Source organism: Petromyzon marinus, unplaced genomic scaffold (genome assembly GCF_048934315.1).
Source record: "Petromyzon marinus isolate PM22_M1 ecotype Great Lakes invasive population unplaced genomic scaffold, UKy_Petmar_22M1.pri1.0 PM_G_Scaffold_20, whole genome shotgun sequence".
NCBI lineage: Eukaryota > Metazoa > Chordata > Hyperoartia > Petromyzontiformes > Petromyzontidae > Petromyzon > Petromyzon marinus.
In genome coordinates, this window is record NW_027422762.1 from 132,626 (window position 1) to 420,983 (window position 288,358).

Genomic DNA, 288,358 nt, shown 5'->3' on the forward strand with positions numbered 1-288,358 from the left:
AACTCCGTACTACAATAAACAAAAACATGGCCAAAACAAAAAAAAACTTTTCGAAATCACCAAAATAAAATCCAAAAATCCAATGTAACAGTGATCATAGGGACTGTGACCGAATTTTTAACAATAAACTACGTAAATAAATTATAGCACCAAAATCTAGAGCCATATTTTAGGCCACTGAATAGCAGTGGCAGCTAGGGTTTGATTACAGCACCGAGGCTCACCTGTGGTGCAACTTCGCCCTGCTAGGTGCGTGGCAGGACCAAGTCTGGATCGTGACTCTGGCTCGACTCGTTGTTTAGCCGTGGCTTGGGGCGAGGAAGGAGATGGTATAGTTATCTCTTGAACGGGGGTCACACCCCTCAAAACTGTACCACCAACAGCCTCATCCCACGCGCACGTGCAGCCACGGGCCACCAATCGCTTCTGCGAACCATTTACTAAAAACCACATGGGATAAAAACCACGTGCTTCATACAGTACACAAGGCAGTGACATATTACCGTGTTAGAGTACTCGAAGGCACCAAATTCGTTATGCGCCGTTTCTGCATGATCCAGAAGCCATATATACATGAACCAGAAGCCATATATACATGAACCAGAAGCCATATATACATGAACCAGAAGCCAAATATACATGAACCAGAAGCCATATATACATGAACCAGAAGCCTTATATACATGAACCAGAAGCCATAAATACATGAACCAGAAGCCATATATACGTGATCCAGAAGCCATATATACATGAACCAGAAGCCATATAAACATGAACCAGAAGCCATCTAGACATGAACCAGAAGCCATATATACATGAACCAGAAGCCATATATACATGAACCAGAAGCCATATAGACATGAACCAGAAGCCATATAGACATGAACCAGAAGCCATATAAACATGAACCAGAAGCCATATACACATGAACCAGAAGCCATATATACATGAACCAGAAGCCATATATACATGAACCAGAAGCCATATAGACATGAACCAGAAGCCATATAGACATGAACCAGAAGCCATATAGACATGAACCAGAAGCCATATATACATGAACCAGAAGCCATATATACATGAACCAGAAGCCATATATACATGAACCAGAAGCCATATATACATGAACCAGAAGCCATATATATACATGAACCAGAAGCCATATATATACATGAACCAGAAGCCATATATACATGAACCAGAAGCCATATATACATGATCCAGAAGCCATATATACATGAACCAGAAGCCATATATACATGAACCAGAAGCCATATATACATGAACCAGAAGCCATATATACATGAACCAGAAGCCATATATACATGAACCAGAAGCCATATATACAAGAACATAGTACTGAACTGCCACCGTACATCGTCAGCGTACTTACCAGACATACGTGAGCAATGTTTTTAATCAAGTGATATCTCCTTCCTACGACGATATATTAATATTTTTTTTAAAAATAAATACACATCATGTACAAACATGCCAATGGCCTGTAACTTTGTTGGCGCCAACATGCTTTTTCTCGTTGCCCCACTAGCAGCGCGAGTAGCCCAAATGTTGTTGTGGGTGAGTCCAGCCACGGTGTTCACCACGGGCCAGCTTCGTGCAAGCGGCAAAACAGCGGCACGTTTCAGACGACGGGATTAGAGCGCTACCCAATTGAGTTTGGGGGGCTTCCTCCGATGTTGGAAAGTCAAGTTCAGGGGCCGTCCATAAATGACGTCACGCACCTATGGGGGGGGGGGGGAGGGGGGTCAGACATTTGTGACGATGTGTGACGAGGTGGCGGGAGGAGGGGGGTTTGAGAAATGTGACGTCACGTAAAAATGCGCAACTTTAAATAAACGTAATTAAATATAATTGTCACAGGGGCGGTGCCGAGGGGTGCCGGGGGGTAGGTCCAGGGGCGGTGCCGAGGGGTGCCGAGGGGTGGGTCCAGGGGCGGTGCCGAGGGGTGCCGAGGGGTGGGTCCAGGGGCGGTGCCGAGGGGTGCCGAGGGGTGGGTCCAGGGGCGGTGTCGAGGGGTGCCGAGGGGTGGGTCCAGGGGTGGTGCCGAGGGGTGCCGAGGGGTGGATCCAGGGGCGGTGCCGAGAGGTGCCGAGGGGTGGGTCCAGGGGCGGTGCCGAGGGGTGCCGAGGGGTGGGTCCAGGGGCGGTGCCGAGGGGTGCCGAGGGGTGGGTCCAGGGGCGGTGCCGAGGGGTGCCAAGGGCTGGGTCCAGGGGCGGTGCCGATAGGTGCCGAGGGGTGCCGAGGGGTGGGTCCAGGGGCACTGCCGAGGGGTGCCGAGGGGTGGGTCCAGGGGCGGTGCCGAGGGGTGCCGAGGAGTGGGTCCAGGGACGGTGCCGAGGGGTGCCGAGGGGTGGGTCCAGGGGCAGTGCCGAGGGGTGCCAAGGGGTGGGTCCAGGGGCGGTGCCGAGGGGTGCCGAGGGGTGGGTCCAGGGGCGGTGCCGAGGGGTGCCGAGGGGTGGGTCCAGGGGCGGTGCCGAGGGGTGGGTCCAGGGGCGGTGCCGAGGGGTGCCGAGGGGTGGGTCCAGGGGCGGTGCCGAGGGGTGCCGAGGGGTGGGTCCAGGGGCGGTGCCGAGGGGTGCCGAGGAGTGGGTCCAGGGACGGTGCCGAGGGGTGCCGAGGGGTGGGTCCAGGGGCAGTGCCAAGGGGTGGGTCCAGGGGCGGTGCCGAGGGGTGCCGAGGGGTGGGTCCAGGGGCGGTGTCGAGGGGTGCCGAGGGGTGGGTCCAGGGGCGGTGCCGAGGGGTGGGTCCAGGGGCGGTGCCGAGGGGTGCCGAGGGGCGGGTCCAGCGGCGGTGCCGAGGGGTGCCGAGCGGTGCCGAGGGGCGGGTCCAGGGGCGGTGCCGACGGGTGCCGAGGGGCCGGTCCAGGGGCGGTGCCGAGGGGTGCCGAGGGGCGGGTCCAGGGCCGGTGCCGAGGGGTGCCGAGGGGCGGGTCCAGGGGCGATGCCGAGGGGTGCCGAGGGGCAGGTCCAGGGCCGGTGCCGAGGGGTGCCGAGGGGCGGGTCCAGGGGCGGTGCCGAGGGGTGCCGAGGGGCGGGTCCAAGGGCGGTTCCGAGGGGTGCCGAGGGGCGGGTCCAGCGGCGGTGTCGAGGGGTGCCGAGGGGGAGGTCCAGGGGCGGTGCCGAGGGGTGCCGAGGGGCGGGTCCAGGGGCGGTGCCGAAGGGTGCCGAGGGGCGGGTCCAGGGGCGGTGCCGAGGGGTGCCGAGGGGCGGGTCCAGCGGCGGTGCCTAGGGGTGCCGAGCGGTGCCGAGGGGCGGGTCCAGGGGCGGTGCCGAGGGGTGCCGAGGGGCGGGTCCAGGGGCGGTGCCGAGGGGTGCCGAGGGGCGGGTCCAGGGACGGTGCCGAGGGGTGGGTCCAGGGGCGGTGTCGTGGAGTGGGTCCAGAGGCGCTGCCGAGGGGTGCCGAGGGATGGGTCCAGGGGCGGTGCCAAGGGGTGCCGAGGGGTGGCTCCAGGGGCGGTGCCGAGGGGTGGGTCTAGGGGTGGTGCCGAGGGGTGGGTCCAGGGGCGGTTCCGAGGGGTGCTGAGGGGTGGGTCCAGGGGTGGGTCCAGGGGCGGTGCCGAGGGGTGCCAAGGGGTGGGTCCAGGGGCGGTGCCGAGGGGTGCCGAGGGGTGGGTCCAGGGGCGGTGCCGAGGGGTGCCAAGGGGTGGGTCCAGGAGCAGTGCATAGGGGTGCCGAGGGGTGGGTCCAGGGGCGGTGCCGAGGGGTGCCGAGGGGTGGGTCCAGGGGCGGTGCCGAGGGGTGGGTCCAGGGGCGGTGCCGAGGGGTTCCAAGGGGTGGGTCCAGGGGCGGTGCCGAGGGGTTCCGAGGGGTGGGTCCAGGGGCGGTGCCGAGGGGTTCCGAAGGGTGGGTCCAGGGGCGGTGCCGAGGGGTGCCGAGGGGTGGGTCCAGGGGCGGTGCCGAGGGGTGCCGGGGGGTAGGTCCAGGGGCGGTGCCGAGGGGTGCCGAGGGGTGGGTCCAGGGGCGGTGCCGAGGGGTGCCGAGGGGTGGGTCCAGGGGCGGTGCCGAGGGGTGCCGAGGGGTGGGTCCAGGGGCGGTGCCGAGGGGTGCCGAGGGGCGGGTCCAGGGCGGGTCCAGAGGTGGGTCCAGGGGCGGTGCCGAGGGGTGCCAAGGGGTGGGTCCAGGAGCAGTGCATAGGGGTGCCGAGGGGTGGGTCCAGGGGCGGTGCCGAGGGGTGCCGAGGGGTGGGTCCAGGGGCGGTGCCGAGGGGTGGGTCCAGGGGCGGTGCCGAGGGGTTCCAAGGGGTGGGTCCAGGGGCGGTGCCGAGGGGTTCCGAGGGGTGGGTCCAGGGGCGGTGCCGAGGGGTTCCGAAGGGTGGGTCCAGGGGCGGTGCCGAGGGGTGCCGAGGGGTGGGTCCAGGGGCGGTGCCGAGGGGTGCCGGGGGGTAGGTCCAGGGGCGGTGCCGAGGGGTGCCGAGGGGTGGGTCCAGGGGCGGTGCCGAGGGGTTCCGAGGGGTGGGTCCAGGGGCGGTGCCGAGGGGTGCCGAGGGGCGGGTCCAGGGGCGGTGCCGAGGGGTGCCGAGGGGCGGGTCCAGGGGCCGTGCCGAGGGATGCCGAGGGGCGGGTCCAGGGGCGGTGCCGAGGGGTGCCGAGGGGTGCCGAGGTAGTTAACATCTTTCAGAGACATGATCTAACCCACGACCTCCTGTATACCAGGCGAGGTAGTTAACATCTCTCAGAGACATGATCTAACCCACGAGGGTCCTCCTCTACCGGAGCAGATAGTTTTTCCCGTATTTGCTCAACTAAATGTTGGTCACCTAATATACAAACCTATAGCCCATATTTTCAACCTGTCCATCAAATAAGCATCAGTTCCTCTAGAATGGAAAGATTCCTATGTCCGTCCACTTTACAAAGGGGGCCCTAAAGATGATCCCAATAACTACCGACCTATCTCAATTTTGTCCCCATTGATGAAAATTTTTGAAAAATTATTGAACTACCAAATTATCAGTTTCCTGTCCACCAACAATCTACTACATCTAAAACAATCCATGTTCCTAAAAAAAATACAGCACCACATCTGCTGCATTAGACTCTTTGAATAAAATTCACAACAGCCTTGATAATAAGCAGTACTGTGCCTGTCTTTTTCTTGACCTGTCCAAAGCTTTTGATACAGTAGACCACAACACCCTGCTTAGTAAACTAAGTTGCCTCGGTTTTTCCGAGAACACAGTACAATGGTTAAAAAATTACCTCTTTTCTCGCACACAAACTGTATTCACAGATGGTTGGAGGTCAAACAGTGTTAAGATAACAAAAGGGGTTTCACAGGGTTCCATCCTCGGCCCCCTCTTGTTCTCTCTTTATGTCAATGTCTTGGGCACTGACCTGGATCATTCCAGGGTAAATCTTTTTGCAGATCACACGATACTGATTATTGCTGGCCGCTCTCCAGATGACGTGATTGCTAAGTTCCAGGGTGATTTCAACAAACTACAACATCAGCTAGTTTCTCTTAAACTAGTCTTGAATACCTCCAAAACCAAGGTGCTATGCTTTTCACCGGAACTAAAGCAGGAAGTTATTTTTCCCCAATTACATTCCTTGAATAATTATCCAATAGAGCAAGTTAAGATCTATAAGTATCTTGGGGTCATCCTGGATTCAAAACTTAATTTTGAAGATCACATTGATTATATTGGTAAAAAGACAAAAAATGTTTTTCTGTATTGACACAAGCATTGCTTCCCCCCAATGTTCCGTTTGGAATTGATAAAAGCTACCATACTGCCTCTACTTGACTACTGTGACATCGTGTATAAATCAGCCCCAAGTACTGTACTGAAGAAGCTTGATTCCATCTATCACTCGGCCTTAAGATTTGCATTGAACTGCCCATATAGGACTCACCACTATGATCTCTACATTGGGTCAAACTTAACATATCTTAATGTTCGACGGCTTGTGCACCAGATCTTATTTATTCACGATGTACTTACAAAACATTCCGCAGACTACCTACTGGATCTCCTCTCTGTTTCAAAGAACAAATTTGACCTCAGGTCTTCGCTCATTTACCAGCTTCACATTCCCTATTGCCGTACAAAAACTGGATGAAGGGCCTTTGCTATTGATGCCCCCAGGGTCTGGAATGCTATTGCCAATAAACTGCAACTTGAATCACTACCTATGAGATCTTCACTCAAAACTGCTCTAGAGGAGTTGTACAACCCTAACTGCCACTGCTATTCAGTGGCCTAAAATATGGCTCTAGATTTTGGTGTTATAATTTATTTATGTAGTTTATTGTTAAAAATTCGGTCACAGTCCCTATGATCACTGTTACATATGATCACTGTTACATTGGATTTATGGCTTTTATTTTGGTGATTTCGAAAAGTTTTTTTGTTTGTTTTGGCCATGTTAATGTTTATTGTAGTACGGAGTTAGACTGATGGCCTTAATCTTAGTTGTCTTGTGGTTGTTGTTGTTATTTGGCTTGCATCCCACTGGGATTTTTGCACACAGCGTTGGTGTACGGTGCTATTTCAGGAATATTTTGATATTTTTTTCCTGTATTTTCTGTTTGCACAGTCACACAAAGTCACTTTAAGATGTTTTCTTGTTCATGTTTTTTGTTTGTTGCGGTTGCACCCAATTCAAGAGCCGAATGGCTCACAGGGCTATACCAAATAAATGAACTATGAACTATGAGTGTTGAGTCTATGGTGCAGTGTTGAGTCTATGGGCAGTGTTGAGTCTATGGGCAGTGTTGAGTCTATGGTGCAGCGTTGAGGCTATGGGCAGTGTTGAGTCTATGGGCAGTGCTTATCAGTTCTACGGAATTTTAGCCTCGCTGTCACGTGGTCGCCTATCCGCGCTACGTTTTATAAACGCGCCCTGCTAAAGCCACACGTGGTCGCGACAGCGGACAAGTCACCCGCCCGTGTTAGCGGCACGAAACGTCGGACCTCCTTCACCACCACACGAGGGAATAGTTTCGTGTGTAACCTCGCCACGACGTGGTAAAGAGTTGAAGACCCCCCCCCCCACCCCCACAGACATCTACGGAGCGTTGTGCCGGTAAGTGAGGCCTGGTCCTGGTGAGTGTCTCCGGCCTGGGCTAGATGGCCCGGCCTGCCGGGGCTGGGCTGGGCTGGGCTGGTACCACCCCCCCCTCCCTCCCACCATTCCCCTGTCGTCTTTGTGGAATAGCTGAGGGGGTCTAAACTGTGTTTGTTAATCCGCCCGTGGATTTTTAACATTCGTGTAAATATCTCAATAGAGATCATTTACATTTTGATTTCAAGCTTTCGTGGCTGGTCTGCGTGCACAGCTTCCTAGGGGACACTGGGAGACAGCGGAGAGAGATTAAACGGACAGTGGTCAGTATTGTAAACACAGGCAAAGCGATGATTGCATCGATGTTCAAAATACCTTTTGGTAAACGTTAGAATTTTCTTTGTTATGGTTTCCCGATTCAAGAGCCGAATGGCTCACAGGGCTATACCAAATAAATAAACTATGAAACTATGAAAACCTAATTCCTACCCCAAACCTAGCTCAGTCGATTCACCACGAAGCAATTTAATTGATTGCTGCGACGATCATTGATTCATGCCAGCCATCCTGTCGTTCATTGGCTTCCTCATCAATAATGGATAGTTATTACCAGGACCATAGTTCTAATAAATGTCATATCTTGATACCTCTGCAAATGTCAAGGACTCAATTAGCTAGGTTGACCGTTACATACATGTTATGTATATCGTTTATTGTTACATTTGAATCGCAGTTACTTTGATTGCTGTTGTTAGATTGTATTTTACATCTTTATTTTGGTGATTTTGAAAACATGGTTAAGCCATGTTTCTTGCGGAAGTGCGGAGTTGGGCCTGATAACTTGAATCTAAATTGTCTTATGGTTGTTATTGTTTGACTTGCATCACACTGGGAATTTTACACACAGCGTTGTAATACGGTGGGGTTTTTTTCTGTAAGATTTGCGGGTTTATCCAGGTTGCTTCTGTTGCACGTCGTCACTTTAAGATGTTTCTCTGTTCATATTTTGTGCGCGTGTAAAGTATTTGTATCTGCCACGGTTGGTTGGGCGGGGGGGGGCAGTGCAGTTGTGCAACCTCGTGTGGTTCATAAACATGTCACAAAGGTTTTTGGGGTCAGAGCGCATTAAGTATAAATGTTGTGTCATAACCCTCCACCAGCCGACACAGCCAGTAAGGTTTGTCACGTAAACAACGCGCCAAGTAGTTACGAGTATAGTAGTGTAGCGTATAGTGTAATGTATAGTGTATAGTAGTGTATATAGTAGTGTAGTGTATAGTAGTGTATAGTATAGTGTATAGTGTGTAGTGTAGTGTATAGTGTAGTGTATAGTAGTGTATAGTGTAGTGTATAGTAGTGTAGCGTATAGTAGTGTAGAGTATAGTGTAGTGTATAGTGTAATGTATAGTGTATAGTAGTGTATATAGTAGTGTAGTGTATAGTAGTGTATAGTGTAGTGTATAGTGTGTAGTGTATAGTATTGTAGTGTATAGTGGCGTGTATAGTAGTGTAGAGTATAGTGTAGTGTATAGTAGTGTAGTGTATAGTAGTGTAGTATATAGTGTAGTGTATAGTAGTGTAGAGTATAGTGTAGTGGATAGTAGTCTAGTGTATAGTGGTGTGTATAGTAGTGTAGAGTATAGTAGTGTAGTGTATAGTGTAGTGTATAGTGGCATGTATAGTAGTGTAGAGTGTAGTGTAGTGTATAGTAGTGTAGTGTATAGTGTAGTGGATAGTAGTGTAGTGTATAGTGGTGTGTATAGTAGTGTATAGTGTGTAGTGTATAGTAGTGTAGTGGATAGTAGTGTAGTGTATAGTGTAGTGTATAGTAGTGTAGTATATAGTAGTGTAGTGTATAGTAGTGTAGTGTATAGTGTGTAGTGTAGTGTATAGTGTAGTGTATAGTAGTGTAGTAAATAGTAGTGTAGTGTATAGTAGTGTAGTGTATAGTGTGTAGTGTATAGTGTAGTGTATAGTAGTGTAGTAAATAGTAGTGTAGTGTATAGTAGTGTAGTGTATAGTGTGTAGTGTAGTGTATAGTGTAGTGTATAGTAGTGTAGTGTATAGTGTAGTGTATAGTGTAGTGTATAGTAGTGTAGTGTATAGTAGTGTATAGTGTGTAGTGTAGTGTATAGTGTGTAGTGTATAGTGTAGTGTAGTAGTGTATAGTATAGTAGTGTAGTGTATAGTGTAGTGTATAGTAGTGTAGTATATAGTAGTGTAGTGTATAGTAGTGTAGTGTATAGTGTAGTGCATAGTGTAGTGTATAGTGTAGTGTATAGTAGTGTATAGTGTAGTGTATAGTAGTGTAGTGTATATTGTGTAGTAGTGTAGTGTAGTGTATAGTGTAGTGTAGAGTAGTGTAGTGTATAGTAGTGTAGTATATAGTAGTGTAGTGTATAGTGTATAATGTAGTGTGTAGTGTATAGTGTAGTGTATAGTGTAGTGTATAGTGTATAGTCGTGTAGTGTATAGTGTGTAGTGTATAGTGTATCGTACTGTACAGTTGTCCCTCACTATAACGCGGTTCACCTTTCACGGCCTCGCTGTTTCGCGGATTTTTTTTAGTGTAATTTTGCATGCTTTCTTTTCCTGCATACAGTATGAACGCGCATTGTGTTCGGCGTCCTGATTGGCTAAGGGAGAACCGCACATGTGTTCTGCGTCCTGATTAGCTAAGGGAGTACAGAATGCGTTCGGCTAGCCAGATTTACAAAAATGTTTGGGCTTGAAAACAGGTTTTGATCTTTGGTTTCATTTACTAATATTGTACTTATTTTTTTAAATCTGCAAAAGTTTGAACTTTGAGAGTGTTTAAATAAGAGAGAAATGTGAGAAAATGTTAATGCCTGTCTGAGAAAAGGGGTACCTCTGCGGATGTGTATACTTTAACTTAGCTATTTCAATGAGCCATTTCAATGCTAAATTATATGCTAATTCCTTTGTCAAGGCACGTGGTCTTTTTCTTCTCACATAGCTTAAAGGTCGTGATCTAAGCGTGGCTTCTTCCACTCCAGCGCTGTCCTTCAGACAGTCTCGTCCCTTCACCTGATGAAGGCTGCTTGTGTTGTGGCCGAAACGTCGTGATTTTTTGTTATTTTATTTTCACCTACGTGACTTTACCCAATAGAACCAAAGAGTATGAATCCTAGCAGTCACGAAAGCTTTAAATCTAGAGCTTGAGACAGGTTCAACCTGCAGAGTAAGAGCGAGCGGCCAGTCTTTGTGGACCTGTGGGTTGGGGAGATCTCTGACCAGGAGCGAGAGCCAATACGCCCCCAAGCATTCACTATGTTATCATGATAATTGCTTTTACACGGTGCTTGATAAATCGCCTCAGCAACTCGGAGTTTTGTATCTCGTCTGAGACGCTCGAAGAGCATCCCCAAGTAGCAGCTGCCCCTGTGTGGCACAAGGTGGTGGCCCTGCATGAAATAAAATAAAGATTCATCTGTTTGTGCGAAGTGGCAAAAACTCTCGAACGCTGACACTCCGACATCATTAAATTTCTTCTTTGGTTCTTTCGGTAAAGTCACCGCGTAGAATGATAATAAATTAATAAATTAATAAAATAACGCAATAAAATTCTCACGACGTTTCGGCCACAACACAAGTGGCCCTCTTCAGGTCGGACGACAGGTCTGTTCCTTTCACCTGAAGAGGGCCACTTGTGTTGTGGCCGAAACGTCGTGAGAATTTTATTGTTATTTTTTTATTATTTTATTCTCATTCTACGTGGTGACTTTACCGAAAGAACCAAAGAAGATGAATCCTTGCAGTCACGAAAGCTTTAAATCGTCATGAAATTTGCACAGCTTACGCCGTCTGGAATTTCTAAGGGAACGCGACAATTTTCAGCTCGCCACGTCATTCCCCTTCCGAGTTGCCTGGTTAAGGTTCAATTTCCTTGAGTGAAAGACATAATTGATTTGTTTCGGATGTTTTTCCTTCTTGCAGGCATCAATGTTTTTTCAGGGTTTTCCACTGAAATAAAAGGGAATATTAAATTAATCCAAGACGATAATCCAAGTCCCCGGCGAAGCCGGGTAGTAAAGCTCGTTCATAATAAAGGCTGTCACAAGTCCTACCTGCCTCATGTGGATTTACAATTCCATTTACGTACGAATAAGGTGCGCAGAGGTTGATCAAATACAACTGTAAAAGCGAGGTATTGTTGTATAAGCTGAGCAGGATTAACTTCGTATTGTCTTACTCGGGGCCAAGAGGTTGATCAAATACAAATGTAAAAGCGAGGTGTTGTTGTATAGCTGAGCGGTATTAACTGCGTATAGTCTTACTCGGGGTCAAGAGGTTGATCAAACACAACTGTAAAAGCGAGGTGTTGTTGTATAAGCTGAGCCGTATTAACTGCGTATAGTCTTACTCGGGGTCAAGAGGTTGATCAAATGCAACTGTAAAAGCGAGGCTATTGTTGTTTAAGCTGAGCGGGATTAACTGTGTATAGTCTTACTCGGGGTCAAGAGGTTGATCAAATGCAACTGTAAAAGCGAGGTGTTGTTGTTTAAGCTGAGCAAGATTAACTGTGTATAGTCTTACTCGGGGTCAAGAGGTTGATCAAATACAACTGTAAAATCGAGGTGTTGTTATACAAGCTGAGCGGTATTAACTGCGTATAGTCTTACTCGGGGTCAAGAGGTTGATCAAACACAACTGTAAAAGCGAGGCTATTGTTGTATAAGCTGAGCGGTATTAACTGTGTATAGCCTTCCTCGGGGTCAAGAGGTTGAACATTCAAATGAAAGTCGAAGGTCGACTTAGGCCATAATCCGTCAGAGGCGATAACAAAAAAACCGAGCACCACAAAGGCCCTTCTCTCTTAAAACACACATCCCGAGTAGGCGTGTGTATTAATATATAACGCGAGACTACGGTCGTGCACACATCAAACTCTCCCGTACCGCAGCCTGAGCTGCCAATGCGTCCAGTCGCCGCTGTCCACATCTTCAGTTGCATTGTCGTCGTAAGACGCTGTTTGTAATCGTGGTCGTCTTTCGCGTCGCAGCAATGAGGGATCTTCACGACGAGCTCGCAGCTGCCGATCTGGGAAGGGTGGCGGCAATGCTTGGGTGAGCAGCAGCAGAAGAAGAAGAGACGCTTTGAAATGGGTTCCATTGGCAAAGAAGTCAGCGGCTCTCGTCTGGTACGGCCACCGAGGGAGGAGGAAGTGGGGCAAGCCCCCCCAAGTTTCGGGTTTGCTCCGACAAGCCCACAGCTGCGAGCCACAGCGGTCTCCACCGCTGGCAGCAAACTCTGAGTCTGAACCGACGACGTTCCACAAATACGCAGCCCCCTACGCGCCAACACCGCCGTCGCATCGAACAAACATCCACTGAATTAATCTTTGTTTTTTTCGGTAAAGTTACGTAGAAATAAGAAAAAATATAATTACATAATATACGACTTTTCGATTGCAACACAAGCAATCATCATTAGGTAGAGGACACACGTAACCGCAGATATATACAGCCCTTAAGGAGAAGGAATTAACACAGATATACCAGGGGATATAGAGAGACGGAGCATCACACTAAATCAAACAGGGTTTAGCAAAATTTGGAAACTTTGTAAAGCAACACAGACGGTCAGTTAAAACACAACGCATGGTCTAGTTGAATACGCTATTTCAAAGATTGTTAAACTGTAAGTTGAGTGTGAAATTTACGAGTGATAGAATACATACCATAGAGAGACCTATGGGGGGAGACACGCACACAGTTAAGAGGTGAAGCAGCTCTGTACCGAGCCCTTAAATAGCCAGAGATGGAGGGACTGGGTTTCAGAGACAATGGGACACAAATTAGCATGTACCGAGGCGCAAACCGTTTAGCTATTGCGAATCGTGTGTTGTGTTTCACATCGATATTCTCGGTTCTTTCGGTAAAGTCACGTAGACGTAGACGGCAAATGAGGAATATTTTAATTCCTGCAGCCGCGAAAGTTTTCGGTGAAAATTTCGTCTTTCAATAACGCGTGGGGTGGAGCGGTTGTTGCCGCGGTGAGCGCGGTGCGCGATGAACTCCACCGCCCGAGTTTGATTCTCCGTCACGGCTAACTGTCAAGTGGCAGAGTGACACCTGAGCCAGACCTGGACACTGCCTCATTCAGTCAACCTGCACACTGTGTGTACAGTGAGGGAATGTATGTATGTACAGTGAGGGAAAAAAGTATTTGATCCCCTGCTGATTTTGTACGTTTTCCCGCAGACAAAGAAATGATCAGTCTAGGATTTTAATGGTAGGTTTATTTGAACAGTGAGAGACAGAATGACAACAAAAAAATCCGGAAAAACGCATGTTAAAAATGTTATAAATTGATTTGCATTTTAATGAGGGAAATAAGTATTTGACCCCTCTGTAATTTGTCGGTAATGTTTAGAATTCGCCAGCGTGCAATGGCCTACTCGTTTTGAATGACACTACAATAGTATGTTTTACATCCACTGTTAAGCAGATGCTGCATATTTTTTTAAAGAGCTTCTTAATCAGATGTTATCTGATGCAGTATATTTCACTGCAGTAATTAAATTTTGTTAAAATGCCTGTCAATTATTTCGATTAAACACTTGTCTGATTTTGTGTGTACATGCATCATTTTATTTATAAGGGTCAAACATTGAATAAGTGATGTTAGGACAAAGTGTGTGTGTGTTTGGAAGTAACCTGTACAGAGAACTCAGGTGAGACCCGTTGTTCTTGTGATACAGGTCAAAGGGTACTTTTGTGTTTCACGAAGCGTCTGCCTCTGGAGCAACTCATTGTCTTTGAAATAGGGAGCACGCTCGGATCATTCATCAGTTACAAGGCATACCACTTGAAAGTTACACGTACAGGAGATACATACACACAGTGTACACACAGTGTACACACACACAGTGTACACAGTGTACACACACACACACAGTGTACACACACAGTGTGCACACACACAGTGTACACACACACAGTGTATACACAGTGTATGTCCACAGTGTATATACGTACACACAGTGTACACACACACACAGTGTATATACACAGTGTACACACACACACAGTGTACACACACACAGTGTATACACAATAATGTCCACGTTGTTGTAGCTGAGCCCACGCACCCAAGGGAGGTAGCAATGTAAAATGAATCTAAATCAACTTAAACTCCAATCCCGCTGTGTGACGTCACCACTCAGCATTACTTCATCGGCGTGAAAGGCCAGGGGGAGGTGTACCTCGCTAGTGACGTCATGTCACCAAGGTATTCATCCGTCCATCGCGCTCTTGAACGTGACGTCACCTCCGCTTGGGTCACTGCCGATATCGGTCCAGTGCCAATCCTTATTTGGGCAAAGCTACGCCCAGTGACTGGCGGCTCATTAACATAATGTATCCGTTAAAGCCGTCGCGAGTTTATTGCGACGGGTTCAGCACCCACGACATAACGGGAGGTACATTAACATAATTTATTTACCCTATAATTTATTTATTTACGGAGCAGCTCATGGGAGGAGCGCGTCTCGTGACCCGGAAGTGACGTCACGTCACCTGCTACCGCGTGACGTCACGAGGTAACAGGAAGCTATCGCTTCCTGCACTGAAATCTGAGGTGAGAAATTCTCATTGCGATTGTGGTTGTTGTGGTGGTGGTTGTTGTGGTTGTGGTGGTTGTTGTTGTTTACCAAGGTAGAGCTTCGCTCTCTCTCTCAGGGATGTCAGTTGAGTAGCAGCGAGCATGGGAATCGATGTCCAGGTTGGAACTTTACAACGCGGGGCCTAGCCACGCGGGGCCTTGCCTCCTGCCCTCGCCTGATTGCATTCACTTTAATTATCTCGCTTAAGTTTAATTTGTATTCACCCGGCTCGCCACTTTGTAACTTTGTTTTATTGTAAATATTCACGCAGTTTTTATTTTCGTTCTTTTGTTAGCAGGCCAATCCCGCTTGAGCTGCTATACCGCTCTTGTTATCAGAAGCGACCTGCCCACAACAACACAAGGTGAGGCTTTGTCAACGTGTGTGAATGTTTTGACTTAAAACTTTCGTGACTGCATGAAGTGCCAGCGGGAGGTGTAACTCGCTAATTAATATTCATGGTTTATTCGGTAAAGCCACGTAGATAGAAAATAAAATAATACAAATAAATGAAAAATATTTTTTTTAAAATAAAGCAATAAACCCACGACGTTTTGATCGCAACACAAGTGGTCTTTATTTATTAAATTTGATCTGTTATCTTTATTTTCTATCTACGTGACTTTACTGAAAGAACCAACAATACGTGCGTCAATGTCTATCGGTCAAAGACGCTAAGCGCGTGCCGCTGTTGACTCTGAATGTGTGGAGGGGAACACCTTCACCACGGGGAGAGAGAGACAGAGACACGGATAGCCTCGGCTATGTTGATTGATCCTCGATTCATTACTTGGTGGAGTGAGGAAGAATTAATGCTGAGCAGATGAAGGTGGCCAGGCATGGTTCTGGTCACACCGCCACCTGTTTACCCATGGCAGTGTGTGACAGTGTCAAGTTTGTGTTTGCAGTAAAGTCTATTAACTCTGTTGAACACGGAGGTTATATCAAAACAATAGTTTATTTTTGTTTTCCTCTGGAACTCTTTATAAGAATGGAAACAGGAGGTGAACACAGCACACACATTCAGCTGAAGTCGGAACTGTTCATCCCCAGCATTCAAGGACATCTGAGCCTGGATTCACACCTCTAAGTTGCGATTGAACGTTAATTTATGCATTTCTGCATAACACAAATAGTATTGTTTTCAACACCATTTGCTATGTCAGCTGAATTTAGCTTTTATAAATATTCATTTTGTAGTCAGACAGCCGAAATTGTGTGCTTAGAGTTTTGGGTTAACATTCATCTTGAAGATATGAAGGCTTCCAGGCATATTCATGACATTTTCCCTCTCACTGTGTCCCATAACAGCCCGTGGAGAGAAACCCTTCAGGTGCACTCTGTGTGGGAAGGCGTTTGCACGTTCATCAAATCTGATGAATTTGGGAAACTTTTTCACTACATCATGAATATATTAATAAGTATAAACGTGTAAGTCACGTGTGCATTCCTCTGTGCCTGACGTGTAGATGGTGTGGATATTCTTTTTTTCTGTCTGCAGCTGACGCTTCCTCTGCAGATTTGGTCTGATGGAGCAAAGGCAGTCAGCGCAGCTCGGTACGACAAGTCAACAATGCGACCAGCGTGCATACAGCACAGACCGGACTGGAAATTTGACACGGCACCAGAGAACTCATACAGGAGAGAAACCCTTCAAATGTACTGTGTGTAACAAGGCATTTGCATTGCCATCAGTTTTTCAGAACCACCAGAGAACACACACAGGAGAGAAACCCTTCAGGTGCACGATGTGCGGGATGGCGTTTACACAGTCATGTAATCTTGTAACACACCAGAGAACACACACGGGAGAGAAACCCTTCAAGTGCAGTGTGTGCGTGAAGGCATTTGCACAGTCATCTGATCTTGTAAAACACCAGAGAACACACACGGGAGAGAAACCCTTCAAGTGCAGTGTGTGTGGGAAGGCATTTTCAGATTTATCTACTCTTAAAAAACACCAGAGAACACACACAGGAGAGAAACCCTTCAAGTGCAGTGTGTGCGTGAAGGCATTTGCACAGTCATCTGATCTTGTAAAACACCAGAGAACACACACGGGAGAGAAACCCTTCAAGTGCAGTGTTTGTGGGAAGACATTTTCATGGTCATCTGCTCTTAAAAAACACCAGAGAACACACACGGGAGAGAAACCCTTCTTGTGCAGTGTGTGTGAGAAGACATTTTCTGATTCATCTGCTCTTAAAAAACACCAGAGAACACACACGGGAGAGAAACCCTTCAAGTGCAGTGTTTGTGGGAAGGCATTTTCACGGTCATCTGCTCTTAAAAAACACCAGAGAACACACACGGGAGAGAAACCTTTCACGTGCACTCTGTGCGGGAAGGCGTTTGCACGTTCATCAAATCTTGAAGTACACCAGAGAACACACACGGGAGAGAAACCCTTCAAGTGCAGTGTGTGTGGGAAGGCGTTTGCAGATTCATCAAATCTTCAAGTACACCAGAGAACACACACAGGAGAGAAACCCTTCAGGTGCACTCCGTGCGGGAAGGCGTTTGCACAGCAACAACAACTTAAAGTACACCAGAGAACACAGAAGCATCAGAAGATCCACAAGGAGCGGAGTCTGAAATCAGCTTGTGAAAGTCAATGTGCCGCAATGAGCCCATCCCTCATGAAACACGAACCGGAAGAAAATCCCAGCTTGGACACTTTTAAAGGTATCGAGGTGAAATATGAAGAAGTGATGGTGAAGAGGGAAGATGTGAAGATGAAGAGGGAAGAAGTGACGGTGAAGAGTGAAGAAGTGAAGGTGAAATATGAAGAGGTGATGGTGAAATGTGAAGAAGTGAAGGTGAAATGTGAAGAAGTGAAGGTGAAATGTGAAGAAGTGATGGTGAAGAGGGAAGAAGTGAAGGTGAAATGTGAAGATGAATATTCAACTCCAAAATGGGACCTTCACATCGATGGAGGCAACGTGAAGCAGGAGGAGAATTCTGACTGTGAGGCAGAGCGAGGCAACTCCCAGCAGTTTGTGGAAGTGGAGGTGTGGGTGGACTTCCTCCGAGACAATACAAAGTCAAGTGGAGACCCGGTAGATGTGTAAGCTTGAGATGATGTCGCTACAATGGATGCACCTTTGTCACAGGCCTTTAATGACAAGAACGTGAAGTTGGACACTCAGTTGCTAGGTTCAACCTGCAGAATAAGGGCGGCCAGTCTTTGTGGACCTGTGGGTTGGGTAGATCTTTAACCAGGAGCGAGAGACAATAAGCCCCCAAGCATTAACTATGTTATAATAATTGCATTTACACGGTACTTGCTTAACCGCCTCAGCAACTCGGAGTTTAGTGTCTCGTCTGAAACACTCGAAGAGCAACCCCAAGTAGCAGCTGCCCCTGTGTGGCACAAGGTGGTGGCCCTGCACCAGCTTGCATGTGGACAAGAGCCTGTCAGTAGGGGGCGATGATTGATGCGTTATCTCAGTTGTGTAGTTTGTAGGTAATGTTTAGAATTTGCTACATTTTCACTCAGATGCCAGCATGCAATGGCCTACTCGTTTTGAATGACACAATAATGGTTTACATACACTGAAGCAGACTGTGCAACTTTTTTTTAAAAGCTTCTTGTTAATACGATGTAACGTGATGCAGTATATTTAACTGCAGTAATCAAATTTTGTTAATATGCCTGTCAATAATTTAGAATGAATACTTATTTGATTTTGTGCATACTTGTAACATTTGATCTGTAAGGGTCAAACATTGAATAAGTGATGTTAGGACAAAGTGTGCGTGTGTTTGAAAGTAACCTGTACAGAGAACTCAGGTGAGACCCGTTGTTCTTGTGATACAGGTCAAACGGTGTTTTTGTGTTCCACGAAGCATCTGGAGCAACGCATTGTCTTTGAAATAGGGAGCACGCTCGGATCATTCATCAATTACAAGGCATACCACTTGAAAGTTACACGTATAGGAGGAGGTACATTCTCTACAACACGAATTATAGTTTTGTCTTACGTGTTGAGGCCACGTGATATGTCGAAGGCTCTCTGCCAGCTCACAGGACAGACCCAAGTTGCCATGTGCTCAATAAGATGACTGACAGGCACCACTGCACCGACTTGGTGTGGTAGACGCTCCGCTCGTCGTGAGCGTCGCTCATCCGCCCTCCGTTGTTACTGGAGGGCGACTGCCTCCAACTGCCCAGCAGCGTGCTTCACGAGCCTCCTCCACAGAGGCCTATCTTAACACCACTGGTACCGGTCATCGGCAAGTCCACTCAGCTCCACATCTTTATGTACAGCATAAGTCCATACATCTTTAAGAGGGTTATCGAAATGCCATGCAACAGACAGATGGGCAGATATGAACGAACAGAGCTAATGCATGAACATCTCAACCTTGGTTGGAAAGCGTTAAAAAGGAATGTCTTATTTGACCTGAACTGCATATTGTTTGATTTGAGTTAAGGACAATAAAAAAACTAATACAGAGATCGTGCACTCACATCAGTCTGGGTTAGCGCGTGAGAGGACCTGTAATACTATGATCTTACCAGATACGGAGACAAATTGGCATTAATGCAGATTTGAGGCTATGCGGATGGTTTTGAACCCAATGCACCCTTCAATGGTAATGCACATAATAGAGACATGCTTTGTTCTCTTTCCTAAACCCATGCTTTTAAAACATTCTCAAGCAATTTTCTCTGCCAGTCATGTTGCCTGATCTTTTTGCACTCACACAAAGACAAAGATCCCCCATATAGCCTTAACAGACAGTAGGAGCAAGTGCTGTTAGCGAGCACCTATGAAGGCCAGAACGGTACACGAGGTGGTGGGTGGCCAGCACCACGCCCGACCGCCTTTTCTCCCTAGTGGCAATGTTTACACTGTACCAGGTACTCACACACACACACAAAGAGCCCCCGTACAGCCTTCAACAGACTGCTGGGGCAAGTGCTGTTGGTGAGCTCCTATAAACGCCGGCACGCACGGCACTCGAGGGGGAGGGTGGCCAACACCGCACCGGGCCGCCTTTGTCTCCCCTGATATTTACACAGCACACTAGGAAGTCATTCAAGACTACATCGATGTAGGGAAAACCCAGGACTGGTTTAAATATCTGCCACTGTTGTGTGTCATGAGCAGGAATCCAATTTGGGTCACCGAGTTTCGGAGTGCAGTGCGATAGCCACTAAATTACCGCTCCCCACTCGTACACAACGACAAGAACAAAGATCCCCGGTAGAGCATTAGCAGACTCTAGGGGCAAGTGCTGTTAGCGAGCACCTATGAAGGATGGCACGGCACACGTGGGGGGTGGGTAGCCAGCACCGCGCCCGGCCGCCTTTGTATCCCGAGTGGCGATGCTCACATCACACGAAGTACTCATTTTTAGGCTGAGACGACCTAGGGAAGGCCCAGGACCGGTTCAGATAATCGTCACTGGCGGTGTTGGCCGTGAGCGGGAAACGAACCCGGGTCTCCGGGTTCGTAGCGCAGCGTAGCGCTAACCGCTGCCCTACTGCTCGTACAAAGATACGTTTAAACACGCGCACGCAAATACACATTCTGTTTGACTAACACTTCTTTCAAACCTTACGTAGCCAAACATTTCCGTTGTAGAGTTTCTGGATAATGTCTGGAATTAACCACAATTTTGACTGTGACACCAGCATGCAATGACCTGTGCGTTGTGAGTGACACAATACTCTGTTTTACATCCGCCGTGAAGCAGAACAGCGCATATTGTGGTGAATGTTACAGGGGTAGCCAGGTGTGCCTGTCGGATTTGAACTTTGAACCTCTGCAACAAATAGAGAATGCGCTACCATATTCCTGGTTCTTTCGGTAGAGCCACGTAAAGAGAATACAAAAAATAAACAATAAAAGATTAAAAAGATGCAAATAAATAAAAATAATACATTTTAAAAAATAAATTGATGAGAAGATGCCATGGGTCGACTGACTGAGATGACTGGCCAATGCTCCGCCTTTGCCCTCCACTACACACACACAGTGTGTACGTACACACACTGTGTGTGTGTGTACATACACTGTGTGTGTATGTACACACTGTGAGTGTGTACGTATACACAATAATGTCCAGGTTGCTGAGATCACACACCCAAGGGAGGGGGCAATGGAAAATGAATCTAAATCAACTTAAACTCCATCCCCGCTCTGTGACGTCACCACTCAGCATGACCTCATCGCCATGAAGTGTTAGCGGGAGGTGTACCTCGCTAGTGACGTCATGTCACCAAGGTATTCACACTACCCCCAACCCCGTCCACAGCGCTCTTGAGCGTGACGTCACCTCCGCTTGGGTCACTGCCGATATCAATCCAGTGGCAATCCTTATTTGGCCAAAGGTACGCCCAGTGACTGGCGGTCATTAACATAATGTATTCGTTGAAACCGTCGAGTGTTCATTGCGACGGGTTCAGCAGCCACGCCCCATCCCATGGACATATGGCCCGAACTCATTAACATAATTTATTCTGTTACAGAGCCGCTCCTTATGGGAGGGGCGTGTCTCTTAACCCGGAAGTGACGTCATGTTACCTGATTTACGCGCGTGACGTCGCGAGGTAACAGGAGGCTGCCGATCCGCGCTTGCACTGAAATCCGAGGTGAGAAATTCTCATGGTGGTGGTGGTAGTGGTGGTTGTTGTTTACCAAGGTAGAGCCTCTCTCTCGTAGGGATGTCAGTTGAGTAGCAGCGAGCATGGGAATCGATGTCCAGGTTGGAACTTTACAACGCGGGGCCTAGCCACATGGGGCCTTGCCTCTTGCCCTCGCCTGATTGCGTTTACTTTAATTATCTCGCTTAAGTTTAATTTGTCTTCACCCGGCTCGCCACTTTGTAACTTTGTTTTATTGTCAATATTCACGCAGTTTTTATTTCTTTCACCAGGCCAAGCCCGCTTGAGCTGCTATACCGCTCTTGTTATCAGAAGCGACCTGCCCACAACAACACAAGGTGAGGCTGTGTGTGTGAATGTTTTGACTTAAAATTTTGGTGACTGCAGGAATTAATATTCTTGGTTCTTTCGGTAAAGTCACGTAGATAGAAAATTAAATGAAAATAACAATAAAATAAATGAATAATTCCAAATAAAGCAAAAAAACGTCGTTTTGATCGCAACACAAATGGTCTTTATTTAATGTAATTGTATTATCAGTTATTGTTATTTTCTATCTACGTAACTTTACCGAAAGAAACAAGAATACGTGTGTCAATGTCTATCGGTCAAAGACGCTAAACGGAGAAACGCGCAAACTCCAAATATACAGCAGGCGTCAGGGTCGGGATCGAACCCACAACTTCCTGTATACCAGGTGAGGTAGTTAACATCTCACCACGGAGAGAGATACGCAAACTCCAGTTAGCCTCGGCTATGTTCGTTGATCCTCAATTAATTACTTGGTGTAGTGAGGAAGCATTCATGCCAAGCAGATGAAGGTGGCCAGGCATGATTCTAGACACGCCACCGCCAGTGTGTGACAGTGACAAAGTTTGTATTTGCAGTAAAGTCTATCAACTCTATTGAACACGGAGGTTATATCAAAACAATAGTTTATTTTAGTTTTCCTATGGAACTCTTTATATGAATGGAAACAGGAGGTGAACACAGCACACACATTCAGCTGAAGTCGGAACAGTTCATCCCCAGCATTCAAGGACATCTGAGCCTGGATTCACACCTCTAAGTTGCGATTGAACATTAATTTATGCATTTCTGCATAACACAAATAGTTTTGTTTTCAACACCCTTTGCTATGTCAGCTGAATTTAGCTCTCATAAATATTCCTTTTGTAGCCAGACAGCCGAAATTGTGTGCTTAGAGTTTTGGGTGAACATTCATTTTGAGGATACGAGGACTTCCAGGCATATTTATGACATTTGCCCTCTCATTGTGTGCCATAACAACCCTGTGATGAATTTATGAATATATGAATAAGTATAGACGTGTAAGTCACATGTGACTGTATATATGCATTCCTCTGTGCCTCGATACTGACGTGTAGATGATGTGGATATTATTTTTTTCTCTCTGCAGCTGATGCTTCCTCTGACGCTTCCTCTGCAGAATTGGTCTGATGGAGCAAATGCACTCAGCGCAGCTCGGTACGACAAGTCAACATTGCGACCAGCGTGCATACAGCACGGATCGGACTGGAAATTTGACACAGCACCAGAGAACACACACAGGAGAGAAACCCTTCAAGTGCAGTGTGTGTAACAAGGCATTTGCACGGTCATTTGCTCTTAAAATACACCATAGAACACACACGGGAGAGAAACCCTTCAAGTGCACTGTGTGTGGGAAGGTGTTTGCACGTTCATCTACTCTTGTAATACACCAGAGAACACACACGGGAGAGAAACCCTTCAAGTGCAGTGTGTGTGGGAAGGCGTTTCCACATTAATCTACTCTTGTAGAACACCAGAGAACACACACGGGAGAGAAACCCTTCAAGTGCAGTGTGTGCGTGAAGGCGTTTGCACTTTCATCACATCTTCAAGTATACCAGAGAACACACACGGGAGAGAAACCCTTCAAGTGCAGTGTGTGTGGGAAGGCGTTTGCACAGTCATCTGCTCTTAAAATACACCAGAGAACTCACACAGGAGAGAAACCCTTCAAGTGCAGTGTGTGTGGGAAGGCGTTTGCACAGTCATCTCCTCTTGTAACACACCGGAGAACACACACGGGAGAGAAACCCTTCAGGTGCACTCCGTGCGGGATAGCATTTGCACAGCAACAACAACTTCAAGTACACCAGAGAACACAAAAGCATCAGAAGATCCACAAGGAGTGGAGTCTGAAATCAGCTTGTGAAAGTCAAAGTGCCACCATGAGCCCATCCCTCATGAAACAAGAATCGGAAGAAAATCCCAGCTTGGACACTTTTAAAGGTATCGGGGTGAAATATGAAGAGGTGATGGTGAAGAGGGAAGAAGTGATGGTGAAGAGCGAAGAAGTGAAGGTGAAATGTGAAGAAGTGATGGTGAATAGCGAAGAAGTGAAGGTGAAATGTGAAGATGAAGATTCAACTCCAAAATCGGACCTTCACATCGATGGAGGCAACGTGAAGCAGGAGGAGAATTCTGACTGTGAGGCAGAGCGAGACAACTCCCAGCAGTTTGTGGAAGTGGGGGTGTGGGTGGACTTCCTAGACAATACAAAGTGAAGTGGAGAACCGGTAGATGTGTAAGCCAGAGACGATGTCGCTACAATAGATGCACCTTTGTCACAGGCCTTTAATGACAAGAATGTGAAGTTGAACACTCAGTTCTTAGGTTCAACCTGCAGAGTAAGAGCGGCCAGTCTTTGTGGACCTGTGGGTTGGGTCAATCTCTCACCAGGAGCGAGAGCCAATAAGCTCCCAAGCATTCACGATGTTCTCATGATAATTGCTTTTACGCTTTGCTCGCTTAATCGCCTCGGCAACTCGGAGTTTTGTGTCGTATCTCGTCTGAGACACTCGAAGAGCATCCCAAAGTAGCAGCTGCTCCTGTGTGACACAAGGTGGTGGCCCTGCACCAGCTTGCATGTGGACAAGAGCCTGTCAGTAGGGGGCGATGATTGATGCGTCATCTCGGTTGTGTAGTTTGTAGGCAATCTTGATTCGAAGCTTTTGTGACTGCAGGAATCCACACTGTCTAGTTATTTCGGTAAAGTCATCACGTGGGTAGAAACATAACAGACCACGGCGTTTAGATCACAACACAAGCAATCGTCATCAGGTGGGACAACCACAGCAAGAAGAAGATGCTGAAGTAGGCGCCTACTCCAGCAGTTTTGTCTTCTTGCTGCTGTGGTTGTCCCACCTGATGTCGATTGCTTGTGTTGCGATCTAAACTCCGTGATCTATTATTTGTAGCTAATGTTTAGAATTTGCTACATTTTGACCAGGACGCCAGCATGCAATGGCCTACTCCTTTTGAATGACACTACAATAGTACGTTGTACATACACTGTTAAGCAGGCGGTGCGTATTTTAAAAATAGCTTCTTGTTAATACGATGTAACCTGATGCAGTATATTTCACTGCAGTAATTTTTGTTAATATGCCTGTCAATAATTCCGAATGAATACTTGTCTGTGCGTATTTTAAATGTTATTCTTTTATAAGGTGATGTTGATATGGAAAACTGACACATAACCGGCATGCCATAAATAGGAAATTAACTCTGCTTATTCGAATCAATGTATTCATATATGTTGATAAACTGTTTTCAAGCAGATTTTGTCTCTAACGGCGACTACAGGGACCACGTGATTGTTTAAAAATGTATTTGATTATAACTATAATTGCCTACAATTCGTCATGTGTAGCTTATTTAGACTAATTTATTCACTACCCAAACTGTATTGACTTGAAAACATAGAGCTGATATTTGTAAGCAATGTCTTTTTTATTTTTACGTTTGGAAAAAAATATTTGCACAAATTTAACTTGTTCAGATACAAGGTGAATTCACAAGGCTTTGTAAAAAATCCAATATTTTAGAATTTTGCCTTAACGGAGAATATTTTTTTTAATGTTGGTAAAAATAAAGATTCAGAAATATATATTGTGCCGTGTCTACAATTTTATTGTAAAGTGGAATTGGTAAAAAAAAATGATGGTTCAATGAGCCACTCTGTCTACGGGAAAGCTACCCATATGGATGCTTAGCTGAAACCGGATTCCCACCACCATCCATCCCAGAATTCCCTCATCAAGACTCTAAACCATAGAGCCCAATACATATCCGACCAGGAACACATAGCCAGTGAACTCAAGCACGTACACCAAGCTCTTAAGGCTAATGGTTACTCCGACTACAATCCGCAAAGCTATCACTCCAACCATGAAGGACCCTCTTGAGGAGCCTTTCAAAACCATCACTTTGCCCTACATTGCGGGGATCACAAAAAAGATCTCCAAAATCTTGAATAAACACAAGATCCAGGTCCGATTCAACACATTACATAAACTCCGTGATCTGGTTCCGTCTGTAAAAGATGTGATTCCGGACATACAGTACCCTGGTGTCTACAAACTAAGTTGCCTCTGTGGTAGTAGTTACATTGGAGAAACCAAACGCCATGTCTCGGACCGCATTCGTGAACACAAAGCAGACCTGAAACACTGTAGAACCAACACCCCGGCCGTGGCAGATTATTGTTATAATTCAGTAGGCTTACATGACATTGACTTCTCCAAGACAGAGGTTGTTTGTAAGCCATCTGGCTACCATGAGAGATTCGTTCATGAGGCTATCCACATATACAGAGACAATTTCAGCTGGGAAGATGGATTCTGGCTTAGCAATCATTGGAAAGATTTGATAAACCATTTCAGGTCTTAATTGATTGTTCACGCTTATGGTGGCTTTCAGACACCATCCATTATTTTCGTCTCCCCCCTCCTCTATTCCGAACTTAGATGGACTCGTCCATCTGAAGAAACTGTCAAATCGCTCTCCGTGGTGCTAACGTTAAAAAAAACCCGCCAATTTTTTCAAAATTTCTTGCTGTGGTTTTCACACCTGATGACGATTGCTCGTGTTGCAGTCGAAACGTCGTGAGAATTTTATTGTTTTATATTTTTATTATTTTATTGTTTCCCTTCTACGTGGTGGTGACTTTACCGAAAAAACCAAGAACATTAATTCCTCGCAGTCACGAAAGCTTTAAATCAAAATTGATTATTACTTCGTTAACACCTTTCACTTTCGCACGCCGCTAATTTTTTGCGACAAGAGGTTTCATTACCATAGGTGACACGTGCAGTGGGTCCAAGACGAGGCGAGACGGTTCGCTAGAGGAAACACGTTTATTCAACAAGGAAACCACAGCACAGAGGGGTGATGACCCCTCACAGCCGATAACCTCAGGAGGCAGTCCCTCCACACTACGGTGCCCTTACTCTGGTTCGAGCGCTAACCCTACACTGGTTATGTCTGAACTCGACCCTAGCCAGGGTCACTGGGCTCTTCGCTTCAGGGTCTTCAGGGTCTTCAGGGTAGCGCTCAGAGTCTTCTTCAGAGCTTCAGGTGGACGAGGACCACCAAACCCGTTCAGGGGTCCGGCTTTTATCCCTGTTCCAGGGTCTCTCCGCCCCTGGCCAAGCCTTCTGGAACTCTCTAGGGGGCCCAGGAACATCCCCCAGCCCCGCCCCCCCCCCCCCCCCCCCCACGGTCTTGGGGTCTGGGGGCCCTGTTAGTCCCACCTGGTCTGTATACCACCCCGTTGACGCATGTCCGCTATTACAGGTCAGCTCCCGTGGTAATACGCATACAGCCCAACAATGGCACTACATCATCCCCCCCCCCCCTTGTAGCATCCAGGCGTCTGCTACGTTCACAGGAAGCCCTAGACGCATGCACGAATATGCTCAAGGTGCCATGTCATACGTTCGAGCGTAGGGATGTCCCCGACTTATTTATTACCTTTACATGTAATCCAACTTGGCCTCAGATAAAACAAAAAAGTAATAACTTTCATTCGGCCAGACACCCAGCCGTCGATACGACTTCACAGCCAGGGTGTTCAGACGAAAGCAAGTCAAATTCATCGAGAGCATTCACTGAGAGTCGTGTTTTTTGGAGAAACAAGATGCTGGATGTACTCAACTGAGTGGCAGAAACGAGGACTTACACATCATAGGGGTTTCCCCATTTTTTCTGGCCACAAAAATGAAACCTTTTGGCGTCCTCTGCTCGAGCACCAATTGGGTCGAGGCTCTCAAGAAAGCCGTCCCTTGGTGTGGACCAATCGGTTTCAAGGACAATGCCACATATTATCATAGTGCGTGTGTTTTGTTTGCATTTTGACTGCAGGTATTGTGGTTAATGCAGTAACATGAATCCTTGTAAAAAGGTTTCAGTTTTGTTGCCAGAAAAAAGGGGAAAAACCCCTATTATTATATTTTGGTACCGCCAAAGGTGGTCTAATGATGTAGATGACTTCCCCACGCTCATATTTTAATCTGGCTGAAAGAATAAAATCATCCAATCCAAATCGATGTTATATCTGCCGAGTTTCCAAATCCAGAGGAAGACCCAAAATCTGTTTGCAGTAGTGACCGCAAATATGATTCATGGACCATGCGGAAACCTTAATGTCAATGCAGCAGCATGTATGAAGGACATAGAGAGCAGCAAGAAATATCCGAGACAATTTATTAAAGACACACAAACTGGAGATGATGGATATCCTCGCTATAGAAGGTGAGCTCCAGCAGACGGTGGATACACAGCAAGACTGAAGATTAGAGGCAACACGGAAATCGAAATGGACAACAGGTGGGTTGTTCCGTATTCTCCGCTTCTTACTAAAATGTTTCAGGCGTAGATGTGTTGACCACGCTCCACCTCCTCCAGTCAGTGTGTGTATCATGGTGTGTGTGTCAGTGTGTGTGTCAGTGTGTGTAGGTGCTCGCTAACAGCACTTGCCCCTACAGTCTGTTAAGGCTATACGGGGGATCTTTGTTTTTTGCTTTGTCAGTGTGTGTCAGTGTGTGTGTCAGTGTGTGTGTGTCAGTGTGTCAGTGTGTGTCTGAGTGACTGATTGTCTGAGTGAGTGACTGAGTGACTGTCTGAGTGAGTGACTGAGTGTCTGAGTACGTGTCTGAGTGACTGAGTGTCTGAGTGAGTGACTGAGTGACTGAGTGAGTGACTGAGTGTCTGAGTACGTGTCTGAGTGAGTGACTGAGTGAGTGACTGAGTGTCTGAGTGAGTGACTGAGTGAGTGACTGAGTGAGTGTCTAAGTAAGTGTCTGAGTGAGTGAGTGACTGAGTGAGTGTCTGAGTGAGTGACTGAGTGAGTGACTGAGTGTCTGAGTGAGTGACTGAATGTCTGAGTGAGTGACTGAGTGTCAGAGTATGTGTCTGAGTGACTGAGTATCTGAGTGAGTGTCTGAGTGACTGAGTGAGTGACTGTCTGAGTAAGTGTCTGAGTGAGTGACTGAGTGAGTGACTGAGTGTCTGAGTGAGTGTCTGAGTGAGTGACTAAGTGAGTGACTGAGTGTCTGAGTGAGTGACTGAGTGTCTGAGTGAGTGACTGAGTGAGTGACTGAGTGTCTGAGTGAGTGACTGAGTGAGTGACTGTCTGAGTGAGTGTCTAAGTAAGTGTCTGAGTGAGTGACTGAGTGAGTGACTGAGTAAGTGTATGAGTGAGTGACTGAGTGAGTGACTGAGTGAGTGACTGAGTGTTCGAGTGAGCGAGTGAGTGACTGAGTGAGTGTCTAAGTGAGTGACTGAGTGAGCGAGTGAGTGTCTGAGTGAGTGACTGAGTGAGTGACTGAGTGAGTGACTGAGTGAGCGACTGAGTGTCTGAGTGAGTGTCTGAGTGAGTGACTGAGTGAGTGACTGAGTGAGTGTCTGAGTGAGTGACTGAGTGAGTGAGTGACTGAGTGAGCCACTCCCAACGCCCTCACCCGCTGCCCGGTAGTCTCCTCACCCTCCTCCTCTCCACCCTACACCTCACCACCCAGCCCCTCCTCACCACCCTACACCTCACCACCCAGCCCCTCCTCACCACCCTACACCTCATCTCCTCCTCCTCACCCTGCATCTCCCCTCCAGCTGGGGTATCTCAGCCATGATGTCGTCTATCTGCTTGAGAATCCGGCACTCCTCCACCCTCTTGAGACTCGCCACCCTCTCCTCCTCCTCCTCCTTCTCCTCCACCTCGTCGCCCGACTTGTAGTCGCCATCATCGACTGCACTGCGTGATCTCCGTAGTCCCCTCCTCCTCCTCCTCCTCGTCCTCTTCTTCTTCTTCTTCCTCCTCCTCGTCTTCCTCTCCTCCTCCTCGTTCTCCTCCTCCTCGTTGTCCGCCGCCTCCTCCTCGTCTCGTGCTCTGTCGACGCTCGGCTGCAGGCGGCTGGCGCGAAACTTCAGCAGCAGCCTGCGGACGCCCCCCGTAGACTCCACCACCTCCTCCTTCTCGCCCCTCCGCTCCTTCACCTCGTTACCCTCCACCACCTCCTCCTCGCCCCTCCGCTCCTTCGCCTCGTCACCCTCCACCACCTCCTCCGGCGATGAAGACGATGACGACGATGCGTCCGAGAACGACCAACAGCTGGACGACGATGACAACGCTCTCTGCTGCCGGTATTGTTGCTGAATTTGTCTCCGTCGCTGCCGCTGCTTCTCCAGAGCGCAACCCCGGCGCCTCCCGGTGGGCGGTGGTGGCGGCTCAGCCAGCGGCCGCGGCATCAGCGAGCAGAAGTGGAACGTCGCCCCACGCGGGGCCGTCTCCTCCGTCTCCTCCGCCGCCAGCGGCGGCGGAGGAGACGGAGGAGACGGAGGAGCGCGGCAGGTAGAGGAGCCCGGGCAGGGATCGGGATTCGGTCCCGCCGGGCAATCCGCCGCCGCCGCCTCCCGCCGCTTGCTTAGCGGCGACCGCCCGGCCAAAACCTCCTCCTCCTCTTCCTCCTCCGCCTTCATCGCCGCCTCGGCCTCCTCTTCCCCTCCTCCTCCTCTCGCTCCTCCTCCTCCTCCGCCCCTCCTGCTGCTCCCCCTCCTGCCCATGCCCTGCCACCAAAAGTCGAAGTGTCTCTTCCGCACCGCACGCGGTCCAACCGCGGCCTCCCTGCGTCTCTCCGCCTCCTCCGCATCCGCCTCCGCCGCGCCCGCCGCCTCGTCGGCGCCGAGCGCCGGCCCCGACTCTCCGCCGCCGTCTCCACGCTCCGGGGCGACCTTCGGGCCGATTCCCGGCGGCGGCGTCGGCCGGGCGCCGCCGCCGCTGCCGCGGGAGCTCTCCTGGGGGGGCGCCGTCGCCGGAGTCTCCCGGCGACACCGCCCCCCCCCCTCGAGAGCCCGGAACGTCACGGGGCGACGAAGACGACGGCCGCGGCGGGGAGGCCCCGGCGCGAGCCCCGGCCCCCCGGCGTCGTCATCGCCGCCGCCGCCGGCGTTGAGCGGGCGAGCGACCTTGGAGGGCGCCGCGTGGGACTCGGCTCCTTCTCCTCCGGCGTCCGCGGAGCAAGCCCTCGAGGAGGGGGCGGCCGTGGCCGTGGTCGTGGTCGGGGTCGGGGCCCGGGTTGGGGGAGGCCGTCTGGGAGGCCGCTGGTGAGGGGGGAGGGCCGGAGGAGAGGGAGGAGACGCGGGATCAGATTCCAGCATTCAGCACGCAAACGTCCCGGTAGTGGTATTGGTGGTAGCGGTGGTGGTAGTGATTGTAGTGATGTTGGTAATGGTGGTGGTAGTGATGGTAGTGTATAGTAGTAGTGGTGGTGGTGGTAGTGATGGCAGTGTATGGTAGTGGTGGTAATGGTGGTGATGGTGCTAGTGGTGGTGGTAGTAGTGGTGGTGTAATGGTGATGGTAGTGTATAGTAGTAGTGGTGGTGGTGGTAGTGATGGCAGTGTATGGTAGTGGTGGTAATGGTGGTGGTAATGGTGGTGGTGGTAGTGTTGGTAGTGTATGGTAGTGGTGGTAATGGTGGAAGTGGTGGTGGTGGTGATGATGCTAGTGGTGGTGGTAGTGTTGGTGGTAGTAGTGGTGGTAATGGTGGTGGTGTCCGGCAAAACAACCCCCTACCTCCTTGTGGTGCCGGACGGGCAACGCTGTACAATAAAATAGAAAAACTAGTTTATAGTTTAAGAAGAGAGATGAGTTAGATCTGTCACGTGGGTTATTAAAAAAAAAGGTTATTCGTTTCATCAGGTCATGTGCACAGATTACAATAACATTTGGAGGGGAAAAAAACATGCTGGCCGTTATGTGACTTCACCGAAAAAGCCAAAGAGTACGTTATGGTCACATTCACTGCATTGTCTTGGTGAATGCGAGGCATCGCGTGGTCATAACCCACCGGGATATTTTCCCCTTACGCGTCAAGAGATTGACATTCTCATGGAAATCATTTCAGGTATTCACTGAAAGTGTCAGAGATGAATGTTCAGGATAAAACTGAACATTCGTGCTAAAGATTGGTGCCATATTGTACGATTATAATTGTGCAAAATGCAACCAGAACACAATTAGCACGATTAGCTACGTACCGCTACAGTCTACATTATAGACTGTCAGTACACTCACTCAGCTTAATAACCAGGCTACAGTCTACATTATAGACTGCCAGTACACTCACCATACTTAATAACCATTACTACAGTCTACATTATAGACTGTCAGTACACTCACTCAGCTTAATAACCATTACTACAGTCTACATTATAGACTGTCAGTACACTCACCATACTTAATAACCATTACTACAGTCTACATTATAGACTGTCAGTACACTCACTCAGCTTAATAACCATTACTACAGTCTACATTATAGACTGTCAGTACACTCACCATACTAAATAATCATTACTACAGTCTACATTATAGACTGTCAGTACACTCACCATACTTAACCATTACTACAGTCTACATTATAGACTGTCAGTACACTCACCATACTTAATAACCATTACTACAGTCTACATTATAGACTGTCAGTACACTCACTCAGCTTAATAACCAGGCTACAGTCTACATTATAGACTGTCAGTACACTCACCATACTTAATAACCAGGCTACAGTCTACATTATAGACTGTCAGTACACTCACTATACTTAATAACCATTACTACAGTCTACATTATAGACTGTCAGTACACTCACCATACTTAATAACCAGGCTACAGTCTACATTATAGACTGTCAGTACACTCACCATACTTAATAACCAGGCTACAGTCTACATTATAGACTGTCAGTACACTCACCATACTTAATAACCATTACTACAGTCTACATTATAGACTGTCAGTACACTCACCATACTTAACCATTACTACAGTCTACATTATAGACTGTCAGTACACTCACCATACTTAATAACCATTACTACAGTCTACATTATAGACTGTCAGTACACTCACCATACTTAATAACCATTACTACAGTCTACATTATAGACTGTCAGTACACTCACCATACTTAATAACCATTACTACAGTCTACATTATAGACTGTCAGTACACTCACCATACTTAATAACCATTACTACAGTCTACATTATAGACTGTCAGTACACTCACCATACTTAATAACCAGGCTACAGTCTACATTATAGACTGTCAGTACACTCACCATACTTAATAACCATTACTACAGTCTACATTATAGACTGTCAGTACACTCACCATACTTAACCATTACTACAGTCTACATTATAGACTGTCAGTACACTCACCATACTTAATAACCATTACTACAGTCTACATTATAGACTGTCAGTACACTCACCATACTTAATAACCATTACTACAGTCTACATTATAGACTGCCAGTACACTCACCATACTTAATAACCATTACTACAGTCTACATTATAGACTGTCAGTACACTCACCATACTTAATAACCAGGCTACAGTCTACATTATAGACTGTCAGTACACTCACCATACTTAATAACCATTACTACAGTCTACATTATAGACTGTCAGTACACTCACCATACTTAACCATTACTACAGTCTACATTATAGACTGTCAGTACACTCACCATACTTAATAACAATTACTACAGTCTACATTATAGACTGTCAGTACACTCACCATACTTAACCATTACTACAGTCTACATTATAGACTGTCAGTACACTCACCATACTTAATAACCATTACTACAGTCTACATTATAGACTGTCAGTACACTCACTCAGCTTAATAACCAGGCTACAGTCTACATTATAGACTGTCAGTACACTCACCATACTTAATAACCAGGCTACAGTCTACATTATAGACTGTCAGTACACTCACCATACTTAATAACCATTACTACAGTCTACATTATAGACTGTCAGTACACTCACCATACTTAACCATTACTACAGTCTACATTATAGACTGTCAGTACACTCACCATACTTAATAACCATTACTACAGTCTACATTATAGACTGTCAGTACACTCACCATACTTAATAACCATTACTACAGTCTACATTATAGACTGCCAGTACACTCACCATACTTAATAACCATTACTACAGTCTACATTATAGACTGTCAGTACACTCACCATACTTAATAACCAGGCTACAGTCTACATTATAGACTGTCAGTACACTCACCATACTTAATAACCATTACTACAGTCTACATTATAGACTGTCAGTACACTCACCATACTTAACCATTACTACAGTCTACATTATAGACTGTCAGTACACTCACCATACTTAATAACAATTACTACAGTCTACATTATAGACTGTCAGTACACTCACCATACTTAATAACCATTACTACAGTCTACATTATAGACTGTCAGTACACTCACCATACTTAATAACCATTACTACAGTCTACATTATAGACTGTCAGTACACTCACCATACTTAATAACCATTACTACAGTCTACATTATAGACTGTCAGTACACTCACCATACTTAATAACCAGGCTACAGTCTACATTATAGACTGTCAGTACACTCACCATACTTAATAACCATTACTACAGTCTACATTATAGACTGTCAGTACACTCACCATACTTAACCATTACTACAGTCTACATTATAGACTGTCAGTACACTCACCATACTTAATAACCATTACTACAGTCTACATTATAGACTGTCAGTACACTCACCATACTTAACCATTACTACAGTCTACATTATAGACTGTCAGTACACTCACCATACTTAATAACCATTACTACAGTCTACATTATAGACTGTCAGTACACTCACCATACTTAATAACCATTACTACAGTCTACATTATAGACTGCCAGTACACTCACCATACTTAATAACCATTACTACAGTCTACATTATAGACTGTCAGTACACTCACCATACTTAATAACCAGGCTACAGTCTACATTATAGACTGTCAGTACACTCACCATACTTAATAACCATTACTACAGTCTACATTATAGACTGTCAGTACACTCACCATACTTAACCATTACTACAGTCTACATTATAGACTGTCAGTAGACTCACCATACTTAATAACAATTACTACAGTCTACATTATAGACTGTCAGTACACTCACCATACTTAATAACCATTACTACAGTCTACATTATAGACTGTCAGTACACTCACCATACTTAATAACCATTACTACAGTCTACATTATAGACTGTCAGTACACTCACCATACTTAATAACCATTACTACAGTCTACATTATAGACTGTCAGTACACTCACCATACTTAATAACCAGGCTACAGTCTACATTATAGACTGTCAGTACACTCACCATACTTAATAACCATTACTACAGTCTACATTATAGACTGTCAGTACACTCACCATACTTAACCATTACTACAGTCTACATTATAGACTGTCAGTACACTCACCATACTTAATAACCATTACTACAGTCTACATTATAGACTGTCAGTACACTCACCATACTTAATAACCATTACTACAGTCTACATTATAGACTGTCAGTACACTCACTCAGCTTAATAACCATTACTACAGTCTACATTATAGACTGTCAGTACACTCACTCAGCTTAATAACCATTACTACAGTCTACATTATAGACTGTCAGTACACTCGCCATACTAAATAATCATTACTACAGTCTACATTATAGACTGTCAGTACACTCACCATACTTAACCATTACTACAATCTACATTATAGACTGTCAGTACACTCACCATACTTAATAACCATTACTACAGTCTACATTATAGACTGTCAGTACACTCACCATACTTAATAACCATTACTACAGTCTACATTATAGACTGTCAGTACACTCACCATACTTAATAACCATTACTACAGTCTACATTATAGACTGTCAGTACACTCACCGTACTTAATAACCATTACTACAGTCTACATTATAGACTGTCAGTACACTCACCATACTTAATAACCAGGCTACAGTCTACATTATAGACTGTCAGTACACTCAGCATACTTAATAACCATTACTACAGTCTACATTATAGACTGTCAGTACACTCACCCAGCTTAATAACCATTACTACAGTCTACATTATAGACTGTCAGTACACTCACCATACTTAATAACCATTACTACAGTCTACATTATAGACTGTCAGTACACTCACCATACTTAATAACCATTACTACAGTCTACATTATAGACTGTCAGTACACTCACCATACTTAATAACCATTACTACAGTCTACATTATAGACTGTCAGTACACTCACCATACTTAATAACCAGGCTACAGTCTACATTATAGACTGTCAGTACACTCACCATACTTAATAACCATTACTACAGTCTACATTATAGACTGTCAGTACACTCACCATACTTAACCATTACTACAGTCTACATTATAGACTGTCAGTACACTCACCATACTTAATAACCATTACTACAGTCTACATTATAGACTGTCAGTACACTCACCATACTTAATAACCATTACTACAGTCTACATTATAGACTGCCAGTACACTCACCATACTTAATAACCATTACTACAGTCTACATTATAGACTGTCAGTACACTCACCATACTTAATAACCAGGCTACAGTCTACATTATAGACTGTCAGTACACTCACCATACTTAATAACCATTACTACAGTCTACATTATAGACTGTCAGTACACTCACCATACTTAACCATTACTACAGTCTACATTATAGACTGTCAGTACACTCACCATACTTAATAACAATTACTACAGTCTACATTATAGACTGTCAGTACACTCACCATACTTAATAACCATTACTACAGTCTACATTATAGACTGTCAGTACACTCACCATACTTAATAACCATTACTACAGTCTACATTATAGACTGTCAGTACACTCACCATACTTAATAACCATTACTACAGTCTACATTATAGACTGTCAGTACACTCACCATACTTAATAACCAGGCTACAGTCTACATTATAGACTGTCAGTACACTCACCATACTTAATAACCATTACTACAGTCTACATTATAGACTGTCAGTACACTCACCATACTTAACCATTACTACAGTCTACATTATAGACTGTCAGTACACTCACCATACTTAATAACCATTACTACAGTCTACATTATAGACTGTCAGTACACTCACCATACTTAATAACCATTACTACAGTCTACATTATAGACTGTCAGTACACTCACTCAGCTTAATAACCATTACTACAGTCTACATTATAGACTGTCAGTACACTCACTCAGCTTAATAACCATTACTACAGTCTACATTATAGACTGTCAGTACACTCGCCATACTAAATAATCATTACTACAGTCTACATTATAGACTGTCAGTACACTCACCATACTTAACCATTACTACAATCTACATTATAGACTGTCAGTACACTCACCATACTTAATAACCATTACTACAGTCTACATTATAGACTGTCAGTACACTCACCATACTTAATAACCATTACTACAGTCTACATTATAGACTGTCAGTACACTCACCATACTTAATAACCATTACTACAGTCTACATTATAGACTGTCAGTACACTCACCGTACTTAATAACCATTACTACAGTCTACATTATAGACTGTCAGTACACTCACCATACTTAATAACCAGGCTACAGTCTACATTATAGACTGTCAGTACACTCAGCATACTTAATAACCATTACTACAGTCTACATTATAGACTGTCAGTACACTCACCCAGCTTAATAACCATTACTACAGTCTACATTATAGACTGTCAGTACACTCACCATACTTAATAACCAGGCTACATTATTATTCACAAATTGAATCGTTTGTATTTTGTCAATGGCCATAGACTCAACACTGCCCCATAGACTCAGCACTGCCCCATAGACTCAGCACTGCCCCATAGACTCAGCACTGCCCCATAGACTCAGCACTGCCCCATAGACTCAGCACTGTCCTATAGACTCAGCACTGCCCCATAGACTCAGCACTGTCCATAGACTCAGCACTGTCTCATAGACTCAGCCCTGCCCCATAGACTCAACACTGCCCCATAGACTCAGCACTGCCCCATAGACTCAGCACTGTCCCATAGACTCAGCACTGCCCCATAGACTCAGCACTGCCCATAGACTCAGCACTGTCCCATAGACTCAGCACTGCCCCATAGACTCAGCACTGCCCCATAAACTCAACACTGCCCCATAGACTCAGCACTGCCCCATAGACTCAGCACTGCCCCATAAACTCAGCACTGCCCAATAGACTCAGCACTGTCCCATAGACTCAACACTGCACCATAGACTCAACACTGCACCATAGACTCAGCACTGTCCCATAGACTCAGCACCGCCCCATAGACTCAGCACTGTCTCATAGACACAACACTGCCCCATAGACTCAGCACTGCCCCATAGACTCAGCACTGTCCCATAGACTCAGCACTGTCCCATAGACTCAACACTACACCATAGACTCAGCACTGCCCCATAGACTCAGCACTGCCCCATAGACTCAGCACTGCCCCATAGACTCAACACTGCCCCATAGACTCAGCACTGCCCCATAAACTCAACACTGCCCCATAGACTCAGCACTGTCCCATAGACTCAGCACTGCACCATAGACTCAACACTGCCCCATAGACTCAGCACTGTCCCATAGACTCAGCACTGCACCATAGACTCAACACTGCCCCATAGACTCAGCACTGCCCCAAAAACTCAGCACTGCCCATAGACTCAACACTGCCCCATAGATTCAGCACCGCCCCATAGACCCAACACTGCCCATAAATTCAACAGTGCATATTTAAACTATCTGCGAATCACGGGCTGGACATTTGAGGCCACTTTTTACCTCACGTTTTCCCTCACGAGAGGCGATCTCGCACCCCTGGGGGGTCGTCATCGTCGTTAATTTCTGCTCCGAAATAAAAAAAAATTTCAAATCCGCACCTCACGACTCTCAAAATGGCGCCTGGCCGAGGAGGAGCCTCAAAAATTTGGCGGGAAAAAAAAATCCCGCGTCACGTGGCTAGGGAGGAACCAAATCTGATTGGCTCCAAGTCGCCGCTTGGACCAATCAGAGAGCTCCAAGCGCCTCGCCTCACAGCAGCTCCGCTCCTGCACTGACAGATCACTGCAGAAGGTCTCTCGTCTGTAGTTGAATAGTGTAATAGTGTGTGTATCTGTGTGTATGTGTGTGTATGTGTGTATCTGTGTCTCTGTGTGTGTGTATCTGTGTGTGTATCTGTGTGTGTATGTATGTATGTCAATGACTTGGCCACTGAACTGGATAATTCCAGGGTAAATCTTTTTGCAGATGACACGATACTGATTACTGCTGGCATCTCCGGATGACGTGATTGCTAAGCTCCAGGGTGATTTCAACAAACTACAACATCAGCTAGTTTCTCTTAAACTAGTCCTGAATACCTCCAAAACCAAGGTGCTATGCTTCTCTCCGGGACTAAAGCAGGAAGTTATTTTTCCCCAATTACATTTTTTGAATAATTATCAAATAGAGCATGTTAATATCTATAAGTATCTTGGGGTCATCCTGGATTCAAAACTTAGTTTTGAAGATCACATTGATTATATTGGTAAAAAGACACAAGTAAAAATTGGTTTTCTGTATCGACACAAGCACTGCTTCCCCCCAATGTTCCGTTTGGAATTGATAAAAGCTACCATACTGCCTCTACTTGACTACTGTGACATCGTGTATAAATCAGCCCCAAGTACTGTACTGAAGAAGCTTGATTCCATCTATCACTCGGCCTTAAGATTTACATTGAACTGCCCATATAGGACTCACCACTGTGATCTCTACATTGGGTCAAACTTAACATCTCTTAATGTTTGACAGCTTGTGCACCAGATCTTATTTATTCACGATGTACTTACAAAAAAATCTGCAGACTACCTACTGGATCTCCTCTCTGTTTCAAAGAACAAATTTGACCTCAGGTCGTCGCTCATTTACCAGCTTCACATTCCCTATTGCCGTACAAAAACCGGAGGAAGGGCCTTTGCTATTGATGCCCCCAGGGTTTGGAATGCTATTGCCAATAAACTGCAACTTGAATCACTACCTATGAGATCAAAACTGCTCTAGAGGAGTTGTACACCCCTAGCTGCCACTGCTATTCAGTGGCCTAAAATATGGCTCTAGATTTTGGTGTTATAATTTATTTATGTAGTTTATTGTTAAAAATTCGGTCACAGTCCCTATGATCACTGTTACATTGCATGTATGGCTTTTATTTTGGTGATTTCGAAAAGTTTTTTTGTTTTGGCCATGTTTTTGTTTATTGTAGTACGGAATTAGACTGATATCCTTAATCTTAGTTGTCCTGTGGTTGTTGTTGTTGTTATTTTGACTTGCATCCCACTGGGATTTTTTGCACACAGCGTTGGTGTACGGTGCTATTTCAGGAATATTTTTTATGTTTTTTTCCCTGGATTTTCTGTTTGCACAGTCACATAATCACTTTAAGATGTTTTCTTGTTCATGTTTTTTCGTTTGTTGTGGTTGCACCCGATTCAAGAGCCGAATGGCTCACAGGGCTATACCAAGTAAATTAAACTATGAACTACGACCTCCTGTAGACCAGGCGAGGTTTTTCAAATTTCCCGCGCTTTTTGTGACTCCGGGTCACATGGCCCCGGCTGCCTCCCCCCACCCTCGCGCCCTCGGCAGCGCCTCTCAGTCCCTGAAGGCCACCGCGAGGTTGTTTTGTTAACAAAGTAAATAATCTCCTCATCGTGTAAATGTACACACGCGCGCGTGTGTATAGAGAGAGTGAGTCACGAGTGATAGATAATTAATAATTAAGCTGAAGTTAGTCGTCCAAGTGGGAACGTGAAGAGTTTGCTGTGTTGGTTTTGGTGACGGTTTGTTTTTGGCGGGAAAAGTGGAAACGGCTGCGCTGGGGGCTCGCGTGAGGTAAACTTTTAATTAAACACAACTCTTAAATTACTCGCCTAATGTTTATTTTATCATCGTAATATACACGGCGTTTAATATTTGCGCAGGTTGAGCACGTTTAGGGCAACGGGGGGAGCGGTGGCACAATGGTTAGCACGCATTGACCAGCGTGGTGAAGTATGGTCAGGTCACATTGACCAGCGTGGTGAAGTATGGTTAGCACGCATTGACCAGGGTGGTGAAGTATGGTCAGTACACATTGACCAGCGTGGTGAAGTATGGTCAGTACACATTGACCAGCGTGGTGAAGTATGGTCAGTACACATTGACCAGAGTGGTGAAGTATGGTCAGTACACATTGACCAGAGTGGTGAAGTATGGTCAGTACACATTGACCAGCGTGGTGAAGTATGGTCAGTACACATTGACCAGCGTGGTGAAGTATGGTCAGTACACATTGACCAGCCTGGTGAAGTATGGTCAGTACACATTGACCAGGGTGGTGAAGTATGGTCAGTACACATTGACCAGGGTGGTGAAGTATGGTCAGTCCACATTGACCAGCGTGGTGAAGTATGGTCAGGTCACATTGACCAGGGTGGTGAAGTATGGTCAGTGCACATTGACCAGCGTGGTGAAGTATGGTCAGTACACATTGACCAGAGTGGTGAAGTATGGTCAGTACACATTGACCAGGGTGGTGAAGTATGGTCAGTACACATTGACCAGCGTGGTGAAGTATGGTCAGTACACATTGACCAGGGTGGTGAAGTATGGTCAGTACACATTGACCAGGGTGGTGAAGTATGGTCAGTACACATCGACCAGGGTGGTGAAGTATGGTCAGTACACATTGACCAGCGTGGTGAAGTATGGTCAGTCCACATTGACCAGCGTGGTGAAGTATGGTCAGGTCACATTGACCAGCATGGTGAAGTATGGTCAGTACACATTGACCAGCGTGGTGAAGTATGGTCAGTACACATTGACCAGCGTGGTGAAGTATGGTCAGTACACATTGACCAGCGTGGTGAAGTATGGTCAGGTCACATTGACCAGGGTGGTGAAGTATGGTCAGTATACATTGACCAGCGTGGTGAAGTATGGTCAGTACACATTGACCAGCGTGGTGAAGTATGGTCAGGTCACATTGACCAGCGTGGTGAAGTATGGTCAGTACACATTGACCAGCGTGGTGAAGTATGGTCGGTACACATTGAACAGCGTGGTGAAGTATGGTCAGGTCACATTGACCAGCGTGGTGAAGTATGGTCAGTACACATTGACCAGGGTGGTGAAGTATGGTCAGTACACATTGACCAGCGTGGTGAAGTATGGTCAGTACACATTGACCAGCGTGGTGAAGTATGGTCAGGTCACATTGACCAGGGTGGTGAAGTATGGTCAGTATACATTGACCAGCGTGGTGAAGTATGGTCAGTACACATTGACCAGCGTGGTGAAGTATGGTCAGGTCACATTGACCAGCGTGGTGAAGTATGGTCAGTACACATTGACCAGCGTGGTGAAGTATGGTCGGTACACATTGAACAGCGTGGTGAAGTATGGTCAGGTCACATTGACCAGCGTGGTGAAGTATGGTCAGTACACATTGACCAGGGTGGTGAAGTATGGTCAGTACACATCGACCAGGGTGGTGAAGTATGGTCAGTACACATTGACCAGCGTGGTGAAGTATGGTCAGTCCACATTGACCAGAGTGGTGAAGTATGGTCAGGTCACATTGACCAGCGTGGTGAAGTATGGTCAGGTCACATTGACCAGGGTGGTGAAGTATGGTCAGTACACATTGACCAGAGTGGTGAAGTATGGTCAGGTCACATTGACCAGGGTGGTGAAGTATGGTCAGTACACATTGACCAGCGTGGTGAAGTATGGTCAGTACACATTGACCAGGGTGGTTAAGTATGGTCAGTCTACATTGACCAGCGTGGTGAAGTATGGTCAGTACACATTGACCAGAGTGGTGAAGTATGGTCAGTACACATTGACCAGGGTGGTGAAGTATGGTCAGTACACATTGACCAGCGTGGTGAAGTATGGTCAGTACACATTGACCAGCGTGGTGAAGTATGGTCAGGTCACATTGACCAGCGTGGTGAAGTATGGTCAGTACACATTGACCAGGGTGGTGAAGTATGGTCAGTACACATTGACCAGCGTGGTGAAGTATGGTCAGTACACATTGACCAGGGTGGTGAAGTATGGTCAGTACACATTGACCAGGGTGGTGAAGTATGGTCAGTACACATTGACCAGCGTGGTGAAGTATGGTCAGGTCACATTGACCAGCGTGGTGAAGTATGGTCAGTACACATTGACCAGCGTGGTGAAGTATGGTCAGTACACATTGACCAGGGTGGTGAAGTATGGTCAGTACACATTGACCAGCGTGGTGAAGTATGGTCAGTACACATTGACCAGCGTGGTGAAGTATGGTCAGTACACATTGACCAGCGTGGTGAAGTATGGTCAGTACACATTGACCAGCGTGGTGAAGTATGGTCAGGTCACATTGACCAGGGTGGTGAAGTATGGTCAGTACACATTGACCAGCGTGGTGAAGTATGGTCAGGTCACATTGACCAGGGTGGTGAAGTATGGTCAGTTCACATTGACCAGCGTGGTGAAGTATGGTCAGGTCACATTGACCAGCGTGGTGAAGTATGGTCAGTACACATTGACCAGCGTGGTGAAGTATGGTCAGGTCACATTGACCAGTGTGGTGAAGTATGGTCAGTACACATTGACCAGAGTGGTGAAGTATGGTCAGTACACATTGACCAGCGTGGCGAAGTATGGTCAGTACACATTGACCAGCGTGGTGAAGTATGGTCAGTACACATTGACCAGCGTGGTGAAGTATGGTCAGTCCACATTGACCAGCGTGGTGAAGTATGGTCAGTACACATTGACCAGCGTGGTGAAGTATGGTCAGTACACATTGACCAGCGTGGTGAAGTATGGTCAGTACACATTGACCAGCGTGGTGAAGTATGGTCAGTACACATTGACCAGAGTGGTGAAGTATGGTCAGTACACATTGACCAGCGTGGTGAAGTATGGTCAGTTCACATTGACCAGTGTGGTGAAGTATGGTGAGTACACATTGACCAGGGTGGTGAAGTATGGTCAGGTCACATTGACCAGGGTGGTGAAGTATGGTCAGGTCACATTGACCAGCGTTGTGAAGTATGGTCAGTACACATTGACCAGGGTGGTGAAGTATGGTCAGTACACATTGACCAGAGTGGTGAAGTATGGTCAGTACACATTGACCAGAGTGGTGAAGTATGGTCAGTACACATTGACCAGCGTGGTGAAGTATGGTCAGTACACATTGACCAGCGTGGTGAAGTATGGTCAGTACACATTGACCAGCCTGGTGAAGTATGGTCAGTACACATTGACCAGGGTGGTGAAGTATGGTCAGTACACATTGACCAGCGTGGTGAAGTATGGTCAGGTCACATTGACCAGAGTGGTCAAGTATGGTCAGTACACATTGACCAGAGTGGTGAAGTATGGTCAGTACACATTGACCAGGGTGGTGAAGTATGGTCAGTACACATTGACCAGGGTGGTGAAGTATGGTCAGTCCACATTGACCAGCGTGGTGAAGTATGGTCAGGTCACATTGACCAGGGTGGTGAAGTATGGTCAGTACACATTGACCAGGGTGGTGAAGTATGGTCAGTACACATCGACCAGGGTGGTGAAGTATGGTCAGTACACATTGACCAGCGTGGTGAAGTATGGTCAGTCCACATTGACCAGCGTGGTGAAGTATGGTCAGGTCACATTGACCAGCGTGGTGAAGTATGGTCAGTACACATTGACCAGCGTGGTGAAGTATGGTCAGTACAAATTGACCAGCGTGGTGAAGTATGGTCAGTACACATTGACCAGCGTAGTGAAGTATGGTCAGTACACATTGACCAGCGTGGTGAAGTATGGTCAGGTCACATTGACCAGGGTGGTGAAGTATGGTCAGTACACATTGACCAGCGTGGTGAAGTATGGCCAGGTCACATTGACCAGGGTGGTGAAGTATGGTCAGTTCACATTGACCAGCGTGGTGAAGTATGGTCAGGTCACATTGACCAGCGTGGTGAAGTATGGTCAGTACACATTGACCAGCGTGGTGAAGTATGGTCAGGTCACATTGACCAGCGTGGTGAAGTATGGTCAGTACACATTGACCAGAGTGGTGAAGTATGGTCAGTACACATTGACCAGCGTGGCGAAGTATGGTCAGTACACATTGACCAGCGTGGTGAAGTATGGTCAGTACACATTGACCAGCGTGGTGAAGTATGGTCAGTCCACATTGACCAGCGTGGTGAAGTATGGTCAGTACACATTGACCAGCGTGGTGAAGTATGGTCAGTACACATTGACCAGCGTGGTGAAGTATGGTCAGTACACATTGACCAGAGTGGTGAAGTATGGTCAGTACACATTGACCAGCGTGGTGAAGTATGGTGAGTACACATTGACCAGGGTGGTGAAGTATGGTCAGGTCACATTGACCAGGGTGGTGAAGTATGGCCAGGTCACATTGACCAGCGTTGTGAAGTATGGTCAGTACACATTGACCAGGGTGGTGAAGTATGGTCAGTACACATTGACCAGAGTGGTGAAGTATGGTCAGTACACATTGACCAGAGTGGTGAAGTATGGTCAGTACACATTGACCAGCGTGGTGAAGTATGGTCAGTACACATTGACCAGCGTGGTGAAGTATGGTCAGTACACATTGACCAGCCTGGTGAAGTATGGTCAGTACACATTGACCAGGGTGGTGAAGTATGGTCAGTACACATTGACCAGCGTGGTGAAGTATGGTCAGGTCACATTGACCAGGGTGGTGAAGTATGGTCAGTGCACATTGACCAGCGTGGTGAAGTATGGTCAGTACACATTGACCAGAGTGGTGAAGTATGGTCAGTACACATTGACCAGGGTGGTGAAGTATGGTCAGTACACATTGACCAGCGTGGTGAAGTATGGTCAGTACACATTGACCAGCGTGGTGAAGTATGGTCAGTACACATTGACCAGGGTGGTGAAGTATGGTCAGTACACATTGACCAGGGTGGTGAAGTATGGTCAGTACACATCGACCAGGGTGGTGAAGTATGGTCAGTACACATTGACCAGCGTGGTGAAGTATGGTCAGTACACATTGACCAGCGTGGTGAAGTATGGTCAGTACACATTGACCAGCGTGGTGAAGTATGGTCAGTACACATTGACCAGCGTGGTGAAGTATGGTCAGTACACATTGACCAGAGTGGTGAAGTATGGTCAGTACACATTGACCAGAGTGGTGAAGTATGGTCAGTACACATTGACCAGCGTGGTGAAGTATGGTCAGTACACATTGACCAGCGTGGTGAAGTATGGTCAGTACACATTGACCAGCGTGGTGAAGTATGGTCAGTACACATTGACCAGCCTGGTGAAGTATGGTCAGTACACATTGACCAGGGTGGTGAAGTATGGTCAGTACACATTGACCAGCGTGGTGAAGTATGGTCATGTCACATTGACCAGAGTGGTGAAGTATGGTCAGTACACATTGACCAGAGTGGTGAAGTATGGTCAGTACACATTGACCAGGGTGGTGAAGTATGGTCAGTACACATTGACCAGGGTGGTGAAGTATGGTCAGTCCACATTGACCAGCGTGGTGAAGTATGGTCAGGTCACATTGACCAGGGTGGTGAAGTATGGTCAGTGCACATTGACCAGCGTGGTGAAGTATGGTCAGTACACATTGACCAGAGTGGTGAAGTATGGTCAGTACACATTGACCAGGGTGGTGAAGTATGGTCAGTACACATTGACCAGCGTGGTGAAGTATGGTCAGTACACATTGACCAGGGTGGTGAAGTATGGTCAGTACACATTGACCAGGGTGGTGAAGTATGGTCAGTACACATCGACCAGGGTGGTGAAGTATGGTCAGTACACATTGACCAGCGTGGTGAAGTATGGTCAGGTCACATTGACCAGGGTGGTGAAGTATGGTCAGTACACATTGACCAGCGTGGTGAAGTATGGTCAGGTCACATTGACCAGGGTGGTGAAGTATGGTCAGTTCACATTGACCAGCGTGGTGAAGTATGGTCAGGTCACATTGACCAGCGTGGTGAAGTATGGTCAGTACACATTGATCAGCGTGGTGAAGTATGGTCAGTACACATTGACCAGCCTGGTGAAGTATGGTCAGTACACATTGACCAGCCTGGTGAAGTATGGTCAGTACACATTGACCAGAGTGGTGAAGTATGGTCAGTACACATTGACCAGCGTGGTGAAGTATGGTCAGTACACATTGACCAGCGTGGTGAAGTATGGTCAGTACACATTGACCAGCGTGGTGAAGTATGGTCAGTACACATTGACCAGCCTGGTGAAGTATGGTCAGTACACATTGACCAGGGTGGTGAAGTATGGTCAGTACACATTGACCAGCGTGGTGAAGTATGGTCAGGTCACATTGACCAGAGTGGTGAAGTATGGTCAGTACACATTGACCAGAGTGGTGAAGTATGGTCAGTACACATTGACCAGGGTGGTGAAGTATGGTCAGTACACATTGACCAGGGTGGTGAAGTATGGTCAGTCCACATTGACCAGCGTGGTGAAGTATGGTCAGGTCACATTGACCAGGGTGGTGAAGTATGGTCAGTGCACATTGACCAGCGTGGTGAAGTATGGTCAGTACACATTGACCAGAGTGGTGAAGTATGGTCAGTACACATTGACCAGGGTGGTGAAGTATGGTCAGTACACATTGACCAGCGTGGTGAAGTATGGTCAGTACACATTGACCAGGGTGGTGAAGTATGGTCAGTACACATTGACCAGGGTGGTGAAGTATGGTCAGTACACATCGACCAGGGTGGTGAAGTATGGTCAGTACACATTGACCAGCGTGGTGAAGTATGGTCAGGTCACATTGACCAGGGTGGTGAAGTATGGTCAGTACACATTGACCAGCGTGGTGAAGTATGGTCAGTACACATTGACCAGCGTGGTGAAGTATGGTCAGTACACATTGACCAGCCTGGTGAAGTATGGTCAGTACACATTGACCAGGGTGGTGAAGTATGGTCAGTACACATTGACCAGCGTGGTGAAGTATGGTCAGTACACATTGACCAGCGTGGTGAAGTATGGTCAGTACACATTGACCAGCCTGGTGAAGTATGGTCAGTACACATTGACCAGCCTGGTGAAGTATGGTCAGTACACATTGACCAGAGTGGTGAAGTATGGTCAGTACACATTGACCAGCGTGGTGAAGTATGGTCAGTACACATTGACCAGCGTGGTGAAGTATGGTCAGTACACATTGACCAGCGTGGTGAAGTATGGTCAGTACACATTGACCAGCCTGGTGAAGTATGGTCAGTACACATTGACCAGGGTGGTGAAGTATGGTCAGTACACATTGACCAGCGTGGTGAAGTATGGTCAGGTCACATTGACCAGAGTGGTGAAGTATGGTCAGTACACATTGACCAGAGTGGTGAAGTATGGTCAGTACACATTGACCAGGGTGGTGAAGTATGGTCAGTACACATTGACCAGCGTGGTGAAGTATGGTCAGTACACATTGACCAGCCTGGTGAAGTATGGTCAGTACACATTGACCAGCCTGGTGAAGTATGGTCAGTACACATTGACCAGAGTGGTGAAGTATGGTCAGTACACATTGACCAGCGTGGTGAAGTATGGTCAGTACACATTGACCAGCGTGGTGAAGTATGGTCAGTACACATTGACCAGCGTGGTGAAGTATGGTCAGTACACATTGACCAGCCTGGTGAAGTATGGTCAGTACACATTGACCAGGGTGGTGAAGTATGGTCAGTACACATTGACCAGCGTGGTGAAGTATGGTCAGGTCACATTGACCAGGGTGGTGAAGTATGGTCAGTACACATTGACCAGCGTGGTGAAGTATGGTCAGTACACATTGACCAGCGTGGTGAAGTATGGTCAGTACACATTGACCAGCGTGGTGAAGTATGGTCAGTACACATTGACCAGAGTGGTGAAGTATGGTCAGTACACATTGACCAGCGTGGTGAAGTATGGTCAGTACACATTGACCAGCGTGGTGAAGTATGGTCAGTACACATTGACCAGCGTGGTGAAGTATGGTCAGTACACATTGACCAGCCTGGTGAAGTATGGTCAGTACACATTGACCAGCCTGGTGAAGTATGGTCAGTACACATTGACCAGAGTGGTGAAGTATGGTCAGTACACATTGACCAGCGTGGTGAAGTATGGTCAGTACACATTGACCAGCGTGGTGAAGTATGGTCAGTACACATTGACCAGCGTGGTGAAGTATGGTCAGTACACATTGACCAGCCTGGTGAAGTATGGTCAGTACACATTGACCAGGGTGGTGAAGTATGGTCAGTACACATTGACCAGCGTGGTGAAGTATGGTCAGTACACATTGACCAGCGTGGTGAAGTATGGTCAGTACACATTGACCAGCCTGGTGAAGTATGGTCAGTACACATTGACCAGCCTGGTGAAGTATGGTCAGTACACATTGACCAGAGTGGTGAAGTATGGTCAGTACACATTGACCAGCGTGGTGAAGTATGGTCAGTACACATTGACCAGCGTGGTGAAGTATGGTCAGTACACATTGACCAGCGTGGTGAAGTATGGTCAGTACACATTGACCAGCCTGGTGAAGTATGGTCAGTACACATTGACCAGGGTGGTGAAGTATGGTCAGTACACATTGACCAGCGTGGTGAAGTATGGTCAGGTCACATTGACCAGAGTGGTGAAGTATGGTCAGTACACATTGACCAGAGTGGTGAAGTATGGTCAGTACACATTGACCAGGGTGGTGAAGTATGGTCAGTACACATTGACCAGGGTGGTGAAGTATGGTCAGTCCACATTGACCAGCGTGGTGAAGTATGGTCAGGTCACATTGACCAGGGTGGTGAAGTATGGTCAGTGCACATTGACCAGCGTGGTGAAGTATGGTCAGTACACATTGACCAGAGTGGTGAAGTATGGTCAGTACACATTGACCAGGGTGGTGAAGTATGGTCAGTACACATTGACCAGCGTGGTGAAGTATGGTCAGTACACATTGACCAGGGTGGTGAAGTATGGTCAGTACACATTGACCAGGGTGGTGAAGTATGGTCAGTACACATTGACCAGAGTGGTGAAGTATGGTCAGTACACATTGACCAGCGTGGTGAAGTATGGTCAGTACACATTGACCAGCGTGGTGAAGTATGGTCAGTACACATTGACCAGCGTGGTGAAGTATGGTCAGTACACATTGACCAGCCTGGTGAAGTATGGTCAGTACACATTGACCAGCCTGGTGAAGTATGGTCAGTACACATTGACCAGAGTGGTGAAGTATGGTCAGTACACATTGACCAGCGTGGTGAAGTATGGTCAGTACACATTGACCAGCGTGGTGAAGTATGGTCAGTACACATTGACCAGCGTGGTGAAGTATGGTCAGTACACATTGACCAGCGTGGTGAAGTATGGTCAGTACACATTGACCAGCCTGGTGAAGTATGGTCAGTACACATTGACCAGCGTGGTGAAGTATGGTCAGTACACATTGACCAGCCTGGTGAAGTATGGTCAGTACACATTGACCAGGGTGGTGAAGTATGGTCAGTACACATTGACCAGCGTGGTGAAGTATGGTCAGGTCACATTGACCAGAGTGGTGAAGTATGGTCAGTACACATTGACCAGAGTGGTGAAGTATGGTCAGTACACATTGACCAGGGTGGTGAAGTATGGTCAGTACACATTGACCAGGGTGGTGAAGTATGGTCAGTCCACATTGACCAGCGTGGTGAAGTATGGTCAGGTCACATTGACCAGGGTGGTGAAGTATGGTCAGTGCACATTGACCAGCGTGGTGAAGTATGGTCAGTACACATTGACCAGGGTGGTGAAGTATGGTCAGTACACATTGACCAGGGTGGTGAAGTATGGTCAGTACACATCGACCAGGGTGGTGAAGTATGGTCAGTACACATTGACCAGCGTGGTGAAGTATGGTCAGGTCACATTGACCAGGGTGGTGAAGTATGGTCAGTACACATTGACCAGCGTGGTGAAGTATGGTCAGTACACATTGACCAGCGTGGTGAAGTATGGTCAGTACACATTGACCAGCGTGGTGAAGTATGGTCAGTACACATTGACCAGAGTGGTGAAGTATGGTCAGTACACATTGACCAGCGTGGTGAAGTATGGTCAGTACACATTGACCAGCGTGGTGAAGTATGGTCAGTACACATTGACCAGCGTGGTGAAGTATGGTCAGTACACATTGACCAGCGTGGTGAAGTATGGTCAGTACACATTGACCAGCCTGGTGAAGTATGGTCAGTACACATTGACCAGCCTGGTGAAGTATGGTCAGTACACATTGACCAGAGTGGTGAAGTATGGTCAGTACACATTGACCAGCGTGGTGAAGTATGGTCAGTACACATTGACCAGCGTGGTGAAGTATGGTCAGTACACATTGACCAGCGTGGTGAAGTATGGTCAGTACACATTGACCAGGGTGGTGAAGTATGGTCAGTACACATTGACCAGGGTGGTGAAGTATGGTCAGTACACATTGACCAGCGTGGTGAAGTATGGTCAGTACACATTGACCAGCGTGGTGAAGTATGGTCAGTACACATTGACCAGCCTGGTGAAGTATGGTCAGTACACATTGACCAGCCTGGTGAAGTATGGTCAGTACACATTGACCAGAGTGGTGAAGTATGGTCAGTACACATTGACCAGCGTGGTGAAGTATGGTCAGTACACATTGACCAGCATGGTGAAGTATGGTCAGTACACATTGACCAGCGTGGTGAAGTATGGTCAGTACACATTGACCAGCCTGGTGAAGTATGGTCAGTACACATTGACCAGGGTGGTGAAGTATGGTCAGTACACATTGACCAGCGTGGTGAAGTATGGTCAGGTCACATTGACCAGAGTGGTGAAGTATGGTCAGTACACATTGACCAGAGTGGTGAAGTATGGTCAGTACACATTGACCAGGGTGGTGAAGTATGGTCAGTACACATTGACCAGCGTGGTGAAGTATGGTCAGTCCACATTGACCAGCGTGGTGAAGTATGGTCAGGTCACATTGACCAGCGTGGTGAAGTATGGTCAGTACACATTGACCAGCGTGGTGAAGTATGGTCAGTACACATTGACCAGCATGGTGAAGTATGGTCAGTACACATTGACCAGCGTGGTGAAGTATGGTCAGGTCACATTGACCAGGGTGGTGAAGTATGGTCAGTACACATTGACCAGCGTGGTGAAGTATGGTCAGGTCACATTGACCAGGGTGGTGAAGTATGGTCAGTTCACATTGACCAGCGTGGTGAAGTATGGTCAGGTCACATTGACCAGCGTGGTGAAGTATGGTCAGTACACATTGACCAGCGTGGTGAAGTATGGTCAGTACACATTGACCAGCATGGTGAAGTATGGTCAGTACACATTGACCAGAGTGGTGAAGTATGGTCAGTACACATTGACCAGCGTGGCGAAGTATGGTCAGTACACATTGACCAGCGTGGTGAAGTATGGTCAGTACACATTGACCAGCGTGGTGAAGTATGGTCAGTCCACATTGACCAGCGTGGTGAAGTATGGTCAGTACACATTGACCAGCGTGGTGAAGTATGGTCAGTACACATTGACCAGCGTGGTGAAGTATGGTCAGTACACATTGACCAGCGTGGTGAAGTATGGTCAGTACACATTGACCAGAGTGGTGAAGTATGGTCAGTACACATTGACCAGCGTGGTGAAGTATGGTCAGTTCACATTGACCAGTGTGGTAAAGTATGGTGAGTACACATTGACCAGGGTGGTGAAGTATGGTCAGGTCATATTGACCAGGGTGGTGAAGTATGGTCAGGTCACATTGACCAGCGTTGTGAAGTATGGTCAGTACACATTGACCAGCGTGGTGAAGTATGGTCAGGTCACATTGACCAGGGTGGTGAAGTATGGTCAGTGCACATTGACCAGCGTGGTGAAGTATGGTCAGTACACATTGACCAGAGTGGTGAAGTATGGTCAGTACACATTGACCAGGGTGGTGAAGTATGGTCAGTACACATTGACCAGCGTGGTGAAGTATGGTCAGTACACATTGACCAGGGTGGTGAAGTATGGTCAGTACACATTGACCAGGGTGGTGAAGTATAGTCAGTACACATCGACCAGGGTGGTGAAGTATGGTCAGTACACATTGACCAGCGTGGTGAAGTATGGTCAGTCCACATTGACCAGCGTGGTGAAGTATGGTCAGGTCACATTGACCAGCGTGGTGAAGTATGGTCAGTACACATTGACCAGCGTGGTGAAGTATGGTCAGTACACATTGACCAGCGTGGTGAAGTATGGTCAGTACACATTGACCAGCATGGTGAAGTATGGTCAGTACACATTGACCAGCGTGGTGAAGTATGGTCAGGTCACATTGACCAGGGTGGTGAAGTATGGTCAGTACACATTGACCAGCGTGGTGAAGTATGGTCAGGTCACATTGACCAGGGTGGTGAAGTATGGTCAGTTCACATTGACCAGCGTGGTGAAGTATGGTCAGGTCACATTGACCAGCGTGGTGAAGTATGGTCAGTACACATTGACCAGCGTGGTGAAGTATGGTCAGGTCACATTGACCAGCGTGGTGAAGTATGGTCAGTACACATTGACCAGAGTGGTGAAGTATGGTCAGTACACATTGACCAGCGTGGCGAAGTATGGTCAGTACACATTGACCAGCGTGGTGAAGTATGGTCAGTACACATTGACCAGCGTGGTGAAGTATGGTTCGTCCACATTGACCAGCGTGGTGAAGTATGGTCAGTACACATTGACCAGCGTGGTGAAGTATGGTCAGTACACATTGACCAGCGTGGTGAAGTGTGGTCAGTACACATTGACCAGCGTGGTGAAGTATGGTCAGTACACATTGACCAGAGTGGTGAAGTATGGTCAGTACACATTGACCAGCGTGGTGAAGTATGGTCAGTTCACATTGACCAGTGTGGTGAAGTATGGTGAGTACACATTGACCAGGGTGGTGAAGTATGGTCAGGTCACATTGACCAGGGTGGTGAAGTATGGTCAGGTCACATTGACCAGCGTTGTGAAGTATGGTCAGTACACATTGACCAGGGTGGTGAAGTATGGTCAGTACACATTGACCAGAGTGGTGAAGTATGGTCAGTACACATTGACCAGAGTGGTGAAGTATGGTCAGTACACATTGACCAGCGTGGTGAAGTATGGTCAGTACACATTGACCAGCGTGGTGAAGTATGGTCAGTACACATTGACCAGCCTGGTGAAGTATGGTCAGTACACATTGACCAGGGTGGTGAAGTATGGTCAGTACACATTGACCAGCGTGGTGAAGTATGGTCAGTACACATTGACCAGCGTGGTGAAGTATGGTCAGTACACATTGACCAGCGTGGTGAAGTATGGTCAGTACACATTGACCAGCGTGGTGAAGTATGGTCAGTACACATTGACCAGCGTGGTGAAGTATGGTCAGTACACATTGACCAGGGTGGTGAAGTATGGTCAGTGCACATTGACCAGCGTGGTGAAGTATGGTCAGTACACATTGACCAGAGTGGTGAAGTATGGTCAGTACACATTGACCAGGGTGGTGAAGTATGGTCAGTACACATTGACCAGCGTGGTGAAGTTTGGTCAGTACACATTGACCAGGGTGGTGAAGTATGGTCAGTACACATTGACCAGCGTGGTGAAGTATGGTCAGGTCACATTGACCAGAGTGGTGAAGTATGGTCAGTACACATTGACCAGAGTGGTGAAGTATGGTCAGTACACATTGACCAGGGTGGTGAAGTATGGTCAGTACACATTGACCAGGGTGGTGAAGTATGGTCAGTCCACATTGACCAGCGTGGTGAAGTATGGTCAGGTCACATTGACCAGGGTGGTGAAGTATGGTCAGTGCACATTGACCAGCGTGGTGAAGTATGGTCAGTCCACATTGACCAGCGTGGTGAAGTATGGTCAGGTCACATTGACCAGCGTGGTGAAGTATGGTCAGTACACATTGACCAGCGTGGTGAAGTATGGTCAGTACACATTGACCAGCATGGTGAAGTATGGTCAGTACACATTGACCAGTGTGGTGAAGTATGGTCAGGTCACATTGACCAGGGTGGTGAAGTATGGTCAGTACACATTGACCAGCGTGGTGAAGTATGGTCAGGTCACATTGACCAGGGTGGTGAAGTATGGTCAGTTCACATTGACCAGCGTTGTGAAGTATGGTCAGGTCACATTGACCAGCGTGGTGAAGTATGGTCAGTACACATTGACCAGCGTGGTGAAGTATGGTCAGTACACATTGACCAGCATGGTGAAGTATGGTCAGTACACATTGACCAGAGTGGTGAAGTATGGTCAGTACACATTGACCAGCGTGGCGAAGTATGGTCAGTACACATTGACCAGCGTGGTGAAGTATGGTCAGTACACATTGACCAGCGTGGTGAAGTATGGTCAGTCCACATTGACCAGCGTGGTGAAGTATGGTCAGTACACATTGACCAGCGTGGTGAAGTATGGTCAGTACACATTGACCAGCGTGGTGAAGTATGGTCAGTACACATTGACCAGCGTGGTGAAGTATGGTCAGTACACATTGACCAGAGTGGTGAAGTATGGTCAGTACACATTGACCAGCGTGGTGAAGTATGGTCAGTTCACATTGACCAGTGTGGTAAAGTATGGTGAGTACACATTGACCAGGGTGGTGAAGTATGGTCAGGTCACATTGACCAGGGTGGTGAAGTATGGTCAGGTCACATTGACCAGCGTTGTGAAGTATGGTCAGTACACATTGACCAGCGTGGTGAAGTATGGTCAGGTCACATTGACCAGGGTGGTGAAGTATGGTCAGTGCACATTGACCAGCGTGGTGAAGTATGGTCAGTACACATTGACCAGAGTGGTGAAGTATGGTCAGTACACATTGACCAGGGTGGTGAAGTATGGTCAGTACACATTGACCAGCGTGGTGAAGTATGGTCAGTACACATTGACCAGGGTGGTGAAGTATGGTCAGTACACATTGACCAGGGTGGTGAAGTATGGTCAGTACACATCGACCAGGGTGGTGAAGTATGGTCAGTACACATTGACCAGCGTGGTGAAGTATGGTCAGTCCACATTGACCAGCGTGGTGAAGTATGGTCAGGTCACATTGACCAGCGTGGTGAAGTATGGTCAGTACACATTGACCAGCGTGGTGAAGTATGGTCAGTACACATTGACCAGCGTGGTGAAGTATGGTCAGTACACATTGACCAGCATGGTGAAGTATGGTCAGTACACATTGACCAGCGTGGTGAAGTATGGTCAGGTCACATTGACCAGGGTGGTGAAGTATGGTCAGTACACATTGACCAGCGTGGTGAAGTATGGTCAGGTCACATTGACCAGGGTGGTGAAGTATGGTCAGTTCACATTGACCAGCGTGGTGAAGTATGGTCAGGTCACATTGACCAGCGTGGTGAAGTATGGTCAGTACACATTGACCAGCGTGGTGAAGTATGGTCAGGTCACATTGACCAGCGTGGTGAAGTATGGTCAGTACACATTGACCAGAGTGGTGAAGTATGGTCAGTACACATTGACCAGCGTGGCGAAGTATGGTCAGTACACATTGACCAGCGTGGTGAAGTATGGTCAGTACACATTGACCAGCGTGGTGAAGTATGGTTCGTCCACATTGACCAGCGTGGTGAAGTATGGTCAGTACACATTGACCAGCGTGGTGAAGTATGGTCAGTACACATTGACCAGCATGGTGAAGTGTGGTCAGTACACATTGACCAGCGTGGTGAAGTATGGTCAGTACACATTGACCAGAGTGGTGAAGTATGGTCAGTACACATTGACCAGCGTGGTGAAGTATGGTCAGTTCACATTGACCAGTGTGGTGAAGTATGGTGAGTACACATTGACCAGGGTGGTGAAGTATGGTCAGGTCACATTGACCAGGGTGGTGAAGTATGGTCAGGTCACATTGACCAGCGTTGTGAAGTATGGTCAGTACACATTGACCAGGGTGGTGAAGTATGGTCAGTACACATTGACCAGAGTGGTGAAGTATGGTCAGTACACATTGACCAGAGTGGTGAAGTATGGTCAGTACACATTGACCAGCGTGGTGAAGTATGGTCAGTACACATTGACCAGCGTGGTGAAGTATGGTCAGTACACATTGACCAGCCTGGTGAAGTATGGTCAGTACACATTGACCAGGGTGGTGAAGTATGGTCAGTACACATTGACCAGCGTGGTGAAGTATGGTCAGGTCACATTGACCAGAGTGGTGAAGTATGGTCAGTACACATTGACCAGAGTGGTGAAGTATGGTCAGTACACATTGACCAGGGTGGTGAAGTATGGTCAGTACACATTGACCAGGGTGGTGAAGTATGGTCAGTCCACATTGACCAGCGTGGTGAAGTATGGTCAGGTCACATTGACCAGGGTGGTTAAGTATGGTCAGTGCACATTGACCAGCGTGGTGAAGTATGGTCAGTACACATTGACCAGAGTGGTGAAGTATGGTCAGTACACATTGACCAGCGTGGTGAAGTATGGTCAGTGCACATTGACCAGCGTGGTGAAGTATGGTCAGTACACATTGACCAGAGTGGTGAAGTATGGTCAGTACACATTGACCAGCGTGGTGAAGTATGGTCAGTGCACATTGACCAGCGTGGTGAAGTATGGTCAGTACACATTGACCAGAGTGGTGAAGTATGGTCAGTACACATTGACCAGGGTGGTGAAGTATGGTCAGTCCACATTGACCGGCGTGGTGAAGTATGGTCAGCACGCATTGACCATCGTGGTGAAGTATGGTCAGTACACATTGACCAGCATGGTGAAGTATGGTCAGTACACATTGACCAGGGTGGTGAAGTATGGTCAGTACACATTGACCAGAGTGGTGAAGTATGGTCAGTCCACATTGACCAGGGTGGTGAAGTATGGTCAGTACACATTGACCAGCGTGGTGAAGTATGGTCAGGTCACATTGACCAGAGTGGTGAAGTATGGTCAGTACACATTGACCAGAGTGGTGAAGTATGGTCAGTACACATTGACCAGGGTGGTGAAGTATGGTCAGTACACATTGACCAGCGTGGTGAAGTATGGTCAGTCCACATTGACCAGAGTGGTGAAGTATGGTCAGTACACATTGACCAGCGTGGTGAAGTATGGTCAGTGCACATTGACCAGCGTGGTGAAGTATGGTCAGTACACATTGACCAGAGTGGTGAAGTATGGTCAGTACACATTGACCAGGGTGGTGAAGTATGGTCAGTCCACATTGACCGGCGTGGTGAAGTATGGTCAGCACGCATTGACCATCGTGGTGAAGTATGGTCAGTACACATTGACCAGCATGGTGAAGTATGGTCAGTACACATTGACCAGGGTGGTGAAGTATGGTCAGTACACATTGACCAGAGTGGTGAAGTATGGTCAGTCCACATTGACCAGGGTGGTGAAGTATGGTCAGTACACATTGACCAGCGTGGTGAAGTATGGTCAGGTCACATTGACCAGAGTGGTGAAGTATGGTCAGTACACATTGACCAGAGTGGTGAAGTATGGTCAGTACACATTGACCAGGGTGGTGAAGTATGGTCAGTACACATTGACCAGGGTGGTGAAGTATGGTCAGTCCACATTGACCAGCGTGGTGAAGTATGGTCAGGTCACATTGACCAGGGTGGTGAAGTATGGTCAGTGCACATTGACCAGCGTGGTGAAGTATGGTCAGTACACATTGACCAGAGTGGTGAAGTATGGTCAGTACACATTGACCAGGGTGGTGAAGTATGGTCAGTACACATTGACCAGCGTGGTGAAGTATGGTCAGTACACATTGACCAGGGTGGTGAAGTATGGTCAGTACACATTGACCAGGGTGGTGAAGTATGGTCAGTACACATCGACCAGGGTGGTGAAGTATGGTCAGTACACATTGACCAGCGTGGTGAAGTATGGTCAGTCCACATTGACCAGCGTGGTGAAGTATGGTCAGGTCACATTGACCAGCGTGGTGAAGTATGGTCAGTACACATTGACCAGCGTGGTGAAGTATGGTCAGTACACATTGACCAGCGTGGTGAAGTATGGTCAGTACACATTGACCAGCATGGTGAAGTATGGTCAGTACACATTGACCAGCGTGGTGAAGTGTGGTCAGGTCACATTGACCAGGGTGGTGAAGTATGGTCAGTACACATTGACCAGCGTGGTGAAGTATGGTCAGGTCACATTGACCAGGGTGGTGAAGTATGGTCAGTTCACATTGACCAGCGTGGTGAAGTATGGTCAGGTCACATTGACCAGCGTGGTGAAGTATGGTCAGTACACATTGATCAGCGTGGTGAAGTATGGTCAGGTCACATTGACCAGCGTGGTGAAGTATGGTCAGTACACATTGACCAGAGTGGTGAAGTATGGTCAGTACACATTGACCAGCGTGGCGAAGTATGGTCAGTACACATTGACCAGCGTGGTGAAGTATGGTCAGTACACATTGACCAGCGTGGTGAAGTATGGTCAGTACACATTGACCAGCGTGGTGAAGTATGGTCAGTACACATTGACCAGCGTGGTGAAGTATGGTCAGTACACATTGACCAGCGTGGTGAAGTATGGTCAGTACACATTGACCAGCGTGGTGAAGTATGGTCAGTACACATTGACCAGAGTGGTGAAGTATGGTCAGTACACATTGACCAGCGTGGTGAAGTATGGTCAGTTCACATTGACCAGTGTGGTGAAGTATGGTGAGTACACATTGACCAGGGTGGTGAAGTATGGTCAGGTCACATTGACCAGGGTGGTGAAGTATGGTCAGTACACATTGACCAGAGTGGTGAAGTATGGTCAGTACACATTGACCAGAGTGGTGAAGTATGGTCAGTACACATTGACCAGCGTGGTGAAGTATGGTCAGTACACATTGACCAGCGTGGTGAAGTATGGTCAGTACACATTGACCAGCCTGGTGAAGTATGGTCAGTACACATTGACCAGGGTGGTGAAGTATGGTCAGTACACATTGACCAGCGTGGTGAAGTATGGTCAGTACACATTGACCAGGGTGGTGAAGTATGGTCAGTACACATTGACCAGCGTGGTGAAGTATGGTCAGGTCACATTGACCAGAGTGGTGAAGTATGGTCAGTACACATTGACCAGAGTGGTGAAGTATGGTCAGTACACATTGACCAGGGTGGTGAAGTATGGTCAGTACACATTGACCAGAGTGGTGAAGTATGGTCAGTCCACATTGACCAGGGTGGTGAAGTATGGTCAGTACACATTGACCAGCGTGGTGAAGTATGGTCAGTCCACATTGACCAGCGTGGTGAAGTATGGTCAGGTCACATTGACCAGGGTGGTGAAGTATGGTCAGTACACATTGACCAGAGTGGTGAAGTATGGTCAGTACACATTGACCAGCGTGGTGAAGTATGGTCAGTACACATTGACCAGCGTGGTGAAGTATGGTCAGTACACATTGACCAGCCTGGTGAAGTATGGTCAGTACACATTGACCAGGGTGGTGAAGTATGGTCAGTACACATTGACCAGCGTGGTGAAGTATGGTCAGTCCACATTGACCAGCGTGGTGAAGTATGGTCAGGTCACATTGACCAGCGTGGTGAAGTATGGTCAGTACACATTGACCAGCGTGGTGAAGTATGGTCAGTACACATTGACCAGCGTGGTGAAGTATGGTCAGTACACATTGACCAGCATGGTGAAGTATGGTCAGTACACATTGACCAGCGTGGTGAAGTATGGTCAGGTCACATTGACCAGGGTGGTGAAGTATGGTCAGTACACATTGACCAGCGTGGTGAAGTATGGTCAGGTCACATTGACCAGGGTGGTGAAGTATGGTCAGTGTGAAGTATGGTCAGGTCACATTGACCAGCGTGGTGAAGTATGGTCAGTACACATTGATCAGCGTGGTGAAGTATGGTCAGGTCACATTGACCAGCGTGGTGAAGTATGGTCAGTACACATTGACCAGAGTGGTGAAGTATGGTCAGTACACATTGACCAGCGTGGCGAAGTATGGTCAGTACACATTGACCAGCGTGGTGAAGTATGGTCAGTACACATTGACCAGCGTGGTGAAGTATGGTCAGTACACATTGACCAGCGTGGTGAAGTATGGTCAGTACACATTGACCAGCGTGGTGAAGTATGGTCAGTACACATTGACCAGCGTGGTGAAGTATGGTCAGTACACATTGACCAGCGTGGTGAAGTATGGTCAGTACACATTGACCAGAGTGGTGAAGTATGGTCAGTACACATTGACCAGCGTGGTGAAGTATGGTCAGTTCACATTGACCAGTGTGGTGAAGTATGGTGAGTACACATTGACCAGGGTGGTGAAGTATGGTCAGGTCACATTGACCAGGGTGGTGAAGTATGGTCAGGTCACATTGACCAGCGTTGTGAAGTATGGTCAGTACACATTGACCAGGGTGGTGAAGTATGGTCAGTACACATTGACCAGAGTGGTGAAGTATGGTCAGTACACATTGACCAGAGTGGTGAAGTATGGTCAGTACACATTGACCAGCGTGGTGAAGTATGGTCAGTACACATTGACCAGCGTGGTGAAGTATGGTCAGTACACATTGACCAGCCTGGTGAAGTATGGTCAGTACACATTGACCAGGGTGGTGAAGTATGGTCAGTACACATTGACCAGCGTGGTGAAGTATGGTCAGGTCACATTGACCAGAGTGGTGAAGTATGGTCAGTACACATTGACCAGAGTGGTGAAGTATGGTCAGTACACATTGACCAGGGTGGTGAAGTATGGTCAGTACACATTGACCAGGGTGGTGAAGTATGGTCAGTCCACATTGACCAGCGTGGTGAAGTATGGTCAGGTCACATTGACCAGGGTGGTGAAGTATGGTCAGTGCACATTGACCAGCGTGGTGAAGTATGGTCAGTACACATTGACCAGAGTGGTGAAGTATGGTCAGTACACATTGACCAGCGTGGTGAAGTATGGTCAGTGCACATTGACCAGCGTGGTGAAGTATGGTCAGTACACATTGACCAGAGTGGTGAAGTATGGTCAGTACACATTGACCAGCGTGGTGAAGTATGGTCAGTGCACATTGACCAGCGTGGTGAAGTATGGTCAGTACACATTGACCAGAGTGGTGAAGTATGGTCAGTACACATTGACCAGCGTGGTGAAGTATGGTCAGTGCACATTGACCAGCGTGGTGAAGTATGGTCAGTACACATTGACCAGAGTGGTGAAGTATGGTCAGTACACATTGACCAGGGTGGTGAAGTATGGTCAGTCCACATTGACCGGCGTGGTGAAGTATGGTCAGCACGCATTGACCATCGTGGTGAAGTATGGTCAGTACACATTGACCAGCATGGTGAAGTATGGTCAGTACACATTGACCAGGGTGGTGAAGTATGGTCAGTACACATTGACCAGAGTGGTGAAGTATGGTCAGTCCACATTGACCAGGGTGGTGAAGTATGGTCAGTACACATTGACCAGCGTGGTGAAGTATGGTCAGGTCACATTGACCAGAGTGGTGAAGTATGGTCAGTACACATTGACCAGAGTGGTGAAGTATGGTCAGTACACATTGACCAGGGTGGTGAAGTATGGTCAGTACACATTGACCAGCGTGGTGAAGTATGGTCAGTCCACATTGACCAGAGTGGTGAAGTATGGTCAGTACACATTGACCAGCGTGGTGAAGTATGGTCAGTGCACATTGACCAGCGTGGTGAAGTATGGTCAGTACACATTGACCAGAGTGGTGAAGTATGGTCAGTACACATTGACCAGGGTGGTGAAGTATGGTCAGTCCACATTGACCGGCGTGGTGAAGTATGGTCAGCACGCATTGACCATCGTGGTGAAGTATGGTCAGTACACATTGACCAGCATGGTGAAGTATGGTCAGTACACATTGACCAGGGTGGTGAAGTATGGTCAGTACACATTGACCAGAGTGGTGAAGTATGGTCAGTCCACATTGACCAGGGTGGTGAAGTATGGTCAGTACACATTGACCAGCGTGGTGAAGTATGGTCAGGTCACATTGACCAGAGTGGTGAAGTATGGTCAGTACACATTGACCAGAGTGGTGAAGTATGGTCAGTACACATTGACCAGGGTGGTGAAGTATGGTCAGTACACATTGACCAGGGTGGTGAAGTATGGTCAGTCCACATTGACCAGCGTGGTGAAGTATGGTCAGGTCACATTGACCAGGGTGGTGAAGTATGGTCAGTGCACATTGACCAGCGTGGTGAAGTATGGTCAGTACACATTGACCAGAGTGGTGAAGTATGGTCAGTACACATTGACCAGGGTGGTGAAGTATGGTCAGTACACATTGACCAGCGTGGTGAAGTATGGTCAGTACACATTGACCAGGGTGGTGAAGTATGGTCAGTACACATTGACCAGGGTGGTGAAGTATGGTCAGTACACATCGACCAGGGTGGTGAAGTATGGTCAGTACACATTGACCAGCGTGGTGAAGTATGGTCAGTCCACATTGACCAGCGTGGTGAAGTATGGTCAGGTCACATTGACCAGCGTGGTGAAGTATGGTCAGTACACATTGACCAGCGTGGTGAAGTATGGTCAGTACACATTGACCAGCGTGGTGAAGTATGGTCAGTACACATTGACCAGCATGGTGAAGTATGGTCAGTACACATTGACCAGCGTGGTGAAGTATGGTCAGGTCACATTGACCAGGGTGGTGAAGTATGGTCAGTACACATTGACCAGCGTGGTGAAGTATGGTCAGGTCACATTGACCAGGGTGGTGAAGTATGGTCAGTTCACATTGACCAGCGTGGTGAAGTATGGTCAGGTCACATTGACCAGCGTGGTGAAGTATGGTCAGTACACATTGATCAGCGTGGTGAAGTATGGTCAGGTCACATTGACCAGCGTGGTGAAGTATGGTCAGTACACATTGACCAGAGTGGTGAAGTATGGTCAGTACACATTGACCAGCGTGGCGAAGTATGGTCAGTACACATTGACCAGCGTGGTGAAGTATGGTCAGTACACATTGACCAGCGTGGTGAAGTATGGTCAGTACACATTGACCAGCGTGGTGAAGTATGGTCAGTACACATTGACCAGCGTGGTGAAGTATGGTCAGTACACATTGACCAGAGTGGTGAAGTATGGTCAGTACACATTGACCAGCGTGGTGAAGTATGGTCAGTTCACATTGACCAGTGTGGTGAAGTATGGTGAGTACACATTGACCAGGGTGGTGAAGTATGGTCAGGTCACATTGACCAGGGTGGTGAAGTATGGTCAGGTCACATTGACCAGCGTTGTGAAGTATGGTCAGTACACATTGACCAGGGTGGTGAAGTATGGTCAGTACACATTGACCAGAGTGGTGAAGTATGGTCAGTACACATTGACCAGAGTGGTGAAGTATGGTCAGTACACATTGACCAGCGTGGTGAAGTATGGTCAGTACACAATGACCAGCGTGGTGAAGTATGGTCAGTACACATTGACCAGCCTGGTGAAGTATGGTCAGTACACATTGACCAGGGTGGTGAAGTATGGTCAGTACACATTGACCAGCGTGGTGAAGTATGGTCAGGTCACATTGACCAGAGTGGTGAAGTATGGTCAGTACACATTGACCAGAGTGGTGAAGTATGGTCAGTACACATTGACCAGGGTGGTGAAGTATGGTCAGTACACATTGACCAGAGTGGTGAAGTATGGTCAGTCCACATTGACCAGGGTGGTGAAGTATGGTCAGTACACATTGACCAGCGTGGTGAAGTATGGTCAGTCCACATTGACCAGCGTGGTGAAGTATGGTCAGGTCACATTGACCAGGGTGGTGAAGTATGGTCAGTACACATTGACCAGAGTGGTGAAGTATGGTCAGTACACATTGACCAGCGTGGTGAAGTATGGTCAGTACACATTGACCAGCGTGGTGAAGTATGGTCAGTACACATTGACCAGCCTGGTGAAGTATGGTCAGTACACATTGACCAGGGTGGTGAAGTATGGTCAGTACACATTGACCAGCGTGGTGAAGTATGGTCAGTCCACATTGACCAGCGTGGTGAAGTATGGTCAGGTCACATTGACCAGCGTGGTGAAGTATGGTCAGTACACATTGACCAGCGTGGTGAAGTATGGTCAGTACACATTGACCAGCGTGGTGAAGTATGGTCAGTACACATTGACCAGCATGGTGAAGTATGGTCAGTACACATTGACCAGCGTGGTGAAGTATGGTCAGGTCACATTGACCAGGGTGGTGAAGTATGGTCAGTACACATTGACCAGCGTGGTGAAGTATGGTCAGGTCACATTGACCAGGGTGGTGAAGTATGGTCAGTGTGAAGTATGGTCAGGTCACATTGACCAGCGTGGTGAAGTATGGTCAGTACACATTGATCAGCGTGGTGAAGTATGGTCAGGTCACATTGACCAGCGTGGTGAAGTATGGTCAGTACACATTGACCAGAGTGGTGAAGTATGGTCAGTACACATTGACCAGCGTGGCGAAGTATGGTCAGTACACATTGACCAGCGTGGTGAAGTATGGTCAGTACACATTGACCAGCGTGGTGAAGTATGGTCAGTACACATTGACCAGCGTGGTGAAGTATGGTCAGTACACATTGACCAGCGTGGTGAAGTATGGTCAGTACACATTGACCAGCGTGGTGAAGTATGGTCAGTACACATTGACCAGCGTGGTGAAGTATGGTCAGTACACATTGACCAGAGTGGTGAAGTATGGTCAGTACACATTGACCAGCGTGGTGAAGTATGGTCAGTTCACATTGACCAGTGTGGTGAAGTATGGTGAGTACACATTGACCAGGGTGGTGAAGTATGGTCAGGTCACATTGACCAGGGTGGTGAAGTATGGTCAGGTCACATTGACCAGCGTTGTGAAGTATGGTCAGTACACATTGACCAGGGTGGTGAAGTATGGTCAGTACACATTGACCAGAGTGGTGAAGTATGGTCAGTACACATTGACCAGAGTGGTGAAGTATGGTCAGTACACATTGACCAGCGTGGTGAAGTATGGTCAGTACACATTGACCAGCGTGGTGAAGTATGGTCAGTACACATTGACCAGCCTGGTGAAGTATGGTCAGTACACATTGACCAGGGTGGTGAAGTATGGTCAGTACACATTGACCAGCGTGGTGAAGTATGGTCAGGTCACATTGACCAGAGTGGTGAAGTATGGTCAGTACACATTGACCAGAGTGGTGAAGTATGGTCAGTACACATTGACCAGGGTGGTGAAGTATGGTCAGTACACATTGACCAGGGTGGTGAAGTATGGTCAGTCCACATTGACCAGCGTGGTGAAGTATGGTCAGGTCACATTGACCAGGGTGGTGAAGTATGGTCAGTGCACATTGACCAGCGTGGTGAAGTATGGTCAGTACACATTGACCAGAGTGGTGAAGTATGGTCAGTACACATTGACCAGCGTGGTGAAGTATGGTCAGTGCACATTGACCAGCGTGGTGAAGTATGGTCAGTACACATTGACCAGAGTGGTGAAGTATGGTCAGTACACATTGACCAGGGTGGTGAAGTATGGTCAGTACACATTGACCAGAGTGGTGAAGTATGGTCAGTACACATTGACCAGCGTGGTGAAGTATGGTCAGTACACATTGACCAGCGTGGTGAAGTATGGTCAGCACGCATTGACCATCGTGGTGAAGTATGGTCAGTACACATTGGCCAGCGTGGTGAAGTATGGTCAGTACACATTGACCAGCGTGGTGAAGTATGGTCAGGTCACATTGACCAGGGTGGTGAAGTATGGTCAGTCCACATTGACCGGCGTGGTGAAGTATGGTCAGCACGCATTGACCATCGTGGTGAAGTATGGTCAGTACACATTGACCAGCATGGTGAAGTATGGTCAGTACACATTGACAAGGGTGGTGAAGTATGGTCAGTACACATTGACCAGAGTGGTGAAGTATGGTCAGTCCACATTGACCAGGGTGGTGAAGTATGGTCAGTACACATTGACCAGCGTGGTGAAGTATGGTCAGTCCACATTGACCAGCGTGGTGAAGTATGGTCAGGTCACATTGACCAGGGTGGTGAAGTATGGTCAGTACACATTGACCAGAGTGGTGAAGTATGGTCAGTACACATTGACCAGCGTGGTGAAGTATGGTCAGTACACATTGACCAGCGTGGTGAAGTATGGTCAGTACACATTGACCAGCCTGGTGAAGTATGGTCAGTACACATTGACCAGGGTGGTGAAGTATGGTCAGTACACATTGACCAGCGTGGTGAAGTATGGTCAGGTCACATTGACCAGAGTGGTGAAGTATGGTCAGTACACATTGACCAGAGTGGTGAAGTATGGTCAGTACACATTGACCAGGGTGGTGAAGTATGGTCAGTCCACATTGACCAGCGTGGTGAAGTATGGTCAGGTCACATTGACCAGGGTGGTGAAGTATGGTCAGTGCACATTGACCAGCGTGGTGAAGTATGGTCAGTACACATTGACCAGAGTGGTGAAGTATGGTCAGTACACATTGACCAGGGTGGTGAAGTATGGTCAGTACACATTGACCAGCGTGGTGAAGTATGGTCAGTACACATTGACCAGGGTGGTGAAGTATGGTCAGTACACATTGACCAGGGTGGTGAAGTATGGTCAGTACACATCGACCAGGGTGGTGAAGTATGGTCAGTACACATTGACCAGCGTGGTGAAGTATGGTCAGTACACATTGACCAGCGTGGTGAAGTATGGTCAGTACACATTGACCAGCGTGGTGAAGTATGGTCAGTACACATTGACCAGCGTGGTGAAGTATGGTCAGTACACATTGACCAGAGTGGTGAAGTATGGTCAGTACACATTGACCAGCGTGGTGAAGTATGGTCAGTACACATTGACCAGCGTGGTGAAGTATGGTCAGTACACATTGACCAGCGTGGTGAAGTATGGTCAGTACACATTGACCAGCCTGGTGAAGTATGGTCAGTACACATTGACCAGGGTGGTGAAGTATGGTCAGTACACATTGACCAGCGTGGTGAAGTATGGTCAGGTCACATTGACCAGAGTGGTGAAGTATGGTCAGTACACATTGACCAGAGTGGTGAAGTATGGTCAGTACACATTGACCAGGGTGGTGAAGTATGGTCAGTACACATTGACCAGGGTGGTGAAGTATGGTCAGTCCACATTGACCAGCGTGGTGAAGTATGGTCAGGTCACATTGACCAGGGTGGTGAAGTATGGTCAGTGCACATTGACCAGCGTGGTGAAGTATGGTCAGTACACATTGACCAGAGTGGTGAAGTATGGTCAGTACACATTGACCATGGTGGTGAAGTATGGTCAGTACACATTGACCAGCCTGGTGAAGTATGGTCAGTACACATTGACCAGGGTGGTGAAGTATGGTCAGTACACATTGACCAGGGTGGTGAAGTATGGTCAGTACACATCGACCAGGGTGGTGAAGTATGGTCAGTACACATTGACCAGCGTGGTGAAGTATGGTCAGTCCACATTGACCAGCGTGGTGAAGTATGGTCAGGTCACATTGACCAGCGTGGTGAAGTATGGTCAGTACACATTGACCAGCGTGGTGAAGTATGGTCAGTACACATTGACCAGCGTGGTGAAGTATGGTCAGTACACATTGACCAGCGTGGTGAAGTATGTAGTACACATTGACCAGCGTGGTGAAGTATGGTCAGTACACATTGACCAGCATGGTGAAGTATGGTCAGTACACATTGACCAGCGTGGTGAAGTATGGTCAATACACATTGACCAGCGTGGTGAAGTATGTAGTACACATTGACCAGCGTGGTGAAGTATGGTCAGGTCACATTGACCAGGGTGGTGAAGTATGGTCAGTACACATTGACCAGCGTGGTGAAGTATGGTCAGGTCACATTGACCAGGGTGGTGAAGTATGGTCAGTTCACATTGACCAGCGTGCTGAAGTATGGTCAGGTCACATTGACCAGCGTGGTGAAGTATGGTCAGTACACATTGACCAGCGTGGTGAAGTATGGTCAGGTCACATTGACCAGCGTGGTGAAGTATGGTCAGTACACATTGACCAGAGTGGTGAAGTATGGTCAGTACACATTGACCAGCGTGGCGAAGTATGGTCAGTACACATTGACCAGCGTGGTGAAGTATGGTCGGTACACATTGACCAGCGTGGTGAAGTATGGTCAGTCCACATTGACCAGCGTGGTGAAGTATGGTCAGTACACATTGACCAGCGTGGTGAAGTATGGTCAGTACACATTGACCAGCGTGGTGAAGTATGGTCAGTACACATTGACCAGCGTGGTGAAGTATGGTCAGTACACATTGACCAGAGTGGTGAAGTATGGTCAGTACACATTGACCAGCGTGGTGAAGTATGGTCAGTTCACATTGACCAGTGTGGTGAAGTATGGTGAGTACACATTGACCAGGGTGGTGAAGTATGGTCAGGTCACATTGACCAGGGTGGTGAAGTATGGTCAGTACACATTGACCAGAGTGGTGAAGTATGGTCAGTACACATTGACCAGAGTGGTGAAGTATGGTCAGTACACATTGACCAGCGTGGTGAAGTATGGTCAGTACACATTGACCAGCGTGGTGAAGTATGGTCAGTACACATTGAACAGCCTGGTGAAGTATGGTCAGTACACATTGACCAGGGTGGTGAAGTATGGTCAGTACACATTGACCAACGTGGTGAAGTATGGTCAGGTCACATTGACCAGAGTGGTGAAGTATGGTCAGTACACATTGACCAGAGTGGTGAAGTATGGTCAGTACACATTGACCAGGGTGGTGAAGTATGGTCAGTACACATTGACCAGAGTGGTGAAGTATGGTCAGTCCACATTGACCAGGGTGGTGAAGTATGGTCAGTACACATTGACCAGCGTGGTGAAGTATGGTCAGTCCACATTGACCAGCGTGGTGAAGTATGGTCAGGTCACATTGACCAGGGTGGTGAAGTATGGTCAGTACACATTGACCAGAGTGGTGAAGTATGGTCAGTACACATTGACCAGCGTGGTGAAGTATGGTCAGTACACATTGACCAGCGTGGTGAAGTATGGTCAGTACACATTGACCAGCCTGGTGAAGTATGGTCAGTACACATTGACCAGGGTGGTGAAGTATGGTCAGTACACATTGACCAGCGTGGTGAAGTATGGTCAGGTCACATTGACCAGAGTGGTGAAGTATGGTCAGTACACATTGACCAGAGTGGTGAAGTATGGTCAGTACACATTGACCAGGGTGGTGAAGTATGGTCAGTCCACATTGACCAGCGTGGTGAAGTATGGTCAGGTCACATTGACCAGGGTGGTGAAGTATGGTCAGTGCACATTGACCAGCGTGGTGAAGTATGGTCAGTACACATTGACCAGAGTGGTGAAGTATGGTCAGTACACATTGACCAGGGTGGTGAAGTATGGTCAGTACACATTGACCAGCGTGGTGAAGTATGGTCAGTACACATTGACCAGGGTGGTGAAGTATGGTCAGTACACATTGACCAGGGTGGTGAAGTATGGTCAGTACACATCGACCAGGGTGGTGAAGTATGGTCAGTACACATTGACCAGCGTGGTGAAGTATGGTCAGTACACATTGACCAGCGTGGTGAAGTATGGTCAGTACACATTGACCAGCGTGGTGAAGTATGGTCAGTACACATTGACCAGCGTGGTGAAGTATGGTCAGTACACATTGACCAGAGTGGTGAAGTATGGTCAGTACACATTGACCAGCGTGGTGAAGTATGGTCAGTACACATTGACCAGCGTGGTGAAGTATGGTCAGTACACATTGACCAGCGTGGTGAAGTATGGTCAGTACACATTGACCAGCCTGGTGAAGTATGGTCAGTACACATTGACCAGGGTGGTGAAGTATGGTCAGTACACATTGACCAGCGTGGTGAAGTATGGTCAGGTCACATTGACCAGAGTGGTGAAGTATGGTCAGTACACATTGACCAGAGTGGTGAAGTATGGTCAGTACACATTGACCAGGGTGGTGAAGTATGGTCAGTACACATTGACCAGGGTGGTGAAGTATGGTCAGTCCACATTGACCAGCGTGGTGAAGTATGGTCAGGTCACATTGACCAGGGTGGTGAAGTATGGTCAGTGCACATTGACCAGCGTGGTGAAGTATGGTCAGTACACATTGACCAGAGTGGTGAAGTATGGTCAGTACACATTGACCAGGGTGGTGAAGTATGGTCAGTACACATTGACCAGCCTGGTGAAGTATGGTCAGTACACATTGACCAGGGTGGTGAAGTATGGTCAGTACACATTGACCAGGGTGGTGAAGTATGGTCAGTACACATCGACCAGGGTGGTGAAGTATGGTCAGTACACATTGACCAGCGTGGTGAAGTATGGTCAGTCCACATTGACCAGCGTGGTGAAGTATGGTCAGGTCACATTGACCAGCGTGGTGAAGTATGGTCAGTACACATTGACCAGCGTGGTGAAGTATGGTCAGTACACATTGACCAGCGTGGTGAAGTATGGTCAGTACACATTGACCAGCGTGGTGAAGTATGTAGTACACATTGACCAGCGTGGTGAAGTATGGTCAGTACACATTGACCAGCATGGTGAAGTATGGTCAGTACACATTGACCAGCGTGGTGAAGTATGGTCAGTACACATTGACCAGCGTGGTGAAGTATGTAGTACACATTGACCAGCGTGGTGAAGTATGGTCAGGTCACATTGACCAGGGTGGTGAAGTATGGTCAGTACACATTGACCAGCGTGGTGAAGTATGGTCAGGTCACATTGACCAGGGTGGTGAAGTATGGTCAGTTCACATTGACCAGCGTGCTGAAGTATGGTCAGGTCACATTGACCAGCGTGGTGAAGTATGGTCAGTACACATTGACCAGCGTGGTGAAGTATGGTCAGGTCACATTGACCAGCGTGGTGAAGTATGGTCAGTACACATTGACCAGAGTGGTGAAGTATGGTCAGTACACATTGACCAGCGTGGCGAAGTATGGTCAGTACACATTGACCAGCGTGGTGAAGTATGGTCGGTACACATTGACCAGCGTGGTGAAGTATGGTCAGTCCACATTGACCAGCGTGGTGAAGTATGGTCAGTACACATTGACCAGGGTGGTGAAGTATGGTCAGTTCACATTGACCAGTGTGGTGAAGTATGGTGAGTACACATTGACCAGGGTGGTGAAGTATGGTCAGGTCACATTGACCAGGGTGGTGAAGTATGGTCAGGTCACATTGACCAGCGTTGTGAAGTATGGTCAGTACACATTGACCAGGGTGGTGAAGTATGGTCAGTACACATTGACCAGAGTGGTGAAGTATGGTCAGTACACATTGACCAGAGTGGTGAAGTATGGTCAGTACACATTGACCAGCGTGGTGAAGTATGGTCAGTACACATTGACCAGCCTGGTGAAGTATGGTCAGTACACATTGACCAGGGTGGTGAAGTATGGTCAGTACACATTGACCAACGTGGTGAAGTATGGTCAGGTCACATTGACCAGAGTGGTGAAGTATGGTCAGTACACATTGACCAGAGTGGTGAAGTATGGTCAGTACACATTGACCAGGGTGGTGAAGTATGGTCAGTACACATTGACCAGGGTGGTGAAGTATGGTCAGTCCACATTGACCAGCGTGGTGAAGTATGGTCAGGTCACATTGACCAGGGTGGTGAAGTATGGTCAGTGCACATTGACCAGCGTGGTGAAGTATGGTCAGTACACATTGACCAGCCTGGTGAAGTATGGTCAGTACACATTGACCAGGGTGGTGAAGTATGGTCAGTACACATTGACCAACGTGGTGAAGTATGGTCAGGTCACATTGACCAGAGTGGTGAAGTATGGTCAGTACACATTGACCAGAGTGGTGAAGTATGGTCAGTACACATTGACCAGGGTGGTGAAGTATGGTCAGTACACATTGACCAGGGTGGTGAAGTATGGTCAGTCCACATTGACCAGCGTGGTGAAGTATGGTCAGGTCACATTGACCAGGGTGGTGAAGTATGGTCAGTGCACATTGACCAGCGTGGTGAAGTATGGTCAGTCCACATTGACCAGCGTGGTGAAGTATGGTCAGGTCACATTGACCAGCGTGGTGAAGTATGGTCAGTACACATTGACCAGCGTGGTGAAGTATGGTCAGTACACATTGACCAGCATGGTGAAGTATGGTCAGTACACATTGACCAGCGTGGTGAAGTATGGTCAGGTCACATTGACCAGGGTGGTGAAGTATGGTCAGTACACATTGACCAGCGTGGTGAAGTATGGTCAGGTCACATTGACCAGGGTGGTGAAGTATGGTCAGTTCACATTGACCAGCGTGGTGAAGTATGGTCAGGTCACATTGACCAGCGTGGTGAAGTATGGTCAGTACACATTGACCAGCGTGGTGAAGTATGGTCAGGTCACATTGACCAGCGTGGTGAAGTATGGTCAGTACACATTGACCAGAGTGGTGAAGTATGGTCAGTACACATTGACCAGCGTGGCGAAGTATGGTCAGTACACATTGACCAGCGTGGTGAAGTATGGTCAGTACACATTGACCAGCGTGGTGAAGTATGGTCAGTCCACATTGACCAGCGTGGTGAAGTATGGTCAGTACACATTGACCAGCGTGGTGAAGTATGGTCAGTACACATTGACCAGCGTGGTGAAGTATGGTCAGTACACATTGACCAGCGTGGTGAAGTATGGTCAGTACACATTGACCAGAGTGGTGAAGTATGGTCAGTACACATTGACCAGCGTGGTGAAGTATGGTCAGTTCACATTGACCAGTGTGGTAAAGTATGGTGAGTACACATTGACCAGGGTGGTGAAGTATGGTCAGGTCACATTGACCAGGGTGGTGAAGTATGGTCAGGTCACATTGACCAGCGTTGTGAAGTATGGTCAGTACACATTGACCAGCGTGGTGAAGTATGGTCAGGTCACATTGACCAGGGTGGTGAAGTATGGTCAGTGCACATTGACCAGCGTGGTGAAGTATGGTCAGTACACATTGACCAGAGTGGTGAAGTATGGTCAGTACACATTGACCAGGGTGGTGAAGTATGGTCAGTACACATTGACCAGCGTGGTGAAGTGTGGTCAGTACACATTGACCAGGGTGGTGAAGTATGGTCAGTACACATTGACCAGCGTGGTGAAGTATGGTCAGGTCACATTGACCAGAGTGGTGAAGTATGGTCAGTACACATTGACCAGAGTGGTGAAGTATGGTCAGTACACATTGACCAGGGTGGTGAAGTATGGTCAGTACACATTGACCAGGGTGGTGAAGTATGGTCAGTCCACATTGACCAGCGTGGTGAAGTATGGTCAGGTCACATTGACCAGGGTGGTGAAGTATGGTCAGTGCACATTGACCAGCGTGGTGAAGTATGGTCAGTCCACATTGACCAGCGTGGTGAAGTATGGTCAGGTCACATTGACCAGCGTGGTGAAGTATGGTCAGTACACATTGACCAGCGTGGTGAAGTATGGTCAGTACACATTGACCAGCATGGTGAAGTATGGTCAGTACACATTGACCAGCGTGGTGAAGTATGGTCAGGTCACATTGACCAGGGTGGTGAAGTATGGTCAGTACACATTGACCAGCGTGGTGAAGTATGGTCAGGTCACATTGACCAGGGTGGTGAAGTATGGTCAGTTCACATTGACCAGCGTGGTGAAGTATGGTCAGGTCACATTGACCAGCGTGGTGAAGTATGGTCAGTACACATTGACCAGCGTGGTGAAGTATGGTCAGTACACATTGACCAGCATGGTGAAGTATGGTCAGTACACATTGACCAGAGTGGTGAAGTATGGTCAGTACACATTGACCAGCGTGGCGAAGTATGGTCAGTACACATTGACCAGCGTGGTGAAGTATGGTCAGTACACATTGACCAGCGTGGTGAAGTATGGTCAGTCCACATTGACCAGCGTGGTGAAGTATGGTCAGTACACATTGACCAGCGTGGTGAAGTATGGTCAGTACACATTGACCAGCGTGGTGAAGTATGGTATGGTCAGTACACATTGACCAGCGTGGTGAAGTATGGTCAGTACACATTGACCAGAGTGGTGAAGTATGGTCAGTACACATTGACCAGCGTGGTGAAGTATGGTCAGTTCACATTGACCAGGGTGGTGAAGTATGGTCAGGTCACATTGACCAGCGTTGTGAAGTATGGTCAGGTCACATTGACCAGCGTTGTGAAGTATGGTCAGTACACATTGACCAGCGTGGTGAAGTATGGTCAGGTCACATTGACCAGGGTGGTGAAGTATGGTCAGTGCACATTGACCAGCGTGGTGAAGTATGGTCAGTACACATTGACCAGAGTGGTGAAGTATGGTCAGTACACATTGACCAGGGTGGTGAAGTATGGTCAGTCCACATTGACCAGCGTGGTGAAGTATGGTCAGTACACATTGACCAGCGTGGTGAAGTATGGTCAGTACACATTGACCAGCGTGGTGAAGTATGGTCAGTACACATTGACCAGCGTGGTGAAGTATGGTCAGTACACATTGACCAGAGTGGTGAAGTATGGTCAGTACACATTGACCAGCGTGGTGAAGTATGGTCAGTTCACATTGACCAGTGTGGTGAAGTATGGTGAGTACACATTGACCAGGGTGGTGAAGTATGGTCAGGTCACATTGACCAGGGTGGTGAAGTATGGTCAGTACACATTGACCAGAGTGGTGAAGTATGGTCAGTACACATTGACCAGAGTGGTGAAGTATGGTCAGTACACATTGACCAGCGTGGTGAAGTATGGTCAGTACACATTGACCAGCGTGGTGAAGTATGGTCAGTACACATTGACCAGCCTGGTGAAGTATGGTCAGTACACATTGACCAGGGTGGTGAAGTATGGTCAGTACACATTGACCAACGTGGTGAAGTATGGTCAGGTCACATTGACCAGAGTGGTGAAGTATGGTCAGTACACATTGACCAGAGTGGTGAAGTATGGTCAGTACACATTGACCAGGGTGGTGAAGTATGGTCAGTACACATTGACCAGAGTGGTGAAGTATGGTCAGTCCACATTGACCAGGGTGGTGAAGTATGGTCAGTACACATTGACCAGCGTGGTGAAGTATGGTCAGTCCACATTGACCAGCGTGGTGAAGTATGGTCAGGTCACATTGACCAGGGTGGTGAAGTATGGTCAGTACACATTGACCAGAGTGGTGAAGTATGGTCAGTACACATTGACCAGCGTGGTGAAGTATGGTCAGTACACATTGACCAGCGTGGTGAAGTATGGTCAGTACACATTGACCAGCCTGGTGAAGTATGGTCAGTACACATTGACCAGGGTGGTGAAGTATGGTCAGTACACATTGACCAGCGTGGTGAAGTATGGTCAGGTCACATTGACCAGAGTGGTGAAGTATGGTCAGTACACATTGACCAGAGTGGTGAAGTATGGTCAGTACACATTGACCAGGGTGGTGAAGTATGGTCAGTCCACATTGACCAGCGTGGTGAAGTATGGTCAGGTCACATTGACCAGGGTGGTGAAGTATGGTCAGTACACATTGACCAGAGTGGTGAAGTATGGTCAGTACACATTGACCAGCGTGGTGAAGTATGGTCAGTACACATTGACCAGCGTGGTGAAGTATGGTCAGTACACATTGACCAGCCTGGTGAAGTATGGTCAGTACACATTGACCAGGGTGGTGAAGTATGGTCAGTACACATTGACCAGCGTGGTGAAGTATGGTCAGGTCACATTGACCAGAGTGGTGAAGTATGGTCAGTACACATTGACCAGAGTGGTGAAGTATGGTCAGTACACATTGACCAGGGTGGTGAAGTATGGTCAGTCCACATTGACCAGCGTGGTGAAGTATGGTCAGGTCACATTGACCAGGGTGGTGAAGTATGGTCAGTGCACATTGACCAGCGTGGTGAAGTATGGTCAGTACACATTGACCAGAGTGGTGAAGTATGGTCAGTACACATTGACCAGGGTGGTGAAGTATGGTCAGTACACATTGACCAGCGTGGTGAAGTATGGTCAGTACACATTGACCAGGGTGGTGAAGTATGGTCAGTACACATTGACCAGGGTGGTGAAGTATGGTCAGTACACATCGACCAGGGTGGTGAAGTATGGTCAGTACACATTGACCAGCGTGGTGAAGTATGGTCAGTACACATTGACCAGCGTGGTGAAGTATGGTCAGTACACATTGACCAGCGTGGTGAAGTATGGTCAGTACACATTGACCAGCGTGGTGAAGTATGGTCAGTACACATTGACCAGAGTGGTGAAGTATGGTCAGTACACATTGACCAGCGTGGTGAAGTATGGTCAGTACACATTGACCAGCGTGGTGAAGTATGGTCAGTACACATTGACCAGCGTGGTGAAGTATGGTCAGTACACATTGACCAGCCTGGTGAAGTATGGTCAGTACACATTGACCAGGGTGGTGAAGTATGGTCAGTACACATTGACCAGCGTGGTGAAGTATGGTCAGGTCACATTGACCAGAGTGGTGAAGTATGGTCAGTACACATTGACCAGAGTGGTGAAGTATGGTCAGTACACATTGACCAGGGTGGTGAAGTATGGTCAGTACACATTGACCAGGGTGGTGAAGTATGGTCAGTCCACATTGACCAGCGTGGTGAAGTATGGTCAGGTCACATTGACCAGGGTGGTGAAGTATGGTCAGTGCACATTGACCAGCGTGGTGAAGTATGGTCAGTACACATTGACCAGAGTGGTGAAGTATGGTCAGTACACATTGACCAGGGTGGTGAAGTATGGTCAGTACACATTGACCAGCCTGGTGAAGTATGGTCAGTACACATTGACCAGGGTGGTGAAGTATGGTCAGTACACATTGACCAGGGTGGTGAAGTATGGTCAGTACACATCGACCAGGGTGGTGAAGTATGGTCAGTACACATTGACCAGCGTGGTGAAGTATGGTCAGTCCACATTGACCAGCGTGGTGAAGTATGGTCAGGTCACATTGACCAGCGTGGTGAAGTATGGTCAGTACACATTGACCAGCGTGGTGAAGTATGGTCAGTACACATTGACCAGCGTGGTGAAGTATGGTCAGTACACATTGACCAGCGTGGTGAAGTATGTAGTACACATTGACCAGCGTGGTGAAGTATGGTCAGTACACATTGACCAGCATGGTGAAGTATGGTCAGTACACATTGACCAGCGTGGTGAAGTATGGTCAGTACACATTGACCAGCGTGGTGAAGTATGTAGTACACATTGACCAGCGTGGTGAAGTATGGTCAGGTCACATTGACCAGGGTGGTGAAGTATGGTCAGTACACATTGACCAGCGTGGTGAAGTATGGTCAGGTCACATTGACCAGGGTGGTGAAGTATGGTCAGTTCACATTGACCAGCGTGCTGAAGTATGGTCAGGTCACATTGACCAGCGTGGTGAAGTATGGTCAGTACACATTGACCAGCGTGGTGAAGTATGGTCAGGTCACATTGACCAGCGTGGTGAAGTATGGTCAGTACACATTGACCAGAGTGGTGAAGTATGGTCAGTACACATTGACCAGCGTGGCGAAGTATGGTCAGTACACATTGACCAGCGTGGTGAAGTATGGTCGGTACACATTGACCAGCGTGGTGAAGTATGGTCAGTCCACATTGACCAGCGTGGTGAAGTATGGTCAGGTCACATTGACCAGGGTGGTGAAGTATGGTCAGTGCACATTGACCAGCGTGGTGAAGTATGGTCAGTCCACATTGACCAGCGTGGTGAAGTATGGTCAGGTCACATTGACCAGCGTGGTGAAGTATGGTCAGTACACATTGACCAGCGTGGTGAAGTATGGTCAGTACACATTGACCAGCATGGTGAAGTATGGTCAGTACACATTGACCAGCGTGGTGAAGTATGGTCAGGTCACATTGACCAGGGTGGTGAAGTATGGTCAGTACACATTGACCAGCGTGGTGAAGTATGGTCAGGTCACATTGACCAGGGTGGTGAAGTATGGTCAGTTCACATTGACCAGCGTGGTGAAGTATGGTCAGGTCACATTGACCAGCGTGGTGAAGTATGGTCAGTACACATTGACCAGCGTGGTGAAGTATGGTCAGGTCACATTGACCAGCGTGGTGAAGTATGGTCAGTACACATTGACCAGAGTGGTGAAGTATGGTCAGTACACATTGACCAGCGTGGCGAAGTATGGTCAGTACACATTGACCAGCGTGGTGAAGTATGGTCAGTACACATTGACCAGCGTGGTGAAGTATGGTCAGTCCACATTGACCAGCGTGGTGAAGTATGGTCAGTACACATTGACCAGCGTGGTGAAGTATGGTCAGTACACATTGACCAGCGTGGTGAAGTATGGTCAGTACACATTGACCAGCGTGGTGAAGTATGGTCAGTACACATTGACCAGAGTGGTGAAGTATGGTCAGTACACATTGACCAGCGTGGTGAAGTATGGTCAGTTCACATTGACCAGTGTGGTAAAGTATGGTGAGTACACATTGACCAGGGTGGTGAAGTATGGTCAGGTCACATTGACCAGGGTGGTGAAGTATGGTCAGGTCACATTGACCAGCGTTGTGAAGTATGGTCAGTACACATTGACCAGCGTGGTGAAGTATGGTCAGGTCACATTGACCAGGGTGGTGAAGTATGGTCAGTGCACATTGACCAGCGTGGTGAAGTATGGTCAGTACACATTGACCAGAGTGGTGAAGTATGGTCAGTACACATTGACCAGGGTGGTGAAGTATGGTCAGTACACATTGACCAGCGTGGTGAAGTGTGGTCAGTACACATTGACCAGGGTGGTGAAGTATGGTCAGTACACATTGACCAGCGTGGTGAAGTATGGTCAGGTCACATTGACCAGAGTGGTGAAGTATGGTCAGTACACATTGACCAGAGTGGTGAAGTATGGTCAGTACACATTGACCAGGGTGGTGAAGTATGGTCAGTACACATTGACCAGGGTGGTGAAGTATGGTCAGTCCACATTGACCAGCGTGGTGAAGTATGGTCAGGTCACATTGACCAGGGTGGTGAAGTATGGTCAGTGCACATTGACCAGCGTGGTGAAGTATGGTCAGTCCACATTGACCAGCGTGGTGAAGTATGGTCAGGTCACATTGACCAGCGTGGTGAAGTATGGTCAGTACACATTGACCAGCGTGGTGAAGTATGGTCAGTACACATTGACCAGCATGGTGAAGTATGGTCAGTACACATTGACCAGCGTGGTGAAGTATGGTCAGGTCACATTGACCAGGGTGGTGAAGTATGGTCAGTACACATTGACCAGCGTGGTGAAGTATGGTCAGGTCACATTGACCAGGGTGGTGAAGTATGGTCAGTTCACATTGACCAGCGTGGTGAAGTATGGTCAGGTCACATTGACCAGCGTGGTGAAGTATGGTCAGTACACATTGACCAGCGTGGTGAAGTATGGTCAGTACACATTGACCAGCATGGTGAAGTATGGTCAGTACACATTGATCAGAGTGGTGAAGTATGGTCAGTACACATTGACCAGCGTGGCGAATTATGGTCAGTACACATTGACCAGCGTGGTGAAGTATGGTCAGTACACATTGACCAGCGTGGTGAAGTATGGTCAGTCCACATTGACCAGCGTGGTGAAGTATGGTCAGTACACATTGACCAGCGTGGTGAAGTATGGTCAGTACACATTGACCAGCGTGGTGAAGTATGGTATGGTCAGTACACATTGACCAGCGTGGTGAAGTATGGTCAGTACACATTGACCAGAGTGGTGAAGTATGGTCAGTACACATTGACCAGCGTGGTGAAGTATGGTCAGGTCACATTGACCAGGGTGGTGAAGTATGGTCAGGTCACATTGACCAGCGTTGTGAAGTATGGTCAGGTCACATTGACCAGCGTTGTGAAGTATGGTCAGTACACATTGACCAGCGTGGTGAAGTATGGTCAGGTCACATTGACCAGGGTGGTGAAGTATGGTCAGTGCACATTGACCAGCGTGATGAAGTATGGTCAGTACACATTGACCAGAGTGGTGAAGTATGGTCAGTACACATTGACCAGGGTGGTGAAGTATGGTCAGTACACATTGACCAGCGTGGTGAAGTATGGTCAGTACACATTGACCAGGGTGGTGAAGTATGGTCAGTACACATTGACCAGGGTGGTGAAGTATGGTCAGTACACATCGACCAGGGTGGTGAAGTATGGTCAGTACACATTGACCAGCGTGGTGAAGTATGGTCAGTCCACATTGACCAGCGTGGTGAAGTATGGTCAGGTCACATTGACCAGCGTGGTGAAGTATGGTCAGTACACATTGACCAGCGTGGTGAAGTATGGTCAGTACACATTGACCAGCGTGGTGAAGTATGGTCAGTACACATTGACCAGCGTGGTGAAGTATGGTCAGTACACATTGACCAGCATGGTGAAGTATGGTCAGTACACATTGACCAGCGTGGTGAAGTATGGTCAGGTCACATTGACCAGGGTGGTGAAGTATGGTCAGTACACATTGACCAGCGTGGTGAAGTATGGTCAGGTCACATTGACCAGGGTGGTGAAGTATGGTCAGTTCACATTGACCAGCGTGGTGAAGTATGGTCAGGTCACATTGACCAGCGTGGTGAAGTATGGTCAGTACACATTGACCAGCGTGGTGAAGTATGGTCAGGTCACATTGACCAGCGTGGTGAAGTATGGTCAGTACACATTGACCAGAGTGGTGAAGTATGGTCAGTACACATTGACCAGCGTGGCGAAGTATGGTCAGTACACATTGACCAGCGTGGTGAAGTATGGTCACTACACATTGACCAGCGTGGTGAAGTATGGTTCGTCCACATTGACCAGCGTGGTGAAGTATGGTCAGTACACATTGACCAGCGTGGTGAAGTATGGTCAGTACACATTGACCAGCGTGGTGAAGTGTGGTCAGTACACATTGACCAGCGTGGTGAAGTATGGTCAGTACACATTGACCAGAGTGGTGAAGTATGGTCAGTACACATTGACCAGCGTGGTGAAGTATGGTCAGTTCACATTGACCAGTGTGGTGAAGTATGGTGAGTACACATTGACCAGGGTGGTGAAGTATGGTCAGGTCACATTGACCAGGGTGGTGAAGTATGGTCAGGTCACATTGACCAGCGTTGTGAAGTATGGTCAGTACACATTGACCAGGGTGGTGAAGTATGGTCAGTACACATTGACCAGAGTGGTGAAGTATGGTCAGTACACATTGACCAGAGTGGTGAAGTATGGTCAGTACACATTGACCAGCGTGGTGAAGTATGGTCAGTACACATTGACCAGCGTGGTGAAGTATGGTCAGTACACATTGACCAGCCTGGTGAAGTATGGTCAGTACACATTGACCAGGGTGGTGAAGTATGGTCAGTACACATTGACCAGCGTGGTGAAGTATGGTCAGGTCACATTGACCAGAGTGGTGAAGTATGGTCAGTACACATTGACCAGAGTGGTGAAGTATGGTCAGTACACATTGACCAGGGTGGTGAAGTATGGTCAGTACACATTGACCAGGGTGGTGAAGTATGGTCAGTCCACATTGACCAGCGTGGTGAAGTATGGTCAGGTCACATTGACCAGGGTGGTTAAGTATGGTCAGTGCACATTGACCAGCGTGGTGAAGTATGGTCAGTACACATTGACCAGAGTGGTGAAGTATGGTCAGTACACATTGACCAGCGTGGTGAAGTATGGTCAGTGCACATTGACCAGCGTGGTGAAGTATGGTCAGTACACATTGACCAGAGTGGTGAAGTATGGTCAGTACACATTGACCAGCGTGGTGAAGTATGGTCAGTGCACATTGACCAGCGTGGTGAAGTATGGTCAGTACACATTGACCAGAGTGGTGAAGTATGGTCAGTACACATTGACCAGGGTGGTGAAGTATGGTCAGTCCACATTGACCGGCGTGGTGAAGTATGGTCAGTACACATTGACCAGCATGGTGAAGTATGGTCAGTACACATTGACCAGCGTGGTGAAGTATGGTCAGGTCACATTGACCAGGGTGGTGAAGTATGGTCAGTACACATTGACCAGCGTGGTGAAGTATGGTCAGGTCACATTGACCAGGGTGGTGAAGTATGGTCAGTTCACATTGACCAGCGTGGTGAAGTATGGTCAGGTCACATTGACCAGCGTGGTGAAGTATGGTCAGTACACATTGACCAGCGTGGTGAAGTATGGTCAGTACACATTGACCAGCATGGTGAAGTATGGTCAGTACACATTGACCAGAGTGGTGAAGTATGGTCAGTACACATTGACCAGCGTGGCGAAGTATGGTCAGTACACATTGACCAGCGTGGTGAAGTATGGTCAGTACACATTGACCAGCGTGGTGAAGTATGGTCAGTCCACATTGACCAGCGTGGTGAAGTATGGTCAGTACACATTGACCAGCGTGGTGAAGTATGGTCAGTACACATTGACCAGCGTGGTGAAGTATGGTATGGTCAGTACACATTGACCAGCGTGGTGAAGTATGGTCAGTACACATTGACCAGAGTGGTGAAGTATGGTCAGTACACATTGACCAGCGTGGTGAAGTATGGTCAGGTCACATTGACCAGGGTGGTGAAGTATGGTCAGGTCACATTGACCAGCGTTGTGAAGTATGGTCAGGTCACATTGACCAGCGTTGTGAAGTATGGTCAGTACACATTGACCAGCGTGGTGAAGTATGGTCAGGTCACATTGACCAGGGTGGTGAAGTATGGTCAGTGCACATTGACCAGCGTGGTGAAGTATGGTCAGTACACATTGACCAGAGTGGTGAAGTATGGTCAGTACACATTGACCAGGGTGGTGAAGTATGGTCAGTACACATTGACCAGCGTGGTGAAGTATGGTCAGTACACATTGACCAGGGTGGTGAAGTATGGTCAGTACACATTGACCAGGGTGGTGAAGTATGGTCAGTACACATCGACCAGGGTGGTGAAGTATGGTCAGTACACATTGACCAGCGTGGTGAAGTATGGTCAGTCCACATTGACCAGCGTGGTGAAGTATGGTCAGGTCACATTGACCAGCGTGGTGAAGTATGGTCAGTACACATTGACCAGCGTGGTGAAGTATGGTCAGTACACATTGACCAGCGTGGTGAAGTATGGTCAGTACACATTGACCAGCGTGGTGAAGTATGGTCAGTACACATTGACCAGCATGGTGAAGTATGGTCAGTACACATTGACCAGCGTGGTGAAGTATGGTCAGGTCACATTGACCAGGGTGGTGAAGTATGGTCAGTACACATTGACCAGCGTGGTGAAGTATGGTCAGGTCACATTGACCAGGGTGGTGAAGTATGGTCAGTTCACATTGACCAGCGTGGTGAAGTATGGTCAGATCACATTGACCAGCGTGGTGAAGTATGGTCAGTACACATTGACCAGCGTGGTGAAGTATGGTCAGGTCACATTGACCAGCGTGGTGAAGTATGGTCAGTACACATTGACCAGAGTGGTGAAGTATGGTCAGTACACATTGACCAGCGTGGCGAAGTATGGTCAGTACACATTGACCAGCGTGGTGAAGTATGGTCACTACACATTGACCAGCGTGGTGAAGTATGGTTCGTCCACATTGACCAGCGTGGTGAAGTATGGTCAGTACACATTGACCAGCGTGGTGAAGTATGGTCAGTACACATTGACCAGCGTGGTGAAGTGTGGTCAGTACACATTGACCAGCGTGGTGAAGTATGGTCAGTACACATTGACCAGAGTGGTGAAGTATGGTCAGTACACATTGACCAGCGTGGTGAAGTATGGTCAGTTCACATTGACCAGTGTGGTGAAGTATGGTGAGTACACATTGACCAGGGTGGTGAAGTATGGTCAGGTCACATTGACCAGGGTGGTGAAGTATGGTCAGGTCACATTGACCAGCGTTGTGAAGTATGGTCAGTACACATTGACCAGGGTGGTGAAGTATGGTCAGTACACATTGACCAGAGTGGTGAAGTATGGTCAGTACACATTGACCAGAGTGGTGAAGTATGGTCAGTACACATTGACCAGCGTGGTGAAGTATGGTCAGTACACATTGACCAGCGTGGTGAAGTATGGTCAGTACACATTGACCAGCCTGGTGAAGTATGGTCAGTACACATTGACCAGGGTGGTGAAGTATGGTCAGTACACATTGACCAGCGTGGTGAAGTATGGTCAGGTCACATTGACCAGAGTGGTGAAGTATGGTCAGTACACATTGACCAGAGTGGTGAAGTATGGTCAGTACACATTGACCAGGGTGGTGAAGTATGGTCAGTACACATTGACCAGGGTGGTGAAGTATGGTCAGTCCACATTGACCAGCGTGGTGAAGTATGGTCAGGTCACATTGACCAGGGTGGTTAAGTATGGTCAGTGCACATTGACCAGCGTGGTGAAGTATGGTCAGTACACATTGACCAGAGTGGTGAAGTATGGTCAGTACACATTGACCAGCGTGGTGAAGTATGGTCAGTGCACATTGACCAGCGTGGTGAAGTATGGTCAGTACACATTGACCAGAGTGGTGAAGTATGGTCAGTACACATTGACCAGCGTGGTGAAGTATGGTCAGTGCACATTGACCAGCGTGGTGAAGTATGGTCAGTACACATTGACCAGAGTTGTGAAGTATGGTCAGTACACATTGACCAGGGTGGTGAAGTATGGTCAGTCCACATTGACCGGCGTGGTGAAGTATGGTCAGCACGCATTGACCATCGTGGTGAAGTATGGTCAGTACACATTGACCAGCATGGTGAAGTATGGTCAGTACACATTGACCAGGGTGGTGAAGTATGGTCAGTACACATTGACCAGAGTGGTGAAGTATGGTCAGTCCACATTGACCAGGGTGGTGAAGTATGGTCAGTACACATTGACCAGCGTGGTGAAGTATGGTCAGGTCACATTGACCAGAGTGGTGAAGTATGGTCAGTACACATTGACCAGAGTGGTGAAGTATGGTCAGTACACATTGACCAGTGTGGTGAAGTATGGTCAGTACACATTGACCAGCGTGGTGAAGTATGGTCAGTCCACATTGACCAGGGTGGTGAAGTATGGTCAGTACACATTGACCAGAGTGGTGAAGTATGGTCAGTCCACATTGACCAGGGTGGTGAAGTATGGTCAGTACACATTGACCAGCGTGGTGAAGTATGGTCAGGTCACATTGACCAGAGTGGTGAAGTATGGTCAGTGCACATTGACCAGCGTGGTGAAGTATGGTCAGTACACATTGACCAGAGTGGTGAAGTATGGTCAGTACACATTGACCAGCGTGGTGAAGTATGGTCAGTGCACATTGACCAGAGTGGTGAAGTATGGTCAGTACACATTGACCAGAGTGGTGAAGTATGGTCAGTACACATTGACCAGGGTGGTGAAGTATGGTCAGTCCACATTGACCGGCGTGGTGAAGTATGGTCAGCACGCATTGACCATCGTGGTGAAGTATGGTCAGTACACATTGACCAGCATGGTGAAGTATGGTCAGTACACATTGACCAGGGTGGTGAAGTATGGTCAGTACACATTGACCAGAGTGGTGAAGTATGGTCAGTCCACATTGACCAGGGTGGTGAAGTATGGTCAGTACACATTGACCAGCGTGGTGAAGTATGGTCAGGTCACATTGACCAGAGTGGGGAAGTATGGTCAGTACACATTGACCAGAGTGGTGAAGTATGGTCAGTACACATTGACCAGGGTGGTGAAGTATGGTCAGTACACATTGACCAGGGTGGTGAAGTATGGTCAGTCCACATTGACCAGCGTGGTGAAGTATGGTCAGGTCACATTGACCAGGGTGGTGAAGTATGGTCAGTACACATCGACCAGGGTGGTGAAGTATGGTCAGTACACATTGACCAGCGTGGTGAAGTATGGTCAGTCCACATTGACCAGCGTGGTGAAGTATGGTCAGGTCACATTGACCAGCGTGGTGAAGTATGGTCAGTACACATTGACCAGCGTGGTGAAGTATGGTCAGTACACATTGACCAGCGTGGTGAAGTATGGTCAGTACACATTGACCAGCATGGTGAAGTATGGTCAGTACACATTGACCAGCGTGGTGAAGTATGGTCAGGTCACATTGACCAGGGTGGTGAAGTATGGTCAGTACACATTGACCAGCGTGGTGAAGTATGGTCAGGTCACATTGACCAGGGTGGTGAAGTATGGTCAGTTCACATTGACCAGCGTGGTGAAGTATGGTCAGGTCACATTGACCAGCGTGGTGAAGTATGGTCAGTACACATTGATCAGCGTGGTGAAGTATGGTCAGGTCACATTGACCAGCGTGGTGAAGTATGGTCAGTACACATTGACCAGAGTGGTGAAGTATGGTCAGTACACATTGACCAGAGTGGTGAAGTATGGTCAGTACACATTGACCAGCGTGGTGAAGTATGGTCAGTACACATTGACCAGCGTGGTGAAGTATGGTCAGTACACATTGACCAGCCTGGTGAAGTATGGTCAGTACACATTGACCAGGGTGGTGAAGTATGGTCAGTACACATTGACCAGCGTGGTGAAGTATGGTCAGGTCACATTGACCAGAGTGGTGAAGTATGGTCAGTACACATTGACCAGAGTGGTGAAGTATGGTCAGTACACATTGACCAGGGTGGTGAAGTATGGTCAGTACACATTGACCAGGGTGGTGAAGTATGGTCAGTCCACATTGACCAGCGTGGTGAAGTATGGTCAGGTCACATTGACCAGGGTGGTGAAGTATGGTCAGTGCACATTGACCAGCGTGGTGAAGTATGGTCAGTACACATTGACCAGAGTGGTGAAGTATGGTCAGTACACATTGACCAGCGTGGTGAAGTATGGTCAGTGCACATTGACCAGCGTGGTGAAGTATGGTCAGTACACATTGACCAGAGTGGTGAAGTATGGTCAGTACACATTGACCAGAGTGGTGAAGTATGGTCAGTACACATTGACCAGGGTGGTGAAGTATGGTCAGTACACATTGACCAGAGTGGTGAAGTATGGTCAGTACACATTGACCAGCGTGGTGAAGTATGGTCAGTACACATTGACCAGCGTGGTGAAGTATGGTCAGCACGCATTGACCATCGTGGTGAAGTATGGTCAGTACACATTGGCCAGCGTGGTGAAGTATGGTCAGTACACATTGACCAGCGTGGTGAAGTATGGTCAGGTCACATTGACCAGGGTGGTGAAGTATGGTCAGTCCACATTGACCGGCGTGGTGAAGTATGGTCAGCACGCATTGACCATCGTGGTGAAGTATGGTCAGTACACATTGACCAGCATGGTGAAGTATGGTCAGTACACATTGACCAGGGTGGTGAAGTATGGTCAGTACACATTGACCAGAGTGGTGAAGAATGGTCAGTCCACATTGACCAGGGTGGTGAAGTATGGTCAGTACACATTGACCAGCGTGGTGAAGTATGGTCAGTCCACATTGACCAGCGTGGTGAAGTATGGTCAGGTCACATTGACCAGGGTGGTGAAGTATGGTCAGTACACATTGACCAGCGTTGTGAAGTATGGTCAGCACGCATTGACCATCGTGGTGAAGTATGGTCAGTACACATTGACCAGCATGGTGAAGTATGGTCAGTACACATTGACCAGGGTGGTGAAGTATGGTCAGTACACATTGACCAGAGTGGTGAAGTATGGTCAGTCCACATTGACCAGGGTGGTGAAGTATGGTCAGTACACATTGACCAGCGTGGTGAAGTATGGTCAGTCCACATTGACCAGCGTGGTGAAGTATGGTCAGGTCACATTGACCAGGGTGGTGAAGTATGGTCAGTACACATTGACCAGCGTGGTGAAGTATGGTCAGGTCACATTGACCAGGGTGGTGAAGTATGGTCAGTACACATTGACCAGCGTGGTGAAGTATGGTCAGGTCACATTGACCAGGGTAGTGAAGTATGGTCATTTCACATTGACCAGCGTGGTGAAGTATGGTCAGGTCACATTGACCAGCGTGGTGAAGTATGGTCAGTACACATTGACCAGCGTGGTGAAGTATGGTCAGGTCACATTAACCAGCGTGGTGAAGTATGGTCAGTACACATTGACCAGAGTGGTGAAGTATGGTCAGTACACATTGACCAGCGTGGTGAAGTATGGTCAGTACACATTGACCAGTGTGGTGAAGTATGGTCAGTACACATTGACCAGCGTGGTGAAGTATGGTCAGTCCACATTGACCAGCGTGGTGAAGTATGGTCAGTACACATTGACCAGCGTGGTGAAGTATGGTCAGTACACATTGACCAGCGTGGTGAAGTATGGTCAGTACACATTGACCAGCGTGGTGAAGTATGGTCAGTACACATTGACCAGAGTGGTGAAGTATGGTCAGTACACATTGACCAGCGTGGTGAAGTATGGTCAGTACACATTGACCAGCGTGGTGAAGTATGGTCAGTACACATTGACCAGGGTGGTGAAGTATGGTCAGTACACATTGACAAGCGTGGTGAAGTATGGTCAGGTCACATTGACCAGAGTGGTGAAGTATGGTCAGTACACATTGACCAGAGTGGTGAAGTATGGTCAGTACACATTGACCAGGGTGGTGAAGTATGGTCAGTACACATTGACCAGGGTGGTGAAGTATGGTCAGTCCACATTGACCAGCGTGGTGAAGTATGGTCAGTACACATTGACCAGGGTGGTGAAGTATGGTCAGTCCACATTGACCGGCGTGGTGAAGTATGGTCAGCACGCATTGACCATCGTGGTGAAGTATGGTCAGTACACATTGACCAGCATGGTGAAGTATGGTCAGTACACATTGACCAGGGTGGTGAAGTATGGTCAGTACACATTGACCAGAGTGGTGAAGTATGGTCAGTCCACATTGACCAGGGTGGTGAAGTATGGTCAGTACACATTGACCAGCGTGGTGAAGTATGGTCAGGTCACATTGACCAGAGTGGTGAAGTATGGTCAGTACACATTGACCAGAGTGGTGAAGTAGGGTCAGTACACATTGACCAGGGTGGTGAAGTATGGTCAGTACACATTGACCAGGGTGGTGAAGTATGGTCAGTCCACATTGACCAGCGTGGTGAAGTATGGTCAGGTCACATTGACCAGGGTGGTGAAGTATGGTCAGTGCACATTGACCAGCGTGGTGAAGTATGGTCAGTACACATTGACCAGAGTGGTGAAGTATGGTCAGTACACATTGACCAGGGTGGTGAAGTATGGTCAGTACACATTGACCAGCGTGGTGAAGTATGGTCAGTACACATTGACCAGGGTGGTGAAGTATGGTCAGTACACATTGACCAGGGTGGTGAAGTATGGTCAGTACACATCGACCAGGGTGGTGAAGTATGGTCAGTACACATTGACCAGCGTGGTGAAGTATGGTCAGTCCACATTTACCAGCGTGGTGAAGTATGGTCAGGTCACATTGACCAGCGTGGTGAAGTATGGTCAGTACACATTGACCAGCGTGGTGAAGTATGGTCAGTACACATTGACCAGCGTGGTGAAGTATGGTCAGTACACATTGACCAGCATGGTGAAGTATGGTCAGTACACATTGACCAGCGTGGTGAAGTATGGTCAGGTCACATTGACCAGGGTGGTGAAGTATGGTCAGTACACATTGACCAGCGTGGTGAAGTATGGTCAGGTCACATTGACCAGGGTGGTGAAGTATGGTCAGTTCACATTGACCAGCGTGGTGAAGTATGGTCAGGTCACATTGACCAGCGTGGTGAAGTATGGTCAGGTCACATTGACCAGCGTGGTGAAGTATGGTCAGTACACATTGACCAGAGTGGTGAAGTATGGTCAGTACACATTGACCAGCGTGGCGAAGTATGGTCAGTACACATTGACCAGCGTGGTGAAGTATGGTCAGTACACATTGACCAGCGTGGTGAAGTATGGTCAGTACACATTGACCAGCGTGGTGAAGTATGGTCAGTACACATTGACCAGCGTGGTGAAGTATGGTCAGTACACATTGACCAGCGTGGTGAAGTATGGTCAGTACACATTGACCAGCGTGGTGAAGTATGGTCAGTACACATTGACCAGCGTGATGAAGTATGGTCAGTACACATTGACCAGAGTGGTGAAGTATGGTCAGTACACATTGACCAGCGTGGTGAAGTATGGTCAGTTCACATTGACCAGTGTGGTGAAGTATGGTGAGTACACATTGACCAGGGTGGTGAAGTATGGTCAGGTCACATTGACCAGGGTGGTGAAGTATGGTCAGGTCACATTGACCAGCGTTGTGAAGTATGGTCAGTACACATTGACCAGGGTGGTGAAGTATGGTCAGTACACATTGACCAGAGTGGTGAAGTATGGTCAGTACACATTGACCAGCGTGGTGAAGTATGGTCAGTACACATTGACCAGCGTGGTGAAGTATGGTCAGCACGCATTGACCATCGTGGTGAAGTATGGTCAGTACACATTGGCCAGCGTGGTGAAGTATGGTCAGTACACATTGACCAGCGTGGTGAAGTATGGTCAGGTTACATTGACCAGGGTGGTGAAGTATGGTCAGTCCACATTGACCGGCGTGGTGAAGTATGGTCAGCACGCATTGACCATCGTGGTGAAGTATGGTCAGTACACATTGACCAGCATGGTGAAGTATGGTCAGTACACATTGACCAGGGTGGTGAAGTATGGTCAGTACACATTGACCAGAGTGGTGAAGTATGGTCAGTCCACATTGACCAGGGTGGTGAAGTATGGTCAGTACACATTGACCAGCGTGGTGAAGTATGGTCAGTCCACATTGACCAGCGTGGTGAAGTATGGTCAGGTCACATTGACCAGGGTGGTGAAGTATGGTCAGTACACATTGACCAGAGTGGTGAAGTATGGTCAGTACACATTGACCAGCGTGGTGAAGTATGGTCAGTACACATTGACCAGCGTGGTGAAGTATGGTCAGTACACATTGACCAGCCTGGTGAAGTATGGTCAGTACACATTGACCAGGGTGGTGAAGTATGGTCAGTACACATTGACCAGCGTGGTGAAGTATGGTCAGGTCACATTGACCAGAGTGGTGAAGTATGGTCAGTACACATTGACCAGAGTGGTGAAGTATGGTCAGTACACATTGACCAGGGTGGTGAAGTATGGTCAGTCCACATTGACCAGCGTGGTGAAGTATGGTCAGGTCACATTGACCAGGGTGGTGAAGTATGGTCAGTGCACATTGACCAGCGTGGTGAAGTATGGTCAGTACACATTGACCAGAGTGGTGAAGTATGGTCAGTACACATTGACCAGGGTGGTGAAGTATGGTCAGTACACATTGACCAGCGTGGTGAAGTATGGTCAGTACACATTGACCAGGGTGGTGAAGTATGGTCAGTACACATTGACCAGGGTGGTGAAGTATGGTCAGTACACATCGACCAGGGTGGTGAAGTATGGTCAGTACACATTGACCAGCGTGGTGAAGTATGGTCAGTACACATTGACCAGCGTGGTGAAGTATGGTCAGTACACATTGACCAGCGTGGTGAAGTATGGTCAGTACACATTGACCAGCGTGGTGAAGTATGGTCAGTACACATTGACCAGAGTGGTGAAGTATGGTCAGTACACATTGACCAGCGTGGTGAAGTATGGTCAGTACACATTGACCAGCGTGGTGAAGTATGGTCAGTACACATTGACCAGCGTGGTGAAGTATGGTCAGTACACATTGACCAGCCTGGTGAAGTATGGTCAGTACACATTGACCAGGGTGGTGAAGTATGGTCAGTACACATTGACCAGCGTGGTGAAGTATGGTCAGGTCACATTGACCAGAGTGGTGAAGTATGGTCAGTACACATTGACCAGAGTGGTGAAGTATGGTCAGTACACATTGACCAGGGTGGTGAAGTATGGTCAGTACACATTGACCAGGGTGGTGAAGTATGGTCAGTCCACATTGACCAGCGTGGTGAAGTATGGTCAGGTCACATTGACCAGGGTGGTGAAGTATGGTCAGTGCACATTGACCAGCGTGGTGAAGTATGGTCAGTACACATTGACCAGAGTGGTGAAGTATGGTCAGTACACATTGACCAGGGTGGTGAAGTATGGTCAGTACACATTGACCAGCCTGGTGAAGTATGGTCAGTACACATTGACCAGGGTGGTGAAGTATGGTCAGTACACATTGACCAGGGTGGTGAAGTATGGTCAGTACACATCGACCAGGGTGGTGAAGTATGGTCAGTACACATTGACCAGCGTGGTGAAGTATGGTCAGTCCACATTGACCAGCGTGGTGAAGTATGGTCAGGTCACATTGACCAGCGTGGTGAAGTATGGTCAGTACACATTGACCAGCGTGGTGAAGTATGGTCAGTACACATTGACCAGCGTGGTGAAGTATGGTCAGTACACATTGACCAGCGTGGTGAAGTATGTAGTACACATTGACCAGCGTGGTGAAGTATGGTCAGTACACATTGACCAGCATGGTGAAGTATGGTCAGTACACATTGACCAGCGTGGTGAAGTATGGTCAGTACACATTGACCAGCGTGGTGAAGTATGTAGTACACATTGACCAGCGTGGTGAAGTATGGTCAGGTCACATTGACCAGGGTGGTGAAGTATGGTCAGTACACATTGACCAGCGTGGTGAAGTATGGTCAGGTCACATTGACCAGGGTGGTGAAGTATGGTCAGTTCACATTGACCAGCGTGCTGAAGTATGGTCAGGTCACATTGACCAGCGTGGTGAAGTATGGTCAGTACACATTGACCAGCGTGGTGAAGTATGGTCAGGTCACATTGACCAGCGTGGTGAAGTATGGTCAGTACACATTGACCAGAGTGGTGAAGTATGGTCAGTACACATTGACCAGCGTGGCGAAGTATGGTCAGTACACATTGACCAGCGTGGTGAAGTATGGTCAGTACACATTGACCAGCGTGGTGAAGTATGGTCAGTCCACATTGACCAGCGTGGTGAAGTATGGTCAGTACACATTGACCAGCGTGGTGAAGTATGGTCAGTACACATTGACCAGCGTGGTGAAGTATGGTCAGTACACATTGACCAGCGTGGTGAAGTATGGTCAGTACACATTGACCAGAGTGGTGAAGTATGGTCAGTACACATTGACCAGCGTGGTGAAGTATGGTCAGTTCACATTGACCAGTGTGGTGAAGTATGGTGAGTACACATTGACCAGGGTGGTGAAGTATGGTCAGGTCACATTGACCAGGGTGGTGAAGTATGGTCAGGTCACATTGACCAGCGTTGTGAAGTATGGTCAGTACACATTGACCAGAGTGGTGAAGTATGGTCAGTACACATTGACCAGAGTGGTGAAGTATGGTCAGTACACATTGACCAGAGTGGTGAAGTATGGTCAGTACACATTGACCAGCGTGGTGAAGTATGGTCAGTACACATTGACCAGCGTGGTGAAGTATGGTCAGTACACATTGACCAGCCTGGTGAAGTATGGTCAGTACACATTGACCAGGGTGGTGAAGTATGGTCAGTACACATTGACCAACGTGGTGAAGTATGGTCAGGTCACATTGACCAGAGTGGTGAAGTATGGTCAGTACACATTGACCAGAGTGGTGAAGTATGGTCAGTACACATTGACCAGGGTGGTGAAGTATGGTCAGTACACATTGACCAGGGTGGTGAAGTATGGTCAGTCCACATTGACCAGCGTGGTGAAGTATGGTCAGGTCACATTGACCAGGGTGGTGAAGTATGGTCAGTGCACATTGACCAGCGTGGTGAAGTATGGTCAGTTCACATTGACCAGCGTGGTGAAGTATGGTCAGGTCACATTGACCAGCGTGGTGAAGTATGGTCAGTACACATTGACCAGCGTGGTGAAGTATGGTCAGTACACATTGACCAGCATGGTGAAGTATGGTCAGTACACATTGACCAGCGTGGTGAAGTATGGTCAGGTCACATTGACCAGGGTGGTGAAGTATGGTCAGTACACATTGACCAGCGTGGTGAAGTATGGTCAGGTCACATTGACCAGGGTGGTGAAGTATGGTCAGTTCACATTGACCAGCGTGGTGAAGTATGGTCAGGTCACATTGACCAGCGTGGTGAAGTATGGTCAGTACACATTGACCAGCGTGGTGAAGTATGGTCAGGTCACATTGACCAGCGTGGTGAAGTATGGTCAGTACACATTGACCAGAGTGGTGAAGTATGGTCAGTACACATTGACCAGCGTGGCGAAGTATGGTCAGTACACATTGACCAGCGTGGTGAAGTATGGTCAGTACACATTGACCAGCGTGGTGAAGTATGGTCAGTCCACATTGACCAGCGTGGTGAAGTATGGTCAGTACACATTGACCAGCGTGGTGAAGTATGGTCAGTACACATTGACCAGCGTGGTGAAGTATGGTCAGTACACATTGACCAGCGTGGTGAAGTATGGTCAGTACACATTGACCAGAGTGGTGAAGTATGGTCAGTACACATTGACCAGCGTGGTGAAGTATGGTCAGTTCACATTGACCAGTGTGGTAAAGTATGGTGAGTACACATTGACCAGGGTGGTGAAGTATGGTCAGGTCACATTGACCAGCGTTGTGAAGTATGGTCAGTACACATTGACCAGCGTGGTGAAGTATGGTCAGGTCACATTGACCAGGGTGGTGAAGTATGGTCAGTGCACATTGACCAGCGTGGTGAAGTATGGTCAGTACACATTGACCAGAGTGGTGAAGTATGGTCAGTACACATTGACCAGGGTGGTGAAGTATGGTCAGTACACATTGACCAGCGTGGTGAAGTATGGTCAGTACACATTGACCAGGGTGGTGAAGTATGGTCAGTACACATTGACCAGCGTGGTGAAGTATGGTCAGGTCACATTGACCAGAGTGGTGAAGTATGGTCAGTACACATTGACCAGAGTGGTGAAGTATGGTCAGTACACATTGACCAGGGTGGTGAAGTATGGTCAGTACACATTGACCAGGGTGGTGAAGTATGGTCAGTCCACATTGACCAGCGTGGTGAAGTATGGTCAGGTCACATTGACCAGGGTGGTGAAGTATGGTCAGTGCACATTGACCAGCGTGGTGAAGTATGGTCAGTCCACATTGACCAGCGTGGTGAAGTATGGTCAGGTCACATTGACCAGCGTGGTGAAGTATGGTCAGTACACATTGACCAGCGTGGTGAAGTATGGTCAGTACACATTGACCAGCATGGTGAAGTATGGTCAGTACACATTGACCAGCGTGGTGAAGTATGGTCAGGTCACATTGACCAGGGTGGTGAAGTATGGTCAGTACACATTGACCAGCGTGGTGAAGTATGGTCAGGTCACATTGACCAGGGTGGTGAAGTATGGTCAGTTCACATTGACCAGCGTGGTGAAGTATGGTCAGGTCACATTGACCAGCGTGGTGATGTATGGTCAGTACACATTGACCAGCGTGGTGAAGTATGGTCAGTACACATTGACCAGCATGGTGAAGTATGGTCAGTACACATTGACCAGAGTGGTGAAGTATGGTCAGTACACATTGACCAGCGTGGCGAAGTATGGTCAGTACACATTGACCAGCGTGGTGAAGTATGGTCAGTACACATTGACCAGCGTGGTGAAGTATGGTCAGTCCACATTGACCAGCGTGGTGAAGTATGGTCAGTACACATTGACCAGCGTGGTGAAGTATGGTCAGTACACATTGACCAGCGTGGTGAAGTATGGTATGGTCAGTACACATTGACCAGCGTGGTGAAGTATGGTCAGTACACATTGACCAGAGTGGTGAAGTATGGTCAGTACACATTGACCAGCGTGGTGAAGTATGGTCAGTTCACATTGACCAGTGTGGTAAAGTATGGTGAGTACACATTGACCAGGGTGGTGAAGTATGGTCAGGTCACATTGACCAGGGTGGTGAAGTATGGTCAGGTCACATTGACCAGCGTTGTGAAGTATGGTCAGTACACATTGACCAGCGTGGTGAAGTATGGTCAGGTCACATTGACCAGGGTGGTGAAGTATGGTCAGTGCACATTGACCAGCGTGGTGAAGTATGGTCAGTACACATTGACCAGAGTGGTGAAGTATGGTCAGTACACATTGACCAGGGTGGTGAAGTATGGTCAGTACACATTGACCAGCGTGGTGAAGTATGGTCAGTACACATTGACCAGGGTGGTGAAGTATGGTCAGTACACATTGACCAGGGTGGTGAAGTATGGTCAGTACACATCGACCAGGGTGGTGAAGTATGGTCAGTACACATTGACCAGCGTGGTGAAGTATGGTCAGTCCACATTGACCAGCGTGGTGAAGTATGGTCAGGTCACATTGACCAGCGTGGTGAAGTATGGTCAGTACACATTGACCAGCGTGGTGAAGTATGGTCAGTACACATTACCAGCGTGGTGAAGTATGGTCAGTACACATTGACCAGCGTGGTGAAGTATGGTCAGTACACATTGACCAGCATGGTGAAGTATGGTCAGTACACATTGACCAGCGTGGTGAAGTATGGTCAGGTCACATTGACCAGGGTGGTGAAGTATGGTCAGTACACATTGACCAGCGTGGTGAAGTATGGTCAGGTCACATTGACCAGGGTGGTGAAGTATGGTCAGTTCACATTGACCAGCGTGGTGAAGTATGGTCAGGTCACATTGACCAGCGTGGTGAAGTATGGTCAGTACACATTGACCAGCGTGGTAAAGTATGGTCAGGTCACATTGACCAGCGTGGTGAAGTATGGTCAGTACACATTGACCAGAGTGGTGAAGTATGGTCAGTACACATTGACCAGCGTGGCGAAGTATGGTCAGTACACATTGACCAGCGTGGTGAAGTATGGTCACTACACATTGACCAGCGTGGTGAAGTATGGTTCGTCCACATTGACCAGCGTGGTGAAGTATGGTCAGTACACATTGACCAGCGTGGTGAAGTATGGTCAGTACACATTGACCAGCGTGGTGAAGTGTGGTCAGTACACATTGACCAGCGTGGTGAAGTATGGTCAGTACACATTGACCAGAGTGGTGAAGTATGGTCAGTACACATTGACCAGCGTGGTGAAGTATGGTCAGTTCACATTGACCAGTGTGGTGAAGTATGGTGAGTACACATTGACCAGGGTGGTGAAGTATGGTCAGGTCACATTGACCAGGGTGGTGAAGTATGGTCAGGTCACATTGACCAGCGTTGTGAAGTATGGTCAGTACACATTGACCAGGGTGGTGAAGTATGGTCAGTACACATTGACCAGAGTGGTGAAGTATGGTCAGTACACATTGACCAGAGTGGTGAAGTATGGTCAGTACACATTGACCAGCGTGGTGAAGTATGGTCAGTACACATTGACCAGCGTGGTGAAGTATGGTCAGTACACATTGACCAGCCTGGTGAAGTATGGTCAGTACACATTGACCAGGGTGGTGAAGTATGGTCAGTACACATTGACCAACGTGGTGAAGTATGGTCAGGTCACATTGACCAGAGTGGTGAAGTATGGTCAGTACACATTGACCAGAGTGGTGAAGTATGGTCAGTACACATTGACCAGGGTGGTGAAGTATGGTCAGTACACATTGACCAGGGTGGTGAAGTATGGTCAGTCCACATTGACCAGCGTGGTGAAGTATGGTCAGGTCACATTGACCAGGGTGGTGAAGTATGGTCAGTGCACATTGACCAGCGTGGTGAAGTATGGTCAGTCCACATTGACCAGCGTGGTGAAGTATGGTCAGGTCACATTGACCAGCGTGGTGAAGTATGGTCAGTACACATTGACCAGCGTGGTGAAGTATGGTCAGTACACATTGACCAGCATGGTGAAGTATGGTCAGTACACATTGACCAGCGTGGTGAAGTATGGTCAGGTCACATTGACCAGGGTGGTGAAGTATGGTCAGTACACATTGACCAGCGTGGTGAAGTATGGTCAGGTCACATTGACCAGGGTGGTGAAGTATGGTCAGTTCACATTGACCAGCGTGGTGAAGTATGGTCAGGTCACATTGACCAGCGTGGTGAAGTATGGTCAGTACACATTGACCAGCGTGGTGAAGTATGGTCAGGTCACATTGACCAGCGTGGTGAAGTATGGTCAGTACACATTGACCAGAGTGGTGAAGTATGGTCAGTACACATTGACCAGCGTGGCGAAGTATGGTCAGTACACATTGACCAGCGTGGTGAAGTATGGTCAGTACACATTGACCAGCGTGGTGAAGTATGGTCAGTCCACATTGACCAGCGTGGTGAAGTATGGTCAGTACACATTGACCAGCGTGGTGAAGTATGGTCAGTACACATTGACCAGCGTGGTGAAGTATGGTCAGTACACATTGACCAGCGTGGTGAAGTATGATCAGTACACATTGACCAGAGTGGTGAAGTATGGTCAGTACACATTGACCAGCGTGGTGAAGTATGGTCAGTTCACATTGACCAGTGTGGTAAAGTATGGTGAGTACACATTGACCAGGGTGGTGAAGTATGGTCAGGTCACATTGACCAGGGTGGTGAAGTATGGTCAGGTCACATTGACCAGCGTTGTGAAGTATGGTCAGTACACATTGACCAGCGTGGTGAAGTATGGTCAGGTCACATTGACCAGGGTGGTGAAGTATGGTCAGTGCACATTGACCAGCGTGGTGAAGTATGGTCAGTACACATTGACCAGAGTGGTGAAGTATGGTCAGTACACATTGACCATGGTGGTGAAGTATGGTCAGTACACATTGACCAGCGTGGTGAAGTATGGTCAGTACACATTGACCAGGGTGGTGAAGTATGGTCAGTACACATTGACCAGCGTGGTGAAGTATGGTCAGGTCACATTGACCAGAGTGGTGAAGTATGGTCAGTACACATTGACCAGAGTGGTGAAGTATGGTCAGTACACATTGACCAGGGTGGTGAAGTATGGTCAGTACACATTGACCAGGGTGGTGAAGTATGGTCAGTCCACATTGACCAGCGTGGTGAAGTATGGTCAGGTCACATTGACCAGGGTGGTGAAGTATGGTCAGTGCACATTGACCAGCGTGGTGAAGTATGGTCAGTCCACATTGACCAGCGTGGTGAAGTATGGTCAGGTCACATTGACCAGCGTGGTGAAGTATGGTCAGTACACATTGACCAGCGTGGTGAAGTATGGTCAGTACACATTGACCAGCATGGTGAAGTATGGTCAGTACACATTGACCAGCGTGGTGAAGTATGGTCAGGTCACATTGACCAGGGTGGTGAAGTATGGTCAGTACACATTGACCAGCGTGGTGAAGTATGGTCAGGTCACATTGACCAGGGTGGTGAAGTATGGTCAGTTCACATTGACCAGCGTGGTGAAGTATGGTCAGGTCACATTGACCAGCGTGGTGATGTATGGTCAGTACACATTGACCAGCGTGGTGAAGTATGGTCAGTACACATTGACCAGCATGGTGAAGTATGGTCAGTACACATTGACCAGAGTGGTGAAGTATGGTCAGTACACATTGACCAGCGTGGCGAAGTATGGTCAGTACACATTGACCAGCGTGGTGAAGTATGGTCAGTACACATTGACCAGCGTGGTGAAGTATGGTCAGTCCACATTGACCAGCGTGGTGAAGTATGGTCAGTACACATTGACCAGCGTGGTGAAGTATGGTCAGTACACATTGACCAGCGTGGTGAAGTATGGTATGGTCAGTACACATTGACCAGCGTGGTGACGTATGGTCAGTACACATTGACCAGAGTGGTGAAGTATGGTCAGTACACATTGACCAGCGTGGTGAAGTATGGTCAGTTCACATTGACCAGTGTGGTAAAGTATGGTGAGTACACATTGACCAGGGTGGTGAAGTATGGTCAGGTCACATTGACCAGGGTGGTGAAGTATGGTCAGGTCACATTGACCAGCGTTGTGAAGTATGGTCAGTACACATTGACCAGCGTGGTGAAGTATGGTCAGGTCACATTGACCAGGGTGGTGAAGTATGGTCAGTGCACATTGACCAGCGTGGTGAAGTATGGTCAGTACACATTGACCAGAGTGGTGAAGTATGGTCAGTACACATTGACCAGGGTGGTGAAGTATGGTCAGTACACATTGACCAGCGTGGTGAAGTATGGTCAGTACACATTGACCAGGGTGGTGAAGTATGGTCAGTACACATTGACCAGGGTGGTGAAGTATGGTCAGTACACATCGACCAGGGTGGTGAAGTATGGTCAGTACACATTGACCAGCGTGGTGAAGTATGGTCAGTCCACATTGACCAGCGTGGTGAAGTATGGTCAGGTCACATTGACCAGCGTGGTGAAGTATGGTCAGTACACATTGACCAGCGTGGTGAAGTATGGTCAGTACACATTGACCAGCGTGGTGAAGTATGGTCAGTACACATTGACCAGCGTGGTGAAGTATGGTCAGTACACATTGACCAGCATGGTGAAGTATGGTCAGTACACATTGACCAGCGTGGTGAAGTATGGTCAGGTCACATTGACCAGGGTGGTGAAGTATGGTCAGTACACATTGACCAGCGTGGTGAAGTATGGTCAGGTCACATTGACCAGGGTGGTGAAGTATGGTCAGTTCACATTGACCAGCGTGGTGAAGTATGGTCAGGTCACATTGACCAGCGTGGTGAAGTATGGTCAGTACACATTGACCAGCATGGTAAAGTATGGTCAGGTCACATTGACCAGCGTGGTGAAGTATGGTCAGTACACATTGACCAGAGTGGTGAAGTATGGTCAGTACACATTGACCAGCGTGGCGAAGTATGGTCAGTACACATTGACCAGCGTGGTGAAGTATGGTCACTACACATTGACCAGCGTGGTGAAGTATGGTTCGTCCACATTGACCAGCGTGGTGAAGTATGGTCAGTACACATTGACCAGCGTGGTGAAGTATGGTCAGTACACATTGACCAGCGTGGTGAAGTGTGGTCAGTACACATTGACCAGCGTGGTGAAGTATGGTCAGTACACATTGACCAGAGTGGTGAAGTATGGTCAGTACACATTGACCAGCGTGGTGAAGTATGGTCAGTTCACATTGACCAGTGTGGTGAAGTATGGTGAGTACACATTGACCAGGGTGGTGAAGTATGGTCAGGTCACATTGACCAGGGTGGTGAAGTATGGTCAGGTCACATTGACCAGCGTTGTGAAGTATGGTCAGTACACATTGACCAGGGTGGTGAAGTATGGTCAGTACACATTGACCAGAGTGGTGAAGTATGGTCAGTACACATTGACCAGAGTGGTGAAGTATGGTCAGTACACATTGACCAGCGTGGTGAAGTATGGTCAGTACACATTGACCAGCGTGGTGAAGTATGGTCAGTACACATTGACCAGCCTGGTGAAGTATGGTCAGTACACATTGACCAGGGTGGTGAAGTATGGTCAGTACACATTGACCAGCGTGGTGAAGTATGGTCAGGTCACATTGACCAGAGTGGTGAAGTATGGTCAGTACACATTGACCATAGTGGTGAAGTATGGTCAGTACACATTGACCAGGGTGGTGAAGTATGGTCAGTACACATTGACCAGGGTGGTGAAGTATGGTCAGTCCACATTGACCAGCGTGGTGAAGTATGGTCAGGTCACATTGACCAGGGTGGTTAAGTATGGTCAGTGCACATTGACCAGCGTGGTGAAGTATGGTCAGTACACATTGACCAGAGTGGTGAAGTATGGTCAGTACACATTGACCAGCGTGGTGAAGTATGGTCAGTGCACATTGACCAGCGTGGTGAAGTATGGTCAGTACACATTGACCAGAGTGGTGAAGTATGGTCAGTACACATTGACCAGCGTGGTGAAGTATGGTCAGTGCACATTGACCAGCGTGGTGAAGTATGGTCAGTACACATTGACCAGAGTGGTGAAGTATGGTCAGTACACATTGACCAGGGTGGTGAAGTATGGTCAGTCCACATTGACCGGCGTGGTGAAGTATGGTCAGCACGCATTGACCATCGTGGTGAAGTATGGTCAGTACACATTGACCAGCATGGTGAAGTATGGTCAGTACACATTGACCAGGGTGGTGAAGTATGGTCAGTACACATTGACCAGAGTGGTGAAGTATGGTCAGTCCACATTGACCAGGGTGGTGAAGTATGGTCAGTACACATTGACCAGCGTGGTGAAGTATGGTCAGGTCACATTGACCAGAGTGGTGAAGTATGGTCAGTACACATTGACCAGAGTGGTGAAGTATGGTCAGTACACATTGACCAGGGTGGTGAAGTATGGTCAGTACACATTGACCAGCGTGGTGAAGTATGGTCAGTCCACATTGACCAGGGTGGTGAAGTATGGTCAGTACACATTGACCAGAGTGGTGAAGTATGGTCAGTCCACATTGACCAGGGTGGTGAAGTATGGTCAGTACACATTGACCAGCGTGGTGAAGTATGGTCAGGTCACATTGACCAGAGTGGTGAAGTATGGTCAGTGCACATTGACCAGCGTGGTGAAGTATGGTCAGTACACATTGACCAGAGTGGTGAAGTATGGTCAGTACACATTGACCAGCGTGGTGAAGTATGGTCAGTGCACATTGACCAGCGTGGTGAAGTATGGTCAGTACACATTGACCAGAGTGGTGAAGTATGGTCAGTACACATTGACCAGGGTGGTGAAGTATGGTCAGTCCACATTGACCGGCGTGGTGAAGTATGGTCAGCACGCATTGACCATCGTGGTGAAGTATGGTCAGTACACATTGACCAGCATGGTGAAGTATGGTCAGTACACATTGACCAGGGTGGTGAAGTATGGTCAGTACACATTGACCAGAGTGGTGAAGTATGGTCAGTCCACATTGACCAGGGTGGTGAAGTATGGTCAGTACACATTGACCAGCGTGGTGAAGTATGGTCAGGTCACATTGACCAGAGTGGTGAAGTATGGTCAGTACACATTGACCAGAGTGGTGAAGTATGGTCAGTACACATTGACCAGGGTGGTGAAGTATGGTCAGTACACATTGACCAGGGTGGTGAAGTATGGTCAGTCCACATTGACCAGCGTGGTGAAGTATGGTCAGGTCACATTGACCAGGGTGGTGAAGTATGGTCAGTACACATCGACCAGGGTGGTGAAGTATGGTCAGTACACATTGACCAGCGTGGTGAAGTATGGTCAGTCCACATTGACCAGCGTGGTGAAGTATGGTCAGGTCACATTGACCAGCGTGGTGAAGTATGGTCAGTACACATTGACCAGCGTGGTGAAGTATGGTCAGTACACATTGACCAGCGTGGTGAAGTATGGTCAGTACACATTGACCAGCATGGTGAAGTATGGTCAGTACACATTGACCAGCGTGGTGAAGTATGGTCAGGTCACATTGACCAGGGTGGTGAAGTATGGTCAGTACACATTGACCAGCGTGGTGAAGTATGGTCAGGTCACATTGACCAGGGTGGTGAAGTATGGTCAGTTCACATTGACCAGCGTGGTGAAGTATGGTCAGGTCACATTGACCAGCGTGGTGAAGTATGGTCAGTACACATTGATCAGCGTGGTGAAGTATGGTCAGGTCACATTGACCAGCGTGGTGAAGTATGGTCAGTACACATTGACCAGAGTGGTGAAGTATGGTCAGTACACATTGACCAGAGTGGTGAAGTATGGTCAGTACACATTGACCAGCGTGGTGAAGTATGGTCAGTACACATTGACCAGCGTGGTGAAGTATGGTCAGTACACATTGACCAGCCTGGTGAAGTATGGTCAGTACACATTGACCAGGGTGGTGAAGTATGGTCAGTACACATTGACCAGCGTGGTGAAGTATGGTCAGGTCACATTGACCAGAGTGGTGAAGTATGGTCAGTACACATTGACCAGAGTGGTGAAGTATGGTCAGTACACATTGACCAGGGTGGTGAAGTATGGTCAGTACACATTGACCAGGGTGGTGAAGTATGGTCAGTCCACATTGACCAGCGTGGTGAAGTATGGTCAGGTCACATTGACCAGGGTGGTGAAGTATGGTCAGTGCACATTGACCAGCGTGGTGAAGTATGGTCAGTACACATTGACCAGAGTGGTGAAGTATGGTCAGTACACATTGACCAGCGTGGTGAAGTATGGTCAGTGCACATTGACCAGCGTGGTGAAGTATGGTCAGTACACATTGACCAGAGTGGTGAAGTATGGTCAGTACACATTGACCAGAGTGGTGAAGTATGGTCAGTACACATTGACCAGGGTGGTGAAGTATGGTCAGTACACATTGACCAGAGTGGTGAAGTATGGTCAGTACACATTGACCAGCGTGGTGAAGTATGGTCAGTACACATTGACCAGCGTGGTGAAGTATGGTCAGCACGCATTGACCATCGTGGTGAAGTATGGTCAGTACACATTGGCCAGCGTGGTGAAGTATGGTCAGTACACATTGACCAGCGTGGTGAAGTATGGTCAGGTCACATTGACCAGGGTGGTGAAGTATGGTCAGTCCACATTGACCGGCGTGGTGAAGTATGGTCAGCACGCATTGACCATCGTGGTGAAGTATGGTCAGTACACATTGACCAGCATGGTGAAGTATGGTCAGTACACATTGACCAGGGTGGTGAAGTATGGTCAGTACACATTGACCAGAGTGGTGAAGTATGGTCAGTCCACATTGACCAGGGTGGTGAAGTATGGTCAGTACACATTGACCAGCGTGGTGAAGTATGGTCAGTCCACATTGACCAGCGTGGTGAAGTATGGTCAGGTCACATTGACCAGGGTGGTGAAGTATGGTCAGTACACATTGACCAGCGTTGTGAAGTATGGTCAGCACGCATTGACCATCGTGGTGAAGTATGGTCAGTACACATTGACCAGCATGGTGAAGTATGGTCAGTACACATTGACCAGGGTGGTGAAGTATGGTCAGTACACATTGACCAGAGTGGTGAAGTATGGTCAGTCCACATTGACCAGGGTGGTGAAGTATGGTCAGTACACATTGACCAGCGTGGTGAAGTATGGTCAGTCCACATTGACCAGCGTGGTGAAGTATGGTCAGGTCACATTGACCAGGGTGGTGAAGTATGGTCAGTACACATTGACCAGCGTGGTGAAGTATGGTCAGGTCACATTGACCAGGGTGGTGAAGTATGGTCAGTACACATTGACCAGCGTGGTGAAGTATGGTCAGGTCACATTGACCAATGTAGTGAAGTATGGTCAGTTCACATTGACCAGCGTGGTGAAGTATGGTCAGGTCACATTGACCAGCGTGGTGAAGTATGGTCAGTACACATTGACCAGCGTGGTGAAGTATGGTCAGGTCACATTAACCAGCGTGGTGAAGTATGGTCAGTACACATTGACCAGAGTGGTGAAGTATGGTCAGTACACATTGACCAGCGTGGCGAAGTATGGTCAGTACACATTGACCAGTGTGGTGAAGTATGGTCAGTACACATTGACCAGCGTGGTGAAGTATGGTCAGTCCACATTGACCAGCGTGGTGAAGTATGGTCAGTACACATTGACCAGCGTGGTGAAGTATGGTCAGTACACATTGACCAGCGTGGTGAAGTATGGTCAGTACACATTGACCAGAGTGGTGAAGTATGGTCAGTACACATTGACCAGCGTGGTGAAGTATGGTCAGTTCACATTGACCAGTGTGGTGAAGTATGGTGAGTACACATTGACCAGGGTGGTGAAGTATGGTCAGTACACATTGACCAGCGTGGTGAAGTATGGTCAGTCCACATTGACCAGCGTGGTGAAGTATGGTCAGGTCACATTGACCAGGGTGGTGAAGTATGGTCAGTACACATTGACCAGCGTGGTGAAGTATGGTCAGGTCACATTGACCAGGGTGGTGAAGTATGGTCAGTACACATTGACCAGCGTGGTGAAGTATGGTCAGGTCACATTGACCAGGGTAGTGAAGTATGGTCATTTCACATTGACCAGCGTGGTGAAGTATGGTCAGGTCACATTGACCAGCGTGGTGAAGTATGGTCAGTACACATTGACCAGCGTGGTGAAGTATGGTCAGGTCACATTAACCAGCGTGGTGAAGTATGGTCAGTACACATTGACCAGAGTGGTGAAGTATGGTCAGTACACATTGACCAGCGTGGTGAAGTATGGTCAGTACACATTGACCAGTGTGGTGAAGTATGGTCAGTACACATTGACCAGCGTGGTGAAGTATGGTCAGTCCACATTGACCAGCGTGGTGAAGTATGGTCAGTACACATTGACCAGCGTGGTGAAGTATGGTCAGTACACATTGACCAGCGTGGTGAAGTATGGTCAGTACACATTGACCAGCGTGGTGAAGTATGGTCAGTACACATTGACCAGAGTGGTGAAGTATGGTCAGTACACATTGACCAGCGTGGTGAAGTATGGTCAGTTCACATTGACCAGTGTGGTGAAGTATGGTGAGTACACATTGACCAGGGTGGTGAAGTATGGTCAGGTCACATTGACCAGGGTGGTGAAGTATGGTCAGGTCACATTGACCAGCGTTGTGAAGTATGGTCAGTACACATTGACCAGGGTGGTGAAGTATGGTCAGTACACATTGACCAGAGTGGTGAAGTATGGTCAGTACACATTGACCAGCGTGGTGAAGTATGGTCAGTACACATTGACCAGCGTGGTGAAGTATGGTCAGTACACATTGACCAGGGTGGTGAAGTATGGTCAGTACACATTGACAAGCGTGGTGAAGTATGGTCAGGTCACATTGACCAGAGTGGTGAAGTATGGTCAGTACACATTGACCAGAGTGGTGAAGTATGGTCAGTACACATTGACCAGGGTGGTGAAGTATGGTCAGTACACATTGACCAGGGTGGTGAAGTATGGTCAGTCCACATTGACCAGCGTGGTGAAGTATGGTCAGTACACATTGACCAGGGTGGTGAAGTATGGTCAGTCCACATTGACCGGCGTGGTGAAGTATGGTCAGCACGCATTGACCATCGTGGTGAAGTATGGTCAGTACACATTGACCAGCATGGTGAAGTATGGTCAGTACACATTGACCAGGGTGGTGAAGTATGGTCAGTACACATTGACCAGAGTGGTGAAGTATGGTCAGTCCACATTGACCAGGGTGGTGAAGTATGGTCAGTACACATTGACCAGCGTGGTGAAGTATGGTCAGGTCACATTGACCAGAGTGGTGAAGTATGGTCAGTACACATTGACCAGAGTGGTGAAGTAGGGTCAGTACACATTGACCAGGGTGGTGAAGTATGGTCAGTACACATTGACCAGGGTGGTGAAGTATGGTCAGTCCACATTGACCAGCGTGGTGAAGTATGGTCAGGTCACATTGACCAGGGTGGTGAAGTATGGTCAGTGCACATTGACCAGCGTGGTGAAGTATGGTCAGTACACATTGACCAGAGTGGTGAAGTATGGTCAGTACACATTGACCAGGGTGGTTAAGTATGGTCAGTACACATTGACCAGCGTGGTGAAGTATGGTCAGTACACATTGACCAGGGTGGTGAAGTATGGTCAGTACACATTGACCAGGGTGGTGAAGTATGGTCAGTACACATCGACCAGGGTGGTGAAGTATGGTCAGTACACATTGACCAGCGTGGTGAAGTATGGTCAGTCCACATTGACCAGCGTGGTGAAGTATGGTCAGGTCACATTGACCAGCGTGGTGAAGTATGGTCAGTACACATTGACCAGCGTGGTGAAGTATGGTCAGTACACATTGACCAGCGTGGTGAAGTATGGTCAGTACACATTGACCAGCATGGTGAAGTATGGTCAGTACACATTGACCAGCGTGGTGAAGTATGGTCAGGTCACATTGACCAGGGTGGTGAAGTATGGTCAGTACACATTGACCAGCGTGGTGAAGTATGGTCAGGTCACATTGACCAGGGTGGTGAAGTATGGTCAGTTCACATTGACCAGCGTGGTGAAGTATGGTCAGGTCACATTGACCAGCGTGGTGAAGTATGGTCAGTACACATTGACCAGCGTGGTGAAGTATGGTCAGGTCACATTGACCAGCGTGGTGAAGTATGGTCAGTACACATTGACCAGAGTGGTGAAGTATGGTCAGTACACATTGACCAGCGTGGCGAAGTATGGTCAGTACACATTGACCAGCGTGGTGAAGTATGGTCAGTACACATTGACCAGCGTGGTGAAGTATGGTCAGTACACATTGACCAGCGTGGTGAAGTATGGTCAGTACACATTGACCAGCGTGGTGAAGTATGGTCAGTACACATTGACCAGCGTGGTGAAGTATGGTCAGTACACATTGACCAGCGTGATGAAGTATGGTCAGTACACATTGACCAGAGTGGTGAAGTATGGTCAGTACACATTGACCAGCGTGGTGAAGTATGGTCAGTTCACATTGACCAGTGTGGTGAAGTATGGTGAGTACACATTGACCAGGGTGGTGAAGTATGGTCAGGTCACATTGACCAGGGTGGTGAAGTATGGTCAGGTCACATTGACCAGCGTTGTGAAGTATGGTCAGTACACATTGACCAGGGTGGTGAAGTATGGTCAGTACACATTGACCAGAGTGGTGAAGTATGGTCAGTACACATTGACCAGAGTGGTGAAGTATGGTCAGTACACATTGACCAGCGTGGTGAAGTATGGTCAGTACACATTGACCAGCGTGGTGAAGTATGGTCAGTACACATTGACCAGCCTGGTGAAGTATGGTCAGTACACATTGACCAGGGTGGTGAAGTATGGTCAGTACACATTGACCAGCGTGGTGAAGTATGGTCAGGTCACATTGACCAGAGTGGTGAAGTATGGTCAGTACACATTGACCAGAGTGGTGAAGTATGGTCAGTACACATTGACCACGGTGGTGAAGTATGGTCAGTACACATTGACCAGGGTGGTGACGTATGGTCAGTCCACATTGACCAGCGTGGTGAAGTATGGTCAGGTCACATTGACCAGGGTGGTGAAGTATGGTCAGTGCACATTGACCAGCGTGGTGAAGTATGGTCAGTCCACATTGACCAGCGTGGTGAAGTATGGTCAGGTCACATTGACCAGGGTGGTGAAGTATGGTCAGTACACATTGACCAGCGTGGTGAAGTATGGTCAGTACACATTGACCAGCGTGGTGAAGTATGGTCAGTACACATTGACCAGGGTGGTGAAGTATGGTCAGGTCACATTGACCAGGGTGGTGAAGTATGGTCAGGTCACATTGACCAGCGTTGTGAAGTATGGTCAGTACACATTGACCAGGGTGGTGAAGTATGGTCAGTACACATTGACCAGAGTGGTGAAGTATGGTCAGTACACATTGACCAGAGTGGTGAAGTATGGTCAGTACACATTGACCAGCGTGGTGAAGTATGGTCAGTACACATTGACCAGCGTGGTGAAGTATGGTCAGTACACATTGACCAGCCTGGTGAAGTATGGTCAGTACACATTGACCAGGGTGGTGAAGTATGGTCAGTTCACATTGACCAGTGTGGTGAAGTATGGTGAGTACACATTGACCAGCGTGGTGAAGTATGGTCAGTCCACATTGACCAGCGTGGTGAAGTATGGTCAGGTCACATTGACCAGGGTGGTGAAGTATGGTCAGTACACATTGACCAGCGTGGTGAAGTATGGTCAGGTCACATTGACCAGGGTGGTGAAGTATGGTCAGTACACATTGACCAGCGTGGTGAAGTATGGTCAGGTCACATTGACCAGGGTAGTGAAGTATGGTCAGTTCACATTGACCAGCGTGGTGAAGTATGGTCAGGTCACATTGACCAGCGTGGTGAAGTATGGTCAGTACACATTGACCAGCGTGGTGAAGTATGGTCAGGTCACATTAACCAGCGTGGTGAAGTATGGTCAGTACACATTGACCAGAGTGGTGAAGTATGGTCAGTACACATTGACCAGCGTGGCGAAGTATGGTCAGTACACATTGACCAGTGTGGTGAAGTATGGTCAGTACACATTGACCAGCGTGGTGAAGTATGGTCAGTCCACATTGACCAGCCTGGTGAAGTATGGTCAGTACACATTGACCAGCGTGGTGAAGTATGGTCAGTACACATTGACCAGCGTGGTGAAGTATGGTCAGTACACATTGACCAGCGTGGTGAAGTATGGTCAGTACACATTGACCAGAGTGGTGAAGTATGGTCAGTACACATTGACCAGCGTGGTGAAGTATGGTCAGTTCACATTGACCAGTGTGGTGAAGTATGGTGAGTACACATTGACCAGGGTGGTGAAGTATGGTCAGGTCACATTGACCAGGGTGGTGAAGTATGGTCAGGTCACATTGACCAGCGTTGTGAAGTATGGTCAGTACACATTGACCAGGGTGGTGAAGTATGGTCAGTACACATTGACCAGAGTGGTGAAGTATGGTCAGTACACATTGACCAGAGTGGTGAAGTATGGTCAGTACACATTGACCAGCGTGGTGAAGTATGGTCAGTACACATTGACCAGCGTGGTGAAGTATGGTCAGTACACATTGACCAGCCTGGTGAAGTATGGTCAGTACACATTGACCAGGGTGGTGAAGTATGGTCAGTACACATTGACAAGCGTGGTGAAGTATGGTCAGGTCACATTGACCAGAGTGGTGAAGTATGGTCAGTACACATTGACCAGAGTGGTGAAGTATGGTCAGTACACATTGACCAGCGTGGTGAAGTATGGTCAGGTCACATTGACCAGTGTGGTGAAGTATGGTCAGTACACATTGACCAGAGTGGTGAAGTATGGTCAGTACACATTGACCAGGGTGGTGAAGTATGGTCAGTACACATTGACCAGGGTGGTGAAGTATGGTCAGTCCACATTGACCAGCGTGGTGAAGTATGGTCAGGTCACATTGACCAGGGTGGTGAAGTATGGTCAGTGCACATTGACCAGCGTGGTGAAGTATGGTCAGTCCACATTGACCAGCGTGGTGAAGTATGGTCAGGTCACATTGACCAGGGTGGTGAAGTATGGTCAGTACACATTGACCAGCGTGGTGAAGTATGGTCAGTACACATTGACCAGCGTGGTGAAGTATGGTCAGTACACATTGACCAGCGTGGTGAAGTATGGTCAGTACACATTGACCAGCGTGGTGAAGTATGGTCAGTACACATTGACCAGAGTGGTGAAGTATGGTCAGTACACATTGACCAGCGTGGTGAAGTATGGTCAGTTCACATTGACCAGTGTGGTGAAGTATGGTGAGTACACATTGACCAGGGTGGTGAAGTATGGTCAGGTCACATTGACCAGGGTGGTGAAGTATGGTCAGGTCACATTGACCAGCGTTGTGAAGTATGGTCAGTACACATTGACCAGGGTGGTGAAGTATGGTCAGTACACATTGACCAGAGTGGTGAAGTATGGTCAGTACACATTGACCAGAGTGGTGAAGTATGGTCAGTACACATTGACCAGCGTGGTGAAGTATGGTCAGTACACATTGACCAGCGTGGTGAAGTATGGTCAGTACACATTGACCAGCCTGGTGAAGTATGGTCAGTACACATTGACCAGGGTGGTGAAGTATGGTCAGTACACATTGACCAGCGTGGTGAAGTATGGTCAGGTCACATTGACCAGAGTGGTGAAGTATGGTCAGTACACATTGACCAGAGTGGTGAAGTATGGTCAGTACACATTGACCAGGGTGGTGAAGTATGGTCAGTACACATTGACCAGGGTGGTGAAGTATGGTCAGTCCACATTGACCAGCGTGGTGAAGTATGGACAGGTCACATTGACCAGGGTGGTGAAGTATGGTCAGTGCACATTGACCAGCGTGGTGAAGTATGGTCAGTACACATTGACCAGAGTGGTGAAGTATGGTCAGTACACATTGACCAGCGTGGTGAAGTATGGTCAGTGCACATTGACCAGCGTGGTGAAGTATGGTCAGTACACATTGACCAGAGTGGTGAAGTATGGTCAGTACACATTGACCAGAGTGGTGAAGTATGGTCAGTACACATTGACCAGGGTGGTGAAGTATGGTCAGTACACATTGACCAGAGTGGTGAAGTATGGTCAGTACACATTGACCAGCGTGGTGAAGTATGGTCAGTACACATTGACCAGCGTGGTGAAGTATGGTCAGCACGCATTGACCATCGTGGTGAAGTATGGTCAGTACACATTGGCCAGCGTGGTGAAGTATGGTCAGTACACATTGACCAGCGTGGTGAAGTATGGTCAGGTCACATTGACCAGGGTGGTGAAGTATGGTCAGTCCACATTGACCGGCGTGGTGAAGTATGGTCAGCACGCATTGACCATCGTGGTGAAGTATGGTCAGTACACATTGACCAGCATGGTGAAGTATGGTCAGTACACATTGACCAGGGTGGTGAAGTATGGTCAGTACACATTGACCAGAGTGGTGAAGTATGGTCAGTCCACATTGACCAGGGTGGTGAAGTATGGTCAGTACACATTGACCAGCGTGGTGAAGTATGGTCAGTCCACATTGACCAGCGTGGTGAAGTATGGTCAGGTCACATTGACCAGGGTGGTGAAGTATGGTCAGTACACATTGACCAGCGTGGTGAAGTATGGTCAGCACGCATTGACCATCGTGGTGAAGTATGGTCAGTACACATTGACCAGCATGGTGAAGTATGGTCAGTACACATTGACCAGGGTGGTGAAGTATGGTCAGTACACATTGACCAGAGTGGTGAAGTATGGTCAGTCCACATTGACCAGGGTGGTGAAGTATGGTCAGTACACATTGACCAGCGTGGTGAAGTATGGTCAGTCCACATTGACCAGCGTGGTGAAGTATGGTCAGGTCACATTGACCAGGGTGGTGAAGTATGGTCAGTACACATTGACCAGCGTGGTGAAGTATGGTCAGGTCACATTGACCAGGGTGGTGAAGTTTGGTCAGTACACATTGACCAGCGTGGTGAAGTATGGTCAGGTCACATTGACCAGGGTAGTGAAGTATGGTCAGTTCACATTGACCAGCGTGGTGAAGTATGGTCAGGTCACATTGACCAGCGTGGTGAAGTATGGTCATACACATTGACCAGCGTGGTGAAGTATGGTCAGGTCACATTAACCAGCGTGGTGAAGTATGGTCAGTACACATTGACCAGAGTGGTGAAGTATGGTCAGTACACATTGACCAGCGTGGCGAAGTATGGTCAGTACACATTGACCAGTGTGGTGAAGTATGGTCAGTACACATTGACCAGCGTGGTGAAGTATGGTCAGTCCACATTGACCAGCGTGGTGAAGTATGGTCAGTACACATTGACCAGCGTGGTGAAGTATGGTCAGTACACATTGACCAGCGTGGTGAAGTATGGTCAGTACACATTGACCAGCGTGGTGAAGTATGGTCAGTACACATTGACCAGAGTGGTGAAGTATGGTCAGTACACATTGACCAGCGTGGTGAAGTATGGTCAGTTCACATTGACCAGTGTGGTGAAGTATGGTGAGTACACATTGACCAGGGTGGTGAAGTATGGTCAGTACACATTGACCAGCGTGGTGAAGTATGGTCAGTCCACATTGACCAGCGTGGTGAAGTATGGTCAGGTCACATTGACCAGGGTGGTGAAGTATGGTCAGTACACATTGACCAGCGTGGTGAAGTATGGTCAGGTCACATTGACCAGGGTGGTGAAGTATGGTCAGTACACATTGACCAGCGTGGTGAAGTATGGTCAGGTCACATTGACCAGGGTAGTGAAGTATGGTCAGTTCACATTGACCAGCGTGGTGAAGTATGGTCAGGTCACATTGACCAGCGTGGTGAAGTATGGTCAGTACACATTGACCAGCGTGGTGAAGTATGGTCAGGTCACATTAACCAGCGTGGTGAAGTATGGTCAGTACACATTGACCAGAGTGGTGAAGTATGGTCAGTACACATTGACCAGCGTGGCGAAGTATGGTCAGTACACATTGACCAGTGTGGTGAAGTATGGTCAGTACACATTGACCAGCGTGGTGAAGTATGGTCAGTCCACATTGACCAGCCTGGTGAAGTATGGTCAGTACACATTGACCAGCGTGGTGAAGTATGGTCAGTACACATTGACCAGCGTGGTGAAGTATGGTCAGTACACATTGACCAGCGTGGTGAAGTATGGTCAGTACACATTGACCAGAGTGGTGAAGTATGGTCAGTACACATTGACCAGCGTGGTGAAGTATGGTCAGTTCACATTGACCAGTGTGGTGAAGTATGGTGAGTACACATTGACCAGGGTGGTGAAGTATGGTCAGGTCACATTGACCAGGGTGGTGAAGTATGGTCAGGTCACATTGACCAGCGTTGTGAAGTATGGTCAGTACACATTGACCAGGGTGGTGAAGTATGGTCAGTACACATTGACCAGAGTGGTGAAGTATGGTCAGTACACATTGACCAGAGTGGTGAAGTATGGTCAGTACACATTGACCAGCGTGGTGAAGTATGGTCAGTACACATTGACCAGCGTGGTGAAGTATGGTCAGTACACATTGACCAGCCTGGTGAAGTATGGTCAGTACACATTGACCAGGGTGGTGAAGTATGGTCAGTACACATTGACAAGCGTGGTGAAGTATGGTCAGGTCACATTGACCAGAGTGGTGAAGTATGGTCAGTACACATTGACCAGAGTGGTGAAGTATGGTCAGTACACATTGACCAGGGTGGTGAAGTATGGTCAGTACACATTGACCAGGGTGGTGAAGTATGGTCAGTCCACATTGACCAGCGTGGTGAAGTATGGTCAGTACACATTGACCAGGGTGGTGAAGTATGGTCAGTCCACATTGACCGGCGTGGTGAAGTATGGTCAGCACGCATTGACCATCGTGGTGAAGTATGGTCAGTACACATTGACCAGCATGGTGAAGTATGGTCAGTACACATTGACCAGGGTGGTGAAGTATGGTCAGTACACATTGACCAGAGTGGTGAAGTATGGTCAGTCCACATTGACCAGGGTGGTGAAGTATGGTCAGTACACATCGACCAGCGTGGTGAAGTATGGTCAGGTCACATTGACCAGAGTGGTGAAGTATGGTCAGTACACATTGACCAGGGTGGTGTAGTATGGTCAGTACACATTGACCAGGGTGGTGAAGTATGGTCAGTCCACATTGACCAGCGTGGTGAAGTATGGTCAGGTCACATTGACCAGGGTGGTGAAGTATGGTCAGTGCACATTGACCAGCGTGGTGAAGTATGGTCAGTACACATTGACCAGAGTGGTGAAGTATGGTCAGTACACATTGACCAGGGTGGTGAAGTATGGTCAGTACACATTGACCAGCGTGGTGAAGTATGGTCAGTACACATTGACCAGGGTGGTGAAGTATGGTCAGTCCACATTGACCAGGGTGGTGAAGTATGGTCAGTACACATTGACCAGCGTGGTGAAGTATGGTCAGGTCACATTGACCAGAGTGGTGAAGTATGGTCAGTACACATTGACCAGGGTGGTGAAGTATGGTCAGTACACATTGACCAGGGTGGTGAAGTATGGTCAGTCCACATTGACCAGCGTGGTGAAGTATGGTCAGGTCACATTGACCAGGGTGGTGAAGTATGGTCAGTGCACATTGACCAGCGTGGTGAAGTATGGTCAGTACACATTGACCAGAGTGGTGAAGTATGGTCAGTACACATTGACCAGGGTGGTGAAGTATGGTCAGTACACATTGACCAGCGTGGTGAAGTATGGTCAGTACACATTGACCAGGGTGGTGAAGTATGGTCAGTACACATTGACCAGGGTGGTGAAGTATGGTCAGTACACATCGACCAGGGTGGTGAAGTATGGTCAGTACACATTGACCAGCGTGGTGAAGTATGGTCAGTCCACATTGACCAGCGTGGTGAAGTATGGTCAGGTCACATTGACCAGCGTGGTGAAGTATGGTCAGTACACATTGACCAGCGTGGTGAAGTATGGTCAGTACACATTGACCAGCGTGGTGAAGTATGGTCAGTACACATTGACCAGCATGGTGAAGTATGGTCAGTACACATTGACCAGCGTGGTGAAGTATGGTCAGGTCACATTGACCAGGGTGGTGAAGTATGGTCAGTACACATTGACCAGCGTGGTGAAGTATGGTCAGGTCACATTGACCAGGGTGGTGAAGTATGGTCAGTTCACATTGACCAGCGTGGTGAAGTATGGTCAGGTCACATTGACCAGCGTGGTGAAGTATGGTCAGTTCACATTGACCAGCGTGGTGAAGTATGGTCAGGTCACATTGACCAGCGTGGTGAAGTATGGTCAGTACACATTGACCAGCGTGGTGAAGTATGGTCAGTACACATTGACCAGAGTGGTGAAGTATGGTCAGTACACATTGACCAGCGTGGTGAAGTATGGTCAGTTCACATTGACCAGTGTGGTGAAGTATGGTGAGTACACATTGACCAGGGTGGTGAAGTATGGTCAGTACACATTGACCAGCGTGGTGAAGTATGGTCAGTCCACATTGACCAGCGTGGTGAAGTATGGTCAGGTCACATTGACCAGGGTGGTGAAGTATGGTCAGTACACATTGACCAGCGTGGTGAAGTATGGTCAGGTCACATTGACCAGGGTGGTGAAGTATGGTCAGTACACATTGACCAGCGTGGTGAAGTATGGTCAGGTCACATTGACCAGGGTAGTGAAGTATGGTCAGTTCACATTGACCAGCGTGGTGAAGTATGGTCAGGTCACATTGACCAGCGTGGTGAAGTATGGTCAGTACACATTGACCAGCGTGGTGAAGTATGGTCAGGTCACATTAACCAGCGTGGTGAAGTATGGTCAGTACACATTGACCAGAGTGGTGAAGTATGGTCAGTACACATTGACCAGCGTGGCGAAGTATGGTCAGTACACATTGACCAGTGTGGTGAAGTATGGTCAGTACACATTGACCAGCGTGGTGAAGTATGGTCAGTCCACATTGACCAGCCTGGTGAAGTATGGTCAGTACACATTGACCAGCGTGGTGAAGTATGGTCAGTACACATTGACCAGCGTGGTGAAGTATGGTCAGTACACATTGACCAGCGTGGTGAAGTATGGTCAGTACACATTGACCAGCGTGGTGAAGTATGGTCAGTACACATTGACCAGCCTGGTGAAGTATGGTCAGTACACATTGACCAGGGTGGTGAAGTATGGTCAGTACACATTGACAAGCGTGGTGAAGTATGGTCAGGTCACATTGACCAGAGTGGTGAAGTATGGTCAGTACACATTGACCAGAGTGGTGAAGTATGGTCAGTACACATTGACCAGGGTGGTGAAGTATGGTCAGTACACATTGACCAGGGTGGTGAAGTATGGTCAGTCCACATTGACCAGCGTGGTGAAGTATGGTCAGTACACATTGACCAGGGTGGTGAAGTATGGTCAGTCCACATTGACCGGCGTGGTGAAGTATGGTCAGCACGCATTGACCATCGTGGTGAAGTATGGTCAGTACACATTGACCAGCATGGTGAAGTATGGTCAGTACACATTGACCAGGGTGGTGAAGTATGGTCAGTACACATTGACCAGAGTGGTGAAGTATGGTCAGTCCACATTGACCAGGGTGGTGAAGTATGGTCAGTACACATCGACCAGCGTGGTGAAGTATGGTCAGGTCACATTGACCAGAGTGGTGAAGTATGGTCAGTACACATTGACCAGGGTGGTGTAGTATGGTCAGTACACATTGACCAGGGTGGTGAAGTATGGTCAGTCCACATTGACCAGCGTGGTGAAGTATGGTCAGGTCACATTGACCAGGGTGGTGAAGTATGGTCAGTGCACATTGACCAGCGTGGTGAAGTATGGTCAGTACACATTGACCAGAGTGGTGAAGTATGGTCAGTACACATTGACCAGGGTGGTGAAGTATGGTCAGTACACATTGACCAGCGTGGTGAAGTATGGTCAGTACACATTGACCAGGGTGGTGAAGTATGGTCAGTCCACATTGACCAGGGTGGTGAAGTATGGTCAGTACACATTGACCAGCGTGGTGAAGTATGGTCAGGTCACATTGACCAGAGTGGTGAAGTATGGTCAGTACACATTGACCAGGGTGGTGAAGTATGGTCAGTACACATTGACCAGGGTGGTGAAGTATGGTCAGTCCACATTGACCAGCGTGGTGAAGTATGGTCAGGTCACATTGACCAGGGTGGTGAAGTATGGTCAGTGCACATTGACCAGCGTGGTGAAGTATGGTCAGTACACATTGACCAGAGTGGTGAAGTATGGTCAGTACACATTGACCAGGGTGGTGAAGTATGGTCAGTACACATTGACCAGCGTGGTGAAGTATGGTCAGTACACATTGACCAGGGTGGTGAAGTATGGTCAGTACACATTGACCAGGGTGGTGAAGTATGGTCAGTACACATCGACCAGGGTGGTGAAGTATGGTCAGTACACATTGACCAGCGTGGTGAAGTATGGTCAGTCCACATTGACCAGCGTGGTGAAGTATGGTCAGGTCACATTGACCAGCGTGGTGAAGTATGGTCAGTACACATTGACCAGCGTGGTGAAGTATGGTCAGTACACATTGACCAGCGTGGTGAAGTATGGTCAGTACACATTGACCAGCATGGTGAAGTATGGTCAGTACACATTGACCAGCGTGGTGAAGTATGGTCAGGTCACATTGACCAGGGTGGTGAAGTATGGTCAGTACACATTGACCAGCGTGGTGAAGTATGGTCAGGTCACATTGACCAGGGTGGTGAAGTATGGTCAGTTCACATTGACCAGCGTGGTGAAGTATGGTCAGGTCACATTGACCAGCGTGGTGAAGTATGGTCAGTTCACATTGACCAGCGTGGTGAAGTATGGTCAGGTCACATTGACCAGCGTGGTGAAGTATGGTCAGTACACATTGACCAGAGTGGTGAAGTATGGTCAGTACACATTGACCAGCGTGGCGAAGTATGGTCAGTACACATTGACCAGCGTGGTGAAGTATGGTCAGTACACATTGACCAGCGTGGTGAAGTATGGTCAGTACACATTGACCAGCGTGGTGAAGTATGGTCAGTACACATTGACCAGCGTGGTGAAGTATGGTCAGTACACATTGACCAGCGTGGTGAAGTATGGTCAGTACACATTGACCAGCGTGGTGAAGTATGGTCAGTACACATTGACCAGAGTGGTGAAGTATGGTCAGTACACATTGACCAGCGTGGTGAAGTATGGTCAGTTCACATTGACCAGTGTGGTGAAGTATGGTGAGTACACATTGACCAGGGTGGTGAAGTATGGTCAGGTCACATTGACCAGGGTGGTGAAGTATGGTCAGGTCACATTGACCAGCGTTGTGAAGTATGGTCAGTACACATTGACCAGGGTGGTGAAGTATGGTCAGTACACATTGACCAGAGTGGTGAAGTATGGTCAGTACACATTGACCAGAGTGGTGAAGTATGGTCAGTACACATTGACCAGCGTGGTGAAGTATGGTCAGTACACATTGACCAGCGTGGTGAAGTATGGTCAGTACACATTGACCAGCCTGGTGAAGTATGGTCAGTACACATTGACCAGGGTGGTGAAGTATGGTCAGTACACATTGACCAGCGTGGTGAAGTATGGTCAGGTCACATTGACCAGAGTGGTGAAGTATGGTCAGTACACATTGACCAGAGTGGTGAAGTATGGTCAGTACACATTGACCAGGGTGGTGAAGTATGGTCAGTACACATTGACCAGGGTGGTGAAGTATGGTCAGTCCACATTGACCAGCGTGGTGAAGTATGGTCAGGTCACATTGACCAGGCTGGTGAAGTATGGTCAGTGCACATTGACCAGCGTGGTGAAGTATGGTCAGTACACATTGACCAGAGTGGTGAAGTATGGTCAGTACACATTGACCAGCGTGGTGAAGTATGGTCAGTGCACATTGACCAGCGTGGTGAAGTATGGTCAGTACACATTGACCAGAGTGGTGAAGTATGGTCAGTACACATTGACCAGAGTGGTGAAGTATGGTCAGTACACATTGACCAGGGTGGTGAAGTATGGTCAGTACACATTGACCAGAGTGGTGAAGTATGGTCAGTACACATTGACCAGCGTGGTGAAGTATGGTCAGTACACATTGACCAGCGTGGTGAAGTATGGTCAGCACGCATTGACCATCGTGGTGAAGTATGGTCAGTACACATTGGCCAGCGTGGTGAAGTATGGTCAGTACACATTGACCAGCGTGGTGAAGTATGGTCAGGTCACATTGACCAGGGTGGTGAAGTATGGTCAGTCCACATTGACCGGCGTGGTGAAGTATGGTCAGCACGCATTGACCATCGTGGTGAAGTATGGTCAGTACACATTGACCAGCATGGTGAAGTATGGTCAGTACACATTGACCAGGGTGGTGAAGTATGGTCAGTACACATTGACCAGAGTGGTGAAGTATGGTCAGTCCACATTGACCAGGGTGGTGAAGTATGGTCAGTACACATTGACCAGCGTGGTGAAGTATGGTCAGTCCACATTGACCAGCGTGGTGAAGTATGGTCAGGTCACATTGACCAGGGTGGTGAAGTATGGTCAGTACACATTGACCAGCGTGGTGAAGTATGGTCAGCACGCATTGACCATCGTGGTGAAGTATGGTCAGTACACATTGACCAGCATGGTGAAGTATGGTCAGTACACATTGACCAGGGTGGTGAAGTATGGTCAGTACACATTGACCAGAGTGGTGAAGTATGGTCAGTCCACATTGACCAGGGTGGTGAAGTATGGTCAGTACACATTGACCAGCGTGGTGAAGTATGGTCAGTCCACATTGACCAGCGTGGTGAAGTATGGTCAGGTCACATTGACCAGGGTGGTGAAGTATGGTCAGTACACATTGACCAGCGTGGTGAAGTATGGTCAGGTCACATTGACCAGGGTGGTGAAGTATGGTCAGTACACATTGACCAGCGTGGTGAAGTATGGTCAGGTCACATTGACCAGGGTAGTGAAGTATGGTCAGTTCACATTGACCAGCGTGGTGAAGTATGGTCAGGTCACATTGACCAGCGTGGTGAAGTATGGTCAGTACACATTGACCAGCGTGGTGAAGTATGGTCAGGTCACATTAACCAGCGTGGTGAAGTATGGTCAGTACACATTGACCAGAGTGGTGAAGTATGGTCAGTACACATTGACCAGCGTGGCGAAGTATGGTCAGTACACATTGACCAGCGTGGTGAAGTATGGTCAGTACACATTGACCAGCGTGGTGAAGTATGGTCAGTCCACATTGACCAGCGTGGTGAAGTATGGTCAGTACACATTGACCAGCGTGGTGAAGTATGGTCAGTACACATTGACCAGCGTGGTGAAGTATGGTCAGTACACATTGACCAGCGTGGTGAAGTATGGTCAGTACACATTGACCAGAGTGGTGAAGTATGGTCAGTACACATTGACCAGCGTGGTGAAGTATGGTCAGTTCACATTGACCAGCGTGGTGAAGTATGGTCAGTACACATTGACCAGAGTGGTGAAGTATGGTCAGTACACATTGACCAGGGTGGTGAAGTATGGTCAGTACACATTGACCAGGGTGGTGAAGTATGGTCAGTCCACATTGACCAGCGTGGTGAAGTATGGTCAGGTCACATTGACCAGGGTGGTGAAGTATGGTCAGTGCACATTGACCAGCGTGGTGAAGTATGGTCAGTACACATTGACCAGAGTGGTGAAGTATGGTCAGTACACATTGACCAGCGTGGTGAAGTATGGTCAGTGCACATTGACCAGCGTGGTGAAGTATGGTCAGTACACATTGACCAGAGTGGTGAAGTATGGTCAGTACACATTGACCAGAGTGGTGAAGTATGGTCAGTACACATTGACCAGGGTGGTGAAGTATGGTCAGTACACATTGACCAGAGTGGTGAAGTATGGTCAGTACACATTGACCAGCGTGGTGAAGTATGGTCAGTACACATTGACCAGCGTGGTGAAGTATGGTCAGCACGCATTGACCATCGTGGTGAAGTATGGTCAGTACACATTGGCCAGCGTGGTGAAGTATGGTCAGTACACATTGACCAGCGTGGTGAAGTATGGTCAGGTCACATTGACCAGGGTGGTGAAGTATGGTCAGTCCACATTGACCGGCGTGGTGAAGTATGGTCAGCACGCATTGACCATCGTGGTGAAGTATGGTCAGTACACATTGACCAGCATGGTGAAGTATGGTCAGTACACATTGACCAGGGTGGTGAAGTATGGTCAGTACACATTGACCAGAGTGGTGAAGTATGGTCAGTCCACATTGACCAGGGTGGTGAAGTATGGTCAGTACACATTGACCAGCGTGGTGAAGTATGGTCAGTCCACATTGACCAGCGTGGTGAAGTATGGTCAGGTCACATTGACCAGGGTGGTGAAGTATGGTCAGTACACATTGACCAGCGTGGTGAAGTATGGTCAGCACGCATTGACCATCGTGGTGAAGTATGGTCAGTACACATTGACCAGCATGGTGAAGTATGGTCAGTACACATTGACCAGGGTGGTGAAGTATGGTCAGTACACATTGACCAGAGTGGTGAAGTATGGTCAGTCCACATTGACCAGGGTGGTGAAGTATGGTCAGTACACATTGACCAGCGTGGTGAAGTATGGTCAGTCCACATTGACCAGCGTGGTGAAGTATGGTCAGGTCACATTGACCAGGGTGGTGAAGTATGGTCAGTACACATTGACCAGCGTGGTGAAGTATGGTCAGGTCACATTGACCAGGGTGGTGAAGTTTGGTCAGTACACATTGACCAGCGTGGTGAAGTATGGTCAGGTCACATTGACCAGGGTAGTGAAGTATGGTCAGTTCACATTGACCAGCGTGGTGAAGTATGGTCAGGTCACATTGACCAGCGTGGTGAAGTATGGTCATACACATTGACCAGCGTGGTGAAGTATGGTCAGGTCACATTAACCAGCGTGGTGAAGTATGGTCAGTACACATTGACCAGAGTGGTGAAGTATGGTCAGTACACATTGACCAGCGTGGCGAAGTATGGTCAGTACACATTGACCAGTGTGGTGAAGTATGGTCAGTACACATTGACCAGCGTGGTGAAGTATGGTCAGTCCACATTGACCAGCGTGGTGAAGTATGGTCAGTACACATTGACCAGCGTGGTGAAGTATGGTCAGTACACATTGACCAGCGTGGTGAAGTATGGTCAGTACACATTGACCAGCGTGGTGAAGTATGGTCAGTACACATTGACCAGAGTGGTGAAGTATGGTCAGTACACATTGACCAGCGTGGTGAAGTATGGTCAGTTCACATTGACCAGTGTGGTGAAGTATGGTGAGTACACATTGACCAGGGTGGTGAAGTATGGTCAGTACACATTGACCAGCGTGGTGAAGTATGGTCAGTCCACATTGACCAGCGTGGTGAAGTATGGTCAGGTCACATTGACCAGGGTGGTGAAGTATGGTCAGTACACATTGACCAGCGTGGTGAAGTATGGTCAGGTCACATTGACCAGGGTGGTGAAGTATGGTCAGTACACATTGACCAGCGTGGTGAAGTATGGTCAGGTCACATTGACCAGGGTAGTGAAGTATGGTCAGTTCACATTGACCAGCGTGGTGAAGTATGGTCAGGTCACATTGACCAGCGTGGTGAAGTATGGTCAGTACACATTGACCAGCGTGGTGAAGTATGGTCAGGTCACATTAACCAGCGTGGTGAAGTATGGTCCGTACACATTGACCATCGTGGTGAAGTATGGTCAGTACACATTGACCAGCATGGTGAAGTATGGTCAGTACACATTGACCAGCGTGGTGAAGTATGGTCAGGTCACATTGACCAGGGTGGTGAAGTATGGTCAGTACACATTGACCAGCGTGGTGAAGTATGGTCAGGTCACATTGACCAGGGTGGTGAAGTTTGGTCAGTACACATTGACCAGCGTGGTGAAGTATGGTCAGGTCACATTGACCAGGGTAGTGAAGTATGGTCAGTTCACATTGACCAGCGTGGTGAAGTATGGTCAGGTCACATTGACCAGCGTGGTGAAGTATGGTCATACACATTGACCAGCGTGGTGAAGTATGGTCAGGTCACATTAACCAGCGTGGTGAAGTATGGTCAGTACACATTGACCAGAGTGGTGAAGTATGGTCAGTACACATTGACCAGCGTGGCGAAGTATGGTCAGTACACATTGACCAGTGTGGTGAAGTATGGTCAGTACACATTGACCAGCGTGGTGAAGTATGGTCAGTCCACATTGACCAGCGTGGTGAAGTATGGTCAGTACACATTGACCAGCGTGGTGAAGTATGGTCAGTACACATTGACCAGCGTGGTGAAGTATGGTCAGTACACATTGACCAGCGTGGTGAAGTATGGTCAGTACACATTGACCAGAGTGGTGAAGTATGGTCAGTACACATTGACCAGCGTGGTGAAGTATGGTCAGTTCACATTGACCAGTGTGGTGAAGTATGGTGAGTACACATTGACCAGGGTGGTGAAGTATGGTCAGTACACATTGACCAGCGTGGTGAAGTATGGTCAGTCCACATTGACCAGCGTGGTGAAGTATGGTCAGGTCACATTGACCAGGGTGGTGAAGTATGGTCAGTACACATTGACCAGCGTGGTGAAGTATGGTCAGGTCACATTGACCAGGGTGGTGAAGTATGGTCAATACACATTGACCAGCGTGGTGAAGTATGGTCAGGTCACATTGACCAGGGTAGTGAAGTATGGTCAGTTCACATTGACCAGCGTGGTGAAGTATGGTCAGGTCACATTGACCAGCGTGGTGAAGTATGGTCAGTACACATTGACCAGCGTGGTGAAGTATGGTCAGGTCACATTAACCAGCGTGGTGAAGTATGGTCAGTACACATTGACCAGAGTGGTGAAGTATGGTCAGTACACATTGACCAGCGTGGCGAAGTATGGTCAGTACACATTGACCAGTGTGGTGAAGTATGGTCAGTACACATTGACCAGCGTGGTGAAGTATGGTCAGTCCACATTGACCAGCCTGGTGAAGTATGGTCAGTACACATTGACCAGCGTGGTGAAGTATGGTCAGTACACATTGACCAGCGTGGTGAAGTATGGTCAGTACACATTGACCAGCGTGGTGAAGTATGGTCAGTACACATTGACCAGAGTGGTGAAGTATGGTCAGTACACATTGACCAGCGTGGTGAAGTATGGTCAGTTCACATTGACCAGTGTGGTGAAGTATGGTGAGTACACATTGACCAGGGTGGTGAAGTATGGTCAGGTCACATTGACCAGGGTGGTGAAGTATGGTCAGGTCACATTGACCAGCGTTGTGAAGTATGGTCAGTACACATTGACCAGGGTGGTGAAGTATGGTCAGTACACATTGACCAGAGTGGTGAAGTATGGTCAGTACACATTGACCAGAGTGGTGAAGTATGGTCAGTACACATTGACCAGCGTGGTGAAGTATGGTCAGTACACATTGACCAGCGTGGTGAAGTATGGTCAGTACACATTGACCAGCCTGGTGAAGTATGGTCAGTACACATTGACCAGGGTGGTGAAGTATGGTCAGTACACATTGACAAGCGTGGTGAAGTATGGTCAGGTCACATTGACCAGAGTGGTGAAGTATGGTCAGTACACATTGACCAGAGTGGTGAAGTATGGTCAGTACACATTGACCAGGGTGGTGAAGTATGGTCAGTACACATTGACCAGGGTGGTGAAGTATGGTCAGTCCACATTGACCAGCGTGGTGAAGTATGGTCAGTACACATTGACCAGGGTGGTGAAGTATGGTCAGTCCACATTGACCGGCGTGGTGAAGTATGGTCAGCACGCATTGACCATCGTGGTGAAGTATGGTCAGTACACATTGACCAGCATGGTGAAGTATGGTCAGTACACATTGACCAGGGTGGTGAAGTATGGTCAGTACACATTGACCAGAGTGGTGAAGTATGGTCAGTCCACATTGACCAGGGTGGTGAAGTATGGTCAGTACACATCGACCAGCGTGGTGAAGTATGGTCAGGTCACATTGACCAGAGTGGTGAAGTATGGTCAGTACACATTGACCAGGGTGGTGTAGTATGGTCAGTACACATTGACCAGGGTGGTGAAGTATGGTCAGTCCACATTGACCAGCGTGGTGAAGTATGGTCAGGTCACATTGACCAGGGTGGTGAAGTATGGTCAGTGCACATTGACCAGCGTGGTGAAGTATGGTCAGTACACATTGACCAGAGTGGTGAAGTATGGTCAGTACACATTGACCAGGGTGGTGAAGTATGGTCAGTACACATTGACCAGCGTGGTGAAGTATGGTCAGTACACATTGACCAGGGTGGTGAAGTATGGTCAGTCCACATTGACCAGGGTGGTGAAGTATGGTCAGTACACATTGACCAGCGTGGTGAAGTATGGTCAGGTCACATTGACCAGAGTGGTGAAGTATGGTCAGTACACATTGACCAGGGTGGTGAAGTATGGTCAGTACACATTGACCAGGGTGGTGAAGTATGGTCAGTCCACATTGACCAGCGTGGTGAAGTATGGTCAGGTCACATTGACCAGGGTGGTGAAGTATGGTCAGTGCACATTGACCAGCGTGGTGAAGTATGGTCAGTACACATTGACCAGAGTGGTGAAGTATGGTCAGTACACATTGACCAGGGTGGTGAAGTATGGTCAGTACACATTGACCAGCGTGGTGAAGTATGGTCAGTACACATTGACCAGGGTGGTGAAGTATGGTCAGTACACATTGACCAGGGTGGTGAAGTATGGTCAGTACACATCGACCAGGGTGGTGAAGTATGGTCAGTACACATTGACCAGCGTGGTGAAGTATGGTCAGTCCACATTGACCAGCGTGGTGAAGTATGGTCAGGTCACATTGACCAGCGTGGTGAAGTATGGTCAGTACACATTGACCAGCGTGGTGAAGTATGGTCAGTACACATTGACCAGCGTGGTGAAGTATGGTCAGTACACATTGACCAGCATGGTGAAGTATGGTCAGTACACATTGACCAGCGTGGTGAAGTATGGTCAGGTCACATTGACCAGGGTGGTGAAGTATGGTCAGTACACATTGACCAGCGTGGTGAAGTATGGTCAGGTCACATTGACCAGGGTGGTGAAGTATGGTCAGTTCACATTGACCAGCGTGGTGAAGTATGGTCAGGTCACATTGACCAGCGTGGTGAAGTATGGTCAGTACACATTGACCAGCGTGGTGAAGTATGGTCAGGTCACATTGACCAGCGTGGTGAAGTATGGTCAGTACACATTGACCAGAGTGGTGAAGTATGGTCAGTACACATTGACCAGCGTGGCGAAGTATGGTCAGTACACATTGACCAGCGTGGTGAAGTATGGTCAGTACACATTGACCAGCGTGGTGAAGTATGGTCAGTACACATTGACCAGCGTGGTGAAGTATGGTCAGTACACATTGACCAGCGTGGTGAAGTATGGTCAGTACACATTGACCAGCGTGGTGAAGTATGGTCAGTACACATTGACCAGCGTGGTGAAGTATGGTCAGTACACATTGACCAGAGTGGTGAAGTATGGTCAGTACACATTGACCAGCGTGGTGAAGTATGGTCAGTTCACATTGACCAGTGTGGTGAAGTATGGTGAGTACACATTGACCAGGGTGGTGAAGTATGGTCAGGTCACATTGACCAGGGTGGTGAAGTATGGTCAGGTCACATTGACCAGCGTTGTGAAGTATGGTCAGTACACATTGACCAGGGTGGTGAAGTATGGTCAGTACACATTGACCAGAGTGGTGAAGTATGGTCAGTACACATTGACCAGAGTGGTGAAGTATGGTCAGTACACATTGACCAGCGTGGTGAAGTATGGTCAGTACACATTGACCAGCGTGGTGAAGTATGGTAAGTACACATTGACCAGCCTGGTGAAGTATGGTCAGTACACATTGACCAGGGTGGTGAAGTATGGTCAGTACACATTGACCAGCGTGGTGAAGTATGGTCAGGTCACATTGACCAGAGTGGTGAAGTATGGTCAGTACACATTGACCAGAGTGGTGAAGTATGGTCAGTACACATTGACCAGGGTGGTGAAGTATGGTCAGTACACATTGACCAGGGTGGTGAAGTATGGTCAGTCCACATTGACCAGCGTGGTGAAGTATGGTCAGGTCACATTGACCAGGGTGGTGAAGTATGGTCAGTGCACATTGACCAGCGTGGTGAAGTATGGTCAGTACACATTGACCAGAGTGGTGAAGTATGGTCAGTACACATTGACCAGCGTGGTGAAGTATGGTCAGTGCACATTGACCAGCGTGGTGAAGTATGGTCAGTACACATTGACCAGAGTGGTGAAGTATGGTCAGTACACATTGACCAGCGTGGTGAAGTATGGTCAGTACACATTGACCAGCGTGGTGAAGTATGGTCAGCACGCATTGACCATCGTGGTGAAGTATGGTCAGTACACATTGGCCAGCGTGGTGAAGTATGATCAGTACACATTGACCAGCGTGGTGAAGTATGGTCAGGTCACATTGACCAGGGTGGTGAAGTATGGTCAGTCCACATTGACCGGCGTGGTGAAGTATGGTCAGCACGCATTGACCATCGTGGTGAAGTATGGTCAGTACACATTGACCAGCATGGTGAAGTATGGTCAGTACACATTGACCAGGGTGGTGAAGTATGGTCAGTACACATTGACCAGAGTGGTGAAGTATGGTCAGTCCACATTGACCAGGGTGGTGAAGTATGGTCAGTACACATTGACCAGCGTGGTGAAGTATGGTCAGTCCACATTGACCAGCGTGGTGAAGTATGGTCAGGTCACATTGACCAGGGTGGTGAAGTATGGTCAGTACACATTGACCAGCGTGGTGAAGTATGGTCAGCACGCATTGACCATCGTGGTGAAGTATGGTCAGTACACATTGACCAGCATGGTGAAGTATGGTCAGTACACATTGACCAGGGTGGTGAAGTATGGTCAGTACACATTGACCAGAGTGGTGAAGTATGGTCAGTCCACATTGACCAGGGTGGTGAAGTATGGTCAGTACACATTGACCAGCGTGGTGAAGTATGGTCAGTCCACATTGACCAGCGTGGTGAAGTATGGTCAGGTCACATTGACCAGGGTGGTGAAGTATGGTCAGTACACATTGACCAGCGTGGTGAAGTATGGTCAGGTCACATTGACCAGGGTGGTGAAGTATGGTCAGTACACATTGACCAGCGTGGTGAAGTATGGTCAGGTCACATTGACCAGGGTAGTGAAGTATGGTCAGTTCACATTGACCAGCGTGGTGAAGTATGGTCAGGTCACATTGACCAGCGTGGTGAAGTATGGTCAGTACACATTGACCAGCGTGGTGAAGTATGGTCAGGTCACATTAACCAGCGTGGTGAAGTATGGTCAGTACACATTGACCAGAGTGGTGAAGTATGGTCAGTACACATTGACCAGCGTGGCGAAGTATGGTCAGGTCACATTCACCAGCGTGGTGAAGTATGGTCAGTACACATTGACCAGCGTGGTGAAGTATGGTCAGTCCACATTAACCAGCGTGGTGAAGTATGGTCAGTACACATTGACCAGCGTGGTGAAGTATGGTCAGTACACATTGACCAGCGTGGTGAAGTATGGTCAGTACACATTGACCAGCGTGGTGAAGTATGGTCAGTACACATTGACCAGAGTGGTGAAGTATGGTCAGTACACATTGACCAGCGTGGTGAAGTATGGTCAGTTCACATTGACCAGTGTGGTGAAGTATGGTGAGTACACATTGACCAGGGTGGTGAAGTATGGTCAGGTCACATTGACCAGGGTGGTGAAGTATGGTCAGGTCACATTGACCAGCGTTGTGAAGTATGGTCAGTACACATTGACCAGGGTGGTGAAGTATGGTCAGTACACATTGACCAGAGTGGTGAAGTATGGTCAGTACACATTGACCAGAGTGGTGAAGTATGGTCAGTACACATTGACCAGCGTGGTGAAGTATGGTCAGTACACATTGACCAGCGTGGTGAAGTATGGTCAGTACACATTGACCAGCCTGGTGAAGTATGGTCAGTACACATTGACCAGGGTGGTGAAGTATGGTCAGTACACATTGACAAGCGTGGTGAAGTATGGTCAGGTCACATTGACCAGAGTGGTGAAGTATGGTCAGTACACATTGACCAGAGTGGTGAAGTATGGTCAGTACACATTGACCAGGGTGGTGAAGTATGGTCAGTACACATTGACCAGGGTGGTGAAGTATGGTCAGTCCACATTGACCAGCGTGGTGAAGTATGGTCAGGTCACATTGACCAGGGTGGTGAAGTATGGTCAGTGCACATTAACCAGCGTGGTGAAGTATGGTCAGTACACATTGACCAAAGTGGTGAAGTATGGTCAGTACACATTGACCAGCGTGGTGAAGTATGGTCAGTGCACATTGACCAGCGTGGTGAAGTATGGTCAGTACACATTGACCAGATTGGTGAAGTATGGTCAGTACACATTGACCAGAGTGGTGAAGTATGGTCAGTACACATTGACCAGGGTGGTGAAGTATGGTCAGTACACATTGACCAGAGTGGTGAAGTATGGTCAGTACACATTGACCAGCGTGGTGAAGTATGGTCAGTACACATTGACCAGCGTGGTGAAGTATGGTCAGCACGCATTGACCATCGTGGTGAAGTATGGTCAGTACACATTGGCCAGCGTGGTGAAGTATGGTCAGTACACATTGACCAGCGTGGTGAAGTATGGTCAGGTCACATTGACCAGGGTGGTGAAGTATGGTCAGTCCACATTGACCGGCGTGGTGAAGTATGGTCAGCACGCATTGACCATCGTGGTGAAGTATGGTCAGTACACATTGACCAGCATGGTGAAGTATGGTCAGCACGCATTGACCATCGTGGTGAAGTATGGTCAGTCCACATTGACCAGCGTGGTGAAGTATGGTCAGTCCACATTGACCAGCGTGGTGAAGTATGGTCAGTACACATTGACCAGGGTGGTGAAGTATGGTCAGTATACATTGACCAGCGTGGTGAAGTATGGTCAGTCCACATTGACCAGCGTGGTGAAGTATGGTCAGGTCACATTGACCAGCGTGGTGAAGTATGGTCAGTACACATTGACCAGCGTGGTGAAGTATGGTCAGTACACATTGACCAGGGTGGTGAAGTATGGTCAGGTCGCATTGACCAGCGTGGTGAAGTATGGTCAGTACACATTGACCAGGGTGGTGAAGTATGGTCAGTCCACATTGACCAGAGTGGTGAAGTATGGTCAGTACACATTGACCAGGGTGGTGAAGTATGGTCAGTTCACATTGATCAGCGTTGTGAAGTATGGTCAGGTCACATTGACCAGCGTGGTGAAGTATGGTCAGTTCACATTGACCAGTGTGGTGAAGTATGGTCAGTACACATTGACCAGAGTGGTGAAGTATGGTCAGTACACATTGACCAGCGTGGTGAAGTATGGTCAGTACACATTGACCAGAGTGGTGAAGTATGGTCAGTTCACATTGACCAGCGTGGTGAAGTATGGTCAGGTCACATTGACCAGCGTGGTGACGTATGGTCAGGTCACATTGATCAGAGTGGTGAAGTATGGTCAGTACACATTGACCAGACTGGTGAAGTATGGTCAGTACACATTGACCAGGGTGATGAAGTATGATCAAGCAAATCCCTCCTCAACCTCTCACTGGGAGACTAGCATGATGTTTTGTGTTTTTCACTCGTGATGAGACTTTGTAGTATGAACGTTGAGATGTATAAGGGGCACCGAGGGGTGATCAATAAGTTCTGAATTACTCATTGGTTTTGTCGGTAAAGTCACGTGTGTAGAAATACAATAAAATTATATTAAAACAAAAACAATCACGACGTTTCGATCACAACGCAAGCGATCTTCATTAGGTGTCAAGAACAAATCACGGAGGTAAATACAGCAAAAAGATGAGAGACGAGAATTCAACAAACCTGAAACAACATTACGTGAAGCACATCCAGTCAGGCCAACAACACAGTTAGACACTTCCTGGCGGACCACGAATTTCAGAAGAGTGTTACATTTCGTGTTCAACCTTTGGATTGCACATAGCAGCATAGACAGAATGAAAAAATACGAGGTACACGGTCGGTATAAATACATATGCAAGTCCACCAAGAGGTAAGAAGAATTCAACAAACCTGAAACAACATTACGTGAAGCACATCCAGTCAGGCCAACAACACAGTTAGACACTTCCTGGCGGACCACGAATTTCAGAAGTGTTACATTTCGTGTTCAACCTTTGGATTGCACATACCACCTGATGAAGATCGCTTGCGTTGTGATCGAAACGTCGTGATTGTTTATTGTTTTTTATATAATTTTATTGTATTTCTACATACGTGACTTTACCGAAGAAACCAATGAGTAATTTCATGCAGTCACGAAAGCTTTAATACTTTATTAAGTTCTGAATTGGCCCGTAGTAAGGTAGGGGCAACTGATGAGGGGTTGACAGCTGCGCCATCGAGAGGGAATCTTGATGGTAACGGTGTTTGTCTTTGTGGGTGAAGGACGCCAGTGGAAGAGCCTCGCCATGGACACGTCAGGTGACGAACTTGGCCGTGGTGGCAGCAGCAGCAAGGCCGCTTCTGACAGCCGGTGATGGCTCTGTGGTGATCGTGATGGGGTTGGTGGTGGTGATTGTGAGGGTGGTAGTGATGGGTGGTGATCGTAATGATTGTGGTAATGGTGGTGATCGTGAGGGTGGTTATCGTGATGGGGTTGGTGGTGATCATGATGGTAGTGATGGTTGGGGATCGTTATGGTGAATGTGAGGATGGTAGTAATGGTGGTGATCGTGAGGGTGGTTATTGTGAGGGTGGTTATCGTGATGGGGTTGGTGGTGATCATGATGATGGTAGTGATGGTTGGAGGTCTTTATGGTGATTGTGAGGGTGGTAGTGATGGTGGTGATCGTGAGGGTGGTTATTGTGAGGGTGGTTATCGTGATGGGGTTGGTGGTGATCATGATGATGGTAGTGATGGTTGGAGATCTTTATGGTGATTGTGAGGGTGGTAGTGATGGTGGTGATCGTGAGGGTCGTGGTGATGGTGGTGATCGTGAGGGTGATGGTGGTGATCGTGATGATGGTGGTGATCGTGATGGCGATGATGTTCATGACGATGGTACACGTGATGGGGATGGTTATGATGGCGATCGTGGTCATCAGGGCCATAGAAAGTCATAGACGACAGTTAGGCAATACAAAAAAAAGATGTATTCCTGACCAGGGAGTATACATTTTGTGAAGTATAATTACCTTCTCAGGGAGTATAATTTCCAACAGTTTTGCACTATTGGACATTGTGCTCACTAGTTGGATCGTATTCTCCCCGTACAGAAATTCACGATCACATTGTGTTTCGTACATTTTCTCTCCCACCTGTCACAATCCCAACACCAGGTACGATTCCAACACCAACTATGACCCTTCCACCCAATTATCTCCAGCCGCCGTGGAAGCCTCGACCCTGCTCTCAACCCCCTTGGGCAGGCCCACCTCTGACGATCTGTCAAACGAGCTGGAAGCACTGGTGCAGGAGATTAACGATAAATGCGCCAGGGACTTGTAGATGTTGAACGAGTTCCAGAATTCACTATTATTCGAGGTGAGAGGATGTTACTACGACCCAGGGTAGCCTTAGTCTGGCTCTCTTGAGCCTCTGGGGCTTAACGCCTGGGTCCTTAGGCGCCCTCATTCTGGCTTTGAAACTGCGCGAAGGATTATGAAACAAGCCTCAGAGTTGTAACACTGAACCTGACGGGGAGCCTTCAGACCAAAATGTGCAAGGGCAATTTTCAGGAAACGGTTGGCAAAAATCATCAATGATGATTACATATGAAAGAAATGCTGTATCTTAAAAAAAAACTGACTCAAATCTGATGACTGATCTCCCTTTTGTACATTTGGGTAAGCAACTTCCGTTGAGATCTTAGAAGTCACCTTTCTTGAGGTGCGCTCTTCAGATACCCAGTGGTCGTTCATGTAACCCACGTAGCAACAAACTCTGTTTTTTTACTAGCTAGACCAGGGGTGGGCAAATTTTTTGACTCGCGGGCCACAGTGGGTTCTAAAATTTGACAGAGGGGCCGGGCCAGGAACAGATGGATGGAGTGTTTGTGTGAACTAAATATAAATGACGTGTTAAAAATCATTACGTGAAAGGATTTGGCCTTTAACAGGTAGCAAAGCATTCATTTGCAAGGCAATTTAACAAGTTGCACGAACATAAACGGTACAAAAACATAAATTTTGATTTAAAGCTTTCGTGACTGCAGTAATTCATATTCTTAGCTCTTTCGGTAAAGTCACCACGTTGAAGGGAAACAATAAAATTATAAAATATATATAAAACAATAAAAGTTCTCACGACGTTTCGACCATAACACAAACGGTCGTCATCAGGTGTGTCGGTTTGCATTAATTAATTTACTGTTTTATATATTTTATGTTATTGTTTCCCTTCAACGTGACTTTACCGAAAGAGCTAAGAATATGAATTACTGCAGTCACGAAAGCTTTAAATCAAAATTTTACCGAAAGAGCTAAGAATGTGAAATACAAAAACATGTCGTAACTCGCGGTCAAAGTGCGCCATCTAATGGGGAAACGGGGGCATTACAGGAGAAGGGGAAATTTAATTTAGCAATAATAATATTTGGACAAGTTCGGCGGGCCGGATTATAAAGCCCAACGGGCCGCACTTTGCCCACGTCTGAGCTAGACACAACTCTTTCACCATACGGCAGGATTCCTCACGTTGGCTATTAGGCCACGTGACATCACGCACGTTATCTCTGTTCTTGGGGGAGCTTGGCTGTCATCTCGCTTTATCTCTTATCTCCAGCTATTTTAACAACAAAAAAAAACACTCAGTGGGACACTCCAAGAGCATTTGACTTACAGCCCACCGGTTGCGCATTTACTTACCGTGACAATGTGTGTTTCCCTCAAGTTTAGTTCAAATAAATGTTTAACGAGGTGAGAACTCAAGGGACCAGGATAGTCTCATTATTTAAAATCGATCCCCCGAGTCCAAGGTTGACAAAAGAGTAAGCAACAAAGAAAGTACAGAAATTATCAAATAAAAAATCTGAAGAAAAACAACAACAGCCGCCATTCACCGCTCCGCCACTAACTGGTGGTAATGTCACCAAATAGCTTGCACCTTTGAATCCATGGTGCCCGTTTCGAAGGCAAGAGGTCATTGGACAGGCCCAGATCATTGTGGGTTATCTGACCGAGGTAAATGGCAGATGCACGGCCTGTGATCCCCACTGTGCCAACTTGTGTGTTTTAGCCGCCCACTGCTCCACTCTTGAGCGTCGCTCCTCCACCCTACATTGATGCTTGCAGAGCGACTGCCTCCAACTGCCCAGTAGCATCGTTCATGAGCCTCCTCCACAGAGGCCGATCTTGACAACGCTGGTACCAATCCTTGGCAAGTCCAATCAGCTTTATATTCTCCTGTACCACAGCAGCCCCTGTGTTCTGTAGCTTGTACCATGACCATTCAGTCCCTTCTATCTGGCTAGACAGAAACTGATTGGGCATGCGGTGGCTGGGCATGTGGGCTATGTGACCCAGCTACACACAGTCTAGCCTCATTGAAGAAGTCACTGGTGTGACTTTGTCCAGATCTTTCAAGAACATGTGAGTTCCTCACAACACAGCCTGGTTAAACACAGGGTGGATTGGAGGCAGGCCAGCCTGAATGTTTCAAACCGATGCAAAATGTTCCTTTAAATGTGTTCAGTTCCACGAAAACAAAACACGATCATATGAGGAATTGAAAACATTTCCCTCCATTATTGCTTGTAAAATTGCCCTTTCGCCCCCCCCCCCTCCCCCCACTGTAGGTGTCTCAGGTGTGCGATGCTATCCGCTCCTCCATCATGTCACGTCACGAAGGCTACAATATCCGCTTGACCATGCAGTTTGGGGAAATGGCGACGGTGCTGCAACAAGCTCGACAACAAGAGGTAGCCCTCGCCACCTCGTGGCAAGCCCTGGACTCAATCATGCAGTTACAACAGAGTCCCTAGAGGGCGTCAGTAATGGTCGTGTCAGACATGAGCCCTGGGGTATTTATTTACAGAGAGAAAAAGCAACGTAGGAAGTTCACAACGCCCATGGTAGATTGACAACGGATTTGTTGGTAAAGTCACGTAAAATAGAAATAATAATAAAAGGAAATGAATAAAAATAAAACCTACGACGTTTCAATCGCAGCGCAAGCGGCGGTCGTCATCAGGGTTCATATTGGCCATGCCATGTTCTGACTGAGTTCGTACCGGATTGAGGCTTCACTTGAGCCTAACGAGGTGCAGAGTAATGGGAGAAAACTGGCAGAGGAAAAAAAACCCTATAGAGGAATCGAGCCGGAGGACTCCACCATTTGTGGAGGTGCAGATGTGCGTGTTTGGCAGGGGTCTTACACGAGACCAGCACTTAAAACATTCATATGCCAGGTTCCTAAACTTAAATACAAATTGTTGGCTAATCCTTCACTCACAACGCTCCTCCACACGTGGAATTATATCACATTTGTATAACATCTAAACATGATCCTGGCCCACTCAGTTTTTATAATTGTCAAGTCAAAGTTGATTTCCTGCTCAAATGTGCAATGGTGTTGTGTTTTTACGGCCCTTAACCAGTCTTATAAATGTCACATTTCAATGATGGGTGTGAGTCGACCCATAGGACAACCACTGTTTACTTCCCTACTTAGTGGTACTAATTGTATTGTCCCTGGAGGGCTCATAGGCTGAGTCAACCCCCAACCTTAGGATTTTATTGGTTTTTAATAAGCTATTAATTCCATAATTGGATGTTATAAATTTGAGCGCTTTTCAGTTTTGTTGCATAGATAGTATGAGTTTTCAGATTTTAGTTAGACCTTTTCGGCAATGTTAATTGTAAAATGTTGTGAAATGTATTCTAATATATTCTTAGCTGTTACTGCAACTGCTTTTAAAATTGCTTTGTACTTGCTGTGCTTTCGTGATGTTTCATGAGTGCTGACCCAGGGCTCACTGAAATAAAATACATCGAGACTCTGGGCTTACACTTGGTTATAAAGTTAATACTGGTAGGAACCTCCTGGTTATTACACCACCAGCCCACAGGGGATTATTGTTGGGTCCGTCCGTCGTGCATCCACAAATGGGAGGGGTGGAGCTGGGTGGAGAGGGGAGGGTGGGGAGGGGTTGGGTGGGGAGGGGAGGGTGGGGAGGGGAGGGTGGGGCTGGGTGCGGTGGGTGGTGGAGGGGCTGAGTGGGGTGGGTGTGGCGGGGTGGGGAGGGGAGGGAGGGGAGGGTGGGGCTGAGTGGGGATGGGTGGGGCTGGGTGGGGAGGGGCTGGTCACCCCGTGGTGCCCTTATAAAACTCAACGTGTAACCTACTCACGCCGGCTCATGCCCGCCCTCACAGTCGAGCATATTTACGGAATACACCACGTGGTGGTGCCGCCGTTGACCCTGGCCATTGACCGAGCAGCCCAACGTTCCTACTACCAGCTCCCTCCGCAGGAGAATCTGTTATGTTATCTTATGGTTGTGCCTCTACGTGCCTTTGGCCTTGCTTTACATACCCTTTAACTCTCTAAACATTGGGCCTCGCTCTTTGGTCCTTTAGGTAAAGTCACGTAGTAGGTATAAAATAAATTAAATCCGCGACGTTTCGGGCGCAACACAAGCGTCCGCCGTGAGGTGGGACAACCACAGCAAGAAAACAATTGCTGAAGTGGGCAAAAGGGCTGCTGTGACAAGAGGCTATGTAGGTAAGAGAGGGGTTCAGGAGCCAGGGAGGAGAGAGTGGAGGGGGTGTGGAGTAGGGGCAGTGGAGTGCTGCAAGTGAGTCACATCTAGATTGGGTCTTGCGTTTCATTATCAAGTTACATTTTCCGAAAGTGCACCAACCTGCTCTCATCCGCTTATTTTGTAAGTTTGATCCCAGGCGGCCTTCAGTTTTATGCGTGCCTCTTATGGCAGCCAGGATGCGTTCTTGATAAATGGAACACTTCGTGAAACAGCGCTGTAGGAGGTCATCATAACATGCTTCCAATGGAGATGCATTACCGAATGAGCATTGGTTTTCCTCTGACCAAATATGAGCACTTTATTGGGGTATCAGTACCCGCCTTAATTACGATACTGTACACATGATAAATGTTTAGAGTTTTTATATGTATTTAAAACAAGTTCAATGGTTAAAGACGTAAGAGTTATGCCTGTACATGTGTAGTGGGTTCTTTAAGACAGCGTAGAGACGAATCGGTAGAGGCAATGCTTATTTATTACAAAGGTGCTTAACACAATACAATACAGCCTTCTACTTGAAGGGGTAACGGCCCCTTCACCCGCTGCTAGCTGAGGAGGTACGGCTTCGGTCTAACTCGCCCTATTCCTGGGCTAGGGTCTCGGGGTCCTCCGGCTAAGGGGGTCCTAGGGGAGGCTAGTCTGACCTGACCCAGCCAAGGTACAGGTCTCGACCACTGGCCACACGAGACCCGTCCCTGATAACAACAACAACAACAACAACAACCGCCATTCGCCACTAAGTGGCGGTGACGTCACCACGACGCTTGTGCCAGGCTATGTGCACCCTGAGGCCACGTGAAGTGTCGAACGCCCGCTGGCAGGAGGTCACGGGGCAGACCCAGGTGCCACGGGTCGACTGACTGAGATGACTGGCTGATGCACCACCTGTGCCCCCTACTGTGCCAACCTGCTGTGCTTTAGCCACCCGGCGCTCCGCTCGCTGTTGTGAGCGTCGCTCCTCCGCCCTCCGTTGTTGTTGGAGGGCGACTGCCTCCAACTGCCCAGTAGCATCCTTCACGAGCCTCCTCCACAGAGGCCGATCTTGACACCGCTGGTACCAGTCATCGGCAAGTCCACTCAGCTCCACGTCCTCCTGTACCACATCACTCCATCTCTTCTCTAGCCCGTGCCGCGCCCGCTTAGCCCCCTCAATCCGGCCAAACAAAAGCTGTTTCGGCATGCGGTGGCTGGGCATGCGGGCTACATGACCCAGCCATCGCAGCCTTGCCTGCCGGAGGAGCTCACCGATGGGACCCTGCCCAGATCTTTCAAGGATTTGTGAGCTCCTCACACAATCCAGTCTGGTTAAACCCAGGATGGATCGTAGGCAGGCCAGCCTAAATGTTTCTAACCGGCGAAGATGTTCCATTAGGGGGGTCCACGTTTCGCAAGCGTAGAGAAGGGAGGGAATGACCGTGGCCGAGAAGACCTGAAGCTTAGTGCGGAGCGACAGACCAGGTAGCTTCCACACAGCGTTACGCAACCGATGAAAAGATATTGCCGCTCGACTGATTCGGAGTGAGACCTCTGCTGTTAAACTGGTGCCAGTCATAAGCACACTGCCCAGGTATGGGAAACTCTCCACTCTCTCCACAACTGCCCCATCACCGATTGGGAGTTGTGGGGGTGGAGTGTCCGATGGTACAAAATACCCAGGCAGGTGCTTGGTTTTGGTGGGGCTGATGGTAAGGCCCCACCTCTTAGTGGCACGCTCCAGTCTCAGCAGCAGCGTCTCCAACTCCTCCTCTGACTGAGCAGCTATTACCAAGTCATCAGCATACATAACGTGGTTGAGCAATAGGGAGCCATCCCTTGACCGCACCCGGGCATCGATTAGCCTCCCATTATATCTGTACCATATGGAGATTCCCCCGGTACAGCTATTGAAGGCTTCACGAACTACGTGGTCAAAATAGATGTTAAATAATGTGGGAGCCAGAGGACATCCCTGTCGCACCCCAAGGTGTACAGGGAATGGCTCTGACTCCCGGCCACGTAGTTTTACCCGGGCCCGCTCACCATTATGAAGGTCCTTAATGATCGTGAGCAGAGGGTCAGGTACTCCAAAAGCACGAAGAACGACCCAGAGCCCCGGCCTACTGATGGTATCATAGGCCTTGACCAGGTCAATAAAGCAGCCACCCACACAGACACACACTCACCTAGCCACCCACACACTCAGTCACTCACTCACCTAGCCACCCACACAGTCACTCACCTAGCCACCCACACACTCAGTCATTCACTCACCTAGCCACCCACACAGTCACTCACCTAGCCACCCACACACTCAGTCATTCACTCACCTAGCCGCACACACACAGTCACTCATTCACGCACTCACCTAGCCACCCAAACACTCACTCACCTAGCCACCCACACAGACACACAGTCACTCACCTACCCACCCACACAGACACTGTCACTCATTCACTCACCTAGCCACCCACACAGTCACTCACTCACCTAGCCACCCACACAGTCACTCATTCACTCACCTAGCCACCCACACACTCAGTCACTCACTCACCTAGCCACCCACACACTCAGTCACTCACTCACCTAGCCACCCACACACTCAGTCACTCATTCACTCACTCACCTAGCCACCCACACACACTCATTCACACACTCACCTAGCCACCCACACACTCAGTCACTCATTCACTCAGTCACTCACTTAGCCACCCACACACTCATTCACTCACTCACCTAGCCACCCACAGACACAGTCACTCATTCACTCAGTGACTCATCTAGCCACCCACACAGTCACTCACCTAGCCACCAACACTCAGTCACTCACCTAGCCACCCACACTCACTCATTCACTCACTTAGCCACCCACACAGACACTTAGTCACTCATTCAGTCACTCACCTAGCCACCCACAGTCACTCACCTAGCCACCCACACAGTCACTCATTCACGCAGTCACTCACCTAGCCACCCACAGTCACTCATTCACTCACTCACCTAGCCACCCACACACTCAGTCACTCACCTAGCCACCCACACACTCAGTCACTCATTCACTCAGTCACTCACCTAGCCACCCACACACTCATTCACTCAGTCACTCACCTAGCCACCCACACACTCAGTCACTCAGTCACTCACCTAGCCACCCACACACTAGTCACTCACCTACCCTATGCCCAACTTCCTTCATGTCTCCACGCTCATGTTCAATCGATTCCAGTTCGATGTCAAACATGCATCTCTCCATACTTTTATTTTCAAACACTGTTCTATTTTCTCTTGGGGTTTATATTTGCAAGCGTATTAACCTGCTAAATACACGCACTGTACAGAATGCCAACCCATGTTTTTCAATGGGATTTTCAATGAGTCGGGGTATATTTTTACCAGCCCCCCCCAAAAGGGTCTCTTTGGCATTTATTTCAGAGCTCTCCGTTATGATATTAAATGGCCAATATTAGTGCCATGGGCTACAGCAAGAAAGGAGCATCACTCGTGGTGGGAGCAAAAACTTTGGCTATGAGCAAGTTGAGAACCCCCCCAAATTGTAAATTAATTGGAGCCGCTAAAGTTACGGCACCCGAGGACTGCCAAGTGAAATCTGGTTTGGGGCTCATGGACAAAATAGCAATGCACACGGCAGACAAACTCGGCAGGTTAAGGAGACTAATCATAATTATTTTAATTTCAACATTCTTCATTTCCACTGCGACCTTTAAAATCTTTCGGTGCAGTCAATATAGAAATCTAAATTAATCCTCCAAAAAATGACAACTAAAATGTAAACGCGTCAATTGCACTTTCGACCTATACCCACGGTTAACTTTCAACAAGAGTGATGGGACATTCACAAATAGTACACAAAGTGACAATGATGTTGACACCGACGTTCAATACGGCATGAAACATGTTGAGTTGTCTTCTATGAAGGCTGGGCAGTGGAGAAGCACAGTTTGAGGGTGTAGAGGTATGGAACATCTGAGAAAATAAAAACAGGGGAGCCACATGACGTCTTCACTGGAGCACACAAAAACTTAAAACAATGAAGCAATTCTTAGGAGGGTCTTTGTCGATGTCAACAAACTCGTTCAGGGAGCTAAGATAACGTTGAGTTGTGATAAGTGAAAGTGCTTGGCTATGTCAACTTTCAATTCCATTCTGTATATGCAAACAACAACTAAATCCAAATCGCCCATAAATAACAACCTGTTAATATATAATACAACAATCTACAACTGCTTTCGCTTCCTGCAATTTCACCCAAGGCTGCTAGGCAGCCAGTGTACACAGATGGTGCTATGGTAATAACAAGCGCCCCCCCCAAATCTGAACATTAGGTGCTCAACAGAGCGTACGACCAAAGATTTGCCGATAATGCAGCCCCGCTTCAATGTCATCGCACCAACACAAATGGCCAACACCCCACAACTTACTTGCGTTCTTCAGGGGGTGATGGTTAATGCACGCCAGAGCCTCCATGGCATCGTTCTTGGTCTCCCACTCCATCAGGCCGGACACGCTCCTATCGGCTGGACACGTGGACGGACCGTCGCTCATAGAGTCATTTGGGTCGTGTAAAACGCAACACCCTTCGCCATTTTGATTTAAAGCTTTCGTGACTGCAGGGATTCATATTCTTGGTTCTTTCAGTAAAGTCACCACCACGTAGAAGGGAAACAATAAAATAATAAAAATATAAAATAAAATTCTCACGACGTTTCGACTGCAACACAAGCAATCATCATCAGGTGTGAAAACCACAGCAAGAAAATTTTAAAAAAGTGGCGGTTATTTTTAACGTTAGCACCACGGAGAGCGATTTGGCAGTTGTTCAGATGGACGAGTCCATCTATGTTCTGAAAAGAGGAGGGGGGAGACGAAAATAATGGATGCGGTCTGAAAGCCACCGTAAGCGTGAACAATCAATTAAGACCCGAAATGGTTTATCAAATCCTTCCAATGATTGCTAAGCCAGAATCAATCTTCTCGGTTGAAATTGTCTGTGTTTGTATATATTTATTATTTTGTTGTTTCCCTTCTACGTGACTTTACCTAAAGAAGCCGTGTTTAAAGGGTGGTGTCAGTCGTCGGTGAATTTCTGCAGCAGGAAGGCTTCAGTCCGATGCCTTGGCTACGCTAACACGCTTCAGTCAGCTTGGGCGCGAGTGAATAGCAAGGACTGCTCTCGGGAGAGAATTTCTCACAGGGTTTCTTGAGCATGGCCTCATAGCACACGTTGCAGATCATCTGGTGTCATGCTGTAAATCAAGCGACGATTGCATGGAGAATACAGTACACGATTTATTCTGTGCCGTGACACGTAAGATAAATAATAAACATACTTTGCGGGACTTACTTTTTCCAGAAAACACTTTGAAAGAGCGGGGCCTCGCAATCGACATTTCGTCGCACAGCTGCGGGGACAGAACGGGCGGCGTTCACGTTATAGTTGGTAACAGTTAACGTGCACCAATCCCGTTTTCCATTTTTAAATTTACATTCGCCAGCTTTGGAGCAGTCTTTCAAAGTGCTCAGATTAGTGTGAACACCAAGCATAGACTCAGGGGGAATGCAACCATTTGCAGAAACAATGTCCAAAGACTGAAATGTAAAGCTTTCAAATACGAATGAATATGAATCGTAATGTATTAAACAGGACAAATTAACGCGAGGTGTTGTCTAGTCTGTAACAAAAAAAGTCCCTTTGGAACATCGATTGCATTATTTATACATCTTATGTTTTAACCGCTGAAAGGAAACTACATTACACCATTTAACATTTGTCCCGTCACAGGAAACGTGTCATGGGCCACCACAAACTCCACAACATCAATAGGCTCATCTTAAAAACCCACGATTGTTTCACGTGCAAACTTTGGACTTGAATATTTATAAAAGCTTCACCTGGGAAAACTTTTAAAGAAACCGAACGCGCTCCCCTTCTGCGCTGCTGGCAGCAGGCTGAAGGGGCGGCGGGGGCACGGACCTGCGCGAACATCTCGGCCGTGATGTCCGTGGGTGCGTTGAAGAAGTGCAGCACCGCGGTGGGACGCTGGTTGCGGTTCTTCGCCGCCTTCTCGCTGTCGGCATAGCGGTGGTTGCGAGAACCTGCGTAGTCCCTGTAGCTGTCGGTGCCGTCCGGCAGCTCGAACGCCTGGCCCGGCACAATCGACCGCTGCCTCGACACGCTGCCGAGACGAGGGCGGAAGGAAGGGAATAGCGCGAAGAAACTGTTTTTAGTTTTTATTTTATCACGTTCCAAATTTCATGTGCTCTTTGGTTCGATTCGGTAAAGTCACGTGGGTAAAAAATAAAATAACAAAAAATCACGACGTTTCGGCCACAACACAAGTGGCCTTCATCAGGTGAAGGGACCGGACTGTCCAGAGGACAGCGTTGGAGTGAAGACAGCAAGCCCAGGTCGCGTCCTTTAAGCTTGTTGTCGCGGCATCTTTTGAGGAAGGTCAGCGTCTCGATGAGCTTTGACTTCTTGTCCCGTTGTCTGTTGAAAGCTCTAACAGATAGGTGAAAGCCCTCCCCGTAGAGCTTCAAATCTAGAATCCAAATTTCACGTTCGCTATTTCAATAAAGGCCCTCCCCGTAAAGCTTCAAATCTAGAATCCAAATTTCATGTTCGCCACTTCAATAAAGGCTCTGGACAGCAAGTAATCGGGGTCCTCGTGAGCTGTGTAACAAGTGTTTCGTTCACGGTATTCATCAGCTCTCTTTTTCACCGTCCTAAAATTTCGTCACTTGCATTAAATATTTACTAAAGTGTCTTCCCTAAAGAGAAAGCAGTATCCAATTACATTAACAGGATATGACGAGTTACATTTACCAATTTAACACGGGAACAAAAAGGCTCACCAGAGGTTGATTTTATTTCCAAAGATCTGAGACATATTGAGGTGAAAAACCGCCCTGTGCACGGCGTACTGATCTCCCATCTCGACCATGGCGGCTCCCGGCTTGCTCTTCAGGAACTTAACCTACAAAAATAACAACCCGTAAGACGGTTCAGCATCGCGCAATCTTGCACGAAAATATCTACAAGTTTCGTTGTAACGCATTGTTGAAATGTGAAGTGTTGGCCGAGGGGCCATTAGAAAACATGCACAAAGAACACTTCGCATTGGGTACATTTTTGTAAAGAAAATGACCAAATGTGTATGTTGTCAATCGGTGAACAAATTTGGTCGTGTGAATCTCCCACTTTATATAACACGATCAGCGCACGACGTGCACCACACGCATGCGTACGCATTGCACCGCGGTTGAACCTTTGGAAGAAAAAAAACGGGGACTCATTTCAAAGCAGGTGCGCGCAACACCCAGTGAAGGCACCTTCTCCACGTCGCCGAAGAGGCAGAGGATGTTAAACACGCGGTCGCAGTTGAAGCGTTCGGCGTCCAAGTCGTACACAATGAGGACCTTGTTGTCGGCCTGCTGGTTCATCATGGCCTGCACGTGCTGGCCCTGGGTACCACCCAGGTTGCCCATTCCTCCCATGCCCATTCCTCCCCCACCGCCCATGCCCATGCCGTCGCCGCCAGATCCGTAGTCGACGCCCGGTGGCGATGGCTGCTGGTGGCCTGTGACGCAAATACACAAGAGGGGGAAACGCATCGTAAACAGCTGAAACTCTCTAAACTTCTCTGAAAAACAGATTTACCACAGCCATCATCCTACACACACGTGTGCCCTTTCCTATAAGATCAGGCAACCCAGGATTCACCACTCTACCCCTTGGAGACACTGGAAAACATTGGTCCAGAAGACTCAGTTGCCTAGGGAAGACTAAACTAGTTTTTATTTTAGGTTGAGGCCCACCAAGCTCTTATTCAGCATAGCTTGTTTTAAATACCCAATACATCTGATAACTGTTGGAAATATCGTCTCTTAAAACACAAAGCAACTCGTACGTTGCAATTGTTAACCGCAAAAAAAGGTTTTTAGGATGCACCTTAACACTAATTCCAAATAAGAAATGTTCTCAACAGGCAGCAGGTTCTTTCAATCTGACAGCAAGCTGAAGGAAACCGAAATTACAGCATTCGCAACAAAGGGATTACCTCCACAGTCGCCACCACCGCAAGCGTGTGCTTTGGGATGTTCGCCAAGGAGAGACGTTTGCTTCGCTGGCATCACTGCATTGCCCTCTGAAAACAACAAAAAAACGATCACCAAATTCACCCACGGGAAACATAAGCGCTCACTGCTGCACAAAATATGACAATCCAAAAAATTAATTCTGCACCCAGAACATTCACACTACCAACACATTAAGAAATTCCGGGCACACTCCACAAGGGGGCGCGCTGCGTCTGCCCATAAAACAATCGGCGGTATTTTAAAAATGCAGATTTCACACGGCGCAACATAAATAACGAGTGCCATACAAAATACAGCGCGTAAAGAAATGCTCATCGCAAGAAGAAGAAAAAAACGAAATTTATTGGAGGTGTACAGATGCACGCGACAAATTGTTCCGAGGTGCGGCGTCAGCGAGTGTCCGTGGTTGCCGCCTGCGATGCCCGCTCGTTTCTTACCCAGTCTATGCTTCGACGGGAACACAAAGTTGCCCAGAGTCGGGCGGCGGCTGACGACCCATCGCGAGGAAGATGCAACAGAAAGGCCGGCATCTTCTTTCCTGCGCCAACAGCAGTCACACTCGGCACAAACGGACCCCCCCGCGTTGTCCGTGCCACCGCACCTCTCGCTCTCCGGCGACCCTTTTTGGTTTGGGGCTTAAAATTGGGACGCTTGAAGTGGGCGACGGGGCCTTACGAACCTTTAAAATGAAAAAGATCGCCGCTTATAAACCGATGCGAAATGCGTTGTGTCTGGCATCTGCAATGTCAAAAGCCTCGTTTGCAAACAAAACTTTAGCAAGGCAGTCTAAACGTACGAGCGTGGAGGTAAATTCTCACCAACGGAGCGATTTTAAGCCCCAAACGCATCGGCACGCATTCCGTTCGGCTTATTTCCAAGTCCCGTTCGCGGTGAATGCGGGCTTTCGTCGCTCCCGGCTTCTTCGCGGCGGTTCCGGTGCTTTGCCGGTCTGTCAGCGCCGTGTCCCCCGGTGCCTGCGGCTGGACGCGGGTTATCCGATGGCCTCTGCCAAGCGGCACGTGGCGGTTGCGGTGCAGCGGATGCAGCGTGCTGCGCCGAGTGTTCCATGACGTGGCGCTGCAGGCGTGGGGTGCGCGGGTCGGCCGTGCGTGTCACAGCGGTGGCGGCGTGTTGGTTGCTTGGTCCCTGGTGCCTCCCAAGTGCCGACGAGGATGTCGCCAATGTCGCCGTTCGTGTCGTCGCCGTTCACGTCGGTGGCTGTTGGCTGCCGGGCGCTTGATTGCTCGTGTGTTGCTTGCAAATTGCCTCCGTGTGCTTCTGTGTGCGGCAATGCTCGCAGATGCTCCTTGTAGCGTTGATGTTGGGAGTGAGGAAAATACTCTTCGAAGCGTTTACGGAAATTTGGCGATTAAATCAAACCGAACCGTGTCCCTGAAGCTCCCTTGATAAAGTGGCGAGACTTACCTCTTCAGAAACTAATATCTGTGCGTACACACAATGTACTCGGGACAAAGATACCATTTTCCTGTTCAGGCTCAATCGTACCAAATTAAAAGGGTTACTTTATAATAAGTGATATTTTCAATCGTAAATATCGGCTTTTCTGACATCCTCTAAGCTTCTCCGCTTAGTATCCAGACACCACATAATGCAGTCAAGGTTTCTCAACCCTACAAAATATAAAAACGCAACGTGCAATGTCCACCTCAAATATGCCATTGAAAGTTGGCACCTACTTCTGATCCAACAGACACACACCCTGGTAAATCTAAATATAAAAGTAAAACCTTGGATTGCGAGTAACTTGGTCTGCAAGTGTTTTGCAAGACGAGCTAAAATTGTAAATAAATATTAACTTGATAAACGAGCGAGGTCTTGCAATACGAGCAGTGTACGTGTAGACACACTTTGTACTGCCGTGAGTCACGTGATCACACAACTGATAGACGAGTGCTTTGATGTACGAGCGCTTTGGATTACAAACACGTTCCCGGAACGAATTATGCTCGCAATGCAAGGTTTTACACTGTAGTGTAAAAATGCCCAGCTTTGATACACCCCGAACAACCGAGTACCCGCCCATGGGCCACATGCACTTGACGTTGGGAAAATCTTCAAAGCTGATCAAAATCTAAAACGCCACCAACTTAATGGCAATGTCTATCGCATGTCCAGTACCAGGGCAACAGCTTTAATGGTAACAAAAAAATTAATCCAATGGATTATTGAACACTCCAGCAGCCACATGCCTCCTTGTGAATCCTGTTCTTCACAACATTCACTTAAACTGCCACATTGTTGTGAAGGGTTAACTAGAAAAACAAAGTACACGGGCAGGAGTTTAAAACCAATCTGCCCAGAGTAAACTACGCAAGCTTAGCATGGGCTAAAAAAACACAAAGATTATTTAGTTATATGTTGCGCTAGCTGTTACTACCCGGCCGCCTTTGTCTCCCCACTGGCGATGTTCACACACAGCAGTTACTCGTTTGAGGCTGAGTCGACCTAGGGGAGGCCCAGGACCGGTTAAAATAATCGTCACCGGTGGTGGCGGTGAGCGGGAATCGAACTTGGGTCGCCGGGTTCGTAGCGCAGCGTAGCGCTAACCGCTACACTACGGGTCACGTGACAGATTTGACGTCACAGCTCACTTGCCGTGCAAAAAATAAATGCATTATCGAGCTCCCCCCCCCCCAAAAAACAAAAGTGTATTTGTGTAATGTTTGCACGGTGTACAGTCTGGAAAGTACCCACATGGCAAATTTCCAGTTTGTTGCATGTCGGGAAGTACGCTAAACATTTTGAACAGACACACATATTCACAACTTTGCCTTTTATATATGGAGAAGATAGGTATAAATGAAAATAACCTTAACCAGCTCTACACAATTGCAGTGATTGCATGATTGATACAAAAGAGGGGAATGGCGTTTCAAATAACTTCCTGTGACAACGACCAAGTTCTGTAGATTGTAAACAGTACACCAATGTGCTTCAAGACAACCAAGTGTCTGCAGGTGTGACATTTTTCTGCAACCAAAATCTCAAGTGCAGAAGCTGCATTATCCTCTTGAGAACACTCCAAACTTCCCCCTCTACTTGGCCACTGATCTTCAAGTATAACACGGCAAAGCCGGCCGCGTACAGAAATAGTCAATGCCTGTTTCATCACGCCGTGCACACCCCCCACCCCTTGCGTTAAAAACGTCACCCCCCCCCCCACACACCGAGGGCTCACCACCACCAGCTGTCGAGAGAGCGCGGCTCTGATATGCTCGATATTGGTCTTACCTTGCTTGAGGCCAGGGTTGGTGAAGTCCCAGGTCTCAGAGTCATTTTTAAACACATTCAGACGCATCGCCTGTAAAGAGGACACAGCAGGGGGAAAAGATAAACATTATTCGTGGCCAGCATGTAGGGCATAGATGCTGGGAAAAAAATTATATAACTTTAGAACCTTCTTTGGTTCTTTCGGTAAAGTCTCCACGTAGAATGAGGATAAAAAAATAAAATAAAACAATGAAATTCTCACGACGTTTCGGCCACAACACAAGTGGCCTTCTTCAGGTGAAAGGAACAAACCTGTCGTCCCGACCTTGTGTTGTGGCCGAAACGTCATGATAATTTTATTGTTTTATTTTATTATTTTATTCTCATTCTACGTGGTGACTTTACCGAAAGAACCAAAGAAGATTAATCCTTGCAGTCACGAAAGCTTTAAATCGAAACTTTAGAACCATTTAAAATTTACAAGCATAATTATTAAGCGGTCATTACCCCCGAGACAATTACGGCATGCAACTTGCGGTGAAGCCGAGGTACTTAACGCAACCCTTAACCTCCTGGGAGATGAATGAATAAGAGCTGCCACACGTAGGAAGTCAACGGGAAGCTAAACTTTCGCGCCGTACGTAGCAAAAGCGTGCTTATCGGAGTTGTGGGAAAACAGTGGCCTTCTGCCACCGGTTTTTTGTTTAAGATCAAGTGTTGATTATCCCTCTTCGTTAGAACAAGCTCCCTTCGTGTTTGCAGATAAAATCGCTATCCCTCGGTGACCTATTTAAATTCCAAACTTGTTTAATCGCACATAAGTTTGGCATGCTCTGCCTAACTCGGTATTATTTATTCGCGGTGTTCCTCGTGTACTGTAAAGCGTTAGCCTTGATCGTATACCTCAAAAATGTTGAAGTGCCATAACCCCGTTATGAAAATGATGCATTCGTTATTACTGTTCAGTAATTTTATTTCCTGCTAACAATGTAACATCTCCCCTCAGGTACTCTGCAGGTCTCGCAAAGCAGCCTATGGCTGAATGCTAATCACCCGTCACCAAATAAAATTGAATTAAAAACCAACTCTACCCTTCCCACTGGATGCGAATTTTCCACTAACTGGCTCAGGGCACTGGCTCAGATGAGAACCACGCTCACACGGTAATATCAATTGGGAAAAGTTTGACTTTAGACAACGGCAAGGATGCCCGTCATGCACAATGGGTTGTTGTAGGTTGTGGGGCTGTGTGGTGGGCAGCTGTAAAATCCATTGGGTGCATTGTATTTCTATGCTGCCACAATATATGCTACACTCCTTTACCCCGCACACAAGTCAAATAACCCCCACAACAGGCATCGAGTGCGGAAGCCCTCATCTAGCAATGAATTGCCGTGTGTATTCAGCATTATTTGCTCACCAAAGTGGTCAATTCAGAATATTAAATGAAATCTTTGGTCTGCGGGTGAAAAAACCCAGGTTGTGGTGCACACACTTGTGAATGTACAAAGTATCGGTTGTACTTGCCCTCGCATACTCCACTATAAGAGTACAGCAGCCCGAATAGATGTCCGCTCCATTCAGAGATGAGTTCGCTCTCTCGGCGCTCTCAACCGAAACAAACGTGGCCAAAAATTAAGGAAAACACGACCATTTCATTTTAAAAACAATACATTTAGCATCTCCAAAATAACACGTAAAATTACTTGAATGGCGGACATATCGTTACGGTTATGCATCTCGTTGAAAGGATATTCCACAAAGGCCTGCAGGCCATTCTTCCTGAAGATCACAATGCGTTGCAGAGGCCCAAATGGTTTGCAAATGTTGTAAAGCACATCCTGCAGGACCACATGGAGCACACAAACGCAGCGAGGTGATTTTGCACGCATTACCAAGTAAATTTGAAAAGCTTTTTTTCCAGTGAATTTTTAAGATCGAGCCATACAGGACATCAACGCTTTCCAAAATCAACATTAGGTCTATATATTGTTTTTTATTCAATGCCATTGGTAGACTTCAAAGCACAAACAAAAAACACGACTTCAATTGCCTCAAATGAACCAAAGGATCAATGTAATTTCCTTAGCAAAGCCATTCACTGTAATCCAAAACGGACATAATTTCACTCGTATAAATGAAACACGCGCGTGTGTGCATGGCACACCCGACAAACTATTCACACATTAATGTCCAGCTGCTGTAAGTGTAACAATGCCCACCGTGGTGATGGGGTAGATGGGGTTGAGAATGGTGAAGAGCAGGATGTGGTTGCTGTTGCCGTTGTCCCCCGGGACGCCAGGGCGCCAAAGCTTCTGGCTGGTAGAGAAGTTAAAGTAGGCCGGCTGCCCGCACACGTAGACGGAGCCCTTGGACGAGTAGTCGACGCAGCTGCGGGAGCTCTCCGGGTCTTCAAACTCCACCAGCGCCTGCCGCGTCTTGGGTATCATCACCACGTACAAACGAGTGCCGTTATTCAAAGATGTGGCCGACTTTAAAACGCGTGCCTGTTGTTGTTAATTTTAACCACGAGGTTGGTCTGCTCCAAGTCACCTCATTTGATCTCAAGAAATGTTTCAATGCATGCAACGGAGTGGAGACTGGTTGGATGCAGGTTAGATGCCACGTCCCATTTCAGTTTGGCAGTGTAGTACGTTGGAATTGAATGTACTGTAAGAATATAATTATATTTTGATTTAAAACTTTCGTGACTGCAGTAATTCATATTCTTAGTTTTTTCGGTAAAGTCACGTTGAAGAGAAACAACAAAATAACAAAATATATAAAACAATCAAAAATTCTCACGACGTTTCGACCATAACTCAAACGGTCATCATCAGGTGTGTCGGTTTGCATAAATTTATTTTTAAAACGGTACATTTATTTATTTATATATATATAAAAAACGTTGGCGTCACGCGCAGCGATTGGCAGTTTGCCCAGGACTAGTCCATCTATTTTTTTTTTTTAAAGAGGAGGGGGGAGACGAAATTTTTTATAATGTATGCTGTCTGAAAGCCACTGTAAGCGTGAACAATCAATCAAGAACTGAAATGATTTATCAAATCTTTCCAATGATTGCTAAGATAGAATCCATCTTCTCGGTTGAAATTGTCTCTGTGCTTGTATATGTGGATAGCCTCATGAATAAATAAATGTACCGTTTTAAAAATAAATGTATGCAAACCGACACACCTGATGATGACCGTTTGAGTTATGGTCGAAACGTCGTGAGAATTTTTGATTGTTTTATATATTTTGTTATTTTGTTGTTTCTCTTCAACGTGACTTTACCGAAAAAACTAAGAATATGAATATAATTATATTTAAAATACATCTTGAGGGTAATGTAGTCTTCTTCTGTCGATGTATCACCTGACAAACGAAGCCTCTTCAAACGTACATAAACAAGGTACGTGTGTGCACCATTTCAATACGAGATATTAATTTTTAACACGGTTACTAATCACAGTTGAACGTGTGCTGCTTTTGTCAGACGGCACAACAAAAGCAGCAGCGGCACTTTAATTCGGAGGGAATTCGTGACTTGGGGAAATTGAAGAACAAACGGTTTTTGTTTCCATTTAAAGCTTTCGTGACTGCAAGGATTCATCTTCTTTGGTTCTTTCGGTATAGTCGCGTAGAATGAGAATAAATTAATAAATTAATTTAAAAACACAATAAAATTCTCACGACGTTTCGGCCACAACACAAGTCGCCTTCATCAGGTGAAGGGACGAGACTGTCCCATTTCAGTTTGGCAGTCTCGTCCCTTCACCTGATGAAGGCCACTTGTGTTGTGGCCCGAAACGTCGTGAGAATTTTATCGTGTTATTTTAATTTGTATTAATTTATTATTTTATTCTCATTCTACGCGGTGGTGACTTTACCGAAAGAACCCCAAAGAAGATGAAGTGGTTTTTGGTTGGTCACTTCAGGCTGGCAAGGCCCCGAGTAAGCCACGCACGGCGTCGCCGATCACGCCGTGACGTGGGCAACGCCACGCCCTCTCGTCCGCCGCATAACGCGGCCACGACTTTTTATTTACGGAAGTGGTTCTTGAGCTTTAACCTGCAGCCTTGCCACCCCCCCTTTGGTTCTCAATATATTTTTTTTTTAAACGTACAATATTTATTAATTTAGAGGTTTGATGGAACAAAGTAGCGGTGCGTACGTGCCCGTGCTCAATGTGTTTCGATGGATTTACCTTGTTAAAAAATAATCTGGCACGTCTTGCACCCCCAGAAAGGGCATCTCCCACCCCGTGCTTAAGAACCATCGAGTATTTTCGTGTTATGCAATTTCTTGAGTTATTGAACCGAAAACCGGTAATACTCGAATTTCCAAGGTCTACGTTCACTCCACGTCCGCAAACACCACCACCACAACAATAATAATAACACCAATAACAATAATAATAACTATAATAACAACAATAATCTTTGTTTTTTTTCGGTAAAGTCACGTATAAATAAGAAATAATAAAATTACATAATAGCGCACGACGTTTCGGTTGCAACACAAGCAGCCATCATCAGGTACAGAAGAGCTAAATTTAAGAGAGAGGGGAAACACATAACCCCAGATGTATATACAGACACCCGAGTAGGGGGGAACTAACACCGACACAATAGGGGACACAGAGAGAGAAGCATACCAAACAGACAAGAGTTTAGCAGAATTTGGAAACCAAATAAAGCAACACAGACGGTCGGTCAAAACACAATTAACGCAAAGCCTGGTTGATTACGTTATTTCAAAGATTGCTAAATTGCAAGTTAAGTATGAAATTTAAGATACAGACGGCATACACACATAGACATTCAAGTAGAGCGGACCAGCACAGGTACAAGCACACAGTGAAGTCGCCTTAAATAGGCAGAGAAGGCAAGGCTGAGAGGCAATGGGACATATTAGCATGAGAAGGCAAGGTTGAGAGACAATGGGACATTTTAGCATGAGGTATGCATAGAGCAAAGTGGAGCACGGCAGCAAACATTCGGAAGCACCAAGACCGACACACAGGCAGAGACAGCACAGAGAAACAAATCCAAGCACAGACACAAAGGCAGATACACAAGCAGAGACAACACACAGACAACACAAGACAACACAAAGACAGACACAAAGATACAGACCTTATACCTCCCCGTAGAGGCGGTTTAAACTTGGTTCAAAGCTTTCGTGACTGCAGGAATTAATCTTTGGTGTTTTCGGTAAACAACAATAATAATACAGCTTCCTTCCCCATGCGGGCAACGGTCACCACCGACTGGTCACCTGACTAGGCCAAAGTACCGCACGGCCTCCACGAGGTCCGACTCGAGGGCTGTGTCTGAGAGTCCCCGCACGTGAACCACAGCCGACGGTGGGGGCTTGTGTGGGTCCTCAAACGTGTCCTGTGCACGTCGGCAAGGAAGCAAACTCAACACGACTATTGTGCAAAGCTGTTGTTTCCTCCTATACCGAGAAGACAGTTTTCAGTTTCATTTATTTGGTATAGCCCTGTGAGCCATTTGGCTCTTGAATCGGGTGCAACCGCAACAAACAAAAACATGAACAGGAAAAACATCTTAAAGTGACTTTGTGTGACTGTGCAAACAAAAAATCCAGGAAAAAACAGCAAAATAATCCTTGAAATAGCACCGTACACCAACGCTGTGTGCAAAAATCCCAGTGGGATGCAAGTCAAACAACAACAACAACAACCACAAGACAACTAAGATTAAAGCCATCAGTCTAACTCCGTACTACAACAAAACAATCATGGCCAAACCATAAAACTTTTTCAAAATCACCAAAATAAAGCCACGGCTAACATCGCCGGCAAGTGATATCGGAGCAGATGCAGACACTTGCATTAAAGGGCTTTTTAAATCTGCATCCGTTTGGCAAAAAATGGCCATAGCTCAGTGCCATCATTTCAGTAATCGCTAAGAACGTTCGCGAGTTTAACTTTCAATCTAAACGGCCCTCGAGTTACAAACTCTGGAACTCGCATCCCCCACCGCCAGGTGCGCTTTTGTAGACGCTGTAAAGTTTTATTCCGCAAAGTTTTTAATCACATTGGGGAGGGTCGAAGAGCTTCCCCACGATGCTATCGCGTGGGACATTTAACATATCGGTATTTTAACTTAATTAGTATTTTAACTTTTGATTTAAAGCTTTCGTGACTGCAGGGATTAATATTCTTGGTTCTTCCGGTAAAGTCACCACGTAGAAGGGAAACAATAAAATAATAAAAATATAAAACAATACAATTCTCACGACGTTTTGACTGCAACACAAGAAGCAATCATCATCAGGTGTGAAAACCACAGCAAGAAAATTTGAACAAAAGTGGCATTTTTTTTAACGTCAGCACCACGGAGAGCGATTTGAGAGTTTGTTCAGATGGACCAGTCCATCTATGTTCTGAAAAGAGGAGGGGGGAGACGAAAATAATGGATGCGGTCTGAAAGCCACCGTAAGCGTGAACAATTAAGACCCGAAATGGTTTATCAAATCCTTCCAATGATTGTTAAGCCAGAATCTATCTTCTCGGTTGAAATTGTCTCTGTGCTTGTATATGTGGATAGCCTCATGAACGAATTTCTCCTGGTAGGCAATGTTTTTATTCGTGGTCCGCCAGGAAGTGTCTGTGTTGTTGGCCTGACTGGATGTGCTTCACATAATGTTGTTTCAGGTTTGTTGAATTCTCGTCTCTCATCTTTTGCTGTATTTACCTCCGTGATTTGTTCTTGACACCTGATGAAGATCGCTTGCGTTGTGATCGAAACGTCGTGATTGTTTTTTGTTTTAATATAATTTTATTGTATTTCTACATACGTGACTTTACCGAAAAAAACAATGAGTAATGTTTTTATTGTTTCATATTTTTTTATTATTTTAGTTCAGTGCAAAGAGAATACCCACCCTTAGAAGAGAAAACGCCGTATAAAAAAATTACACTGGAAATAGCCCAAAGTGTTAACGAACACGAAATCCACGTTTACCAAAACGCGTTTTACTGAACGTAAGCAGAGCCTAGCGATGCTGTGGTCCGCGTGGTCCATCCCCAACACCAACAACGAGAAGCTCTTCGCAACGGCACTGGAATCTGCGAGTTACAAAGCTAAACAATCACGTTAAATAATATAAACACGGCTGGTGGTGGTGGTGGCACGTCGCCTGAGTGAAGCCTCTGGCCCAGGCCTCACAACGAGGCTCTGGGCGAGGAGGAGTAAAAGAAACATCTTCTCGTTATAAAAACACCTCGTCAAGTCGCTCGTCACTGACGCTCACCATCGCGCCCGCCTGGACGCGGTCGTTGCCTTCGCCATTGACTCCCAGGCGCTTGGCCGCGTGCCGGGCGGCGGAGGCGGCGGTGGTCAACATCGTCGTGATGGCGTGGAGCGCCGGAGGGAATCGATTCGCGATCCTGTCGCTAAAAAATCGACGCCTGCGCGGATCGCCGAGCGTCAGCGGCAGCAGCGGGCGGCGGCGGCGGGGCGATTCCAACGCGTGACATCGATTCTCGGATCGATGTGTCCTCTGGCGATGTTCGCGCGGCTTGGTGTGACCCCACAGCCACTCGTCACGTGACGCCTCTCTCGGCCGACTGGGGCCGGCGACGGAGATCTGAAGCAGTCGTGGGCCTCCCCCTAGGTCGGACTCGGACTACAAAATTAAATTTGATTAAATTTTTATAATATTAAATAAATAATAATAAATAAAAATAATCAAATTAGATTATTGTAAAATCATAATAAATAAATAAAACGATTTTTTTTATAATCAAATTTGATTGCTTTTAAATAATAATAAGTACATAAAAAACAAATTTGATTATTTTTAAAATAAGATTAAATAAATAAAAATGTATAAATTAAAATAATAAAATTTGATTATTTTAAAATAATAAATAAATATACATTATAAGTTAAAATAACAATTGGATTATTTTAAAATAATAATGAATAAATAATAAAATAATTGGTCAATTTCTATTACTTTTACATAATAAATCAAGGCAGGAATATTTAATTAATAATTTGGCCTTTTTTTATAACAAAATTTTAATATTTTAAAATAATAAAAAATAAAACTTACAAATAATCACATTTGAGTATTTTAAATAATAAATATATAAAATTTCCTTTCAAATTTTACTAATCAAATTTGATTATTTTTAAATAAAAATAAATAAATATAAATATTCAAATCTGATTATTATAGAAATTAAAAAAGAGGGATGGCATTGTCATCCTCTCAGCCGACAAGGTCAATGCCACTGTCATCATGGATAAAATACAATATAACAACAAAATTTAAGAATTACTCATCAATGGTAGCTATACAAAAATAAAAAGAGATCCCACCAACAGCCTCGTCATACAAACCAACAAAATCATTTCTGATTCAACCGCATTAATTGATCAAACCAAACAGTTCTCGTTGAAACCTTCTACTGCCAGGCCACCAAGATTATGCGGCTTACCAAAAATACATAAAGTAGATTCACCCCTTCGTCCCATCGTCTCTACTACAGTGAGGGAAAAAAATATTTGATCCCCTGCTGATTTTGTACGTTTGCCCACTGACAAAGAAATGATAAGTCTATTATTTTAATGGTAGGTTTATTTGAACAGTGAGAGACAGAATAACAACAACAAAATCCAGAAAAAACGCATGTCAAAAATGTTATAAATTGATTTGCATTTTAACGAGGGAAATCAATATTTGACCCCTCTGCAAAACATGACTTAGTACTTGGTGGAAAAACCCTTGTTGGCAATCACAGAGGTCAGACGTTTCTTGTAGTTGGCCACCAGGTTTGCACACATCTCAGGAGGGATTTTGTCCCACTCCTCTTTGCAGATCTTCTCCAAGTCGTTAAGGTTTCGAGGCTGACGTTTGGCAACTCGAACCTTCAGCTCCCTCCACAGATTTTTGATGGGATTAAGGTCTGAAGACTGGCTAGGCCACTCCAGGACCTTAATGTGCTTCTTCTTGAGCCACTCCTTTGTTGCCTTGGCCGTGTGTTTTGGGTCATTGTCATGCTAGAATACCCATCCACGACCCATTTTCAATGCCCTGACTGAGGGAAGGAGGTTCTCGCCCAATATTTGACGGTACATGGCCCCGTCCATCGTCCCTTTGATACGGTGAAGTTGTCCTGTCCCCTTAGCAGAAAAACACCCCCAAAGCATAATGTTTCCACCTCCATGTTTGACGGTGGGGATGGTGTTCTTGGGGTCATAGGCAGCATTCCTCCTCCTCCAAACACGGCGAGTTGAGTTGATGCCAAAGAGCTCCATTTTGGTCTCATCTGACCACAACACTTTCACCCAGTTGTCCTCTGAATCATTCAGATGTTCATTGGCAAACTTCAGACGAGCATGTATATGTGCTTTCTTGAGCAGGGGAACCTTGCGGGCGCTGCAGGATTTCAGTCCTTCACGGCGTAGTGTGTTACCAATGGTTTTCTTGGTGACTATGGTTCCAGCTGCCTTGAGATCATTGACAATATTCTCCCGTGTAGTTCTGGGCTGATTCCTCACCGTTCTCATGATCATTGCAACTCCACGAGGTGAGATCTTGCATGGAGCCCCAGGCCGAGGGAGATTGACAATTCTTTTGTGTTTCTTCCATTTGCGAATAATCATACCAACTGTTGTCACCTTCTGACCAAGCTGCTTGGCAATGGTCTTGTAGCCCATTCCAGCCTTGTGTAGGTCTACAATCTTGTCCCTGACATCCTTGGAGAGCTCTTTGGTCTTGGCCATGGTGGAGAGTTTGGAATCTGATTGATTGGTTCTGTGGACAGGTGTCTTTTATACAGGTAACAAGCTGAGTTTAGGAGCACTCTTTTTAAGAGTGTGCTCCTAATCTCAGCTCGTTACCTGTATAAGGCACCTGGGAGCCAGAAATATTTCTGAGAGGGGGTCAAATACTTATTTCCCTCATTAAAATTCAAATCAATTTATAACATTTTTGACATGCGTTTTCCTGGATTTTTTTGTTATTCTGTCTCTCACTGTTCAAATAAACCTACCATTAAAATTATAGATTGATCATTTCTTCGTCAGTGGGCAAATGTACAAAATCAGCAGTGGATCAAATACTTTTTTCCCTCACTGTATCAACTTCCCCACCTACAAACTGGCTCGTTTTCTGTCTGAAATCCTGTGGTCTTTCACTGGAAAAACCACCTCTGCGGTACAAAATTCTACTCACCTGGTATCTACAATCGCGAGTATTTCCATGTCCCCAGACGACCTGCTTGTCAGTTTTGATGTATTCTTAGTTCTTTCGGTAAAGTCACGTTGAAGGGAAACAATAAAATAATAAAATATAAATAAAACAAAAACAAAAATTCTCACGACGTTTCGACCATAACACAAACGGTCGTCGAATTTTTTTTTATTGTTTTATATATTTTTTATTATTTTATTGTTTCCCTTCAAGGTGACTTTACCGAAAGAACTAAGAATATGAATTACTGCAGTCACGAAAGCTTTAAATCAAAATTTAGTTTTGATGTAGTTTCCTTATTCACCAAAGTTCCTGTACCTGACACCATCGCAATCATTGAAGACTTGGTTCATCAAGGAATAAACTCTGAGGTACCCCCCCTGGTGAGACACTGCTTAACCAATACATACTTCACTTGGAATGGAACTTTCTACAAACTGAGGGCACCCCAATGGACTCCCCCCTATCTCTGGTTGTAGCCAACATTTTCATGGAGAAATTTGAGACTGACGCCATCCAGACTGCCACTCTGCGCCCAACCTTATGGAAGAGGTACGTGGATGACACTTTTATCATCTGGCCACATGGCCGGCCTGCTCTAGACCAATTCCTCGACCACATTAATTCCATACACCCAGCCATCAGATTTACCATGGAAGTCGAAAAAGATGGCAAGCTACCTTTTTTTTGGATTTCCTAATAAAAAAGAGACCTGATGGTTCAATGAGCCACTCTGACTACAGGAAACTATCCATACGGATGCTTACCTGAAACCGGATTCCCACCACCATCCATTCCAGAAGAATTACCTGATCAAGACTCTGCACCATAGAGCCCAATGCATATCCGACCAGGAACACATAGCCAGTGAACTCAAGCACGTACACCAAGCTCTTAAGGCTAATGGTTACTCCGACTACACAATCCGCAAAGCTATCACTCCAACCATGAAGAAGGACCCTCTTGAGGAGCCTTTCAAAACCATCACTTTACCCTACATTGCGGGGATCACAAAAAAGATCTCCAAAATCTTGAATAAACACAAGATCCAGGCCTGATTCAACACATTACATAAAGCCGTGATCTGGTTCCATCTGTAAAAGATGTGATTTCGAAAATACAGTACACTGGCGTCTACAAACTAAGTTGCCTCTGTGGTAGTAGTTATATTGGAGAAATCAAACGACATGTCTCGGTCCGCATTCGTGAACACAAAGCAGACCTGAAACATGGTAGGACCAACACCTCGGCCGTGGCAGATCATTGTTATAATTCAGTAGGCTCACATGACATTGACTTCTCCAAGACAGAGGTTCTTTGTAAGCCATCTGGCTACCATGAGAGATTCGTTCATGAGGCTATCCACATATACAAGCACAGAGACAATTTCAACCGGGAAGATGGATTCTGGCTTAGCAATCATTGGAAAGATTTGATTAACCATTTCGGGTCTTAATTGATTGTTCACGCTTATGGTGGCTTTCAAACCGCATTCCATTATTTTCGTCTCCCCCCTCCTCTATTCCTAACATAGATGGACTCGTCCTTCTAAATAAACTGCCAAATCGCTCTCCGTGGTGCTAACGTTAAAAAAACCCGCCACTTTTTTCAAAATTTCTTGCTGTGGTTTTCACACCTGACGACGATTGCTCGTGTTGCAGTCAAAACGTCGTGAGAATTTTATTGTTTTATATTTTTATTATTTTATTGTTTCCCTTCTACGTGGTGACTTAACCGAAAGAACCAAGAACATGAATTCCTTGCAGTCACGAAAGCTTTAAATGAACATTTATTTTTACTTCGTTAACACCTTTCACTTTCGCACGCCGCTAATTTTTTGCGACGAGAGGTTTTATTACCATAGGTGACACGTGCAGTGGGCCCAAGACGAGGCGAGACGCTTCACTAGAGGCAACACGTTTATTCAACAAGGGAACCACAGCACAGAGGGGTTACGACCCCTCACAGCCGATAACCTCAGGAGGCAGTCCCTCCACACTACGGTGCCCTTACTCTGGTTCTAGCGCTAACCCTACACTGGTTATGTCTGAACCCGACCCTAGCCAGGGTCACTGGGCTCTTCGCTTCAGGGTCTTCAGGGTAGCGCTCAGAGTCTTCTTCAGAGCTTCAGGTGGACGAGGACCACCAAACCCGTTCAGGGGTCCGGCTTTTATTCCCGTTCCAGGGTCTCTCCGCCCCTGGCCAAGCCTTCTGGAACTCTCTAGGGGGCCCTGGAACATCCCCCAGCTGGGGTCTGGGGGCCCTGTTCGTCCCACCTGGTCTGTACACCACCCCCTGTTGACGCATGTCCGCTATTACAGGTCAGCTCCCGTGGTAATACGCATACAGCCCAACAATGGCGCTACATCCCCCCCCCCCTTGTAGCATCCAGGCGTCTGCTACGTTCGCAGGAAGCCCTAGACGCATGCACGAATATGCTCAAGGTGCCATGTCGTACGTTCGAGCGTATGGATGTCCCCGACTTATTTATTACCTTTACATGTAATCCAACTTGGCCTGAGATAAAACAAAAAAATAATAAAAACTTTCATTCGGCCAGACACCCAGCCGTCGATACGACTTCACAGCCAGGGTGTTCAAACAAAAGCAAGTTAAATTCATCGAGAGCATTCACTGAGAGTCGTGTTTTTTGGAGAAACAAGATGCTGGATGTACTCAACTGAGTGGCAGAAGCGAGGACTTCCACATCATAGGGGTTTCCCCTTTTTTTCTGGCAACAAAACTGAAACCTTTTGGCGTCCTCTGCTCGAGCACCAATTGGGTCGAGGCTCTCAAGAAAGCCGTCCCTTGGTGTGGACCAATCGGTTTCAAGGACAATGCCAATATATTATCATAGTGCGTGTGTTTTGTTTGCATTTTGACTGCAGGTATTGTGGTTAATGCTGTAACATGAATCCTTGTAAAAAGGTTTCAGTTTTGTTACCAGAAAAAAGGGGAAAACCCCTACTATTATTATATTTTGGTACTGCCAAAGGAGGTCTAATGATGTAGATGACTTCCCCACGCTCATATTTTAATCTGGCTGAAAGAAAAAAATTCATCCAAACCAAATCGATGTTATATCTGCCAAGTTTACAAATCCAGAGGAAGACCCAAAATCTGTTTGCAGTAGTGACCGCAAATATGATTCATGGACCATGCGGAAACCTTAATGTCAATGCAGCAGCATGTATGAAGGACATAGAGAGCAGCAAGAAATATCCGAGACAATTTATTAAAGACACACAAACTGGAGATGATGGATATCCTCGCTATAGAAGGCGAGCTCCATCAGACGGTGGATACACAGCAAGACTGAAGATTAGAGGCAACGCGGAAATCGAAATGGACAACAGGTGGGTTGTTCCGTATTCTCCGCTTCTTTCTAAAATGTTTCAGGCATAGATGTGTTGACCACGCTCCACATCCTCCAGTCAGTGTGTGTATCATGGTGTGTGTGTCAGTGTGCTGAGGGAGGGTGGCGTTTGTGCACAGACTGCCCTATTTGACATCATAACAGTCTGGACCACTGGACGGGTTCCGCAGGATTGGAAGGATGCCCTGGTGGTCCCCCTTTTTAAGAAGGGGGACCGCACAGACTGTAACTGCAGGGGCATCTCACTCCTCAGTGTGCCGGGAAAGGTCCTGGCAAGGATTATTCAGCATCGCCTTGCCAGGCACGCTGAGGAGAGGCTTGCGGAGCCCCAACGCGGTTTCAGGAAAGGGCGGTCCTGCACAGATGCCATATTTTCTGTCCGTCTGCTACAGCAGAGGTGTAGGGAATTCCAACAAGACCTACATCTCTGCTTTATTGACCTGGTCAAGGCCTATGATACCATCAGTAGGCCTGGGCTCTGGGTCGTTCTTCGTGCTTTTGGAGTACCTGACCCTCTGCTCACGATCATTAAGGACCTTCATGATGGTGAGCGGGCCCGGGTAAAACTACGTGGCCGGGAGTCAGAGCCATTCCCTGTACACCTTGGGGTGCAACAGGGATGTCCTCTGGCTCCCACATTATTTAACATCTATTTTGACCACGTAGTTCGTGAAGCCTTCAATAGCTGTACCGGGGGAATCTCCATATGGTACAGATATAATGGGAGGCTAATCGATGCCCGGGTGCGGTCAAGGGATGGCTCCCTATTGCTCAACCACGTTATGTATGCTGATGATTTGGTAATAGCTGCTCAGTCAGAGGAGGAGTTGGAGACGCTGCTGCTGAGACTGGAGCGTGCCACTAAGAGGTGGGGCCTTACCATCAGCCCCACCAAAACTAAGCACCTGCCTGGGTATTTTGTACCATCGGACACTCCACCCCCACAACTCCCAATCGGTGATGGGGCAGTTGTGGAGAGAGTGGAGAGTTTCCCATACCTGGGCAGTGTGCTTATGACTGGCTCCAGTTTAACAGCAGAGGTCTCACTCCGAATCAGTCGAGCGGCAATATCTTTTCATCGGTTGCGTAACGCTGTGTGGAAGCTACCTGGTCTGTCGCTCCGCACTAAGCTTCAGGTCTTCTCGGCCACGGTCATTCCCTCCCTTCTCTACGCTTGCGAAACGTGGACCCCCCTAATGGAACATCTTCGCCGGTTAGAAACATTTAGGCTGGCCTGCCTACGATCCATCCTGGGTTTAACCAGACTGGATTGTGTGAGGAGCTCACAAATCCTTGAAAGATCTGGGCAGGGTCCCATCGGTGAGCTCCTCTGGCAGGCAAGGCTGCGATGGCTGGGTCATGTAGCCCGCATGCCCAGCCACCGCATGCCGAAACAGCTTTTGTTTGGCCGGATTGAGGGGGCTAAGCGGGCGCGGCACGGGCTAGAGAAGAGATGGAGTGATGTGGTACAGGAGGACGTGGAGCTGAGTGGACTTGCCGATGACTGGTACCAGCGGTGTCAAGATCGGCCTCTGTGGAGGAGGCTCGTGAAGGATGCTACTGGGCAGTTGGAGGCAGTCGCCCTCCAACAACAACGGAGGGCGGAGGAACGACGCTCAGAACAACGAGCGGAGCGCCGGGTGGCTAAAGCACAGCAGGTTGACACAGTAGGGGGCACAGGTGGTGCATCAGCCAGTCATCTCAGTCAGTCGACCCGTGGCACCTGGGTCTGTCCCGTGACCTCCTGCCAGCGGGCGTTCGACACTTCACGTGGCCTCAGGGTGCACATAGCCTGGCACAAGCGTCGTGGTGACGTCACCGCCACTTAGTGGCGAATGGCGGTTGTTGTTGTTGTTGTTGTTGTCTGAGTGTGTGTGTGTCAGTTTGTGTGTCAGTGTGTGTGTGTCAGTGTGTCAGTGTGTGTCTGAGTGACTGAGTGTCTGAGTGAGTGACTGAGTGACTGTCTGAGTGAGTGACTGAGTGTCTGAGTACGTGTCTGAGTGACTGAGTGTCTAAGTGAGTGACTGAGTGACTGAGTGAGTGACTGAGTGTCTGAGTACGTGTCTGAGTGACTGAGTGTCTGAGTGACTGAGTGTCTGAGTGAGTGTCTGAGTGAGTGACTGAGTGAGTGACTGTCTGAGTGAGTGTCTGAGTAAGTGTCTGAGTGAGTGACTGAGTGAGTGACTGAGTGTCTGAGTGAGTTTCTGAGTGAGTGGCTGAGTGACTGAGTGAGTGACTGAGTGTCTGAGTGAGTGACTGAGTGTCTGACTGAGTGTCTGAGTGAGTGACTGAGTGAGTGACTGAGTGAGTGACTGAGTGTCCGAGCGAGTGAGCCACTCCCAACGCCCTCACCCGCTGCCCTGGAGTCTCTTCACCCTCCTCCTCACCACCCTACACCTCACCACCCAGCCCCTCCTCACCACCCTACACCTCACAACCCAGCCCCTCCTCACCACCCTACACCTCACCACCCAGCCCCTCCTCACCACCCTACACCTCACCACCCAGCCCCTCCTCACCACCCTACACCTCATCTCCTCCTCCTCCTCACCCTGCATCTCCCCTCCAGCTGGGGTATCTCAGCCATGATGTCGTCTATCTGCTTGAGAATCCGGCACTCCTCCATCCTCTTGAGACTCGCCACCCTCTCCTCCTCCTCCTCCTCCATCTCGTCGCCCGACTTGCAGTCGCCATCATCGGCTGCACTGCGTGATCTCCGTAGTCCCCTCCTCCTCCTCCTCCTCGTCCTCTTCTTCTTCCTCCTCCTCCTCCTCGTCTTCCTCTCCTCCTCCTCGTTCTCCTCCTCGTTGTCTGCCACCTCCCCATCGTCTTGTGCTCTGTCAATGCTCGGCTGCAGGCGACTGACGCAAAACTTCAGCAACAGCCTGCGGACGCCCCCCGTAGACTCCACCACCTCCTCCTCCTCCTCCTCCTCGTCCCTCCGCTCCTTCACCTCGTTACCCTCCACCACCTCCTCCTCGTCCCTCCGCTCCTTCACCTCGTCACCCTCCACCACCTCCTCCGGCGATGAAGACGACGACGACGACGATGCGTCCGAGAACGACCAACAGCTGGACGACGATGACGACGCTCTCTGCTGCCGGTATTGTTGCTGAATTTGTTTCCGTCGCTGCCGCTGCTTCTCCAACGCGCGACCCCGGCGCCTCCCGGTGGGCGGTGGCGGCGGCTCAGCCAGCGGCTGCGGCATCAGCGACAAGAAGTGGAACGTCGCCCCACGCGGGGCCGAGCGCCGCTTGCCCGCGACCGCCGCCGCCGCCAGCGGCGGCGGAGGAGAAGGAGGCGGAGGAGGCTTAGGAGGCGGAGGAGCGCGGCAGGTAGAGGAGCCCGGGCAGGGATCGGGATTCGGTCCCGCCGGGCAATCCGCCGCCGCCGCCTCCCGCCGCTTGCTTAGCGGCGACTGCCCGGTCAAAACCTCCTCCTCCTCTTCCTCCTCCGCCTTCATCGCCGCCTCGGCCTCCTCTTCCCCTCCTTCTCCTCTCGCTCCGCCTCCTCCTCCTCCTCCGCCCCTCCTGCTGCTCGCCCTCCTGCCCACGCCCTGCCACCAAAAGTCGAAGTGTCTCTTCCACGCCGCACGCGGTCCAAACGCGGCCTCCCTGCGTCTCTCCGCCTCCTCCTCCTCCGCCTCCTCCTCGCCCGCTGCCTCGTCAGCGCCAAGCACCGGCCCCGACTCTCCGCCGCCGTCTCCGCGCTCCGGGGCGACCCTCGGGCCGATTCCCGGCGTCGGCGTCGTCCGGGCGCCGCCACTGCCGCCGCCGCCGCCACGGAAGCTCTCCTGGGGGGGCGCCGCCGCCGCCGGAGTCTCCCGGCAGCGGCGCCCCCCCTCGAGAGCCCGGAATGTCACGGGGCGACGAAGATGACGGTCGCGGCGGGGAGGCCCCGGCGCAGGCCCCGGCCCCCCGGCATCGTCGTCGTGGAGCGGGCGAGCGACCTTGAAGGGCGCCGCGTGGGACTTGGCTCCTCCTCCTCCTCCGGCGTCATCCGCGGAGCGCTTGGGCACCCGGATGGGCCAGGAGGAGCGAGCCCTCGCGGAGGGGGCGGCCGTGGCCGTGGCCGGGGCCGGGGCCCGGGCCGGGGGAGGCCGTCTGGGAGGCTGCTGGTGAAGGGGGAGGGCCGGAGGAGAGGGAGGAGACGCGGGATCAGATTCCAGCATTCAGCACGCAAACGTCCTGGTAGTGGTGGTGGTATTGGTGGTAGCGGTGGTGGTCAGTGATTGTAGTGATGTTGGTAATGGTGGTGGTAGTGATGGTAGTTTACGGTAGTAGTGGTGGTGGTGGTATTGGTGGTGGTAGTGATGGTAGTGTATGGTAGTAGTGGTGGTGGTGGTGGTGGTAATGGTGGAAGTGGCGGTAGAAGTGGTGGTGGTGATGGTGCTAGTGGTGGTGGTAGTAGTGGTGGTGTAATGGTAGTGGTAGCGTTGCTGGTAGTAGTGGTGGTAATGGTGGTGGTGGTAGTGATGGTAGTGTATGGTAGTAGTGGTGGTAATGGTGGAAGTGGTGGAAGTGGTGGTGGTGATGGTGCTAGTGGTGGTGGTAGTAGTGGTGGTGTAATGGTGGTGGTAGTGTTGGTGGTAGTAGTGGTGGTAATGGTGGTGGTGTCCGGCAAAACAACCCCCTACCTCCTTGTGGTGCCGGACGGGCAACGCTGCCGTGGGCAGTGCCGGGGGGGAGGGTCAATTTGGATTGGCCTTTCCCCTCATGGCGTTTGTAACCACCACAGTGGCTAAGTGGGGGCTCTGGACAGGTGTGAGGGGCTGGTAACCCCTCCACCTCCGATTAATTACCACTAAACCACGACCACAATATTTTATAAATAAGCTTGTGCCGGAGGCCCCGGGGGGACAGGCGTCTATGACGTCTCCTGACCAAACCCAATTTGGCGGAGCCAGGAGACTGAATCCTTCCCCTCGGGGCTCCTCCAAAAACATCAAAAAGCCACTACGTGTGGCCACGTGGAATGTTCGAATGCTCACTGCGGAGGAGAGGCTGCCACTCCTCTGTCAAGAGCTGGACCAGTACTGCCTGGATCTCTGTGGTAATAAGGAGGTCCTGTGGACTGGCTCTGGCTCCTGCCACCATGAGGGGTGGACAGTCCTCTACTCGGGGCAGGAGACTGCCAAACAACAGGGTGTGGCTCTTTTTCTGAATAAAAGAATGAAGGGCTGTGGGAGCGTGGTGATGAGGTGTGGGAAGCTGTAAGCTCCAGGCTACTTTGGGCTCGCCTTCCCATCAACCACAGGCGAGGAGTGGTGGTCATGGTAACTTATGCCCCCACCAAAGACGAACATCCGTGGAGGGATGCAAGCAAGGCCAATGAGTCAAATGCCTTCTATGACCTCCTGTCACAGGTGCTGGCTAAAGTGGTCCCTGGGGATAGAGTCATCTTGTTGGGTGACTTCAATGCCCGAGTTGGTCATGATGCTGGCACCTGGTCTGGAGTAATTGGAAGGCATCGGGCAGATCAGCTCAATAACAACGGCAGGAGGCTGCTAAATTTTTGTGCAGCCCATGGGCTTGTAATTACCAACACACTGTTCCGGCATTGGCGCATCCACACCACATCATGGATGCATGCCGGGTCCAAGCAAGAACATCTGCTGGACTACATAGTGACGGAACAGCGAATGCGAGCCCATGTCCTTGACACCAGGACCGACCGTGGAGCTGATCTGCCCACTGACCATCGACTTGTCATCTGTAAGATGCACCTGCAATTCTTCTACTCCGGTGGTGGGTGTACACCCAGGACCCCATTCAAACCCTTAGTGGCATGGTCTCAGCTAGCTGATGAAAGTTACAAACGAGAATTTCATCATCGCTTGCGGCTGGGATTGGCATTGTCTCCCACTCCTCTTGATGTCGAGGGGAAATGGGCGAGGTTTGGGACTGTAGCTCATGTAGTTGCAATGGCTGCTTTGGGTACACGGTCTAGACCTCCCCAGAGACCCTGGCTGACAAGAGGTGTTCAAGCTGGCTGAGAAAAATCGACAGGCCCACTCTCATCGGCTACAGCGTCCCACGTAGGAGAATGAGGAGGCTTACCGCAGCCTTCGCTCGGAGGTTCGGGGAGCCGTGAGGCGCTGCAAGGATGGGTGGTGGTCACGGGTTGCTGAGGAGATGGAGTCTGCCTCAGTGGCCCGCGATCACAAATCTCTATTTAACTCCATCAAAAAAGTAACCTGCAGCGCCACACCTATTACCGTCATTAGGGGAAAGAACGGTGATCCAATATCCGACCCCCAGGAACAGGTTTGCAGATTTTCTGAGCATTCCTGATGTCCTGGGGAAGTGGAAATCCCTCAGCCAGGAAAACAATGTGGGACAAAGTGGGGATGACCCTACTGAGGCTGCGGTGCCTCAAATATTGGAGGAAGTCACCCCCTGTGAGTGGCTGGCTGAGGTGCCATCCGTTGAGGACAGCAAGTTGGCCCAGTAGGGGGCACAGGTGGTGCATCAGCCAGTCGTCTCAGTCAGTCGACCCGTCGCATCTGGGTCTGCCCCGTGACCTCCTGCCAGCGGGCGTTCGACACTTCACGTGGCCTCAAGGTGCACATGGCCTGGCACAAGCGTCGTGGTGACGTCACCACCACTGAGTGGCGAATGGCGCTTGTTGTTGTTGATAGTGGAGCTGCTGGTAGTATATTTGGAGTGTGTGTGTCTCTCGCCTCGTGGTCACGTGGATTTGTTTCTGGTTCCTCCGGTTTCCCCCCCTCCAGATTTAGAATTAACATCACGCATTTAAAATATTTCACTGCGATACATTTCCACACGATGAAGTCACGTTGTGTTGAGCTTTCATTCGTGATGGCCAGGTCGCTTGTGAAAAAACGCCACATAGCTCAGTGGGCCTTACCTTGTACAATAAAATAGAAAAACTAGTTTATAGTTGAAGAAGAGAGATGAGTTGGATCTGTCACGTGGGTTATTTAAATAAAAAAGGTTATTTGTTTCATCAGGTCATGTGCACAGATTACAATAACATTTGGAGGGAAAAAAAACATGCTGGCCGTTATGTGACTTCACCGAAAAAGCCAAAAAGTAAGTTATGGTCAAGTTTTATTTTAAATTTATTTAGGATATTTGCTCTTAATGTGCTTACTTTCCCCCAGCACATTCACTGCATTGTCTTGGTGAATGCATGGCATCGCGTGGTCATAACCCACCGGGATATTTTTCCCTTACGCGTCAAGAGATTGACATTCTCAATGGAAATCATTTCAGGTATTCACTGAAAGTGTCAGAGATGAATTTTCAGGATAAAACTGAACTTTCGTGCTAAAGATTGGTGCCATATTGTACGATTATAATTGTGCAAAATGCAACCAGAACACAATTAGCACGGTTAGCTACGTACCGCTACAGTCTACATTATAGACTCTCAGTACACTCACTCAGCTTAATAACCAGGCTACATTCTACATTATAGACTGTCAGTACACTCACTCAGCTTAATAACCATTACTACAGTCTACATTATAGACTGTCAGTACACTCACCATACTTAATAACCATTACTACAGTCTACATTATAGACTGTCAGTACACTCACCATACTTAATAACCATTACTACAGTCTACATTATAGACTGTCAGTACAATCACCCAGCTTAATAACCAGGCTACAGTCTACATTATAGACTGCTAGTACACTCACTCAGCTTAATAACCATTACTACAGTCTACATTATAGACTGCCAGTACACTCACCATACTTAATAACCATTTCTACAGTCTACATTAAAGACTGTCAGTAAACTCACTCAGCTTAATAACCATTACTACAGTCTACATTATAGACTGTCAGTACACTCACCCAGAATTAATAACCATTACTACAGTCTACATTATAGACTCTCAGTACACTCACCATACTTAATAACCAGGCTACAGTCTACATTATAGACTGTCAGTACACTCACCATACTTAATAACCATTACTACAGTCTACCTTATAGACTATCAGTACACTCACCATACTTAATAACCAGGCTACAGACTACATTATAGACTGTCAGTACACTCACCATACTTAATAACCATTACTACAGTCTACATTATAGACTGTCAGTACACTCTGGTTAATAACCATTACTACAGTCAACATTATAGACTGTCAGTACACTCACCATACTTAATAACCATTACTACAGTCAACATTATAGACTGTCAGTACACTCACCATGCTTAATAACCATTACTACAGTCTACATTATAGACTGTAGTACACTCACCATACTTAATAACCATTACTACAGTCTACATTATAGACTGTCAGTAAACTCACCATACTTAACAACCAGGCTACAGTCTACATTATAGACTGTCAGTACACTCACCATACTTAATAACCATTACTACAGTCTACATTATAGACTGTCATTACACTCACCATACTTAATAACCATTACTACAGTCTACATTATAGACTGTCAGCAGACTCACCATACTTAATAACCAGGCTACAGTCTACATTATAGACTGTCATTACACTCACCATACTTAATAACCATTGCTACAGTCTACATTATAGACTGTCAGTAGACTCACCATACTTAATAACCATTACTACAGTCTACATTATAGACTGTCAGTAGACTCACCATACTTAATAACCAGGCTACAGTCTACATTATAGACTGTCAGTACACTCACTCAGCTTAATAACCATTACTACAGTCTACATTATAGACTGTCAGTACACTCACCAAGTTTAAGAACCAGGCTACAGTCTACATTATAGACTGTCAGTACACTCACCATACTTAATAACCATTACTACAGTCTACATTATAGACTGTCAGTACACTCACCAAGGTTAAGAACCAGGCTACAGTCTACATTATAGACTGTCAGTACACTCACCATACTTAATAACCATTACTACAGTCAACATTATAGACTGTCAGTAAACTCACCATACTTAATAACCATTACTACAGTCAACATTATAGACTGTCAGTACACTCACCATACTTAATAACCAGGCTACAGTCTACATTATACACTGTCAGTACACTCACCATACTTAATAACCAGGCTACAGTCTACATTATAGACTGTCAGTACACTCACCATACTTAATAACCAGGCTACAGTCTACATTATAGACTGTCAGTACACTCACCATACTTAATAACCAGGCTACATTATTATTCACAAATTAAATCGTTTGTATTTTGTCAATGGCCATAGACTCAGTACCGCGCCCATAGACCCAACACTGCCCATAAATTCAACAGTGCATATTTAAACTATCTGCGAATCACGGGCTGGACATTTGAGGCCACTTTTTACCTCACGTTTTCCCTCACGAGAGGCGATCTCGCACCCCTGGGGGGTCGTCATCGTCGTTAATTTCTGCTCCGAAATAAAAAAAATTCAAATCCGCACCTCACGACTCTCAAAATGGCGCCTGGCCGAGGAGGAGTCTCAAAAATTTGGCGGGAAAAAAATCCCGCGTCACGTGGCTAGGGAGGAACCAAATCTGATTGGCTCCAAGTCGCCGCTTAGACCAATCAGAGAGCTCCAAGCGCCTCGCCTCACAGCAGCTCCGCTCCTGCACTGATAGATCACTGCAGAAGGTCTCTCGTCTGTAGTTGAATAGTGTAATAGTGTGTGTATCTGTGTGTCTGTGTGTATGTGTATTTATCTCTGTGTGTGTATGTGTATATGTGTGTATGTGTGTGTATCTGTGTGTATGTGAGTATGTATCTGTGTATGTCTCTGTGTGTCTCCGTGTGTGTCCGTGTGTGTACGTGTGTGTGTCTCTGTGTGTGGTGTGTGTCTCTGTGTGTGTACGTGTGTGTCTCTGTGTGTGTGTCTCTGTGTGTGGTGTGTGTCTCTGTGTGTGATGTGTGTGTGTCTCCGTGTGTGTCTCTGTGTGTGTCTCTGTGTGTGGTGTGTGTCTCTGTGTGTGTGTCTCTGTGTGTGTCTCTGTGTGTGATGTGTGTGTCTCCGTGTGTGATGTGTGTGTCTCTGTGTGTGTGTCTCTGGGTGTGTCTCTGTGTGTGATGTGTGTGTGTCTCTGTGTGTGATGTGTGTGTCTCTGTGTGTGTGTCTGTGTGTGTGTATGTGGGGAGCGGTAGTGTAGTGATTAGCGCTACGCCGCGCTACGATTCTCTGAACCGGTCCTGGGCCTCCCCTAGGTCGACTCAGCCTCAAATGAGTACCTGGTGTGGTGGTGTGTAGTAAACATCACCACTGGGGGAGACAAAGGCGGTCGGGCGTGGTACTGGCCACCCACCCCCTTGTGTGCCACAGTGCCGGCCCTTATAGGTGCTGCTACTCTCTTACAGCACTTGCCCCTACAGATTGTTAAGGCTGTACGGGGGATCTTTGTGTGTGATGTCTGTGTGTGTCTTGTGTGTGTGTGATGTCTGTGTGTGTGTGATGTCTGTGTGTGTGTGATGTGTGTGTGATGTCTGTGTGTGTGTGATGTCTGTGTGTGTGTGTGATGTCTGTGTGTGATGTCTGTGTGTGTGTCGTGTGTGTGTGATGTCTTTGTATGTGTGATGTCTGTGTGTGTCTTGTGTGTGTGTTGTGTGTGTGATGTCTGTGTGTGTCTTGTGTGTGTGTGATGGCTGTGTGTGTGATGTCTGTGTGTGTCTTATGTGTGTCTGTGTGTGTGTGATGTGTGTGTGATGTCTGTGTGTGTCTTGTGTGTGTGTGTTGGCTGTGTGTGTGTGATGTCTGTGTGTGTCTTGTGTGTGTGTGATGGCTGTGTGTATGTGATGTCTGTGTGTGTCTTGTGTGTGTCTGTGTGTGTGATGTCTGTGTGTATGATGTGTGTGTGATGTCTGTGTGTGTCTTGTGTGATGTCTGTGTGTGTGTCTGTGTGTCTTGTGTGTGTGATGTCTGTGTGTGTGATGTCTGTGTGTGTGTCTTGTGTGTTTGTGATGTCTGTGTGTGTCTTGTGTGTGTGATGGCTGTGTGTGATGTCTGTGTGTGTCTTGTGTGTGTCTGTGTGTGTGATGTCTGTGTGTGTCTTGTGTGATGTGTGTGTGATGTCTGTGTGTGTGTCGTGTGTGTGTGATGTCTGTGTGTGTGTGTGATGTCTGTGTGTGATGTCTGTGTGTGTCGTGTGTGTGTGATGTCTTTGTGTGTGTGATGTCTGTGTGTGTCTTGTGTGTGTGTGTGATGGCTGTGTGTGTGTGATGTCTGTGTGTGTCTTATGTGTGTCTGTGTGTGTGTGATGTGTGTGTGATGTCTGTGTGTGTCTTGTGCGTGTGTGTGTGTGATGGCTGTGTGTGTGTGATGTCTGTGTGTGTCTTGTGTGTGTCTGTGTGTGTGTGATGTGTGTGTGATGTCTGTGTGTGTCTTGTGTGTGTGTGTGATGGCTGTGTGTATGTGATGTCTGTGTGTGTCTTGTGTGTGTCTGTGTGTGTGTGATGTCTGTGTGTATGATGTGTGTGTGATGTCTGTGTGTGTCTTGTGTGATGTCTGTGTGTGTGTGTGTCTTGTGTGTGTGATGTCTGTGTGTGTGATGTCTGTGTGTGTCTTGTGTGTTTGTGATGTCTGTGTGTGTCTTGTGTGTGTGTGTGATGGCTGTGTGCGTGTGATGTCTGTGTGTGTCTTGTGTGTGTGATGTGTGTGTGATGTCTGTGTGAGTCTTTTGTGATGTGTGTGTGATGTCTGTGTGTGTCTTGTGTGTGTGTGATGGCTGTGTGTGTGTGATGTCTGTGTGTGTGTCTTGTGTGTGTGTGATGTGTGTGTGATGTCTGTGTGTGTCTTGTGTGTGTGTGTGATGGCTGTGTGTATGTGATGTCTGTGTGTGTCTTGTGTGTGTCTGTGTGTGTGTGATGTCTGTGTGTATGATGTGTGTGTGATGTGTGTGTCTTGTGTGATGTCTGTGTGTGTGTGTGTCTTGTGTGTGTGATGTCTGTGTGTGTGATGTCTGTGTGTGTGTCTTGTGTGTGTGTGTCTTGTGTGTTTGTGATGTCTGTGTGTGTCTTGTGTGTGTGTGTGATGGCTGTGTGCGTGTGATGTCTGTGTGTGTCTTGTGTGTGTGATGTGTGTGTGATGTCTGTGTGAGTCTTTTGTGTGTGTGTGTGATGTCTGTGTGTGTATTGTGTGTGTGTGATGGCTGTGTGTGTGATGTCTGTGTGTGTCTTGTGTGTGTCTGTGTGTGTGTGATGTCTGTGTGTGTCTTGTGTGATGTGTGTGTGTGATGTCTGTGTGTGTGTCTTGTGTGTGTGATGTCTGTGTGTGTCTTGTGTGTGTGTGTGATGTCTGTGTGTGTGTCTGACAGGTGATCCGCTCTTTTGAAATCGGATGAGGTAATCTCGCAGATCCTCATCGTTTGAGCAGCGTTAAGCCCCTCGCACAGATTTGAATATTCCCCAAGCTTCCTAATCACTGCCAGGCTCAGACGTTAACATCTCCTAGCCACCGTGATGATGATGATGATGGTGGTGGTGGAACCCACGACCTCCTGCTGTATACCAGGCGAGGTAGTTAACATCACCTAGCCACCGTGATGATGATGATGGTGGTGGTGGAACCCACGACCTGCTGTATACCAGGTGAGGTAGTCAACATCTCCTAGCCACCGTGATGACGATGTTGGTGGTGGAACCCACGACCTCCTGCTGTATACCAGGCGAGGTAGTCAACATCTCCTAGCCACCGTGATGATGATGATGGTGGTGGAACACACGACGTCTTGCTGTATACCAGGTGAGGTAGTCAACATCTCGCTCACCCCCAGGCTTGCTTGCAGGATGTCCACGAAGGGTCCCAAGTACTCGTTTGGCCTACTGCTGGATTCTCCTCCCCGGCGCACAAAGACCAGAGCCAAGCTACACAGCACCACCACCTCCTCCGCCTCCTCGTCTTTGCTCAGCTCCACGCCCGCGGCACGCCACTCCAGGATGCAAGGTCGGAGAGAGTGCAGGAGGGCAATCAGCGGCGGAGCCAGGGGGCGGGGGGGGTGACAGGGTTAGACAATTGTCACCCCTGAAAAAAAATAAAAAATCGAAAAATCTGAAACATTGTGCGTGTAAGTGCACGACACTTGGTCTGGCGGACTTCGTGTAACTGCACCGTCAGAGCGTGTCGCCAAACCGATGGCGTCTGGTTCAACAAGCCTGACTCTCTAATCATCTTCTTTGGTTCTTTCGGTAAAGTCACCACCACGTAGAATGAGAATAAAATAATAAAATAAAACAATAAAATTCTCACGACATTTCGGCCGCAACGCAGGTGGCCTTCTTCAGGCCACCTGTCGTCCAAACAGGTCTGTCCCTTTAAACCTGAAGAAAGCCACTTGTGTTGTGGCCGAAACGTCGTGAGAATTTTATTGTTTTATTATTTTATTCTCATTCTACGTGGTGACTTTACCGCAAGAACCAAAGAAGATGAATCCTTGCAGTCACGAAAGCTTTAAATCGAAATCTCTAATCATTTTTGAAGTTAACATTTGTTGAATGTCACCCCGGGCTGAAAATCCTGGCTCCGCCCCTGAGGGGGATGACGCCTCTCCGCGGATTATTTTGATGTTGACGGATTACCGTACTTTGGATCCTCTTGCTCCTTATCCTTTGGTTCTTTCGGTGAGGTCACGTGGACTGCTCCTACGTCAGCTCCTACGTCGGCGGTCCACCTTCTGTGTTCGTTTCACACCTGGTGACGGTTGCTTGTGTCGCGATCCAAACGTCGTGATCCATTAAAATGTTTTCGTACCTACGTGAGTTTTTGCCGAAATAACTCAACAACACGAATTCCTGCGGTCACGGCAGTTTTAAGGAACAGATTGCATCTCGCTGCTCTCCGCTCCCTGCGGAGCGTTAAGGCCCCAACAAGCCCACGGCTTTCCATTCCGGGCACCGTTCTGTGATATTGCGTCGAGCGAATGTGTGGCCCTACGCAGCCTCTCCACCCCCCCCCCCCCCCTTTCAAAAATCAGCTCGCACCCTCCGCTAGGGTCTTGTCAAAGGGGAGCACCGTTAATCCTGCCGAACAGGATTTTTGCAGAAGACCTCGCTGGGGTTGGTGGGTGGGAGACGAGAGGGAGGCGTCGTTCCTCGCCAGCTGTCGAAGTATGCAAGCTCTCTCGCTTCTGTTTTTGGTGAAGCCTCTCTCTTGAACGATGTCGGTCTTCTGGTGCCCGCGTCCACTGGGGACGCCATCGCACTCCCCACGTGCCACGTTAGAACAGGGCCGAGAGCGTGAGAAGCCTCAAAGAAAACGGATCGCTTTAATTAAGTCTCCGTCCGCCGCCCCCCCGTTTCTCTTGTTCCCAGAGTCGGGTTGGGCCGACCGGAGCGGCAACGCCGACACCGCCACAACCACCAGCGGCGGCGGCAGGGCCCGCGGCGGCGGTGGTGGCGGTGGCGGCTGCGGTGATGCTCCCACCGTGGTGATGCCAGGCTTCTCCTCCTGGGCCCCGCTGGTGCCCCTCCCCGCTTCCCGGTTCCGTGCAGCGCCGGGCAGACTCACACAGAAACCCATAGACTCACACAGAGACCCACAGACTCACACAGAAACCCATAGACTCACCACCCTTCATAGACTCACACAGAGACCCGTAGACTCGCACAGAGACCCATAGACTCACGCAGAGACACATAGACTCACACAGAGACCCGTAAACTCACACAGAGACCCATAGACTCACACAGAGACCCATAGACCCACCACCCTTCATAGACTCACACAGAGACCCGTAGACTCGCACAGAGACCCATAGACTCACACAGAGACCCATAGACTCACACAGAAACCCATAGACTCACACAGATACCTGTAGACTCACACAGAGACCCATAGACTCACACAGAAACCCATAGACTCACACAGAGACCCACAGACTCACACAGAAACCCATAGACTCACCACCCTTCATAGACTCACACAGAGACCCGTAGACTCGCACAGAGACCCATAGACTCACACAGAGACACATAGACTCACACAGAGACCCGTAAACTCACACAGAGACCCATATACTCACACAGAGACCCATAGACTCACCACCCTTCATAGACTCACACAGAGACCCGTAGACTCGCACAGAGACCCATAGACTCACACAGAGACACATAGACTCACACAGAGACCCGTAAACTCACACAGAGACCCATAGACTCACACAGAGACCCATAGACTCACCACCCTTCATAGACTCACACAGAGACCCGTAGACTCACACAGAGACCCATAGACTCACACAGAGACCCGTAGACTCACACAGAGACCCATAGACTCACACAGAGACCCGTAGAATCACACAGAGACCCATAGACTCACACAGAGACCCATAGACTGACACAAAAACCCATAGACTCAGACAGAGACCCGTAGACTCACACACAGAGACCCATAGACTCACACAGAGACCCGTAGACTCACACACAGAGACCCATAGACTCACACAGAGACCCGTAGACTCACACACAGAGCCCCGTAGACTCACACAGAGACCCGTAGACTCACACAGAGACCCATAGACTCACACAGAGACCCGTAGACTCACACACAGAGCCCCGTAGACTCACACAGAGACCCGTAGACTCACACAGAGACCCGTAGACTCACCACCGTTCATCGACTCACGACAGGAGGCAGCACCCCGTCTCTCTTGTGGCCCCGCAGCGACCTTGTTCTCCACGACTGACGACGCCGACGCCGGCGACGACGACGAGGAGGTGGAGGCGAGGTCGGTGGTGGTGGCGTTGGCAGAGGGCCGAGGTATCGCTCGGGGCGAGGTCGGCCTGGCCAGCATCGACCTGCGCTGCCCCGAGCTGGTCCTGTGTCAGTTCCCCGACAGCCAGCCCTACGTCAAGGTCAGCCTCCTTCTCTCTCCGTGCATGAACATAAAGGGCCCCCCCCCCGTGCAGTGCGTGTTATGAAGCGGGCCCTGAATTAAAAACTAAAACACGCACATTCTTCACCTGTGCGGTATAGCGATTGTCATTTTTGTCACTTGCCGTACGGCCGGATAATGCGACGCATCTCTAACCTAAGTTTGCTTGTGGCTGTGGTTGTTTTGATTTAAAGATTTCGTGACTGCAGTAATTAATATTCCTAGCTCTTTCGGTAAAGTCGCGTTGAAGGGAAACAATAAAATAATAAAATATATATAAAACAATAAAAATTCTCACGACGTTTCGACCATAACACAAACAGTCGTCATCAGGTGTGTCGGTTTGCATTTATGTATTTATTTTTAAAGGGTGCATTTATTTATTTATAAAACGTTAGCACCACGGGCAGAGATTTGACAGTTTATTTAGAAGGACGAGTCCATCTATGTTCTGAAAAGAGGAGGGGGGAGACGAAAAATTAATGTATGCTGTCTAAATGCCACCGTAAGCGTGAACAATCAATTAAGACCTGAAATGGTTTATCAAATCCTTCCAATGATTGCTAAGCCAGAATCCATCTTCTCGGTTTAAATTGTCTCTGTGCTTATTATTTTATTATTTCCCTTTAACGTGACTTTACCGAAAGAGCTAAGAATATGAACCACTGCAGTCACGGAAGCTTTAAGTCAAAATTTGATGCTTTTCTTGCTCGTGTTTTTGTTGGTTTGTTGCGGTTGCACTCCGATTCAAGAGCCGGATGGCTCACAGGACTATACCCAAAATAAACTGAAAACTGAAACTGAACCTTCAACACACTCGGCCGTTCGTAAAAGCTGAAGGGCGGTTTCGTACTCTGGTAAGAGAGCGGAATCACCGAACCGGAATTGATCGCTTGAAAGCGTTTAGCGCGGGGCCCTTGAAAGTGCGGGGCCCCGTAGCCACGTAAGTAGCTACGTGCCAATGTGTGCGTGTCGTTATTCTGACGGTATGCAGTATATATACATTGACAGGTTAGGTTAGTCTTAAACTATTAAACACTAGTTTTTTTTATTTTACCTTACCTCATGCACCTAGCTTGGCACAGCAGTCAACCCACTGCACCTGTGTCTGTCCCGTGACCTCCTCCTGGTGCACCTAGCCTGGCACAGCAGTCAACCCACTGCACCTGGGTCTGTCCCGTTACCTCCTCCTGGTGCACCTAGCCTGGCACAGCAGTCAACCCACTGCACCTGGGTCTGTCCCGTGACCTCCTCCTGGTGCACCTAGCCTGGCACAGGAGTCAACGCACTGCACCTGGGTCTGTCCCGTGACCTCCTCCTGGTGCACCTAGCCTGGCACAGGAGTCAACGCACTGCACCTGGGTCTGTCCCGTGACCTCCTCCTGGTGCACCTAGCCTGGCACAGCAGTCAACCCACTGCACCTGGGTCTGTCCCGTGACCTCCTCCTGGTGCACCTAGCCTGGCACAGCAGTCAACCCACTGCACCTGGGTCTGTCCCGTGACCTCCTCCTGGTGCACCTAGCCTGGCACAGGAGTCAACGCACTGCACCTGGGTCTGTCCCGTGAGCTCCTCCTGGTGCACCTAGCCTGGCACAGCAGTCAACCCACTGCACCTGGGTCTGTCCCGTGACCTCCTCCTGGTGCACCTAGCCTGGCACAGCAGTCAATCCACTGCACCTGGGTCTGTCCCGTGACCTCCTGCTGGTGCACCTAGCCTGGCACAGGAGTCAACGCACTGCACCTGGATCTGTCCCGTGACCTCCTCCTGGTGCACCTAGCCTGGCACAGCAGTCAACCCACTGCACCTGGGTCTGTCCCGTGACCTCCTCCTGGTGCACCTAGCCTGGCACAGCAGTCAACCCACTGCACCTGGGCCTGTCCCGTGACCTCCTCCTGGTGCACCTAGCCTGGCACAGCAGTCAACCCACTGCACCTGGGCCTGTCCCGTGACCTCCTCCTGGTGCACCTAGCCTGGCACAGCAGTCAACCCACTGCACCTGGGTCTGTCCCGTGACCTCCTCCTGGTGCACCTAGCCTGGCACAGCAGTCAACCCACTGCACCTGGGTCTGTCCCGTGACTTCCTCCTGCTGCACCTCAGCCTGTTGTTCTCGTTGCTGGCGCTGCTGCTGCTGCTTGTTCAGGCGATCACCAAGCTGCAGGTGCTACGCCCACTGGAGGTGGTGATGCCCCACACGGCCTGCAACCCAAACGCCAGCAAAATGTTCACCCTGCTGAGGGACTACTTCCCTGTGAGCACGCACGGACGGCATCGCCACTACTCACCACGCGGAGACTCCTAGACTCATCACACAGAGACTCCTAGACTCATCAGACAGAGAGCCATAGACTCATCACACAGAGACCCATAGACTCATCACACAGAGAGCCATAGACTCATCACACAGAGAGCCATAGACTCATCACACAGAGACCCATAGACTCATCACACAGAGACCCATAGACTCATCACACAGAGACCTATAGACTCAGCACACAGAGACCCATAGACTCATCACACAGAGAGCCATAGACTCACCACACAGAGACCCATAGACTCACCACACAGAGACCCATAGACTCATCACGCAGAGACCCATAGACTCATCACACAGAGAGCCATAGACTCACCACACAGAGACCCATAGACTCACCACACAGAGACCCATAGACTCATCACGCAGAGACCCATAGACTCATCACAAAGAGACCTATAGACTCATCACACAGAGACCCATAGACTCATCACACAGAGAGCCATAAACTCATCACACAGAGACTCCTAGACTCACCACACAGAGACCCATAGACTCACCACACAGAGACCCATAGACTCACCACATAGAGTCCCATAGACTCACCACGCAGAGACCCATAGACTCATCACATACAGACCCATAGACTCACCACACAGAGACCCACAGACGCATCACACAGAGACCCATAGACTCACCACGCAGAGACCCATAGACTCATCACATACAGACCTATAGACTCACCACACAGAGACCCACAGACCACACAGAGACCTATAGACTCATCACGCAGAGACCCATAGACTCATCACGCAGAGACCCATAGACTCATCACACAGAGACCCATAGACTCATCACACAGAGACCCACAGACTCATCACACAGAGACCCATAGACTCATCACATAGAGACCCATAGACTCATCACACAGAGACCCACAGACTCACCACACAGAGACCCATAGACTCACCACACAGAGACCGATAGACTCATCACACAGAGACCCACAGACGCACCACAGTGGGTGCTGCCACCTCGTGGTGAATGCGTGTGCAGGAGGCCCACGTGACCACGGTGCTGAGGAAATACTTCAACGAGGAGCGGGGCATGGACGCCGTGCGAAGGCTCTGCGTGCCCCACATGGCCACCGTGCTCATGGACGTGCAGGGGAAGTGAGTGGGTGTGTGTGGGTGAGTGTGTGGGTGTGTGTGGGTGAGTGGGTGGGTGAGTGAGTGTGTGGGTCTATGGGTGTGTGTGTGGGTGGGTGAGTGGGTGGGTGAGTGGGTGAGTGAGTGTGTGGGTGAGTGTGTGGGTATGTGGGTGAGTGGGTGAGTTTGTGGGTGATTGTGTGGGTGAGTGTGTGGGTGAGTGTGTGGGTGAGTGTGTGGGTGAGTGTGTGGGTCTATGGGTGAGTGTGTGGGTGAGTGGGTGAGGAGCTCACCGGTGAGCTCCTCCGGCAGGTAAGGCTGCGTTGGCTGGGCCATGTAGCCCGCATGCCCAGCCACCGCATGCCCAAACAGCTTTTGTTCGGCCGCATCGAGGGGGCTAAACGGGCACGGTATGGGCTAGAGAAGAGATGGAGTGGTTAGGGTTAGGGTTACCCACTCACTCACCCACCCACCCATCCACTCACCCATCCACTCATCCACCCACTCACCCATCCACTCACCCACCCCCCTCTCACCCTCCCACTCACCCTCGCCCCTGCCCACCACCCCCAGATACTACTGCCTGGCTTCGCTGGCGGCGCTGCTGCAGTATGTGGAGTTCATCCAGGGCGTGGTGCTCGCCCCGGCCTCCGTGCGCGTCTCCTTCTGCGGCAGTGAGCGCACCGCCATGATCGACGGCACCACGGCCGCCAACCTGGAGCTGCTGCGCAACTCCCACGACCCTCGGTAGACGATGCCTCCTCCTCCTCCTCCCTCGCTAGCGGGGATAGCCACTCCCCCTTCTGTGTGTTGGTGTGTGTGTGTTGGTGTGTGTGTTGGTGTGTGTGGTGTGTGGGTGTTGGTGTGGTGTGGGTGTGTGGGTGTGTGGGTGTGTGTGGTGTGTGTGGTTGTGTGTGGAGCCAGGAGATTGAATATCTACCCTCGGGGCTTCTCCAGAAACAACGAAAAACCACTACGGGTGGCCACGTGGAATGTTCGAACGCTCACTGCGGAGGAGAGCCTGCCACTCCTCTGTCGGGAGCTGGACCGGTACCGCCTGGATCTATGTGGCATTCAGGAGGTCCGGTGGACCGGCTCTGGCTCCTGCCACCATGAGGGGTGGACAGTCCTCTACTCGGGGCAGCAAACTGCCAAACAACAGGGAGTGGTTCTTCTTTTGAACAAAAGAATGAAGGGGGCGTGGGAGCGTGACGGTGAGGTGTGGGAAGCTGTAAGCCCCAGGCTACTTTGGGCTCGCCTTCCCATCAACTCGAGGCGAGGAATGGTGGTCGTGGTTACTTATGCCCCCACCGACGATGAACATCCGTGGAGGGATGCAGGCAAAGCCGATGAGTCAGATGCCTTCTATGACCTCCTGTCACAGGTGCTGGCTAAAGTGGCCCCTCGGGATAGAGTGGCCCCTCGGATAGGTCATGCAACCCGCATGCCCAGCCACCGCATGCCGAAACAGCTTTTGTTCGGCCGGATTGAGGGGGCTAAACGGGTGCGGCACGGGCTAGAGAAGAGATGGAGTGATGTGGTACAGGAGGACGTGGAGCTGAGTGGGCTTGCCGATGACTGGTACCAGCGGTGTCAAGATCGGCCTCTGTGTAGGAGGCTCGTGAAGGACGCTACTGGGCAGTTGGAGGCAGTCGGCCTCCAACAACAACGGAGGGCGGAGGAGCGACGCTCACAACAACGAGCGGAGCGCCGGGTGGCTAAAGCACAGCAGGTTGCCACAGTAGGGGGCACAGGTGGTGCATCAGCCAGTCATCTCAGTCAGTCGACCTGTGGCACCTGGGTCTGCCCCGTGACCTCCTGCCAGCGGGTGTTCGACACTTCACGTGGCCTCAGGGTGCACATAGCCTGGCACAAGCGTCGTGGTGATGTCACCGCCACTTAGTGGCGAATGGCGGTTGTTGTTGTTGTTTTGTGGTTTGTGTTGGTGTGTGTGTGTTAGTGTGTGTGTTGGTGTGTGTTGGTGTGTGTGGGGGTGTGTGTGGGTGCGAGTGTGGTAGTGTGTGTGTGTGTTGGTGTGTGTGCGTGTATGTGTGGGTGCGAGTGTGGTATGAGTGTGTGTGGGTGTGTGTTGGTGTGTGTGTGTGTGTGACCCTCCTCCACCCGTGTGTGTGCGTGTGTGTGTGTGTGTGCGTGCGAGCGTGCACCCAGGAGCTCCCACTCGCTATTCGGGGTGCTCAACTACACGAGGACGCGTGGAGGAGCGCGCCGGCTCAGAGCCAACATCCACGAGCCGCTGGTGGACGAAGAGACGCTCAGAGGCCGTCTCGACTGTGTGGATGAGCTGATGCAGGAAGACAACTTCTATAGAGTGCAGGCCGGTGGGTGGGTGGGTTGGTGGGTGGGTGGCTGAGTGGGTGGGTGGGTATGTGGGTGGGCGGGTGAGTGGGTGCGTGAGTGGGTGAGTGAGTGCGTGAGTGGGTGAGTGAGTGGGTGGGTGGGTGAGTGGGTGAGTGAGTGGTTGCGTGGGTGGGTGAGTGGGTATGTGGGTGGGTGAGTGGGTGGGTGGGTGATGGGGCAGTTGTGGAGCGAGTGGAGAGTTTCCCATACCTGGGCAGTGCGCTCATGACCGGCTCCGGTTTAACAGCAAAGATCGCACTCCGAATCAGTCGAGCGGCAATGTCTTTTCATCGGTTGCGTAACGCTGTGTGGAAGTTACCTGGTCTGTCGCTCCGCACGAAGCTTTGGGTCTTCCCTCCCTTCTCTACGCTTGTGAAACGTGGACCCCCCAAATGGAACATCTTCGCCGGTTAGAAATATTTAGGCTGGCCTGCCTACGATCAATCCTGGGTTTAACCAGGCTGGATTGTGTAAGGAGCTCACAAATCCTCGAAAAATCTGGACAAGTCCCATCGGTGAGCTCCTCCGGCAGGCAAGACTGCATTGGCTGGGCCATGTAGCCCGCATGCCCAATCACCACATGCCCAAACAGATTTTGTTCGGCCGGATCGAGGGGGCTAAACGGATGCTGCTTGTGCTAGATAAGAGATGGAGTGATGTGGTACAGGAGGACGTGGAGCTGAGTGGACTTGCCGATGACTGGTACCAGCGGTGTCAAGATCGGCCTCTGTGGAGGAGGCTCGTGAAGGACGCTACTGGGCAGTTGGAGGCAGTCGCCCTCCAACAACAACGGAGGGCGGAGGAGCGACGCTCACAACAATGAGCGGAGCGCCGGGTGGCTAAAGCACAGCAGGTTGGCACAGTAGGGGGCACAGGTGGTGCATCAGCCAGTCATCTCAGTCAGTCGACCCGTGGCACCTGGGTCTGCCCCGTGACCTCCTGCCGGTGGGCGTTCGACACTTCACATGGCCTCAAGGTGCACATGGCCTGGCACAAGCGTCGTGGTGACGTCACCGCCACTTAGTGGCGAATGGCGGTTGTTGTTGTTGTGTATGTCTGTGTGTGTGTGTCTGTGTGTATATGTGTGATGTCTGTGTGTATGTGTGTGCAGCTATCAGTCAGTTTCTGGATGTAGACCACCTGCTCTCAATGCTGATTCAAATCCCTAAGACAGAGACGGTGAGATGATCACTTTAATCATCATCAGCATCACCTCGCTCAGCACCACACAGTACCCCTTCATCACGTTAAACAGGGGTGGGGAACGTCCAGCCTCTGGCCCTGCCAAGGCAACCGCAGGCGGGACTCGAAATTCAATAAATCTAGGTAGAGCAATCCTGGAAGAGCAGTTGTGAGTAGCAACAACATCGTCAATACCGGCTAACATCACCAAACGCCTCGCCAAAGAGAAGCAGTTCCAGGCCATCACATTAGGGGCGAGTTAATTAAACGTTTGACCAGATATAACGGGCTAATTTTTAAGTTGATCAATTTTGTATGGCCCGCGAATGATGTTGTAAATATCCAAATGGCCCTTGGTAGAAAAAAGGTTCCCCACCCGTGATGTAGAGAGAGAGGCTATTTAGTGATCTATTTATTTGTCTATATTTATCTCTACATGTATCTATCTATATTCGGTAAAGTCACGTAGAAGGGAAATAATATAAATATAAAAGAATAACATTTTCTTGCTGTGGTTTTCACACCTTGATGATGATTGCTCGTGTTGCAGTCGAAACTTCGTGATAATTTTATTGTTTTATATTTTTATTATTTTATAGTTTCCCTTTCTACGTGGTGACTTTACCGAAAGAACCAAGAATATTAATCCCTGCAGTCACGAAAGCTTTAAATCAAAATGTATCTATCTATGTATCTGTCTATCCATCTACCCTGTTCCAGTTGAGAACTGCTGAGTCTAAGATCAACTACGCCATCCACCTCAAGCATGTCCTGGAGTTGGTGTCTCCACTGCAGGTTACATCGCCTGCCCAAGATCACTGTCATCACTAATTATTGTTCATCGCTATGATCACTAGTTATCATTAATCACTGTCATCACTAATTATTGTTAATCACTATCATCACTAATTATTGTTAATCACTATCATCACTAATTATTGTTAATCACTATCATCGCTAATTATTGTTGATCACTGTCATCACTAATTATTATTGATCACTGTCATCACTAATTATTGTTGATCACCCATCATCACTAATTATCGCTAATCACTATCATCACTAATTATTGTTAATCACTATCATCACTAATTATTGTTAATCACTATCATCACTAATTATTATTAATCACTATCATCACTAATTATTGTTAATCACTATCATCACAAATTATTATTGATCACTGTCATCACTAATTATTGTTAATCACTATCATCACCAATTATTATTAATCACTATCATCACTAATTATTGTTAATCACTATCATCACTAATTATTGTTAATCACTATCATTACTAATTATTGTTGATCACTATCATCACTAATTATTATTGATCACTATCACCACTAATTATTGTTGATCACTATCATTACTAATTATTGTTCATCACTATCATCACTAATTATTATTAATCACTATCATCCCTAATTATTATTGATCACTGTCATCACTAATTATTGTTAATCACTATCATCACTAATTGTTATTAATCACTATCATCACTAATCGTTAATCACTGTCATCACAAATTATTATTAATCACTATCATCACTAATTATTATTAATCACTGTCATCACTAATAATTGTTAATCACTATCATCACTAATTATTGTTAATCACTGTCATCACTAATTATCGTTAATCACTATCATCACTAATTATCATTAATCACTATCATCACTAATGATTGTTAATCACTATCATCACTAATTATTATTGATCACTGTCATCACTAATTATTGTTGATCACCATCATCACTAATTATTATTAATCACTATCATCACTAATTATTGTTGATCACCATCATCACTAATTATTATTAATCACTATCATCACTAATTATTATTAATCACTATCATCACTAATTATTGTTAATCACTATCATCACTAATTATTATTAATCACTATCATCACTAATTATTGTTAATCACTATCATCACTAATTATTGTTAATCACTATCATCACTAATTATTGTTGATCACTGTCATCACTAATTATTGTTGATCACTATCATCACTAATTATTATTGATCACTGTCATCACTAATTATTGTTAATCACTATCATCACGAATTATTGTTAATCACTATCATCACTAATTATTGTTGATCACTATCATCACTAATTATTGTTGATCACTATCATCACTAATTATTATTATTAATCACTGTCATCACAAATTATTGTTAATCACTATCATCACTAATTATTGTTAATCACTATCATCACTAATTATTGTTAATCACTATCATCACTAATTATTGTTAATCACTATCATCACTAATTATTGTTAATCACTATCATCACTAATTATTATTAATCACTGTCATCACTAATTATCGTTAATCCCTATCATCACTATCATCACTATCATTATCATTAAGCTGCCACTGGGGGTGCCCCTGGCAACAGCAGACTCACACACAGAGACAGCTGCCACTGGGGGTGCCCCTAAGCCACAGCAGACTCACACACAGAGACAGCTGCCACTGGGGGTGCCCCTAGGCAGCAGCAGACTCACACACAGAGACAGCTGCCACTGGGGGTGCCCCTAGGCCACAGCAGACACACACAGAGACAGCTGCCACTGGGGGTGCCCCTAGGCAACAGCAGACTCACACACAGAGACAGCTGCCACTGGGGGTGCCTCCACAACACCCACAGGTAGGGTGAGTGGCAGGTGAGGTGAGTGGTGAGGTGAGGGGTTGGTGAGGGGTGGGTGAGTGTTGAGTGAAGGGTGAGGTGAGTTGAGTGGTGAGGTGGTGCGTGGTGAGTTGGGTGGTGAGGTGGTGCGTGGTGAGTTGGGTGGTGAGGTGAGTGGTGAGGTGGTGCGTGGTGAGTTGGGTGGTGAGGTGAGTGGTGAGGTGAGTAGTGAGGTGAGTGGTGAGGTGGGTGGTGAGGTGAGTGGTGAGGTGAGTGGTGAGGTGAGTGGTGAGGTGCGTGGTGAGGTGAGTGGTGAGGTGGGTGGTGAGGTGAGTGGTGAGGTGGTGAGTGGTGAGGTGAGGGGTTGGTGAGGGGTGGGTGAGTGTTGAGTGAAGGGTGAGGTGAGTTGAGTGGTGAGGAGAGTGGTGAGGTGGTGCGTGGTGAGGTGGGTGGTGGGGTGAGTGGTGAGGTGGTGAGTGGTGAGGTGGTGAGTGGTGAGGTGGTGAGTGGTGAGGTGAGGGGTTGGTGAGGGGTGGGTGAGTGTTGAGTGAAGGGTGAGGTGAGTTGAGTGGTGAGGTGGTGAGTGGTGAGTGACAGGTGCAGGTGTCACCCTCACCTATCTCTCCCCTGCTGTGTTCCCAGCGAGCGCTTAGCCCCTGCAAGACTCCACTGCTGACAGCCTACCAGAGCTCCCTGTTGGACTGCAGGTGACGAGGAGACCAGGCTGGTGGTGGTGGTGGGGGTGGTGGTGGTGGTGATGGTGGTGACTGTGGTGACGGTGGTGGGGGTGTGGGTGGTGGTGGGGGTGGTGGTGGTTTGTGATGGTGGTGGAGGAAGAGGTGGTGGTGGTGGTGTGGGTGGGGGTGGTGGAGGAGGTGGTGGTGATGGTGGGGGTGGTGACAGTGGTGGTGGGGGTGGAGGTGGGGGTGGTGGTGTGGGTGGTGGTGGGGGTGGTGGTGGTGGTGGGGGTGATGGTGGTGACGGTGGTAGTGGTGGTGCTGGTGGTGGGGGTGGTGGTGGGGGTGGTGGTGACGGTGGTGACGGTGGTGACGGTGGTGGTAGTGGGGGTGGTGGTGTGGGTGGTGGTGGGGGTGGTGGTGATGGTGGTGGTGGTGACGGTAGTGAGGGTGATGGTGGTGATGGTGGGGGTTGTGACGGTGGCAAAAACAACCCCCTACCTCCTCTTTGGTGCTGGATGGCAACGCTGTGGTGGGCAGTGCCATGGGGGGAGGTGCCTATTTAGATTTTTGGCTTTTCCCTTCATGACGTTTGTAGCCACCACAGCGGCCAATTGGGGGCTCTGGATGGGTGCGAGGGGCTGGTAACCCATCCACGTTCAATTAATTATCACCAAACCATGAATGAAAAATGTAATTAATAAGCTTGTGCCGGAGGCCCCGGGGGGATAGGCATCTATGACGTCTCCTGGCCAAACACTATTTGGCGGAGTCAGGAGACTGAATCCTTCCCCTCGGGGCTCCTCCTTTAACAACGAAAAGCCACTACGGATGGCCTCGTAGAATGTTCGAATGCTCACTGCGGAGGAGAGGTTGCCACTTCTCTGTTGGGAGCTGGACCGGTACCGCCTGGATCTCTGTTGTAATCAGGAGGTCCGGTGGACCGGCTCTGGCTCCTGCCACCGTGAGGGGTGGACAGTCTTCTACTCAGGGGAGGAGACTGCCAAACAACAGGGAGTGGCTCTTCTTCTAAACAAAAGAATGAAGGGGGCGTGGGAGCGTGGCGGTAAGGTGTGGGAAGCTGTAGTCCCCAGGCTACTTTGGGCTCGCCTTCCCATCAACCGGAGGTGAGGAGTAGTGGTCATGGTTACTTATGCCCCCACCGAAGATGAACATCCGTGGAGGGATGTAGGCAAGGCCGATGAGTCAGATGCCTCCTATAACCTCCTGTCACAGGTGGTAGCTAAAGTGGACCCTCGGGATAGAGTCATCTTGTTGGGTGACTTCAATGCCCGAGTTGGTCATGATGCTGGCACCTGGTCTGGAGTGATTGGAAGGCATGAGCCAGATCCGTTCAATAACAACGGCAGGAGGCAGCTAGATTTTTGTGCAGCCCATGGGCTTATAATTACCAACACGCTGTTCCGGCATCGGCGCATCCACACAACATCATGGATGCATGCCAGGTCTAAGCAAGGCCATCTACTGGATGTTATAGTGACGGAACAGCGGATGCGGGCCCATGTCCTTGACACCAGGACCTTCCGTGGTACTGATCTGCCCACTGACCATTGACTAGTCATCTGTAAGATGCGCCTGCCATTCTTCCACTCCGGTAGTGGGTGTACACCCAGGACCCCATTCAAACTCATAGTGGCCTGGTCTCAGTGCGGCTGGGGTTGGCATCGTCCTCCACTCCTCCTGATGTCGAGGGACAATGGGCGAGATTTAGGACTGTGGCTCATGCAGCTGCAATGGCTGCTTTGGGTACACGGTCCAGACCTCCCCAGAGACCTTGGCTGACAGAGGAGGTGTTCAGGCTGGCTGAGAAAAAGCGACAGGCCCACTCTCATAGCCTACAGCATCCCACGTCGGAGAATGAGGAGGCTTACCGCAACCTTCGCTCGGAGGTTTGGAGAGCCGTGAGGCGCTGCAAGGATGGGTGGTGGTCGCGGGTTGCTGAGGAGATGGAGTCTGCCTCAATGGCCCGCGATCACAAATCGCTCTTTAACTCCATAAAAAATATAACCAGCAGCGCCACACCTATTACCATCATTAGGGGAAAGAACAGTGATCCAATCTCCGACCCCGAGGAACAGGTTTGCATATCTGCTGAGCATTTCTGTGAGGTCCTGGGGGAGGGAAAATCCCTCAACCTGGAAAACATCGTGGGCCAAAGTGGGGATGACACTACTGAGGCTGCGGTGCCTCAAATATTGGAAGAAGTCACCCCCTGTGAGTAGCTGGCTGAGGTGCCATCTGTTGAGGAAATACTGAAGGCGATCCAGAGTCTGAGACCAGGAAAGGCACCGGGCAGAGACGATCTCCCAAGCAAAATGCTGAGGGAGGGTGGCGTTTGTTCACAAACTGCCCTACATGACATCATAACAACAGTCTGGACCACTGGATGGGTTCCGCAGGATTGGAAGAATGCCCTGGTGGTCCCCCTCTTTGTAGTAAGGGGACCGCACAGACTGTAACAACTACAGGGGTATCTCACTCCTCAGTGTGCCGGGAAAGGTCCTGGCAAGGATTATTCAACATCGCCTTTCAAGGCACGCTTAGGAGAGGCATGCGGAACCCCAATGCGGTTTCAGGAAAAGGCGTTCCTGCAACATGTCATATTTTCTGTCTACAGTATAGTATAGGTGTAGGGAATTCCAACAAGACCTACATCTCCGCTTTATTGACCTGGTCAAGGCCTATGACACCATCAGTAGGCCTGGGCTCTGGGTTGTTCTTCGTGCTTTCGAAGTCCCTGACCCTCTGCTCATGATCATTAAGGACCTTCATGATAGTGAGCGGGCCCAGGCAAAACTACGTGGCCGGGAGTCGGAGCCATTCCCTGTACACCTTGGGGTGCGACAGGGATGTCCTCTGGCTCCCACATTATTAAACATCTATTTTGACCACGTAGTTCGTGAAGCCTTCAGTAGCTGTACCGGAGGAATTCCCATCTGGTACAGATAGAATGGGAGGCTGATCGATGCCCGGGTGCGGTCAAGGGATGCCTCCCGATTGTTCAACCATGTAATGTATGCCGATGATCTGGGAATTGCTGCTCACTCAGAGGAGGAGTTGGAGGCGCTGCTGCTGAACCTGGAGCTTGCCACTAAGAAGTGGAGCCTTACCCACTGAAACTAAGCACTTGCCTGGGTATTTTCTGCCATCGGACACTCCACCCCCACAACTTCCAATTGGTGATGGGATAGTTGTGGGGAGAGTGGAGAGTTACCCATACCTGGGCAGTGTGCTCATGACCGGCTCCGGTTTAACAGCACTCGGAATCGGTCAAGCGGCATTATATTTTCATCGGTTGCGTAACGCTGTGTGGAAGCTACCTGGTCTGTCGCTCCGCACTAAGCTTCAGGTCTTCTCGGCCACAGTCATTCCCTCCCTTCTCTATGCTTGTGAAACGTGGACCCCCCTAATGGAACATCTTTGCTGGTTAGAAACATTTAGGCTGGCCTGTCTACGATCCATCCTGGGTTTAACCAGGCTGGATTGTGTGAGGAGCTCACAAATCCTTGAAAGATCTGGACAAAGTCCCATCAGTGAGCTCCTCCGGCAGGCAACACTGCGTTGGCTGGGTCATGCAGCCCGCATGCCCAGCGATCACATGCCGAAACAGCTTTTGTTCAGCCGGATCAAGGGGGCTAGAGAAGAGATGGAGTGGTGTGGTACAGGAGGCACGGGCTAGAGAAGAGATGGAGTGACGTGGTACAGGAGTACGTAGAGCTGAGTGGACTTGCCGATGACTGGTACCAGCGGTGTCAGGATCGGCCTCTGTGGAGGAGGCTCGTGAAGGACGCTACTGGGCAGTTGGAGGCAGTCGCCCTCCAACAACAACGGAGGGCGGAGGAGCGATGCTCACAACAACGAGCGGAGCGCCGGGTGGCTAAAGCACAGCAGGTTGGCACAGTAGGAGGCACAGGTGGTGCATCAGCCACTCATCTCACTCAGTCCCCCCCTGGCACCTGGGTCTGCCCCGTGACCTTCGTGCCAGCGTGCGTTCAACACTTCACGTGGCCTCGAAGTGCACATGGCCTGGCACAAGCGTCGTGGTGACGTCACCGCCACTTAGTGGTGAACGGCGGTTGCCGTCGTCGTTGTTGTTGTCGGCGACGGTGGCGGCGTCGATGGCGGCGGCGACACCACAACCCCCACCGCGTCTCCTCCCCCGCTGTCCCCGTGCCAGGTTCCCTGCGATCCTGGGCAAGCTGCGCACGGTGCTGACCGACGATTTGCCCTTCCGCAAGGGCAACCTCCTCTCGGCCAGGACACGGCGCTGCCACGTCGTGCGCCCCGGCCTCAACGGCTTCCTGGACCTCGCTCGGCGCATCCTCTCCGAGGCCGTCGGAGACATCGAAGGCACGGCACGGCTGACCCACCCGTAGCCCTCCCCGGCCGTCTTTGTATCTCTCTTCCTCTCTCTCTCTCTACCGCCTGCTGCTGTACGTTTGGAGTTTGCGTGTCTCTCTCATCATCGTCATCATCACGGTGGCTGCGAGATGTCAACTACCTCGCCTGGTACGCAGGAGGTCGTGGGTTCCACCATCATCTCCCCCCCCCCTCTCCTCCTTTCTCCCCCACTCTTCCCCCTCTCTCCCCTGCCCAATCTCTCTCTCTCAGAGACCAACAAACAGCTCTCCGTGATTCACAACCTGCCCACTCTCTCTCTCCCAGAGATCATCAAACAGCTCTCTGTGATTCACAACCTGCCCATTCTCTCTCTCCCAGAGATCAACAAACAGCTCTCCGTGATTCACAACCTGCCCATTCTCTCTCTCCCAGAGATCACCAAACAGCTCTCCGAGATTCACAACCTGCCCATTCTCTCTCTCAGAGATCATCAAACAGCTCTCCGAGATTCACAACCTGCCCATTCTCTCTCTCAGAGATCATCAAACAGCTCTCCGAGATTCACAACCTGCCCATTCTCTCTCTCAGAGATCATCAAACAGCTCTCCGAGATTCACAACCTGCCCATTCTCTCTCTCCCAGATATCATCAAACAGCTCTCCGAGATTCACAACCTGCCCATTCTCTCTCTCCCAGAGATCATCAAACAGCTCTCCGTGATTCACAACCTGCCCATTCTGTCTCTCAGAGATCATCAAACAGCTCTCCGTGATTCACAACCTGCCCATTCTCTCTCCCAGAGATCATCAAACAGCTCTCCGTGATTCACATCCTGCCCATTCTCTCTCTCAGAGATCATCAAACAGCTCTCCGTGATTCACAACCTGCCCATTCTCTCTCTCCCAGAGATCATCAAACAGCTCTCCGTGATTCACAACCTGCCCATTCTCTCTCTCCCAGAGATCATTAAACAGCTCTCCGAGATTCACAACCTGCCCATTCTCTCTCTCCCAGAGATCATCAAACAGCTCTCCGAGATTCACAACCTGCCCATGTCCATGAGCTACAGCGCCGTGCGTGGCTTTTACATCCAGACGTCCGCTCACTCCCTGCAGCCCGAACAGCGTCTGCCAGAGGTCTTCATCAAGGTCAACGCACAGAGACTCACAGATTCACCACACAGAGACTCACAGACTCACCACACAGACTCATAGACTCATCGCACAGAGACCCATAGACTCATCGCACAGAAACCCATAGACTCATCGCACAGAGCCCACAGACTCACCACACAGAGACTCATAGACTCATCACATAGAGACCCATAGACTCATCACACAAAGACCCATAGACTCATCACACAGAGACCCATAGACTCATCACACAGAGACCCATAGACTCATTGCACAGAGACCCATAGACTCATCGCACAGAGACCCACAGACTCACCACACAGAGACTCATAGACTCACACAGAGACCCATAGACTCATCACACAGAGACCCATAGACTCATCACACAGAGACCCAGAGACTCATCACACAGAGACCCATAGACTCACCACGCAGAGACCCATAAACTCATCACATAGAGACCCACAGACTCACCACGCAGAGACCCATAGACTCATCACACAGAGACTCAGACTCACCACTCATAGACTCACCACTCACAGACTCACCACTCATAGACCCAGAGTCTATGTGTGAGTCTATGTGTATAGGTGTGAGTCTGTGTCTAGGTGTGAGTCTATGTGTATAGGTGTGAGTCTGTGTCTATGTGTGAGTCTATGTGTCTAAGTGTGAGTCTGTGTCTATGTGTGAGTCTGTGTCTATGTGTGAGTCTATGTGTGAGTCTATGTGTCTAGGTGTGAGACTATGTGTGAGTCTGTGTCTACGTGTGAGTCTATGTGTCTAGGTGTGAGGCTATGTGTGAGTCTATGTGTCTACGTGTGGGTCTGTGTCTATGTGTGAGTCTATGTGTCTATGTGTGAGTCTATGTGTCTATGTGTGTGTCTATGTGTGAGTCTATGTGTCTACGTGTGAGTCTATGTGTGAGTCTATGAGTCTATGTTTGAGTCTATGTGTCTACGTGTGAGTCTATATGTGAGTCTATGTGTGAGTCTATGTGTCTATGTGTGAGTCTATGTGTCTATGTGTGGGTCTATGTGTTTATGTGTGAGTCTATGTGTATCTGTGTGTGAGTCTATCTGTGAGTCTATGTGTCTATGTGTGAGTCTATGTGTCTATGTGTGTGTCTACGTGTGAGTCTATGTGTGAGTCTATGTGTCTATGTGTGAGTCTATGAGTCTATGTGTGAGTCTATGTGTCTATGTGTGAGTCTATGTGTGAGTCTATGTGTGAGTCTATGTGTCTATGTGTGAGTCTATGAGTCTATGTGTGAGTCTATGTGTCTATGTGTGAGTCTATGAGTCTATGTGTGAGTCTATGTGTCTATGTGTGAGTCTATGTGTGTGTCTACGTGTGAGTCTATGTGTGAGTCTATGTGTCTATGTGTGAGTCTATGAGTCTATGTGTGAGTCTATGTGTCTATGTGTGAGTCTATGTGTGAGTCTATGTGTGAGTCTATGTGTCTATGTGTGAGTCTATGTGTTTATGTGTGAGTCTATGTGTGAGTCTATGTGTCTACGTGTGAGTCTCACCCCTCACCCCACCACTCACCACACCCCTCACTCACCCCTCACCACCCCTCACTCACCACTCACCACCCCTCACTCACCACTCACCACCCTCACTCACCACTCACCACACCCCTCACTCACCACTCACCACCCCTCACTCACCACTCACCACCCCTCACTCACCACTCACTCATCACTCACCACTCACCACCCCTCACTCACCACTCACCACCACTCACTCATCACTCACCACCCCCCACTCACCAATCACCACCACTCACCCCACCACTCACCACTCACCACCCTCACTCACCACTCACCACCCTCACTCACCACTCACCACTCACCACCCCTCACTCACCACTCACCACCCCTCACTCACCACTCACCACCCCTCACTCACCACTCACCACCCTCACTCACCACTCACCACTCACCACCCCTCACTCACCACTCACCACCCCTCACCACCCCTCACTCACCACTCACCACACCCCTCACTCACCACTCACCACCCCTCACTCACCACTCAACACCCCTCACTCACCAGGTGAGCAAACGTGGGAACCTTCTCAGCTACACCACCATGGACCTCATGAGGCTGAACTGCCGCAGCCAAGAGGCCGTGGAGGAGATCTACCTCATGTCCAACGTGTGAGGGAACACCCCTGCCCCAGGCAGAGTGTGGTGGACTAATCTCCATCTGTTCCTTGACTCACTGCCGCTTCTACCTGTGGGGGTTGCAGAGGAACCCCCTGGCTATGCCCTGCACTACTATACACTACACTATACACTACACTATACACTACACTACACACTACACTATACACTACACTATACACTACTATACACTACACTATACACTACACTATACTACTATACACTACACTATACACTACATTATACACTACTATACACTACACTATACACTACACTATACTACTATACACTACACTATACACTACATTATACACTACTATACACTACACTATACACTACACTATACATTACTATACACTACACTATACACTACACTATACACTACTATACACTACACTATACACTACACTATACACTACACTACACTATACACTACACTATACACTACACTACTATACACTACACTATACTCTACACTACTACACACTACAATATACACTGCAATATACACTACACTACTATACACTACACTATACACTACACTTCTATACACTACACTATACACTACACTACTATACACTATACTATACACTACACTATACACTACACTATACTACTATACACTACACTATACACTACACTATACACTACTATACACTACACTATGCACTACACTATACACTACACTATACACTATACACTACATTATACACTACTATACACTACACTATACACTACACTATACACTACACTATACACTACTGTACACTACTACACTATACACTACACTATACATTACACTATGCACTACACTATACACTACACTATACACTACTATACACTACACTATACATTACACTATGCACTACACTATACACTACTATACACTACTGTACACTACTACACTACACTATACACTACACTATACACTACACTATACACTACTATGCACTACACTATACACTACACTCTACACTACACTCTACACTACACTATACCCTACATTATACTCTACTGTACACTACACTATGCACTACACTATACACTACACTATACACTACTATACACTACACTATGCACTACACTATACACTACACTATACACTATACACTACATTATACACTACTATACACTACACTATACACTACACTATACACTACACTATACACTACTGTACACTACTACACTATACACTACACTATACATTACACTATGCACTACACTATACACTACACTATACACTACTATACACTACACTATACATTACACTATGCACTACACTATACACTACTATACACTACTGTACACTACTACACTACACTATACACTACACTATACACTACACTATACACTACTGTACACTACACTATACACTACACTATGCACTACACTATATACGATACACTACAGTATACACTACACTATACACTACACTATACTACTATACACTACACTATACAGTACTGTACACTACTACACTACACTATACATTACACTATACACTACACTATACACTACTGTACACTACTACACTACACTATGCACTACACTATACACTACACTATACTCTACTGTACACTACACTATGCACACTATACACTACTGTACACTACTCTTTACACAACACCCTTTGGGGGGGGGGGGGGAGGGTGACCCCCGCTCTGTCTCCGTGCCCAGGGTGTTGTCTAAGCTGTTTGCGGAGATCCGGGAGGACATTGTGTGTCTCTACAAGCTTGCTGACGCAGTGTCCATGGTGGACATGCTGCTGGCATTTGCTCACCGCACCACGCTCACCAAGTCCGGTACGCGGTGGGTGGGTGGGTGAGTGAGTGGGTGAGTGAGTGGGTGAGTGGATGGGTGGGTGAGTGAGTCGGTGGGTGAGTGAGTGGGTGAGTGGGTGAGTAGGTGGGTGGGTGAGTGAGTGAGTGGGTGGGTGGGTGGGTGAGTGAGTGGGTGGGTGGGTGAGTGAGTGAGTGGGTGGGTGGGTGAGTGAGTGGGTAAGTGGGTGAGTGAGGGAGTGAGTGAGTGGGTGGGTGGGTGAGTGAGTGAGTGGGTGAGTGGGTGAGTGAGGGAGTGAGTGAGTGGGTGGGTGGGTGAGTGAGTGGGTGGGTGAGTGAGTGAGGGAGTGAGTGAGTGGGTGAGTGGATGAGTGAGTGAGTGGCCTTCACCCCCCGTGACCTCCCCCCGTGACCTCCGCCCCCGTGACCTCCGCCCCCGTGACCTTCACCCCTGTGACCTCCCCATGTGACCTCCGCCACCATGACCTCCGCCCCCGTGACCTCCGCCCTGTGACCTCTACCCCGCGACCTCCCCCCTTGACTCCTCCCCCCCATGACCTCCCCCCGTGACCTCCCCCCCTTGACCTCCACCCCCATGACCTTCACCCCCGTGACCTCCCGTGACCTCCCCCCCACTGTCTGTGGTGAGCTGCAGTCCGTCCGGAATTCTCTGACACGCTGGCCCTCAAAGGGGCTCGCCACCCCATCCTGGAGCGGGTGCTGGGCTGGCCGCTGGTGCCTAACGACGTCTTCCTGTCGGACGCCTCCAACTTCCTCATTGTCACGGGGCCCAACAACAGCGGCAAGTCCACGCTGCTGAGACAGGTGGCACTCTGCCAGGTGATGGCACAGATCGGTGAGTGGGTGGGGGGGTGAGTTGGTGAGTGAGTGAGTGGGTGAGTGAGTGAGTGAGTTGGTGAGTGGGTGGGTGAGTTGGTGAGTGAGTTGGTTGGTGAGTGAGTGGGTGAGTTGGTGAGTGAGTGGGTGGGTGAGTGAGTGAGTGAGTTGGTGAGTGAGTAGGTGAGTAAGTAAGTGAGTGAGTGTTTGAGTGAGTGAGTAGGTGAGTAAGTGAGTGAGTGAGTGTTTGAGTGATTGAGTGAGTAGGTGAGTAAGTAAGTGAGTGAGTGTTTGAGTGAGTGAGTGAGTAGGTGAGTAAGTAAGTGAGTGAGTGTTTGAGTGAGTGAGTAGGTGAGTAAGTGAGTGAGTGAGTGTTTGAGTGAGTGAGTAGGTGAGTAAGTAAGTGAGTGAGTGTTTGGGTGCTACCACTGCTTCAGGTTGCTTCGTGCCAGCCGACTTTGCCTGCGTGAGGATCGCTGATCAGATCTTCACTCGCATCGGTGTGGACGACGACATCCAGCCACTCTCCTCCACCTTCACCATCGAGATGAGAGAGGTGGGTGGGGAGTGAGAGGGTGGGTGGGTGAGTGGGTGGGTGGGTGGGTGAGTGGGTGGGTGAGTGGTTGGTTGGGTGTGTGAGTGGGTGGGTGTGTGAGTGGGTGGGTGAGTGGTTGGTTGGGTGTGTGAGAGAGTGAGTGGGTGGTTGAGTGAGAGTGTGGGTGAGTGGGTGGGTGGGTGTGTGAGTGGGTGGGTGAGTGAGTGGGTGGGTGAGTGGTTGGGTGGGTGAGTGGGTGGGTGTGTGAGTGGGTGGGTGAGTGGTTGGTTGGGTGTGTGAGAGAGTGAGTGGGTGGTTGAGTGAGAGGGTGGGTGAGTGGGTGGGTGGGTGTGTGAGTGGGTGGGTAAGTGAGTGGGTGGGTGAGTGGTTGGGTGGGTGAGTGGGTGGGTGAGTGGTTGGGTAGGTGGGTGAGTGGGTTGGTGAGTGGGTGGGTGAGTGGGTGGGTTAGTGGGTGTGTGAGTGGGTGGGTGAGTGGGTGGGTGAGTGAGAGGGTGGGTGAGTGGGTGGGTGGGCTGGTGTGTGAGTGGGTGGGTGAGTGGGTGGGTGGGTGTGTGATTGAGTGGGTGAGTGGGTGTGTGAGTGAGTGGGTGGGTGAGTGGGTGGGTGAGTGGTTGGGTGGGTGAGTGGGTGGGTGAGTGGTTGGGTAGGTGGGTGAGTGTGTTGGTGAGTGGGTGTGTGAGTGGGTGGGTGAGTGGGTGGGTGGGTGAGTGGTTGGGTGGGTGAGTGAGTGGGTGAGTGGGTGGTTGAGTGAGAGGGTGGGTGAGTGGGTGGGTGGGTGAGTGAGTGGGTGGGTGAGTGGTTGGGTGGGTGAGTGGGTGGGTGAGTGGGTGGGTGAGTGAGTGAGTGGGTGAGTGGTTTGGGTGGGTGAGTGGGTGGGTGAGTGGGTGGGTGGGTGAGTGAGTGGGTGGGTGAGTGGTTGGGTGGGTGAGTGGGTGGGTGAGTGGGTGGGTGAGTGAGTGGGTGGGTGAGTGGTTGGGTGGGTGAGTGGGTGGGTGAGTGGTTGGGTAGGTGGGTGAGTGGGTTGGTGAGTGGGTGTGTGAGTGGGTGGGTGAGTGAGTGAGTTGGTGAGTGGGTGGGTGTGTGGGTGTGTGAGTGGGTGGGTGAGTGGGTGGGTGAGTGAGTGGGTTGGTGAGTGAGTGAGTTGGTGAGTGAGTGAGTTGGTGAGTGGGTGGGTGTGTGTGTGGGTGAGTGGGTGGGTGACCCCCGGTGACCCCCATGACCCCAGGTGAACTACATAGTTCGCACAGCCACCGACCGCTCTCTGGTGATCATCGACGAGCTCGGGAGGGGCACCGGGGTCCACGAGGCCCTGGGGATCTGTCACTCGGTCTGTGAGTGTCTCCTGCAGCGCAAGGTGGTGACCACTCACACTCACCACTCACACTCACCACTCACACTCACCACCCCTGTGTGTCTCCCCCCCCCCCCCCCAGACGTTCACCATCTTCGCCACCCACCACCTGGAGCTGAGCCACCTCTCTACCCTCTACCCCAACGTCTCCAACAGCCACTTCCGGGGTGGAGTCGCGCAATCAGCAGCAGCAGCAGCTGCCCTGGGCCGGCCGTCGTGACGGTAAAGCCGCTGGTGCCGACGACTCGCGGACGGTGCCACGTGTGACGTGCACGTACAAGCTGGTGCAGGGGCACACGCCGGACACGCACTACGGTACTACGCGTGTGTGTGTGTACGTGTGTGTATGTGTATGTGTGTGTGTTCTTCGTGCTTTTGGAGTACCTGACCCTCTGCTCACGATCATTAAGGACCTTCATGATGGTGAGCGGGCCCGGGTAAAACTACGTGGCTGGGAGTCAGAGCCATTCCCTGTACACCTTGGGGTGCGACAGGGATGTCCTCTGGCTCCCACATTATTTAACATCTATTTTGACCACGTAGTTCGTGAAGCCTTCAATAGCTGTACCGGGGGAATCTCCATATGGTACAGATATAATGGGAGGCTAATCGATGCCCGGGTGCGGTCAAGGGATGGCTCCCTATTGCTCAACCACGTTATGTATGCTGATGATTTGGTAATAGCTGCTCAGTCAGAGGAGGAGTTGGAGACGCTGCTGCTGAGACTGGAGCGTGCCACTAAGAGGTGGGGCCTTACCATCAGCCCCACCAAAACTAAGCACCTGCCTGGGTATTTTGTACCATCGGACACTACACCCCCACAACTCCCAATCGGTGATGGGGCAGTTGTGGAGAGAGTGGAGAGTTTCCCATACCTGGGCAGTGTGCTTATGACTGGCTCCAGTTTAACAGCAGAGGTCTCACTCCGAATCAGTCGAGCGGCAATATCTTTTCATCGGTTGCGTAACGCTGTGTGGAAGCTACCTGGTCTGTCGCTCCGCACTAAGCTTCAGGTCTTCTCGGCCACGGTCATTCCCTCCCTTCTCTACGCTTGCGAAACGTGGACCCCCCTAGTGGAACATCTTCGCCGGTTAGAAACATTTAGGCTGGCCTGCCTACGATCCATCCTGGGTTTAACCAGACTGGATTGTGTGAGGAGCTCACAAATCCTTGAAAGATCTGGGCAGGGTCCCATCGGTGAGCTCCTCCGGCAGGCAAGGCTGCGATGGCTGGGTCATGTAGCCCGCATGCCGAAACAGCTTTTGTTTGGCCGGATTGAGGGGGCTAAGCAGGCGCGGCACGGGCTAGAGAAGAGATGGAGTGATGTGGTACAGGAGGACGTGGAGCTGAGTGGACTTGCCGATGACTGGTACCAGCGGTGTCAAGATCGGCCTCTGTGGAGGAGGCTCATGAAGGATGCTACTGGGCAGTTGGAGGCAGTCACCCTCCAACAACAACTGAGGGCGGAGGAGCGATGCTCAGAACAACGAGCGGAGCGCCGGGTGGCTAAAGCACAGCAGGTTGGCACAGTAGGGGGCACAGGTGGTGCATCAGCCAGTCATCTCAGTCAGTTGACCCGTGGCACCTGGGTCTGCCCAGTGACCTCCTGCCAGCGGGCGTTCGACACTTCACGTGGCCTCACGGTGCACATAGCCTGGCACAAGCGTCGTGGTGACGTCACCGCCACTTAGTGGCGAATGGCGGTTGTTGTTGTTGTGTACGTGTGTGTGTGTGTACGTGTGTGTGTGTGTGTACATGTGTGTGTGTGTGGTCCGGCAAAACAACCCCCTACCTCCTCGCGGTGCCGGACAGGCAACTCTGTCGTGGACAGTGCTTTGGGGGGAGATCCAATTTTGATTGGCTCCTCCCCTCATGGCAAATGTGTCTACCACAGGGGCTAAACGGGGGCTCTGGACAGGTGCGAGGGGCTGGTAACCCTTCCACCTTCAATTAATCACCACGAAACCACGAGTTAAACCGAAATATGTAACTAATAAGCTTGTGCCGGAGGCCCCGGGGGGACAGGCGTCTATGACGTCTCCTGACCAAACCCCATTTGGCAGAGCCAGGAGACTGAATATCTACCCTCGGGGCTCCTCCAGAAACAACGAAAAACCACTACGGGTGGCCACGTGGAATGTTCGAACGCTCACTGCGGAGGAGAGGCTGCCACTCCTCTGTCGGGAGCTGGACCGGTACCGCCTGGATCTCTGTGGTATTCAGGAGGTCCGGTGGACCGGCTCTGGCTCCTACCACCATGAGGGGTGGATAGTCCTCTTCTCACGGCAGGAGACTGCCAAACAACAGGGAGTGGCTCTTCTTCTAAACAAAAGAATGAAGGGGGCGTGGGAGCGTGGTGGTGAGGTGTGGGAAGCTGTAAGCCCCAGGCTACTTTGGGCTCGCCTTCCCAACAACCGGATGTGAGGAGTGGTGGTCGTGGTTACTTATGCCCCCACCGAAGACGAACATCCGTGGAGGGATCCAGGCAAGGCCAATGAGTCGGATGCCTTCTATGACCTCCTGTCACAGGTGCGAGCTAAAGTGGCCCCTCGGGATAGTCATCTTGTTGGGTGAATGCCCGAGTTGGTCATGATGCACCTGGTCTGGAGTGATTGGAAGGAATGGGCCAGACCAGCTCAATAACAACGGCAGGAGGCTGCTACATTTTTGTGCAGCCCATGGGCTTGTAAATACCAACACGTTGTTCCGGCATCGGTGCATCCACACAACATCATGGATGCATGCCGGGTCCAAGCAAGAACATCTGCTGGACTACATAGTGACGGACCAGCGGATGCGAGCCCATGTCCCTGACACCAGGACCTACCGTGGAGCTGATCTGCCCTCTGACCATCGACTTGTAATCTGTAAGATGCACCTGCAATTCTTCCACTCCGGTGGTGGGTGTACATCCAGGACCCCATTCAAACCCTTAGTGGCATGCTCTGCCGGCTGGGATTGGCATCGTCCCCCACTCCTCCTGATGTCGAGGGTAAATGGGCGAGGTTTAGGACTGTGACTCATGCAGCTGAAATGGCTGTTTGGGTACGCGGTCCAGACCTCCCCAGAGACCCTGGCTGACAGAGGAGGTGTTCAGGATGGCGACAGGCCCACTGTCATCGGCTACAGAATCCCACGGCGGAGAATGAGGAGGCTTACCGCAGCCCTCGCTCGGAGGTTCGGAGAGCCGCGAGGCGCCGCAAGGATGGGTGGCGGTCGCGGGTTGCCGAGGAGATGGAGTCTGCATCAGTGGCCCGCGATCACAAATCGCTCTTTAACTCCCATCAAGAAAGTAACCTGCGGCGCCACAACCAATTACCATCATTGGGGGAAAGAACGGTGACCCGATCTCCGACCCCCAGGGAACAGGTTTTCAGATTTGCCGAGCATTTCCGCGAGGTCCCGGTAGTGGGAGGGGGGAAACCCCTCGGCCCGGAAAAACTCATCGCGGCACAAAGTGGGGACGGCCCTGCCGAGGCCGCCGGCGCCTCAAACATCGTGAAGAAGAAGCCGTCGCCTTCCGCGACGCGGTCGGCGTCTCACGGCCACCACCCTCCCCCTCCCACCCCCCCTCCCCCTCCCCCTCCGCGTGCCCCGCGTCCAGGTCTGGAGATGGCCACGCTGTCATCGCTGCCGCCCTCCCTGCTGCGCGACGCCACGGGGCTGCTGGCTCGGATCGGCGGCAAGAGCTGGGTAACAACGCTGACCCCCGCCGACACCCCCGCCGCGACCCCCCCGCGACCCGCCCGTGACCCCCCCCCCGTGACCCCTCCGCGACCCCCCCCAGATGGAGCGTCAGGCCGACTCCGCGCCCGTGCTGCGCCGAGCGGCCGTCCACCGCCTCGCGACGCGGCTGGGCCAGGCGGCGCGACACTCGCGGCTGGACGGAGCCAGCCTGGTCACGTACCTGGGGTCGCTGAGACAGCGGTACCTCGACGAGCTGGAGCACATCGCTGACGCCACCGCTAACACCCACTGAACAACACCACCACCAACACCACCACCGCTAACACCCACTGAACGACACCACCACCAACACCACTAACACCCACTGAACGACGCCGCCACCACCACTACCACCGCTAACATCCACTGAACGACACCAACACCACCACCGCTAACACCCACTGAGCGACACCGCCACCAACACCACCACCACTAACACCCACTGAACGACACCACCACCAACACTACCGCTAACACCCACTGAACGACACCACCACCACCACTACCACCGCTAACACACACTGAACGACACCACCACCAACACCACCACCGCTAACACCGCTAACACCCACTGAACGACACCACCACCACCACCGCTAACACCCACTGAACGACACCACCACCACCACCGCTAACACCCACTGAAGGACACGACCACCAACACCACCACCACCGCTAACACCCACTGAACGACACCACCACCACCACCACCGCTAACACCCACTGAACGACACCACCACCACCACCGCTAACACCCACTGAAGGACACGACCACCAACACCACCACCACCGCTAACACCCACTGAACGACACCACCACCAACACCACCACCACCGCTAACACACACTGAACGACACCACCACCAACACCACCACCACCGCTAACCCCCACTGAACGACACCACCACCAACACCACCACCGCTAACACCCACTGAACGACACCACCACCAACACCACCACCACCGCTAACACCCACTGAACGACACCACCACCACCACCGCTAACACCCACTGAACGACACCACCAACACCACCACCACCGCTAACACCCATTGAACGACACCACCACCAACACCACCACCAACACCACCGCTAACACCCACTGAACGACACCACCACCGCTAACACCCACTGAACGACACCACCAACACCACCACCACCGCTAACACCCACTGAACGACACCACCACCAACACCACCATAAACACCACCACCACCGCTAACACCCACTGAACGACACCACCACCACCACCGCTAACACCCACTGAACGACACCACCACCAACACCGCTAACACCCACTGAACGACACCACCACCGCTAACACCCACTGAACGACACCACCACCACTACCGCTAACACCCACTGAACGACACCACCACCAACACCACCACCGCTAACACCCACTGAACGACACCACCACCAACACCACCACCGCTAACACCCACTGAACGACACCAACACCACCACCGCTAACACCCACTGAACGACACCACCAACACCACCACGATCCAACACCACCAATGCTAGCACCACCACCACCAATTCCAGCACCACCACCACCACGGTGGAGGGGTAAGCATGTGGGTACCATTGTGTGGTGTGGGGTAGGCTGACGGAGGTCCTGATTAGCCAGACGATGATGTTATTTCGTGCTGTGTTGTTGGATATATAAACATAAAGTTTACTGTCAAACTGGCTCAGTGATTGAGTAATTTCGTGAGCAAGCGACTGAGTAAGCAGCTGAGCTCCTGAGTGAGTCACTGGCTGAGTGAGTGAGTCACTGGCTGAGTGAGTGAGTGACTGGCTGAGTGAGTGACTGGCTGAGTGAGTGAGTGAGTGGTTGAGTGAGTGAGTGAGTGATTGGCTGAGTGAGTGAGTGGCTGAGTGAGTGACTGGCAGAGTGACTGGCTAAGTGACTGGCTGAGTGAGTGAGTGACTGGCTGAGTGAGTCACTGGCTGAGTGAGTGAGTGACTGGCTGAGTGGGTGACTGGCTGAGTGAGTGAGTCACTGGCTGAGTGACTGGCTGAGTGAGTGAGTGACTGGCTGAGTGAATAACTGGCTGAGTGAGTCACTGGCTGAGTGGGTGACTGGCTGAGTGAGTGACTGGCTGAGTGAGTGACTGGCTGAGTGAGTGAGTGCCGAGTGAGTGATTGAGTCCGTAATAGAGGTTTTGTTGGTTTAGATGGCGTAAATATATAAATGTTGTGTCGTTAAAATCAGCCAGCCTAGATGCATGAGGTCACTGAGACAGACCCAGCAGGTGCCGGGGTTGTACTGCTGTGCCAGGCTAGGTGCATGAGGTCACAGATACAGACCCAGCAGGTGCCATGGGTTGTACTGCTGTGCCAGGCTAGGTGTATGAGGTCACTGAGACAGACCCAGCAGGTGCCGTGGGTTGTAGTGCTGTGCCAGGCTAGGTGCACGAGGTCACAGAGACAGACCCAGCAGGTGACGTGTGTTGACTGCTGTGCCAGGCTAGGTGCATGAGGAGGTCACAGAGACAGACCCAGCAGGTGTCATGGGTTGTACTGCTGTGCCAGGCGAGGTGCATGAGGTCACAGAGACAGACCCAGCAGGTGCCATGGGTTGTACTGCTGTGCCAGGCTAGGTGCATGAGGTCACAGAGACAGACCCAGCAGGTGCCATGTGTTGTACTGCTGTGCCAGGCTAGGTGCATGAGGTCACAGAGACAGACCCAGCAGGTGACGTGGGTTGTACTGCTGTGCCAGGCTAGGTGCACGAGGAAGTCACGTGACAGACCCAGCAGGTGGCGTGTGTGTTGTACTGCTGTGCCAGGCTAGGTGCACCAGGAGGTGACAGAGACAGACCCAGCAGGTGCCGTGTGTTGTACTGCTGTGCCAGGCTAGTTGCATGAAGTCACGTGACAGACCCAGCAGGTGACGTGTGTGTGTTGTACTGCTGTGCCAGGCTAGGTGCATGAGGAGGAAGTCACGTGTGTGTGGTGTTGAACAAGGCGTGGTCGTCAACAGCTGTGGTGGAATTGCTGTGGCTCCGTGCCGTGCCCTCTGTGCTGGTCACCAGGGGTCAGCGCCACACACACACAGCTCGGACAAAGCGCCCTGACGAGTATTTATTAACTCTGGGCTTGCACAGTATCACAGAAACAAGTTGGGTTATTAAATGCATTCTAGATTTAAAGCTTTCGTGACTGCTAGGATCCATACTCTTGGTTCTATTGGGTAAAGTCACGTAGTTGAAAATAAAATAACAAAAAATCACGACGTTTCGGCCACAACACAAGCGGCCTTCATCAGGTGAAGGGACGAGACTGTCTGGAGGACAGCGCTGGAGTGGAAGAAGCCACGCTTAGATCACGACCTTTAAGCTGTGTGAGAAGAAAAAGGCCAAGTGCCTTGACAAAGGAATTAGCATATAATTTAGCATTGAAATGGCTCATTGAAATAGCTAAGTTAAAGTATACACATCCGCAGAGGTACCCCTTGACAAAGGAATTTGCATGGAATTTAGCATTGAAATAGCTGAGTGATTAGCTTGTAACTGGTCACAGAAATAGCTATGTTAAAGTTAGAGCATATACATTCACCGAGGCACCTAGTACTCATCAAACAGGAGAATTTAGCGAAACACAACCACGCTCAGACAGCGGACCTTTAAACTGTGTGCGAGCAAACAAGGTGTTCTGACAAAGAAATTAGCATAAAAATTAGCATTTGATTGGCGGATTTTCGGAAAGAGGTGGTGTACGTGCCGGTGGACTTGCCGTTTGGCGCAGGGGGGGGGGGAGTTTACCTATTGATGGTGTGAAAAGGGGGAATTTATAAGAGCTGCGAAAGTTTGGTGTACCACTATTTGAAAAAGTATACTGTACCATTGAAATTAGTTTAATGTTTAGTTCGATTTAGAAAATCTTTCCAATGGTTGCTTAATTTGAAACCATCCTCTCGGTTGAAATTGTGTCTGTGTTTGTAGATCTGAATTGCTTCATGAACAAATCTCTGATAAAAGCCCGTGGGTTTGCAAAGAACCTTGGTATCGGAGAAAATTATATTGTGATCCCCCACAGCGTTGTAACAGTGATCAGCCACGGCAGAAGAATTCGTTTTACCGTGTTTCAAATCTGATTTGTGCTCGCGAATTCGGTCAGAGGCATGTCGCTTTGTCTCACCGATATAGCAATCACCGCAGGTACAACTCAATTTGTAAACCCCGGGGTACTGTAAATCAGGAATGACATCCTTCACGGATGGGATCAGATCACGAATTTTGTGTACTGTATTGAACCGGACCTGGATCTTGTGTTTGTTTAGAATTTTGGAAATCTTTTTAGTAACGCCTGCTATATATGGAAGTGTGATGGTTTTGACCGGAGTATCAAGTGGTTGTTTCTGTATGGAGGGAGAGACAGCTTGGCGGATGGTACGGTCAGACTAACCATTCCTTTTGAGGGCCAGGTGTACGTGTTTTAATTCACTGGTCAGGTGGTGTTGGTCCGAAATGCAATGAGCCCTATGGTATAAAGTTTTGATGAGAGAATTCTTTTGGGCTGGGTGGTGGTGGGAATCAGGTTTCAAGTAGGAATCTGTGTGGGTGGGTTTCCTGTAGACAGAATGCCCCAATGAGCCATCAGGTCTCCTCTCAAACAGAACATCTAAGAATGGTAGCTTGCCATCTTTCTCCAAAGTGTCATCCACATATCTCTTCCACAGAGAAGGTCTGAGGGTGGAAGTCTGGATGGCGTCTGATTCAAATTTCTCCATGAAAATATTGGCTATCACTGGTGATAAGGGGGATCCCATGGGGGTACCCTCATTTTGTTTGTAGAAGGAGCCATTCCAAGTAAAGTAGGTATTGTTGAGGCAGTGCCTAACCAGTGCAGGTGTGTCGGGTCTAGTCCATGTTGGACTAAATTTTCAATTATTTCAATGGTGTCAGGTACTGGGACCTTGGTGAACAAAGAGACCACATCGAAGCTGACAAGGATATCGTCAGGGGACAGTACAACGTCTTTGACCATAGAGACCAATTGGGCTGAGTTAAGTACTGCTGAGGTGGTCTTGCCAGTGAAAGGCAGCAAGGTATCTGACAGAAAACGGGCTAGTCTATAGGTAGGGGAGTTGATCGTGGATACGATGGGTCGAAGTGGGGTGCCTTCTTTATGAATCATGGGAAGACCACAGAATCTAGGGGGTCTTGCAGCAGAAGGTTTTAGGGAGGGACGTTTAGTTGGATCGATTAGGGAGGTCGAACTTGTGATGATCTTGTTGGTTTTTATCGCTAGGCTATTAGTAGGGTCATTTTTTTATTTTTGAGTAACTTCCATCGTTGAGCAGATTCTGGATTTTGTTGTTGTATGAATCTTTATCCATAATAACAGTAGCGTTGCCTTTATCGGCTGAGAGGATGACTATATCACTTCTGTTTTTTTTTAATTCGCGAGTTCAGAGCGTTCATTTTTGCTGATGTTACTAATGGGTTTCTTAGCATTCTGAAGAACACCTTGTTTGCTCGCACACAGTTTAAAGGTCCGCTGTCTGAGCGTGGTTGTGTTTCGCTAAATTCTCCTGTTTGATGAGTACTAGGTGCCTCGGTGAATGTATATGCTCTAACTTTAACATAGCTATTTCTGTGACCAGTTACTAGCTAATCACTCAGCTATTTCAATGCTAAATTCTATGCTAATTCCTTTGTCAAGGGGTAACTCTGCGGATGTGTATACTTTAACTTAGCTATTTCAATGAGCCATTTCAATGCTAAATTATATGCTAATTCCTTTGTCAAGGCGCTTGGTGTTTTTCTTCTCACACAGCTTAAAGGTCGTGATCTGAGCGTGGCTTCTTCCACTCCAGCGTTGTCCTCCTGACAGTCTCGTCCCTTCACTTGATGAAGGCCACTTGTGTTGTGGCCGAAACGTCGTGATTTTTTGTTAATTTTTTTGTTATTTTATTTTCACCTACGTGACTTTACCCAATAGAACCAAAGAGTATGGATCCTAGCAGTCACGAAAGCTTTAAATCTAGAATTGATAACCTCTATGGGGAGAGTTTTCACCTATCTGTTAGAGCTTTTAACAGACAACGGGACAAGAAGTCGCAACTCATCGAGACGCTGACCTTCCTCAAAAGATGCCGCGATCACAAGGTAATACCCATCGCTTTCACACTCACTTCTGATGCTGTATCTTCTCCGAATTCTAAACAGATTCTGCTTAAGGCCAGCCTATCTTTAATCTCAGAGAGGATAAGGCTACTCCGATTTGAACTCGATACTTTAGACAGGCCTCTCCTACAAGCTCATTTAATGTTAACACAAAAAATGTCACCTTCTGATTGGAATCACGTAGACAACATGACTGCTTCTTCTGCTGAGTCACTGTTAGTCAAATGTAAAGCTAACCTGATTTCTAAATTCAACCACCTATCAAAGAAGAACCCAGTTCCACATATAACAAAACTAGATGTTAACAAAATCGTCATTAATCAGAGTAGCACCCCGATTTCGGACATTCTGAAAACAGTACTGGCTAGGGGACTAAATTTTGCTGTCACCCCAAAACACATACCAGTAGATGATATCATCTCTCAGGTCGATGTAGCCCTCAAAGGCGTAGGACACATCCAAGCAGACGTTGCGAGAGCTGAAATAGCCACTATTCTTAAGAATGCTAAGAAACCCATTAGTAACATCAGCAAAAATGAACGCTCTGAACTCGCGAATTTAAAAAAACAGAAGTGATATAGTCATCCTCTCAGCCGATAAAGGCAACGCTACTGTTATTATGGATAAAGATTCATACAACAACAAAATCCAGAATCTGCTCAACGATGGAAGTTACTCAAAAATAAAAAAATGACCCTACTAATAGCCTAGCGATGAAAGCTAACAAGATCATCGCAAGTGCGACCTCCCTAATCGACCCAACAAAACGTCCCTCCCTAAAACGTTCTGCTGCAAGACCCCCTAGATTCTATGTTCTTCCCAAGATTCATAAAGAAGGCACCCCATTACGACCCATCGCATCCACGACCAACTCCCCTACCTATAGACTAGCCCGTTTTCTGTCAGATACCTTGCTGCCTTTCACTGGCAAGACCACCTCAGCAGTACTTGACTCAGCCTAATTGGTCTCCATGGTCAAAGACGTTGTACTGTCCCCTGACAATATCCTTGTCAGCTTCGATGTGGTCTCTTTGTTCACCAAGGTCCCAGTACCTGATACCATTGAAATAATTGAAAATATGGTCCAACATGGACTAGACCCCGACACATCTGCACTGGTTAGGCACTGCCTCAACAATACCTACTTTACTTGGAATGGCTCCTTCTACAAACAAAATGAGGGTACCCCCATGGGATCCCCCTTATCACCAGTGATAGTCAATATTTTAATGGAGAAATTTGAATCAGATGCCATCCAGACTTCCACCCTCAGACCTTCCCTGTGGAAGAGATATGTGGATGACACTTTCGTCATTTGGCCAGATGGCCTCCCAGCTCTGAACCTTTTCCTACACCACATCAATTCCAAACATCCCGCCATCAAATTCACCATGGAAGTGGAGAAAGATGACAAGCTACCATTCTTAGATGTTCTGTTTGAGAGGAGACCTGATGGCTCATTGGGGCATTCTGTCTACAGGAAACCCACCCACACAGATTCCTACTTGAAACCTGATTCCCACCACCACCCAGCCCAAAATAATTCTCTCATCAAACTTTATACCATAGGGCTCATTGCATTTCGGACCAACACCACCTGACCAGTGAATCAAAACATGTACACCTGGCCCTCAAAAGGAATGGTTACTCTGACCGTACCATCCGCCAAGCTGTTTCTCCCTCCATACAGAAACAACCACTTGATACTCCGGTCAAAACCATCACACTACCATATATAGCAGGCGTTACTAAAAAGATTTCCAAAATTCTAAACAAACACAAGATCCAGGTCCGGTTCAATACAGTACACAAAATTCGTGATCTGATCCCATCCGTGAAGGATGTGATTCCTGACTTACAGTGCCCCGGGGTTTACAAATTGAGTTGTACCTGCGGTGATTGCTATATCGGGGAGACAAAGCGACATGTCTCTGACCGAATTCGCGAGCAAAAATCAGATTTGAAACACGGCAAAACAAATTCTTCTGCCGTGGTTGATCACTGTTACAACGCTGTGGGTGATCACGATATAATTTTCTCCGATACCAAGGTTCTTTGCAAACCCACGGGTTTTTATCAGAGATTTGTTCACGAGGCAATTCAGATCTACACAGACACAATTTCAACCGAGAAGATGGTTTCAAATTAAGCAACCATTGGAAAGATGTTCTAAATCGAACTAAACATTAAACTAATTTCAATGGTACAGTATATTTTTCAAGTAGTGGTACCCCAAACTTTTGTAGCTCTTATAAATTCCCTTTTCACACCATCAATAGGCAAACTCCCCCCCCCCCCTCCCGCGCCAAACGGCAAGTCCACCGGCACGTACACCACCTCTTTTCTAAAATCGGCCAATCAAATGATATTTTTATGCTAATTTCTTTGTCAGGACACCTTGTTTGCTCGCACACAGTTTAAAGGTCCGCGGTCTGAGCGTGGTTGTGTTTCGCTAAATTCTTCTGTTTGATTTGTACTAGGTGCCTCAGTGAATGTATATGCTCTGACTTTAACATAGCTATTTCTGTGACCAGTTACAAGCTAATCACTCAGCTATTTCAATGCTAAATTATATGCTAATTCCTTTGTCAAGGGGTGCCTCTGCGGATGTGTATACTTTAACTTAGCTATTTCAATGAGCCATTTCAATGCTGAATTATATGCTAATTCCTTTGTCAAGGCGCTTAGTTTCTTCTCACACAGCTTAAAGGTCGTGATCTTCGCGTGGCTTTTTCCACTCCAGCGCTGTCCTCCAGACAGTCTTGTCCCTTCACCTGATGAAGGCCGCTTGTGTTGTGGCCAAAACGTCGTGATTTTTGTTATTTTATTTTTTACCTACGTGACTTTACCCAATAGAACCAAAGAATATGGATCCTAGCAGTCACGAAAGCTTTAAATCTAGAATAGAAATGTAATGCAATACAACACAGAGAGTCGGCCAACATAAGAGTCAACACCCCACCTGGTTGATAACGTTCTTCCAAAGATTGCTCAATTTGAAAGAGAGACAAAACACAGACACGGAGACACATAGACAGAGAGAGATAACACAGAGACACACAGAGAGAGATACACACATACAGTGAAGGAAAAAAGTATTTGATCCCCTGCTGATTTTGTACGTTTGCCCACTGACAAAGAAATGATCAGTCTATAATTTTAATGGAAGGTTTATTTGAACAGTGAGAGACAGAATAACAACAAAAAATCCAGATAAACGCATGTCAAAAATGTTATAAATTTATTTGCATTTTAATGAGGGAAAAAAGTATTTGACCCCTCTGCAAAACATGACTTAGTACTTGGGGGCAAAACCCTTGTTGGCAATCACAGAGGTCAGACGTTTCTTGTAGTTGGCCACCAGGTTTGCACACATCTCAGGAGGGATTTTGTCCCACTCCTCTTAGCAGATCTTCTCCAAGTCATTAAGGTTTCGAGGCTGACGTTTGTCAACTTGAACTTTCAGCTCCCTCCAGATTTCCTATGGGATTAAGGTCTGGAGACTGGCTAGGCCACCCCAGGACCTTAATGTGCTTCTTCTTGAGCCACTCCTTTGTTGCCTTGGCCATGTGTTTTGGGTCATTGTCATGCTGGAATACCCATCCACCATCCATTTTCAATGCCCTGGCTGAGGGAAGGAGGTTCTCACCCAAGATTTGACGGTACATGGCCCCGTCCATCGTCCCTTTGATGCGGTGAAGTTGTCCTGTCCCCTTAGCAGAAAAACACCCCAAAGCATGTTTCCACCTCCATGTTTGACGGTGGGGATGGTATTCTTGGGGTCATAGGCAGCATTCCTCCTCCTCCAAACACGGCGAGTTGAGTTGATGCCAAAGAGCTCCATTTTGGTCTAATCCGACCAAAACACTTTCATCCATTTGTCCTCTGAATCATTCAGATGTTCATTGGCAAACTTCAGACGGGCATGTATATGTGCTTTCTTGAGCAGGGGAACCTTGCAGGCGCTGCAGGATTTCAGTCCTTCACGGTGAAGTGTGTTATCAATTGTTTTCTTGGTGACTATGGTCCCAGCTGCCTTGAGATCATTAACAAGATCCTCCCGTGTAGTTCTGGGCTGATTCCTCGCCGTTCTCATGATCATTGCAACTCCACGAGGTGAGATCTTGCATGGAGCCCCAGGCCGAGGGAGATTGACAGTTTTTTTTGCGTTTCTTCCATTTGCGAATAATCGCACCAACTGTTGTCACCTTCTCACCAAGCTGCTTGGCAATGGTCTTGTAGCCCATTCCAGCCTTGTGTAGGTCTACAATATTTGTCCCTGACATCCTTGGAGAGCTCTTTAGTCTTGGCCATGGTCGAGAGTTTGGGATTTGATTGATTGATTGCTTCTGTGGACAGGTGTCTTTTATACAGGTGTAGTGTTGTAAGGACGAGCAGACTTCTTTAGGAGGCACACTCTGTTTATTGTATTATTTCCTTATACAACGCTTAACACACACAGAGGGATATTCGGTCCCCTCACTCGATACCCTAGCGAGGTACAGCCTCCGGACCTGGCGGGACTCTCACGTCTACCGCTAACCTCCTTGATACCTAAGGAGGTACAACCTCCGGACTTGGCGGGACTCACACGTCTACCGCTATCCTAGTCCTCCGGCTAGGACCTAGGGGAGTCTATCTGACCCACCGCTGGCCCGGTGGGTCCTGACCACTGGGTATGCCGAGCCTTAGCCCTTAGAAGGGCTGAAAGGCTGGTCCAGGGTCCTAGCTAGGCTTCAGCCCAGTCTTCTATCTTCGTGCAGGAAGAGAACTCCCCGAGGTCCGTTGGGTCACCCGTCTTATACCCCTTCGTGGCCAGGTAGAACCAATCATACATTCCCACGTGGAACCGTCTGATTGGTTCGCACCAAACCCTGGCCACGATCCGTTTCACCTCGACTGACCCCAACCGTTGTACCCAGGGGTAATGCTGCACTGCCCTGGTTGCAACGCAGGTTACGCAACAGCGCGTAGTTAACACCTCTACACAGGTAACGAGCTGAGATAAGGGGCACTCCCTTTAAGAGTGTGCTCCTAATCTCAGCTCGTTACCTGTATAAAAGACACCTGGGAGCCAGAAATCTTTCCGATTGAGAGGGGGTCAAATACTTATTTCCCTCATTAAAATGCGAATCAATTCATAATTTTGTCTCTCACTGTTCAAATAAACCTACCATTAAAATTATAGACTGATCATTTCCTTGTCAGTGGGCAAACGTACAAAATCAGCAGGGGATCAAATACTTTTTTCCCTCACTGTAGGCACACAGAGAAACAACGCCTCTGTGTCGAGGCCTTAAATAGAGAGAGAGGGGGGCAGAGAGAGAGGGGAGGGGGTGTAGAGAAATCCGCGAGTCAATGCAAGGCCGTAGCCATGGAGTCAACATTGGTGGGGACCAAATCTACCAGGCGGTCTGGGGTCCCCCCCCCCCCAGAAAGAAAAATCTAAATTTGAAAACTAATTTCCTGACATTTCCTAAAATATTGAAACATTTCACTAACACATGGGATGGAATTTTTTTTATTTGATACAATAATGTATAATATTGTATTGTATTACATTGCTCTGTTGTTTATTTTTTTAACTTTTCTTGTTTCATAGTATGTAATGGCAGAGATTAGGGATTCATAAAGTACAAGGCAATCATATAAACAAAAATCTACGTATTGTTACATGAAGACAAGTCCACATTTTGTGGCCAAGGTTTAGCAAGTTGTTTTTATTAACATAGCATAGCAATTATTATTTAAAAAAATATGTATTTTTATAGCAATATATTGGGGGGGGGGCATTTTGACCATATTTGATTATTGTGGGGGGATATGTCCCCCACCAATATATTATAATTATTATAACATATTATAATTATAATATATTATAATTACGGCCTTGTGTCAATAAGAGATTTGGAACTTTGGTGACTGCAGGAAATAATAATAACACGAGGACACGCAGAGAGAGAGAGAAAGCTCACTTATATTCTTGATTCTTTCGGTAAAGTCACCACCACGTAGAAGGGAAACAATAAAATAATAAAAATATAAAACAATAAAATTCTCACAACGTTTCGACTGCAACACAAGAAGCAATCATCATCAGGTGTGAAAACCACAGCAAGAAACCACAGCAAGAAAATGTTCTTTGGCGTCTTCTGGTCCAACACCAACGTGAGACGAGGCTCTAAAGAAAGCTGTCTCGGGTGTGGACCAATAAATTTCAAGGACAGTGCCACATACATTATCAGAGTTGTTGTTTTGTGTTTGCAGTCCGACCGCAGGTATTGTGGTCAATGTAAACATGACTCCTTGTAAAAAAAAGGTGTCAGTTTTGTTGCCAGATAAAAGGGTAAAAAAACAATTATCAGGTCATTGCATGCTGGTGTCACGGTCAAAATTGTGGCAATTCCAAACATGATCCAGAAACTCCACAACGGAGACACGCACCCCCTGTACCAACGACGGAGGCGCAGGGACAGACGCTCGATTACGTTTTAATCGATCTGCAGACGGCCAGCAGCTCCGTGTCGCCTCATCTCGATCCCGCAATCCCAAACAGGTGAAAGTCCGCATCGAACCGAACCCCCGGCAAGGCCATCTACTTAATGACGAGAGAAAATTCACACGAAATGTCCTCAACGAAGCCTTCCGGATGTAAAATGAAATAAGCTTTTAATGAAGAAATAACAATAATCTAATTCAAAACACCACACGATTCAAAGATGTTTCATTTTAAAACTTCAAAACGGAGAATGGGCCGCTTGCGTGAATGCGTCCTTCATGTGCAAATGTTGTGACTTTCCTGGCCGAAGGCCCTAAAATGCTTGGACAAGATGGCGCCGATGATGGCAGCCTCGGCCGGTTGGTGCGCCCTGCTTTGTCCAGTTTTGTCTTGAGAGAGGCCTGCTGTTCAACACACTCGTGCTGGTGAGAGAGGCCTGCTGTTCATCACACCCGTGCTGGTGAGAGAGGCCTGCTGTTGAGGGGCCTGCTGTTCATCACACCCATGCTGGTGAGAGAGGCCTGCTGTTCAGCACACCCGTGTTGAGGGGCCTGCTGTTCAGCACACCCGTGCTGGTGAATGGGGCCTGCTGTTGAGAGGCCTGCTGTTCAGCACACCTGCGCTGGTGAGAGAGGCCTGCTGTTGAGGGGCCTGCTGTTCAGCACACCTGCGCTGGTGAGAGAGGCCTGCTGTTGAGGGGCCTGCTGTTCAGCACACCCGTGCTGGTGAGAGAGGCCTGCTGTTCAGCACACCCGTGTTGAGGGGCCTACTGTTCAGCACACCCGTGCTGGTGAGAGGGGCCTGCTGTTCAACACACCCGTGCTGGTGAGAGGGGCCTGCTGTTCAGCACACCCGTGCTGGTGAGAGGGGCCTGCTGTTCATCACACCCGTGTTGGTGAGAGGGGCCTGCTGTTCAGCACACCCGTGCTGATGAGAGGGGCCTGCTGTTCAACACACCCGTGCAGGTGAGAGAGGCCTACTATTCATCACACCCGTGCTGGTGAGAGGGGCGTGCTGTTCATCACACCCGTGTTGGTGAGAGGGGCCTGCTGTTCACCACTCCTGAGCTGGTGAGAGAGGCCTACTGTTCATCACACCCGTGCTGGTGAGAGGAGCCTGCTGTTCAGCACACCCATGCTGGTGCGAAGATGGCGCCGATGATGGTAGCCTCAGCTGGTCTGTGCGCCCTGTTTTGTCTTGTTTTGTCTGTCAATTCAGTGTTTTGACAAGATTTCCGGAGTTCTCTAACAAGAGACGAACTTTTAAATATCAGGGAAACAACTCCTGCGGATTTATTTCCTACTTTTCTGCTTCCAGCGGCAGAATTAGTAGGCATTCTAGTCAATGCCGCGCTAGGCTTTGCTCAAGCAGCGAAACTCCGCCCAAGGGGTAAACGGTCGGGGGCTCTAGTACGGCTACACAGACGTGGGATCCGAACAGTGCTTCCGAGCTTTTTCCTCTCCAACGTACGTTCACTGTACAACAAAATGGATGAACTTCAGCTACTGATGGTAAAAAACAAAGACTTTCTTTCAGCTTCTGTTTTGTGCTTCACGGAAACATGGCTGTGTGATTTGATTCCGGACACTTCGCTACAACTATCAGGATTCCATCTTGTAAGATCGGATCGTGACATAGCACTCTCCGGCAAGACGAAAGGCGGTGGTATTTGTTTTTACATTAACAGTGGCTGGTGTGTAGATGTCACAGTGATTCTGCAACATTGTTCTCCACTCCTTGAATCAATTTTTATAACCTGTAAACCGTTTTACTCGCCTCGCGAGTTCGCGTCGCTCATTTTGGTCGGAGTTTATTTGCCGCCTTGTCCACAGGTTAAAGAGGCCCAACGCATGCTCACCGATCAGATTCTGAGTGTGGAGCGAGCAAATCCAGATTCGTTGGTTATCGTACTTGGCGACTTTAACAGAGGTAATCTCAGCCACGAACTCCCCAAATACATACAATTCAATTTTGATTTAAAGCTTTCGTGACTGCAGTAATTCATATTCTTAGTTTTTTCGGTAAAGTCACGTTGAAGAGAAACAACAAAATAACAAAATATATATAAAACAATAAAAAATTCTCACGACGTTTAGACCATAACTCAAACGGTCATCATCAGGTGTGTTGGTTTGCATAAATTTATTTTTAAACGGCACATTTATTTATTTATAAAAAAAACGTTGGCGTCACGCGCAGCGATTGGCAGTTTGCCCAGGACTAGTCCATCTATTTTTTTTTAAAAGAGGAGGGGGGAGACGAAATTTTTTATAATGTATGCTGTCTGAAAGCCACTGTAAGCGTGAACAATCAATCAAGAACTGAAATGATTTATCAAATCTTTCCAATGATTGCTAAGATAGAATCCATCTTCTCGGTTGAAATTGTCTCTGTGCTTGTATATGTGGATAGCCTCATGAACGAATCTCTCATGGAAGCCAGATGGCTTACAAAGAACCTCCTTCTTGGAAAAGTCAATGTTTTATATATATTTTGTTATTTTGTTGTTTCTCTTCAACGTGACTTTACCGAAAAAACTAAGAATATACATACAATTCATTAAATGCGCAACCAGAGAAGGGAACACTCTGGATCACTGCTACACTACAGTCAGTAGAGCCTACCACGCCGTCCCCCGAGCAGCACTAGGACACTCTGACCATGCCATGGTCCACCTGATTCCTGCATACAGGGAGAAACTAAAACTCTGTAAACCTGCTGTGAGGACATCTAAACAGTGGACCAGTGTGGCTGTGGAAGATTTGCGGGCGTGCTTAGACTGTACTGACTGGGATATGTTCACGACTGCTACCAATAGTCTGGATGAACTCACAGAGGCTGTGACGTCCTACATCAGCTTCTGTGAGGACTGCTGTATCCCAACACGTACCAGGGTGAACTTTAACAACAATAAGCCCTGGTTCTCAGCAAAGCTCAGAAGGGTGAGGTTGGAGAAGGAGGAAGCGTTTAGGAGTGGGGATAGAGACAGATTCAAGGAGTCGAAGAACAGGTTTAGCAAAGCGGTGAGAGAGGCTAAACGACTGTACTCAGAGAGACTAAAACACCAGTTCTCTACTAACGACGACGCTGCTTCTGTCTGGAGAGGGCTCAGGCAGATCACCAACTACAAACCCAGAGCCCCCCACACCACTAACGACTCCCGCCTAGCCAACGACCTGAACGAGTTCTACTGTAGATTTGAAAGACAATTGGACTGTCCTGAACCACCCCTTCCCACCCAAGAGGCCCCACCCCCCACCCATACTACAGAGACGACTCTCTCCTTTCAGGAGGGAGAAGTTAATAGACTTTTCAAGAGGCTGAATCCACGCAAAGCAGCCGGGCCGGACTCTGTCTCTCCAGCCATCCTCAGGCACTGCGCTGACCAGCTGTCTCCGGTGTTCACCAACATCTTTAACACCTCCGTGGAGACATGCCATGTACCAGCCTGTCTCAAGTCCTCCACCATCATCCCTGTGCCCACAAAGCTAAGGCCAACAGGACTAAATGATTACAGACCGGTCACCCTTACATCTGTGGTAATTAAGTCTTTTGAGCGCCTGGTCCTGGCACACCTCAAAGCCATCACAGACCCTCTCCTGGACCCCCTTCAGTTTGCCTACAGAGCCAACAGGTTTGTGGACGACGCAGTTAACATGGCCCTCCACTTCACCCTACAGCATCTGGATGCCCCAGCATCCTACGCCAGGATCCTGTTTGTGGACTTCAGCTCTGCCTTCAACACCATCATCCCTGCCCTGCTTCAGGACAAGCTCTTCCAGCTGAACGTGCCCTACACCACCTGTAAATGGATCACAGACTTCCTGTCTGACAGGAAGCAGTGCGTTAAGCTGGGAACACAAATCTCCGACTCCAAGTCCATCAGCACCGGAACACCTCAGGGCTGCGTCCTTTCCCCACTGCTCTTCTCCCTGTATACCAACAGCTGCACCTCCAATCATCTGTCCGTCAAACTCTTGAAGTTTGCGGACGACACCACCCTCATTGGGCTGATCTCTGGTGGGGATGAGTCTGACTATAGGTGGGAAGCTGACAACCTGGTGACCTGGTGTAGCCAGAACAACTTAGAGCTAAATGCTCTAAAGACAGTTGAGATGGTTGTGGACTTCAGGAAGAATACAGCCCCCCTCAACCCCATCACACTGTTAGACTCCCCAGTCAAAATTGTAGAGTCCTTCCGCTTCCTGGGCACTATTCTCTCCCGGGACCTCAAGTGGGAACTGAACATCAGCTCCCTCACCAAGAGAGCTCAACAGAGGATGTACTTTCTACGGCAGCTGAAGAAATTCAACCTGCCAAAGACAATGATGGTGCAATTCTATACAGCGATCATTGAATCCATCCTCACCTCCTCCATAACCGTCTGGTACGCTGCTGCCACTGCCAAGGACGAGAGCAGACTGCAGCGTATCATCCACACTGCTGGGAAGGTAATTGCCTGCAATCTACCAACCCTCGAGGACCTGCACACGACAAGGTCCATGAGGCGAGCGAGGAAGATTATGGCCGATTCCTCCCACCCTGGACACTCTCTGTTTCAGCTACTCCCCTCTGGCAGAAGGCTTCGGTCCATCAGGACCAAAACCTCACGCCATAAAAACAGTTTCTTCCCATCTGCTGCTGGCCTGTTAAACGAGGCCAAGGGCTAACACTGATTTTAACATTTTATCTACATGATGACACCTTGCCGATATTAACTATGTTAACCTGTTTGTATTTTTTATTTTTAAATTATATCTTAAAGCTATTTTATATTCGATATTTATTCAATTTTATATACTTCAGCCCCTTGGTGTTAGTTAGACTTTTAACCCTTAATATTATAGTAAGACTTGTTTAAAACTTATTTAAGATTTTAGATTCCTATATGTTGAATGTATGCACCATCCTGCCAAAGTAATTTCCGTGTCGGTGTGAAATTTCATGGCGAATAAAACCCTTTCTGATTCTGATTCATTCTCAATAGGAATCGATTCTGAACGCTCTCCTTTTCTAACACAATCGATTCTCATGGTAGGTATCCCAATGGGATTCGATTCTATGCGCTTTAAATCACTAGCTAGATCGATTCCTATGTTAGAACAAATCGCCATAATCAATTCCCATGTTATCGAAAATGTATTCGATTCCATTTTACACTCACGACCAACGTCAATTCCAATGCAGTCTCAATAGGGATCGATGCCATCGGCTACATTTTTGACCACTATCGATTCGCATTTGTTATCCACATAGGAATCGATCCGAGTTTTTAATTAAACCTTGAATCGATTTCCTCAGCACGTGACTTGGGTGAGGCGGACGCGTGGCTGCGTGTGGGGTTAATGGCGATGTCGAAACTCTACAAACTTGGCCTACTCTTCCCCTTCATCCTGCCTCTCCTCCTCCTCCACCACCTCGTCACGTGCAGCAGCCACGGTGAGCAGAGCCCGAGGTGGTCGATAAATCGGGTGCCAGGTTGTGATTGTGGGGTGAGTGGTGGTGCAGTGGTTAGCGCACTGTGTGGGGAGTGGTGGTGCAGTGGTTAGCGCACTGTGTGGAGAGTGGTGGTGCAGTGGTTAGCGCACTGTGTAAGTGTGAGTGGAGAGTGGTGGTGCAGTGGTTAGCGCACTGTGTGAGTGTGGAGTGGTGGTGCAGTGGTTAGCGCACTGTGTGTGTGTGTGGGGAGTGGTGGTGCAGTGGTTAACGCACTGTGTGTGTGTGGAGTGGTGGTGCAGTGGTTAGCGCACTGTGTGTGGAAGTGTGTGGGGAGTGGTGGTGCAGTGGTTCACGCACTGTGTGTGTGAGTGAGGAGTGGTGGTGCAGTGGTTAACGCACTCTTGAATGTTTTTCCCCATCTGCCCAGCTCCGCTGTTCCCACTGAATATTCGTTTGGAGTCTCGAGACCTCCTGGCGACCCTTTGCTGGGACCCCGTTGAAGCGGCTCCCAGTGGGGATGGAGGGGATAGACCCCCACTTGTTGATCCTTTCACCATCAACTCGACCACCACGACCACGACCAACTCAACGTTCCTGAATGTTACATACACAGTTCAGAGCAAACTGTGAGATGCTCACTCACTCAGCCACTCACTCACCAACCCACTCACTCACCCACTCACTCACTAACCCACTCACTTACCCACTCACTCACCAACCCACTCACCCACTCACTCACCAACCCACTCACCCACTCACTCACCCACTCACCAACCCACTCACCAACCCACTCACTCACCCACTCACCAACCCACTGACCCACCCACTCACCAACCCACTCACCAACCCACTCACTCACCAACCCACTCACTCACCCACTCAATCACCCACTCACCCATTCACCCACTCACTCACCAACCCATTCACCCACTCACCAACCCACTCACCCACTCACTCACCAACCCACTCATCCACCAACCCACTCACACACACACACGTCTCTCTCACCCACTGGCTCCTCACCACCCTCACCACTCCTCCCTGTGTCTCTGTCTGCGCAGCTTCAGACGAGCCCGCTGGCAGACCGTCTGCGCTTCCACAACGGAGACACGGTGCGACGTCTCCTCGGCGCTGGACGATCCCGGTGACCGCTACCTCCTCCGTGTGAGATTCTCCTTCTCATCCTCGCCGTCGCGATCCTCACGCTGGGTCGCCGTTGTAGTCCTGCCCTTGATGGAAAGTGAGTGGCACGAGATTGTACATATGCCTCTGTCTTTGTGTGTGTCTCTCTCTCTGTGTCTCTGTGTGTGTCTTTCTCTGTGTCTCTGTGTGTGTGTCTCTCTGTGTCTCTCTCTTTGTGTCTCTGTGTGTGTGTGTCTCTCTGTGTCTCTCTCTCTGTGTCTCTCTTTGTCCGTGTCTGTCTGGTGCTCACTAACAGCACTTGCCCCAACGGTCTTTTTCAGGCTACACGGAGGATCTTTGTCATCTTTGTCTGTGTGTGTCGCTGTGTATGTCTGTGACTCTTTCTGCCTGTGTGTGTGTCTTCGGCTCACAGGGGGAGATCACACAAACTCCACTCGCTCTGTAGGACAGGGGGAGATCACACAAACTCCACTCACTCTGTAGAACAGGGGGAGATCATACAAACTCCACACACTCTGTAGGACAGGGGGAGATCACACAAACTCCACTCACTCACTCTGTAGGACAGGGGGAGATCACACAAACTCCACTCACTCACTCTGTAGGACAGGGGGAGATCACACAAACTCCACTCACTCACTCTGTAGGACAGGGGGAGATCACACAAACTCCACTCACTCACTCACTCTGTAGAACAGGGGGAGATCACACAAACTCCACTTACTCACTCTGTAGGACAGGGGGAGATCACACAAACTCCACTCACTCACTCACTCTGTAGAACAGGGGGAGATCACACAAACTCCACTTACTCACTCTGTAGGACAGGGGGAGATCACACAAACTCCACTCACTCTGTAGGACAGGGGGAGATCACACAAACTCCACTCACTCACTCTGTAGAACAGGGGGAGATCACACAAACTCCACTCACTCACTCTGTAGGACAGGGGGAGATCACACAAACTCCACTCACTCTGTAGGACAGGGGGAGATCACACAAACTCCACTCACTCACTCTATAGCACAGGGGGAGATCACACAAACTCCACTCACTCACTCTGTAGGACAGGGGGAGATCATACAAACTCCACTCACTCACTCACTGTAGGACAGGGGGAGATCACACAAACTCCACTTACTCTGTAGGACAGGGAGAGATCACACAAACTCCACTCACACACTCTGTAGGACAGGGGGAGATCACACAAACTCCACTCACTCACTCTGTAGGACAGGGAGAGATCACACAAACTCCACTCACTCACTCTGTAGGACAGGGGGAGATCACACAAACTCCACTCACTCTGTAGGACAGGGGGAGATCACACAAACTCCACTCACTCTGTAGGATAGGGGGAGATCACACAAACTCCACTCACTCACTCTGTAGGACAGGGAGAGATCACACAAACTCCACTCACTCACTCTGTAGGACAGGGGGAGATCACACAAACTCCACTCACTCTGTAGGACAGGGGGAGATCACACAAACTCCACTCACTCTGTAGGACAGGGGGAGATCACACAAACTCCACTCGCTCTGTAGGACAGGGGGAGATCACACAACCTCCACTCACTCTGTAGGACAGGGGGAGATCACACAAACTCCACTCACTCACTCTATAGAACAGGGGGAGATCACACAAACTCCACTCACTCTGTAGAACAGGGGGAGATCATACAAACGCCACTCACTCTGTAGGACAGGGGGAGATCACACAAACTCCACTCACTCACTCTGTAGGACAGGGGGCGATCACACAAACTCCACTCACACACTCTGTAGGACAGGGGGAGATCACACAAACTCCACTCACTCACTCTGTAGGACAGGGGGAGATCACACAAACTCCACTCACTCACTCTGTAGGACAGGGGGAGATCACACAAACTCCACTCACTCTGTAGAACAGGGGGAGATCATACAAACGCCACTCACTCTGTAGGACAGGGGGAGATCACACAAACTCCACTCACTCACTCTGTAGGACAGGGGGCGATCACACAAACTCCACTCACACACTCTGTAGGACAGGGGGAGATCACACAAACTCCACTCACTCACTCTGTAGGACAGGGGGAGATCACACAAACTCCACTCACTCACTTTGTAGGATAGGGGGAGATCACACAAACTCCACTCACTCTGTAGGACAGGGGGAGATCACACAAACTCCACTCACTCACTCTGTAGAACAGGGGGAGATCACACAAACTCCACACACTCACTCTGTAGGACAGGGGGAGATCACACAAACTCCACTCGCTCTGTAGGACAGGGGGAGATCACACAAACTCCACACACTCTGTAGGACAGGGGGAGATCACACAAACTCCACTCACACACTCTGTAGAACAGGGGGAGATCACACAAACTCCACACACTCTGTAGGACAGGGGCAGATCACACAAACGCCACACACTCTGTAGGACAGGGGGAGATCACATAAACTCCACTCACTCTGTAGGACAGGGGGAGATCACACAAACTCCACACACTCTGTAGGACAGCGGGAGATCACACAAACTCCACTCACACTGTAGAACAGGGGGAGATCACACAAACTCCACACACTCTGTAGGACAGGGGGAGATCACACAAACTCCACTCACTCTATAAAACAGGGGGAGATCACACAAACTCCACTCACACACTCTGTAGAACAGGGGGAGATCACACAAACTCCACTCACTCTGTAGAACAGGGGGTGATCATACAAACTCCACTCACTCTGTAGAACAGGGGGAGATTACACAAACTCCACTCACTCTGTAGGACAGGGGGAGATCACACAAAGTCCACTCACTCACTCTGTAGGACAGGGGGAGATCACACAAACTCCACTCACACTCTGTAGAACAGGGGGTGATCATACAAACTCCACTCACTCTGTAGAACAAGGGAAGATCACACAAACTCCACTCACTCTGTAGGACAGGGGGAGATCACACAAAGTCCACTCACTCACTCTGTAAGAAAGGGAGAGACCACACAAACTCCACTCACACACTCTGTAGAACAGGGGGAGATCACATAAACTCCACTCACTCTGTAGGACAGGGGGAGATCACACAAACTCCACTCACACATTCTGTAGGACAGGGGGAGATCACACAAACTCCACTCACTCACTCTGTAGGACAGGGAGAGATCACACAAACATCCCTCGCCATGACCCCCCCTCTCCCGTGTCTCAGCTGTGCTCAGCGCTCCGTCGTTCACCCTGAGGCTCGACAAACTGACGCGGGGGGAGGAGGAGGAGGAGGGCGATGGTGGTGAGGATGAGGAGTGCGGTGTTGTGGGTGACGATGAAGACAACGACGATGATGGCTACAACGACGACGGCGATGACGATGACCGTGACGGCGGTGACGATGACCGCCGTGATGACGGTGGTCCTGGGGTGGCTGGGGAGTTGGAGGCGGCGGTCGACGGAGAGCCGGAGGTGCGGAAGCTGTCGTTGTTGGTCTCCGTCGGGCGGGGGTGGAGGGCGCTGGTGGCCCACGACGTGAAGTATCACCATCAGGTTGACATCTCAACAAGAGGCGGCGTTAGACTCACGGTGAGAGGTTGCCGGAGTTGTGACGGGGGTCGGGAGGTTGTGGCGGGAGATGTGTGTGGTTGAGTGGGTGGGTGGCGATGCTGCTACTGATGATGATGATGATACTACCAATGACACTACTACTGATGATGCTGCTACTACTGATGATGATGCTGTTGCTGCTACTACTACTGCTACTACTAATGATGATGATGATACTGATGATGCTACTACCAATGACACTACTACTGATGATGCTACTACTACTGATGATGATGCTGTTGCTGCTACTACTACTGCTGCTACTACTGATGATGATGATGCTTACTGCCAGGAGCGCTTTATCGGATGCCGGTACCAACACCGAATGATGCTTCTGCCGGGACGCGAGGATGAGTACTGCGTCCGCGTGAGAATGGTAGCCGACTTGCCACGGTGGAAGGCAGGGGAGTGGTCTCCACTGTCGTGTGTCTCTGTCCCTCCACCATACAGCACCGGGGGTGAGTGGGTGGCTGGGTGAATGAGTGAGAGGTATTTTTGTGCGTGTGAAGTGGGTCTCTGTGTGAGTAGCCTTGTGGGTCTCTATGAGTGGTCTATGGGTCTCTGTGTGAGTAGTCTTGTGGGTCTTTGAGTGGTCTATGGGACTCTGCGTGAGTAGTCTATAGGTTTCTATGAGTAGTCTATGGATTTCGATTTAAAGCTTTCGTGACTGCAAGGATTCATCTTCTTTGGTTCTTTCGGTAAAGTCACATAGAATGAGAATAAAATAAATTGATAAAATAAAATAACACAATAAAATTCTCATGACGTTTCGGCCACAACACAAGCGGCCTTCATCAGGTGAAGGAACGAGACTGTCTGGAGGACAGCGCTGGAGCGAACACAGCCACGCTCAGACCAGCACTGTCCTCCAGACAGTCTCGTCCCTTCACCTGATGAAGGCCGCTTGTGTTGTGGCCGATACGTCGTAAGAATTTTATTGTGTTATTTTATTTGATCAATTTATTATTTTATTCTCATTCTACGTGGCTTTACCGAAATTACCAAAGAAGATAGTCTATGGGTCTCTATGAGTACTCTATGGATCTCTGCGTGAGTAGTCTTGTGGGTCTCTGAGTAGTCTATAGGTCTCTGCGTGAGTAGTCTATGGATCTCTATGAGTAGTCTATGGGTCTCTATGAGTAGTCTATGGGTCTCTTATGAGTAGTCTATGGGTCTCTATGAGTAGTCTATGGGTCTCTGTGAGTAGTCTATGGGTCTCTATGAGTAGTCTATGGGTCTCTATGAGTAGTCTATGGGTCTCTATGAGTAGTCTATGGGTCTCTATGAGTAGTCTATGGGTCTCTGCGTGGTCTTCCCACCCAGCCCCTCGTGTGGGTGTCGACACGGACGGCCAGGTCACGGCGGTGGTCGGCCAGAAGGTGGCGCTGCTGCGCTGCGTCCTGTGGGGTGCGGCCGTGGTGGTGGTGCAGGCCAACTGGCTGAAGGCCTCCCGTGACTACGTCTGGGCGGGGGCCAATTTGGCCACGCTCAGCCCGCTGCACGGCACGGCGTACTCCAACTCGTCCCTCGCGGGCCGACTGCGGTTCCGCGTTGGGGGGCCTCCCGGCGACGTCTCGCTGGAGCTGCTGGACGTGCGTCCTGGCGACGGGGGCCTCTTCCTCTGTCACATTGTCACCTTCCCCCACGGTAACTTCGAGGGGAGGGTCAACCTCTCTGTCATCGGTGAGAATTGACACTGCCCCACGCAGAGACCCATAGACTCATCATGCAGAGACCCATAGACTACTCACGCAGACACCCATAGACTACTCACACAGAGACCCATAGACTACTCACACAGAGACCCATAGACTCACACAGAGACTCATAGACTACTCACACAGAGACCCATATACTACTCACACAGAGACCCATATACTACTCACACAGAGACCCATAGACTACTCACACAGAGACCCATAGACTCATCACACAGACACCCATAGACTCATCACACAGACACCCATAGACTACTCACACAGAGACCCATAGACTCACACAGAGACCCATAGACTCATCACACAGAGACCCATAGACTACTCACACAGACACCCATAGACTACTCACACAGACACCCATAGACTACTCACACAGAGACCCATAGACTACTCACACAGACACCCATAGACTACCCACACAGAGACCCATAGACTACTCACACAGAGACCCATAGACTCACACAGAGACCCATAGACTACTCACACAGACACCCATAGACTACTCACTCAGAGACCCATAGACTCACACAGAGACCCATAGACTACTCACACAGAGACCCATAGAATACTCACACAGAGACCCATAGACTCATCACACAGAGACCCATAGACTACTCACACAGAGACCCATGGACTACTCACACAGACACCCATAGAATATTTACACAGAGACCCATAGACTACTCACACAGACACCCATAGACTACTCACACAGACACCCATAGACTACTCACAAAGAGACCCATAGACTACTTACACAGAGACCCATAGACTACTCACACAGACACTCATAGACTACTCACACAGAGACCCATAGATTACTCACACAGAGACCCATAGACTCATCACACAGACACCCATAGACTACTCACACAGACACCCATAGACTACTCACACAGAGACCCATAGACTACTCACACAGACACCCATAGACTACTCACACAGAGACCCATAGACTACTCACACAGAGACCCATAGACTCATCACACAGACACCCATAGACTACTCACACAGAGACCCATAGACTCACACTGAGACCCATAGACTACTCACACAGACACCCATAGACTACTCACACAGACACCCATAGACTACTCACACAGACACCCATTGACTCATCACACAGACACCCATAGACTACTCACACAGAGACCCATAGACTCATCACACAGAGACCCATAGACTCATCACACAGAGACCCATAGACTCACACAGAGACCCATAGTCTACTCACACAGAGACCCATAGACTCACACAGACACCCATAGACTACTTACACAGAGACCCATGGACTCATCACACAGACACCCATAGACTACTCACTCAGAGACCCATAGACTACTCACACAGAGACCCATAGACTCATCACACAGACACCCATAGACTACTCACACAGAGACCCATAGACTCATCACACAAACACCCATAGACTACTCACACAGAGACCCATAGACTCATCACACAGAGACCCATAGACTACTTACACAGAGACCCATAGACTACTCACACAGACACCCATAGACTACTCACACAGACACCCATAGACTACTCACACAGAGACCCATAGACTACTTACACAGAGACCCATAGACTACTCACACAGACACCCATAGACTACTCACACAGACACCCATAGACTACTCACACAGAGACCCATAGACTACTCACACAGAGACCCATAGACTCATCACACAGACACCCATAGACTACTCACACAGAGACCCATAGACTCATCACACAGACACCCATAGACTACTCACACAGAGAGCCATAGACTCACACAGAGACCCATAGACTCATCACACCGAGACAGATAGACTACTCACATAGAGACCCATAGACTACTCACACAGAGACCCATAGACACACCACACAGACACCCATAGACTACTCACACAGAGACCCATAGACTACTCACACAGAGACCCATAGACTCATCACACAGAGACCCATAGACTGACACAGAGACCCATAGACTACTCACACAGAGACCCATAGACTCACACAGACACCCATAGACTCATCACACAGACACCCATAGACTACTCACACAGACACCCATAGACTACTCACACAGAGACCCATAGACTACTCACACAGAGACCCATAGACTCACACAGAGACCTATAGACTCATCACACCGAGACCCATAGACTACTCACACAGAGACCCATAGACTCACATGGAGACCCAAAGCTCATTATCTTCTGCAGATGTAGATGCCACTGGTTCTTCACGTTCTGCAGATGTAGATGCCACTGGTTCTTCACGCTCTGCAGATGTAGATGCCACTGGTTCTTCACGTTCTACAGATGTAGATGCCGCTGGTTATTCACGCTCTGCAGATGTAGATGCCGCTGATTCTTCACGTTCTGCAGATGTAGATGCCACTGGTTCTTCACGCTCTGCAGATGTAGATGCCACTGGTTCTTCACGTTCTGCAGATGTAGATGCCACTGGTTCTTCACGTTCTGCAGATGTAGATCCCACTGGTTCTTCACGCTCTGCAGATGTAGATGCCACTGGTTCTTCACGTTCTGCAGATGTAGATGCCACTGGTTCTTCACGTTCTGCAGATGGAGATGCCACTGGTTATTGACGTTCTCTTCACGTTCTGCAGATGTAGATGCCACTGGTTCTTCACGCTCTGCAGATGTAGATGCCACTGGTTCTTCACGCTCTGCAGATGTAGATGCCACTGGTTCTTCACGTTCAGCAGATGTAGATGCCGCTGGTTATTCACGTTCTACAGATGTAGATGCCACTGGTTCTTCATGTTCTGTAGATGTAGATGCCACTGGTTCTTCACGTGCTACAGATGTACATGTCACTGTTTTTTCGTATTCTGTTGATATTAATGTCACTGGTTCTTCTCGTTTTGCAGATGTAGATGCCACTGGTTCTTCACCTTTTGGAGATGTAGATGCCACTGGTTCTTCACCTTCTGGAGATGTAGAGGCCACTGGTTCTTCACGTTCTACAGATTTAGATGCCACTGGTTCTTCACGTTCTACAGATGTAGATGCCACTGGTTCTTCACGCTCTGCAGATGTAGATGCCACTGGTTCTTCACGTTCTACAGATGTAAATGCAACTGGTTCTTCACGTTCTACAGATGTAGATGCCACCACCGCCGTCTGTTGCACGCCGGTTGAACTCACGACTTTCGGTCCGAACAGGCAACTGGACACACGAACAGGTTTGTTCGCATCTCTGAATGTTGCATGTGTGTGTGTCCGTGTACGTGTGTGTGTGTGCGTGTCCGTGTACGTGCACGTGTGTGTGTTGCTTTGTGTGTGTCCGTGTCATTGTGTGTGTGTGTGTTGGTGCGTGTGTGCGTGTCCGTGTGTGTGTCCGTGTGCATGCATGTGTGTCCGTGTGTGTGTGTGCGTGTGTGTGCGTGTGTGTGTGTCCGTGTGTGTGTGTGTGTGTGTCCGTGTGCGTGTGTGTGTGTTCGTGTGCATGTGTGTGTGTTTCCGTGTGTGTGTGCGTGTGCGTGTGTGTGTCCCTGTTCTGGCCACGCATCCCCTCGTTTGTCACAATCACGGCCTTCTCAGCTGCTGACACTCGCTAACGGCACCCGCCCCGACAGTCCGCCGTGGCCTTCACGGGGGAACTTTGTCTCCGTCCGTCCCTCCGTCTCGCTCCCTCGACCCGCAACGCCCGGGTGCAAGCGCCGCGAGCCTCAAAGGGCGCCTAGCCTGGCGCGTGTGGTCATCGCGGCGGTTGTCGTCGTGCTACGGCGGCACGCTGACGCCACGCGGGGGACCGTTTGGCCACGCAGAGAATTCTGCGGCGGCAGCGGCGGCGGGCCGGGCCAGCTGGGCCGCGATCCTCGCCGTGTCCCTCGCCCTGGTGGCCACGCTACTGCTGCTGCTGCTCTACTGCCACCCCCGTCAGCGTCAGCGTCAGCGTCGTCACGAGCCCTGGGGCCCCTCGTGAGTCGCTCGCTTCTCTCGGACGTCGGGCGGACGTCGGCGGTGCCCGCGGGGTCGTCTGTGTGACGACCTGCCGCTGTGCCCCCCCCCACCACTACCCCACCACCCCCCCACTACCCACATGCGTGCAGGGAGGATCCCCCCACGCTCCCCAAGGCACCGCGGAGAAACGCGGAGGGCGACCGTGGCTCCGTGAGTGGCACACCGCCAGGACACAGAGGCCCAGTCCATCCGTGTCTCTCTCCGTATTCTGTGTAGTGTGTAGTGTAGTGTATAGTAGTGTAGTGTATAGTAGTGTAGTGTGTAGTGTAGTGTATAGTGTAGTATATAGTAGTGTAGTGTATATACAGAGACACAGTTAGACTCGACCTAAAGCTTTCGTGACTGCAGGAATTCATTTTCTTTGGGTCTTTCGGTAAAGTTGTGCCCACTTTGTTTATGACCCTTGGGCTACACCCAACTTTAAAACTTTAAAACAGCCTGCTGCTTCAGCGGCTTTCATCCCCCTCTTTTCTCCTCCTGATGACGATTGCCAAAATAATACCCACAGACTCACCACACAGAGACCCATAGACTCACCACACAGAGACCCACAGACTCACCACACAGAGACCCATAGACTCACCACACAGAGACCCACAGACTCACCACACAGAGACCCATAGACTCACCACACAGAGACCCACAGACTCACACAGAGACCCACAGACCCACCACACAGAGTACCACAGACTTACCACACAGAGACCCATAGACTCACCACACAGAGAGACCCACAGACTCACCACACAGAGACCCATAGACTCACCACACAGAGACCCACAGACTCACCACACAGAGACCCATAGACTCACCACACAGAGACCCACAGACTCACCACACAGAGACCCATAGACTCACCACACAGAGACCCACAGACTCACACAGAGACCCACAGACCCACCACACAGAGACCCAGAGACTTACCACACAGAGACCCATAGACTCACCACACAGAGAGACCCACAGACTCACCACACAGAGACCCATAGACTCACCACACAGAGACCCACAGACTCACCACACAGAGACCCATAGACTCACCACACAGAGACCCACAGACTCACACAGAGACCCACAGACTCACCACACAGAGACCCACAGACTCACCACACAGAGACCCATAGACTCACCACACAGAGAGACCCACAGACTCACCACACAGAGACCCACAGACTCACCACACAGCGACCCACCGACTCACCACACAGAGACGCATAGACTCACCACACAGAGACCCACAGACTCGCCACACAGAGACCCACAGACTCACCACACACAGAGACCCACAGACTCACCACACAGAGACCCATAGACTCACCACACAGACACCCACAGACTCACCACACAGAGACCCACAGATTCATGTTGTATATATAGGTGTTATGAAAATTGATGAAAATAATGAAAATTAAATGAAATTTGAGATTTGCATAATTTATCCGAAATTATGTTAATTAGTGTAATTATGCGCATAAATTATGCTGATTCGAGAGATAATCGTATTAATTTATGCGAGTGGGCGTGGTTAGGATAATGCAGGTCGTTATGGATTATCAGGTCGAGCCTCGGTGACGAGGATTGTGTTATGAATTGGAATGACGCAATTAATCGTATGCAGTGACGCAGGCGTTGTGAGCGTGAATGAGAGAGAGTCGATTCGACTCTGCTCTTTAATTCCGTATTATCGATAAGGATACGATTACTCTCGATTGAACATTACGAATTATGTGTGTTATGGATTATGTGTGGTGATAGTGTGCTTATGATAGGTCCCCAGGATTCAGATCTCATACGCAGAACAATATTATGCAGAATTTCAGGAAGAATCACACACAAACCTTCTGCTTTAATCAATTTTATTTTCTAGCTAACTTTAATTTTTGGATAATATGAAACTCAATCTCGGGATTTTGGAATTTCAACACAGCGTTAACATGATACCATCACGATTGCGTTGTTTCACCTCGATAGCGGCACCTATGGTTAATTCCCGACGCGTAACGCAATCGATCGGTTGTTGAGAGAGAGATTAAAAACATGCGAACTATTCTATCAAAACCTTAACCTTATAATGTAAATTCGTATTTAAACATTGCCCACACAGTACCACATCCATTCATAGACCTTCAAGTAAATTCTTATCACGTTTTTAACAGTAGGGCGATTGGTTATTATGCAACTCAATGACAGCAGTATTTTTCGTTATGAATTGATTTTTAATGCACCACCTTGGAGTGGCAACCCTTCTTGATTATCCCGATATGCGTATCTGTGTCTTCGTTATCACTGGTTCAATTCTTTGCGTAAAGCAGACGCCGAGGTTAGCATCTCTTGTGTCCAAAATGTGTTTCCTGTGTGTTGCGGCGCGGTGGGGGAGTGAGGGGGAGAGTGTGGAGGAGGGGTTGCATACGACCGGCTGCCAGTTTCTGTCCACCGCTGGCTGGATGAGTCAGCACGACGCTCGCCGTCGTCGCACCGATGGGTGTTGAGTGCGGGGCCGCTGCCCTCTCAGCGCTGGTGATGCGAAGTTGCGCACTGTGGCACGCTGGTGGCACGCTGTTGGCACGCGCTGGTGCTGGTGGCGCGCTGGTGGCGCGCTGTTGGCACGCACTGGTGCTGATGCTGATGGCACGCTGGTGGCGCGCGCTCCCTCTCCTTGAAGATGCGCGAACGCGCCCGTGCTGATTCGCTGATAGCAGTTTCTCTCCACTGCTGGCTGAGCTGCTGCACGCTCTTGCTTGGCGTTGCTGGCCGCGCTCTTTCTCCTTGAAGATGCGCGAACGCGCCGTGCTGATTCGCTGACAGCAGTTTCCTCCACTGCTGGATGAGCTACGCCGGCGCGCGCTCTTTCCGCTACTGTAGTATCTGCCGCTGCGCTCGCCGGCGACAGGTCAAGTTTTTCTTCTGCTGAGTGAGCCGAGTCGCACGCGCTCTCTTTGTTGAGGTTGTTGGCGGCTCTCTGACAGCAGGTTTCCTCCACTGCTGTATGACTCAAGTCGCACGCGCTTGGTCACTGGTTTGCTGAAGTTGTTGGCGGCTGCTCGTGCTTTTCCGCTGCTGGTTGAGCCACGTTGCACGTGCTTTCTTTGTGGAGATGCTCGAGCGCTCTCAGCGCTGATTCGCTGATACTTTGTTGGTGGCTGGCCAACCTTTTTCTTCAGTTGAGTGAGTTGAGTCGCACGTGCTCTCTCTGTTGAAGTGCGCGAACGCGCCCGTGCTGGTTCGCTGACAGCAGGTTTCCTCCACTGCTGTATGACTCACTTTTGTTGATACATCGCGACTCAGCGATCCTCACTACTCAGCGAGGCTCGGAGCCAGCCGCTCCATGCGACTGCTCGTCCTGTGGACGTCTTGACTCGCTGATGTCTTGACTCTTGACTTAACTTCTCTGACAGCAGGTTTCACTGAACTTTTGAAAATGCGGCTGACCGTTATATTCAAAGACAATTCTCTCTGCGCAGTGGAAAAGGGGGAGGGCGGGGTCTGTGTGTGTGAGTTCGTGTGTGTACAGATGGCTCCTGCGATAACGATCTGTTTGCCCTGGCGTGAAATTCCTCTCTCGCGCTCTTCGGGAGAGACAAAGGTGGTCGGGAGTACCTATCTCTTTATACTTTCGACTTATTTTTCTCAAATACCATTTGGTCCCATGTTCGCCAAGACTCGTGTTTGTAACTACGTCCTCCCGACACCTCTCGGTTTTACCGAGGTTCGAATTGTTATGATGGAATTATTAAAAAGAAAAATAATTATCATCCTGAGTTTAAGAGGTCCATTTCTTGATTGTTGGAATCCATATCCCTTGGTTCTGTAAGGTTCTATAATGGAATGTCGTGTAAGGTGAACACGTTATTATTAATGTTATATTGCAATTTCTTTAAAACTTTGTTTGCCTGGTTGCCGTGTGTGGGGTGGGGTGTGTCTCCTCATCAAACCCGGCTGGCTTTTCCAGATGGCCCCTTGTGATAAGGTGTAATTCCTGCTTCCCCGCGAGCGAGAGAGGCAAAGGTGGTCGGGGTTGCTTGGGATATTGTTTAAACTCTTTCGCAAGTTTGCCCGTTGTCTCATTCCTTCTCGAAAACCTTTGATGTGACTGTATTTTGTCTCCAAGCTTTGTTTTAACAGTAAGTATTAAAGGTGAAAATCATTTGATAGCGAATTAATCATTGGATAATAATTCACTGATGTGTCTGGTGGCCTGTTCTTAATTGGAGTGAGCGTTAGGACCGCTAATTTCATCTTATTCTTGTTGTTGCCTTTTAATTTTTTTGTTGTTTTACTGGCAAATAAGGAAAAAAAATATGTATACGATTTACCCTGTTGGCGTCTCCGTGTCTAGTCTCTTGGTGTTCTGACCTCGGAGGGACCTTTCCTAAGGGGCCCATCAAACTCTTGTTCATCTGGAGATTTTCGCCGATAGCTGTTACATCCTCGCCTTGAGAGTTTTATTAATTCTTTATTTATTTATGGCCTGTTTATGATCTCCATCTGTGTTTGCGGGTTTTTGGGTTTGTGTGTTTTTATGCATTATTTCCTTTATTATTAAAATATATATATATCGGCAGATATTATTGTTAATATCAATTTTGGAAAAGGCTCATATACAACAAGAGAGAGAGACACGGAGAGAGAGAGACACACGGGGAGAGAGACACACGGAGAGAGACACAGGGAGAGAGGGACACGGGGAGAGAGGGACACGGGGAGAGAGAGACACGGAGAGAGAGAGACACATGGGGAGAGAGACACGGGGAGAGAGAGACACGGGGAGTGAGAGACACGGGGAGAGAGACGGGGAGAGAGACACATGGGGAGAGAGACACACGGGGAGAGAGACACACGGGGAGAGAGACACATGGGGAGAGAGACACATGGGGAGAGAGACACATGGGGAGAGAGACACACGGGGAGTGAGAGACACATGGGGAGAGAGAGACACGGGGAGAGAGTCACACGGGGAGAGAGACACACGGGGATAGAGAGACACACACAGAGACTTACACACTCACATGGAGCCATGAACACACATTGACTAACACACACACATCGACTAACACACATATGGACTGACACGCACACTTGGACTTACACACATGGACGTACACACACAGACATCTGGCGTTGCCCGGGCAAAAAAGACATAGACACACATCGACTTACACACACACACACGGACCTAAATGCACAGACATGGACTCAAAGACACACACATCGACTCACACAGCAATCCCCGATGATGCCACAGCTAGACCAATTTTCTCTCTCTGGCGAACCTTAGCGAGGAGCAGTTTGAAAACAAAAGTCTTCCTAGTACTGGCAGGTGCATCAAGGAAACAGAAAAGACTCGATTTGTAGTCTCAATGTCTCCCAAGATTTTCGTTTAGGCTTCTATTTGTGCATCCATAAGCTTTGGTTAATTTTCCTAAGTAAATTTAAGAAGCTGTAAAGCATAACAGCATATTTAACGTAGGATCTCTTAAGCAAGGGGCATGCAGGTTGTCCCTGTGGGGGCGTTGGTAGTCCCGTAGACGTGAGGTCTTTTCCACCAATGGAGTGCAGTTTTGTCCTGAAGGAGGATGCGGGCCCAGTCTGAAGGTGACATCAGAAAAGTTGACGTCGAGGTTCATCTTCTTTGGTTCTTTCGGTAAAGTCACCGCCGTGTAGAGTGAGAATAAAATAATAAAATAACGCGATAAAATTCTCACGACGTTTCGGCCACAACGCAAGCGGCCGTCTTCAGGTGAAAGGTACAGAAACTGTCGGGACGACGTGAGAATTTTATCGCGTTATTTTATTATTTTATTCTCATTCTACGTGGTGGTGACTTTACCGAAAGAACCAAAGAAGATGAATCCTTGCAGTCGCGAAAGCTTCAAGTCGAGGTTTGTCTTTTGCCATCGAGCTCCGTGGAGGATGTCCTCGCTCATTGCCCTCTTTGTATTTTGTGCCAGAGTCCCGCGGGTTTAGATCACAGACTGCCGGGGCAAGCGCTGTTAGCGCCTATCGAGGCCGGCAACGGCACACGCGAGGGGGTTGAATGGCCAACGCGACGCCCGGGCTGTTGATGTCTGCACACGGCACCGGTTACTCAGCCAAGGCCGAGTTTGGTCGCTCGATCTAGGGAAGAATTAGAACCGCCTTTAGATAATCGACGGCGATGTTGGCCAGGAGTGGGAACTAACCTTGGGTGGGCGTGTAGCACGGCGCGCTCACCGCCGCTCCACCGCTACTCCCCCCAAGCACCAAGGCTTCGGGGATCTGTCGGGGCGGCCGCGGGCTCCTCGCTGTCGAGGTGGGGAGAGAAAAAACTCAACCAGAGGAGCCAGCACTGAGCAAGGTGCCTGCGTGCCCGTCTTTGTGTGCGAGCGTGACGTCTGTCTTTGTGTGCGTGACGTGTCTTTGTGTGCGAGCGTGACGTCTGTCTTTGTGTGCGTGACGTCTGTCTTTGTGTGCGTGACGTCTGTCTTTGTGTACGTGACGTCTGTCTTTGTGTGTGTGACGTCTGTCTTTGTGTGCGAGCGTGACTTCTGTCTTTGTGTGTGAGCATGACGTCTGTCTTTGTGTACGAGCGTGACGTCTGTCTTTGTGTGTGTGACGTCTGTCTTTGTGTGCGAGCGTGACGTCTGTCTTTGTGTGCGAGCGTGACGTCTGTCTTTGTGTGCGAGCGTGACGTCTGTCTTCTTTGGTTCTTTCGGTAAAGTCACCACCACGTAGAATGAGAATAAAATAATAAATTGATAAAACAAAATAACACAATAAAATTCTCACGAATTTTCGGCCACAACACAAGCGGGCCTTCATCAGGCGAAGGGACGAGACTGTCTGATGAAGGCCGCTTGTGTTGTGGCCGAAACGTCGTGAGAATTGTATTGTGTTATTTTATTTTATCAATTTGTTATTTTATTCTCATTCTACGTGGTGGTGACTTTACCGAAAGAACCAAAGAAAATGAATCCTTGCAGTCACGAAAGCTTCAAATCGAAATGTGACGTCTGTCTTTGTGCGCGTGGCCGTGGTGGGGGGGGGGGGGGCGGGGGAGCCACGCCGACAGTATGAGAGGGAACTGGGGGGGCCGTCCGTTTGGAGCAGCGAGGTCTCCGTTGTGCCGCTGGAGTCTTCGCCACCGTCTCGGCGTCGCCGGCCAGGCGGTCTACCGGCTGCCCTGACCGGGAACCGTAGCGAGCAAGTGTGAACTGTTAAGGCCGTTTTAATAAACAGAGCGCCTCCTGCTCTTAGTGTCTCTCCGAGTCAGTTAGTACACCTGCATCGGGAAAGATAAGGCATCGTTTTCCTTTAGCCAGGCGAGGTTTGCGTGTCACGGTCGTGTATTGCAGCACAGTTATTTTGGATTTTGTGTTTGTTTTTGCTGTTGGCCAAGTGTAGATATTCGGCGGAAATCATGCACACCCAGAATGTGTGTGGCCTATAGATGGTCTAAAAAAAGTAGTCCACTCACACCGCAGGCTGAGTCTCCTGTCATTACCCCCCATGGTCACTAGTCCACTCACACTGCAGGCTGACTCTCCTGTCATTACCCCCCATGGCCACTAGTCCACTCACACTACAGGCTGATTCTCCTGTCATTACCTCCTGTGGCCACTAGTCCACTCACACTGCAGGCTGACTCTCCTGTCATTACCTCCCGTGGCCACTAGTCCACTCACACTGCAGGCTGACTCTCCTGTCATTACCTCCCGTGGCCACTAGTCCACTCACTGCAGGATGACTCTCCTGTCATTACCTCCCGTGGCCACTAGTCCATGCATGGGTGAATGAGTGGGTGTGTGACTGAGTGGGTGAGTGGGTAAATGAGTGGGTGGGTGAGTGAGTGGGTGTGTGACTGAGTGGGTGGGTAAATGAGTGGGTGGGTGGGTGGGAGAGTTGGTGGGTGAGTGGCTAAGTGGGTTGGTCAGTAGGTCCGAGCGTCTGCGTGAGTTACACGCCTGGACATGTGACCAAGTCCAGAGACATGGTCACAATGCCGCTGTCGAGTGTGGCGATTTTGTAACATGCAACCCAAACTGTGGAAGTGCGGAGTGGAACAACAACAACATCAGTTTAACACGTATTTATTCATAATGAGGATTTCTGGGTACGATCGCGTAAGTAAAAATGTGTCGCAAACCTCACACCACCCGACACGGCCAATCGGTAAAAAAAATTGTGACGTTGAAGAGTGAATTAATATTTAAAATTTGAGTGCGACGCATCGCTGGAAATTCCCAATCAACATCATAAACAACGCGATTATATTCTTTGGGTTTTTCGGTAAAGTCGCACAGAACAATAAAATCATAAAGTGAATACAAAAATAATTTAAAATATCACGACGTTTCGATCGCAACACAAGCGGTCGACATCAGGAAAAGGGTGGCAGGGGAGATCGAAACTTCGTGGGTTTTTTGTATTTTATTGTTCTATCTGCGTGACTTTACCCAAAGAATATGAATTCCTGCGGGCACGAAAGCTTTTAAATCAACAACATTATAAACACCATCAACAACATCAACACCATCAACACCATCAACATCATCATTATCAACAACACCATCAACAACATCAACACCATCAACATCATTATCAACAACACCATCAACATCATCAACACCATCAACAACATCATCATCAACAACATCATCAACAACATCAACATCATCAACATCTCTTCTAGATTTAAAGCTTTCGTGACTGCTAGGATCCATACTCTTTGGTTCTATTGGGTAAAGTCACGTAGGTGAAAATAAAATAACAAAAAATCACGACGTTTCGGCCACAACACAAGCGGCCTTCATCAGGTGAAGGGACGAGACTGTCTGGAGGACAGCGCTGGAGTGGAAGAAGCCACACTTAGATCACGACCTTTAAGCTGTGTGAGAAGAAAAAGACCACGCGCCTTGACAAAGGAATTAGCATATAATTTAGCATTGAAATGGCTCATTGAAATAGCTAAGTTAAAGTATACACATCCGCAGAGGTACCCCTTGACAAAGGAATTAGCGCTGGAGTGGAAGAAGCCACGCTTAGATCACGACCTTTAAGCTGTGTGAGAAGAAAAAGGCCAAGTGCCTTGACAAAGGAATTAGCATATAATTTAGCATTGAAATGGCTCATTGAAATAGCTAAGTTAAAGTATACACATCCGCAGAGGTACCCCTTGACCAAGGAATTAGCATCAAATTTAGCATTGAAATAGCTGAGTAATTAGCTTGTAACTGGTCACAGAAATAGCTATGTTAAAGTTAGAGCATATACATTCACCGAGGCACCTAGTACTCATCAAACAGGATAATTTAGCGAAACACAACCATGCTCAGACATCGTACCTGTGTGCGAGCAAACAAGGTGTTCTGACAAAGAAATTAGCATAAAAATTAGCATTTGATTGGCGGATTTTAGGAAAGAGGTGGTGTACATGCCGGTGGACTTGCAGTTTGGCGTGGGGGGGGGGGAAAGGGGGGATGGGGAGTTTACCTATTGATGGTGTGAAAAGGGGGAATTTATAAGAGCTGCGAAAGTTTGGGGTACCACTACTTGAAAAATATACTGTACCACTGAAATTAGTTTAATGTTTAGTTCGATTTAGAACATCTTTCCAATGGTTGCTTAATTTGAAACCATCCTCTCGGTTGAAAACGAATTCTTCTGCCGTAGCTGATCACTGTTACAACGCTGTGGGGGATCACGATATAATTTTCTCCGATACCAAGGTTCTTTGTAAACCCATGGGCTTTTGAGAGATTTGTTCATGAAGCAATTCAGATCTACAAACACAGACACAATTTAAACCGAGAGGATGGTTTCAAATTAAGCAACCATTGGAAAGATGTTCTAAATCGAACTAAACATTAAACTAATTTCAATGGTACAGTATATTTTTCAAGTAGTGGTACCCCAAACTTTCGCAGCTCTTATAAATTCCCCCTTTTCACACCATCAATAGGTAAACTCCCCCTCCCCCCTTTCCCCCCCCCGCCCCGCGCCAAACTGCAAGTCCACCGGCACGTACACCACCTCTTTCCTAAAATCCGCCAATCAAATGCTAATTTTTATGCTAATTTCTTTGTCAGAACACTTTGTTTGCTCGCACACAGGTCCGATGTCTGAGCGTGGTTGTGTTTCGCTAAATTCTCCTGTTTGATGAGTACTAGGTGCCTCGGTGAATGTATATGCTCTAACTTTAACATAGCTGTTTCTGTGACCAGTTACAAGCTAATCACTCAGCTATTTCAATGCTAAATTCTATGCTAATTCCTTGGTCAAGGGGTACCTCTGCGGATGTGTATACTTTAACTTAGCTATTTCAATGAGCCATTTCAATGCTAAATTATATGCTAATTCCTTTGTCAAGGCACTTGGCCTTTTTCTTCTCACACAGCTTAAAGGTCGTGATCTAAGCGTGGCTTCTTCCACTCCTGCGTTAATTCCTTTGTCAAGGGGTACCTCTGCGGATGTGTATACTTTCACTTAGCTATTTCAATGAGCCATTTCAATGCTAAATTATATGCTAATTCCTTTGTCAAGGCAATTTGTGTTTTTCTTCTCACACAGCTTAAAGGTCGTGATCTAAGCGTGGCTTCTTCCACTCCAGCGCTGTCCTCCAGACAGTCTCGTCCCTTCACCTTATGAAGGCCGCTTGTGTTCTGGCCGAAACGTCGTGATTTTTTGTTATTTTATTTTCACCTACGTGACTTTACCCAATAGAACCAAAGAGTATCAACAACATCATCATCAACAACAACATCATCAACAACATCAACATCATAAACAACATCATCAACAACATCATCAACAACAACATCAACAACATCAACAACAACATCATCATCAACTACCACTACTGCTACAACCACTACTACTACTGCTGCTGCTGCTGCTGCCTCAGCTGCCTTAGCTGCCTTAGCTGCCGCTGCCACAGCTGCCGCTACTGCCGCTGCTGCAGCTGCTGCTGCTGCTGCCGCAGCTGCCACAGCTGCCACTGCCACTGGCGCTGCCACTGGTGGTGCTGCTGCTGCCACTGCTGCTGGCGCTGCTGCTGCCGCTGCCGCTCCAGGCATCTCTGCGACAGGAAGTGCTCCCTGCCCCAGCCGCCATTCCTGAAGCTGTCGTGCAACTCGCGGTGAGCCCAGAGAGCGGCGAGCAGAACCTTGGCGGCAAACCGATCCTGGCTCAGCGCCGTCCTGAGGCAGCAGCAAGCACGGACACACGCCCGCCACAGACGCTCAACAAAGATACAAAGGTCCACCGTGTAGCCTTAACATACCGTAGGGGCGAGTGGTGCCGTTAGCGAGCGCCTGTGAAGGCCGGTAACGGCACGCGAGGGGGTGGGTGGCCAGAACCACGCCCGACCGCCTTTGTCTCCCTAGTGGCGATGTTTGCTACACACAGCACCGGGTACTCATTTGAGGCTGAGTCGACCTAGGGGAGACTCAGAACCGGTTCAGATAATCATCACTGGTGTTGGCCATTGAGCGGGAATCGAACCCGGGTCGCCAGGTTCCTAGCGCGGCGTAGCGCTAACCGCTACACTACCGCTCCCACATACAAGTACACACTCACAGATACACACACAGACACACACACAGACACACACACAGACACAAAGACAAAGATCCCCCATATAGCCTTAACAGACTGTAGGGGCAAGTGCTGTTTGCGAGCACCTATGAAGGCCAGACACACACACACACAGACACACACAGATACACACACACAGATACACACAGACACACACACACACACAGATACACACACACAGACACACACACAGATACATACAGATACACATAGACACATACACACAGACACAAACACAGATACACACAGACACACACACAGATACACACACGCAGATACACACACACACACACAAAGCCAAAGATCCCCAGCTGTGTAGCCTCAGCGGAATGTAGGGGTAAGTGCTGTTAGTAGCGAGCAGTAGCGCCTATGACAGCCGGCGCTGTGACATACCACGTGGTGGGTGGTCAGCACCACGCCTGGTGAGTGGTGGTGAGTGTGGGTGGTGAGCGTGGTGAGCGTGGTGAGAGTGATGAGAGTGGTGAGTGTGGTGAGAGTGGTGAGCGTGGTGAGTGAGAGTGGTGAGTGTGTGTGGTGAGTGTGGGTGGTGAGAGTGGTGAGAGTGGTGAGTGTGGTGAGAGTGGTGAGCGTGGTGAGTGAGAGTGGTGAGTGTGTGTGGTGAGTGTGGGTGGTGAGAGTGGTGAGAGTGGTGGTGAGTGTGGGTGGTGAGAGTGGTGAGCGTGGTGAGCGTGGTGAGCGTGGTGAGAGTGGTGAGAGTAGTGAGGGTGGTGAGCGTGGTGAGAGTGGTGAGCGTGGTGAGAGTGATGAGAGTGGTGAGAGTGGTGAGTGTGGTGAGGGTGGTGAGCGTGGTGAGAGTGGTGAGCGTGGTGAGCGTGATGAGTGAGTGGTGAGTGAGTGGTGAGTGAGTGGTGAGTGTGAGTGGTGAGTGAGTGGTGAGTGAGAGTGGTGAGTGGTGAGTGAGAGAATGGTGAGTGAGTGAGAGTGGTGAGTGAGTGGTGAGTGTGAGTGGTGAGTGATGGTGGTGAGTGTGAGTGGTGAGTGAGAGAGTGGTGAGTGTGAGTGAGTGTGTGTGGTGAGTGAGTGGTGAGTGTGAGTGGTGAGTGATGGTGAGTGTGAGTGGTGAGTGAGAGAGTGGTGAGTGTGAGTGGTGAGTGAGAGTGGTGAGTGAGTGTGGTGAGTGAGTGTGGTGAGTGTGAGTGGTGAGTGTGTACTTCCCCCCCACCCACCGGCTGGTGTGGATGTCCACGACTCGCCCCACGCCACCGCTGGCCTGCAGGCGCTGAGCGTTGGCGGCGCTGCCGCACACCAGCGCAGTGAGCGCCCAGAGCACCGCCGACACCCTGTCCTCACCCAGCCGGGAGGCCTCACCACCACCCTCACCACCCTCACCACCCTCACCACCCTCAGCACCCTCACCACCACCCTCGCCACCCTCACCCTCACCACCCTCACCACCACCCTCCTCACCACACTCACCCTCACCACCCTCACCACCCTCACCACCACCCTCACCCTCACCATCACCCTCACCACCACCATCACCACCCTCCACGCCACCCTCACCACCCTCACCACCCTCGCCAACAACCGGCAGCATCAGGGTGAGGATCCTCACGCCATTGTACAGCCCTGGGGAGTGCGGGGAGACGGTGGTGAGCGGCCTCCATCACCACCCCCATCACCACCTGAATCATCATCGTCATGACCTCCATCACCACCCCCATCACCACCTGAATCATCACCTACATCACCACCTCCATCACCACTCCCATCACCACCTGAATCATCATCATCACCTCCATCACCACCATCATCACCTCCATCCACATCTCCATCATCACCTCCCTCCCATCACCTCTATCACCACCCCCATCACCACCTCCCTCCCATCACCTCTATCACCACCCCCATCGCCACCTCCCTCCCCCCCATCACCTCTATCACCACCCCCATCACCACCTCCCTCCACCCCCCATCACCACCTCCCCCGCGTCCCACTGATGAGTCTCTGGCTGTTGGGGTCATTCCGAGCGAGGACTCGCACAGCGTTGACCGAGGTGAACGCCAGCAGCCGTCGATGGCTCCGCAGCTGCTTCAGGAGGCAGGGCAGCCCCCCGCAGTGAGCGACAACCACGTTGCTAGGGAGCGTTGTTAGTGAGCATTGCTAGCGAGCGTTGCTAGCGAGCGTTGCGAGCGAGCGTTGCTAGCGAGCGTTGGCAGGGAGCGTTGCTAGGGAGCGTTAGTAGCGAGCATTGCTAGGGAGCGTTAGTAGCGAGCGTTGCTAGGGAGCGTTAGTAGCGAGCGTTGCTAGCGAGCGTTGGTAGCGAGCGTTGGTAGGGAGCGTTAGTAGCGAGTGTTGCTAGGGAGCGTTGTTAGGGAGCGTTGGTAGGGAGCGTTGTTAGGGAGCGTTGGTAGCGAGCGTTGCTAGCGAGCGTTGTTAGGGAGCGTTAGTAGCGAGCGTTGCTAGGGAGCGTTAGTAGCGAGCGTTGCTAGCGAGCGTTGGTAGCGAGCGTTGGTAGGGAGCGTTGGTAGCGAGCGTTGGTAGGGAGCGTTGGTAGCGAGCGTTGGTAGGGAGCGTTGGTAGGGAGCGTCGATAGCGAGCATTGGTAGGGAGCGTTGGTAGGGAGCGTCGATAGCGAGCGTTAGTAGCGAGTGTTGCTAGGGAGCGTTGGTATCGAACGTTACTAGGGAGCGTTGTTAGGGAGCGTTAGTAGCGAGCGTTGGTAGCGAGCGTTGCTAGGGAGCTTTAGTAGCGAGTGTTGCTAGGGAGCGTTGTTAGCGAACGGGGGCAGGAGGAGCGACGCTCACAATAACGAGCGGAGCGCCGGGGTGGCTAAAACGCGGCGAGTTGGCGCAGTTGGGGGCACGGGTGGTGGTGCAACGGCCGGCGGTCATCTCCTCAGTCGGTTGACCCCACGGCACCTGGCGGGTCCGCACCGCGACCTCCTGCCGGCCCTAGACGTGCACACGGCCTGGCGCGGGTGTTGGTTTTATGGTGCAGTGAGCCCCCACCTCGGTGTCTCTGCTGGCCAGGGTGTAGATGATGCTGGTTGCCGATTCCAGGACGACCGGGTTGTGTGACTGCTGCAGCAGGGACACGTAGCAGCTGACCGCGTCGGGTTGGTACAGCAGCTCACAGCCTGCACAACGCCCGTACATCATAAACTACTACACACCACACTACCATACACTACACTACTATACACAATACTATACACTACTACACTACTATACAGTACTATACACTACACTACTATACACTGCAGAATACACTACACTACTATACACTACACTATACACTACTATACACTACACTATACACCACACTACCATACACTACACTACTATACACTACACTACTATACACTGCAGACTACACTACACTCTATACCATACACAACACATTATATTACACTATAAACTACACTACAGACTACACTAAACTACTATACTACACTATACACTACACCACACTACCATACACTACACTGATAATACGTTTTTCCCCTTTTTCTGGCAACAAAACAGCTGTGTTAAGATGTTAAAACACCAAACTGAAACCTTTTACAAGGAATCTGTACCAGTACACTACACTATACACAACACTATACACTACTATACACTATAAACTACACTATACACTACTATACACTACACTATACAAGACACTATACACTACACTATACACTACACTATATACTACTATACACTACACTACTATACACTACACTATACACTACTATACACTACACTACTATACACTATACACTACACTAGTAGACACTACACTACACACTACTACACTACACTATACACTACACTATACACTACACACTAGTGCTGTACTAGTGACGAATTGGCCACGTTCTGTTTACGTGACAACCCTTACTAGGTGGCTGTGTCGGGTGGTGGTGGGTTTTAACGACTCAACATTTATATATTTACGTGATCTAACCCAAAAAAACTCTATTATGTACACTATACACGACTATACACTAACTATACATTACACTACACACGACACGAATATACACTACACTGTACACTACACTGTACACTACACTATACACTACACAGAGAGAAGTAGGCGCGCAGTTTCAGGACTCACTGTGAGGAGGAGGAGGGAGGGGTATGAGGAGGGGGGTGAGGGGGAGAAGAGTGAGAAGGAGGGGGTGAAGGAGGGGGAGGAGGAGGTCGAGGAGGGGGAGGAGGGGGGGAGGAGGATGAGCAGGAGGTGGAGGAGGAGGCGAGGATGAGAAGGAGGAAGGGAAGGAGGCTGCTGCTGTATCTGTGAGTGCTGCGACTCAGGACTGACCGCGGGGAGGAGGGAGGGGGAAGGGAGGGGGGAGGGAGGGGGAGAGGGGGTGAGTGAGGGTGTGAGTGAGGGTGTGAGTGAGGGTGTGAGTGAGTGAGTGTGTGTGAGTGAGGGTGTGAGTGAGGGTGTGAGTGAGTGAGTGAGGGTGTGAGTGAGGGTGTGAGTGAGGGTGTGAGTGAGTGTGTGAGTGAGGGTGTGAGTGAGGGTGTGAGTGAGGGTGTGAGAGGGGTGTGAGTGAGTGAGGGAGTGAGTGAGGGTGTGAGTGAGGGTGTGAATGAGGGTGTGAGAGGGGTGTGAGTGAGTGAGAGGGGAGTGAGTGAGTAAGTGAGGGAGTGAGTGAGGGAGTGAGGGAGTGAGTGAGGGAGTGAGTGAGAGGGGAGTGAGTAAGGGAGTGAGTGAGGGTGTGAGTGAGAGGGGAGTGAGTGAGGGAGTGAGAGGGGAGTGAGTGAGGGTGTGAGAGGGGAGTGAGGGTGTGAGTGAAGGTGTGAGTGAGGGGGGTGACAGTGGCCACCTGTTTTACGGGTCGTGATGTGCACGCTCAGCTGGTGCATGATGCAGACTGCATCCTCCACCGCCTGCGGACACAGACAGACCACGGCAGATGAAGGCAAAGATCCCCCGTGTAGCCCGTGGCAGACCGTAGGGGACAGTGCTGTTAGTTGCTCATGAGGGGGTGGATGGCCAGCGCCGCGGACATTACACACACACACACACGCACACATACACGCAGACATACACACACACATACATACACACACATACACACACACATACATACACACACATACACACATACATACACACACGCATACATACACACCTACACACACGTGGACATACACACACGCATACATACACATGCGCACACATACATACATACACACATACACACACGTACACATACACACATACACACGCGCACACACACATACACACATGCACACACAAGCACCTTGGTGTGGGGGTCACCTGAGTCTCGGTGTTGTGCCCTTTGAGTGCCGAGCGGATGAAGTGCAGCATGCAGTCCACCAGCCCCTCGCACTGCCGCACGCTCAGCCACATGTTCGAGCTCAACTCCCTGGAACGTCACGAACGTCACGTCAACCACGACGTCACCGCCGTGACGTCAACCCTGACGTCACCGCCGTGACGTCAACCCTGATGTCACCACCGTGACGTCAACCCTGACGTCACCGCCGTCACGTCAGCCCTGACATCACCGATGTCACATCAACCACGACGTCACCGCCGTGATATCAACCACGACGTCACCGCCGTGACGTCAACCACGACGTCACGGACGTCACAACAACCACGACGTCTCCGCCGTGACGTCAACCCTGACGTCACTGACGTCACATCAACCACGACGTCACCGACGTCACATCAACCACGTCACTCCCGTGACGTCGTGGTTGACGTCACCGCCGTGACGTCAACCCTGACGTCACCGCCGTGACGTCAACCCTGACGTCACCGACGTCACATCAACCACGACGTCACCGCCGTGACGTCGTGGTTGACGTCACCGCCGTGACGTTAACCACGACGTCACAACAACCATGACGTCACCGCTGTGACGTTGTGGTTGACGTCACCGCCGTGACGTCAACCACGACGTCACCGACGTCACATCAACCACGACGTCACCGACGTCACATCAACCACGACGTCACCGCCGTGACGTCTGCCTCGGCGCGCCTTACCGCAGGCACTTCAGGGTGTTGCAGAATGCCGCGGAGGGCGAGGAAGGCGAGCAGGGCAAGGCGGGCGAGGTGAGCGAGGTGAGCGAGGTGGATGAGGTGGGCGAGGAGGGTGAGGTGGGCGAGGAGGGTGAGGTGAGCGAGGTGAGCGAGGTGGGTGAGGTGAGCGAGGTGGATGAGGTGAGCGAGGTGGATGAGGTGAACGAGGTGGGTGAGGTGGGCGAGGCTCCCCGGTTGCTGATCCAGCCGCTCTCCGGCACCATCACGAGCTCCACCAGTGCCGGCAGGCAGCACACCAGTGCCACCCTCAGAGACTCGTGGTACGTCAGGTTGCACAGCGTGCCTGGGGCATCATCATCACTGGATCATCATCATCACCATATTATCATCATCATCATTACCAGATCATCATCACCAGATCATCATCATCATCACCAGATCATCATCATCACCAGATCATCATCATCGTCATCACATCATCATCATCACCACATCATCATCATCATCACCAGATCATCACCACCACCAGCAGGTCACCACGAAGGCTGGTGCGTTGTTACCGGTGATCCTCTCCAGGGCGTGAGGGTTTCGAGTGCGTCCCAGCAGGCTGGCGAGGGCGGCGACGCCGCCCCTGTTGCAAAGCGCCAACGCACCAACACGGCTGGAGCTGAGGGCTTGCAACGCCTCGCACACGAACACAGACACCTGTGGGGGCACGCGGAGGTGAGGAGATACACACACAAGACACACACAGACACAACAATAACAACCGCCATTCGCCACTAAGTGGCGGTGACGTCACCACGACGCTTGTGCCAGGCTATGTGCACCCTGAGGCCACGTGAAGTGTCGAACGCCCGCTGGCAGGAGGTCACGGGGCAGACCCAGGTGCCACGGGTCGACTGACTGAGATGACTGGCTGATGCACCACCTGTGCCCCCTACTGTGCCAACCTGCTGTGCTTTCGCCACCCGGCGCTCCGCTCGTTGTTGTGAGCGTCGCTCCTCCGCCCTCCGTTGTTGTTGGAGGGCGACTACCTCCAACTGCCCAGTAGCATCCTTCACGAGCCTCCTCCACAGAGGCCGATCTTGACACCGCTGGTACCAGTCATCGGCAAGTCCACTCAGCTCCACGTTCCTCCTGTACCATATCACTCCATCTCTTCTCTAGCCCGTGCAGCGCCCGCTTAGCCCCCTCAATCCGGCCGAACAAAAGCTGTTTCGGCATGCGGTGGCTGGGCATGCGGGCTACATGACCCAGCCATCGCAGCCTTGCCCGCCGGAGCTCACCGATGGGACCTTGCCCAGATCTTTCAAGGATTTGTGAGCTCCTCACACAATCCAGTCTGGTTCAACCCGGTATGGATCGTAGGCAGGCCAGCCTAAATGTTTCTAACCAGCGAAGATGTTCCATTAGGGGGGTCCACGTTTCGCAAGCGTAGAGAAGGGAGGGAATGACCGTGGCCGAGAAGACCTGACGCTTAGTGCAGAGCGACAGACCAGGTAGCTTCCACACAGCGTTACGCAACCGATGAAAGGATATTGCCGCTCGACTGATTCGGAGTGAGACCTCTGCTGTTAAACTGGAGCCAGTCATAAGCACACTGCCCAGGTATGGGAAACTCTCCACTTTCTCCACAACTGCCCCATCACCGATTGGGAGTTGTGGGGGTGGAGTGTCCGATGGTACAAAATACCCAGGCAGGTGCTTAGTTTTGGTGGGGCTGATGGTAAGGCCCCACCTCTTAGTGGCATGCTCCAGTCTCAGCAGCAGCGTCTCCAACTCCTCCTCTGACTGAGCAGCTATTACCAAATCATCAGCATACATGTGTTTGAGCAATAGGGAGCCATCCCTTGACCGCACCCGGGCATCAATCAGCCTCCCATTATATCTGTACCATATGGAGATTCCCCCGGTAGAGCTATTGAAGGCTTCACGAACTACGTGGTCAAAATAGATGTTAAATAATGTGGGAGCCAGAGGACATCCCTGTCGCACCCCAAGGTGTACAGGGAATGGCTCTGACTCCCGGGCACGTAGTTTTACCCGGGCCCGCTCACCATCATGAAGGTCCTTAATGATCGTGAGCAGAGGGTCAGGTACTCCAAAAGCACGAAGAACGACCCAGAGCCCAGGCCTACTGATGGTATCATAGGCCTTGACCAGGTCAATAAAGCAGAGATGTCGGTCTTGTTGGAATTCCCTACACTTCTGCTGTAGCAGACGGACAGAAAATATGGCATCTGTGCAGGACCGCCCTTTCCTGAAACCACATTGGGGCTCCGCAAGCCTCTCCTCAGCGTGCCTGGCAAGGCGATGCTGAATAATCCTTGCCAGGACCTTTCCTGGCACACTGAGTGAGATGCCCCTGTAGTTGTTACAGTCTGTGCGGTCCCCCTTCTTAAAAAGGGGGACCACCAGGGCATCCTTCCAATCCTGCAGAACCCGTCCAGTGGTCCAGACTGTTGTTATGATGTCATATAGGGCAGTCTGTGCACAAACGCCACCCTCCCTCAGCATTTCGCTTAGGAGATCATCTCTGCCCGCTGCCTTTCCTGGTCTCAGACTCCGGATCGCCTTCAGTACTTCCTCAGCAGATGTCACCTCAGCCAGCCACTCACAGGGGGTGACTTCTTCCAATATTTGAGGCACCGCAGCCTCAGCAGGGTTATCCTCACTTTGTGCCACGATGTTTTCCTGGCTGAGGGATTTTCCCTCCCCCAGGACCTCACAGAAATGTTCAGCAAATCTGCAAACCTGTTCCTGGGGGTCGGAGATTGGATCACCGTTTTTTCCCCTAATGATGGTAATAGGTGTGGCGCTGCAGGTTACTTTTTTGATGGAGTTAAATAGAGATTTGTGATCACGGGCCACTGAGGCAGACTCCATCTCCTCAGCAACCCGCGACCACCACCCATCCTTGCAGCGCCTCACGGCTCTCCGAACCTCCGAGCGAAGGCTGCGGTAAGCCTCCTCATTCTCTGACGTGGGATTCTGTAGCCGATGACAGTGGGCCTGTCGCTTTTTCTCAACCATCCTGAACACATCCTCTGTCAGCCAGGGTCTCTGGGGAGGTCTGGACCGCGTACCTAAAGCAGCCATTGCAGCTGCATGAGTCACAGTCCTAAACCTCGCCCATTTACCCTCGACATCAGGAGGAGTCGGGGACGATGCCAATCCCAGCCGCAAGCGATGATGAAATTCTCGCTTGCAACTTTCATCAGATAACCGAGACCAGGCCACTTTAGGTCGGAATGGGGTCCTGGGTGTACACCCACCACCGGAGTGGAAGAATGGCAGGCGCATCTTACAGATGACTAGTCGATGGTCAGAGGGCAGATCAGCTCCACGGTAGGTCCTGGTGTCAAGAACATGGGCTCGCATTCGCTGGTCCGTCACTATGTAGTCCAGCAGATGTTCTTGCTTGGACCCGGCATGCATCCATGATGTTGTGTGGATGCGCCGATTCCGGAACAGCGTGTTGGTAATTACAAGCCCATGGGCTGCACAAAAATCTAGCAGCCTCTTACCGTTGTTATTGAGCTGATCTGGCCCATGCCCTCCAATCACTCCAGACCAGGTGCCAGTATCATGACCAACTCGGGCATTGAAGTCACCCAACATGATGACTCTATCCCGAGGGGCCACTTTAGCCAGCACCTGTGACAGGAGGTCATAGAAGGCATCTGACTCATCGGCTTTGCCTGCATCCCTCCACGGATGTTCATCTTCGGTGGGGGCATAAGTAACCACGACCATTATTCCTCGCCTCCGGTTGATGGGAAGGCGAGCCCAAAGTAGCCTGGGGCTTACAGCTTCCCACACCTCACCGCCACGCTCCCATGCCCCCTTCATTCTTTTGTTCAAAAGAAGACCCACACTCTGTTGTTTGGCAGTCTGCTGCCCCGAGTAGAGGACTGTCCCCCCTCATGGTGGCAGGAGCCAGAGCCGGTCCACCGGACCTCCTGAATGCCGCATAGATCCAGGCGGTACCGGTCCAGCTCCCGACAGAGGAGTGGCAGCCTCTCCTCTGCAGTGAGCGTTCGAACATTCCACGTGGCCACCCGTAGTGGCTTTTCGTTGTTTCTGGAGTAGCCCCGAGGGTAGGTATTCAATCTCCTGGCTCCGCCAATTGGGGTTTGGCCAGGAGACGTCATAGACGCCTGGCCCCCCGGGGCCTCCGGCACAAGCTTATTAGTTACATATTTCAGTTTAACTCGTGGTTTCGTGGTAATTAATTGAAGGTGAAGGGGTTACCAGCCCCTCGCACCCGTCCAGAGCCCCCGTTTAGCCCCTGTGGTGGACACATATGCCATGAGGGGAGGAGCCAATCAAAATTGGATCTTCCCCCACAGCACTGTCCACGACAGAGTTGCCCGTCCGGCACCGCGAGGAGGTCGGGGGTTGTTTTGCCGGACTACACACACACAGACACACACACACAGACACACACAAGACACACACACACGAACACACACACCTGTGGGGGCACGGGCAGGTGAGGAGATGCACACACACACAGACACACGCACACACACAAGACACACACACACATACAGACACACACACATACATACACACACACACCTGTGGGGGCACGCGGAGGTGAGGAGATGCACACACACACATACACACACACAAGACACACACACACAAGACACACACACACATACAGACACACACATACACGCACACGAACACACACACCTGTGGGGGCACGCGGAGGTGAGGAGATGCACACACAGACAAGACAAAGATCCCCCGTGTAGCCTTAACAGACTGTAGGGGCAAGTGCTGTTAGCGAGCAGCACCTATGAAGGCCGGAACGGTACACGAGGGGGTGGGTGGCCAGCACTACGCCCGACCGCCTTTGTCTCCCTAGTGGCGATGTTTACACACCACACCAGGTACTCATTTGAGGCTGAGTCGACCTAGGGGAGGCCCGGGACCGGTTCAGATAATCGTCACCGGTGTTGACCGTGAGCGGGAATCGAACCCGGGTCGCCAGGTTCATAGCGCGGTGTAGCGCTAACCGCTACACTACCGCTCCCCACACACACAGACACACGCACACAGACAGACAAAGATACAAAGACAAAGATCCCCCGTATAGCCTGAACAGACTGTAGGGGCAAGTGCTGTTAGCGAGCACAGACAGACACACACACACAGACACACACACACACAGACACACAAACAGACACACACACACACAGACACACACAGACACACACACAGACAGACACACACAGACTCCCACTGCCCCACACGTGGTCTCACCTGGTCGTCGACCTCACGGGCAGCGAGCAGCGTCAGGAGTTGGCGCAGCGACCCGGCCGCCCTCACCACCGCCAGCACCAACTCACTGGGTTGCTCGCCAACGCCAACGCCAACGCCACCGCCAACGCCACCGCCAACGCCCTCCCCCACGGAGCGGCGCCCTCTCGCTGCCTGCTGCAACACCCTGGTGGCGGCGGTGGTGGTGTTGGTGGTGTTGGTGGTGGTGTTGTTGGTGGTTTTGATGGTTTTGGCGGTGGTGTTGTTGGCGGTGTTGGAGGTGGTGTTGTTGGCGGTGTTGGAGGTGGTGGTGTTAGTGGTGTTGTTATTGGTGTTTTTGGTGGTGTTGGAGGTGGTGTTGTTGGTGTTTTTGGTGGTGTTGGAGGTGGTGTTGTTGGCGGTGTTGGAGGTGGTGGTTTTGGCGGTGTTGTTGGTGTTGGAGGAATTGTTGGTGGTGTTAGTGGTGTTGTTGTTGGTGTTTTTGGCGGTGTTGGAGGTGGTGGTGTTGGTGAAGAGGCGTCTAAAGGTTCCCAGGAAGCAGCTCCACCAGCGGTGCGGGGAGCCAGCAGCAGCAGCAGCAGCGGCGGCAGGGCGCGGGGTCGTGAGGGCCGTGGTGGAGGTGACCATGATGGTGGTGACCATGGTGGTGGTGGCTGAGTCCCTCAGTCTGCGGGGGGAGGGAGAGTGGGGGAGAGGTGAGCGTGTGGGTGGGTGTGAGGGCAGATACTGTACACGGACAGATACTGTACACGGACAGATACTGTGCACTGACAGATACTGTACACGGACAGATACTGTACACTGACAGATACTGTACACGGATGGATACTGTACAGGGCAGATACTGTACACTGACAGATACTGTACACGGACAGATACTGTACACTGACAGATACTGTACACAGCCACATACTGTACACAGAGATACTGTACACAGAGAGATACTGTAAACAGACCGATACTGTACACAGCCACTGTACACAGAGAGTGTACAAGAAGAGACAGACTGCGTGTAGAGACAGACTGCGTGTAGAGACAGACTGTGTGTAGAGACAGACTGTGTGTAGAGACAGACTGTGTGTAGAGACAGACTGCGTGTAGAGACAGACTGCGTGTAGAGACAGACTGCGTGTAGAGACAGACTGTGTGTAGAGACAGACTGTGTGTAGAGACAGACTGTGTGTAGAGACAGACTGTGTGTAGAGACAGACTGTGTGTAGAGACAGACTGTGTGTAGAGACAGACTGTGTGTAGAGACAGACTGTGTGTAGAGACAGACTGTGTGTAGAGACAGACTATGTAGAGACAGACTGTGTGTAGAGACAGACTGTGTGTAGAGACAGACTGTGTGTAGAGACAGACTGTATGTAGAGACAGACTGTATGTAGAGACAGACTGTGTGTAGAGACAGACTGTATGTAGAGACAGACTGTCTCTACATACAGACTGTGTGTAGAGACAGACTGTATGTAGAGACAGACTGTGTGTACATACAGACTGTGTGTAGAGACAGACTGTGTGTACACACACAGACTGTATCTACACACACACAGAGTACACCACGTCAGGAACAGAGAGAGAGGGTTCGTGAGAGAGAGCTTGGCGCCTTCCCCTCGGTGAGAGAGGCGAGGGTGAGGAGGAGGTGGTGAGGAGGTGGTGAGAAGGTGGTGAGGAGGTGGTGAGGAGGTGGTGAGTAACAGAGAGGGAAGGGCGCACACCGTGAGTGAGTGAGAGAGAGCTTGGCGCCTTCCCCTCAGAGAGAGGTGGTGAGAGTGAGGAGGTGGTGAGGAGGAGGTGAGAGTGAGGAGGAGGTGGTGAGGAGGAGGTGAGAGTGAGGAGGTGGTGAGTGAGGAGGTGGTGAGAGTGAGGTGGTGAGAGTGAGGAGGAGGTGGTGAGAGTGAGGAGGTGAGAGTGAGGAGGTGGTGAGGAGGTGGTGAGAGTGAGGAGGAGGTGAGGAGGTGGTGAGAGTGAGGTGAGGAGGAGGTAGTGAGAGTGAGGAGGTGGTGAGGAGGTGGTGAGAGTGAGGAGGTGGTGAGGTGGTGAGTAACAGAGAGAGGGAAGGGCGCACACCGTGAGTGTGGTGAGAGAGAGAGCTTGGCGCCTTCCCCTCAGAGAGAGGAGGTGAGAGTGAGGAGGTGAGAGTGAGGAGGTGAGGAGGAGGTGAGAGTGAGGAGGAGGTGAGGAGGAGGTGATGAGAGTGAGGAGGAGGTGGTGAGAGTGAGGAGGTGGTGAGAGTGAGGAGGAGGTGGTGAGGAGGTGGTGAGAGTGAGGAGGTGGTGAGAGTGAGGAGGAGGTGGTGAGGAGGAGGAGGCGGCTGCTGCTACCTCAGCCACGAAAGTTTTAAAGTAAACATTTACCTGAGACCCGTGAAGACAATGGCGGTCGCGCTTGCTGGCGCCAAACAGGAATGAGGCGGTTAGAAGCCACTAGCCCCGCCTCCAGGGGAGGGGCCACGGCGGCGGGGGGCGTGGCTTAGGATGGCGTGAGTGGCTTAGAGCGGAAGGGGCATGGCTTAGGACGGCGGGAGTGGCTTAGAGCGGGGGGAGTGGCTTATAGCGGGGGGGGGGGGGGGGGGGGGGAGTTGGCTTAGGACGGCGAGAGTGGCTTATAGCAGGGGGGCGTGGCTTAAGACGGCGGGAGTGGCTTAGCGGGGGGGGGAGTGGCTTAGAGCGGAGGGGGAGAGTGGCTTAGGACGGCGGGAGTGGATTCGAGCGGGGGGGGGGAATGGCTTAGAGCGTGGGGGAGTGGCTTAGAGCGTGGGGGAGTGGCTTAGAGCGGGGGGAGTGGCTTAGAGCGTGGGGGAGTGGCTTAGAGCAGGGGGAGTGGCTTAGAGCGTGTGGGAGTGGCTTAGAGCGGGGGGGGGGGGGGGGTGTTTGCACAGTCACACAAAGTCACTTTAAGATGTTTTTTTTTATTCTTAGCTCTTTTGGCAAAGTCACGTTGAAGGGAAACAATAAAATAATAAAATATATATTAAACAATAAAAATATAAAAAATATATATTTTATTGTTTCCCTTCAACGTGACTTTACCGAAAGAGCTAAGAATATGAATTACTGCAGTCACGAAAGCTTTAAATCAAGATGTTTTTCTTGTTCGTGTTTTTGTGTTTTTGTTTGTTGTGGTTGCACTCCGATTCAAGAGCCGAATGGCTCACAGGGCTATAACCAAAATAAACTGAACTTAAAACTGAACCAGCACGCACATAGTAATCGATACTCGCTTCGTATCAAAAATTGTGAATCGATTCTTCCACCATTTCAACAAAGGGGGCGGTGGAATCAATGGTCGATGCTATGAATCGACGATCAATTATGTTGTCGTGTGGGAGAGTGGTGGGTGTAGTGGTTAGCGCTGCGCTTTGCTACGAAATTGGCGACCCGGGTTCGATTCCCGCTCACGGTCAAACACCGTCAGTGACGATTATCTGAACCGGTCCTGGGCCTCCTCTAGGTCGACTCAGACTCAAATGAGTAGCTGGTGTAGCGGTGTGTAGTAGTCAACATCGCTAGCACTGGGGAGACAAAGGCGGCTGGGCGTGGTGCTGGCCACCCACCCCCTCGTGTGCCGTGCCGGCCTTCATAGGCGCTGCTACTCGCTAACAGCACTTGCCCCTACAGTCTGTTAAGGCTACACGGGGGACCTTTGTCTTTGTGAGTGAGCAAGAGAAAAAAATTCCAAAAATTTTCTTGCTGTGGTTTTCACACCTGATGATGATTGCTCGTGTTGCAGTCGAAACGTCGTGAGAATTTAATCGTTTTATATTTTTATTATTGTATCGTTTCCCTTCTACGTGGTGGTGACTTTACCGAAAGAACCAAGAATATTAATCCCTGCAGTCAAGAAAGCTTTTAAATCGAAATAAAATAATTGCATTTTAACAACTTGTGCATTCAATATTTAAATGGCAGCTATTCAAACTGGGTTTTTTTTGCCGTTGGGTTAGTTATTTGGTCCAGACTTTGGCGCGTTGCAATCAGAATATACTGGGCGAATCTGATGAGCTATGAAGCTCTTTTTCACAGACGTCCAGTACACAGATGAGCCACGGCTAATATTAGCGGGGGAGTGACATCTGCATTGGTCCGGGGCAATGTTTGTATCGAGTGGAAGAGGGCCTAGGCCCTGTTAAGTCTAGGCTCTATTTACAACGAAGCATATTGGTGACCAGCCAAATACTCTAGATGATTACACTGAATGATTTACAGCATTTCTGTCGCATGCTTAGTTTAACATTGGTCTGTTTTGTTTAACAGCGCAGGTGTCAGTGCCACAGCCGTCATTTGCAGATTCAACATTCAAGTGCGTTCACTTCAAGCCCTTTGTCAGAGCTCTTGATAGAACATCGCGTTGCACGAGTATTTGAAGTGCCTATCCGGTCTTCTTTGGTTCTTTCGGTAAAGTCACCACGTGGAATGAGAATACAATAATAAAATAAAGCAATAAAATTCCCATGACGTTCCGTTTCATTTCATTATTTTATTCTCATTCTAGGTGGTTACTTTACCGAAAGAACCAAAGAAGATGAACCCTTGCAGTCGCGAAAGCTTCAAATCGAGATGTCCACCTATCTGGTGTTCGTTTCACCACGTAGCAGGTGCCCAAATGCATTACCTGGGAAACCACGTGGCATGTTCATGCTAAGGGTCGTCACCTTGTTCCCAGTTGGGTAAACCGCAGTCACAGTGGAAGCACTTCACGCCGTCGCCATCGCCTGTGACCACACACACATATATACCGCACGTTATTCTCCTGCGCTGCATTTGACCTATCTCATGGACACGCACGCAGACATTGCTGGAGGGATACACAGAAAGTAACAAAAAAAAAGCGTATGTGCATATTCGATATTAATATTTTCTCGATGAATCATGTTTATGCTATGATATGCAGAGGATATTTCAATACGTTTTAATTTGTAGCTATAGATACTTCCTGAGGCACCACTGCCGAGGGAAAAATGCCCTCAGTAACACAATTAAGGATATGAGTAGAAACAGGGTGGGGGGGGGTTAATGGCAATTCCAACTCCTAATGAAGGTCAACTTTTAAAAAAATCCAAAGCAGAAGTAAACACAATCAAATATTTCATTGCCTACCCCTAATCAAAGGGACCCCCAGCTATTAGATTCCTTCTAATCAGCGACACTGGAAAGTATTTCCCAAACACCGGATTGCCAAAATAAAACGACAAAAGATAATTGGTAATAGTGCGGCGAGTTCGACCCAGTCGCAGACGTACCCTTTGGAGGCAACGCTTTTATTAACGCCAATCACACGCGATGGTGACTGCCCCTTAGCAGGACAACAACCTGTGGTGGTGACCACCGGGCTAACTACACTAATTACTCCGCCACTAGCTACAACGCACCGGACCACAGCCCGGGTGGTCCCGGTCCACGTGCAGGAGACTCTGCGGCGACGTGGACGAAGCTTTCTTCAGGACGAACAAACAGCGCCGGTCCCTCCGGGGGACGCGGCCGACATCCCCTCCGCCCCTCGGCCACGACCGCCTTCCTGGAATCCTCCGGCAGAATCTCAACCCTGACACGTGACCGCCCCTAGCCCCCCCCCCCCCCCACCCACTCGGGGCCCCCGCGTAGACTTCGGTGTCCCCTGGGGTCAACCGAGAGTGCCACGGCCTACAGTGACCCCGTCTCTCCGCGGCCGGCACTCCCGCAGACCCCATCCTGTAGGGACCGGCGCTGCACGCCGAGCGTGGTGCCATCCAGCGCTCTAGGGCCGGTGCCGCACCCACACCCAGGTGGTGTCCGCGATGTCGCTACACCGCACGCCTCTCTAGGGCCGGCACCACACACTGACATCCCGCCATGTCACTACAGTAGTATTCAACATTTTTTACTTGCTGACAAGTCCTTGTTAGAAGTGTAGTGACATGGAACGGGCCGCCATGGCGCGTAGCGCTGGCTGCTGGCAGAGAAGGGGATCCGCCGTTGTAGCAACCCTGTCCGCCAGCAGGTCACGTGATAAGCCGGAGAGAGGGAAGTGGGGCAAAGGTGACAGAGGCAAAGCCCGGGAACCTTCTGGTAGCTTCTAGAAGGAGGGGAGTGGCCGAGGGCGGAGCCGTCGGTTGAACCGAGGTCCTTGCTGTGCCCGCGGGCTGTGGCACGCCGACGGTCATTGGGGGTTACATATCCCCGGCGGCCGGGTCATTGCCATGCATTCGCGATCATTTTGTAATCGTTCCGGTTACTTACTGTTCTCGTTAATTTAGCTCGCGAGCGGGGATGATGGTTGCCGTTGTTGCGTTCGTTGTCCCGCCGCTATGCGAGGTGCGGAGGTCAGCCGGGACGGCTGTTTTTGTTCGCGGGGGAGGGGGGGGGGGCGATGTAGCGCCGTGTGTTGGCAAGGAAGGGGGTCTTGGCCCTCGGTTTAAAAAAAAAACAGGGTTAGGACCACCACACATTTACACGTCAGAGAATGTTCCCGCCATACCAGTGTAACAGAAGCCAGCGATCGCAAGTCGCTGCGCAGCTACACAGGCAGTGGACGGCCAGGGCTGGTAGGTTGCAAGCTGTGCCACCACCGAATGCATTTCTGGATTCCTGGCCCTCGTCCTCGCCGTGGGAGATGCGGAGCGCGCACTGTTCTGAGCGCCAGGCAAAAATGAGGCATGCTAGAAGACGCGCACCAAAAAATAACACGACTACTCATGGAATGTAACATTCTTATTGACGTTCAGCACTTTCTGTCAAGCGATGTCATCCGGATTCAACAACGTACGGGGTGATCCAGTTATAAATACCCCACCAAATAGCATGGAGAAATTAGGGAGAAACGTGATTTCAATACACTCGTTAGATCGTTTAACACTCTCCTCTGTAAGATATGGAGGCATGGTTTTCACAATATTCACTCTGACCTGTTGGGAAGAGAGTTATAAAAAAAATCAGTAGGGTGTCTATAAACGCAAAGCAAGACATGGCCCAAATGTCGTTGTTATTTTGTAGGATAAATGTAAAAGACATCATCCTGGGTAATGCAAATTAAGGTATTGACCGTGCCCGGTGCCAATAAAGCTATTGAAATCTGGTTACACGTCATTAAAGTGGCCATGGCAGCAATAAAGGCCACATACCTAATTATAAAATTCACCCTCAACTTACTGCTTTTAATTGTCGATTTAAAGCTTTCGTGACTGCAAGGATTCATCTTCTTTGGTTCTTTCGGTAAAGTCACCACCACGTAGAATGAGAATAAAATAATAAAATAATAAAAAATAACACAATAAAATTCTCGCGACGTTTCGGCCACAACACAAGCGGCCTTCTACAGGTGAAGAGACGAGACTGTCTGGACTGATGCTCCTGTAGTTTGTGGAGTGACTCATGCAGCTGGAGCTCCAGCGCTGTCCTCCAGACAGTCTCGTCCCTTCACCTGATGAAGGCCACTTGTGTCGTGGCCGGAAACGTCGTGAGAATTTTATTGTGTTATTTTATTTTATCAATTTATTATTTTATTTTATTGCTTTCAAGCACAGGAAAGATAGTGCATCTTACAACGCAGAGAACACGGTTATGGGCAAAAAATTCAACAATTGAGACGCACACGCACGAGACCATTTAGCAACACCCACCTGGGCCTGAGCGAGTTGGACGTCACCGGCGTTGCTGCTGCCCGTCGCGAAAGCGCCGGTTGAGAAATGTCGCTCGTGCTCCTTCACAGGGACATCCCCCTCCTTACTCTTTGGTTCTATTCGGTAAAGTCACGTAGGTAAAAAAATACCTACGTGGTGACTTTACCGAATAGAACCAAAGAGTATGGATCCTTGCAGTCACGAAAGCTTCAAATATAGAACATCTCCCTCCCTCCTCCCAGTGAGACATTTCGCCGGAACAACAGAGGCAGGACCACCCGGTCGCCGGGACCCACGTAGTACAGTCCGGCGCGTGCTAAGTCCTCAGGCCGAACGGGAGATGACTTCTGGCCACGTGGAGAATGAGAGCGGCCGGTTTGCTTCGACGCGCATCTCCCAGTTGGACGGTGCCCCTTCCTTCACGTGCGGCAGGGAAGTCGGAGCGTTTTGCATAGGCGGTTCGTTCGTGGCAATCGGAGGTTGGCAGAGATTGATGATAATGACGGGTGATTTCGGATGCATCGTTGGTAGCCGCCGCAATATGTCTCGGTGCAGATGCTCCGCCGGAGGTCTGAGCATTTGCAGCTTGTGCCAGTGACCGAGCAAACGTACAATTTGTAAAACTCTGCAAATTTCGATTTGAAGCTTTCGTGACTGCAAGGATTCATCTTCTTTGGTTCTTTCGGTAAAGTCACCACCACGTAGAATGAGAATAAAATAATTCTCACGACGTTTCGGCCACAACACAAGTGGCCTTCATCAGGTGAAGGGACGAGACCTGTCTGGAGGACAGCGCTGGAGCGAACACAGCCACGCTCAGATCGCGACCTTTAAGCCGAGTCACCTGGCTTCCAATTACCGATCACTCCTTTGCAGGAGAAGCATTCAACCTTGTCTTCCTTTCTGGTGTAAAAACAAATCCAGCTTTGGCCAGATCCTGTATCAGTGGCTGTAAATTTGATGGGCAATTTACAAACCGGCCAAGGCGATAAATGTGTTTTGAAAGGTCGTCGATGGGAAGGGACATGCTTCCTTTCTTCACTTTGAGAACTCCTACAAATGGAAAACAAGTTGGATGAAAGTAATTAAGAACCAAGAATATGTTTCAGTCACTTTAAATATTTTATTTTAGAAAATATATATTTTCATTGGTTTCTGTAAGGCTTTGAGCGCTACCCTTTATAAACCAACCTTCTAAACGTTTACAAAAAATAAACAGTCAATAACACTGCCTGAAATGAAATATACAGGGTGATATTTATTTTAACAAATCACATCGGGGTAATTTAATTTATTTTAACAAATAGTTCAAGCTGACTTCCATTAACGTTAATGCACGTGTGAATTGTGAGGAGGGGCTGAGAAGAACACACACAGTCACACCACACAGTCACACACCACATACACTACACATACACAGTCACAGACACACACCACACACAAGCACACCACACAGTCACACACAGACACACCACAGTCACACACACCACACACACAGTCACACACACCACACACACAAACACCACACACACCACACAGACACACCACACACACCAACACACACAGTCACACACACAGACACACCACACAGTCGCACACACCACACACACAGAGTCACACACACCACACACACCACACACACCACACACACACAGTCACACACACAGTCACACACCACACACACAAACACCACACACACCACACACAGACACACCACACACACAAACACCACACACCACACATAGACACACCACACACACAAACACCACACACACCACACACCACATACAGACACACCACACATCACACACAGACACACCACATACAGACACACCACACACAGACACACCACACACGCCACACACCACACCAGATACACCACACACCACACACACCACACACAGACACACACACAGACACACCACACACAGACACACCACACACCACACGCAGACACACCACACACACACCACACACAGACACACCACACACGCCACACACCACACCAGATACACCACACCAGATACACCACACACACCACACACAGACACACCACACACACCACACACAAGCACACCACACACAAGCACACCACACAGTCACACACAGACACACCACAGTCACACACACCACACACACAGTCACACACACCACACACACAGTCACACACACCACACACACAGTCACACACACCACACACACAGTCACACACACCACACACACAGTCACACACACCACACACACAGTCACACACAGTCACACACACCACACACACAGTCACACACACAAACACCACACACCACACCACACAGACACACACACCAACACACACAGTCACACACACAGACACACCACACAGTCGCACACACCACAAAGATCCAAAGATCCCCCATATAGCCTTAACAGACTGTAGGGGCAAGTGCTGTTAGCGAGCACCTATGAAGGCCGGAACGGTACACGAGGGGGTGGGTGGCCAGCACCACGCCCGACCGCCTTTGTCTCCCTAGTGGCAATGTTTACACACCGCGCCAGGTACTCATTTGAGGCTGAGTCGACCTAGGGGAGGCCCGGGACCGGTTCAGATAATCGTCACTGGTGTTGGCCGTGAGCGGGAATCGAACCCGGGTCGCCAGGTTCATAGCGCAGCGCGCTAACCGCTACACTATCGCTCCCCACTACACACAGACACACCACATACAGACACACCACACACAGACACACCACACACGCCACACACCACACCAGATACACCACACACCACACACAGACACACCACACACACCACACACAGACACACACACAGACACACCACACACAGACACACCACACACAGGCACAGACACACCACACACACCACACACAGACACACACACAGACACACCACACACAGACACACCACACATAGACACACCACACACAGACACACCACATACACCACACACAGACACACCACACACAGACACACCACACACACCACACACACACCACACACAGACACACCACACACGCCACACACCACACCAGATACACCACACCCACCACACACACAGAGTCACACACACCACACACACCACACACACACCACACACACACAGTCACACCCCACACACACAAACACCACACACACCACACACAGACACACCACACACACAAACACCACACACCACACATAGACACACCACACACACAAACACCACACACACCACACACCACATACAGACACACCACACATCACACACAGACACACCACATACAGACACACCACACACAGACACACCACACACGCCACACACCACACCAGATACACCACACACCACACACAGACACACCACACACACCACACACAGACACACACACAGACACACCACACACAGACACACCACACATAGACACACCACACACAGACACACCACACACACCACACACAGACACACCACACACAGACACACCACACACACCACACACACACCACACACAGACACCCCACACACGCCACACACCACACCAGATACACCACACCAGATACACCACACACACCACACACAGACACACCACACACAGACACACCACACACAGACACACCACACATAGACACACCACACACAGACACACCACACACAGACACACCACACACAGACACACCACACATAGACACACCACACACAGACACACCACACACACCACACACAGACACACGACACACCACACACACACACACCACACACAGACACACCACACACACCACACACACACCACACACAGACACACCACACACAGACACACCGCAAACAGACACACCACACACACCACACACACACACCACACACAGACACACCACACACAGACACACCACACACTCCACACACAGACACACACACCACACACACACCACACACAGACACACCACACACACACAACACACAGACACACCACACACACAGTCACACACACACCACACACACACTACACACACACCACACACACCACACACACATCACACACACACACACCACACACAGACACACCACACACACCACACACACACACCACACACAGACACACCACACACACACACCACACACACACAACACACAGACACACCACTCACACAGTGCGCTAACCACTGCACCACCGCTCCCCACACACACAGTGCGCTAATCACTGCACCACCGTTCCACCGATGTATCGATTGGCTCGGCTCACCGTGGCTGCTGCACCACGTGACGAGGTGGAGGACGAAGAGTTTCCGCATCGCCATTCACAACACGCCAAGTCACGTGCAGAGAAAATCGATTTAACGTTCGATTAAATATACACGCGTCGATTCCCAATGGGATGCAATTAGGAATCGATTATAGTAGAGTTATGGATGTATGGAGTCGATTTCCTTTGGTATAACATGGGAATCGATTTATAGTGGATTAGGCTAATGAAATCGATTTCCGTTGTGATAACATGGGACTCAACAGTGGTCTAAAATGAACCTTCATTAATCGATTCTTACTGTGAATACGTGGGAATCGACCGAGTTAGACGATCACGTGTGTGGGCGTGGTCTCCCAACGTCAATCAACCAGGTAGGGTGTTGACTGTTGTGTGAGACGTCTCTGTGTGTGTTTTATTGAATAATATTATTAACTTTACTAGGTTCGTTTTCTCTTTCATTTAAACCTGATCATGATCGAAACGTCGTGTTGCCATTATTTAATGTATTATTTTCTCGTTTCTACGTGGACTTTCACGAAATAATCGAGTTTGACCACGAGTTTTTGTGAGATATGCCGCGTAAAATAATAATTATTATACCGTGATACTTACAAATTGCTTCTTCGTCTCATCATACGACGGCTTTGAAATAAATTGAACAGAACAAAAGATTCTACGACACAGTAATTTTTTAGTTTTTTTTGTGCCGTTTGACGGAAGCCTAGGGGTTAATTTGGCGCGCGTCCTAACCGCGCGGTTGACGTCATGTCGTTGTTTAAATGTGATGACGTTGTTTAAATGTGACGTCATGTCGTTTAAATATGTTTAAACGTGATGTTTAAATCGCCCGCTCGCAGCTGGTATGAATGAACCAATTAATTATTTCACTAAGCCGTCGTACAAAACAAGCCGCCCGGCGCCCGGAATCAATCAATTAATCTCTGCGCGGGAGCGGTCGTCTATTTAATTATTTATTTAGTACGTGGGATCACGCGGTACCCGCACTGATCGGAGTCACCCACACACACAGCGGTGACGCCGATCGCTGTCCCACCGCTCCTTTGAGCCCTCTTCACACGCAACGCGTCGGCCGGCCAGTCCGGCGCCAAGGTTTTTACTCCCGGCATGAATGGCGACCCCTTGGCTTGCGGGCCTCCCCTCCAGCCAGCTCCCTGCGGACCGCACCCTGACCTCTTGCCGCCTCCCCTCGGCGGAGAGCGACCGTCCCCCCGGCCGGGGCTCGCCGCGAACTGGGCCCGGATCGGCCGCCCGTGCTCGCTCGTCTTTCCAGCTGCGCGGCGGCGGGAGGGGCGTTGTTGGGGGGGAAGACGCTCGCCTCGGAGACTTTTCTCCGGGCGGTCGTTGTCGGCCGAACCCGGCCCCAGGGGCGTCCGCCGCGGACCGCCGAGGGCGGCCGGTCTTCTCTCTCGCCGCTCCAGAAGAACGCCGATCCCAATTTCCTTCCCCCCATTACGTTCTCAAAGCCCGTCAATCCCCGTGTCACGTGACGTCATCCCGCGCGTCCGCTCGAATCCTTCCCGCGGACGTTTTGAACGCTCTGCGTTCCCCCGCCGCCGCCGACTCGTCGACAATCCCCTCGGTCCCTCGCTCTCTCAGATCCTCCTCCTGTCCGCCTAGGGGCTGTTCCCTCCCACGCCGCCGTGCGCCCTGCCGCAGGGAGCTCGCCTCGGGGGCACCGTCCCCCGTGCCGCGCGGGCTTCGTCGCCGCCGGTCCTGTCAAGCTCTATGCCCCCTTTTAGGGGGGGCCCGCCGTTTAATCCGGTCTGGGAGGGGCTCGGCCAATTTCCCGGTCCGGGGAAACCGCGGGACGTCCCCGCTAGCGGGGGCCCTCGGGTGAAGACCCACCGTGCCAGGTAGATCCCTCCTCGAGACCCTACGGGGGTGCGTGCGGGTGTTTAGTGGGGCGTGCGTGCGGGTGTTTAGTGGGGCGTGCGTGTGGGTGTTTAGTGGGGCGTGCGTGCGGGTGTTTAGTGGGGCGTGCGTGTGGGTGTTTAGTGGGGCGTGCGTGTGGGTGTCTAGTGGGGCGTGCGTGCGGGTGTTTAGTGGGGCGTGCGTGTGGGTGTTTAGTGGGGCGTGCGTGCGGGTGTTTAGTGGGGCGTGCGTGCGGGTGTTTAGTGGGGCGTGCGTGTGGGTGTTTAGTGGGGCGTGCGTGCGGGTGTTTAGTGGGGCGTGCGTGTGGGTGTTTAGTGGGGCGTGCGTGTGGGTGTCTAGTGGGGCGTGCGTGCGGGTGTTTAGTGGGGCGTGCGTGCGGGTGTTTAGTGGGGCGTGCGTGCGGGTGTTTAGTGGGGCGTGCGTGTGGGTGTTTAGTGGGGCGTGCGTGCGGGTGTTTAGTGGGGCGTGCGTGTGGGTGTTTAGTGGGGCGTGCGTGTGGGTGTCTAGTTGGGCGTGTGTGTGGGTGTTTAGTGGGGCGTGTGTGTGGGTGTCTAGTGGGGCGTGTGTGAGTTCGTGGGGGGGGGTGTGACGAGAGGGGACCGCCGGCCCATTTGCTCCCCAGCGATGGAACCACACTTCGCGTTGCTTCCGTCAAACGTCGTGATTTACTTTTATTACTTTTTTTTGCGTTTCAATTTAAAGCTTTCGTGACCGCGAGAGTTCATCCTCTTTGGTTCTTTCGGTAAAGTCACCACCGCGTAGAATGAGAATAAAGTAATAAATTAACACGATTAAATTCTCACGACGTTTCGGCCACAACACAAGTGGCCTTCTTCAGGTGAAAGGAACAAACCTGTCGGGACGACAGGTTATAACAATTTATTATTTTATTCTCATTCTACGTGGCGGTGACTTTACCGAAAGAACCAAAGAAGATATTTTTTTTCATTTTATTTTTTGACCTTCGCGCGGCAGGCAAACGCAGCAGCGTACTACGAGGTACGAATCTTGGCGAGTGCAGCACAATACGATACGTTACGATACGTTCAGTGTGTGTACAGTACGTAGAGTACGGTACGTGGAGTACGGTACGTAGAGTACGGTACGTAGAGTACTGTACGTGGAGTACGGTACATGGAGTACGGTACGTAGAGTACGGTACGTAGAGTACTGTACGTAGAGTACGGTACATACAGTACGGTACGTAGAGTACGGTACGTAGAGTACGGTACGTAGAGTACTGTACGTAGAGTACGGTACGTAGAGTACAGTACGTAGAGTACGGTACGTAGAGTACTGTACGTAGAGTACGGTACGTGGAGTACGGTACGTAGAGTACGGTACGTAGAGTACGGTACGTAGAGTACGGTACGTAGAGTACGGTACGTAGAGTACAGTACGTAGAGTACGGTACGTGGAGTACGGTACGTACCGTACGGTACGTGGAGTACGGTACGTAGAGTACGGTACGTGGAGTACGGTACGTAGAGTACGGTACGTAGAGTACGGTACGTGGAGTGCGGTACGTGGAGTACGGTACGTAGAGTACTGTACGTAGAGTACGGTACGTACAGTACGGTACGTGGAGTACGGTACGTGGAGTACGGTACGTAGAGTACGGTACGTAGAGTACGGTACGTACAGTACGGTACGTAGAGTACGGTACGTAGAGTACGGTACGTAGAGTACGGTACGTAGGTTTAGCGATTTCATGTTAGGGTTAGCACGATACTGTACGTTAAATGCGCGTTAAAAGTTTTTACAGCGGATAGGTTTGTTTCCTGAAGAAACTTTCTATTAAATTGCAGTTCACATAGGTAGGCTAAGAATTTACCTTGTTTTTTTACTTTACATTTTACTGTGCAATGCAGTATTGTAATTAATAAATACATACAGTATATAGTTTACACAGTACGGTACTGTAAATTACTCTGTTTTGCTAAATTATCACCATTCTTTAAGACTCCCGGGTAGGCTAGGGCCATCTTAGACTTAACGATATTTTAGACCTGCGGTGAGGGTCGTCGTAACGCATCTCCGTCGTGAGTGGAGGACCGCTCGACGGGTATCGTGAAATGCGTCGCGTTTAATACTTACACTAGGACTAGCGACGGGAAGGCCACGGTGGTTTGACGGCTCCACAATCTGCGGCGAGGACGGTGCCGACAAAATGTTGCCACGGTGTCTGGTGGTGCTGCTCCTCCTCCTCTCCTCCTTCTCCTCCTTGCAAGGTGATGATCGCCATCGTGTACGTCGTCACACCGCAGCACACAGCGGGGGCATCGCTACTGTATACTACACTATACACTACACTACTATACACTACACTATACACTACACTATACACTACACTACTATACATTATACACTACACTATACACTACACTACTATACACTACACTACTATACACTACACTATACACTACACTATACACTACACTACTATACACTACACTACTACACACTACACTATACACTACACTACTATACACTACACTACTATACACTACACTATACACTACACTATACACTACACTGTACACTACACTATACACTACACTATACACTACACTGTACACTACACTGTACACTACACTATACACTACACTATACACTGCACACTACACTGTACACTACACTATACACTACACTATACACTACACTGTACACTACACTATACACTACACTATACACTACATTATACACTACACTACTATACACTATACACTACACTAGGAGTCTGCGTGCGGTGATCGTGGCAGGTGGCCATGCGGCGATCTCCATCTCCGTGAGGCCGCTGGTCGAGGTGGAACTGGGACGTCCTCTGGTGGTCCCCTGCACGTACAACGTCTCCGTGGCTAGCGGCGTGGTCACCCAGTGGTTCATCGTGAGTACCGCCACCCCCACCCACCCCCCCGCACACCGCCACTTGTCACGGGCAGATACGTACGGTGAGCAAAAGACTCAGCACTGCTACCCATAGACTCAGCACTGCTACCCATAGACTCAGCACTGCTACCCATAGACACAACACTGCCACCCATAGACTCAACACTGCTACCCATAGACTCAACACTGCACCATAGACTCAACACTGTACCATAGACTCAACACTGCACCATAGACTCAACACTGCACCGTAAACTCAACACTGCCCATAGACTCAACACTGCACCATAGACTCAACACTGCCCATAGACTCAACACTGCACCATAGACTCAACACTGCACCATTGACTCAACACTGCACCATAGACTCAACACTGCCCATAGACTCAACACCGCACCATAGACTCAACACTGCACCATAGACTCAGCACTGCTACCCATAGACTCAACACTGCCCGTAGACTCAACACTGCCACCCATAGACTCAGCACTGCTACCCATAGACTCAACACTGCCCGTAAACTCAACACTGCTGCCCATAGACTCAACACTGCCACCCATAGACTCAACACTGCCACCCATAGACTCAACACTGCCACCCATAGACTCAACACTGCTACCCATAGACTCAACACTGCCACCCATAGACTCAGCACTGCTACCCATAGACTCAACACTGCCCGTAAACTCAACACTGCTGCCCATAGACTCAACACTGCCACCCATAGACTCAACACTGCTACCCATAGACTCAACACTGCTACCCATAGACTCAACACTGCTACCCATAGACTCAGCACTGCCACCCATAGACTCAACACTGCTGCCCATAGACTCAACACTGCCACCCATAGACTCAACACTACCCATAGACTCAGCACTGCCACCCATAGACTCACCACCACCCATAGACTCACCACTGCTACCCATAGACTCACCACGCTGTCATCCGCCCGACCGCCGTCGCCAAAACCCCCCCCGGCGCAGATTTCGACAACTTCGCGAGTGAGGATATCGTACCGCGACTTACGTCGCTTCGTGGCCGACGGGGACACCGGCTACACGGACCGCATTGATGCCCAACGTGACGATTCCGCCCTGGCGCTGGACGCGACGGTGGTCGCGGATGAGCGAGACTTCATCTGCCAGGTGTTTGCGGGGCGGGCCGGCGTGGCAGAGGCGACCACAAGAGTGCGGCTGTTTTGTAAGCGAGCTCACGGTCGGGGCTACTCTCTTTAGAATGACGCGCAGTGGGGGGGGGGGGGGGGACGTCCCCTACGACGTGGACCCCCCTTACTTACGGACGTTGCTACGGAGACTCCTTAGTGGACATTACGAGGACCCCCCTTACTTACGGACGTTGCTACGGAGACTCCTTAGTGGACATTACGAGGACTCCCCTTACGGACATTGCTACGGAGACTCCTTAGTGGATATTACGAGGACTCCCCTTACTTACGGACGTTGCTACGGAGACTCCTTAGTGGATATTACGAGGACTCCCCTTACTTACGGACGTTGCTACGGAGACTCCTTAGTAGACATTGCGAGGACTCCCCTTACTTACGGACGTTGCTACGGAGACTCCTTAGTGGACATTGCGAGGACTCCCCTTACTTACGGATGTTGCTACGGAGACCTCTTAGTGGACATTACAAGGACTCCCCTTTCTTACGGACGTTGCTACGGAGACTCCTTAGTGGACATTGCGAGGACTCCCCTTACTTACGGATGTTGCTACGGAGACCTCTTAGTGGACATTACAAGGACTCCCCTTTCTTACGGACGTTGCTACGGAGACTCCTTAGTGGACATTACGAGGACTCCCCTTACTTACGGACATTGCTACGGAGACTCCTTAGTGGACATTACGAGGACTCCCCTTACTTACGGACGTTGCTACGGAGACTCCTTAGTGGACATTACGAGGACTCCCCTTACTTACGGACGTTGCTACGGAGACTCCTTAGTGGACATTACGAGGACTCCCCTTACTTACGGACGTTGCTACGGAGACTCCTTAGTGGACATTACGAGGACTCCCCTTACTTACGGACGTTGCTACGGAGACTCCTTAGTGGACATTACGAGGGCTCCCCTTACTTACGGACGTTGCTACGGAGACTCCTTAGTGGACATTACGAGGGCTCCCCTGCTTACGAACGTTACTGCGTGACGCCTCTACTTACGAACGTTACCACAGTGACTCACTCGCGAATATTTTTGCGTGGTCTCTACTACTTACCGACGTTACTTCTTACGAACGTTACCCACATACGAACAAGCCGGGATCCAGAGGGTCCACGTTCGTTAGTCTATTTTGCCCGTAAGTCCAACTTCACTCCCGTCGATTCCACACGCGTTGCACGGCGTGCACACTGCTGCTACTATACATGACGCACTACCCGGCCATATTTCGGAGTGAGGTCGGACTCAGGAGCAAGTGGCCGATGACGGCCCCGCGACAAATTGACGCACGGGACGGCCCCTCCCCTCGCTTCCCTTCCAGCGGCCCCCACGGTGGCCGTGACGGCGAGCAAGCGGCCCGTGCTGCTCAACGGACAGCGCCACGAGGTGAGCCCTTGGCCTACGTTGACATTCTCTTTGGTTCTATTCGGTAAAGTCACCACGTAGGTAAAAAATAAAACAACAAAAATCACGACGTTTCGGCCACAACACAAGCGGCCTTCGTCAGGTGAAGGGATCAGGCTGTCTCGAGGACAGTGCTGGAGTGAAACACAGCCACGCTTAAAGGTCGCGGTCTGAGCGTGGCTGTGTTTCACTCCAGCACTGTCCTCGAGACAGCCTGATCCCTTCACCTGATGAAGGCCGCTTGTGTTGTGGCCGAAACGTCGTGATTTTTTGTTGTTTTACTTTTTTACCTACGTGGTGACTTTACCGAATAGAACCAAAGAGTATGGAGATCCTTGCAGTCACGAAAGCTTTAAATCTAGAATACGTTGACATTTTTTTATTTCAAATTCCTGTTGCACCGTCCGCTGACGGTCATTTAAGGGTTGTTTTTTTTTTTACCTTCACGGCGTCCCCTTCGCGAAAACGGCCGCACGCCAACAGCTGTGCTGTAGACGCCACCGATTCGTGCGTAGATTCAAACGTGGTTTAGTTTTGGTTAGGGGGATGTCGACTACCTCGCCTGGTACGCAGGAGGTCGTGGGTTCGATCCCGACGTGGACAACGCTACTACCCTGGCAACCCGGGTTCGATTCCCGCTCACGGCCAATACCGGTGACGATGATCTGAACCGGTTCCTGTGCCTCCCCTAGGTCGACTCGGCCTCAAATACCTGGTGCGGTGCGTAAAAACATCGCCAGCACCGGGGAGACAAAGGCGACCGGGCTTGGTGCTGGCCACCCACCCCCTCGTGTGCCGTTCTGGCCTTCATAGGTGCTCGCTAACAGCACTTGCCCCTACAGTCTGTTAAGGCTATACATGGGTTCTTTGTCTTTGTTGTGTGTGTTGGTCTGTGTGTGTTTCTGTGTGTGAGTGTCTCTGTGTGTGTCTCCCTGTGTGAGTGTCTCTGTGTGTGAGTGTCTGTGTGTCTCTGTGTGAGTGTCTCTGTGTGTGAGTGTTTGTGTGTGTCTCTGTGTGAGTGTCTATGTGTGAGTGAGGAGCGGTAGTGTAGCGGTTAGCGCGCTGCGCTATGAACCTGGCGATCCGGGTTCGATTCCCGCTCACGGCCAACACCAGTGACGATTATCTGAACCGGTCCCGGACCTCCCCTAGGTCGACTCAGCCTCAAATGAGTACCTGGTGCGGTGTGTAAACATTGCCACTAGGGAGACAAAGGCGGTCGGGCGTGGTGCTGGCCACCCACCCCCTCGTGTACCGTTCCGGCCTTTATAGGTGCTCGCTAACAGCACTTGCCCCTACAGTCTGTTAAGGCTATACAGGGGTTCTTTGTTGTGTGTGTTGGTCTGTTTCCCTCTCGTGCAGATTGGTAAATGTTTCGTGCACAACGCTTACCCAGAGCCCCACATCACCTGGTACAAGGCTTCCCTGCCCCTGTTGCCATCACCTGGTAAGTATATCTGCTGGTGAATATATCTGTTGGTTAATGTATCTGCCGGTGAATATATCTGCTGGTGAATGTATCTGTTGGTTAATGTATCTGTTGGTGAATATATCTGTTGGTTAGTGTATCTGCTGGTGAATGTATCTGCTGGTGAATGTATCTGTCGGTTAATGTATCTGTTGGTGAATACGTCTGCTATAGTGCCGTGTATTGCATTGTGTACACTATTACGTGGTGCAGTGAGTAAACATCGCTAGCGCCGCGGGGACAAAGCTGGCGGGGCGTGGTGCTGGCCGCCCACCCCCTCGCGTGTCGTGCCGGGCTGCCACTCGCTAACAGCACTTGTCCCAACGGTCTGTTGAAGTCCACACGGGGGATCTTTGTCTTTGCATGCGTGCGCGTGGCTAGACGTGAAAGTGACGCGGACGGTAGCGACGGAGGCCAACGGCACCTTCGCCGTGACATCCGTCCTGAGCTACAAACCGGAGGAGCGGGATGTGGGAGCCGGGTACCGCTGCGTGGTGAACTACACGATGCCGGGCGGCAGGAGCGAGGCCTTTGCCTCGGAGACGATCCACGTGGGGCTGCATTGTGAGTACACGGGACACCAGGCAGACGCCGGTGCACAACGAACGCGTGTGACGTGCACAACAGACAAATGTGTGTGACGTGCACAACAGAAAATACATGCCTGACGGACCATCTTATTGGGTTAAGGTCAAATTAAACACAGAGACTACCACTGCCTATGAACATTTGACTTTTGAACGTTCAGAGAGACGCTCAAACCTGTTTGTAAGTCCAGTTGCCTGTTCGGAACGAGAGTTGTAAGTTCAACCGCCACGCAATAGATGGCGGTGGTGGCTTTTACATCTGTAGAACATGAACAACCAGTGGCATCTACATCTACAGAACGTGAAGAACCAGAGGCATCTACATCTGCAGAATGTGAAGAATCAGTGGCATCTACATCTGTAGAATGTGAAGACCAGTGGCATCTACATCTACAGAACGTGAAGAACCAGTGGCATCTACATCTACAGAACGTGAAGAACCAGAGGCATCTACATCTGCAGAACGTGAAGAACCAGTGGCATCTACATCTGAAGAACGTGAAGAACCAGTGGCATCTACATTTGCAGAACATGAAGAACCAGTGGCATTTCGATTTAAAGCTTTCGTGACTGCAATGATTCATCTTCTTTGGTTCTTTCGGTAAAGTCACGTAGAATGAGAATAAAATAATAAATTGATAAAATAAAATAACACAATAATATTCTCACGACGTTTCGGCCACAACACAAGCGGCCTTCATCAGGTGAAGGGAGCGAGACTGTCTGGTAGGACAGCGCTGAAGAACCAGTGTCTCCAGCGCTGTCCTACCAGACAGTCTCGCTCCCTTCACCTGATGAAGGCCGCTTGTGTTGTGGCCGAAACGTCGTGAGAATATTATTGTGTTATTTTATTTTATCAATTTATTATTTTATTCTCATTCTACGTGACTTTACCGAAAGAACCAAAGAAGATGAACCAGTGGCATCTACATCTGCAGAACGTGTAGAACCAGTGACATCTACATCTGCCGAACGTGAAGAACCAGTGGCATCTACATCTGCAGAACGTGAACAACCAGTGGCATCTACACCTGCAGAACGTGAAAAACCAGTGACATCTATATCTGCAGAACGTGAAAAACCACTGGCTTCTACATCTGCAGAACGTGAAGAACCAGTGACATCTACATCTACAGATAGTGAAGATCCAGTGGCATCTACAGAACATGAAGAACCAGTGGCATCTACATCTGGAGAACGTGAAGAACCAGTGGCATCTACACCTGCAGAGCGTGAAGAACCAGTGGCATCTACATCTGCAGAACGTGAAGAACCAGTGGCATCTACATCTGTAGAACGTGAAGAACCAGTGGCATCTACACCTGTAGAACATGAAGAACCAGTGGCATCTACATCTGCAGAACGCGAAGAACCAGTGGCATCTACATCTGCAGAACACGAAGAACCAGTGGCATCTACATCTGCAGAACGTGAAGAACCAGTGGTATCTACATCTGAAGAAGGTGAAGAACCAGTGGCATCTACATCTGCAGAATGTGAAGAACCAGTGGCATCTACATCTACAGAACGTGAAGAACCAGTGGCATCTACATCTGCAGAACGTGAAGAACCAGTGACATCTACATCTACTGAACGTGAAGAACCAGTGGCATCTACATCTGCAGAACGTGAAGAACCAGTGACATCTACATCTAAAGAACGTGAAGAACCAGTGGCATCTATAGCTGCAGAACGTGAAGAACCAGTGGCATCTACATCTACAGAACGTGAAGAACCAGTGGCATCTACATCTACAGAACGTGAAGAACCAGTGGCTTCTACATCTGCAGAACGTGAAGAACCAGTGGCATCTACATCTGTAGAACGTGAAGAACCAGTGGCATCTACATCTACAGAACGTGAAGAACCAGTGGTATCTACATCTACAGAACGTGAAGAACCAGTGGCATTTACATCTGCAGAACGTGAAGAACCAGTGACATCTACATCTACAGAACGTGAAGAACCAGTGGCATCTACATCTACAGATCGTGAAGAACCAGTGACATCTACATCTACAGAACGTGAAGAACCAGTGGCATTTATAGCTGCAGAACGTGAAGAACCAGTGGCATCTACATCTACAGAACGTGAAGAACCAGTGGCATCTACATCTACAGAACGTGAAGAACCAGTGGCATCTACATCTGCAGAACGTGAAGAACCAGTGGCATCTACATCTGCAGAACGTGAAGAACCAGTGACATCTACATCTACTGAACGTGAAGAACCAGTGGCATCTACATCTGCAGAACGTTTAAAACCAGTGACATCTACATCTACAGAACGTGAAGAACCAGTGGCATATATAGCTGCAGAACGTGAAGAACCAGTGGCACCTACAATAGGCGGCATCCCGGGACGGAATGGCGTGTTGTACTATTTGAGTTGTTGTTGTTTTGTTGTTGTGTTGTTATTGTTTTGTTGTTGTTGTGTTGTTGTTGTGTTGTTCTTGTGTTGTTGTTTTGTTGTTGTTGTTGCTGCTACGAGGCGGGAGAGATGCCCTGGCCCAGGCGTCGAACCCACGTCGCCTGGGGACGACTTTCCTCGCGCTGAACCGTCGCCTCTCGCGCGTCGCGCGTTGGGGGAATCCCGGTGGGGGTGGGCGCGACGGCTCGTTCCACCCCGTCCACCCCGTTCCACCTCGTATCGTCGTTCCACCTTGTTCCACCTCGTTGTATCGTCGTTCCACCCCATCCCACCTCGTGCCACCCGTTCCACCTCGTTGTATCGTCGTCGTCGTCGTCACCGCGAGACGAGGTGGAGGCGACCCCGACTTGGACGTCTGGGACACGCCGAGAGCCCCGCGGCTCCGCGGATTCCTCCGCCGGCGGCTCCTCGGGGGGAAGTCGAGAGCGGACGGCGCCGCTTGGCCGCGAGTGAGCGGGCGGTCGTCTTCTTCGGTCCTTTCGGTAAAAGTCGCCGCCGCCGCGTAGAATGAGAATGAAAATAATAAATCGATGAAATAAAATGACGCGATGAAAATTCTCACGACGTTTCGGCCACGACGCAAGCGGCCTTCGTCAGGTGAAGGGACGAGACTGTCTGGAGGACAGCGCTGGAGCTCCAGCTGCATGAGTCACTCCACAAACAACAGGAGCATCAGTCCAGACAGTCTCGTCCCTTCACCTGACGAAGGCCGCTTGTGTCGTGCCCGAAACGTCGTGAGAATTTTATCGCGTTATTTTATTTTATCAATTTATTATTTTATTCTCATTCTACGTGGTGGTGACTTTACCGAAAGAACCAAAGGAGATGAATCCTTGCAGTCACGAAAGCTTCAAATCGAGATTTCAGCGGGGGGTTGTCGTCTGTCCTCCTCGCCAGACCCGGAAGACGTGAGGCTTGGCCCCACCGGGGCGACCCAGGTCACGGCCGGGGCGACCCAGGTCACGGCCGGGGCGACCCAGGTCACGCCCTCGTCGTCCGGGATACCCGACTACAAGTGCGCAGAGGTACCCAGTCGCTGCGTCACGATCACCACCAGCACCACCACCAGCGTACTACCACCACCAGCGTGCCACCACCACCGTGCCACCACCGTGCCACCACCACCACCACCGTGCCACCACCACCACCGTCACCACCACCAGCGTGCCACCACCACCGTGCCACCACCGTCACCACCACCACCAGCGTACCACCACCACCGTGCCACCACCACCGTCACCACCACCACCACCAGCGTACCACCACCACCACCACCGTGCCACCACCACCGTGCCACCACCACCACCGTGCCACCACCACCACCAGCGTGCCACCACCACCACCGTCACCACCACCACCACCGTGCCACCACCACCAGCGTGCCACCACCACCACCGTCACCACCGTCACCACCACCACCGTCACCACCACCACCACCACCGTCACCACCACCACCACCACCGTGCCACCACCACCACCGTGCCACCACCACCACCAGCGTGCCACCACCACCACCGTGTCACCACCATAACCACCGTGCCACCACTACCGTGCCACCACCACCACCACCACCTGAGTTTGATTCCCGCTCACAGCCAACAGCAGTGATAGCGATTATCTGAACCGGTCCTGGGCCTCCCTTAGGTCTACTCAACCTCTAATGAGTACTTGTAGTAAACATCGCTAGCACGGGGGAGACAAAGACGGCGGTGGTGACGGTGGTGGTGACGGTGGTGGTGGTGACGGTGGTGGTGACGGTGGTGGTGACGGTGGGGGTGACGGTGGTGACGGTGGTGATGGTGGTGCGTGACATTTACGAAGATGAGAATGAGGTGAGTGGCACAGTAGGGGGTACAGGTGGTGCACCGTGCCAGGCATCTCAGTCGACCCATGGCACCGTGGCACCTGCTGGGTCTGCCTCGTGAACCTCCTGCCCGCGGGCGTTCGACACTTCACGTGGTGGCCTCGACGTGCACACGGCCTGGCGCGAGCGCCGCGGTGACGTCACCGCCTGTGGGCGCGTCGTCGCGTGTCGGTGAGCGTTCGTGTGTCGGTGAGCGTTCCGGGGGGGGGGGGGGGGGGGTGGTGTAGCAGAGAGAGCGCCCGACGCTCCATGGAGCCTCACGGCCGTCGCCTTCCCGGCGCTCTGCGTGCCTCAGGCCGGGGAGGCGGTGTCCGGCGGGGCCACGCCGGCCCCGCGGCACGCGAGGCCGTCCGGGGGGAGCGGCGGCGACGGCCGCTCCCGGTGCGTCACCTCGCCGCCCTCCGTGCCGGGCCTGGTGAGGTCGCGATCCGTCAAGGTCACAGTGGAAGGTAACCGGGGCGGCAGGAGAGAGAGAGACTCAGCGATGACGCTGAGTCTCTCTCTCTCTCTCACATACCACTAGCAGAGACGCCACTCTCTCTCTCCACTCTCTCCACACTCTCCACTCTCTCTCTACTCTCTCTCCACTCTCTCTACTCTCTCTCCACTCTCTCTACTCTCTCCACTCTCTACTCTCTCCACTCTCTCCACTCTCTCTCCACTCACCACTCTCTCCACTCTCTCTCCACTCTCTCTCTACTCTCTCTCCACTCACCACTCTCTCTCCACTCTCTCCACTCTCTCCTCTCTATCTGTCTCCACTCTGTCCTCTCTCTCTCCACTCTCTATGTTCTCTCCTCTCTCTGCTCTCTCTCCACGCTCTCTGCCCACGCCGTCTCTCTCCACTCTGTCCTCTCTCTCCACTCTCTCTCTTCTCACCATTCTCTCCTCTATCTCTCTCCACTCTCTCTCCACTCTCTCTCCTCTCTATCTCTCTCCACTCACCACTCTCTCTCCACTCTCTCTCCACTCTCTCCACTCACCACTCTCTCTCCACTCACCACTCTCTCCTCTATCTCTCTCCACTCTCTCTCCACTCTCTCTCCTCTCTATCTCTCTCCACTCACCACTCTCTCTCCACTCTCTCTCCACTCTCTCTCCTCTCTATCTGTCTCCACTCACCACTCTCTCTCTCCACTCACCACTCTCTCTCTCTCCACTCGCTCTCCTCTCTATCTGTCTCCACTCTTTCCTTTCTCTCTCCTCTCTCCTCTCTCCACGTTCTCTCCTCTCTATCTCTCTCCTCTCTATCTGTCTCCACTCTGTCCTCTCTCTCTCTCTCTCCACTCTCTCCACGTTCTCTCCTCTCTATCTCTCTCCTCTCTATCTGTCTCCACTCTGTCCTCTCTCTCTCCACTCTCCACGTTCTCTCCTCTCTATCTCTCTCCACTCACCACTCTCTCCTCTCTCTCTGCTCTCTCTCCGCGCTCTCTGCCCACACCGTCTCTCTCCACTCGCAGGAGGAGCGGAGGAAGCGGAGGAGTCGGGACGTGGTCTACCGTGGATCATCATCATCCTCACCATCATCTTCGTGATCGTCCCCCTCCTCGTCGTCATCATTTCGGCCCTTCATCACGTTTGCTCGGGAGAGTCGGAAGAGGAGGGATCGGGAGGAGAGGCGGCGATCGCGGTCGGCTTCGTCGCGAGCGAGGAGGAGGAGGGCGGTGGCCACACGCTGGCGCTGCACAGGGCCACGGGCGCGGCCACCAGGCACGGCCGCAGGTCGCTGGCCGAGATGTGCGGTCGTCACTGACGAGGCAGCAGCGGTGTTGACGGCCTGCCGCTGCCTCCAAGACACACGGAGCCGTGAGGCAGGCCTGCAAGCAGGCTCCTCGCCACCGGCGCCGCCGCCGCCATCGCTATCGTCAGCGCCAACACCGCCGTCGTCAACATCACAACCATCGTCACCACCACCATCATCACCACCATCATCATCACCTTGTGTCTTTTGTGTTTTGAGCTCAGGTCGCAAACACGGATCGAGCCATGACATTTTGAAGATCAGTGTCTCTTATTTGTTTAAACACGAATCTAACTGACATTTTGTAGATCAGTGTCTCTTATTTGTTTAAACACGAATCTAACCGTGACATTTTCAAGATCAGTGTCTCTTATTTGTTTAAACACGGATCTAACCGTGACATTTTGAAGGTAAGTGTCTCTTATTTGTTTAAACACGAATCTAACCGTGACATTTTGAAGGTCAGTGTCTCTTATTTGTTTAAACACGGATCTAACCGTGACATTTTGAAGGTCAGTGTCTCTTATTTGTTTAAACACGGATCTAACCGTGACATTTTGAAGGTCAGTGTCTCTTATTTGTTTAAACACGGATCTAACCGTGACATTTTGAAGAACCGTGAGCAAACAGCCAAGGAACAGGGAAAGCTGATACCCTTAGACAATGCAATTTGTTTTTACGCAGAGATGGTTACAGTAAATCAAAGAGTACAGTTACTTAATCAATTTTCCAGTAGCAAACAGCCAGTTTCACCTTAGACTCCACCCTGATTAGCCAAATGTGTCTGAGCACATGTTTAATGTGCAGTTGTATTTTTTATTTTACTATTTTTCTGAATGCTTAACTATTTATGTTCCGAATTGTAATATCGAAGCCAATACACAAGGCAGGGAAATTCCTACTGGCAGCAGATCGATGTCTCAATTAGTAAAGATGCCACAAGAAACACCACGAGAATATCTTCTGGCATCTCTTCAAGAGGTCACACTTAACCAGCACATTCCTGTGCTCCATTAGAGCAGTTCAATGCGTGTCAGTCATCTGACATGTGCTACTTATATCTCACTCTCAGAGTTGGTCGAATCCAAATTAAGTGAAAATGCAAGGTAGCTCTCTGATGTAGGTGTAACAATGATGTCACTAGTTGCACCTCGTGATTAGATGAATTGCCGCAATTTAAATAAAATCATCTATCCGTTTTTTATAACATTGTAGTGAATTTGGGCCCATTGCATAAACATTCAGATACAAATAATCCATTGTTTTCATATTCTATTCAATGCATGCTTAATTAAATGCGAAATCGATATTGATATCAATGGATCAATCCATCATTCTATTTTACTGTCTGTCATAAAAAACGGTGCTGGCTCATTCTAATGTGGGCATTAGCTACCCCAAGTGATACAGCCAACTTCGAGGGATGGATGAGTAAAGAATCCGCTTATTTGGCTAATCTTAGAAAAGGTCAAGGCAATCGTCGAGAAGACGCACAACTTAAACCTATCGCCTGGCTCACCTGTGGAGTCACGCCGTGAAATAGGTGGTGTTGGGTCATTACGACGTCTTCGTTCTATTTAAACAGTAACATGAAAGTAATATATATAGACTGTACACAAGCAAGTGGAACAAATCTTGGCAAAAAAATCTCAGCAATGATCACTTGCATTGTCTTTAGTCACAGAAACAGTAATCTGAGATGCGCATTGAGTAATGGAAGGTGATTTAATCCTTTGAGCAAGTAATTTATTTCTTCAACAGATGTAATTTTTCATACAGTTAGCTTGCAAATAAAAAACACATTTTCATTTTGAACTCATCTATATTCCCGCATTGTTATTTATTAGCATTATTGGTTTGTGCCTTTGAAATTAAATGAAGTAGCATTTGATTTACAATCAGGTATAACCTTCATTAAAACTGCGCAGGGCTTAGAGTGAATAAATAACGTTGGTTACTGTGTCCATATTCTTTGAAGTCTATGGGAGACTTTAACATTGAAGTCTATGGGAGACTTTAACATTGAAGTCTATGGGAGACTTTAACATTGAAGTCTATGGGAGACTTTAACATTGAAGTCAATGGGAGACTTTAACATTGAAGTCTATGGGAGACTTTAACATTGAAGTCTATGGGAGCCTTAAACATTGAAGTCTATGGGAGACTTTAACATTGAAGTCTATGGGAGACTTTAACATTGAAGTCAATGGGAGACTTTAACATTGAAGTCTATGGGAGACTTTAACATTGAAGTCTATGGGAGCCTTAAACATTGAAGTCTATGGGAGACTTTAACATTGAAGTCTATGGAAGACTTTAACATTGAAGTCTATGGGAGACTTTAGCATTGAAGTCTATGGGAGACTTTAACATTGAAGTCTATGGGAGACTTTAGCATTGAAGTCTATGGAAGACTTTAACATTGAAGTCTATGGGAGACTTTAACATTCAAGTCTATGGGAGACTTTAACATTCAAGTCTATGGGAGACTTTAACATTGAAGTCTATGGGAGACTTTAACATTGAAGTCTATGTGAGACTTTAACATTGAAGTCTATGGGAGCCTTTAACATTGAAGACTATGGGAGCCATACGCTTTGGTTCTTTCGGTAAAGTCACGTAGTAGGTAAAATAAAATAAATCACGACGTTTCGGGCGCAACACAAGCGTCCATTATTAACAAGTATGAGGCCATCATCAGCTCAGAAATATCCACCGCTGAATGAAAGCATTCCCACGCCAATACAATTCCACATGGTCTTTCGATGATGCTAATACCATCCATCTGATGCCTGCGCGTTATCGTTTCACATTACTCCACGTCCATGGTGATCATCCTTGAGGGAGTCATTTCTGCTTTGGCTACCATTCCATCAGCAGCCTTGAGCATCCCTTAAAGCGGTGTGTGAGTGTCTTTCTCAACCCCACTTCGGTGGTCCATCCTAGAACACGACTTTAGGCATGTAACACGTAATGTACAAATGTGATTCTTCTTTCACAGCCTCCTTTATCTGTATCTGCAGTTACATCATTGTCATTTTTATCAGTCTCTCATATCCCCCCCCCCCCAGTGCTATTTACAGATGCCGGCCATTTCACTCATATGCACAACCCGTCACGTCATTCTGAACACAAGTCAGCTCAAGAATGATGAAAAGTTTTTCGCTTATAAAATGTTACATGGTAGCATTTGAGTATTTTAATAATAAGTATTTTAATAAAGCACGGGATGCGATGTTTTACATGCTACCTACTCTAACCTGCTCAGACCACATGAACGTCCACCGCTGACTTGTCAACGTGAGCACACCCGTCCCCAACTTGGCAACAAAAGTGCACTCACGGCTCTTCTGGTGCCTCAGGTCGCAGCGTATCCTCCACGGCATCACGGAAGGGCTTTGCTTCCTCCTCGTCGCAGAAGTTAAGTCCCACCTCACATTTCTGATAGAGAAAATAGACTTTTTTTTCTAGATTGTAAGCTTTCGTGACTGCAAGGATTCATACTCTTTGGGTTTTTTGGTAAAGTCATGTAGGTAAAAAATAAACAAAATAAATGAGAAAGTCGACAGGTGGTTTTGAGGTGTAATGCTGCGTCAAATCACTGAGCCCAGCACCGCCGATCCTGGATTCAAACCCAGGTGAGCGTGCAAAATTAAACTAGATTCTCAACAAGAGCTCAAACAATCAGTCTTGTAAAAAAAATATTTCTGTATTTACATATATGGTAGTTTACCTTTGAGAGATTAAAATACATTGCTGAATTATTGAAATGTGGTGAAGAACTGTTTAACACGTCGGCTTTCGCGACCAATATCATCCTTATTCTTGGTTTTATTGTTTCCCTTCTACGTGACTTTACCGAAAGAACCAAGAATATGAATCCCTGCAGTCAAGAAAGCTTTAAATCAAAATATCCTCGTAGATTTTATTGGGTTAGATCGCGTGAATACGTAACTGTGTCGTGAAACCCGCCACCATCCGACAGCCAATTTGTAAGGTTCGTCACAAACAGAACATGCCAAGTCGTACTCAGATTGTTAACGTTGTGGCTTCACTCTGCAACACACCGGCGTGAGCTGTA

At 49.2% G+C, this 288,358-nt stretch overlaps 7 protein-coding genes and 1 long non-coding RNA gene across 14 annotated transcripts; 5 read left to right on the forward strand and 3 right to left on the reverse strand.

Annotated features, from left to right (window-relative positions):
* Nucleotides 1-29,175: 29,175 nt before the first annotated feature.
* Nucleotides 29,176-38,486, reverse strand: LOC142912425 (uncharacterized). The gene is made up of 2 exons (XM_076060622.1): nucleotides 38,410-38,486; nucleotides 29,176-30,699 (listed from the first exon to the last, which is right to left on the reverse strand). The coding sequence occupies exons 1-2, from the start codon at nucleotides 38,458-38,460 to the stop codon at nucleotides 29,176-29,178; spliced, it is 1,575 nt and encodes a 524-aa protein (XP_075916737.1). The 5' UTR covers nucleotides 38,461-38,486.
* A 1,677-nt stretch (nucleotides 38,487-40,163) lies between these two features.
* On the forward strand, nucleotides 40,164-137,984 carry LOC142912386 (uncharacterized). The gene is made up of 4 exons (XR_012934051.1): nucleotides 40,164-40,500; nucleotides 133,432-133,519; nucleotides 134,326-134,530; nucleotides 136,782-137,984. It is a non-coding gene; the product is annotated as an uncharacterized LOC142912386 (long non-coding RNA).
* Nucleotides 137,985-141,962: 3,978 nt separating this feature from the next.
* On the reverse strand, nucleotides 141,963-157,707 carry LOC116937196 (heterogeneous nuclear ribonucleoprotein L-like). Of its 3 annotated transcripts, none has more exons than XM_076060547.1 (12): nucleotides 157,326-157,707; nucleotides 152,294-152,509; nucleotides 151,827-151,912; nucleotides 151,599-151,695; nucleotides 150,093-150,162; nucleotides 146,801-146,887; nucleotides 146,073-146,320; nucleotides 145,596-145,717; nucleotides 144,715-144,916; nucleotides 144,085-144,142; nucleotides 143,162-143,257; nucleotides 141,963-142,706 (listed from the first exon to the last, which is right to left on the reverse strand). In XM_076060547.1, exons 1-12 carry the CDS (start codon nucleotides 157,446-157,448, stop codon nucleotides 142,651-142,653), a joined length of 1,461 nt encoding a protein of 486 aa, XP_075916662.1. In that variant the 5' UTR covers nucleotides 157,449-157,707; the 3' UTR covers nucleotides 141,963-142,650. The 3 variants fall into 3 exon arrangements, with proteins under 3 accessions (XP_075916662.1, XP_075916663.1, XP_075916664.1); XM_076060548.1 differs by having other exon boundaries at nucleotides 157,356-157,706; XM_076060549.1 differs by lacking the exons at nucleotides 141,963-142,706; nucleotides 145,596-145,717 and having other exon boundaries at nucleotides 143,170-143,257.
* An 18,187-nt stretch (nucleotides 157,708-175,894) lies between these two features.
* On the forward strand, nucleotides 175,895-207,374 carry LOC142912426 (mutS protein homolog 4-like). The gene is made up of 21 exons (XM_076060623.1): nucleotides 175,895-175,975; nucleotides 176,419-176,576; nucleotides 177,941-178,114; nucleotides 179,292-179,482; nucleotides 181,646-181,753; nucleotides 182,813-182,928; nucleotides 183,478-183,651; nucleotides 185,074-185,243; nucleotides 186,374-186,441; nucleotides 187,165-187,239; nucleotides 189,734-189,798; nucleotides 193,967-194,144; nucleotides 195,150-195,278; nucleotides 197,322-197,425; nucleotides 199,109-199,233; nucleotides 199,865-200,065; nucleotides 200,484-200,602; nucleotides 201,828-201,956; nucleotides 202,036-202,268; nucleotides 205,558-205,646; nucleotides 205,741-207,374. Exons 1-19 carry the CDS (start codon nucleotides 175,971-175,973, stop codon nucleotides 202,171-202,173), a joined length of 2,427 nt encoding a protein of 808 aa, XP_075916738.1. The 5' UTR covers nucleotides 175,895-175,970; the 3' UTR covers nucleotides 202,174-202,268; nucleotides 205,558-205,646; nucleotides 205,741-207,374.
* Nucleotides 207,375-223,599: 16,225 nt separating this feature from the next.
* LOC142912427 (uncharacterized) lies at nucleotides 223,600-228,527 on the forward strand. The gene is made up of 4 exons (XM_076060624.1): nucleotides 223,600-223,755; nucleotides 224,183-224,381; nucleotides 224,817-224,995; nucleotides 228,100-228,527. Exons 1-4 carry the CDS (start codon nucleotides 223,662-223,664, stop codon nucleotides 228,525-228,527), a joined length of 900 nt encoding a protein of 299 aa, XP_075916739.1. The 5' UTR covers nucleotides 223,600-223,661.
* Nucleotides 228,528-228,534: 7 nt separating this feature from the next.
* On the forward strand, nucleotides 228,535-238,500 carry LOC142912387 (uncharacterized). 4 transcript variants are annotated; one of them, XM_076060551.1, is made up of 5 exons: nucleotides 228,535-228,943; nucleotides 229,809-230,132; nucleotides 233,088-233,402; nucleotides 233,796-234,141; nucleotides 234,273-238,500. In XM_076060551.1, the coding sequence occupies exons 1-5, from the start codon at nucleotides 228,811-228,813 to the stop codon at nucleotides 234,397-234,399; spliced, it is 1,245 nt and encodes a 414-aa protein (XP_075916666.1). In that variant the 5' UTR covers nucleotides 228,535-228,810; the 3' UTR covers nucleotides 234,400-238,500. The 4 variants fall into 4 exon arrangements, with proteins under 4 accessions (XP_075916666.1, XP_075916665.1, XP_075916669.1 ...); XM_076060550.1 differs by having other exon boundaries at nucleotides 228,536-228,943; nucleotides 229,809-230,168; XM_076060554.1 differs by having other exon boundaries at nucleotides 228,537-228,943; nucleotides 229,809-230,168; nucleotides 233,319-233,402.
* Nucleotides 238,501-248,620: 10,120 nt separating this feature from the next.
* LOC142912388 (uncharacterized) lies at nucleotides 248,621-259,545 on the reverse strand. Of its 2 annotated transcripts, XM_076060556.1 has the most exons (7): nucleotides 259,368-259,545; nucleotides 257,014-257,677; nucleotides 252,294-252,438; nucleotides 251,737-252,076; nucleotides 251,000-251,108; nucleotides 250,542-250,605; nucleotides 248,621-248,855 (listed from the first exon to the last, which is right to left on the reverse strand). In XM_076060556.1, exons 2-7 carry the CDS (start codon nucleotides 257,650-257,652, stop codon nucleotides 248,671-248,673), a joined length of 1,482 nt encoding a protein of 493 aa, XP_075916671.1. In that variant the 5' UTR covers nucleotides 257,653-257,677; nucleotides 259,368-259,545; the 3' UTR covers nucleotides 248,621-248,670. The 2 variants fall into 2 exon arrangements, with proteins under 2 accessions (XP_075916671.1, XP_075916672.1); XM_076060557.1 differs by lacking the exon at nucleotides 259,368-259,545 and having other exon boundaries at nucleotides 257,014-257,815.
* Nucleotides 259,546-269,142: 9,597 nt separating this feature from the next.
* LOC142912389 (basal cell adhesion molecule-like) lies at nucleotides 269,143-284,386 on the forward strand. The gene is made up of 10 exons (XM_076060558.1): nucleotides 269,143-269,184; nucleotides 272,809-272,937; nucleotides 273,469-273,593; nucleotides 274,583-274,799; nucleotides 276,105-276,169; nucleotides 277,550-277,634; nucleotides 278,037-278,219; nucleotides 281,570-281,697; nucleotides 282,832-282,985; nucleotides 283,997-284,386. The coding sequence occupies exons 2-10, from the start codon at nucleotides 272,877-272,879 to the stop codon at nucleotides 284,287-284,289; spliced, it is 1,311 nt and encodes a 436-aa protein (XP_075916673.1). The 5' UTR covers nucleotides 269,143-269,184; nucleotides 272,809-272,876; the 3' UTR covers nucleotides 284,290-284,386.
* Nucleotides 284,387-288,358: the final 3,972 nt, after the last annotated feature.

Bases quoted from the DNA above. Each gene is read 5' to 3' on its own strand.
- LOC142912425 (XM_076060622.1), bottom strand. From the start codon at position 38,460: ATGACGACCCCCCAGGGGTGCGAGATCGCCTCTCGTGAGGGAAAACGT. The intron at 30,700-38,409 runs GTAAAAAGTGGC...CCCCCTCACCAG, and splicing joins CTCGTGAGGGAAAACGTGAG to CGGCCTCCCAGACGGCCTCC.
- LOC116937196 (XM_076060547.1), bottom strand. From the start codon at position 157,448: ATGTTGACCACCGCCGCCTCCGCCGCCCGGCACGCGGCCAAGCGCCTG. The intron at 151,696-151,826 runs ATATCCTTTCAA...ATTTTTGGCCAC, and splicing joins GGCCTGCAGGCCTTTGTGGA to GTTTGTTTCGGTTGAGAGCG. The intron at 142,707-143,161 runs GTAAGTTGTGGG...TTATTTTCTCAG, and splicing joins TCACCCCCTGAAGAACGCAA to ATGTTCCATACCTCTACACC.
- LOC142912426 (XM_076060623.1), top strand. The intron at 182,929-183,477 runs GTGAGTGGGTGT...CACCACCCCCAG, and splicing joins CTCATGGACGTGCAGGGGAA to ATACTACTGCCTGGCTTCGC. The intron at 194,145-195,149 runs GCACGGCTGACC...CTCCCAGAGATC, and splicing joins TCGGAGACATCGAAGGCACG to ATCAAACAGCTCTCCGAGAT.
- LOC142912427 (XM_076060624.1), top strand. From the start codon at position 223,662: ATGGCGATGTCGAAACTCTACAAACTTGGCCTACTCTTCCCCTTCATC. The intron at 223,756-224,182 runs GTGAGCAGAGCC...CCATCTGCCCAG, and splicing joins CGTCACGTGCAGCAGCCACG to CTCCGCTGTTCCCACTGAAT. The intron at 224,996-228,099 runs GTGAGTGGCACG...CCCGTGTCTCAG, and splicing joins AGTCCTGCCCTTGATGGAAA to CTGTGCTCAGCGCTCCGTCG.
- LOC142912387 (XM_076060550.1), top strand. From the start codon at position 228,811: ATGATGCTTCTGCCGGGACGCGAGGATGAGTACTGCGTCCGCGTGAGA. The intron at 230,169-233,087 runs GTGAGAATTGAC...CTCGTTTTGCAG, and splicing joins GGTCAACCTCTCTGTCATCG to ATGTAGATGCCACTGGTTCT. The intron at 233,403-233,795 runs GTTTGTTCGCAT...CCGCCCCGACAG, and splicing joins GCAACTGGACACACGAACAG to TCCGCCGTGGCCTTCACGGG.
- LOC142912388 (XM_076060556.1), bottom strand. From the start codon at position 257,652: ATGGTCACCACCATCATGGTCACCTCCACCACGGCCCTCACGACCCCG. The intron at 251,109-251,736 runs GTAAGGCGCGCC...GTGACGTTCCAG, and splicing joins AACACCCTGAAGTGCCTGCG to GGAGTTGAGCTCGAACATGT. The intron at 250,606-250,999 runs GTGACCCCCACA...CTGTGTCCGCAG, and splicing joins GGCACAACACCGAGACTCAG to GCGGTGGAGGATGCAGTCTG.
- LOC142912389 (XM_076060558.1), top strand. From the start codon at position 272,877: ATGTTGCCACGGTGTCTGGTGGTGCTGCTCCTCCTCCTCTCCTCCTTC. The intron at 272,938-273,468 runs GTGATGATCGCC...TGATCGTGGCAG, and splicing joins CTCCTTCTCCTCCTTGCAAG to GTGGCCATGCGGCGATCTCC. The intron at 282,986-283,996 runs GTAACCGGGGCG...CTCCACTCGCAG, and splicing joins CGTCAAGGTCACAGTGGAAG to GAGGAGCGGAGGAAGCGGAG.